Source organism: Crotalus tigris, unplaced genomic scaffold, assembly GCF_016545835.1.
Source record: "Crotalus tigris isolate CLP2741 ecotype Arizona unplaced genomic scaffold, ASM1654583v1 scf7180000017764.6130737, whole genome shotgun sequence".
Classification (NCBI taxonomy): Eukaryota; Metazoa; Chordata; class Lepidosauria; order Squamata; family Viperidae; genus Crotalus; species Crotalus tigris.
Genome location: NW_024096618.1, coordinates 2,976,726 through 3,178,981, shown reverse-complemented (window position 1 = coordinate 3,178,981; position 202,256 = coordinate 2,976,726). Strand labels below are relative to the sequence as shown.

Genomic DNA, 202,256 nt, shown 5'->3' with positions numbered 1-202,256 from the left:
TCTCTTTGATTAGCCTGTATTCTTAATATTTAATTTGTATTTTTGATTGTGGGTCAAGATTGCTGTGCAGTAATAACTCAGATGCACGGAGCTTGAGTCTATATTTGAAGATTCTCTATACTTAAGATTCTTTTTTCTTTCTGCCAATCTGAGCACTATAACAAAGAGCTCAAAAAACTGATAAAAAAAGTCAGTATCAATGTGTCAGTGCTTAAAAATGGTACTTATTCCCAAGGACTATCATAGAATTCTTTCTCTATTTCTTCTTGTGCCATATCCGTTATCGGACATTGGTGATCATGTTGGTGATCCTGTTTTTATCAGCAGCCCCATGAAAAAGTGCTGCTGAGTTTTGTCCAAACCAATCCCTTAGATTTTGAAGCCACAATGTTCTTCTTCAGCTTGGACCTTGTTTGTCTTCAATCTTTCCCTGGAGGATTAAATGGAGTATGCCGTATTTTTCTGGGTGTCGCATCACATGTCCAAAATATTCTAATTTTCGTTTTTTAATTGTTTTGATGATTTACCTTGGCTTTCCCAGGCGGCTTATCACCTCATTTCTGATCTTGTCAACCCAGCTTATACGTAACAGCCGCCTGTAAATCCACATTCCAAATGCCTCCAACCCACCATTACAGTATAAAAGCCATAATGGGTAGGGGGCCCCAATCCGCCACCCGGGGACGCGTTCTGTGGGGATTCCAGGTTCCTCCTAAGAGCTTTCTCTATTTAGAATCAGTTTATTGTAGTAAATAGGGCAATTTTCACTAAGAACATATTGGAACATTTTGTAAGGCAATAGGAAAATAGATTAGAAACAAAACTAACTTTATTCAAGATAAAAAATTGGGCTATAGTCCTAAACTCGATGAGATTTTCTTCTGAATAAATATCTATTTTGTCTAATTTTTTTTTTTGCATGTTTAAGCAGCTTGTGGCATCTGAAGTACAAAAGTGGAAAGAGTCCAAATTGATTTTGTTCTCATGTTTGATGAACAAAAATACATATGTATATATATCTTACATATCATAAAAGAATTGATGTTTTATACATCATTAGCTAACAAATAGATACTAGTAAAGTCCTCTACAGTATAGGTAGTCCTCGCCTTATGACCACAATTAAAATTTCTGTTGTTAAGACATTTATTAGGTGAGATGTTCCCATTTTATGATCTTTCTTTCCACAGTTGTTAGGGGAATCACTGCAGTTATTAAATTAGTCACATGGTTGTTAAATGATTCTGGCTTCCCCATTTGACTTTGCTTGTCATAAGGTTGCAAGCAATCTTATGATCACTTGACCTTGGGACACTGCAGCTGTCATAAATACATGCCAGTTGCCAAGCATCTGAATTTTGATCACGTGACCACGGGGATGCTGCAACAGTCATGAGTGTGAAAAATGGTCATAAGTCACTTTTTCAAGGTTGTTGTAACTTTGGTCACAACAAATTAATGGTTGCAAGTCAAGGACTACCTGCATTCCCTCCCTTCAAACTAAATATTGCAACTGCTTTAGACTTTTCAGAATATTTGGGATTAAGATTAACAGATGATCTCTCATGTAGAATCTTTTGTAAATTATTTTACAAAGTCAAAGTTCTTCCAACTTAAATTTCCATTTTTATTGCCATGAGGTATATATCAGTGCAAAATCATTGTTTAATATAACTTTTGTCCCAATTTTTATTAGGATGTTTGCCAGACCACAATTTCCTAAACAGAATATCAAGATGTTAGGTGAAGATAGCAATTCTTCCAGTACAGTAGGAATGCATGTTCTGGGATTTCTTTACCCATCTATGTAATTGGGTCCAATGGAAACATGGCGTTTACTGAAAGATGGGTCTTTGTGGAACAGCACCAGTCAAGCTGGGCTGCAAAAATCCTGACAACAGATCCCTTCCATTTATACCACTTTCCTTAATTATTAATTTAATTATAAGGCTTACATTCTCTTCGTGTGATGTAATTACAGGGAGGGATAAGAGAACAGCAGCAAAGCACCTGCAGAATTTTCTTAGTTCCTCCAGGAAGGCAGGAAAAACTGGTCTTTGCAGAAATAGCCACTGGTTGCTCAAAAAACGGCTAGAAGCCTTCCTTCCTGGACTAGGCTAATAGTTTCTTAATGAAAAGTCACTTTCTATATTTGGGGTCATAAAGTGCATTAAACATGAATGTATTTATTTACAATATTTTCCCATTTTTAAAAATTTTTATAATTATTTTGTTCTATGTTCTGGGTGGGCCCTTGAACTTGAGCTTGACTCCTGGTATTATTTCTTTCACTGAAATTGCATTAGTGCCTATTATTATGCAGGTGTGGAGATAAGAAACGAGTGAACACTACCGTAGAGGCTTAATCTGTTGTGCAAATACAGTCACTAGTTGTTTCATCCCATCCTTATCTATCCAGATGCATGATATTCAGTTTTTACAAATTAGCCTAAGAAGCCACTTTTGAAAAGCAGTAGTTAGTAATATCAGTAATATCATAAAGGTTAAAATGATTCCATTTTAGCAATAGTATGAAATAAATATAAACTAAGAAGCTGCAGATCAAAAATGCATAATGCAATAATTTAATTAGGTGGCTGCCCAGAGCTACTGTAATATTACTTCAGGGATAATTGCTTGACCAGATTCCTCAGCCAGTGACAATTTGCATCTAGACACAACACTATCTGCATAGAAAATATAAGTAATTATGTGGCAATTATTCCTCTTTATGCAAAGAAAACATCTTTCAGATTAAAAGGAAGTCAAGTGACATGCTTGTGATACTTGTCTTGCATTATCAAAGCATATCCAAAAGCAGTTTACTCCATAAAGTTTCTCTAAGTGAATTGCAGGACATGTTCATTTGATTTTATAATTTATTGTATAAATTACACTTTGTGGAGTGCTTAGTGCTCTCTGGTTGTTTGCTGCTTGTTTACTTGAAGACATTTCATTACCTGAGTAGGTAATATCATCAGCACTACTGAGTGTGGGATTTGCTCCTGTCAGTGTTGGTGAGGGTATGGGTTTTTTTCTTGATAGTTTCTTGATTAGGGTATTGTTTTCTGCCTAGTTTGTCTAGTATTATTTCCTGTTTATCTGAGTATAGATCCTGGAGATAATGTGTTCTGCTCTTTTTGTTTTCTTTTTAGCTTTTTTACTGTCTCTTTTGAATGGTATGTAAATATGGTCCATCTCCATGTGTCTACTGATGACTGATTTGTCTATTGAAATTACAGATTTCATTATGACTGATTGAAAATTGTAATTGGACTGGATAATAACCAGGATGCACAAGAACCATTCTCTACAAAAAGTGGTTAAACCTCAAGAATAATTTGGTATATGCAGCCCAGTGCTGTAGTTTGCTTAACTATGATATATTAACTAAGCAACAATAATTTGGTTTATTCAATACTGTATACTAAACAAAAACCATGACACAAGAATACTGCATGTGGAAAAACACCTCAGGTTGTGATTGCTGTCAGATTCCATGGATCTTCTCATGAAAAACAATATACAAAATAAGCCCAGAATATTAGGGCTAACAGAAAAATGCACACTAGAGTGATTATTATTAGCCATTTATCTGTTATCTGTTCAATTTTCCAGTTTCATCCTTTTTATACATTTGATAACTGGGTAGCATAAATGGAGTGTCCGTGCTCTTGCTTTGGGTAAAAGACTGACACTGCAACTTTGGAAATATAAATATATGACTCCATTCACTCTATGGATTGAAGATCTAATTATATATAACAACAGACTGCCTATAGGTATAGATTTTGTATGGGCAAGTGTAATAAAATATAGAACTCATTTATACAAAATATGACGGATAAAAAAAGTTATATAAATGTATTAGAAATTAATAAATTGTATTTGAATAATATTTATATTAGATAAATGTATATAGAATTGCAAATATTAGTTGCTACAGTGGTATATTATACTTTACTTTCTTTTTTCTGTTTTTGTATTTTTTCAGCACCTCTATGCATAGGTTTTGTATGTATTTGCATTATAACTATCTCAGGTTTTGACTCTTTTTCTCTTTGTTATTTTTTTAAGAAGCAATAATAAGTAAATGTTTATATTAATACACAGAGACAAAAAAGGTCAATGAAGTTTAGTGCCGATTACCCAATAATCTATTATTTCAGGATGAGAAAATGACAAACTTAGTCAAAACATTGTTTGCATTTTCAACTAGTCACATTCTCATATAAAGCATGAGACAGAAATCACAATGCTTCAAAGTAGAGATAGAAAATATCATGTTGTGTAACAGCCTGGTTTCATTCTTGAGCAAAAGTATTCACATATAAGTATTCACATTGTTGTTTCAACAAAGTGAGTTTTGAGACCTGAAACATATTAATTTATTTTAGTATTATTAGTGTTGAATTTAAACTGCTATCCACAGGCATTTGTCAAATGTGCAAAATAAAAATCACAATTGATTTTTTTACTGCTGCCAATCAACCAACTTCCTAAGCAAACTCTTGTGAGTTAAAAAAAAAAAAAAGGCTCTTTTACTGTGGGAGAGAGATCCACTTATATTCATTCCTTGATTAAATAACCCATTTATGAGAGTCACAGTTTGACAAAAGTGTTGTATGGCAGCCCAATCTGATACTTTGCAAAGTAGTATCTGCAGCAGAAGCAAACAGATCATTCCTGGGATAGTCACATCCACACCTAAGGTATGTTAGCAATTGTGGCGAATATAGCTCGGCTGTAGGATGAGGGTGAAGGTTCATTCTCGGAGCTTGTGGATTGGTTTCCGAATGTTTTGTTACCAGACTAGGTAACAGGTTGGGAAAGGCTGACATATATTAACCAATCACACTGAGTCCTCCAGCTATAGCAGAAGACCACATATTTCTAGGTATCTGACTTTGACATCTGTAATAAATGTTTCTGTGGAAGAGTCAATAAACATAAAATGTCCAATGAGTTGAGCTCAACTCCTGATGTGCCATAAACACACCTATATATGCAGACATCTTGGCAACATGAACACAGATTGTCCTCTTTTTTTTTCCTGGGTATTTTTTCCTGATTTCCTTTCTACTAGCCTCTAGCCCTGTGATTCTCTGGTAGTAATCTTCCATTAAATCCAACTTTCCCTGATAATAAATTACAAGCTGACCCAACTTTTTCTAAGCACAAATAATGTCAGCCAAATGCTGCCACCTGTTGAGGCATGTATATGAGTATGTATATGTTCATAGGTATACAAGCACACATAAATGCTAGTAACACATAGTCTATATTGTATAAATAAAATATGACAGAAGCTTAGGTATGTCAAACCTAAAACATCATTTGATGCTTTTCCAATAAAAACAGTTAACTTATTAGTAACTAAAAAGTTGTTCAGCAGGTAGAAGTTGGAGCTAGATTCTCAGTCCATTAGGGAAATACTAGTCCTCCATAATATTGAGAAATAAATACTATTTAAATACACAATTTAAACTTAGCTTAGGATTTTAAAAATACTGAAAAAAGATTTTAAAATCTCTTTCGATTCTTCTTCTATTCTTTGATCAGCCAAGATTTAAATAAATTGATAATAAAATCTGGTCAAGGAATAGAAAGAAAAAGGTCATTGATGGACAAACTATTTCACTGAACACAGGTGGTAACAGAATTGGTCAGAAGTTCCAACTTAGTTCCGCGTGAAATAAATGCGGAATAATAAATTATTGTTCAAGTCCAGAACATTTACAATATTTGAAGAATGGTTTCAACCTCCATTTAAAATATTTTTAAAAGATGGGAAGAAGTTTTAGGATATTAATAAATCAACTTGGAATCTTATATGATATACAATTTCAACAAATTATCATGAACTGATCATAAAAGTAAATAATTAGTAATATTGTACCACATTCCCTTGAAATTGCATTATGTTAATCAAGTTGCTTCTAGATAGTGTTGGAGACCACATAGGTATATATAATTTTTTGTTGTAATAATGCCCACTGAGTTTCTTATTTGACTGAAAGTTTTTGAATAATCTGCACTCCTATCTTTAATAATTAATGCTAGTGAAGCTTTATTGTAAAGTTTACCTAGAGATACAACATTTTGCAATTACTATAAAGATATAAATTCCAGTTTGATTCTGGGCCAGGGTGTAGCTATAGTATAGCATAGTATAGTATGCACTCTGGAAAACTGAAGCATATCTTTTTTTTTGAATCATTGTATTAAAAATGTGGGAAATAAAAAATGAACATGGTCATGAATTCTGTAATTAAATACTGGTTTATTCACATATGTCCTTTTTTACTTATATCAAAAAAGAATTTTCTAATAGATTTAGATAGAATATTGTTTATGGATATTAAAATGTTTTAATATTTATGATTACAGAAGTGTGTGTATGTGTGTATAAAACTATGTAGAGCAGTGGTTCTCAACCCTTCTAATGCCACGACCCCATAATACAGTTCCCCATGCTGTGGTGACCCCCAACCACTTATACATCACCAGGTGCCAGGGGTTTGGCCAAAGAAAAGGGGGGGGAAAATGGCGGACAGCCTTGCTTGGCGACCCCCGTGAAATGGTCGTTCGACCCCAAATGGGGTCCCAACCCACAGGTTGAGAACCACTGATGTAGAGTGAAATGTATTTTCTGCTCTTTTTGCTTGCTGTTTTCTAATATTTTGTTTTTACTCCTTTTTTTATTTTGTGTTTTGTTAATCACTGTACTGTATGATTATAACAACACTCTAGTTTAATAAATTCAACTTTTTAAAGACATTGAAATGCTAGAAAGTGGAATGTCAGAACAAAAAAAATTGCTTTCTGAGCCAATTAAAAATTTTTCATGTGTCCTTTTTACAATGTGAGTAAAGTGCATTAAAATTCTTTTCAACCACAAAACCAAAACTAGACAGAATTATTGGGTCCTCCAACAGTTTTCAGCTGCATAATTTGGGCAGATTTTTTTTATCATCCTTTTCTCATGCTTTGCTTCTGTCAATAAAACACCATTCTGACCCACATAAATGTTTATCTTTATTGTCAAAAAAACCCCCATAAAAGTCAACTGATGGTCTTAAATATTTTGCTACTGACATCTCTTGGGGTTAATTATGCAGTCTGGTTGTGAATAAATCGGATAACCATCCTCTTCAAGTCCCCCTAATTAATTTTCCAATTTTCCCTCTAGCAATAATAATAAAGATGATGGATACACAAATATGGGATAGATCACTTTCTTTTGCTCTTACTTTGCTTTGCCCTCTTACCGTTTCTATTAGATTTAGCTATGTTGGAAATATGTTTCAGCTTTAACCAAATTTAAAGATGTCATTTTTTGGGTGCAGGACTTACCTTAAACACATCCTCATATAACTATAACATGCATTCAGTCTAGTTTGGAAAATTCAGTCTTCTGCAGCTGGACATAAAAATGTAATTAGTTTATTCTGAGAATCTATTACTTTCGTTATTATTGTTTCTTACTAATCATACAGTAGATATTTCTCAGGTATTGTAGGAATAAATGCCTCTTCAATGCTGTTATTATGTACTATCACAGGATCATTTTGCATAAGGGCAAAAAAGTAGAAATGTTTATTTTTAAGTTCTTCTGCATCATTATTTCAATAAAACAGAAAATAGGAACTATCTTTCTACCGGCACCTTAAAAATGTTTTGCTGTTATATCTATTGTTATTTCTTGCTGATTACCAATAAATAGTTTAACTGGCCTGTTATACTTTATTTTGAATACTGACCAGAATAGGGAAGTAAGATATAAAGCAAATAAAGCAGTGGTAGGATTCAGCCAGTTCACACCACTTCAGCAAAACCGATAACTAATTTTTTGTTGCCCAGGTCCAGAATGGACTTCTGGAAGTGGCACCCACAAAGAGAACCAGTTGTTCACATATTGCGAATCCCACCACTGAAATAAAGACATAACGCTTCACCTTGTTAGCTTGTGATGCTACCATTCTCTAAGGCTACAGTACAGGGAGGAGGAGTTATAATACTAAAATAAGCTTAGTTTGCTTTAATTTTGCATTGACAAATGGTTCAATGGCTGCAGCTTCTACCTGCATTTTATAAATATTATTACTATGAACTGCATTCTGCTACATACAGACTCAAGCTGCTTTAACATGCCGATATCTTTATCTTCTGCCTACGATTGCTTCTATAATGCTACAATCCAGCAAGTTTGTTGAAATTCTCACCATGTGCACAAGGTTGACTCCCCACAAGACTGAATACTGTATTTCTTGCTCTTCAGTAAGTAGTTAATTTTTGTGTGCTCAGTTTCTCTGCTTTTCACACGCTACTGTTTTGCTTCTATTTTCATGCCTGTACCTGCTTTTGATCCATTTAGCTGTTATGAGTCAGAAAACCCTCATGGGAGCACCATATACATACATACCTTTATAGAACCAATCAAAGAGCAAATGACTGTACTGTATTAAGAATGAGGTCCCGCAGGAAAGACCATAGCGTGTACTTTTTCTGTTTGAAGAACGATGAATGTTCTGTATAAAGTAAGCTTATGTGCCATCTGTTGGGGAGTTTTTATTAATTCATCTCAGGAACGGTTTTCTATTCAGGTAGTTACAATATTACAACAGCACTGAAACTTAAACTTCAGAATTAGTAATTACTGAAAGCATCATTCAAAATTTAAAGTACATTAAGAATATACACTATAATTAATCCTGAGAAAGCTATTAAGATTATGATACACAAAGGATATTGTCAGGTCCCCAAATCCTTATTGTTTTCCCTGCATATGTGCTCTTGTTTGGGGTCTACTATTCTGCGGGGGGGGGGGGGGGGAGTTTGCTTTCGCTTGGGATAACTTTCGCTTTCTACTTTTCCTCTCCCACCCCTATCCACTTGAGAAAAGACTGTCTCCCTTGTCAGGGAGATAACTACAGAGAAACAAAACTGGAGAAGACCTTGAGATCCGCACCAACTGTGCAGTTACCCAAACATCGTGCCACCTGTGGATTGGCTGGATATCAAATAGACACTATGACTTTAAACAGTATAGTTAAACTATAGTTTAACTATACTGTTTAAGCGGGCTTTTCCCCAGATCTCACCTTGACTTCCCTACTGACACTAACCCCTAATAAAAGTTCCTTTTGAGACAATGCCTGTTTCAAGAGTTCTGCTTTCTTGGGGGGTTAGCTGAGGTGGGTCCTTACATAAGGCGAGATCTGCATAGTAGTCAACCCGGAGAAGCTACTGCTCTGCCGGGGGAGTTGCAATTAAATTCCACATGGAGGAGTTCCAGGCAGAGAAATAGGCCAAAGATCTCCTCTCTTTGAAACTTGGTGAGAGCATCTCCAGGGATCTGGAAGAAGCTGGGTCTTCTGGTGAAGAAGATCGAGCCAGATGGTTACTCAGGGTCAGGAAAAAAGAAGGATGGGAAGAAAAAGCCCTGAAAGTCACCCTTACTCGAGGTGGAAGGAAGAAAAAGATGAAGAAGAAAAATCCAGAACTGCCCCTTCTGAGAAAGATAGAGAACAGAAAGAATCGAAGTCAGAGACGATGGAAGCGGTGATGGAAGTATGTGAAAAAGACCCTCAAAGAAATCAGTGTGCAGCTGAAAGAACACCCTGAATAGGAGGAAGAGTCGGAGGGTGAATCGGAAGGAGAGGAATCGGAGATCCAAGAGATGGCAGCAGCTGGAGCCCCGGCGGCTGCACCATGGCGAGGCCATCCGTCTCAAGGAACCAGAGGCAGACCACCTAAACCGGCTGAGGTGAAGCCGATTCCGATCGGAATGAAGTTCGATGGAGGTCAGAAGTAATTGGGGTATTTTCTGGCACAAGTGTTCACCTACATGCAAATCTATGGGAGAACACTGCCTACCGATGTTGAGGTTCGGGTAGTTACTCTAGCTTTGGAAGGTGGAGCAGCTGATTGGATGGTGACTCTGTACAACTGCAACGCACCGAATTGAGAAATTTCAATCGCTTTAAGGCTGCACAGACGTTTCGAAGACCAGCTGGCAGACAAGAAAGCCCGGGAGTGCATAAAGATGGTGAAGCAAAGAAGACCGGTGGCTGAGTATACCGAAGAGTTCAGAGAATTGGCCAGCTGTCTAAACTGGTCAGAAAACAACCTGGTAAGCTGTTTCCAGGATGGGCTCAATGAAGAGTTGTACAATGCCTGTGTAGCTCATGGAGCCCTGGGACGACTGTACGATTGGTGCCTGCTAGCTGAGGAAGTAGAGATCAATCCACGCCAGCACCTACACCACCTGGTGAGATCAAGCTTCAGACTGCAGCCAGAGAAGCGAGGGGAAACCGCTCGAGCTTCGCCTGCCCTGCCTCGCACCACTGCCTGCTTCAAGTGTGGTAAAGAAGGGCATCTTGCCAAGAAAGGGGATTGTCTAGTGGCTGGAAGACTCCTGAGAACCTAACTGCACCTCAGGGAGACTGCGATGAGATCCAAAGAGGTCATAGAGCTCCCCCGTGGTCACGACCGAGAGGGTTGAGCTCCGACTCCACCTACTATGACCCAGAAGGGACAGAAAGCGACTACAAAAACAACCCATTGGTGAGTGGGCCCCATAACAGTGCCCCTAGAACTTTCCATACCCGGCACTGGGAGGGGAGTAAAATTAGCAGTCTTGCTGGACTCGGGGTGCAGCCCAGAACTAGTGGGAAAAATGGGGATACCCCTCAGAAGACTAAAAACTCCAATTACTTTTTGCCAACTGGATGGCTCGGTTTCGGGGGGGGGGTGCCTGCCAGTTTTGCCACCAGACCTTTGCATATTGACCTGGGGGACCACGCAGAGACTCTAGCATTTATTGTGGCCCCAGGAATGGAGTGGCCGTTAGTTTTGGGACTGGCTTGGCTAAAGAAATGGAATCCCATGATCAACTGGAGGGAAGGACGGCTAAAATTCCCACGGGGGAAGCCCCGCCCGTCTCTAAAGAAAACGGCAGGAGATGTGGATTGCACCGCGAATTTGCCTCCGCCCTCAGTGAGTCAGACTTGCAAAGCCTCCCAATGGAATACCAAGATCTAGCTGAGGCATTAAGTGAACAGAGAGCAAACGAACTGCCCCCTCACCGACCCACAGACTGTGCTATTGAAATCATTCCAGGGGTGAAACTGCCAAAGCCAAAAATGTACTCTATGACTCCCAGGGAGTTGGACAAACTGGGAAGGTTTATGAAAAAGAATTTAGAGTAGGGTTTTATAGAACTGGCTAGACCCCGGGTAGCAGCCCCTGTATTATTCAGAGAAAACAAAGATGGCTCTCTTCGTCTGTGCGTAGATTATAGAAGTCTGAATGCTGTGTGTATGAAAAACTTGTATCTACTACCTTTAATGAAAGACATGTTAGCGCACTTGTCAAAAGGAAATTTTTTTTCCAAGCTAGACTTGAGCAAAGCTTATTACCATATACGATTAAAGAAAGGGGATGAATGGAAAACTGCCTCCAATTGCCCATTGGGTTGTTTCCAATTTAAAGTTCTCCCTTTTGGACTACAAGTGGCCCCTGCAGTATTCATGCAATTAATCAACAAACTTCTGCATGAGCACCTGTATAAGGGGTTTTTGGTTTACCTGGATGACATCCTTATTTACACAGAAACCAACAATGAACACATTAAGCTAGTCAGAGCAGTGCTGAGCTTCCGGTACGAGGCGACGGCGATGGCAGCTATCTTCTAGCCGTCCAGCTGGGGAAGTGTCAGAGCCGCGGAGCACAGCGTGCATCAGCTGGCCCGCGGCTCGGAATTCCCTTCCCGGGCAAAGGGAAGGGACAGAGAGCGCAGGAATAGAGGTAGAACCCCTAAACCCCCTCTGGATTTATTTCTAGAGGGGGTGAAAGGAGTGTTCCCTCGGAGCTCCTGCTGATCTCCGCCTCCCAACTGTTTTTGCTTCTTAAGAAGCAAAAGAAACCGCCGCTTCTATCTCCGTGTTTATAGTATTTTGGTGAGTAATTTTTAAACGGACAGAGCAGTTTAAAGGATTTTTGTTATATAATTCAGGTGTTTATTTTTTTATTATTTGATTTTGATTATTTTTCCTCCTTTTCTTTGTTATATTAGTGAAAGGATTTAAGATGGCGTTTGAAAGTGTCGGAGTTTTTTTTCCTTTCCCTTTTGTTTTACTTTCCCTTTTTAAGGATTGGATTTTGCTTTTGCTTCTGGTATAGAAATTTTTTTTTCTTTTTTTCTTTTCTTGAATTGTTTGCTTTTTTATCTTTTATTCTCTGGATTTTCAAGGACTATAGTTTGTCTTTTTTTAAATTCTTTTTTTTTTCTTTCCTCCTCCCTTTTTGTGTGGAGGGGAAAAGGGAAGTGAGAACTGTGCTTTTTAAAATGGCTTCAAAGAGGCAGCAGCCTTCTTCAATATCCAAGGTTGTTTCTTCTCCTATAACTTCTACTGCACAATTACAACAACAATCTAAACATGTACCACCGGCTCAGCCACCACCCTCCCCCCCCCTTGCCTGGTCTTTCAGCACAAGAGGTTAGAGGCATAATGGGAGAGATTGTAGTTCAAATGAGAGAGGAAATGAAGCAATTTGCCTCACAGATTAAATTAGAAATTAAATCTGATCTTAAAGAAGAGATAACGGGGATAAAGACTAAATTGGAAGAAAATAATAATGATTTGCGACAAGACATACTTGCAGCAGTTTCAGGTTTGGCTACTGTGGTGGTTAAGCTCGATGCAAGGCTTGAGGAAGTGGAAAACAAAGTTGATTCTTTTGATGATAAAATTCAAGATGTGGAAAGGAAGGTGGAGTCCTCACAAGAAGATATCTTGATGTTTCAGTACAGACAGATGGAGTATGCCCTGAGGATTAGAGGCCTCAAGGAAGATATGAATCAAGATTTGGTGGAGGTGGTCCTTACTGATCTGGCGGTGGCCTTGGATATGGATAAAGGAGAATTACATAGAGAAGTGGAAAAAATTTATAGACTCAACTCTTGGATTGCTAAGCAGAAGAATTTGCCTAGAGATGTGGTGATTTATTTTACAAAGAAGTCCCTGCGGAATGAGATTATACAAGCCTTTTACAACAAAAGATTTCAGATTGCTGCCCAAGATGTTATCATTCTAAAGGAAATCCCATCCAAAATTTTAAGAAGCAGGAAAGACTTCGCTTTTTTAACCAATGAGCTTAAAGCCAGATTGATGCCATTTAGATGGGAAATTCCGATGGGTATTGTCTTGAGCCATGCGGGGACACGTTACAGATTGAATACAGTTGACAAAGCTAGAGAGTTTTATACTTCGGTCCTGGGTGCAGGCTCAACTTCATCTGGTCAGAAATCTCCGAGTGGCAAGGAAGTCGAGCAGCAATCTGAGGCATTAGGTTTGGTTTCCGCTGGAATGATACAAGCTGAAAGGCAACGCCAGATGGAGGTTAAAGAGCAGAGGATGACTCGTGCAGCTTATAAGCGTAAAGAGAAGGAGCAACGTAAAAAAGAGCCTAAAGAGAATTCTTCTGGAAATGCATCACCGCCGGTGGGAGGAGCAAGACCCAAGAGTTATGCAACACATGCAGCTCTTTTAGATTTTGATGGTGTCTTCTCCAGGCTGCGTGCCAAGGGAGATGGCAAAGTTTTTGACCTGGAATGTTAATGGATTGAATTCTCCTCAGAAACGGAAAAAAATCTTTTATTATTTGAAGCAACATACCAATGACGTTATTTGCTTACAGGAAACTCATATCTTACTTAAAGATCAGAAATATTTAGTCAATGCTCGTTTGGGATCTCATTTTATATCTTCTGCTCCTGGGAAGAAAGGGGGAGTTGTTATATATGTTAAACAAAACCTACCAGCTTGTCTGGTAGAATCAGATCCCCAGGGGAGATATGTGATGATTGAACTTGGTATATATGGTAAGAAAGTACTCATAGTGGGACTTTATGCTCCAAATCAACAACAGGAACAATTTTATAAGCAGTTACATCAAAAAATAACATTGCTTGACTATAGATCAGTGGTATTAATGGGTGATTGGAATGGTGTCTTAGATATACAAAGGGACAAGAAAGGTTCCTCTCCTTTTCTTAAACAAGCAAGGTTACCTAAAGCCTTTTTTGATATGAAGGAAGATTGGGAATTAAGGGATTATTGGCGGGAATGTAATCAAGAGGAGAGAGATTTCACTTTTTTTTCTGATAGACACCAATCTTTTTCAAGAATTGACTTTTTTTTGATTACTACGGATTTGTATAATAAAGTAAAGAATGTAAAGATTTTTCCAAGATCACTGACGGACCATAGCCCAGTTTGGATGGAACTGACTCAAGAGAAAGAGGAAAGGAGATCCTGGAGAGCTAATGAAAATTTGTTTAGACAAGAGAAGAATGTTCAAAAGTTAAAGGAGTGTTTAAAGGACTATTTTGTTTTGAATATGTATAAGGGGACTTCAATGTCAATGGTATGGGATGCAGGTAAAGCATTTATGCGTGGTGTCTTGATAAAAATGAATAATTGTCATAAGTGGAAGCAGATTCAGAAACGTAGAGAACTTGAAGACGAAATTAAATCAAAAGAAAGGGCCTTGATTCTAAATCCTTCTGATGAAAGTATTAAAGAATCTGTAAAGTTATTAAGGTCACAATTTAATATGTTGATAGCAGATCAAGCTGCAACTAATTTATTGTTTATGAAACAAAATACATTTTGTAATGCTAATAAGCCTGGGAGATGGTTGGCTTATCAATTAAGAAAGAAACAGAGACAGAGAATAATAGAGAAAATAAATTACAAGGGTAAATTAGTTTTTCAGAAGGAATTGATCAAAAAATCTTTTTTGGATTATTATCAAAAGTTATACAAATCTACTAACGTGCAACTGCTAGATATAAATAAATATCTAGCTGAGGCAAGTTTTCCCAAACTGACTGAGGATCAGAAACATGAAATTAATGGCTTAATTACTAAGGAGGAAATTGCCTCAGCAATTCAACAATTGAAACTAGGGAAAGCACCGGGTACGGATGGGTTAACAGCTGTTTATTATAAAGCTTTAATGGAGGAGATGATCCAACCATTAAGTGATCTTTTTAATGGTATCTTACAGGGTTTAGAGATTCCTCCTTCATGGCGTAGTGCTTTTATATCATTGATTCCAAAGGAGGATCAAGATCTTACTTTACCAAAAAATTATAGGCCTATATCTCTTTTAAATGTGGATTATAAGATATTTGTAAAAATTTTGGTAAATAGGCTTATGAGGGTGGTGCATCATCTTGTGCATAAAGATCAATCAGGGTTTATAACTGGAAGGTATATGAAAAATAATGTTAGACAAATTATTAATCTATTAGAATATTTAGACAAGAACAACCAAGTTCCTGCAGGGCTCATATTTTTAGATGCTGAAAAAGCATTTGATCAATTGAATTGGCATTTTATGCTAAGAGTAATGGAAGAAATGAATTTTGGCGAAAAGATATTACAAGCCCTTACGGTAATATATCAAAAACAAACGGCACAACTTATTGTTAATGGAGGTTTGTCGGAGGTTTTTACAATAGAGAAAGGTACTAGACAGGGGTGTCCTTTATCGCCATTGTTGTTTGTTTTAACATTGGAAATATTATTGATTAAAATTAGAGAGTCTCAGGAAATTAAAGGAATAGAAGTTAACAAAAAAGAATATAAGTTGAGAGCTTTTGCGGATGACTTGGTTGTTACTTTGTCGCAACCTGATTGCTCTGTAGTAAACTTATTACAGTTGATTCATTATTATGGTTTGGTTTCGGGTTTCAAGATTAATGTAAATAAGACTAAAATTTTACCTAAAAATATGTCTAGTCAGGAGAAGCAGATTTTGGCTAACTTGACGGGTTTTGAGATTGTTAATAAGGTAAAATATTTGGGGGTGATGTTGTCTGTTTCTAATGTAAAATTATTTAAAAATAACTATGAAAGGTTGTGGGTCAGGGTACAGAAGGACTTGAAGAATTGGGAGAAGTTGCAATTATCCCTCATGGGAAGAATTGCAGTGATAAAAATGAATATTCTACCCAAGTTTCTTTTTTTGTTTCAAATGTTACCGATTTTGAAAAATGAGATTAACCTAAGTGAGTGGCAGAAGGGTCTTAATAAATTTATTTGGGCAGGGAAAAAGCCAAGGGTTAAGTTTAAAATTATGCAAGACTTCCGTGAGAGGGGTGGACTCAAGGTACCAAATTTGAAATTATATTACGATGCGGTGGTTTTAACACTAATTAGTGATTGGGTAAATTTGACAAATCCTGAGATACTTCATATAGAGGGATGGGATTTACTTTATGGGTGGCATGCCTATTTAATATTTAATAAAAAAATGGACTGGGTTTTTAAATCTCATATTTTTAGAATCTCTTTACTTAGGACTTGGAGAAAATATTATAAAAGTGATTTTAAAGTTCCATTATGGGCCATACCTTGGCATGCGATAGAAGGAATAAAAAGAGGTGTAAAAATGGATATGGTGTCTTATAGTCAGTTACTTAGATGGGATGGGCAAAACTGGCAGTTAAGATTACGGGAAGATTTAGCGCAAGAAAATATTATTTATTCTTGGTTTCAATATAGGCAACTAGTAGATAAATGGAAGGTGGATTGTAAATTGGGTTTTCTTAGAGAAGATGGAAATCTTATTAAGCAAGTCAAGGATCAAAGACAAACCCATATCAAGAGAATTTATGGGGTATTAGTTGAAATGGACTCAGAAACGGAATTAATTAAAGACTGCATGATTAGATGGGCGCAGAATTTTGGTGTCCCAGTCTCATTGGATATCTGGGAAACCATTTGGGTGAGAAATGTCAAATTTACACAAGCACAGAACCTTAGGGAGAATTTTTATAAAATGTTTTATAGATGGCACCTTGATCCACAAAAAATGTCTCTTATGTACCCTGACGTACAACCCAAATGTTGGAGATGTGGTTATACGGATGCTTCTTATTATCATATTTGGTGGTCATGCAGAGAGATAAAAGCATTTTGGATCAAAATATGGTGGAATATCCAGAGAATTTTTAGAAGGAGGGTAAAATTTACTCCGCAATTATTTTTGTTGGGTATTGTTACAGATTGTGATACAAAGGAGGTTGTATTGATGTTAAATTTGATTACAGCCGCTAGGCTGTTAGTAGGACAATATTGGAAGAAGGAATCTTTGCCTACATTGCAGGAATGGTTTTTTAAAGTAGCTTATCTGGCGGAAATGGCAAAGATTTCGGCTTTCTTAAAGCAACAAACGCAAGAGAAGTTTCTTGCCGTTTGGGACAAATGGATAAAATTTATACAATTTAGATTGGGTATTAAAAAATATTACATAGCTTTTTCATAAGTTTTATTTTCATATATAGAGAATATTATATATAGATATTTTTTTATATATATATAAATATAAAATTTTTTTAATTTAATTTTTTATTTTTATTTGCTAATTTTTAACTAAGCCTATATTCTGCTCTGGGAAGCTCAGGGGGGGGAAAGGGAGGGTGTTTGTGAGGGGTGGGGGATGGGGGGGGTTTATATGTGATGTTTAGTTTTTTTTTGTATATGTTGTTTTTTGTTTTGTATTATTTTTGTCTTTTTGTAAAATTTATAAAACTTTCAATAAAAAAAAAAGCTAGTCAGAGCAGTACTAAAAAAGCTACGCTCAGCCAAACGATATTCCAAACTGTCAAAGTGTGAATTCTACAAAGATCGTATTGATTACCTGGGCTATCGTATATCTGTCAAGGGGATAGAGATGGACCCAGAGAAAGTGAGAGCAGTCTTGGAATGGGCTCCTCCAAAAACTAGGAAACAACTCCAAAGTTTCCTAGGATTTGCAGACTTTTACAGACAATTCATCCTGTCTTTTGCACAAATTGCCCTTCCAATCACAGACTTGTTAAAAATCAGATGGGGGGAATAAACTGAAGCCCAGTCAACCGTTAAAATGTGCAGGGGAATTTTTTTGAGAAACTTAAGAGACTTTTTTCTGTGGAGCCGGTTATGAAACATTCAGACCCAGAACAACCATTTATAATTCAAGCTGATGCCAGCACTATGGCTGTAGGAGCAGTTTTATTACAGAGAAATAAAGAGGGACAATTGCAACCTTGTGCTTGCATCCAGTCATAATCTACTACTTGCCAAAGTCCAGCTGAAACTAAAAAGGATGAAAACTTGAATCCTGCTAAACCAAGAATTGACAGAGACTTCATCATTAAACATGAAATAAAAGAAGAACTAGAAAATCATTTAAGAGAAACTAACAACCTGAATGATGAAGATGTAGAAGTGAACTGGAATAAATTTAAAAATGCAATAGTAGAGATAACAAATTCAAAACAGAGAGAGAGGGGTACCACAGTGGATGACGGAAGAAATTCTTCATCTCATGGATGAAAGAAGATCTTATAAAAATAAAAACAAAGAAAAATACAATGAATTGCAGAAAACAATTAGAAGAAAAATTCAACTGGCAAAAGAAAAGTGATTTGCAAAGAGATGCAAGGAAATACAAGAGATAGAACGTATGCATGATAATTTCAATTTACACAAAAAAGTGAAAGAAGCAGCAGGCCTCTACAAAAAGAAAACCAACAACTTAGTTGACAAAGAGGGGGAAATTATCTTAGATGAGGACAAAAAACTAAAAAGATGGAAGGAATATACTGACAAACTTTTTGAGGACACTAGGGATGATATAGATATGGTAAGTATAACAACTGGACCAAACTTCACTATGGAGGAGATTGAACATGCAATAAAAATAGCAAAACCAAGAAAAGCCATAGGACCTGATGATATCCCAATAGAAATTTTAAACTTGCTGGAAGAGAATGGGAAGAATTTTTTTACTGCAGCTCTTCAATCAAATATATGTTAACAGGAAAGATACCAAATGATTGGCTAAAATCAACCTTTGCTTCAATCCCCCCAAAATTAAATGCAAAGAAGTGTACCGAATACAGAATAAGCTTAATGAGTCATGCCCTGAAAATATTCCTGAGAATAATTCACACAAGAATATACAACAAAATTGAGGAACGTCTAGGTAACACACAATTTAGTTTCAGAAACAATCTTGGTACATGAGATGCGCTATTCAGCATTCAGGTTCTTGTACAGCATTGTAGAGATGTCAATCACAGTGTTTACATGTGCTTCATTGATTTTGAAAAAGCATTTGATAAAATAAGGCACAGCAAACTATTAGAAATCCTGAAACAAGAGGGACTAGATGACAAAGACATCCAAATCATAAAGAATCTATAGTGGCATCAGGTAGCAAATGTGAGACTAGGCCAAAAATACTCAGCTGATGCAGAAATACGAAGAGGGGTCGGACAGGGATGTATTCTGTCTTCACTGATGTTCAATATCTACTCTGAGTCAATCTTCAACAAGGCACGGGAGAACATCGATGCTGGCATCAAAGTAAACAGTGTTTGGATCAACAATTTAAGATATGCTGACGATACAGTTCTGCTTGCCAGTAAACATGAAGACCTTCAGCTCCTCAACAGAGTCACAGAAATGTCTGAAAAATACGGCTTGAAGCTTAACACCTCAAAAACCAAGATCATGGTCATCAGCAAACAACCCGTTAATTTACCACCAATAAATTTGGAAGGAATACCATTAGAAAAAATTGAAAGGATCACGCACCTCGGTTCTAATTTACATGAAAGCTGGGATATGACCACTGACGTAAAGACAAGGATAGAGAAAGCTCAAACAGCATTCTTCAAAATGAAAAAGGTCTTCTGCAGTCACGACATAAGCCTAAGATTGAAAATCAGGCTTGTCAGATATTATATTTTTTTATCCTGCTCTATGGAGTAGAGAGTTGGTCTCTGACAGAAGGCCACCTGAAAGACTAGAAGCATTTGAAATGAGGATTTACAGGCGACTATTATGTATAAGCTGGGTTGACAAGATCAGAAATGATGAGGTGATAAGCGTCCTGGAAAAGCCAAGGGAAATCCTCAAAACAATTAAAAAACGAAAGTTAGAATATTTCAGATATGTGATGCGACACCCAGAAAAATACAGCATACTCCATTTAATCCTCCAGGGAAAGATTGAAGGCAAACAAGGTCCAGGTAGAAGAAGAACATCATGGCTTCAAAATCTAAAGGACTGGTTTGGACAAAACTCAGCAGCACTTCTTGCGGCTGCTGATAAAAACAGGATTGCCAACATGATCGCCAACATCCGATAACGGATATGGCACAAGAAGAAGAAGAAGCTTACACCTCTAGGAAATTATCAGAGACTGAGCAGAGGTGGGAAGCATGGGAGAAGGAGGCCTATGCTATACGATGGGCTCTCCTCACTTGGAGGCATTTCAAGGAAGGGAGTAAAATACTGTTTCAAATATGGACTGATCATAAGAATCTTGAAACAATGAAAACTCCCAGGAAACTCTCACCCAAACAAGCCAGGTGGTCCCAATACTTTCATCACTTTGATTTCACTATCCATTACCTCCTGGGGGAAAGAATTTTTTAGCAGACGCCCTGTCCAGACTACCACAATATAATAGCAAGAAAGCAGAAGTGACTAAAGTACTTTTACATCCTCGTCAATTAGCAGCCCCGGTAACCACCAGGGCCCAGTCGAGACCTGTGGATCCTATTGGAAAAACTTTGCTGCAGGACTTTAAAACTGCATTAGAAACCGATGAGTGGTTTTGGAAACATAATAACCTGTGTGTGTTAAAAGATGGATTAGCCTGGATTGGAGAGAAACTTAATGTCCCAGCAGCCCTAAGACTTAAAGTAATGTAAGCAGGGCAAGTGATATCTCATCCAATGACTATAGTGATTTATCTAACAATAAAATGGTCATGTGATTTTTTTTTGCTTAGCCACCATGGCGTTTAGCGGCAGAATTGCCAGTCCTAACTATGGTTGATAAGGAAAGACTATCTGTAGTTCTTTATATTTTTTTTCTATACTCTGTCCATTTGTATATAGACACTGGAATTCTTGAGTTATGTAACTTGACATATATCTTTGTGTATAGGTAGTCCTCAATTAGCAACCATAATTAGGACTGGCTACTCAATGATTAAACAAAGCGGTCATTGAGTGAAATTGTGACTATGCTTATGATCTTACTTCAGTTTTCCTTTTCAAAGAATTGGTTGCAAAGTTACTTTTTAATCATCATTATAATTGTGAACAGTTGCTGTCCAAGGTAGTTGCTAAACTTTACATGTTCATTATTGCATGCATGCATGCACAGTACATGCACATATGTATGATGAAAGATGCAACCCTGAATGCTGATTATCATGCCAGAGTGGGAACTCATGAACTCTTTGTTGTGCCAGTAGTGATGTTTTCTAATGTCATCAGTAAAAGTTTTAACCCTAAATTTTTGGTGCAAAATGTCTTACTATCTAGCATACAACTCCAAGAATATCCCAAATTTATTATGTACTGTATTGTACAGACCAACTATGAAGAAACTGAAAAGAGGCAAAATTCACTTAAAACTAGAATCAGAAGAAACTAAATGCTTGAAAATGTATTATATCCCAAGAGTGTTGGCTGAAAGCCCAGCCTTCTCCAAGATCCCCATTCAAAAGTAAATGCCATCTGCAGTACAAATATAAAATTAATCCCAGTTGAGTTAACTCATGCAAATCCATGGGTTTTTTTAAAATCTTAATTGAATAAACCACAATTGGTTGAATTCATACAATATGGTAAGCCATATACCAGAGTTTATAAACCACAGTGGCTGGATTTTCACAACACACAAAGCTAAAACCAAACATAACACGTTTGGGCTTAGCTGATGAATGTATTCACTGAAATGTTGCTTTGCTTTGCTTTCTCTAGCCAATCTGACTTTTATTTTAATGGAAAACAATGAGTATTTATCTGATTTTTCAAAATTTATTCAATGGATTTTGAATAGCTTGTATTTTGTGGGCAATATCTCCTCCTCTACCCAAAGCTATATGTGGTATTTTGGACACATATGTGTTGTTAGCCCTATCTTTAGGAGAATTACTTCTTCTCCTTGTTCTTTAGCAACAATCACCTTTTCAAATGTCCAGTACACAATGAATTTTGCTCATATGTCAACTTAGGCTGACTAACGCTAGTGTTCCTGACATTAGAAAAATCATCTGTTGAAGAATTAATGGATGAATGGCCCCTGGAAATCTGGCTGCTAATCTCCATTGAGCACTGATGGATACGATGCCTTTATTGCATGCATATCCACTATAATTAATTCAACCATGGGTTGTTTGTATGATCACTGAAATGAAAAATCTTTTGCATATATACAATACAAAAATGCTGTGGCCTGCATCCCATTAACTAGGAAGTATTATGAGGTATGCTAATTCAGTGGCATAACCCTCAAAATGTTTATGGAATCAGACTGTTTTACATTAAAATAGAAATGCCTATCCTTTTGCTGCCCTGGGATAATAAAAGTGAAGGAAAGTGTGTTTGCCCTTATCTGTCAGCCAAAAGAGAAGGGAAGCCTCTTCCTGATTTTTCTGCCTACTTTTCTTGAAAACTTTGAAAAAGAGAAATCTATTATTACCCATACAGAATAATAGTACATTTTCTTTCCGCTATCTTCTTTACAAACCAATTCACGTTTATGTTCTATGTCACAAGTCAATACCTAGAACATTCAGTTATCACAGATATCTAAATTACAACCCATATTTTCCAAAATCTTTTGAAAAAAAGCAGGAACATGATTTTTATCAAACATATGCTTGCATGATATTCAGGAGGATAGAAAGGAACTGTGCATATCACTTGCACATTTAAATTATTTTACAATATATTGATAACTGGCTGCAATCTTGATAATAAATAAATAATAAACAAAAATAGATAGCTAAAATAATTGTATAAAATCACATCAGAAAGTGTAAGTGTCATCACTAATTTAAATTCCAAATGCACATGGAGACCAACTCTTTCTTTCTTTCTTTCTCTTCTTCCTTCATTCCTATCCTACCTTTACTATTTTTTCAAACAACTCAAAGGGGCCAATATATCCAACACACCTTTCTCCTCCTATTTTCCCCACATCTTCCTTTGTAATGAGAAAAGTAAATCTTGCATATTGATTGTAAGCTGCCTCTAGGCGAGATGAGCAACCTGTAAGTTTAATAAATAAAAAAAATCTTGCATTTTTTTAAAATAATGTAGAAAGATTACACACACATACTCATATCTTCCATTCTAAATGCCTTAAGGTAACCAGCAACATAATTAAAAGTGTGCAGATTTTATGCCCAGCAAGAAGAGACTTATGGGGGGAAACTGATAAGAAATGTCATCTTATGACTTACTGTTTAAACTGAGAAATACCTGTAGAAGAAAATTTGAGTTCAGTAGCCATAACATAAAAAAAGTGGCTGTGTTCACATTCCCTAAGTCATAAACTGGCTTGCTATCTATGATTATGCTCCCATGTATGCATTCAGTATATCATGATTAAGGAAATCAGTTGTGTAGCGTGAACTCATCTGTTGTCTGCCATGCCTAAGTTCTCTATTATATAGTAAACTTTACCTGTGCGTATCCTAGATGTATTTTACTTAATATTGGGGTCCACGTAAGTTTGTAAATAATTGTATTTAGGATAAAAGCCTTATCCCTATTCTAATATATATCGTCAACATATCAAAGAGAGTAACATTGATTCTAAATGGATGATGTTTTTTCTAGACGGCCAGCTGGGTCTGTACACCTTGGCAGAACGCGCAGAACCGCAACAGCTTACTTTAAGGGACACGGTTGCACCTTTTCCTCCCGATCTGCAGCGATTTAAGAAAGAGGGTAACTTTCTTCTACCTCTTGTAAACTCTCAGATACTGCTCAGAGTCGTTGTGAGTTCGGCGGCATATAACTTTAATACGTTATTAAATAATAATTAATATTGTAGCTTAGTTTCTTTGTTAGAAATAGCCGGGAATCGCAAAGAACTGGAGCCCATTCCTAAGTCGTGGTTAAAAACCGGGAAGGAACGCAAATGATGGAACGCCCCTTTAACAAGCCAAAAAAAAAAAAAAAAAGCCACCTTTGTTATTGATTCGTCCTTTCTCACATCACTATGTGAGAAAGCGGAGCTTTGATTACTATAAGGAGGGCGCTTAAAAAAAAAAATAGCCTCGATTTGGCTCCCTTCTTTCCTCGCTTTTTCTTTTTTTAAAAAAGCCGTGATTCCTCCCGCCAAAAGCCAGCCTCTCTGGTTAATGGCTGGAACTACAGCCAATGGGAGGGCTGTTTCCGAGATAAGGCTCGGGGGGGGCGTGGCCAGCGCGTGCGAGTACGGTTTTCTCCCGCTCTTGCTGGGAACGTTGCCCTGGAGGCGTGGGGCGAGTAGGTGTTGGGGTGGGGCCGGCGCGGGTATCCGTGCTCCCGTGTGTCGCAGGCGCTACGTTGTCCCTGTCGGCCGCAGCTGGAAAGCAAACCCACGCGAGCGTGGGAGTTGGGGAGCACGAGAAAGGGAAGCTCCCACAGTGAAGGTGGGGAAAAGCTTCCGTGGGTCTTCACGAATGAATGAATGAATAGCGAGAGGAGTAGGGAAGGGACCGCTGTCTCCTTAGTTATACGTGGGAAAGGAGTTGTATCGAGGCAAGGGAGTATTTCTGAAAATGGAATCTTTCCCGGTAACTTTGAACCAGTCTTTCCCCAAGTACCGTAGTGTCTTCTGGGTATGTCCGACTACAACTCCTATCATCTTCAGCATAACATGATGGAGTTGGAATCCAACATCCCTGAAGAGAAAGGTGCTGTAAATTATCATTTAGACATTCGTCTTGTTTTACATTTTTGCTGCTGCTTTTCCTTCTACCATTTTGTGAGGCAGTTTTGTAATTGGTTAGTTGTAAAGTATACATCTCTCAGTTGAATTGCTTGCTTGCTTATTTAAAAGATAATTCAAATTATATATGTATCCATGTTGGTAATAACCAATCTAATTTGAATTATCTTTTAATAAATTTGATTATATATATTCAATATGGATACAGTTTTTAGACAGAAAATAAGCTATTATGGATACATGGGTAGCAAAGTTGTGCATTCATATACATGTTTGACTGGAAATAAATTTTGTGGGGTTTTTTCTTAGGTAAGCATATGCAGGATTGCAGCATTAATCTAGATAAGTGCTGCTTAAAACCCACTAGTAGTTCTCTTGATTTTAAAATGAGAATATGAGCAAAGATACATTTGGACCATTAATACATATGTCTGGAAGATTCTGCTTCCTATAAGCTCCAATTAAGAGAAGCACTACAATGACAGAAAAAATGCAAAATTATAGCTGTTGAGTTTGCTGAATTTGCATCTGCACCTGTATCTAGAATTGCTTCAGAAGTTGCTAGATCTGTCTTACAACAATATCAGAAACAAATATGTATGTAGAAAGACAGGATGGGAAATATAAGATTGTTCTGATTTGTAATTACTACAGAAAGGAGCAATGAAAATTAGCAATAAGGCTGGCACGTTTTCCCTTTTTTTAATAGTTACAGTATTAAGAGGATTTTGGAGGGAAGAATGATGAGATGACAATAAAAAATTATGACAGTGAAGAAATTAGTTTTCATTCATTACATTATTATGTAATCTTTTAATAAGTTCAGGAGAGAGACCTGGAATATAGTAATTGATACAACAGCATTAGAATAATTATATAATATGAAATAAGGAGCCTCTAAACTAGAATGCCATGGTATATCAGTATCTGTACATTTAAAATAACAGGTAAAAAATTATTTTGAAATAACTTGGACTAAAAAAAAAGAAGCAATTTTAAATATGGATAAATTGAGGGTTTATACAATGAAACTGGCAGATTATTGAGCACAGGAAATTTTATTTCGCATAGCATGCAATTTATAAACTTTGTTACCGTAAGATGACTGATTATTACCAACAAAGGAATATACCCCCTAGATTGAGCTGCCTATTAAATGCCAGGTAATGGGATTTGGAAGGAGAGACATGGTAGCTATGTTTTATTTTTTGTTGTTTTAGAAAAAGCAAGTTACAAAGAAAGTGGAAGTTCATAAGCAATGTCCAATTGACTAAGCCATCTAAATGACATTGATATAATCCGAGGACTCCAAGCTTTTCAGTCTGAGGGCCAACTGGACATTTTGCAAACATTTGAGGGCTGGGGAGGGGGAAATCAGGTTTATAAATGAGCAAATAAAATTTAATTGAATGAATGTTTTATTTTGCCTAATGTGATATGATTCACAAAAACAGCAAAAAAGAAATGTGACAACTGCAAAGAAACAATGCTGTGCTTGTACGGACAATGATACAAGATTTAAAAGATGCTTCCCTTTCTTCATCCAGCAATCCTCCAGCTGGCTTGTAATCCTCTCCCCCATTGGAGAAATTGAGGGAATCCTACCTTTCTTCCTAAACAGTGGTGAATACAGGTAGTCCTTGACTTACAACAGTTTGTTTAGTGATTGTTCGAAGTTACAATGGCATTGAAAAAAGTAACTTATGACCATTTTTCACACAACTGTTGCAGCATCCACATGGTCATGTGATTTACATTTGGATGCCTGACAACTCGTTCATATTTGTGATGGCTGCAGTGTCCCAGGATCATGTGATCACCTTTTGCAGCCTTCTGACAAGCAAAGTCAATGGGGAAGCCAGATTCCCAACTGTGTTACTTAACAACTGCAGTGATTCATTTAACAAATGTGACAAGAAAATTCATAAAATAGGGCAAAACTCACTTAACAAATTTTTTACTTAGCAGAATAAATTTTGGGCTCAATTGTCATAAGTCAAGGACTATCTTTATAGCCCTGCTTTCTCTCCCTATGCTGTTTAGAAAGGATCAGAGCATAGCACATGGGAAGAGCTAGCTGGCTGGAAGGAAACTTCCAGAGGGCTGGATATAGTCCATGGACCGTAGTTTGGAGAGTCCTGATATAAATCTACATGACTACTAAGCCATGTTATTGAAAGTTATACCATATGAACTTTGAACCTGGGTCAAAATGTGGTTAAAATAAAATGCCTTAGCCATGCTTTATATTTAAGGTTTGTTATTGGGTAATTACCTGGGACTGTCTATGCAACCTGTACCTGGAAAAGAAAGCTACTTTGAAGATAATCCTGACTACTGGACTCAAAGGCAGGAAGGCAGAACAGCTGCTAATTGGGGAGTGTCTACCTGTGCCATCTCTGATTCTCTTTCTCCCAGTATCTGGGAGGAGAGGAACAAGAAGGTGAGCGAAGGCAAATAGTTCAAACTAGTCTTTTAATATCTGGGAAGATGGCTGGAACAGTAGCAAGAATGACTGTTTCCAGAGTAAGCCTAAATTACTGACTTTTTTGGTGCTGGATTACTGGGTAGATCATTTATTTGCAGGTAATGCCAGACTTTCGAAGATCTGTTACGTGAATGTGCCCAGTGAATGGAAATATATGTTAAGCCATGGTTTGGTTAACTAAGAAAAAAATAGTTGGCTGAATTCAGATGTTAAGCCCAAACCAAATAAGTGGTTTAGTTATTTGCTGAAGGCATTCCATTTAACAACAGTATAACTAGTCTGTTACATAAATTAGTGAATAGCTTGCCTAATTTGATTATTACAAGCAGGACTTTTTTTGTCATAGAACTCCCAGAACAGAGTTCCGGCACCTTTTGGGGATGGAATCTTGTAGGGTAGGCAAGGCAGGTTGTATGACATGTGTGAATTCCAGCACCTTTTTTTTTTTTTTTTTTTTTTTACAAAAAAAGCACTGGTTACAAGATTATTTTAACAACAGGTTTTGATGAGGAATGTTTGACATTTTTTTGATTTCTTGAATTATATGCATATTCTTGTTCATTTGTGACTTCTGTAAGCTATACATTAATACAGAACTTGCAATCAATCTGTTTCCTATTTTGGTCCTCAGTAGATGAAGTGAAAAGTTTGCTCCTTTTTCCCTTTTGAGGGAAATATTTAAACCTTATAAATTCCTAAAGATTCCCTAAAATCTTTGAATTTGTTTCTCAAATAGCCCCTGGCCACATCCATTTGGTAATGTGGCTTATATACCACCTAAAATCTGGGATGGATTTTATGAAAGTTGCATGGTCCTGTTTTAAACAAGGATGCTCAGACCCAAGTCCAAGGGTCACAGTCCTGAGCACCTCCAAAATCTAATTTTTAATGTGACTAGAAAAGGAAAATTATCAAATATGTAGGAAATAACCATAACTTTATTTAGCAAATTTAGATTAACTGCATTTACGGTCATTAAAGCCTTCATTCTGTGCCACTGCCTCGTGCCCCAGATAAACCACAAACCCCTGGCAGTAGAATGTATGTTTTCCACAAGTGGCACTTTTTTCTCTACACTAGACACATTTTGAAATATAGTTGCATGATAAGAGGAATAAACCCCTCTGTAAATTTTAAGTACAGTTTTGTTTATGTAAAGGAATATATTTTAGAACAACTAATTACTCATGGAATGCCAGGGTTCTGAATTAAGCAGTGCCTTCTTGTTTCATAAAGCTTTGAAGAAAGTTTGACATTTAGCAAAATTGCTAATGTAGCAGTTACATATCAGATGTAATGATACATGGAATTTGAATTGTTCTGCCCTGATATTTTAGGACTTTTGTTTAATATAATGATCAACGGCAAGATTGAAAAATCCATAAGTCTATTTTCTTCTAGGCAATTTAGGCAGTTTAAAAATGTCTTTCAGAAAATATCCATTGATAATATATTAGCAGAACACTGCTGATATAACACACTACCAGATTAAATTCAGAATTTACTTGGAATAAATGCTATTCAACTTTGTTCAATGAGAATTGAGCGTAGACTTTAGCTGCAGTGCTAACCTGGACAAATATTTGTTTGACAGAAATCTGGTATACGATGAAGGAAGGTTCTGTTACCATGACTTCTTCAGCTGCAAATCCCAAGATTCTGTATAGGAATTCTCGTCTACTCCGTATGGTGTTCCTACAACTCCATCGCCAGCAAAGGGCTGACTTATTTTGTGATGTTGTCCTACAAGCAGAAGGTACTAATTTTTTAAAAAAATCTGAGAGATAGGTACCCAAAAATAAATAGAATGGATCAAGTTGTATTTTGGCTGAAATTTTATTAGAGCTTTGCAAGTACTAATACTTCGCATGATCTTGATTCTATGCCTCTGTTTATAAACCCAGGATTGTATTAGCTTTTTTGGCGGCGGTTGCACACTGCTGGCTCATAGTCAAATGATCGTCCACTAGGACTCCATGGTCCCTCTCACTGTCACTGTTTTTAAGTCAGATCTTGTCCAATCTGTATTTATACCTTTGATTTTTCCTGCTTAAATGTAAAACTTTGCTTTTCTCCACATTGAAACTCAGCTCACCTTCTGACAAGCAAAATCAATGGGAAAGTCAGATTCACTTTATAACAGTGTTATTAATAACTGCAGTGATTCACTTAACAACTGTGGCAAGAAAGATCATAAAATGGGACAATACCCAGTTAACAACTGTCTTGCTTAGCAACAGAAAATTTGGGCTCAATTGTGATTGTAAATTGAGGACTACTTGTATTAAACTCTTGAACTTGAAACATTTAGCCGTAGTGAAATTTTGCAAAGAAATGTGTGATAGATCCAGGGAAGTTATTTGCAGTGCTGCTATTGTTACTTGTTATTTTTATTTGTGTTGAATTCTTCCATTGAAATCTATGGAACCATTTGAGGTGCTTAATTTTACCTCCGGCATGCCTATGGATTTGTTTAATATCTTGTTAGTTATGAATAAAATACATAATGGTAGTTTGTACAGTTTGCAATTGTTTTGTTACTCAGTTGTCCCCAAATTAGACCAAATTGCTAGGCATTTGTCTTAAAGAAGCATTACTAGTCTAAGAACTCTAAGCAAATTTAGTTAGGGAAGATGCAGGTATGATTTTATTTATTAAAATGTATACTTTAACACTACCCAGTAAATTAATGTAAAAGGAAGGATGGAATGAGCTAAAATATCTCTTTTTATACAGGAACCCTGTTCTTGCAATTTTGTTTTAGAAGTACAACTATTTTAAATTAACGTGTGAAAAATGCAATTTAGAATACTTAAATATAATTAAATACATTATTTAAATTAGTATGCTTAAAATTAAATCATCTATGATCAATGATCTGTGTACTGGGAATGGCAATAACTGGTGAATGGACCAAGCCTTTTCATCTACCCTGTCATCTTCCACTGCAGTCCAGATTCCTCTCTGATACCCTGCCTTTTCACATCTTTGCACTTCTGTCAGAAAAAGGGAGCAAAGACAGTTGCTTGGGGAGGTTGCTTCAAGGTGTATGTAGGTATTTGATTTAGCATGTTCCTTCCATTTCTTGCCAGGGCAAGTAAAATAGGCTTCCTAAAGTGCTTCTGGTTAGCTGCTCTGGGAACAGAATTTAGGACTAGATATGTCTTTGCCCTGACCCAGTACAATTCTCACTTTCCTGACATTATGTATTGGCTGTGGGAGAATTTCAAGACTAGCCCATGGAGAACATCTTCAGTCAAAATTGAGGGTCCACTGGTAAAGTACCTGCTAATAATGGTGTTCTTTGTAGGCGAAGCCGTTCCAGCTCATTGTTGCATCCTGTCAGCCTGCAGCCCCTTCTTCACAGAGCAGTTGGAGCGAGAAATGCCCCCCAAGGGACACAAGGTGGTGCTGGAAATTCGGGGGCTGAAAATTGGGACGTTGCGTAAATTGGTAGATTTCCTCTATACATCTGAAATGGAGGTGTCCAGGGAAGAAGCTCAGGATATTCTTGCAGCTGCACGACAGCTTCAGGTGTCAGAACTTGATTCTTTACAGTTAGAGGGAGGAAAATTAGTAAAAAAAACATTGGGCCGTCGTTTAAACAGGAACTGTTTGCAGATAACCAATCCAATGTCCACATCAGAGACAAGTTTAATTCATTCTTCTGCTCCCTCTGGAGGTAGCTTGACATCCTGGCTAGCTGCAGGCAAGCAAGCAACATCCAGCAATAATTTTATATCATGCTCCAAAGAAATAAGTAGCCACAACAGTACCGATCAGAAGGACCTAAAGAAGCAAAAGCTTACTACAGCATTGCTAAGTAGTGACAAACAGATTTCAAAAGGCCAAACAATTACTGCTGATCCCCAGAAAACAAAAGTTAAAAAACGCCCTGCAGGCACAATAAGGAATATAATGGCCAATAATGAGAATGGTGGTCTGCACAGAAAGGAGACTGAGACTGGAGAGACACACACTAGAGCCGGTTTGCAGACTTCAAAAAAGATAAAGCTCAGCCGTCCAAAGCTTTCCTTCCCACCTCTGTCTACGCCTTGTGCCACCAAAGACCATTGCACTGTGACATCCAGCAAATCGCCAAGATCCGTTAGACGTCTCTGGAGACAAAAATGTCCTGGGAAGGATGAGACAAAAAAAGAAGATAGTATCCATTTTTGTGACTTCAGAAGCCCCCCTCTTCTTCCAAAATCTAAAGGCAGAAAGCGCATCCCCAGTGATCCAACACCCTGCCCAAACTGTCCCCAAGAAATAGGTCACATAGGCCGAGTAAAGCTCAGAAAAGTTATCAATGGCAGCTGCTGGGAAGTGGTGCATGAATCGCCTGCTGTGCAGCCAACAGTGGTGGCAAACGGTGTGCGTACTTTGAAAGATGAGGGCTCCCAATCTCAAATCAGACATCCTAAACCAGAAGTCGCAGATGTGCAGCAGTTGGCTTGCTCTGCTAAACTGCTCCCTGCAACTGCTGAGGCCGCACCGGCTCCTGACAAAAGTGTGATAAAACAACAGCCAGAACTACCTGAGAAGAAGGTGGCCTTAGATGAAGGAGCTGATGCTGCTGAGAATCATTATGACCTGGAGGCATTTGTGCTGGATCATCTGGTCAAGGAAGAGCAGTATGACAGCCTTGCTTCAGCTGGAGAGTTGGAACAGATGCTAGACTTGCTTCTGGCTGATGAGGATGCCACTGAGGGAATCCAGAGCACCACTATTACACAAAGCCTGTGTGCTTCACCCCAGGAAAATGAGAATGTCCTGGGGAACATTGAAATTGAAGAAAAAGAGAGATGTTGTACAGTAGGTCCACAGTTGGACAAGATAAAAATTACTGAAGCTTGTGACTCAACAAATGGGAGCTCTTTGTTGGACCCTGTCCTTAACTGTCTTCCTCTTGTAACACCTGAGCCTAATGGTGAGTGCCTTTCCTTGTCCAGATCGGCCTCTCCCCAATTGGGGGATTGGGCAACGGCTCAGTGTCAGCTGTCTGAATCTACAAATGGGACTGCAAAATGTGCTGAGCCTTTGTCTGTCACTTGGACAGGTGATGAGGATCAAGGACCTCTAACTTATGATATGGGAATCTCAGATACAAAGTCACTTACTGAAGCTGTTCTGAGCAACCCTGTGCAGCACAACTTGGACTGCAAGCTGCCATCTTTCTTAGACAGCCTAGAAGAAGAAACCATAGACATTGGTGGGGTAGAGGACCTCTTTCTTAATATTGAATGTGTCCGGCCTGATCCTTCTCCTATATCTGAAACTGAAGTGGATGTTCTGAACTAGTGAGTGCAAGTAGTGGCAAGAAATTGGTGAGGTGGGCTAGCAGACAGTATTGCACTTAAAATTCCATGCCACAAAAAGCAATTAATAGATTCCATAATGTTTTTGAGTATTTTGATCAGATGATGGAAAAGCCCCCTTTAAAATCAAGCTGGGGGGAGGCTGCTTCATTATCACCAATTATCAGCCTCCTTTAATCATGACCGTGACATTGATATAATCTATTCTTTGCGTACAGGCCACCCTTCCAGGATGCCGGGGTTCTTCTGCTCTATTGTGGGATAGGTAACCTACAAGAAATCTACAGCATTACTTCTATGAAAAGTAATAACGTTTTATGTTGAGAAACATCTTGGGGCTGGTAATAATTTTACACAAGTGTGTTCTACTTAATTTCCTTTATAGATCATAGTGTAATTGTCTTATAGTAAACACAAGATTTTAAAATGCCAGTCAGTGTTTAAAGCGCGAGGACAAAATTATGTTTTCTGGGAAGAGCTCTTTTGTGAAACAGTGTTGTTCTCAACTGTTTTAGGTTCTGTGCTTCCCTTTAATATTTTTAAATGTTTTATTTAATGGCTAGTGAATTAACCAAACTTGGAAATAAAATTCATTGCTGTTAGGATGATTGTTTTATCCCAAGCTGGGAGCTACTACCTTGAGTTAGGAGTTCAAAGGCAATATAAAGGACTTGGCAAGAGGATAAGAACTGCCCTCTTTGTACTGGCTCTTGTCAGTTCAATGCTTCATTATTATTATTATTGTTTAAAAGTCAGATTGGAACTAGGAAGGCCAGCAGAGAATCTCCTGATCTCGCGTTACTGGAGATCACACAGTACCAACTCAACAGCACTTGCAGCAGTAGATGCTTTGCTGTATATGTCAATTCTCTTAAAACCAGTACGTTGCTGGAAGCAGCACCCCTTTCTCCTGCTTTTAGCTTGCTTGAATTGAGCCGATTTTTCTCCTGATAAGTGGCCTGCAGCATTTAAACACTGATACAGAGGGAACTAAGTGCCTTGCTGACTTTCTGTATTTTAAAAAAGAGATGGCTCCCTAGAGGCTTGAGAATAATTGCCAAGTTGCTTGTTGTTCATTGAAACCATCTCCCTTGTGTTTGCAGCTTCTTCACAGAGAAGTGTATTCAAGTGCAGTGACCTATACCTCCACGAAGCTGTGCCAAATACTTCCTTCTCTCACAACCCAAAGCTCTTCATGTATGCAGAACATTCTGAAGAGTAGAGGGCACAAAGACTGGAATAAATATTGAGTTGTAACTTGTTCAAATAAAAATTCTAAGTTTTCTTGGTGCTTTGTATCATATTTACATTGAAGCCATCTTGTGGAAATAAAACAATGAATACGGCTAAAGGAGATAATGAATATGGCTAAAGGAAATAAAACAATGAGTACACACAAATAATACAAATTGTTGGGTAAGAATAGGGAAGATTTATAAAGTCAGCATAATAAACTAGAAGTTGATAATAAAGTTAACTATCTTGAGCAGGTATTTTGTGCATAGGGGAAAGCATGTGGATTAAATGATTAAATATTAAAATTTCAAAGGCTGAGGACTGCTACTAGTAATATAATAGTATAAATAAAAGGAAAAGAGAAAAATGAAAACTAGTAGCCATTGCTTCTTTAATCAAGAGAAAAATAGGTTTAAAGATTGCAATTAGCAATTTATGGCCTGCAGCAGAATGGTTTGGATACTCCAATTTGGCTCTCATTCCTTAGTCAATTTTTAAAAAAAAAAAAAAAAAAAAATCCAAAACAACGCAGAGAAGAAACTTGGGTTTTCAGGATTCATTATACTGTCATGACCCTGGAGTTAAGGGAAAGGTGAAGTAAAACAAGTAGTTGAGAAGAATTCTTCCTTTTTCTCTGCCAACACAATCCTAAATAGCTTTGGATTTCATTCAATTCTAGAGGGACCAAATACTGTAGAGATTTTAAGTACCACTTCTAAAATACCACTAGCAAACAAGCATATATTTAGGTTTTTATTGGGGGAAAAAATACAGGATAAAATATTAGCATTGTAGCCTGGAGCTGTGGTATGGATAAAAGTACAATAGTAAAAAAAGAAAAATACATTTTCAGAAGTCGTGCATATGCTTGGGAAGGTAAGTTAACACTTCAGCAGGTGAAATGGCATGTGAATACAGATGTGCAACTTTAATTCACAAAATTCGATCAATCTAAACCAGCGGTTCTCAACCTATGGGTCGCGACCCCATTTGGGGTCGAACGACCATTTTATGGGGGTCGCCAAACAACGCGATCCGCCATTTTTCCCCCTCAGGGGGCGCCGCTGCGCATGTGCGGCGCGTCCGTGTGACCGGGGGTCGCCGTATAAAAAGGTTGAGAACCACTGATCTAAACTATGCCACGTCAGAATCTCATATGACACCTTTATTTCACAGGACAGAACTGAACGAAAAATAGAGGAAGGCGGTTAAGCTTTATTGAAAATAAAGTTCTTTCCCAAAATGTTCCCAGGAGTAACAAACATTTGAAAAGATGGTGGGTCAGGAAAGGATAACATCTGGTCCATTCTTTCTTGTAAAGGAGGAGCAGCAATTTCAGAGATACGACCAGAGTTTACCCCACTTCATCATATCTCATCATAAATGCTCCAGCTCACAGGACAAACGGACAGTCGTAGAGGCTGCAGAAAACAAAAGATGGCTTTTAGGCATAGCTCCTACTCACCAGTTCACAGCATCACTTACAACTTCCAAGTGTACAATGGTTTTAATTACATTTCTAAACCACGCAGCACAGATGCACATGACTATCCATGGTACAACCCTAAGAGATGTTCCCACAGTATATAGAATTTAAGGTTCCAGAGATGTAAACTATGACTCATTTTAGGTATTGTGATGAATGATCTCCAAGTACATTTGTTCAAATATTATATAAGAGCCAGTTGATTGGCACAGGGTTCAAGACATTTTATTTGTCTTGAGGCAATCCTCGATGTAATGACCATTCATTAACCCTTCAAAATTATGGTGGCATTGAACAAAGAGAGTTATGACTGGTGCCTGAAGTTATGGCCGCTGCAGTGCCCCGTAGTCACGTGATCAAAACTAGGGTGTTTGCAGAGACACTTCAGCACACACACACGCACACCCCAGCCATTCTGGATGTAAACTTACACTTTGCTCCTATTCCATCATTGTTGACTTTAGTTTAAGTTGTGCTTCACCATTTCAACGATGTTGCTGGGTTCTGGGAATTTCAGTTTGCGGGGTGGCCCTTTTTTAAGACCACTCCATAGCTCTGTCTCTAAAAATAATTAACACAAAAGGCAATCACCAGTACTTGGATTATACAATGTCAGTACATCCCATACATACTGCCAAGTAGTCACATGGTGTGTAAACAATTGAATTCGCTGATCAACTACCTTCAAAAGAAATGGGGCTACTTGCAGCCAGACACTGTTCATCTCCAAACAACCTCATTTTTTTTCTGCCAAGCTGGGCAGAAGCTTGATGTTCAAGCTTTGCGCTGTGTTTGTGGGACTGAGTGAAGAGAAAGATTTGTATAATGAAAAAAAGTGAAAGCTTCCGCAATACGGCTCATAAGAAGAACTGAAGGTAATTGTAGCAAAATAAACCAGACCCATATGAAATTGTGGCATAGCCATTCATTATAATGAATAATATATTCATTACATCACCTCTATTTTTCATGTCTGAAATACAACATTTATCAATTGAAAGGAAGATGATCTTAAATGGCCTCTGGCAGGATCAGGATGGAGGGTGTGCACCCATCCTGTCTCTTTTTACCTCAGTGGTGTTCAGTACCATCAATTATGGTATCCTTCAGAGCCAGTTTCAAGAACCAGGTGTGGGGAACAGTGTATTGTGCTAGTTTTCTTCCTTTCTCTCGGACTGGTTCCAGTTGGTGTTGATAGGAGGAGAGATCCAGCCCAAAGTAGGGGTACTTTGTAGGGTGCCCAGAATCTCCTTCTACTTAACTTCTCTTTCCTTCTACTTAACAAGTAAATGAGGTTGCTGGGTGAGATGATTCACTGGTTTCGGTGGATATCAATATGCAGACAACATGCAGCTTTATATATCTACCCCATGCTTCTTGAGTAATGCTGTTGATGCCCTATCCCGGTGTCTGGTGGCTGTTGGGGACCAGATGGGGTGAAATGAACTCCCACTCAACCCTAGCAAGACAGAGTGGCGGTGGGTATTTGGACCTTCCGGAGATAAGATTCTTCCATCTTTAGTCCTGGATGGGGTTGCAGTACCTTTGACAGGCCTATGTGCAATCTGGGGGTCCTCCTAGACTCACAGCTTCTGCCCAACGGTGGCAGCCATAGCTAAGAGAACCTTTGCACACCTTGGGAAGTGTGTCAGTTATGCTTAATCCTGGACCGGAAGGCCCTGCTCAGTGACTCATGCCCTTGTAACCTCTCATTAAGACTACTGCAACACAGTCTACATGGGGATGCCTCTGAAGAGCATTCAGAAATTTCAGCTGGTGCAGGTAGTAAATGGTGCTAGATATAGTACACATAACACTAGTACTGGAAGAGCTGCATTGGTTACCTGTATGTTTCCGGGTACAAGTCACTTTTAAAAGCCCTACCTGGCCTGGGACTGGGTTACCTGAGGGACCGCCTTTTTCTTTTTTTTTTTATTGAATTTTTTTTAAAATTTTACAAAAACAAAACAACACTTCCCCAAACCTCCCCATTCCCTCCCCCGACCTTCCCAGAGCTGAATACAGGCTTAATTGAAATTTCTTCAAAAAATCTTAAAAAAGATATAAACCATGAATAAATCTAAATACATTAATTGAACAAATTATAAAATAATTAACAATAATATATGTATAGAAAAACATAAATACCAAAAGAAAAATGCTTTAAAGAAAAAAGAATAAAAAAAAGAAAAAAGAAAAAGATAAAAGAAAATATAATAAAAATAAAAATAAAAATAAAAAAGAATAAAGTCTATAAAATATTTTAAATTTTAAATATAAGTTATTGAAAAACTAAATAATATTTTTTTTACATCCAACTTATATTGTATAAAATCTATCCATTTTTTCCATACCACAAAATACTTCTCTTGCGATTGATCCTTCAAAAAAGCCGAAATCTTTGCCATTTCTGCCAAATAAGAAACTTTAAAAAACCACTCTTGCAAAGCAGGCAAAGATTCCTTCTTCCAACATTGTCCTACTAACAACCTTGTGGCTGTAATTAAATTTAACATCAATATGGTCTCTTTAGTATCACAATCAATAACAATACCTAACAAAAACGATTGTGGGGTAAATTTTACCCTCCTTCTAAAAATTCTTTGAATATTCCACCATATCTTAATCCAAAAAGCTTTTATATTTTTACACGACCACCAGATATGATAATAAGTAGCAAGGGACCGCCTTTTTCAAGCGTCTCTACCTGTCCAATTCAATCTAACAGACCGAGTATGTTGCACATCCCGTCAGCCAAAGAGTTTTGGCTGGCAAGGAGTAGAAAATGGGCCTTTTCTGTAGTAGACTCTGCCCTGTGAAATATCCTCCTCTTGGGAGATTAGAATGGCCTCAAAACTATTAGATCTTTCATAAAGCTCTAAAAGCCTCTCTGTGCTGAATGTGGTAAGGGCACAGTTTCCTGACTTATTTGTTAACTGGCCAAGTATCGCAGCTGCTCTCTATATATTTTGGATGATTTTTATAGTTTTCTAATCATAGTATTTTTTTTAATAGTAAGCTGCCCAGTTATTGAGATGGGTGGCTATAGAAATTGAACAAACAAACAAACCTAAGCTTGTTTATTCTATAGCAAATCTCATAAACTTCAGCTCTTATTCCCAGAGTAGTATGCTTGGAACATCTTGTTCTGTTCATACTACGTAGTTTCACTTCCATCTGCATTCTTGTTCTCTTCCATGTTTTTTTTTAAGTGACTCTCTGCAACAAACCATCTTCTTAGCTGTGGAAATTCACCACCATTTGAGAATCTCCATTTCCCAACTTTTTCTTGAACACTATGGAACATCTTCATGGAGAAAGCTACTCACTATATATGTATAGAGTGACAAGATAGGGCATGATTAGTGCACTCATCAATCTCCTGTCTTGAAGACACAGTACATGTTTTTAGCCACTTTGCATTTCCTGCTCATCCTGTAGTCAGTACCATAGGGAACACAGTTAACAAGTGGTAATTATTTAAGGGAAAACATGGTATTAATTGGAAGAGTCTGCTATTTCTCATTTCAAAACTGCATTACATAATAATGTCCAGACATAAGATATGATGAAGCAGAACATAAGATATGATGAAGCAGAACAAAGTTAACATATCTTTCTAGGCTGTAACTTTTATTCTGCTGCATCATCTCTTTATGTCTGCGCATCACATTTATATAAGTTCTGAGTAACTCAATGCAACTCTGAGATTTCAGGAATACATCATAAAATATTGTGCAATATTTTGCTGCTCTCATAGAAAATCTTGTCTCTTGGCTATTTTAGGGGAATGAAAGAGTGTTTTTTTAGAGAAGCAACACACTGACATCGTGGATGTTATGTTACTGATAGCGGGTAGTCTGGTGCTATGCTTCAATACCCACTTTCACACCCATACTGTGAAATGTACACATTGTAGCACTATTATAATAAAAAGTCATAAACACTGAAAATATGGGACTAATATTGAATATGATGAAGATCAAAGCATATAGATAATAGATACAACAGACAGAAGTTTTCCCCTGTGACACTCTATGGAAACAAAATTTGGACTTTGAAGAAGTAGGCTAGAAAGAGTACCGAGGCTTTTGAACTTTGGTGTTGGAGAAAACTCAAGACTGCCATGATTATCAAATGCTATGTTAAACAAATAGAGCATAAAACAAATCAACAATCAAGTTCAAATTAGAAAAATGTGGGCACATTATAAAAAAACTCTAGAGAAGTCTATAAAGCTATGAAAGGTGGAAGGAAAGAGAGAAAGAAGACGATCTGCAATAAGGTACATGGACTCAGTTGTACCTTTGAAAGATCTGAAGGGCCAGATGGGAGACAGAGTATCATGGAGAAAAATCTATCAGTGAGGTCACCAAGAGTTTACACCAACTTGATGGCATATAATTAAGCCCATTCTGTAACATCGTCCAAGTAAATGGAACAATTCCTGAGAAGTTGATCACAGGTTTCATTCATGAACTGTGCTACTTGTGGTCAAGTATGTTGTAGGGCAAACTCAGCAATACTAACTGGCATGGCTTTTACCATGGAAACCTCGGAAACTGGCTTAATTTAATAAACCAATTGCAGTATATTCAATAGACTGAACTAAACAATGGTTAGCATTGAGATTACAAACCAACAGTCTTATCCATCCCATTCCCATAAGCAACAGAATAACTCACTGGTGCCATCTTTTTTCAAGAGAACCACTTCAAAGCTATTTCTCCGGGGCTTTTCAAGGTTGATCTCCACAAGGATGTCAGGAAAGGCCAGGCCCAGCTCTTGGCTGACAGCCTCAGCTCTACGTCCAAAGACTCGTCAGCTTTTACTGTCAATATTGAAAAAAAAAGAGGAAAAAACATTTTAATACTATAGAATGAATATGAACTATTATTTGAAAGTCCTGTGGAACTTTAAAAGAACTAAGTTCCCACCATATTTAGCAGTCCATCTAATCTTTCTCTTTTTATTTCGTAACAAAAACTTCACTTTAATATTTTATTTGGAGATGGGCATAGTTGTCTATTATACACACATGTCCATTAAACTAAAGAAAAATAGCAATAGCTACAGCAATTTGGTCCACTGCATGCAAAGTTCATTGCACTGAGGCCCGATATTGCAATGAAATATTAGATTAAAAACAAATTCCATGCAGGCTATAGGGTTAAATCAATTAAAGCTTTTTTTTTAAACAAAAACCTGTATTTTATAGAACTCTAAAGTTCCATGAGAACTTGATGGGGTTCTTTGAAAAACTAATAGCAAAAAGGAAAAGAAAACCCTTGAACTCAAATAATTTTCTATTTTAGAGCTTTCTCTTGAGATCAGGATTCCAGAATTTTTAAATTAACAAGTTCTGTAATCTCAAAACGTTAAAAAACTCCTGAATTAAAATGAATTTCTATTTGAGTGGTCAGCAGAATTTATTTTTAAAGCTGTTTTAATATATTTACTGTACTTTTAAGAACAAATGGGATTCTTTCCTAATTTGGGGGACATGAATCTAAAACATCTCCAGTCAGGAATCTCCAGATCTATCGATGCTTCAATTTCTAGAATTCCTGGAACACCAAAAAGAAGGAAGCTCTAAGCAACTGTTAGGACATATATGCACCAATTTAAAAAGAAATGAAATATCCACCCATCTTCACAAAACTTATTTTTCACGGCAAACACAATCAATTAAAATTCACATTATTAATTTTTGTTACTGAACACCTATTACAGGTCCAATAATCATTTGCAGAATGAGGAAAAAAAGTTATTCTGAAGCAAGATATCTGACTGATCCCTTTCAATATGTAGGCAATATGTCAAGGTTCTTTTACCAGTGCTCAATTGTCACATGAAGGTCTCCAGGTCCTTCATTCTTCCGAATCTTGGGCAATTTCTTCACATCATTGGCTCCCTCTCCACTGGATGCTGTGGCTTCTGCTTGAGGGATCGCTGCCTTCCTTTTCCGCCCCTTGGGAGGCATTCTACGAATGAAGGCAAGAAGAAAGAATATTACATTTGTATTTTTGGGTTACAGATCTCAGTATATGTAGCAGATTTTTCTGGGAAGGACACACCAAAGAAAGAAGGCTTAGAGAATGCTAATCTATTATGTTCTAGGAAGAGAAAAGAGGAATAGATAGAAGGGGTGTTGTCTTACCTGAACGCCTTTTCTCAGCATGATGATGGGAGAATCCACGAATGGGTTTTGACTGTCTTCCTGCCCAATTAGACTAAGTCTGATAAAGTAGCCATGCCTCCTGCTGGGCCTTAGTACCTCCCAGACACGACGAAGGGGAAACCATTGATGGTAGTCCGATGTGTTGGCTCCCTTACCCCTAACACAGGCTCTGACAGACCTAAAGGGGTGGATGTGGATTCTCCATCATCATGCTGAGAAAAGGTGTTCAGGTAAGACAACGCCCCTTCTCCAGCATGAGGATGGAGAATCCACGAATGGGACATATCAAAGCTACTCTTTCCCTAGGTGAGGGAATCGGTCTGGGCCTGTGTCCCACTTGATGGCACCACTTGCTGGATCACTCTCCTGGAAGCCTGAATCATGGAGATAATGCCCGCCGGATAGGACTCTTGTGTCAGGAGTGCCGTTCAAGTGCCAGGTGGCTAACTGGAGCCACTGAGAGTCCGGAGGCTGTAGAGCCCCCTGGCTGAGTGCCACACAATCTGGAGGAATCCTCCACTGCAGAGAGATGGAAAGGCTCACGAGGTCGGCAAACCATGGTCATCTCGGCCAGTGTGGAGCAATTAATATCACCTCTGCCCGTTCCTGTAGTATCTTCCAAATGATGGCCTGGAGCAAAAGGGAGAGGGGGAAAGGCATAGAGCAGGGCCTGCTCCACCCCTGGAGAAGGGAACGGGAACAAAAACCTCGGGTGTTGGGCGTTTGCCGGGGAGGCAAACAGGTCCAGCACTGGAAGTCCAAACCTCTCCGAGATCTCTCTGAATAGACCGGGATGCAGGCGCTACTCTGAGTGATCCACTGTTGACCTGTTCAAGAAGTCCGCTTGCTGGTTTGCCTCTCCTGGTATGTGCTCTGCTTTGAGGGAGGAGAGGTTGGTTTCTGCCCAAGTATTCAGCAGCTGGGCCTCGTTCATGAGGGACCTGGACCGAGTACCCCCCTGCCGGTTCACATGGGCTTTCGCTGCCACATTGTCTGTGAGCACTAGGACATGTTGTCCCGCCACTCGGTCGCTGAAGTGGCGTAGTACCAGATGTATGGCTCTGAGCTCTAGTCAGTTTATGTTGTGTTTGAGGTCTGACTGTAATCATCGCCCCTGAGCTGTGAGTGTAGGTGTGCCCCCCAGCCGAACAGACTGGCGTCCGTTGTTAGGATAAGACTGGCTGGTTCCCTAATTAGAAAGCCTTTGGCTATCACTGGGGAGGTCCACCACTGAAGGGACTCTAGGGTATGAGGCTGAACAAAGACCCTCTGGTTGGAGGAGCTGGTGCCCTGTCTCTGAAATGGGAGCAAGAACCATTGAAGGGTTCTGGAGTGTAGCCTGGCCCATGTCACTATCCCCATACAAGAGACCATCTTTCCTAACAGTTGGGAAAGTGTGGCCAGCGTGACCACACGCTCCCTTCGTGCCTGCCTGATCAGGACCCGGATGCTGTCTCGACGTTCTGGCGACATGTAGACCTTGCAGAGATTGGTGTCTATAATCGCGCCTAGGCGAAGGTAAATCAAGCCAAGCATCCTTGATTTATTGAGCTCAGAAATGCAAAAAGTATGGCCAGGGCTCACCAGCATCAACTATAGTGGGGATTAATATATGCTCAGAGGTCTTTAAAACTCCAGAAAATCTGCCCTTCCCCCCCCCCCAATATGCCATGGGAAGCCTGGAATTGCTCTTCTATTAATGGACGTGACTTCTCACTTAGTTAATACTGTCAGATACTATTCCCAGCCAAAGCCCTCCAGATATTTGAAATGTAACTTTTCAGGCTAGCTGAAAAATATGGAACTGTCTTTAACACACTGGGAGAAAATGAGGGAATGAGTGATCTCCAAACCACTGGCTGCAATGGTCCAGGATTTTCAATAGTCCTATCAAAGTGTATTTTGATGGATTAGCTACAAATAGCACATCCGGATGCCATTACAGGATGACTAAAATGTCTTAGGAACTCAGTATTGTACAGATAGTCTTTGATTACAACAGATTATTTAGTGATTGTTCAAAGTTACAACCCCGCTAAAAAAAGTGACTTATAACCATTTTTCACATGACAGTTGCAGTATGCCCATAGTCACATGATCAAAATTCAGATGCTTGGCAACTGATTCATATTCATGACAGTTGCGGTGTCCTGGGATCATACGATAATCTTTGGTCATCTTCTTACAAGCAAAGTCAATTAGGAAGCCAGATTCACTTAACAACCATGTTACTAACTGCAGCTATTCATTTAATAACTGTGGCATAAAAGGTCGTAAAATGGAGCAAAATTCAGTTAACAAAAGTTTCACTTGGCAACAAAAAATGTGGTCATAAATCGAGGACTACCTGTAGTAAAAAACATCACTAAATTTTTAGCAAAGAGCATATTAGAGAATACGGTTTGTGTGTGTAAGGTTACCTACAAGCTTTTCATCGAAAAAGAAAGAAAAGCAAAAAAAGATGATAAAGATAAAGGATCATGGTTTATTTAATCAATTTATAATCAAAGAAGACCCAGTGTAGGGTTCAAATTCCCGTTCAGCTACGGGGCTCACTGGATGAGATGCTGAACATTGGGAGAAAAGGATGGATGGATATAAATGCAACGGATAACGACCGAAACAGAATCTTTGGTAACGCTAAAGAGAAATGGCAATAACCATCAAATAAACGCAGAACAGAATCAGTCCAAAAACCCTGGTTGGAGAAGGCAGAAGAAAGAACCGCAGAGAAGTTTGCCCAGAAAACCATTTAGACATTTAAGCATTAAAACATCGCGGCTCTGGAGTTGCGGGAAAGAGATTAAACTGAGGCTGAAAAGCCAGAGAATACGACCAATAAGAGAGCAACTCCGGGTTTTCAAGACGCGAAGCAACCTTGCCTGCTTTTTTGTTACAGACAGTATAACCCACATGTGGGCAGCTTATGCTCAAGAAAGGAAATATCCCGCAGCTTCAACCATTAGCGCTGACTGGAATTGAATTGGGTGCATTAACGATAAACCTGCAAAAGGCAGACAAGCAATCCCCAAGGCCAAATACAGGGAAGAGCCTTCCCGTCTCACCTTCCAAAGCTGCTGCGACGAAGCCCCAGCTATCCCGCGCGCCAAAGACTTTCGTAAGATGGCCGCTGCCCGTCACCGTCCGCGTGAAACGGGGCGGTTTGAGTGACGTTCCGTAGCAACCAATTCTGGTGGCAGGTTCTCCTGCTTGAGCAGGGGGCTGGACTAGAAGACCTCCAAGGTTTCTATTCTATTCTATTCTATTCTAAATCACGGCTCGCTTTCGAAGGGTTACTGTGTTAAACTGGGCGCGTTTTCAAGTTCTACTGCAAGTGGGTGTAGCAAAGATTTGGATAGGCAGTAGTCAGAATCCCGGTGGGCGGGGCAGGTAGCAGCGCATTTCAGTTAAAGGGGCTGCATGGTGGGTTGGAGTGGCGCTTCCAGAGAAGTAGGTATAGTTCAGCATTTCGCTGGCTCTTCCGTCACTTTTGAGTATCTTTTGTTTGTGCCGTTGTTCTGCTTCATTCACGGACGTATCTTCTGCTCTTCCGTGTCGCCCACCGCTTCACAAGAGACAGTAATTGAATCCAACTTGCAGCTCCGTGGAGAATCTTGCAATACGGTAGGAGATGCCGCCCAGCTCTCTAACAAAGGAGAGTAGTACATCATTGGCCTCCTGCGAAAATCGGTCCCGCTGTTGGCCAAGTTCATACAATAAACTTAACTAAGCTAATCAGAATTAATGTACGAAATCAGCAATTGACTTATAAGGCTCAATTGCAACTGCAACCATGGTTAGCTTATGTCCATATAAATTGTTAGAACTTTTGAAAAACAGACAAGACAAAGCAGGAGACAGAAATCAAGTCAGGCCTTAGCCATGAAAGCCAGCTGGGTGACTTTGAGCCAGCCATTCTCTCAGCCCAATTCACCCCAAAAGATTGTATTGTAAGGAAAACAGGAGGTGGTGGATTTGATCGCTGCCTTAAGTTGTTTAAAAAAATAATAATGGTGAAATATAAATTAAAAATCAAAATCAAATTAATAATAGGATTGCTCATATTGGGAAAAACAAAAAGACCAGTTATACCCTTTAAAATATAGATCAGAAAGCAGGGTCAGAAGCTGTCCTGTTGAAAAAGCCAGGTGTCTAAGATTTTTTAAAAAAAATTATAATAGGGTTGAGGTAATACAGACTTCAGAGGAATTCTGTTCCAAAGAGTATTGTTAGTTTATGAAAGCAGTGTTTCTCCTAACATTGAGTTGAAATCTGCTACCATGCTATTTTCATCAGTTGGTTCTAGTCCTACCTCTGGAGCAAAGAGACATGCTGCTTGTCTCCTCCAGAAAAGAGATGGGTGGTTGAAGAAGACTTGCTCCTTGCCACTGTTAAAATAACATTAGAGCCCAGGTTACACATCTTCATTTGCGACTGAACAGTTTTGTAATTGTACCGTTATATATTCTAAAAACAAGGAGGACATTAGCAGTTACACTTCTGAATTTCCATCTATCTAATCAGCAGAACCCATACTACTAATCTTGCACAGGAATTCTCATTTAAATAGATGGAGGATTAGAACCAGGGTTTAGTTAATCCTTTTAATGCAAAATATAACGCAAAATCTGCTAGGAATGAGGTGGGGTACAAATATTGTAAAATAAATAATAAAACACTGTCCCTTTTTTTTACTGCCTGCTTCACTTTAGAATACAAACGATAGAGACATACATACATACATACATACACACACACACACACACTCATATCCTAGTAAATTGTGTGAACCCATCCACTGTGAAACTTATTTGCTTTCTGCATATGGTCTAAAATGTACCCTAAGAGAAAAAGTGAAAGCCTGAAAATGCTGCTGCATAAAGAATGAGCTGAGCCTTGAGCAAATTGATTTAAACATTAAAAGACTGTATTTTTTTACAAGCCAAAGTCAAACCATGAAGGCAGGAACCCCACCAACAATATAATTAATCAATAAAAAGTCACAGGAATACAACACTCCCAGATTTATTAAAGGCACCTGTACAATACCGTTAACAGAAGCATGAACATGGATGAACCGTGCTGATTTGCAGCGTTTTCACCTACAGGCAAGCCCTCTGTCGGAGTGCAGCAACTAAAAACACTAGGACAATACTTGCCCAACCTTTGCTCTACCCAGATAGCCACACTGGCTAAGAACTCCATTCAATGTAGTGCCAAAACATCTGCCACATTAGTTAAATCCTGTTTTGTGCAGTATTAGATGGATGATAGAAACAGCAGCTCCTCCAAGTGAAACAGTCACACTAAGCTACCAGCTGTTACTATAAAAGATAGATCTTTTAAAGCTGTATATTAGCCACTGGTTTTCTGGCACAATTTCAAATTTAGCAAATATTCTACTATTGCCCATTAGGTTCTAAAAAGAGAAAAGACCACAAGATACCACAAGACCTTTCTTAATAACAATAACAATGACCACAATAATAATAGGGCAATAGGATAGGGTAGCAGAAACTGGTCAGAAATGCCAGTATCTTTCTCAGAGCGAACCTTCGGGAGTGAATGGAGTTGATTTCATGTGAGATGTGGGTTTGTCCAATTTTACCACCGAAATCATATCGATAAAACAAGAAATAGATTTACCCTCCTGTTACAGTGTTTCTTCTTAGCAGTTCCTGCTAATTCCCAGAGAAGCAGCCTGCATTCCATGGTGATACTCTCCTTGAGGAGGTCACCAAGATTTTCTCTGGATGCTTCTATTACTTAAATATCAGTAGTGACTCTTGGAAAGAAAATTTGGAACAAAAATACAAAAGAAAATGTAGAGGTCCATGGCCAATAACAGAGCCCAGGATGATAAGTATCTTAGTGATTATACACATCCCCCAGCACCATCACTGTTGGATGGAAGCAGTCTTTGGATGACATCCTAGGAGAAATGTCACGATGGAAACAGAGAAATGGAGAGCTTAACAGCAAGAGCATTGTTGTCCAGTCTTACAGGCATTATTTGTCTTTCTTGCTTTCTCCATTAGGATGCTCTGTGATAGCTGACTGTTCTGAAAATTCCTCAAAGTTCTCATCTGCATGCTTGGATATTTTCTTGGCTTTCTGGTATAGTTCATTCAAGTTGAATTCCCGGATCACATTCTCCTGTAAGAGAAAGATATATGACTGTTGCTTTGTGCCAGCCTCCAGCTCCCAATGTGACAACAACTCCGCTTCAATAATTTAGTAATTTATCAGACATTTTACTAGGGAGCTTTGCTTACTATCAATTACGGGTAAAAGAAATACCTCAGAAAAGTTCCAAGAAACTGCTCGTCCCTTTTTATCAATCTGTGGCCGGCGCATCACTTCTTTACCACCTTGGAAAAGGATCAGTGTAGGCAGTTGCTTAGTGAGAGGAGAGGTGCTGATTTTGTATCTATAAAGAGATGAGTGAAGTCCAAGAATAATTTCTGAAAAGTAGTGTCTAATCAAGTTGGTAATCTTTTCTGGCCTCATAAACAGGCCAAGAACATGTCTTGGGGCCCATTAAAATCTTGATATTTGCAGATATTACAGTACCAATAGTTATGTGTAAATTGGAAATGTGCTCCCTACTGCAGCCTGGTCTCTCTTCTGCAGTTCTGAACCTAATCAATTATACTATGAGAATACCAATCAATGTCCTCCCTTTTCCCAATGCCCTGCTATTAGAAAGTAAATCTTCCCAATGTTCTCTCACATATCTGGCATTCTAATTTGTCTAACCATCCTAGATACGTATAGAGGCTGAGGGCTTACTTGGTGCTGACGTCAGGGTAGCGACCCACATCAACTTTTCCAAAGTTCAATCCAGTGCAATTATATCTGGTAAAATATAACAGTGATTACCATATATGTGGAAAGGCCAACAAGTAAAATATTTGATAATAGCAACAATTATCCTCCTCTTCCCTTTTTCTTCATTGGAATGCGACTTCCAGGCAATTTTTCACTGGGGTCTTATTAAGCCAAGTTATTTTCAGTAAAGTTACAGCATAATGTGTCTTCAGGCCAAACCTTGGAGATATTAATCCTCAAGGAGCATACAATGATCTCTTGGTTTTTTTAAACCAGATTTCTGAATAAGGACCAACAGAGGCCAACAAATACCAGAATGTATTACTTTTATTTACTTATTCCAGTCATAGCCTTTCCTTTAACTTCCTTGCATGGGCCATACTTCATTTTATCTTTCCAACCCCGTGAGGTAGTTTGGGCTGGGAAAAAAAAGGCTTCCCCCAAGGTCACACAATAAGATTAATGAACAAATATGAATTAGAGGTAAATTAGACAAGAGTTTCTCAGTCTAACCAGAATTGTACATTACAGAACTGAATTACTCTTTTTCTTTTAAGCTACAGTAACTGTTACCAGGAAGCAGTGGGGGTTTTTTTCCCTGACTGGGGAAAAAAAAATCTACACTGTGGCCATCTGCTGATTATTGCTGAAAGCAACATACACTACCAACACTTAGCCAAGAAGCATCAAAAGAGCATAAAAGTAAACATACTGAGTAGAAAGGTTTATATCTAGGTTGATTCAGCGATTTCAATCCAAAACAGCTAATAGCTAATCAACGACTGTCATTTTTTTTTACCAGTTCTGCTTCTAGACCTCTCTTCCTTTCCCCCACATCACAATAAAATCTACACAAGAAAAAGTGTTTTTCATTTCCATTTACTTTTCTCAAGAACACTGCTGCTTTTAAACAACTACAAAGCATAGTCTATGTGTCCTTTTTAATCATTTGCTTCAGTATTTCAGTATAGCAACCTCAATCCTAAAAAAAACACCAGTGTATCTGTGTTACTGTCCAAGTAATCCAGTAATCTTCGTTCACTAAACAATTTATAGTATTTTGTCTTTGAAATGATGCACCGGAATGCAGACTATTGAGGCAGTCTTTCTTAACCAGGTGTGGTGTTTTCAATTCTCAGAATGCTCAGGTATGGTCATGCTGGCTGGAGACTGCTGAGAGTTGTGATCAAGACATTTGGAGGGTGTCCAGGCAGATTCAAGGCCAGCGATGCCATGGTGAATTCTCAGGGATTCCTTTAGCATGTTGTGGGGATATGGAATAATGATTAGCAGAAGAGACATGTCTGAAAAGGGGAGGCTGGAATGAAGTATTGGAAACCAATACTTGTTTCAAGTCCCACTTGTCCTATCTAAATACATGGGCTAAAATGGTAGGACCAGATAAGTAATAGCTACCTAATTTGAGTATACTGGTGGCCTGCTGGTTCCCTGAGTGGTCTTCCCTTCCTCTTTGCACAATATGGTTTCCCTAACATTACTTAGAATGAGGTTATTTGGAGAGAAAGAAAACAGCCCCTAAAATATGTTCCTTCTCACCTATACATTTTGCTCCCCATTTTCTCTAACTGTAGTCCAGACATACCAAGTACATGTCATTACTACTATTAAACCATAGCTACTGTGGATACTTCAAACTTTTCTCTACTGAAAAATACTCTATTTTGTGATTGTTACAGCAAGGGAAGAAAAATCCAACATCAGTGCATTAATCAAGTAAAACTCCAAAGGCTGCAAGACACATTAAAAATAAACATGCTGGAGGGAGGGGAATGGGTGTACCTTAAACAATATTTAGGAAGGACACAGATTTTGCAGTATGAAGCAAACAACTATAACTTATACAGATCCATAGGCAATGCTTTATGACTGATCGAAGTACAGGAATCTCAGCTTCATCTCCCAATCTCCCTGTCTCAGAATATTTAATCAAATGCACTCACTTGAGAGACAAATCAGCATAGATAGGAGCAAACGACTGACATTCATTGGACCAGTTAGCAAAGAATTCCACAATCCACGTCACTCGCTTGTCCCGGGCTAGTTCCTCCTGTAAAAGAGGGATCTTGCTGACAGCCTGCTCATCACACAGAAGTGAACATTATACATGATATTCTAATAGCTAGAAGAAGCCAGGAATTTATCCAACTCTTCCCAAAACAAGTGGTCTGCAAAAAACAAAATACTCACATCTATGGTTTTATCGCTGAAGTATTTGATGTGTTCTGGACCCAAGTACAAAGGTGGCTTGCAAGTCATCAGGAACACTAAAAATGCACAAGAAGCAGAACTTAGCACTATTTAGGATGAGTTGAGGAAGCTGCACATGTTGACATCCATGCTCCACAAGTGGACACGGTCATTTTATTTTTAAAAACATTTTAATTTTTTATTTTGCACCTTGTATCTATATTTTTTTGCTGCACTAGGTGCTATTTTTTTCAAACTCATAATATGTATTACTAATAAAAGTCTTGCATTTGCTGGGAGCGGGGGGGGTGGGGTTGGAAGCAACAGAAGAAGCTGGAGATGAATGAGTAAAATTGGGAAAGAAATATTAAAAAGGCTGAAGGAGAATGGGCAGGAAGGCAGGCAGTAAAGAAGGCAAAACACGTGGAATAAATAGGGAAGCAATAGAAAGAGCGTTGGTGAAACAAAGGGTGTGTTTCCTTTTATATAGTATCTGGATTATTTCAGACAGAAAAATCAGGGAAAGTTTATCCTATTGTCACCAGGAATCATGATAGAAGGTCAGAGAGAGAGACAAGGTGGAAAACCAGAGTAATGCTTTCAAATCAAAATCCCACGCATTAGATCAATGATGCAGAGTGCCGATTGTTAAAGGGCACTTTATAGCTCAAGCCCAATTATTTCTGAGATCAAACCCTACATGAAGAATGTAAATACAGCCCCATTCCAGAGACCTCACCTAAGCAGAGCGTGAGATACAGCAACCCCATCCGGATATCCAGACGAAAGAAAAGGATGACATTGGCCACTTTGCTGAACATAAAGATATTCCCCACATGCTGGTCCACAGTGACTTGTGAGACAGAGATAAAAAAACAGATGATTATCAGCAGGATAATATAAACACTCTTGGGTCAAGTAATGACTACGGCAAGCTAGGACAACCTGAAAGTAAATTTACAGCATCATATTTTTTTATAATTCCTGACATCTGGGTTCTCAAATTTTGCATGGCTATAACTCACTATAATGATAAATTTATACAACCTCCACTCCCAAGAAAAAAGGGACTTCGCTGGGCTGTGGACTGAGTAAAAATTTAGCATATGCTACAGGTAGTCCTCTGTTTGCAACCATAATCAGGATGTGAACTTGGTTGTAGAGCGAAGTAGTCATTAAGTGAGAAATCATGTGATTGCTCCAACTCAACAGCTGTGACCCTGGTACTCCTGGTTGTAGCTGTTAAGTGATCTTGTGAGTCATTAAGCAAGTAAGAAGCAGGATGAGAATGGGAGAGACTATGAAAAGCCCGGGGCAGTCTATGCATATCTCTCCATTGAGGAGCTGAAAATACTTCCTCCTGAAATCCAGACAGGATTTTCAGCAGCTGATCAGAGAGATACTCATGCGTGGCCTGCAATGGCCTCCCAGGATCTCCCCCATTACTGAAGCACCCCATGCTTTTTACCTTACTGTGCTGAGTCTTCATTCAGGGCCTGAGTGAACCTAGGCCCCAGGTTTTCCTTTGACAAGTATAAGTAAGTTCTGGCCACGATGAGCTCATATGCAAGTAAATCAGAGAAGCCCAAACTTTTGTCTCTGGATAATGACTTTTAAACAATATTTTAATAAAACACATTTAAGCAGTTCATTAGCATTATTTCATAGCAAAGTTAAACTGCAAACCTCAGGAGTGCAGAAAAATGTCTATAAACATCCAATGGCAAGATGCGGATATAGCTGCAGTAGGACTACTAAAAATGTGACTTTAAAAAGATAATGGCAGTCTGCCATTTCCCAAATCCCTAGTGGGGCTCATTTTAGACTAATAATTATGTTTTCTCACTGGAGGCTTGTGTATTTGCTTTGTACAGGTAGGCATTACACTTGCACACACAAAGTCAACACTATCAAAGTTTGCCCCACTTTTTGCTTGGACAGTTTAGGCTGCTAGCTTGTTCAGGCAAAGCAAGAGCAAAATCTATTAATGGCCAAGCTTTGCAAGCTGATATTCATTAAAAATGGTGATTCCCCTCCCACCTCACAATTCCTGATCATAACATCTGTAACATTTTATGCATTTCCATTTCAGTTTTTATATAGCTTTTTAAAACTAATAATTTCCTTTTACTCAGTAAGCACTTCCATCTTTTGTATCTGATAGCTTCCTACATTTAAGGAACAGAATGAATCAATCAATTTAGATTATTTATTCTGCCATTATTCTCCCATACCTGATTCACATCTCAGATACTATAGCTCTATTTCACCCTTATTATCCCTCTGATTTTCTTTGCTTGTTCATACGCATCATGTAGCCACATTAAGTGCATGAAAGCATTGTTAACCTTCATGTCTTTAGGTTGTTCCTTTCCATACATGAAGCAAATTCCTTTTAAAGCCCTTCCTCTAACAGAAATGCACTGAAAAAATTAAGCCACTGTATTCTGGGAACAGGTGCCTTGCAGCTTTTTCATCTTATTTACTATACAAAGATAAGACGATTGCATAATGTTCACACATGCATTCCATTCTGCAGCAGCTGTTTACTCAGAATGAAGTGGTCTGATTATCCAATGGAACAACTTCTAGTACAAATAAAACCTACCTATGAAGTTTTTTTTCTAAATATTTCAAAAATAACAATTAGAAATTCATCTGCTGTGTAATACAATGATATGTTTAGAATTGGAGATTCATATTCTAAATGCACATTGCCCCCCCCCCCCAATATTCTAACCAGTTATACATTCCTCCCCAGTTCACAGAACAGCCATGAGTAAGGGACTGAGAAAGTCTTCATCTAATAACCTAAGAGATAAATTTCATTTGAAAGGAGGAAAACAATCCAGCTAAGATTTCTATAACATCATCTTACTGTCTTTGAATAATTCTTGAAATACTAGAAGATCCTTGCTTTCTGTGGAGATAGAAAGACCAAGAATCTGACATACAGGTGACCAGTAGATATTCTCCCCATCCAAGAATAGTATTACTTACTGGATCGGCGATTCTTCATCATCACAATGGCACTCAGAAACATCAAGATCTCCACTTCCCGCTAAAAAGAAAGCAAAACTGGGTACTTAAGGAGTAAGTAGGGTAGAAAACCTAACTAGATACAAGAAGGAAATTAAATGCAAACCTCCTTTCAATAGCATAGTATAGCTACTGCAAATTAATCTCTGGTATCATTACACAGCTGTCCATTAAAAAAAAACCCCACAAAACAAGTAGATGGATGTGCAATCTTTCAGTGTGTGAATACAGCAGCCATACCATACATTGCAATCTAAATATATTTGGGGTATTTATTAAATTATTTACATAATATGGATGCAATTACATTTTGAGATGTTTGTTTCTACAGTAATTGCAAGGTTTATTCAATCATACAATTTATCTATCTGCAATAATGTTCCTACACCAATTATGCAGCAATTGCAAAGTAAACTATTAAGCTCTTACAGAAACATCCAGATCATAAAATGTTTCATAAGAAGAGAAATCATGTTAGTTTGATACAAGAATAGATACTTCTGCAGCCTCTTAAACATAATATTAACTTTAGAACATAAACTGTTGGATTAGACCCCTGTCCCAACTAATTCAGCAACCTGTTCTCTAATTCAGCCAACTGCGAAAGGAAGTCTACTAGTCTCTCAGCAGATGGTCTTCAGAGATTCTCACATTACTATCAAAGTTAAGTCATTGATCCTCATGACATCCATGAACTGCACCAACACTTTTTTTGAAACAAGCTAATAGTCAGCAGTCACATTTTGTGATAATGAAATCCAAAGTTTAATTACACATTGGATAAACAAAATATTGTTGATCCTGATTCTTCCAAGATTAATTTCATTGGGTGACTGCTAGTTCTAGTATTTTGGGAGAGGAAAAGTAGCTTCTCCACTTTATTCATATCACAAATGTTGTACATTTTAAAAATGTAAACTAAAAAGTCCCATGTGTGGCAACTTTTCCTCATAGGGAAGATGCTCCAGCCCAGTCACCTTATAGAGAGATGGGTGTCATAAAAAATAAATAAAACAGGATCACCAGCAGCTTGGATCCCGCTTGTGGCGCTAAGAAGGTTGAGGTTCATCCCGTTTACGCCTCCTGGGTGAAGGCTGGGAGACCAGCGGAGTCTCGAGGCGCTGGACCCAGGAGTCTGAAGCATGAAAGGCCTGCGGGCGCATGCTGAAGTAGCAGACCAAACCGAGGCAAGCCAAAACGAAAACGCCCGCGGAGAACGGGGGCTCCGGAGGCCGATCTTACCCAGTCGAAGTCGCAGGAGTTCCCGTCCTCCCGCTGGCTGGGCAGTCCGTGGCATAGCGGGGGCACCTTCCGCACCAACAAGAAGGCTGCCGAAAGGAGAAGGGAGAGCGGGTAATAAGGCTGCGCCAGCCAGCGGCAAAGTCCAGGCACCGAATAGAACAAGGCTAGCAAAGGGGCCAAAACCGCCATCTTCACCTACACTGACCGAGATCGGGCGCAAGACAGCCTCCCGCCCACCACGAGTCCGGTTCTTTGCTTTTGATTGAGCGATGGGTGACAACGTCGATCAAAGGAAAGGCGGGGGCTCCGTGGACAATACTGTGTCCTTATTGGCTGGCAGAATATCACACTAAAATTCTTCAGAACGGCAACCAAGGCATTGCCTTCGCTCTGACGTTTAGTTTTGACGTAATTCCGTTGCTTAAAAGTGTGTCAATTCTGCAAAACTAACCTATCATATCATAGTCGAGTTCCAGGTAAGTTAGCCAATCGTATGCAGAGGAGGGGTCACCGCCTTCCAATGACGCCAGAGCCAACGTAGAAAAGCGCCGGATGCGAAGCCAATAGGAGGAGACTGCGCAAAGCACGTCGGGATGATGGAGAATTTTTCTACTCTCTTCGGAGGGACAGAACCTCCTCCGTCTACAACAGCTGCCGCGCTAGGCTTTGGCCCAGGGAAACCAGGAGGACCCGGTACTGGACAGCCTCCTGTACCAACGGTCACTCCCGTCGGAGAAGAGACGGCACGCAAAGCTGCGGCAGCCAGCGGTCCTTTTTACCTAATGCGCGAGTTACCAGGTAGTGGCTCGTAGGGGCGGGCTTCAGGAGCTCCGTAACCAACCGCCTCTTAGAGGCGGGCGTTGCTTTCCTGATCAGTGCTGCTTGACGGATTTTGTACGTCACGGGGGAATGTGCCAATAGAATGGCTCGCTACAACTGATGGGCAGTTGCTCCGCCTTTGCGGGAACTCGGGCCCAGCCGTTGTAGAAGCTGACTGCTGGGCTGAAGAGCCGTGGGTGGTAACTTGCGCGACTGGCAGTTGCTCGGGCCACTGAATGAGCCGGGATGGCCTCGTATGCACGTACTTGGCGTCCTCAAGTTAAAAGCCTTCGAAGTTTCTTGTGCAAACCGTGGTTGGGAGAGTTTTGTGTCATTTGTGCGAGAGTAAAACGGGCATGTGCCCGCTTGGTTCCATCCGCAGCTGTTGCTTCTTTGAGACTCGTTAGGCTGTAGGCGCTGCGTGTCCCTTCAAGAATCCCCCTTAACAATTGAGAGCTCTCTGCCCTTCTCTGAAAAGTTGTACAACCCTCCTTAAGTAATATGCCTAGTAGCCATGTTCATGAAATTTCTATCACTAAAAGTAGACGTGCATCGGGTTGTAAAGTTAATCATTTTCTCCGGATGCATCAATTTATGTAAGCAGGACTATTTTATCTTTTGGAAAGCTGTGCAGCGAGAAGCAGCTTCGTTGTCCCAGAGCTGTGAGGAGACAGCTTTAAAAGTTCCCTGGTCGTCATCCACCCATTTTTAACTCCAGTATTTGGGTCATAATTGCTAGCTGGACTAGAGTGCTTCTCTGTCTTGGTCACTTATTTAAGTGGTAATTTTTTTTCCCAACCAAATTTTGTGTGCCTGACAACAATGCACACCAGAGTGAGGTTAAAACTGGCCTTGCTGCACAGGAGAACTTTGTCTAAATGAGATGGTAGCCTCTAGAGCAGTGGTTCTCAACCTTTTTAATGCCGCAACTCCCAACCGGTCGTAAGTCGAGGACTACTCAACTGGTGCAGCACCGTTTGCAGAATGGGACTTTTGGCGGGCTCAGCAGGGCAGAGACAGCCTGGACAATTCCTATTGGCTTTTGAAAGCCAATAGAATTAGACTCTATTCAAGAGAGTCTATTCTATTGGCTTTCAAAAGCCAATAGAATAAAAGGGAGTAGCACAGCTAAGAAAAAGGGGGAAAAAATGGCGGACTGCATTTGGCGACCCCCGTGAAATGGTCGTTCGACCCCAAATGGGGTCCCCATCCACAGGTTGAGAACCACTGCTCTAGAGATCCTCACAGTATCTCTCTCCCTCTTTCAGTCTCATACTCATTTGGAAACCATTTTGCTTCCAATTTAAGGAAGGGTAACTAAATGAGAGGGTATATATTTTACTTGGTTCTGTAGCTTTAATGTTTTCTTTTTATGGATTATAATGCGTCAATCTTATGGATAAGACCACACTATAAATATTTTAAATAATTCCATTCACACTGCTAGTATTTCAGGTAATATAAAATAGGACTTGTATCATGGTCATCTACAGAAAGGATCTGGTTTCAAAATCAGCTTCTACCAAACTTTGGGGGTTTCTTAAAACATTTTTATCTGTGCTGTTAATTTAGGCAAAACACTCGGTAACATTGTTACTTTACAATGTTCCATTTCTTGCCAGGTACCACAGAACTAACAGGAAGCACAAATTTGATCACCCACTACAACTTAGAGCATGCCTACAATAAATTCTGTGGCAAAAAGGTGAAAGAGAAACTCAGCAACTTTCTGCCTGACCTGCCAGGAATGATCGATTTGCCGGGCTCACATGACAACAGCAGCTTGCGTTCTTTAATTGAAAAACCTCCCATCTGCGGTAGCTCATTCAACCCTATCACTGGTACCATGCTAACAGGGTTTCGTCTCCATGCTGGCCCGGTGAGTTCGTGCTTTGGGTGAAAGACAGGTTGTCCTGATGAAGGTTTTTAACTGTTATAAACAAAATGCACAGTGATGCCTCAAATGAAAAAGAAACTTGCCAGACTGGCAACTAAGAATATTACAGGTTTGTAGGTTAAGGTTTGACAATTATCAATTTAGAACCTGAAAATTAATTCACCTCTAAGTATATTGATTATGAGTCATATGACAGTGGACACTTTTGGGGAATTACATTGCAATCTAGATGCAAATAAATAATTTAAATGACAGAAAGAGATTAGAGTACAGAACTCTTGAATAATTCAATTTGTCTACTTTATGAGATATTGACCATAAAGGAATTCAGAGTGTTTTGGGCAGCATGGATGCTATATTATAGATATTTTGCCCGCCCCCAGAATCAAGTGGACTGGAGTTTTCTAGAATATGGTATATAGCATGTGACTATTGATTATGGTACTGACTAGGAATGGGGAAGCTTGAGTTCTTCTACTCTAAGTATGGAAGCAAACTGGATCATTTGGGACCAGTCACTCTTAGGAAAAAGGCAACCATAATTAATGTCTGAAAATGTTGCCAGAAAATGCATATAGAATATCTATGTACATGCCAGGAATAAAAACTGACTTAAAGACAACCAGTGTCCGCTCTCCCCCAAAATAACTGGGGTTATATCTTCTCTGTCAGAACAGACTTAAGTAGGGTTGAAAATAATAAGTTCCAGGCAAAGGACAAAAGAAATTATCCTTACAAAAGGATTTCTTGAAGCTTTCTTTCACCTGTTGCAAAGTTGGTATGAAGTGAAAATTCCTAGTTGAATTCCAGAGAAAACTTATATTTATAGAATTTATATATGTTTATATTTCATATTTCTAAACCATACAGCTCCCTCAAAGAGAGTCTCAGCATATGATATACTGAGCCATCAAGTTTGCACAGAACAGGAACCACCATGGCTATGTTAGCACAACATGTCTAGTTCTGGTTCACAACAGAAGCAATAGAAAATGATAAATACTTGTTAAAATTGTCATCTCAAACAACCAGCAAATCTTTGTTGATTATTTTTGTCATAGCTATTGGTTTGGCCAAAAATAGGCAATAGTAATTTTCTGTGGTAAGTATTCCTAAGAGTTATGAGAGATCTGATCGTAAGAGGAACCTCTGTCTGCATTTCTTGTATTTATTCATTAGATTTATATCCTGATTTTCTCTATCCTCAGAACAATCTGAGAAATTTGGGCTGAGTATGAGTGATTAGTCTAAGGTCACCCAAGTAAATTTCTCTAGCTGAGGATGAAAGTTTTCATCAGAGTCTTCCTCGCTCTAGTCCAATGTTTTAATCGTTATACTGTGCTGTTTCTTGTTTTGAAGCCAGAAGGCTTTGCAGTGCTGCATTTGTAAAGTTGGAAGCTGGAAGCAATGAAACTCTAGATTAGGAATAATTTTACTTTATCACAGAAATCCGTAATTTGCAATAGACACAAACACTTAAGCTAAGTGAACATAGAGGTGGTCCTTGCTTAACGACCACTTCTTCAGCAACAGTTCAAATGTATGATGATGCTGAAGGAGTGCTATTTACAACTGGTCCTCATGCTTATGTTTACAGTGTCTGGCCAGTCATGGCCCCTGGCTCACAATTATGATATCAGAACAAGATTCTCATTTGCAACCTTCACTCCCAGCTTCCAACAAGCAAAGTCAATGGGGAAGCTAGTAGGAGGTTGCAAATGGCAACCATGTGATGTTGCACTTAATGACAGCAATCAGAAATGCCAGAAATGTTGTCACTAAGCAGCAGAGTCACATAATGTCAATGGAAATTCTGGTCTGAATTTACCATCTTGAAGTGAGAATTAACTGTGTAGAAATTTTTCTAATGGAAATTTTGATCAGCTTGCAAAAAAACAAAAAACAAACGTAGAGCCATAAGTCTATTATATATGTTTTCTTCAATGGGACTTTGGAAGTTATGTATTGACATGCCTTTCTGTTTCTGCTTCACCAGTTACCAGAACAATGTCGCTTAATGCACATCCAGCCACCTAAGAAAAAAAATAAACATAAACATAAGCAGAGCCGAACGCAAGACCCCGTCCCCCCAGGTGAGAAGTCTGTTTCTTAGGACATATAATAATGATGTCCCCACACGCATCTTGCCGACATAAAATTTTTCAGTCTGGTAGCCTAAATTAAGTCACTCCTTCCTTCTAGAGCAAAATATTTTCTTCAATTGCTCTCTCTTATTTTACTAGAAACGCCCTCAGATTCTGATCATAAGAAAAAGAAGAAAAAGAAAGAGGATGATCCTGAACGGAAAAGAAAGAAAAAAGAGAAAAAGAAAAAGAAGGTTAGTTGGAAAATGGTTTTCAGCTGTTGATCTTGATATTTATAACTTCATTGTAAAACAACCAAGTTGAGTACTTTAGAGTTTGGTGTCAGCTTTTTGGACCAAGAAAATCTTCATGGCTGTTTTTATTGCCTCCGGGATTCCTTATTTGCGTCTGTTTTGTTTTGTCTTTTAAATAGAACCGCCATAGCCCTGAACATCCAGGTGTGGGCAGCTCACAAGCCAGCAGCAGTAGCAGCCTCCGGTAGGATCCTACCCAAGATTATATTAAAGAGAGTTCTCCATGAAATGCTACAGACATATTGAGAGGAGGAGAAGGAACAAGGATGGGAAAACCACAGCTACCTTGTATATCTCCTTTTCACCTTTTGGAGCATTATATAAAAGATTATATTGGATGGAGCTTCAGGACTTCATAGTTTTCTCTACAAAGAACAAAGACTTTGCTTGGGACATGCAGGCTGATGCCTTTATATGGAAATTTATGTGTATTGTTTTGTGTTTTGTAAAAAAAATGATCCTGACTAAGTTGGGATGTGTTTGTCTCATATTTTAATTAAATCTCTGTTGGAGGAGATGCTAATAATTTGAAGGAATCCTGACTACTAGACTTTTCCTGTATTGTACTGCAAACAGTTCTGAAATATTTTGCAATTAATAAATTGTGAGCAGAAATTCCAGACATTGCTTGAGATGTAGGATGGGTAAGTAGTCTGATAAAAACACCTTATGTGACTTAAGCTATTTTGGCTAGAGGAGAAGACAAAATTTTAAACTGGCAGGAGAGGCAATATAAGGTTGGATTTCACTTCCATGTTAGTTTTGTGAGGAGTAGATCTGCTTTAGAAGAACATGGACAGCTAATACAAAGTATTGACCAAAATCCATGTAACAATAAAAGATGCTAATAGAAAAAAGATCATCTGTGAATTAGAGGACAAAATTGTTGCAAAACTTTTCTACAAGAATCACGTACTAGGTAGAGATTTTTCTATATATATTATCTTGTTTCATTAAATAACAAGATTCAATTTTTGCCAGGGGGAAAGAGAAATATGGTTGGGAGATTTAAATGGAATATATAAAGCCATTTCCAGGAACCTCATTTCTCTTTTGTTAGCGTCATTTGCTCTCTTTGACCTCGCTACCTCATTACAAATATGCTGGCAAAAATTAAATTTGCTTCTTTCCTGGTTCTAAACATCAGAGAAAATCTGGCTCCATTTTAAAACAAGTGGGGAAAATACGAAGCAAAAGGATCATGGTTGGGAAAGATTTGCTCTCTTTTGCTACTCTTCTTGCTTGCAAAAGAATAGTAAGGCTTTCAGCAATGCCTTTTATGATCAATTTAATATCATAAAGGAGAACCCTGCTAAAATGCCCCTGCAGTTTCCTTCAAATAAAATTCTGAGTGGGCATTTAACACAGGGACAGTACATAGCAGCTAGGCAGCAGCTTTTCATAGGATTCCTCTGCTTTGAGCAAAAGACAGGTGGGTGCTTTCAACTTTTTCCACATCTATAGCTGATTTTGTTTTAGAGAAATCATCAAACTATCATAAAAATAGCTGGGATGAACCTTTGCCCCAATATTGTGGCCTTGTTAAAAAATAACCATTTTAACCAAAGAAAAGGGTTGGAAAATATTTTCAGGGACCTTCCCTATCCTATTTGGTTATTGAAAAATTGGTGATGGAAAATTTTTCTTTTATAGCACTTGAAAAGCAGATGGAGATGTTTGGGTTTACAATATTTGAAAGTTTTCTAATGGTTGATTCTATATTCTAAGTGACTTTTATGCTCCTAGCTTGTACAGATCCGCTTGCTTCATCCCAAAATAAATACGTTCCATGAAGTAGAGAAATTGTTACACCAATTTCGTGTGCAAACTCTTATTCCTTGACTAATTGGCTTAAGGGTCAAAGAAGGGTAGGTTTGGCAACGGATGTATGCAACAGCCTTAAACATGGTTATTTATGCTCATTTGTATATCCTTCATTGATTCAGATGGGAAGGGAGGAAGTAAAATAACAAATATATGAGTTTACTGCTGGATATCAGAGGAGAAAGAAAGAGTTGAGTTCCTTCCCCCTTCCTGTTCCCTCTAGAATTGATGGTAAGCTGTTTAAGCAACTGGAAGATTAATTTAAACTTAATAATCACAAAACTAGCAAATTGTGAACAGCAGCTGCTATACTTGTTATAACAACTGTTGGAAATTGTTGAGAGTCTGCTTGGGCAGGGTGGGGTTTGTGCTCTGCGAACTATAAAAGCTGAATGAAAAGCAATGCCTCCAATGTTATAAAGCACTTAGGAACGATAGTATTGATATGCTAGAAACTCTGGTGTGTTCTTTAGCATCTATTATTTCATTTCAGTTGGTAGTAAGTTGCTGTGAGAAAAAAATGGTGTGGGCATTGTTTATGAAATGGAAACCTGAAGTGAGTAATCATAAGTGAATTTAAGCAACACACCATGGTTAAATTTTCAGTTGTCAAAAAAGAGTCCCTCTGGTTGAAATTCACCACCAAATTAGGTGGCAATCAGCATTGTAGATGTGAATACTGTGCATCACTGACACACACACACACACACACACACACAGCAAAAGTGTAAAGATAATGCTGGGAAGAGCTGATTTGTGTGATCACGAACGAAGCAGATGACTTGTCCATTCCAAATGCAAAAGCTTGATAAACTTATGAAGTCACTCAAAGGAAATTGCGATCAAGCTTGGCATTTCACAAGAATATATGGATTACATTGCAGTATTGATGCTTTTCAGTATCAACGGTGTGCACATGACAGATTGCTTGCAAGTTGAGGGAGAGATGAAAGCTTTTGAGTTGTAATTTACTGGCAGTTATCACATTATGAGAATAAAACTGAATAATTTAAAACCAAATAATTTACAGTTGATGGAACAACTGATTCGAAAGGTCAATCCATGTAATATAACAGAGGTTCAAATGGTAACAGAAAATTTTAAATCCAGGCTTCAATAGGAAAGTTTCCAGTATTGTGAACCACTCAGATCTGCTTAAGATGGGTGGCCGTATATAATTTTTTAAGAATTCCTTTCTTACCCTTATAGATTATGACTTCCTCAATCTCAGGTTCTCTGGCAGAGAGCTCTGATGTTGTTCCTGGGGTCTGTTGGAGCCATTCTCCGATCTTAGGAGACCCAGCCCTGAGTGCTCCCACCATCACTGGGACCACTTTGCCCCTTTTTTTCCACATTGTCTCTAGTTTCTTCTAAAGGCTGATACTTTTCTAGCTTCTCATACTCCTTCTCATACTTGGCATTGCTACTACATCTATTGCCACCACTGTCTTCTGGTGTATGTATGATATGTACGTATGTATGTATGTTACATATATGCAATAGATGATTAGATAGAGTAGATAGATTAGATAGATAGATAGATAGATAGATAGATAGATAGATAGATAGATAGATAGATAGATAGATAGATAGATTATGTATGTGTGTATTTATAAAAGTCTACATACTACTGTTAAAATGCCAGGTTTTGTGAGAGGTAAAAAAAATCAGACTAAGTTAAATCACTTCAAAAATTTTTCCACCTTTAATATAATATATATGCAGTACAATTCAATTAAAAAAAACAATTTTTTTGACGGGGAGGGAATAACATTTAAAAAATTGGAATAATGTAACTGCATAAGTGTTCATGCCCTCTTATAAGTAGGGATGTGACTGTGTTCAGAATTAATCACATTCAAACTGATGGTAAATAGAAGTCAGTACACACCTGCCATCAATTAAAGTGACTGATCAAGTCCATATAAAGTTCAGCTGTTCTAGTAGGATTTTTCTGATATTTACTCAGTTGCCTCTTACAGCAAACGCCATGGTCTGTAAACAGCGTTCAGAGCATGAAAAGGATCTCGTTGGAAGATATCAGAAGAGATGAGGTAAAGGAGTCCCTGTGGATTTTACTCTGCTAATTATTGCCAACTATAAGGATGGGTGGGTGAAGCTCATCTCCGTTTCAAGGGCCATTGAGCCAGCACGAGCCAAAGACATTTCTGAATTGTGGCCAGCATGACATCATGGAGCACTGTTACATTTCCACCAAAATGGTACCTATTTATCTACTTACATTTGCATGCTTTGAAACTGCTAGGTTGGCAGAAGCTAGGGTGAGGACAGGAGCTCACCCTGTTGTGCGATGCTCAGGTTTCGAACCCGGATTGTCGGCTTTCTAGCCAATAAGCCCAGGCAGGGTCTTAACTGCAGAGTTATCATGCTGCCCATATAAAATAGGATTTTTCTGACATTTATAAGTTGCTGCTTAGAGCAAAAGTCATGCCAGTCAAAAGAAGGGTACAAAAAATTTCCAAGGCATTGGATATACTGTGGAACATGGTAAAGACATTCAAGAACAAGTAGAGAAAATATGGCACAACAGTGATATCACCAAGAACTGACTGCCCCTCCAAAACTGATGAAAAAACAAGAAGTGGCCCGAGTGGCTGTCAAGAGGCCAACAGCAATATTAAAGGAGTTGCAGGAATTTCTGGCACAGACTGGTTGTGTACTACATGTGACGTATTCTTCACATGTCTGACCTGTGGAGTAGGGTGGGAAGATGGAAGCCATTTCTTAGAAAGAAAAATATCTCATCCAGTTATAGTGTGCAAAAAACCTACATCAAGGCTGGCAAAAGCATGTGGGAAAATGTGTTTTGGTCTGATGACAGCCAAGCTTGAAGTTTTTGGGTGTAATTCCAAAAAATATGTTTGGCGCAAAAACTTGCATCACCAAAAGTACACCATACCCACAATGAAGCACGGTGATGGCAGCATTATGCTTTAGGATTTCATTTGTTCAATTGGAAATGGGGCTTGAGTCAAGGTGTAAAGAATTATGAACTGTTCCAAATATTAGTCAGTTTTGGTAGAAAACATTCAGGCCTCTACTAAAATGCTCAAGATGAAGAGGAATTTCACATTTTAACAAGATGGTGACCGAAAGCATACCTCCATACCTCAGCACAAGAATGGTTTCACCAGAAGGTCAAAGTTTTGGAATGACCCAGCCAGAGCCTGGACCCGAATCCAGTTAAAGATTTATGGGGTGACCTTAAGAGGGCTGCACACAGGAGATGCCTTTGCAATCTGACAGATTTGGAGTGCTTTTGCAAGGAAGACTGGGCAAAGATTCCCAAGGCAAGATGTCTCTGTCACGCTGGTAGGCTCCTACTCCCAAAGACTGAATGCTGTCATAAAAGCAAAAGGCGCTTCAACAACGTAGTAGTTTTAAGAGTGTGCATCTTTATGCAGCCACATTATTCCAGTTTTTTATCGTTTTCTCCCTAAAAAAAAATAATCAGTTTTTCAATTGAATCGCAAAGCTTTTATGTTACATTAAAAGTAGAAAAAATTCTCAAGTGATTTAACTTGGACTGATTTTTTTTTACATCTTAAAAACCTAGCATTTTAACAGGGATGTGTAGATTTTATATATCCACTGTATATGTATATGTATGTAATACTGATTGATAAAGAGATAGAGATAGATATGGATGTCCTTCAATATATGGCAGAAGTTCAGATTACTATACTGCAACACTCAAGCCCAGGCTAAGCTGAGCAACTGGAAATAGGATGTAAAAAGAGTGATATTCTTTAATTCAGTTTTTGTTTAACACAAAGTAAACTAAATAGGAGTGAAATTAGGCTTTATTATTCAAAACATTACACTAGAACTATTGTTGAGAAAGCTGGAAAAATGTGCTCACTTTGCTATTAATTCACATAGCTGGGAGAGTTAGAATTGAACTATGCACTATGAAACATGCATAGCAATAGACTGGTAATAGAAAAAACAATTCTGAAGGCTATTATTATAAGAGTGTGGAGATATTTGACAGTTACCAAACTAGAACTGTGTACCTAAATATTAGCAAATGCTATAATTATTTGTAATAATGAGATCCACTCCCAAATTTATTAAGCCTAATAGCAGGTTATAGTAGTGTAAAATTTGCAAATGATTTCCAACTCAGCCACAGAGTTGGAAATACCAAAACACTCCTTTGAAATCATTTTGCTAAAGTGATGGCGATTTCAATGTCTCTTGCAAAATAGCCAGACTTATTCACCAGGTCTACTTCATAGACATGAAAGTTGCTGTACTGTACCTCATTGGCAAGCAGAACTTGGTTACACCTAGTAGTGCAATCAAACCATTTTCTCACTGGCTGGATTTCATTTTTTTTTATGATTTGATATACAGGTAGTCCTCACCCTGCGACCACAATGGAGCCCAACATTTCTGTTGTTAAGTGACACATTTGTTAAGTCAGTTTTGCCCCATTTAGCTGAAGCTCTTATATGTATTTAAAATATAAACTATTCTAACTTCTACTTTTGGCTCTATTTTGTCACATTTGCTGTATTTAATTTTTTGATCTTTGAAGATGTGTAATCTGTATTATAAAAATTCTCAAATTTACGGATCAGACCACTAAAGTGAGTTGAACCATCTAGGACCATTAAAAAAAAGTGAAAGAAGGTTAGCAGAAGGATTTATGAACAAAGCCAAATACTTATCAGATGCTGAAAATATAACTTTACTGGCCTGTAAAAATGTACTTGTGTTATCCAGTGAAGTATCAGAGAATGCTAGCAATAACAAACAACACTTTAAAAGATGATTGTCTTGTGATCACCCTGTGAGGTAAGTCACAATATACAACTCAATTTTAAAAATGGAGAACTGAAGCCAGAAACTATTTCTCAAATAAGGTCAGTGGAAGGAGCTGGTTTCTGTGTCCCTAGGGAGCTCCTAACCTTTTTTCTTACTCAGCAACAGTCTGACCATCTAAGAAAGCATAATTAAAAGCTTGGGAGAAATTAATGAAGAATGAATTAATGAATTATGAAATGAATTAAGAATGAGTTAAAGAAATGAACTAATGAATGAATGAATGAAATGAAGAAACGAATATTCCCCAGAATCAGGACTTGACTCTGGAGAACAATATTAATTTCTTCATTTGGTTGCAATGATATATCAAAACTATACAATTTATTCACTGTTTATAGCTTTCTTTAACCCCACGGATTTTTTTTTTAATACTTAAGCATTCCAGAGGAAAAAATTAGCGGTATTTATAGCAACACTTCTACAACTTTAATGTTTTTACTTACTAAGCAATGTGTGATGCTGTGCCAAAAAGAAAAAAAAAGGTTCAGTACTATATTATAATCCTGCAGGGCATTCAGCTATATTTTATGTAAATACAATACCCAAAAGAGAAGGTAAGCAATAGTCAAAGCATGAAATTATCCGCTAAACTGAAGAATTAAGAAGAGACATGAAACACAAAATGCAAGAATATGGATATCTTTAGCCCATCAAATAACTGTAAGGCAGGGATATGCAGAGATCTCTTTGGGCTAATGGAGGCAGTTTATTTTGAAAGTATGACATGGGTGATCTCACAAAATAATTGCCATGAAAGAAGGCATAGCTTGTTGCAGAACATTACCATGATCAATTGTGAGACTCTCTGACCCTGAATTTTTTGCCAGTCTTTTGGATGGATAGACGCATTTCCAAACAGGACATTTGGGCTGCGATCATCCATCGTTTGTGTTGTTTAAGTGAGCATTTCTTAAACTTTTTTCTCTCTGGACTTTATATAGGCCTAGAGCCCTTCTTGTAAATGAAAATGCTAGAGATACACTTTGCTTTACAGCATGCCAACTACTCACTTATTATGTTAATTTTAATTAAAAGAATCTACTCTCAGATAAAGCAGGCGCCAAAGGTGGTGTCTGGAAACAAACTGGTGCCCACAGGCACCGCAATGCCTACTTCTGGTTTAAGAAATGCTGTTGGTAATGTTTGATGGTGTCACGTGTATAGCTGGCACTATGAAAGAAATAAACTTACAAGTAAAGGGAAATTGCCTTATGGGAAGAACCGTTGAGCAATGTAACCAGTTGTTCAAGGAAGATGGAGAACCTTCTTAAATATAGCCAAGGAAATATTATACAGAAGAAAGTGTAAGCCGAAAGGCCAGGAGGTCCAAATAAGGTAGGACCTTCAAGAGTTACAATATTGCAAATTAATTTATTTATATAGCACCAGTTATGTACATAGATTCAACAAAGGATTGATTTAGCAGCCCTCTGTCCCAAAGAGACTTACAGTTTACAGAAATGCGCACACATGGAAAACAGAAAGGAGGTAAAGAAAAATGTGAAAGAATATGCCGTAATTTCCAGCCTCATCTACCAAATCAGATACACCAAATCAGTCAGCCAGTAGTAGAGATGATAGTTCCATACAATGAAAGGAAGGCACATTCTGCAGGAAGGACTCCCCATCATCTCCTATCTGAGCTGATCTGGGAAGAAATACCATTTACTTTTTGCTTTCCTGACATAAACTTTGCATCTACAGAACGGGCATTCCATTGAGATCGAACTGGTGCATCTTTTCACATTTATTACCAATTTATAGTAAAGAATTTGTTCATTGAGATATAGACTTTTTTTTCCCAACCTAGGAAACCAGATAAGTTAGCCACGTGTCATATGGAAGCCTCCCACCGCAAGAAAAAAAATATAGCCATTGTTGTCCTCCATCAAACTTGGCCAAAGAAGGGAAGCTAACAATGAACAAATTTCAAATTTCTAAAGCAGCCTAAAGATTTCATGCATGTCTTAAGCGGCTCCATTTCCTGTTAAACTGGATAAGGTCATCTTCCTCTTTCTCCACCTTGGTTTTACAGATTGCTGCCATGGATTTATGTCAGCTTTTATGAAAGCATTAGAAAAGAGCGTCTACAATAATTTCCTTCACTTACTTATGTCCTTTTTCTTCCTTTCCATCACTTTGCTTACAGCAGCTCCTCCCAACATGCCAATATCATTTCAAAGCTTTAGTCTATACATTGATCGAAGACTGAACTTTTTGTATTTTGTCCATGAAGACTTGCCTATTAACACATCAATACAGATTTTCCAGATATTGTGTTAAGCATTAAGCCAAAACAGACACTTCACATATGTGCACATTATTTTCATTCCATTTCAAAATTCAGAGATTGTTAAGTTCCTTGCATAGTGGCAGTACCTTATTAATATTGGACATAGCACATAAATAATACTAGAATAAAAATAAAAATAGGCATGCCTTAATCCTTTAAATTTAAGGCACTTGTAAAGTGCTTAAATTTGGCTGGATTATATCCAACATACTGTATACTATAGCTATAAATTACCACAAAATTTGCTAAATTACTTTCTCACAACTCTTTAGACTAAGAAATTCTATTATGTCAACCTAGGCTAATTCCTGGGTTTAGCTGAACCACATGCCTTTTAAAAGTGTTTTTAAAGGATCCATAAGTTATGGAGATGTTGTCCTATTGGGCTGCTATATTGAAGTCTTAAATCATTTGAGCAATGTTATTATATCAAAGTTGAGGAAACAGAACTGTACAAGATACATACAATATAACAGTCAGTTGTGGCAATGTGCAAATTTTATAGGACATCAAAGCTTTATGAAAAATTTTGGAAAATGAACCAAGAATCAGGAAAAAAATAGATTCAGAAGTAGCAGATTCCTCTACTGTAACAACCAATGTCTACAAATGGTTTGTGGAGCTGTTTTATGGGAATTGTACCTGCCCAAAGTAACTGAGTTTAGAATCAGCAATGAAAACGTTTCTAGCTCCTTCATTTGTACAGAGAAATCCTGTATTGTGTTACAAATTTTTGAAAACGAAGGGAATGCCTTCTCTTTACAGCTGGCTTCTGATAATATTGAACTTTCTGCAGATCTGTATTTTTTTTCTACAGCACAATTTTTTTTCTTAGTGCAATCTTCCATTATTAGGTTGTTCTGATCATCTCTCATCTGTTCATTCAACATTTTTTAAAATTATTTTTTTTTCAGCACATATATAAATTCCATAGGTATGCCTGCACAAAAATCATACTGTAAATAATTAATACCAATTTCTGATAGCTTCATTTTTTAAAAAAAATTAAGGTGCATCCATAATGAAAAATGTAGACTCACTGGATAGACATAATTTTGCTTGTTAAGTATCCAAAATTATCTGGAAATTTACAAATTCTCTTTTCTAAAAATCAGTTTGGCTTTAATTATAGGTTACATACTGCTTGTAAATTATTCTGTATAATATGTAATGTAATAATATATTTTCATCAAAATATGCAGAAAATAAAATGAGAGCATGCACATTTGGTAATAAGTCATAGCAATGCAAAAAATCCATTTGAAATCATTTGTAGTTACTTTCTATTTAGGTGGAAAACATACTGCTCTCTTTATGGCTATAATGTTTGATCAAGTAGAAAATACATTAAAAAGTAGCAAATGGAACTGAGAAGTATTTATAAACTTTTGCACTTAAAGATACTTAAATATTTGATTCTATTGAATTATTCTGCTCTATTAATCATTTCGAATTGGTAAAAGTTTAAGAGCAGAATTCCAAATGAAAGTGGAATTTTAATTTACTGCAAAGTGTTTGTAAATTAATAGCAACACAAATAAGAGTTTGACCAGTCTTAGGTTAAAAACCAAAGCAAAGGAGTACATTCAGTTTTGAGATTAGACATTTTTAATTAGCGAATTCCTGAAATCATTAGAGAATTTCCTACTCTAGCTTGAAGTTTAGTTATTTAATGAAATTGATTTGTAATCAAATTCAAGTTCCCATATTACATGTTATTCTAGGATGAAACTAAATTAAGTATATAAGGATGCTGAAATAATGCTACGCATTGTGTAAAGGTTAGTTGTGGAACTTTAATGGTCTGCCTTCTCAATGTTGATCCAAATTGTATTGGTCATTATTTACCAGTCCCCAGTCTTCAGGGAAGTTATAGAGATGGTAATCAGCTTTAGAAGGCCCTGGAAGAAAGAAATTGTCTGGATTTCTTTCAGTCAGGTTTCAGGTCTGGGCACACTATTAAGATAGTATTGACTGCACTTGTAGGTGACCTTTGGGGCGGGGGGCTTGGCCCTTCTTGAGTTGGTGGTTTTCTGTACCACTGAGCTTTCTGGACCAACTCAAGCGTTCGGGAATGGGGAATATAGTTTTTAATGACTGTCTTTTGAACTACTTCCAATCTGGGAAATGGGGAAAAGATTGAGCCATACATCCCATATATATGGAGTGGCTCCACAAATGACTTTCTCTGTTTCCTATTTAACATATACATGAAGCTTTTGGACAAGGTCAGGTATTGGGTTAGATATCATCACTGAGCTGATGAATGCCAGTTATTTATCTCAACTCGTGATGACATCAAAATATGCATGTTTGTTTGTACATATGTATGCTTAAACTGATTTATATAGTCATTCACCTCACTAATGCAACTGCGGATGGCTAGTAAGTTTTAAAAATACAATATAAAAATACCTATCATGACCAAGTAAAGCACACAGCTGCCGAAGATATTATATATCAACAATATAGGCTGTCCTACAGAACACCAGTTATTGTTCTGAGCCCATGCTTGGGAAACAGAAAGATCTTCAAAGCTTTCCAACACATGGTCGGAGTGCAAACCTATAGGTAGGCAGTATGTTCCACAAGGCAGAAGCAGTTATGGATAAGCCATGCTTCCAGAGTCCTGCTATACAACAATCCCTGATTGTAAGGTACAGAGCATGCCTATCCTGCCTGACCTAATGGATGGGTAGAAACACTGGGAGCAAAGCGGTCTTCAAATCTCTTGGCCCCATGCCATCTAGGGTTTTATATGTAGTAACCAGCACCCTAGAAGCATATTGGGAGCCGATACAGCTTGCAGAACAAAGGTGTAACATGGTGTAATTTGACACACGGTCATAGAATGGCACATTCATAATTGTCCATGCAACCACATTTGGAACCAATTAAAGTTTCTGGATGTTCTTCATAGGCAGCTTCATGTAATTCACTTGGAAAGGGACCAAGATATGGTCCAGTGCCTTGATTCAGGAGAGGTTCAATTAAAGTAGTTCAAATCCCCACCCCCAGGCCATGACTATTTCTTACTTTTCAAACAGGACTTGTGAGCCAGGATAACCCTGAAATTGTATACTGGTTCTGTCTGGAGTACTGTAACCCTATCCATAACTACTGTAAATATAGCAATTGATCAAATTCAAGAGATCCTAAAATTCAAAGCCATTCCATTTTGCTAGGGTTAAATTGAAGCCTGTTCTTCCAGATCTGCATAGCCCCCCAGGCACTGGAACCAAACCTTTACAGCAGAGATGTTCAAACATGGCAACTTTCAGACTTATGGTCTTTCAGTTCCCAGAATTCTGGGAGTTGAAATCCACAAATCTTAAAAGTTGCCAAAGTTGAACACTTCTGCTTTATGGCATAATGTGACTGGCATAGGACAGACATATAGCAGAGCATTATTAACATATTGATGATACCTTACCTATCACCCTTCATGTAGATGTGAGAGTCAATCTCTAAAGCATCCAACACAAGAGACCCATGGAGCAGATGTGTCCTCCCCATCAACATCAGCTGGGGCTGACTTTAAAGAAGCAACCTAATATTGTGTTCCCAACTCCTAACCCTTGGAGCCAGAGAGATGTCTGTTGGTATCAAAACACACTGAGATCAAAGAGAGCAAAGATAGCTGCACTCTCCCCATCCTGCTCCTTCCATTGGTCATCCAGAAGTGTGATCAATGCTATTTTATTCCCATACTGTGGCTTGAAACCAAATTGAAACTGGTTTGGATAATCTGCTTCATCCATTGACCTCTGAATCTGCAAGGTAGCCACTTTCTCAACAACTTTCCCTAAAAAGGGAAGGTTAATGACAGAATCCAGTTATCCAAAAATTGTCTAAAGTCTAGGGATGGCTTCTGAAGAAAATGATGGCGGAACCCTCCCTCCAGAATGAAATCACATCACCCAGACTCAAGCACATGTCTCCTGGACAGCCTTGACTAGTTAGGAGATATATTAATCTAATATCAAGGTGACTAAGGGTACCACCCCAAGAAATTGCATCTAGATGGCTAAAGTTACAGCCCCTGAGCTAGGATGTTGTTAATTCAACTCTACAGAGTCTGTACCAAAGTCAGAGTCCAATGTGAAGTGAATTTTCAATATGTGGATGCAGTGGGGGTGTGAGAATCAAACAGGTTTAGGCTCAACACTAGAAAGGCGAAATAACTATGGATTATGGGACTACCAGGCTTCAGATTTTGCTAGTTCAAGATGACGACGTAATACCCAAGACAGAATTGCTGCAGAATTCAAGAGTCCTTATATATATGCCTAGCTCCTATTGGTAGGCCTCTGTGCAAAATTAATATTGTGCCTGTTCCTGGATTGGGGGATTGTATTCAGTCATTCATATCTTCAGTAGCTCTAATTTGGTCTACTGCAACATGCTGTGTATGAGGCTGTCCAGAATTCAGCAGAACAATTATTATGAGTACATCTCTGTACATCCATGTAACACTGCTACAATGTGAGCTGCACTATTTATCAATGGGCTTCTGGCTTCAGTTCAAAGCATTAATAGTCACCTATAAAACCCTTCTTGGCACAGGATGGGCCATGAGTGTTTATGGGACTGCCTTTCCTGTAAGAACCAATAGGCCTGGCATTCTGTAGATCCCATAAAAACACATCAATTGTAAAAATATGAGTTGGGCATCTGGCCCCAGCATCTTATGCTTTATGTTCTTCCTTTGTTAGATGTCTTTAACTCGTGTTGATCACCCAGCTACCTAGAAAGTGGACAATCATATTAATGAAATAATAGAGTAATTCTTTATTGTTCTGAAAGTCAGTTCAAACTGTTATATTTCAAGACAAAATATATAACATTTTCATTGAATTTTAATGGCCTTAAAAATTAATAACTTTTACATCATCTACTTTAATAGTTCCATTTTTTTAGCCTGTGACGTGATCCAGTACATTAAATGGATTGAGTGGAAGCATTTTTATTGGTTCTTGGTCAATCAAGAACCCTTTCTCTATGTTTCTGCAATCATTCACCAAGACATTCAAGAAAAATTCATTCCATTTTAGCACTTTTTAAAGATGTGTGGTGAATGAGGTTATACAGCATTTAACTCAAATTTGCATTTTCAGTATTCTGAGTGAATTATGCTCTCAATAGAAATTGTGCTTTCAAAACCTATTTTTTTCATTCTTAATGTATAGTTAGTTAACCCTAAGGTTAAATTACATGCATAATCAGAAATTCCTAATCAACAGATTTACATGTTTTTCCATGTGTAACTAGCCACCTGGGGGGGGAGTGTCCCTGCACTGTAAAGAAATATAATTACTATTATTTGTTTAAGGTTCCAACAAAAATAGTTAAGCCCACACATTGTTTAAATTAGAAGGTAAAATCCCACTGGTGTCAGTGGGAAGGCAAGGTAGTGTACAGTTAGTCCTTGACTTACGATGGCAAGTGGGACCAGAATTTTTGTTGGTGAACAATGCAGCTGTAAAGTATGACATCACTTAGGGATGGTAATCCCCACAATCACAGTTGATGTCATTAACTGAATCCCATGATCATTAAGTGAGGCAACTTCCTGCCAGTTCCCACAACCAAAGTCAGTGGGAAATCTGGCAGGAAACTGTAAGTTCCAGGACTGTAGCCTATAGAAAGGAGCAAGAGGTATGTGCAAGGATGTGGGAAATGGTTGGGGAACAATGTACGGGTGTGTGACAGGAACCCTGCAGGTTGGATGTGTGCCAAGAGGCACAGTGCTGATCATGGAGGGTGCATCCAATGAGAATCACACAAGGGTGCATGGGTGGAGGAGACTTGCCCCAGCGACCTATGACCCTCCCTGCCAACTTTCAAACTGGCTTTCTAGGGAAACTGGCAGGGCAGCTTGCAAATAGCAATTATGTGATCACAGAGTGCTTGGCGACCAGTTGTAAGTGTAAACAGGTTGCTAAGTACCCAGATCACTATCATAAGAACACAAATGGATGAGCTAAGATAGTCAGAACACTATGGACTGGTTGAGGACTACTTTTTTAGTGGTTAAAGTGCTGCAACAGGATCAGACAACTCCATATAGCATTCATATTCACTGAGCTGCAGTGGGTTACTTTGGAACTAACATTCACAAATTTGCTGGTGTGGATTCAGAGGAATGTCATGCATATCACCTTGAATTCCTGGAAAAAAGGTGGGTCTTAAGCAAGAAAATTTTAACTGGCACCAAAAAATAGATTGGGGGATTCTTCCACAGTCTGTTTTGCTTTTCCCTTTCCTACTGGGACTGCTTAGTTTTATCCTCAACTTGATTTGGATTTGAAAATGTCTTCTAAAACTTTATGTCACAAATGATTTTGTTATTTTAGTGTGCCACAATACTTTGGTATTACCTCATATGTAATCTAAAGTCTCAAAAACTTACTTGCCTGAGCAAGGTTCCTCTTCAACATATAATTTAGCACTGTATTTTCCTAACAGAAATAGTCTCTAAATAGTACTAGAGTCTGAAGTGAAGTGAAGCTAGATTTAATAATAAATTAGAGAAGCATCATGATTAGTGCTTGACAGTTTCCTCACTGGGAGTTAGAAGGGTATATTTAGGCATAGGGACTGGGTGGTCTTGCACCCCAGCTGCGTCCCCCAACCTAAATCCCTAATCATAATTAATTGCTATGCTCTCTAGGGATGAATGTTTTAACAAAACTAGAAGCATTAAACTGGCAAAACTTATTACCTGAAAAATACCCATTAGGGACCTGATTCCTGAGGCAATTAGAAATTACTTGAACCAAGATCTATAATCCAGGTTATAAATCCCAGGTTACTTCAAAAATGATGGTGTAATTCTTGGGTTGTAAATATCAGAATGCATGATCCTCACTTACCTGTTTAAGAAAACCATCTGATGGTTGCAATTACAGTGGCCAAACTCCAGAAGCCAGTGATCTGCTAAACAATTCTGGGCCCACTGCAAGCAACATTGATGACCCATATATCTTCCAGGTAACAAAATAAAAAAAATACACAAGAATAGAGGAAGTGGCTCATTGTATTCTTTTATTCCTCAATTTAAAATGGCTAGTCATAATAAAAATAAAAGTGTGGCCTAACAGAGGCCACAGTTTAGATATTGCCATAGAGAAAGATTCAGTAGAGACTTAGACCGTTGGATTCTTGGGTTGCTGATTTCTACTGCCATGGGCTTTTACACGTGATGAGAGATTTTTGGCCTATGAAAAAATATTGCTTTTTGGTTAGTTTTTTTTTCTCTCTTCTTTCTCTTGCCCAGTTTGGGAATAAAGAACTGTGACATCACAAGAAATTCATATGGAGCATTTCATAAAAGCAAGGTAAAAAAACACAGGAAACCACTTGGAGGAGTTACCTAATGCAAATACTATCTCCACACAAGGGACTCGGGCCCACTGCTATCCATTCCATTTAGCACCTCAATCCAAGGCTGTAATGATCCATAATGAGTATTTCACATGCTTCCTGGTTTACAGAGAACAGCGTTTTCTCTCTGGGAATCATTCTGAAAGAGATCTGTCTGGACATTGAAAAAGTAAACCCAAATACTCCCCCCGTTTTCCTAAACCCTCCAAGACTTTCAGGGAAAAATATATATCTATTTGTGGGAAAATTTTCAACACCAAAACCCAGAGATAATAGAAGGGGTGCCTTTGTATGCTCCCTCCTGGAATAAATCCTCGTGCTCATGCTTGGCCAGAGGCAGAAATAACCAGGCCAGATCAAACGTGATGCTGGCGTTTCTTCAGCCTTATCAGGGGTAGTGGTTTTGCAGTGGTTTTCACTGAAAGTAAACCAAATGGCTATTCTGCTATACCCCACCAGATTCTTCTGAATATGGTTTACACATGGGTTTCCTCAGGCCCAGCTGATGAAGTATGACCAGGCTTACCTCCCTTACTTATGGGTAGATATAATTTCTTTTTCTTTTTATATTTATATATTTATAGATATTTATATATACACACACCCAGTAAATCAGAAGAGGAAAAATATAGAATCCGTAGCAATAATAAAAAAAAAATTAAAAATGATCAACCCCTACCGCACTAGGCGAGCGATTGCACAAGGTCCACAATTAACTGTTCTGTTGGTAGCAAGACAGGCTACAGCCTGCACTTTCTTCCAAGTCCTTCCCTTCACTCTCGGCAAAGTGCTACCAACGGCAGTCTCCTGGTGACTGAGAGGGAAGAGTGCAGGCTGTGGAGGTGAGCAAGGCCGAGATCCCATTGTAGTGTTTAGAAACTCTCTCAAATAGTTTTAAGTTTAAAAGGTAATTGTCCTCTCTGTTCTCCCCCACCCACCAAAACCGGGATTTATTTCTTTATTTTTAAAAAGTCCATGCATGTGATGGAGCAACCATTTGCCCAGCAAAATCCATGTCTCCTGATCACCAGGGACAGGATGTTTGGAAATCAGCCAAAGAGGAGTAGATAGCGGGAAGATCAGCTCCTCATACAGAAATCTCATATGTGGTCCCACCCACTCCAGAGACTTTCTTGACTCCTCCTCGAGTGGGACTGTTGAGAGGTGGCTGGCCAGGGGTGGGTGAGGTTGAGCCCAGAGTCCTGGGCTGTCCATTAGACTTGCTGTAAGAGGGTCTCATCTGCACCTCGTCTCTGGGAAAAGGAAGGATACAAGGGCATCAGGAAGTGAGCACTCATTCAATGGCAATGGAAATGGAGGATGCCTCACAGATAGCTTAAGGGAAGGAAAATTTGGAATACACATTGGCATTGCCTGGGATGCAAAGGGAAATCTAACAGCAGTGGACTGTCAGCCCACAGAAACTGACAAGGCAATACAAATATTTTAGTGTCTTAGGACGACGAAGTTAAACACAGAAGGGAATAGGATTCTACACACTGGGAACTTGAAGAGATTCCACATCTAGCCAAAATACAGCACTATATGGAAGGGATAAACGAAAGTGTACTACAGACCAAGAAAGGATTGCAGGAAAGGGCATGTATATCAAAAGGACTACTTCTTATAATCTGTTCCACCTGCTTATTGATATGGCCTCAAAAGTATCATAAGAATACACAAGAGACAGGGAAGAGGAGCACAGAAAAGTAGGAATATGAATTATATCACACACAGTGTTTTTATATATGAGGTAGTAATCAGGCAGGCAATATAAAGTTTCAAGCATCTCACATGAAAGCCAATGACCATCTCACAGACCACACTGCTCACAAAAAGGAATGTGACACTATGCAATGTACCCTGCATTATAGAACTAAGAGTGAGGAAATGGATTGGTTCACACACTGGAGAATGGGAAGGAAAAAGGAGGGAAGGAAGGGACAGACGAGAGCAGACACTATTTGTAGATCACTGCCAGCTGTTTCTTTCAGATGTTGCTGGAAGGAATCACAATTATCTTGGAATCCTTTGCCAGAGCACTGATGGGGCAGATCTAAATGTGGTTCATCCTCCACTAAGTCAAGGAACACTTAAAGAATGAGACACGTGTCACTTGTACTTACTTTGGTGCCAGTAAAGGCTGCAAGGCCACCTCCTCAGTCTCTGGGACGACAGCCTGAGGCGACTGTTTTTGGCTGCTGTAAGACATAGATTTGCCCATGTGGGAGGATGAAAGCTGGTCTGGTGAGGCCAGCACGCGCACTCTAAGTGCATGTGGTGGTTCTGGTTTGCCAAAGCGAGGTGCCACTGGGCGAGTGAGTGGGTTTTTGCCCAAAGGTGAACGTTTTGAATCGTCCGAAGAGGAACTCGTTCGTGGGGCATTGCTGGACCCCGGTGTGGACTGTATCCCAGAGTCCCCTAGGCCTATATCTTCCTCTTTGGCCAGGGGTGACGGCATAGATGACTGCTGCAGCAACTTCTCCCGTTCTTGCATGGAAGCCACAATATGCCGCGAAAGATTGTCATAGCGGACGGGTGAAGAATCACAAGGTTGCTGGTGTTTGGGTGAACCAGAGCTTGGAAAACGACTGTGCAAGTCAGCCTCCCGCTGCTGAGCAATACGGGCTGAAAGAAAAGGAGACGTGTATCCCATGAGCGGGTCTGGCTCTGAACTTGCCTGCACTGACTCAAAATCAGGGCTATCAGATGGTGTGAGAAGACTGTCGTATGACAAGCTCCCATTGCGTGTCTGGTTCACCAAGCTCTTGTAAGATGTGGAAGTAGTGCCTTCGGAGCGGATTGACTGAAGATGGCCCATTTCAAAGCCTGTGCCTTGAGCTGACTTGAGGCTGGAGGAGCGGGAACCACTGGATAGAGGATCAAAATGGAAACTCTTGCCAAAAGTAGGTGATCGGAAACTTTCTGGTTCCAGACTTGGTTCTGAACGGTAGCTGGGGTTTCGGCTGCTTTCAACAATAGATGTGGGCTCCTTCAGACTGTCTCCTCGATTTAGCTGTTATAGGGAGTAAAAGATACAGGAGTCACTTGATAGCTTCCTAAGTTGTGCATAAGAAATAAAAAATAAAGTATGCCGTCTGCTCCTTCAAGGCATCCTATAGGCCTATTAGAAGGAAAATAAATTTCTCAATATAGAAATTGAAAATTTGCAAGCTACTCAAGTTACACCTTATAATTCACTTACTGAAAGTCAACATATTGCCACAGAATCCTGAATATGACTCTAGAACAGCTTTTCAACCTTTTCACTCATTGTACGACTTTTAGGATATGGCAACATCCTAGTACCACCAGTCGCCTAGCAAAGTGTCAAAAACTTGATGACCCCCCACAAAAAAGGAAAAAAGCAATGAAGTACAGGTAGTCCTCGACTTACAACAGTTCGCTTAGTGACTGTTCGAAGTTACAATGGCACTGGAAAAAGTGTCCCCCAAGCCACAGCCGAGCAAGACACCTGCCTGCCCACCCGGCGGCGCTCTTCCTCCTGTCTGAGGTTTTCATTGTTGTGAGCATTTCTGTTGAGGATTGGCAGTGAGGATGGGGTGGGGGGTGTTTGGTTTTTATTCCCCCTGTCTGCTGGATGGTTGCAGCAGATTTTGGTTACTTCACATGACCCTGGGACACTGTGACCGTCATAAATATGAATCAGTTGCCAAGCATCTGAATGTAAATCATAAGACCCTGGAGATGCTGCAACATTCCAGCTGATTGATGCTTCTTCTGGCTCAGCAGAGGTGCCTAGCTCCAGCTGGAGCCTGGTGCAGATCCTGGCGCTTCCACTGAGCCCTGACAGTCCCGAAGAAGCGCTGATCTTGGTGCTTCCGCTGAGCCCTGACAGCCCTGCAGCTCCAGTCGTCTCTCGCTCAGGCTTGTATGGTGCTGCCACTTTTCTAGGATGGTCGTGTACCACCTGCCAGGTGCCAATGTACCAGAGATGGTACCCGTACCACCGGTTGAAAACCCTTGATCTAGAATACACATATTTAAATTCTACCTCAGATATAAATGCCTTGGATGAGATGGGTTCAGTTATATTTCTAAGCTGAGTTTGTTATAAGTATTTAATCAATTCACAGGGTATCAAAATTATATGTGAAACAAGAATACAATAAACTAAAAAACTGTTAAATACATAATAAATCATACAAAACCTTAAAATATTTCAAATGTTCTCTCTCAGGCACACTCATAAAAGGAGCTGCCAGCTTTACATAGCTAGTCTGAAAATGAGACATCCTACCTGTATCACCCCTTGTGTGGGGGAGAAGGTGGAAGAAAAGGGATGAGTGGACAATAGGAGAGCAAAACTATGGAAAAATATAATACACTCTGGCTGCTGCAGCCCGACTGCCTAATTTGGCTTCTGATGCAATCATGGTTAATATACATTCAAAACTGAGCTGGCAATAATTCTATGGTTGACAGCAGCTGAAAGTTTGTTAGATTTGTTTGGATTTGGATTTCTGTCCCACTTTCATTTAGAAGCCTGAGGTGATTATATATATATATATATATATATATATATATATATATATATATATATATATATATATATATATATTTTTTTTTCTGAGGTTTTCGCAGGTGTTTGTATATAGGTCTTTGGTTATTCGGGTTTTCTCCCGCGTCAAATTGGAAGTGTCTTGGCGACGTTTCGACGAAGTCTCATTCATCTTCAGGCTGGTGCTTTCGGCTTCGTGCTTCTAGGAGCATACACACACACACACACACACACATACATCCATCCTCCTCCTCCTTGGAAGTAAACTACTAGAATTTAGTAGAATTTCCTTTTGACTTGCAGGAGTTCACTATAAAAAGACCAGCTTTTAACAGTATCACAATATTTCTGCTATTTTTTATGCACATGTTAATACAATTAACCCTCTTAAAGTTACTTATCTATAAAACAAATTTGGCCAGTTTGGGTCTCACACAAGATACTGCAAACTAAAAATAGGAAGGAGTGATGGTAGTAGCTTCCCCATTGACTTTACTTTTCAAATGAACACAAAAAGTGATCACATGATCCCAGGACACTGCAACGGTCATAAATGTCGGTGACCAAGCGTCTGAATTTTGATTACATGACTGTGGGGATGCTGCAACGGTCATAAATGTCAACAATGGTCACAACTCACTCTTTTCAGGGCCATTGTAACTTTGAACAGTCATTAAATAAATTGTCGTAAGTTGAGGACTATCTGCATTTCTGACATAAGAGTAGGTATTTTATAGAGTAGCAATGAGCAAAAGAATCTCTGGAAAAATTTCATTAATGTTCTTCTAAATCAAATGATTAAACAAGTCTACTTCTCAGTTATAGTTAGATTAACAGTCCTGTTCTGAAATAAGAATTATATTTATATTTGCAAAGTATGCTCCCGTATATTATTCAACAGATAACTATTTTGATTCCTTGGCCCATCATTTTTTCATTGCTCCAATTAGTAGGTCTCAGAGTTCTAGTAAAAACAAAGGCAGATCTGACAAGTCTGCCAATCCTCCCTTAGTAAAATGTACATCAGTCCAATTAAGGCATTATTGTCTCAAACCAAATTCTTCCCCTTTCAGCACCTCCCCCTGTCTGTTCGTCTACTGTGGTCTATTCTTCATGCTAAGTAAGCTTATTTACCTTGGCACTGGTGGAGTGAGGCATTGCAGCTGAAGCACTGCTGCTACTGTAGCCAGGTCGATACTTATACATAGTAGGAGTAGGAGGGCTGTCCTTACTTAGCAAACTGCTATCTGTAAAGAGAAAGGGAAAAAACAGGATGGCTGTCATAGATAATATGCTTCAATGTCGCCCTGGGAGTCTCCTTGAGTCCTGGCCTCAAGTGCCATGGATAGCAGATGACGCAACTGTGAGAACCAAGTTACAGTAGTCTGTCCTGAAGGTTAAGGAATCAACCAGAACTATAAAACATGCATAAAGGGTGAAGATAAAAACAGTGGAAAAGGAAAGTTTTCCTTTCTATGAGATCACATCATAAATCGTAATTATAATGCAAATGCAATACATTTTCAAAGAAAGGAAAAAAATACACATAAAGTGCTTGAAAACTGAAAAATTACAACAGAAAAAAACAAAGTATTATGTATTGCTATAATAATTAAGTTTTACACACACACACACAGAGAGAAAGAGAGAGAGAGAGAGAGAGAGAGAGAGAGGAGAGAGAGAGAGAGAGAGAGAGAGAGAGAGAGAGAGGGAGGGAGAGAGAGAGAGAGAGAGAGAGAGAGAGAGAGAGAGAGAGAGAGAGAGAGAAAGAAATGTATTAGAAATATATGTTATTTATTATGTCCTTGAATATTATTTTCTCTCTGTCTCTGTCTCTCTCTCCCTCTTCTCCCCCACCTCAGTTTTCAGCACTGCTGGATGGGAGGCCGTAGCACTGATCTAAGAACTCAAATGAAAACCTGCAAAACAAAGTGCCAAACACATCGACACATATTTTCTTATCTATTCTAAAACACACAGATGTATAATATAGCCCAAATAACAACAAAGATCATATCTTCGATTTACTACAACAACTGAGCCCGGAATTTTCTTTTTAAGTTATGTAATGTAAAGTAATGTACTCTAATGTAAATTATTTGTCATAAATCAAGTCACCACATGACCGCACTTAATTTTACAGCTGTTTTTACGACAGTTGCTAAATGAATCGCATGGTTATTAAGTGAATCATGAGGTTGCAAGTATGAATCCAGATCGCCCAATGGGTGTTTTCGATGGAAAATGGTAAAAAAAAAAAAAGTCACAAAATGCAATGTGACCATGGGATCCTGAACATGTCATAAATGTGAGCTGGTTGACAAGTGCCCAGCAATGCAATCATGTGACTGCAAGGGTGGTGCAACAGTCACAGCTTTGAGGACAGATCTTAACACACATATGTGTATGCATGTGTGTGTGTGTGGGTGTATTCTTCTTTTGAGAGTGGCCATCAGAATTTCATTTTCATGTGTGCCATTGTGTGTACAGAAAAATGATAATAAAGGTTATCTTGTCTCATCAGACCTTGCCTCAACAGCATTATCAGCTGACCTACTAATTACTTCAAAACTAAGCATTACATTTTAATTTAATAGCCACAAGCACTGCTACTGGGTTTTGCAGCGATGCAGAGACAGACATTATTTCCCTGATACAGACAATCACACAGGCCCATAACTGACTGTGTCTCTCAAGCAAATCCCTCTTACCCTCATTGGTGGCCAGGGTTAAATGTGTCCTCAGACCTGTGTAGCGGCTGAGGTCTGGTTTGGGTGGCGGTGGTGGTTCAGCATCAGCAGACTGGCTCTCTGTTACTTCTAGGCTTCCTTTGGACTGCAGAGAAAAAACAAAGCACACTGGTACAATCGAAAGAATGGCAGGAATCCATCTTATGAACCTTGTCTTTGGTTGGATAAAGGTGGATTGCTCTTAAAATGACCAATTACTCCTCCAGCATTTCCACAAATGTTTTTGTAAACTGAACATGGTTTCAGTTGCTGGATGAGAAGTGAAAAGCAAAAACTCAATGATCAAAGACACCACTTTTATGTTGTGCTGGTTACACAGGAGGGAAATGTAAGTTCAAGTTCAATTCCTGGAGAAGCAGAAGCAAGGAGTGATATTACTAAGGAACAATGCCTGAGGTAATCATTTGATACCTACTCACACTGCCAAAACCCCGAGAATAATTTGAGAGTCGCTGCTTATGCAGCACTTTCATGTCCTCCTCACCTTTGTTCTCTTCAGTTCAGCCTGGATACCATTATCCATTATCTTCATAGCAACCTGTCCATCTGATATTTCTGGCCGTAAGAATGGAGGCCTCACTATTAAAGTCTGTTCTCCCTTTGGCCGCCCAAGATACCTAGTGAATAGTGAAAAGGGCTTAAGTAAAGTATAGTAAGAGAGTGCTTATAGTAAATTATTTATTTACCTGGCTTAGCAAGGCAGTGTAATGTCAGAGTAAGAGTTGAGATACGTACATTTTGCAATTTGAAGACATTGAACTAGCCCTCAAGATGTGACCGGTTATTTAACAACTATTCAAAGTTATGACAGCCACCATAAAATATGCCCACCCCAGTGCTTTTTGACAGTTTCTGGCAAAAACTGCTCCTTTGGGAGAATGGGTTCACACTTGGCATCAGCTACCCAAGCCCTGCTGTGCACACACCACATCTCACCAGACACCTGCAGAAAGCTCTCACTCCCTCTTCCACCCAATAGCAGCTCTTATCTACCTGCCAGCCTGCTTGCCAGCCACCTGGCACTTACAATTTCCTCTTGCCTTCCCCACTGACTTAATTGTTCAAAGCTGGCAGCAAGCTGTGAGAAGATATTCATTTACAAGACCTATGATCCTTGTTTAATGATGTCAACAGGACTGCAGAGATTGCCATGGCTAAGTGATATGGTCACATGATATTGCCTTTTATGACCGTATCACTTAGTGACAGAAATTTCAGTACAACTGCTATGGTAACTTGAGGGCTACCTATAATATTATTTTAAAGCCGTAGAAAAATGATAATAATTTATTAAATGTATTATTAGTTGTTCTGGATGATTTAAGTAACTAGAAGTAATGAAGAAAGTAACAAATAAAATGGCTGTTCTATAAAGTTACCTTGCAATTCCAATAAAAGAATAACATACAAAACAGGATTACACAAATAGGAATTGTATTCTAACCTCTTATCACTCCTTCCTTTTTTATTGATCTTATGGAAACAAATTGCTTTTGTGCACAATAGTTTATTTCAATATAATTTTATAAATGTGAAGAAATGCATACTCAGAACTTTGGTAATGCTAGGCAGAGAAATGTAGTACCTGTAGATTCTGATTCATTACAAAAGTAGATATGTTGGGTGCAGAAAAATAATCTAAATACAGCTGCATAGTTAAGCAACAGAAACATATGCACTGTCCTAATATATTTCAGATAGTGACAGAGGGTGAAAAGGAAATTTGGCTCTATATGGTAACTCATAGTCTTCCTCTTTAATCATGCACAAAATAATAATGTTACATATTGTTAATTTGGAGCTATTTAGTGTTCCTTATTATCTAAAGTGAGAGCCAGTTAATGCAGTGGTTAAGACAGTGATGGCGAACCTTTTAGAGACCGAGTGCCCAAACTGCAACCCAAAACCCACTTATGCATCATTGAGTGCCGGGTGGGCGTGGCTGCAGTGGTAACCGCAGACTGGATGGGACTAAAAAGTTCAATCAATCAATCAATTCCAACTTTGCAAGATCTTTTTTTCCCACGAGAAGTTGAAATTGATTGAACCCTTTTTTTTTTTTTTTTGCATACGACGGCGGAGGCCTAAAGTGAAAAGGTTTTATAAAACCCAGCTGAAGGCCTAAGACTGGGGCGATGGCACACGTGCCCACACAGAGGGCTCTGAGTGCCGCCTCTGGCACCCGTGCCATAGGTTTGCCACCACTGGGTTAAGGCATCAGGTGAGAAACTGGGAGTTCTAGTTCCATCTTAGGCATGAAGCTAGGTTGGTGATCTTGGGCTGGTCATTTTCTCCCAGCCCTAAAAAGCAATGGCAAACACTTCTGAAAACCCTTGCCAAGAAAACTACAGAGACTTGTCCAGACAGTCTGAGAATTGGATAGGACTGAATGGAAGAAAAAAAAATTAAAGTAGGAATACTTAATATAAATCAGAAAGACCTTTTCCCCAAAGAAGTAGAACGTTTGGAGCAGCAATACATCTTCTACTCCAGGAAAATCTTAGTTTAGATGACCAAAGTCAGAATTTAATTATATTTATTAATTTGGAAAACAGGCCACAGGCACTTTAAAGGAGATCACTCAGTCAGCCTTTATACCAAATTAATACTCCTACATCTTTAGATACTGATCAGCACACACCCTTTACAATCTACAAGGGAGAGGAAAAACACAGCTGCTCTGTCAAACATCAGTTCTCCTAATTTAGGAAAACATGTGATAGGCGTTGCTAACACTTGGTGGGATAAAGCTCATTATTCATACACAACATTAGAAAGGTGTAATTTATTGAAAAGAAACAGAATGAATAGAAAGAGTGAGGGCGTTGCACTGTACATGAAGAAAAAAATACATTGAACAAAAATTCAGCAGAGAATGGAAATCCTATAAAAATATCTTGGGTAACAATAAAAAGAGAAAGGAAATGGATACCATTGTGGGAGTTTTTCACAGACCACCTGGGTAGGGAGAAGGTATAAATGAGGCCTTTCTGCACCCAGGGATAGTAGGGGATTTCAATTAGGCCTAATAAACTATTGTTATCTCTCGCTGATAGCTTTGTCAGAAAGTGGAAGAAAGAGCAAGCTGGTCTGTTATTGTGGATTTAATTATTACCAACAGGAAGAATTGGTTGAAAAGATTAAGGTAGCTGGCATCTCTTGGGAAAATAAAGATGTTACCCTGTATTTGTGATAACCAGAAAAGAAAGAACTAACAAGAGTCAGACTGCCTCCTGCACCTGAGTAGAACAAATTTTGATGAATTCTAAGGGAAGGTGAATGGGAGACAAATGACACCAGAAGGGTGAGAAACCGTACAACAGGGGTGTCAAACTGCCGGCCCACACCCACCCCAGCTCTGGCAATGCAAAAAAAGCTGTGATATGTCGCAACACGTCACGTGACGTGGCACGTTTGACAGCCGTGCTCTACAACATATGATATTGAGGGCACAATTGCAAACCAACTCTACAACAGCAGAGAAAAACAGGATTCTAAAGATATATGGTGGATATATGCAGAGCTCTCAAGTGCTGACAAGAAAAAAGGAGATGTTCAGGAAATGAAAGGAGGGAAACTTTACCAAAGAAGAATATATATAGTTTCATGTCAGTCCTTCAGAATAGTACAGGTCAGGCAAAAAGACTCCAGAAGGACTATTGGAATTTTATCGTTGCAGGGTACAATAACAACAAAATCTTGAAAACTTGCCAGACTTTCTTTCTTCCCCTTATTACACCAAAGGGAATAAAGATGGAGCAATCTTGAGTGACTTTCTCGCTTCCTCCTTTCTTTCAGAACTAAACTGATATTTACATAACCATTCAAGGATTCCTTCTTCATGGTTACTTCTCTACTCTTCTGTATTTCTAGAAAGTTGGAACATTGTCAGAAGGCTAAAGCTCAGAATGATCTGAGAATTGATAAGATATTCCCAAAACAACAAAAAGGACCCTTTTATATGTTTTAGAAATAAAATGAAAGTGAAATAGGTGTAGGCCTATATAATGAGAAAGTTATGAATCACTAATAAAGGCTGGTGACAAAATCCTCACCTGTCTACTTTCTGAAATGAAATTAAGCCATATCTAACCGCTATTATGCCACTGTGGATATGGCAGAATTGCAGCTTAAGATAGAATGCAGGAGAGAGTAAGGAAGACCTTAACAAAATTAAATGAATTTAAGCTTCCAAGGCCAGATGGATTACATTCCAGGGTATTAAAGAAATTACAGGTAGTTCTCAACTTATGACCACAATGGAGTCCAAAATTTATGTAGCTAAATGAGACAGTTAAGTGAGTTTGGTCCCATTTTACAACCTTTCTTGCCAGGGTTGTTAAATGAATCGCCCCAGTTGCTAAGTTAGTAACACAGCTGTTAACTGTGAATCTGGCTTCCCCATTGACTCTGCTTGTCAAAAGGTCACAAAAGATGATCATATGACCCTGGGACACTGCAACTGTCATATATACATGCCAGTTGCCAAGCGTCTGAATTTTCATTACATGACCACGGGGATGCTGCAGCAGTCGCAAGTGTGGAAAATGGCCATAAGTCACATTTTTCAGTGCCATTGTAACTTTAAATGGTCACTAAACAAACTGGTGTTAAGTCAAGGACTATCTGTAGTGCAATGACTGCAAAACCATTTTCAACTCCTGGATGACCAGTGAAGTTCCAGAAAAAAGCAAATGTTATTCCCCATTTCAAAAAAGAAGGAAGCAGACTCACAAAACAACAAACCTGTCAATTTTAGCTCTGCTGGTTGCCTTGGGGACCAGATGGGGGTATTCCAGGTTGGAGGTGGCTGCTAGATTGAGGGCAGACTCCCCCCCCCCACACACACACTTGCTCACTACCATCCATTTTTTGCTTATCATATTGATGTATTATTCTCATTTTGTTTCTTTGTCAGTGTTTAACGTTCTATTAATTTTACTTCTGTGTACCTTTTTATTATTGTAAGCCACCTAGAGTAGCCCTATGGTAGCATAGGGGGCAACTAAATTTAAATTAAACAAACAAATAAAGTTTGTCGTCTATGCTACGGCAAGTTTCTCAAGAAGCTTGAGAATGGTATGGGAGTATGGGAGCAGGTTAATAATTAACCAAAGCCAGCATGGGTTTGTTACAACAGATCATTCTGGACTAATCTCATATCCTTCCTTGACAGAGTTAGCACCTTAGCAGGTCAGGGAAATGCTATCGACATAGACTGGAAGCCAGTAGAAAACCCATGTAGTCCTCAAAGCTCCTATTAGGGAATGCTGGATTATGCACAGGCTGAATCAACTGAAGCTTTCAAGTGGTAACTTTAAAAGCAACCCGTGCTGTACTTTGGGTGAGTGAGATGACAATGTCATGAATCCCTGTAGTTAAGCTCTTCTTGCTCCACTTAATGCTGCAACTATGGCACCAGCTAAAGCTAGTCAAATGCTCTCCTGGCCTCCACCTACTCTTCAGGCAGAAATCACAGATCTGTTCCTTCAGGAGTAGTTCTTTCAACTACAACGGTCTTGCCTGAGCACCCCGTTGGATAAACAGTAACTTTGTCTTGCTAAAAATCAAGATTAGTTTGTTCTCTCCCATCCATATTGTGAAGGATGTGGAAAACAAAGCTCTATGAAGAATATTAAAGGAGCTAGGATTATTAAAAGGCAGCTGTTGGAGGCATGTGATGTTACTTTAGTCTCCAAATACCTGATGGGTTGTCACACAGAAGAAAGCCAGATTTCTTCTGTTGCCACAAACCAGAGAACCAGTACAGCTAGTCCTTGGTTAACAACCACTCATTCAAACCAATGGTTTGAAGTTACAACAGCACTCAAAAGAGTGGTGATTACAATCAGTCCTTGAAGTTCCAGTGGTTCTCAGGGTCAAGCACTTAGGTGCTTACAGCATCTTGTGGTCATATGATTGCAAATGGCAACCTTCCTTGCCAGTTTCCCATAAGCAAAGTCAATGAGAAAGTGGGCAGAGAAGATTGAAAGCTGCTTGGGTAACTCTCCCCCAGCCCTTCTGCACTTACGGCTTCCAACTACCCACACACACTCACTGAGCCTTACTGTGTTTGTGCCACACTTCCCTGTGCCCTCGTATATCCTTGCGTGCTCTTCCCAAACCTTGCTGAGATTGTGCCTTTCTAGCCACTTGAACAACCGGGTGCTCCCTCTTTCCCTGGCAGCAGCCACGTACCTGCCTGCTGGCCTGCTTGCAACACCTGGGGCTTGCAACATCCTGCCAGTTTGCCCACTAATTTTGGTTGCTGGAAGCCAACAAGAAGCTGTGATGAGGCTATAGCCTAAGAATCCACAATTCCCGCTTAGGTATGAAAACAGAGACTGAAGAAATTGCTGTCTCTAAGTAATGCGGTAACATGACGTTGCCCTTTATGACCACATCACTTAGTGACAGAAATTCCAATCTCAATTGCCATTGTAACTCAAGGACTACCTGCAGGTTTAAAATACAAGGAAGGAGGTTCAAACTAGACAACATGACGAACTTTCTGCCTGTATAAAAGCTATAGCCAATGAAATATGTTCCCACAGGCAATGTTGAGTCCTTCAGATAAAGCCTGGATGGTCAATCTGTCGGAGATACTCTAATACATCCTGCACCAAGGAAGGGAATTACTTTGATGACTTCTACAGTTCCCATTCTATGATTAAGAACTGAAATGATTGTTAGCAATTGCTTTTGCCAACCCAGCATTTCCTTGCTGAACCATTCATACGGTTAACTGTGAGAAACTTCCTCTCATTTTTCACACTAACAGTGAAGACAGTAATTCTCATTTCTCTTCTTCTCCATCTTACTTTGGTGGAATAGAATTTACCTGGGGGCTGGAGAGCTGCAAAGGACACGACTGACATTCTTACAGCAGCCATTGGTAAATGGGTTTACCCCACCTCGGAACTTGCCTGTAACCTGCAAAGACCAAAAACTGGTTAGGCAAAATTCAGTGAAATGAACCACAAAACAAAATTGGAAATACTTACTTGTTCATTGGTAGTGCGTCCTCTGGCTACCAGTACCACATGGAATCCCGTAAGGCCAGCTACAGGAATAAAGAACAAGCCAGCCACACACATGACCGCCATTCTGCAGCAAAGTCAAGGAACAATACTCAAGGATCACTCTTCATTTCTTAGGTGAAGATTCGTTTCCCACCAGACAGAGGGCACTGTCTTAAGGAGATCTAACAACTCCTAGCTAGGGTTCATTTTTATCAGGGAGCTCCTTGTTCCTGAAAAGATTAAAGGATACGTAACAGCCATGCGGATTCCAGAGAGCTCCTCCACTTGATATAAGACATACAGTAAACCAAAACCAAACACGCCCATGATATGCACTGTAAGTGAAAGCAGGAACAGGAAGAAGTAGCGGTAATTGCGTCTTCCTATGCAGTTGTTCACCCATGGGCAGTGATGGTCAAATTCCTTTCATAAAAGAAAAAAAGGTCAAGAAAATAATTCCTCTAGAAAGCCAGACTATAATTTTACAACATTAATAAAACTATTCTAAATTACAGCACATCTGACTACAATTCAAGTATTTATTTTCATTCGTGATAGAATGTAAAACGTAACTCCCATAAGAATGGTATAGCCACAACGAACTGGTAGACCTTTGATCTGATTGACCTTATGCCTTTCCTCTCTTTTCATGTATTCTCTGTGTTCGTGCGTGTATAGATGAGTTTTGACATAAAGAATGTCAGGATATGCATTCTACTACAAACACTCTGTATACAGTTTGTAACATCTAGCCAATTTCCCAGGCCTCACAAGCAGAAATAACAAAGTTGCTGAACATGTTCCCAAACATTACTCTTGGAATTGCTCAGCAGAGAAAATCAAATTCAAATAGTTTGGTTCATCTCAGATAATTTTTCTTTGCTTCAGCTCCAGAGTGGAATTCTGAAGGATAACAACATTCTATCTACATTGTCTATGGTGAAGCAACCGGGGAAGAGTAACCCCACTTTTTGTCAAAGACTCTTAGAATGCTTCCCTCCTTGGCAGATGAATAACTTCTTTCAGATGTGGTTTTAAGAATTGCATTCCCCTTCCCATCCCCATATTAGCCAGTGAAAACATCGACGTCTCCCTAGGTTTACAGCTGAGGCAACCCATTCTCCATCTCTGCATTTCCAATATGCTTTGGCAAGTCCTTCCCCACCATTTTGGCAAACGGATTTTTGCAACTGAAGAGCTTTCCTTTCAAGATGCTTTTAATCTTCAGAGCTACCCTGCTGTACACCTTTAAAACAATCCCTTTTGGCCATGCCAGTCTAAACCCTACACGGAATGTCCACAAATTCTCAATGCTACCTTTAGAGTAGCAACAGGATCTTAGAAGGAGCATATTGTGGCATCTGACAACTTTGGTGTTCAGTTTGGATAATTAATATGTGGTAGCCTGTATGAATTGGTATTGCCTGAAGACAAGAAAAATAAACCTGCATTCAATGACTGGTTAGATGTATCCTGTGACTCTGGTACAATCTGAAAATAGGTGAAACACCAATCCTATTGAAGCCATGCAGGTCTGGGGCGGTTCAAACGCTGGATGGGAGGAATCTGAAAAGCTTATGCATATCACCTTAAATTCCCATTTCAGGGAAAAAGCTGACATTAAAAAAAAGGAACAGCTGAAAGTCCTGTCCCTTATTCCCGTCTCCTTCCCTTTTTCTTTCCCAAGATTAGATTATAAAACCTGACAATACTCAAGTTCTGGAATTGATTAAAAGCAGCCCAGATTATGCCAAACAACATCCCGCATAGAATAAGCATTCTGAATCTTTTTAGTGGAGCTCTATTCTCATTTTATCTTACCTCCACACAGTTGTCACAGACACTACAATGGGAGCAGCGTGGGGGCCGGTAGAATCTGCATGTTGCACACCATTTCATACGCACTTGAATACCCTTTATTTCCACAGTTTTGTATAGGGGAGCTCGGAAGTCATCCTCCTTATCCTCATCTTCTTCAGCTAAAGCAGAAGAAAGCCATCAAACACAATAGAAGAGGAAGAAAACCCCCAGAATCAATACATTTCCCCCTTCTAGATTTGTAATGCTAAAAAATGACTTATGACTGGTTCTCTCACTTGTGACCATTGCCACATCCCCATGGCCACGTGATCAAAATTTGGGCGCTTGGCAACTGGCATGCATTTATGACTCTGCACTGTCCCAGGGTCATGCGACCAACATTTGCAACCTTCCCAGCCAGCTTCTAACCAGCGAAGTCAATGGTGGAAACCATGATTCATTAAACAGCTGTGGCAAAAAGGTTGTAAAATGGAGCGCAACTCACTTAACAACTGCCTTCCTTAGCAATGGAAATGTTGTGGTCGTACATCAAAGACTAATTTTACTAGCTGTTGACCGAACCAGTCAAAACAACATGGATTATATAATGTAAGCAATACACCAATAATCACAGCCAAGCCTGTAAGACAGACTCCCTGGCAAAAGAAACCAGGCAATAAAGGAAGGGAGCAATGCTATGTGTTCACTGCTAAAACTGAGGACATTCCAATTTACTACCTTAGGCAAACATAGTCACAGTGTCCAATAACACTGACCAAGTATTTAATATTCTCAATATTCATTCTTGGACCTATAGTAGAAAGGCAAATATTTAATTTTTTACAGGTAGTCATCAACTTACGATGATGGAACAGAATTTCCGTTGCTAAGCAAGGCAGTTATTAGGTGAACTGCCCGCTATTTTATGAGCCTTTTACCACGTTTGTTAGTGAATAATGGCAGTTATAAAGTAAATTGTGTGGTCATTAAGTGAATCTAGCTTCCCCCTCTTGCTAGTCAGAAGTTAGTTGGGAAGGTCACAAATGGTGATCATGTGACCCTGGGACATGGCAACCATTGTAAATGCATGCCGGTTGCCAAGCACCCAAATTTTGATCATGTGATGTGGGGACGCCACAACATTCGTGAGGAACAGTTGTAAGTCACTTTTTCAGTGCTGTTATAACTTGTAACAATTACTAAATGAATGTCTGTAAGTTGAAGACTACATGTATTGTGATAAAAAAAGATCTTATATAAATATAAAAAAAGATAACACCCCACAGATGAAAAATTGAAATAACGATATTATAATCACCATATTTAGATTTATGATTTGCAAGAAACTGGAGTAATGCTTACCTCTAGGGAATATGCCAGGATCCATGAAAGTGGCCATACTGAAGTTGGCCAGCACAAAAAGGAAGACCACAGCATTGTAAATGGGTATGATTGGGGAGATGTAAAAGCTGAGTCCTGGACACCTATACAAGAAAAAGCAGTCCAAAACAAAAAGAATCACTCTTTCAACTTTATTAATTGCATTTTATATTCAAACATTTTCCTAAATAACTATATATTTGCACTTTGTCATTGCAAATTTGTTCAGAAGCTCCATGGAACCAATTAGCAGTCAGAAAGTATTGTTCTAATCAATTAACAAAAATACTTAACTATGTAACATCTAAAACAGAAGATGAATTACTTGAATTCAACCTTACTGGACAATTTGTAGATAACCTAACTCACAAGTACATCTTCAAATTTATAGTAGACAATTCCAAGGTGATACTCCTTCAACATGCATTACTGGTGTGTATATTACATCTACTAAGTTGAACAATAATCTCTTCTCCCACAAGATAAACTGTGTAAGAACACTATTTAGATTATCACAAACACTCTGCAGCAACCCTGTACATTAGGAAAAGGAAACAGAACACTTATACATCTTGCAACAAAATGGAAACCCATGCAAAATTATCAAAAAGCACCTAACCACTTAACCCTCTACAGCACAACCAACATAAGCTATGAAAAAAATAACACTGCTATACATCACCAACAGACTATTGCAACCACTTGGCATCATAGTAACACACCAACCAACTAAAACCCTCCAAAACGTCTTAAATAAATAAAAAAACTCTCTGTAGCCCAGAAGAACAGGAGTCATCTACAATCTACGGTATATGGACTGTAATAGCCACTATGTAGGACAGACAGGCAGAAGACTAGCAGAGTGCATCCACACACACCAACTAATAGTCAGAGGACATGATGAAAACTCCTTAATTGCACAACATATGGACAGACTTAAGCATAGTTTCAACTGGGAAACTGTGAGCATTGTAGACCAACCAAAGCCCCCATCCAAAAAAATGCTACAGAATTCCTGGAAGCCTGGCACTGAGGCAAATCAGACATCAACAGGAACATAGAGATAAGCAATATTTACATATCAATAAAAAAGACAATCAGAAAGCTAAAAAGGAAACAAAAGATCAAAACACCTCCTCACCAGCAATGAACACTCAGATAAGCAGGGATTAACACCAAGATTAATAGCAGACCAACAATCAAGCAGTAAACAATTCTCCAAGCAAGGGACTACCAACTCAGACAAACAATCAAACAGTAAACAACAGCCACTTCTAACACTGAAGCTGTTACTTGCCTGGGTAACAAAATGTCTGCCAAAAAACAACCAACCTTAGAAGCACCAAGGACTTCTCAGTTCAACCCTGAGCTATAGATGTTCTCTCTTCTTAGTATTAAAAACCTCCTACCTGTACCTTTTCATAATATTTCATAATACCATAAAGTAACAATTTCCCATGTACCGATTCAGATTCTTTAGTCATGAGAACATCTCATGCAGAAATAATTACCGACTGAGATATTTCTTTATATAATATTCATTCAGTGATGATCGTAACAGAATGAAATAATTCTCTAGTCCAACAGACAAAAGCTCCTCAATAATGTTGACATTATGTTAAGCTAAAAAGAGGGAATATCTACTTTTATTTTTATTAAATGCAATTACATGCCATCGTTGACAATAAATTTCTAAAGCAGTGTTTCCCAAACTTGACAATTTTAAGGCATGAGGACTTCAACTCCCAGAATTCCACAGCCAGCAACGCTGGCTGTGGAATTCTGGGAGTTGAAGTCCACATGCCTTAAAATTGTCAAGTTTGGGAAACACTGTTCTAAAGGCTTCCCACAAAATAAGTGTGTTAATTAAAATTAGAACAAGGCTTATAGAAAAAGGTGCAAAAGAAAGGGAAAAAATTATTTTAGAGAAATTGATTTCAGTCACTATCCCTTCAGTCAGATACTTCCCAGGTAAGTACAATATCTAATAAAAGCCTCACAGCTCAAATCATAGGCTCTAAAGAACAAACTAACTGATGTGCATCTACTCTTCTTTACTCATCCCTTACCTGTTCTATAATTCCCTATTCTCCTCCTTGGATTTCATTGGGTTGGGGTTTCCTTTCTTACCTAGCTTTTTCAGCTAGCCCTGAATATTCTCCTCCTTTTAGATAAAAAATCCATCTGAGGGGTTTTTACCTATTTGGATTGACTAGTCAGCTCATTTTTCTCTAACTGTGTAGTCTTCCCTGCAAGTCTAGAACACAATAAATGTTGAACCAACCAATCTGACCTTTATGAAGGGGTGTTGTCTAACATGAACGCCTTTTCTCAGTATGGAGATGGAGAATCCACCAATGGGTTTTCTCTGTTTGCCTGCTGTTGAGACCAAATAGCCAAACTTGACACGCCCCCTCTTGCTAGGAGATCCAGTCTTAACGAGGGCGAAGTGGCTGAAGGTGGACGAGGTGTTGGCTCTCAATCCCTTAAATTCAGCCTAACTGACCTAAAGGGTGGGTGTGGATTCTCCATCTCCGTACTGAGAAAAGGCGTTCAGGTAAGACGACACCCCTTCTCCAGTACAGGAGATGGAGAATCCACCAATGGGACATACCAAAGCCTCACTGTCCTGATGGGTGGGAAACAAATACGGCTGGAACAGTGTCCCCGGAGACCACCTGCTGAAGGACCCTCCGACCAAAGGAGGCGTCTGCAGAAGCGAAGTGGTCAATCCTGTAATGGCGTACAAACATAGAGGGCAAGGACCATGTCGCAGCCCTGCAAATCTCCTCGATGGCAGAGGTCGCAGCACTGCGAGTGGAATGGGCAGTAAGATGACTTGGAGCCGGCAGGGAAGAGGACGGCCGCGATACAGGCCCTGATCCACCTGCCAATAGTGCCAGCAGAAACCTTCTGTCCCAGAGAAGCCAGACGGAAGGAGATAAATAGGGCCTCAGATCTACGAAAAGGCTCTGTGCGCTTCCTGTAAAGCCGCAGTGCCCTGTGGACGTCCAGTGTATGCCACTGCCGCTCCAAGTCATGGGAAGGATTGGGGCAAAAATTTGGTAAAATGACTTCCTGTGCCCTATGGAAGAGCAAGTTGACCTTGGGCATGAAAGCGGGGTCCAACCGAAGGACCACCCGGTCGCTGTGGAAGATACAAAGGTCATTCCTGACCGATAGAGCAGGCAGCTCGGAGATACGTCTGGCCGACGTGATGGCGATTAAGAACACAACTTTAAGAGACAAGTTCCGCAACGGAATAGTAGCTATGGGCTCAAAGGGCGGTTTTGTTAGAGCGCGAAGCATGCGAGGCAACTCCCAAGAGGGGTACCTGTGTACCACGGGAGGCCTACTGTTCCATGCACCCTTGATGAAGGTGCGTATCCTAGGGTGATGAGCTAAGAGAACTGAATCCGCACAAGTGAGTAATGTTGACAGGGCCGCCACCTGTCTACGAATAGTCGCAGGGGCCAGGCTTCTGTCCAGACCATCCAGAAGATAATCTACGATCTGAGGGACGGTCAATTTATAAACATCCAGTTGACGCCTTCTACACCAATGGCAAAAAATTTTCCAAGTAGAATCATAGATGCGATTGGTCGCCGGGCGATGAGAGGCCTGAATCATGGTAATTGCGCGGGGGGGGGATAATTCTTGTGTCATGCTACGCTCAAGCGCCAGACAGTCAACTGTAACTATTGAGGGTCCGGGTGTTGAACGGTCCCCTGGTGTAAGGACACGCGATGTAGAGGAATCTTCCACGGAGGGGACTGGGAAAGATTCATCAAGTCGGCAAACCAGGGCCTCTGTGGCCAGTACGGGGCCACTTCTGCCTGCTCCTGGAGTAGCTTGTGGATGGTTGCTAGTATGAGTGGGAGGGGAGGGAAGGCATAGAGGAGACCTTGTGGCCACGGGGTCCGCAAGGCGTCCGTCCCCTCAGCCCCTGGAAGAAAATAGCGGGAGTAGTACCTGGGGAGTTGGGCATTGGTTGACGACGCAAACAGGTCGAGGATCGGATGTCTGAAACTGTGGGAGATCTCGGAGAACAGATCCAGATGTAACCCCCACTCTGAGGGGTCCACCGTAGAGCGACTCAAAAAGTCTGCCTGTTGGTTCTCAACCCCCGAGATGTGTTTGGCTCTGAGAGAGGCCAGGTTGGACTCTGCACAGGAACCCAGGAGCTGTGTCTCGGACATAAGGGACTTGGATCTGGTGCCTCCCTGACGATTGACATGTGCCTTGGACGCCACGTTATCCGTGAGGATCAGAACGTGACGGCCCCTGATCCAGTAGCTGAATTGGCGAAGAGCTAAGTGGATGGCCCTGAGCTCCAGCCAATTGATATTGTGTCTCAAGTCTGCGCGGGACCAGTGGCCCTGCGCAAACTGAGACTGTAGATGGGCTCCCCAACCGAATAGACTGGCGTCCATCGTAATGATGATGCGGTCCGATTCCTTGAAGGGTGATCCCTTGGTCACCGCTTGTGAGAACCACCAGTGCAGAGACCTGAGTATGTGAACCGAGAGCCTGACCTGACGGTTGGATGCTCTGGCATTCACCCGCTGAAATGGTAAGAGGAACCATTGGAGGTCCCGCAAGTGAAGCCTGGCCCAGGGAACTATGGCTATGCAGGAGACCATCTTTCCCAACAATTGGGAGAGTAAGACCAGTGGAACGGTACGGAACCTGTACACCCGACGAGCCAGATCCCTGATGCTGACCAATCGCTCCTGGAAGAGATGGACCATGCAGTTTGTGGTGTCTATGACGGCTCCCAGGTGCAGAAGCCAGGATAAGGGAACTGTCTGGCTTTTTTGAAAATTGACCAAGAAACCATGCTGAATGGTGAGTTCCAGGGCCACCTGAGCTGCCTGGACGGATGACGCTTGAATCAGGATGTCGTCCAGGTAACACTGGACGCATATTGGTACCTTCCTCAAGTGGGCGGCTAGTACGGCCAGGATCTTGGTGAACACCCTGGGTGCAAAGGAAAGGCTGAAAGGAAAGGCCTTTACTGTACTGGAAACGACTGCCCCTGTAACAGAACCCAAGGAACCGCCAGTGAGCTGGATGGATAGGGATGTGGAGGTACGCTTCCATGAGGTCTATTGACGCCAGGAAGTCTCCTTGTCTGATACCCCCCAGAATGGACTGGAGTGATTGCATCTTGAACTTTTTGTAAGTGATGTAATAGTTTAGACCCTTGAGGTCCAAAATCGCTCTCCATCCCCCTGAGGCCCTGGGGACCACAAAGAGGATGGAGTAGAATCCCCCCCTTGTGGTCCAGCGGTATCGGTTCTATGGCCTGAATCTCTAGAAGATGTTGAACGGCCTCCTGCATGAGTCCTTGTTTGAGTGGATCCTGGGAAACAGGACAGGTAATGAATCGGTCCGGGGGCTTGGCCAGAAATTCTAGGGACAGACCAAACTGGATGGTTTGTAAGACCCAGGTGTCCGTGGAAGTGAGTTCCCACTGATGGGAGAAGTAGGCCAGCCTTCCCCCGATGGGAAGTGAAGTGTAAAAGTCACTTGGACCTCCTGTAGGGGTGTCCTGCCCCTCGAAATGCTGCTTAGATTGACTCAGTTGTCTGGACCGAAAGCCCGGCCTGTCATATGGACGGTCATATGGCCTATTCCTGTCTGGATGTGTATGAGCGGGAAGGCTGAGTGACTGATGGGCCTGCCGCTGGCCGAAAGGACTGCCTGTGGAAATAGGGAGCAGGACCATGACCTGCTCAAGTGGGCCATGACCTTCCTCTTCTCCTTGTTCTCCACAAGGTATGGGGCCAGGGCCTCCCCAAAAGATTATTGCCCAGATAGGGAGCAGTCACGAGACACCATTTGGCTTTGGCGTCGGCCTGCCAGTGTTTCAGCCAAAGCATCCTCCTGGCTGTAATGTTGGATGCTAGAGACCTAGAAGCAAAGTTGGCCGACTAAAGCGTTGCGTCCGCAGCATACTCAGTGGCCGCCACCATTTTGCTTAGGTCCTGATGGGTCCGAATGTCCTCAGCAGGGACCCTGGCCTGAAGCTGATGCAGCCATAAAAGTGTGGTATGCACAAAGAAGGACGCACAAGTGGCCGTTTTGATTGCCCATGCTGCTGATTGATGGGTCTTCCGGAAGTCTGATCCCATTTTCTGTCGTCTGTTTTAAGCGCCTCCGACACGTCTCCAGCGACCGCAGTCTGGGAAACCAGAGGGATCCAGGCTTCATCAACCTTGGGGACCTCCAGGGCATCAGTGAGGTCTGTGGAGGTGCTGAAAATCTTTTTGTCAGACCCGCTTATGGAATGGAAGGAGGCAGGGGAGGCCCATTGTTTTTTGAACCTCTTGAGAAAAATAGAGGGACATAGAACGTGATGTTGGGCTGCCACCGTCTCAAAAAATATCGGATTTGGACTGGAGTCCGAAGTTGCCTGCAGCTGGGGGAACTGATCGGACCCTATGTTTGCCGTTGAAGTAGCTTTGTGAAGTAGGGGAAGAAATAGGGCTGGGTTGAACAGGCCTCCCGATGGGGACGGTCCAGGTGGAAGTTCCTCCTCCCCTGATAAATTAAAGTCCGGCTGCTCCTCGCCTTGCGGAGATGAGTATCCGCTCATGGAGGAGTGTGCAGGAGATGTGGGTTCCTGAAGAATAGGAAACCCCATGGAGGGAACATAAGGTGGCATGGCCAATGTGGAAGCCCCTTGTCCAGATGGATGAAAGGACCTTTCCGCTAGGGCGCAGTCCACAACTTTGGATACTAAGGCCTCAAGACGGCCGTCAGAGAAAATGTCTCTGATGTCTGGACCTCTGAGTCCTGCGGCTGTAGGAGTAAAGGTGGTCCCTGGGGCTGAGCCTGAGGCAGTTGTTGCCTGTTGAGCCAATACAGAAGGGGAGCTGAATGTGGCAGGTGTCCCTGTGAGAGACCACACACCTTGGGCCAAGGTTGAAGGGCCTAAAGGAAGGTCAAATTCAGGAACCGCCATTTGATCCGTCTCTAATCCGGCCTGTCTCTGCACTCTGGAGAACTCCTTCTCCAGAGCCTGGTGCCTATGGCTGGCTTGCTTTTCCGCCAACTTGGAAGGCTTCTTGAGAGTGGTCTTAGCTTTAGATTTGGGCTTGCCTGCCGCCTCCTGTTCAGAGGATTTGTGTCAGCCGTAACTAGAGGATGGGGAGGCGTTGCTCATGGGTTGAGCATTGTTGAGTCCTCCATCCTGATTGAGCAGCCTCAGGGAAACTGAGACGAAGCTCTGGCAGGCAAGCAGTTGGCAGAAGCGAAATTGGAACAAGTAACAAGACTGCTCCCCTGACCACCTGACCAGAAAAAAATTCTATCTAGGCTTTGGTCACGGTAATTGAGTCAGATGCCAAAGGCACAGTTGGGGACCCACTCTGGGCTCCGCCCGGAGGCCTTAGGTGGCCAGTCAATGTGCATCAGCAAAAAAGAAAAGCCCCAATGAGGGTACAGAGGACCTGAAAGGAAAAAAAGGTTCTGGCAAGGAAGGATCAGGCTCAATTGGTGGCTACACAATTTGTATTGTATTGCAGAAGGTGATGTGTGATAACAGAGAGACACACCCGAGATGCGGCCTAGGTCAGGCCAACTACTGTGAGTAGGCCTCGTTGGGTCTAAAGAAGCTCCCACGTGGCGTTCAAGATGGCGGCTGTCAGGAGGTGATCTAGCTAACTGTGCCCAGAGGAATTGGAAATTAAAGTCTGAAGGGGGACTGTGTAAAAGGAGCCACTGATGGGGCAGAGTGCTGAGCACGCCGAAGAAAGGCCGTTCGCAGCTTTTCGCCTGTGTCAGCGGCCCCAAAATGGCGACCGCAACTCGTTCTCCGTTGAGAATGGTCTCCGTGGCCTCAAAGGCAAGGATCCAGGTGGCTGGGGTGATCGCAATAGCAGCAGTAGATGCTGCACCAAAATTGCACCCAGCGATCTTGCTTCCGAACGGCAGGCAAGAGATGAGCTCAATCGGACTTTGTAGCCTTTGTCGGCAACCAAAATGGCGTCCGCGATTGATTCCGGCTGCCAGAAGTGAATCCGGAGGCCCTGAATCGGAGCTCCAATTTCAGACCAGCAGTCTGAAAGAGCACCCGGTAGTTTAAAGGAAAGGAAAAAGGGGGGGAAGAAACAAAGATGTCCCAAGCAGCCCGGTTAGAAATTTTCCCCAGAGCCCTGGGGAAAGCAAGAAAGGAAAGCTGCAGAAACCTCCCCCCATACCTCACACTCCTCAAATCTGTGATTTGAGGTAGCATTGATCCCAGTGCTATAGGAAAAATTAAGGGAGGATTCCAAATTAGTATTTAGTTAATTTTGGAGGGAAAAGGAGAATTCACCAATGGATTTCTAACCTGCTATCTGCTGAGAGCCAAACCTGATACATCTTCAAGAGCTGAGACCAAGCTAAGACTGGGTCTCCTAGCAAGAGGGGGCATGTCAAGTTTGGCTACTTGGTCTCAAGAGCAGGCAGACAGAGAAAACCCATTGGTGGATTCTCTATCTCCTGTACTGGAGAAAAGATAGTTCCATTTCAGGAGTGCTTCTAAGAAAAGAGATCAGATCTTATATACATACGCACTATGCTAACTTCTCAGTGGTGAAGTATCAATAAAGATCTGATGAAGATTACCGGTACAGATCATTTCAAAAGGGGCTGTAGTCCAATTATATAGCAATAGCAATTTAGTGAATGAGATGAATCCCATTCCAAGAAGTTCAGACACTGAGAGAGTTTAGCACAAATTAGTTGATCTGTCAATCCAGGTAGTAGCCAGAGACAATCAAAGCTTCAGAAAAATCAAAGGCTAAGAACCAAACAAATGAGGTTTAACTTGAGCTGAAGACAACCTCTATTTTCTTTCTGTCTCTTTCTCCTCTATCTCTCAGGAGTGGAAGTATCTTTTCAAAATGGTTGAGTTGAAAATCAGGTTTTAAAAAAGAAAGAAATACCATAGAGATGTGAGTTAGAAATCAGAGAATTATACTGCATCTGGGGAATGAAAGCTAGAATTAGATTAAATTATTCTATTATCCGATAGTGGTTTTTACTGCAGAACAGCGTGTCTGTGTCTGATTCTGACTGAAGGAACAGAAGCAGAAATCAATCTTTAAAGAAGTCATGCTTCATTTTTAGTTTGTTCTTTCTTTGTCGCTTTTCAATTTCCTTCTTTAATCTGGATGTACCATAACATATTCTTGAACTCTTAATGGATCATTAATATTAACTTTAGCACACATTTTTCTTCTCCAGTCAAGCTGGGCAATAGGAATGGATCGCGATGGAGTGCAGGCCAGCCAAAAAGGCAGAGATGGGGCGATTGATAGGCTGGTAGGAGGGGAGTTGAAGCACATGATGTAGCCACAAATGCAGATAAGATGCCAAGCACTCACATTTTTATCACAAGGCCCTGCTATGTCTACAGCTTCAACGTCTATAGCAGTGGTTCTCAACCTTTTTATACGGTGACCCCGGTCATAAGCAGGCGGCGCGCATGTGCGGCGCCCCCTGCGTGGCACGCATGCGCGGCAGCGCCCCCTGCGTGGTGCCCATGCGCGGCGGTGCCCCCTGCGCCGCCCCTGCGTGGCGCGCATGTGTGGCAGTGCCCCCTGCGCCGCCCCTGCGTGGTGCGCATGCCCGGCGGTGCCCCCCTGCGTCGCCCCCTGCACGGCGCACATGCGCAGCAGCGCCCCCTGCGCCAGCTGATGAAAAAAATGGCGGATTGCGTTGTTTGGCGACCCCCATGAAATGGTCATTTGACCCCAAATGGGGTCGCGACCCACAGTTGAGAACTGCTGGTCTATAGCAAACTTAAACTTTGTTATTTACAGCCTATGACTTGAAACTGTTTGAAACTATTTTATTCAGCACTGTTGTAATTTTCAATGGTTGCAGAATGAATGGTTGTTAAGTGAGGACTACCTGTATTTTTTTTCCTCAGTTTACTACGTTCTGTGACATTGTAATCACTACTGACTTTTTAAATCTAAACAATAACAGTTGGTTACCTAGTCAGAATACTTCGTCTGTAAGGCTGGATATCTTGAACTGTCAAAAAGCAACTGTAGTTTACTTTTTCAAGGAAGAGGACTAAGCAAGAAAGGAAAACAAGACAACCTAGTCTGACTAGATAGATGGGAAGAACAAGAATGTTGCACTAAATATGTTAATGACTGGAAGAGAAGCACAGCAAAAGCCCACTTCAAATCAAGCTAGATAATCCTTAAATGTTTACTAATGTACTTAATGGAACAGAGATAAAAGTATATTAGAGCTAACTCATTTTAATTTTTAATGGAACAGAAAAAAAAGTCTTTACGCTTTAATGAAATATGGAAATAGCCTTAGAATCAAAGGCAGCTACCTGAATGTAGATATAATGAAGTCTGAAATTTTATCATGGGCAATGACTTCAGATTTATCATTAAGTTCAACATTACTTCCTCCGTAAACTGAATATAAAGAACACCTCCCTGCTTTTGAAGCTAAGATACAAATGATTCAACACTGAATTGTTGCACATAACTACTACCTTCTATAGTGAAAGGAAGGAAAGGATATATTTTTTTCAAGCCTTCCAGTGCATAATAAATTGGGATTAACAATAAAAAGTACAAAAAAACAGGTGGCACTCGGAGGCGGCACTCGGAGCCCTCTCTATGGGCACACATGCCTTTGCTCCAGCCTTGCTCCCCCCTGCAACACCCTCCTCTCCAGCAACCCCCCCGAAGGAGAGTCGCCCTCGAGCGTGGCCCTCACGGAGGACATGGCAGCCAGGCAGTGTAGACAAGACTCTGCCCTCACACCCCATCATGCAGTTGATGCTGCAGGGCACGGGCAGAAGATGTGGCTGCCATAGTGCTGCTGGGCTGCCTGGGCGATCTGCAGCGGGCCCTGAAGGCGGTGAGTGGTCCTGTGGGCAGGCGGGGATGGGGGGGGCAGAGTGGGGCCAGGGGGTGGAGCAGGGCGGGGGCAGTTTTTGGGCACTTGGTTTCTAAAAGATTCACCATCACTGGCCTAGAAAATTACAGGAATTATATACCTCAAAATAGTTCTGCACCTAATTCCACGCATCAGTCTTGTTCTCAAGCCCACGTAATAAAATTGTAATTACTTTAAATCTTTGCATCAGATGAAGAAAATCTGTGGAGATAATAGGCCAAGAGAAGTACCATTTTTAATGCTGCCTTGTTACAAGACAGCAAACAATAATACCAAATTCAGCCTGATCAATCCTAGCAAAAAGGCAAAGAGATTTTAAGACAACCTGGTGATCTCAATAGCTACCATATGTTATTACCTTTTATATAAACTAGTGCAGGGGTAGGCAACCTTGACTCTTTTATGACTCGTGGACTTCAACTCCCAGAATTCCTCAGCCAGCAGAGTTGAAGTCCACGAGTCATAAAAGAGCCAAGGTTGCCTACCCCTGAACTAGTGTAACACCTACAGAAGTTTAGCTTCAATGGTGAGGCCTGGAGATGCTCCTTCTTGGTAATAGTGCTGGTTCTTTGGAATGAATTCCCAGTGGAATCAGGTTAATTCCCATTTTAACTATTTAGAAGCAGCTGTCTGGATTGTGATGTTGTTTTGAAATGAACAGATTATTGACTGCTGGGGGGGGGTGTTCATACTTTATTCATGTCTTTTTATTTTAAACTCAAGAGTGGGTGTTTCATTTGTAATTGCAGAATACCTGTGAACCACTGAGAGCATTTAGGATTGCCTCGAGATACAAAGTAATAGTAAAAACCTTATGGTAGAACAACTGGAGAGGAAGGATCAAGCTGCACTGGATCATGGAAGAAATGTCACTAATACTGTCATGTTGTTGTTGTTGTTAATTGCGAATCGTGTCCGACCCGTCGCGACCCCATGGACAATGTTCCTCCAGGTCTTCCTGTCCTCTACCATCTTCTGGAGTCCATTTAAGTTCACACCTACTGCTTCAGTGACTCCATCCAGCCATCTCATTCTCTGTCGTCCCCTTCTTCTATTGCCCTCAATCTTTCCCAGCATTAGGCCCTTCTCCAGTGAGTCCTTCCTTCTCATTAGATGGCCAAAGTATTTGAGTTTCAACTTCAGGATCTGGCCTTCTAAAGAGCAGTCGGGGTTGATCTCTTCTAGGACTGACCGGTTTGAACGCCTTGCAGTCCAAGGGACTCGCAGGAGTCTTCTCCAGCACCATAGTTCAAAGGCCTCAATTCTTTGCGCTCAGCCTTTCTTATGGTCCAACTTTCACAGCCATACATTGCAACTGGGAAAACCATGGCCTGGACTATACGCACTTTTGTTGGCAGGGTGATGTCTCTGCTTTTTAGTATGCTGTCTAGATTTGCCATAGCTTTCCTCCCCAGGAGCAAGCGTCTTTTAATTTCTTGGCTGCAGTCCCCATCTGAGGTGATCTTGGAGCCCAGAAAAATAAAATCTGTCACTACCTCCATTTCTTCCCCATCTATTTGCCAGGAATTGAGAGGGCCGGATGCCATGATTTTGGTTTTCTTAATGTTGAGTTTCAAGCCAACTTTTGCACTCTCCTTCTTCACCCGCATCAAGAGGCTCTTTAGTTCCTCTTCACTTTCTGCCATTAGCGTGGTATCATCTGCATATCTTAGTTTGTTGATATTTCTCCCGGCAATCTTAATTCCAACTTTTGTTTCATCTAGCCCTGCCTTTCTCATGATGTGCTCTGCATATAAGTTAAATAGGCAGGGCGACAGTATACAGCCTTGAATACTCTCATATGTTAGATAATTATCAAGAGATAGTAAACACATTTGATAATTAATAAGAGAGGGTAAATATGTCTTTAGGGGCACCAATTTAGTATAGCAATTACAGTGTATGATCTTACAGCAGGATCCCCCAAAGTGCTCAATATCAACCCCCAAAGGTTGATAGGACTATCCAAACAGTTGATGAATGTCTGAGGGTCAAAAGGGGGGCAGTGAATGTCTGGGGATCAATAGGTTGTCAATAAATGATGGAAGGTTAATTGGGGTTAATTAATCTGTTGGGTTTTCTGTAGAACTCCACGCTAGGCCCTGGTCCTGAAAGTGAGATGACTAATGGCAATATAGTGTTACTCAGGGTTAGATGGTCAGTTGTCAGAGACAATGGCTTTGAGCTGTCATTATTATCGTACTGTGTTTCCCCAGAAATAAGACCCAGTCTTATTTTTTTTGCCTCCAAAAGAGGCATCAGGTCTTATTTTCAGGGGATGTCTTTTCCATGGTCTTACCTCGCGGCGGGGGCCCTAGCCTGATTTTTAGGCATGTGCCTCATCCCAAAACTACGGCTTATTTTTGTGGTAGGGCTTATATTAGGCTCACCCCTCAAAAATCAAGCTAGGGCTGATTTTTGGGGTAGGTCTTACTTTCGGGGAAAGATGGTAGTACTATTAAAGTAATATTTATTATTTTCACATAACAACTGTTTGGGAGTTGATGAACAAACTGAAACTTCATAAAGGGATGGTTAGTTGAAAATTTTGAGAACCCCTACCTACCTACCACTTAGATGGGCGTAACAATGATTATGGGATGAAATGTTATACCAGAATGACAGAAATACTTCTCTGGACCCAGAATTTCTTATGTTATTCATGGATGAGAGCCTTAAATGAAGTATTTCAATGCAATGTTTAGTTTTGTTTGGGGATGGAGGAAACTTTCAGTTGCCTGTCTATACAGGAATCAGAGAGTTGTCCTAGTCCATTTAGGAGTAAGATTGTCATCTATATTTCTCAATGATTCTGTAATTTTTCCAGGAGCTTCATTATGCTAATTACATAGGTTCTAGTATAAATGCAACCCCCAAAGATCAGCTTTTGCTTATTCTTTTTAATATTTAAATTGTTTGAGGACATCCCTTAGACATTTTGAGTGTGTGATTCCTGTGAAATAGTTACCTCTGATTCAATGTTTCACCATCTAAAGGGCTAGATGAAAGACAGCAAACTGAAATTTAATCAAAACAAGACACAAACATCTCTGATTAGGAGAGGCCCTTAGGAGAGGATAAGGATTTATCTCATTTTAGATCAAACATTCTCAATGTTTGTGTGACGGCGACCCCCGTCACACAAACGTTCTGCGCATGTGCCGGGCCACGCGCATTGGGGCGGGGCCATGCGCGGCGCGCATGCGTGACACCCCCCACGCATGGCACGCATGCGTGACGCCCCCCACGCACGGCGCGCATGTGCGGACTCCATGTGCGGCGCGCGTGCACGGTGCCACCCCCATGTGTGGCGCGCGTGCACGGTGCCGCCCCCATGCGTGGCGCGCGTGCACGGCACCGCGAAAAATGGCGGATCGCCGCCTTTGGCGACCCCCGAAAAATGGGTGATCGACCCCAAATGGGGTCGCGACCCATAGGTTGAGAACCGCTGTTTTAGATGAAACAGCTTTTCCTTGAAACAAAATTGCGTGAAATCCTGGATTTCCAGGTAGCTATGATCAGGAAAACTTTTATGCAGCATTTATTGATATGCATATCTTCTAGGAAGATCAGGCCTGGTCAATCAACATGTATCTTATTTACAAGTTGTATCACTTCCTTCAATGTGCTCTTTGGTGCTGCATCATGGTGTGGCTCTAGAAATTTTAGAAATATCCAAATATGACAGCAAGAATCTTGGTAAGTATACACCCCCGGAAGCACACATGAACAATTCTTGTGTAGCTATAGTGCCCTCCACTTTATTTTCAGGTTCTTTTTATCATCTTAAATGTTCTCTTTTTTCCATGTCAGTATTTTTACACAGCACAATTTTCCCTTTATTTCCACACCAAATCCCACATCAACCAGTCTGAAGCTGACCTTTAATTGTTTCAGTTCTGCTGCTCTTGACTAATCCAACAGAGTTTTTATAAGCAATGGATGATGGACAGGCAGAACTCATATTTATCAGTTTGAAACTATCAGTCCACTTGTTCCCTTTGCTCAGAATAATATTTATCAATACAGGCAGTCCTCTGATTCAACTGACTGCTTAGTTATGAGGGTTCTCCCCAGAGCCACTTACAAGTTAATTCCAATGGCCGCCCCCTCTGATGGTCATGTGATCATATTTTGGGAACTTGGTAGCCAGCCTGCATTTACATCTGTTTGCCATGTCCCACAGTAATGTGACTCCATTTTATGATGTTTTTTTGCCAGAAACTGGTATCTACTTCAGATTTCTGGCAAAAAATGACCATTGGATTCAATGGGTTTGCTTAATGACTGCCACGTTTATTTAACAATCACAATGTTTGCTTTACAACTGCAAAAATAATCATAAAATCAGGCACAATCACATGGTGACTCGCATTAAAAACTGCCATGATGTACAACCATAATTCTGGGTTCAATTATGGCTGTAAGTCGAGGACTACCTATAGGTTAAATTCTATATAACAGCATAGTAAAATGCTACAAAATGATATGACACTAACCTTTTAGTTTCTATGGAGATTCTCAGTCATCCAAGGTCATGGTTGCCCCAAAGGTGCTTTTTTCAAAATGCAACTGAAAAAAGCACCTTTGGGACAACCCTCTAGTTTGTTTTTTAACTTTGCATCCTAACTGTTGTGGGCCAAATCCAGATTCACCCTAGAGAAAAAGAATTTTGTTATGTCATTCTTTTGCCCTCAAAGAGGGCAGCAGTTAGCCAATTTTGGCTGATTTTGGAAGCTGATAACAGGCTCAATCATAACTCGCATTGGGATGGAGGCTCAGCTGGGAATTCCAAAGCTATTGCTAGTCTTGCAAGGTGGAAAAACATTCCAGAAGATGACAGTGGCAAACTACTTCCATAAGACTACCAAGAAAACTGCACAGATATAAATAACAGAGGCAAACTAGATTGAAGACTGTCAGTATTTTTTTAAACCACCCATTAGGATGCACCAAAATCATAAGGAAGCACTGGGAAGGGATGGGGCTTTATGTTGTGGATTTTTAAAGGTGTAAAACACCTGGAGCCATATGGCTGTGGCTCATATGGCTGTGAGTTGGGCAGCTATATAAATTTGCATAATAAATAAAACATAGATAGAATCCGGGCTACAAAGCCTAATTTAAAGATGGGAAGCATCAATTAAGACTGCCTTCTGAAATAATGAGATTTAACTGAGAACAGAACAAAGCGAAGAAACGAGGCTAGACAACTATCTGATACGGATGCTGCTGTTACAAGAGGGGAAGTGGAGGAAAGGGTTAAACAGATTTGCTTAGGAAACTTCCCAAGTACCTTTCAACTCTAAAGGTTGATAATAAAAGTCATACTAAAGAGTCCTTTCTGTGGAAAAGCCTGGGCTCAAATGCCAGCAGTTTTTCTCCTTGAAGTTGATGGTATAATACCCTAATCTGCTTTGTTGCTGAGAATTTAATCCCACAGATTTAGGGCAGCATCTGTCCCTTCTTCTCAAGTCAGAGCATTCTATGATAAACAAATAAATTTTTACAGCATGAGCCAACAGCCAAGAAGGGAAATGTATAGATAGCTGGACAAAATGACATATGTAGCAAACTAGGTAATTTTTAAAAGTTGCTTCTCAAACTGATAGGGAATCAGCAACTGTTACATAAATAATCTGCAGAATCATACTTTGCATCATAAGATAGTGAGAAAGATTCAGAAGATTTCTGTCCTAATGTATATATAGATATGTTGGTTCTATATTACATTAGTTCATATGACAGAATTCTTATCAGTTGCCACCTTCATGTAGCTTGCCAAAGAGGGCTTGATGAATCTTCTGCTTGGGAAAAATCGGTTTAAGCTTAAGGCAGCTACCAAAATTGATCCAACTCTCATGTCAAACGTTGTCCAACATGTCACCACGTTATCAATGGGGATGAAACATTCCTTCCCTTATATTTTAAATCCTCCCCAGGATACAACTGTCTACAAGGGAAACGTTAATTCAATTCCATCTTTATTTTGTTATAGGTCAGTGGGAGGCAAAAAGCAAAACAGAAGCAATGGCAGAAACTAAATATATTTAGCTTCTACAATATTTAGATCTGGTAGCAATATATAATTTCAATATATATAATCCAGGTGCTTTGCACACCTCTCAAGGTACTGAAGTATCTCCTAAATAGAAAAGAGACAGGAAAGGATCACAGAAACTTCCATCTTGATAAATGAGATAAACAGCAAAATTTAATAGGAATACCACATGTAATCATCAATCATGTTGTATTCTTTTTTTAAAAAAATATGTAAGATGGAACTTACAAAGGAGTATCACATGTAATCATCAATCATGTTGTATTTTTCTTAAAAAAATATCAAACAAAGATGGAACTTAAAATACACCAAGAATTGGGGTACAAAATAAAAAAAAAACTATTTTATCCAGCATTCAAAAGAGACCTCCACATCTATTTAATGATAAAGCCTTCAACCACAGAAAAGAAAATGAAGAAAAATAAGAAATGAAAATGGCACCTAACCTTTCAAAAACATTAATTACTGTCTAAACCAGAGGTCCCCAACCTGTTGGGCACCAGGGACCGATTCCATGGAGAGAGGTTTTTCCACGGACCGGAAGGGGACGTGGTTTTGTATGCTGCCTGCATACTACACATAGGGCTTTGTTTGTGTGGACTGGTTGCTGGCATGCCACGGCCCAGTACTGGTCCACGGACCAGGGGTTGGGGACCCTGGTCTAAACTAACTATAGCCATTAGTGAAATAATTTTTTGGGAAGAGGAGAATAAAGGTACTGCTTGGGTGAGCTATATACTAATAATAACTGAAATATGTTTGCATTGAATACTAATACATATGAGAAAATTCATTTGTCAACCTTGGCATTCAACTTCTTTAGAATGCTGACAAGTACAGATAGTCCTTGACTTATAAAGACTTAGTGACAGAAGTTACCAAAACTTCAAAAAAGAGAACTTATGACCAGGATTTGAGGTTCCAACAGTCAGACCCCCCATCACAGTCATGTGACCAAGCTTTGGACACTTGGCAGCATGACTGCATTTATGGCTGTTTGCAACTGTGACAAGAAAAGTTGCAAAATGGGGCAAAACACACTTGACAACTGTCTCATCTTAGCAACAATTTCTTTTGCCTCAATTATAGTCCTAGGTTGAAGACTATATGTAAAGAGTTATTTATAGAAATTTGTAACATTTTGCAATTTCCTTGTTGTTGTAAAGCAATCAAAAAGTTGGTTTTTGATTGATTAGAGGGCTGCATTGAATAAAACACTTGTGAGTTATTCCAAAAATACCCACTGGATTAAAAAAAAGTATCAATTAATCTAAGAGCACTGTTCAGTTTTATATTCAAGCAATATAATAAAAATATACTAAAGTGATACCTTTGGTTCAAAATGCAAACACTGCCACAGTATGCTATGATCAACTCTAATCAATAAAGTCAAGATAATAGTGAAAGTAAGTCTTCTAAACTAAAAGTTTAATCTTTTAATGCCAGACTTTTTTTTGGGGGGGGGGGGGTGTAAACTGCAGACTTTGACCTTTATAACTGAATGAAACTCATTAAAAAAAACTTACATTGTAATACATAAACAGACATTTAACACTATGGTTCAGCAGTGGCATCATTATACAGTTGAAATCACAAAGAAGCTATATGAACATATGTCTAATTTTTTAAAGTAACAAGTTTAGATATAAATATTACTATGAAGTTTTGAAGCCTATTGCATGCAGGATAACTGAAATTAAAAAGATATAATGGAACAATCCATAAAACGTAATGGAGTTTTATTTCAATTACATATACACTGGTTTAATAATCACCAAAAGGTAAATATTACATATTCTTAAATCCCATTTATATCCCGCTTCATTCCATAGATCTATTCTTGGAAACTACAATTGATTTTTATTTAGAACTGGTGTTTGAGATAAAAATTTATTCTGACTATTCATTTTGAGCTTAATGGAAAGAGGTTTATTTAACAATAACATATTTCTATTACAAAGAGTTTTATCAATATTAATATTTTAATGGGTTATTTTACACATAATATAAAAGAATAACTAGAAAATGTACAGTTTTCATTATGGTGTAATTATTCACAATTGACCAATTCTTGAAATTTTGACTATTTTAACTAGCCAACTCCATCATCTGAATAGTCTGCTCTTTTGAAGATTAAATCGCTGAGCCAATAACTTTCTAGAGTGTCTAGACCAGGGGTAGGCAATCTTGGCTCTTTTATGACTTGTGGACTTCAACTCCCAGAATTCTTGAGCCAGTCAGGAATTCTGGGAGTTGAAGTCCACAAGTCATAAAAGAGTCAAGGTTGCCTACCCCTGGTCTAGACAGCCTAATAATGAAAGCTAAAATTAAACAACTATCAATATGGATTTCTACTAAATGGATACCCATAGGAAGAATTTGTGTCTTGATAAATCAACCTCATGTATATTGCAAATGTAAATAATTTTATTTTTGTTTAGACTTTTATCCTACCTTATTTTCATATACAACTGACGGCAGTGAACATACCAATACTCCTTCCTCCTATTTTCCACAACACAACACAACACCCTGTGAAGTGATTAGAGCTGAAAAAGACTAGTCCAAAGTCACCCAGCCAGTTCTTCATGCCAGTTTTTCAGTTTTTCAAGTAAGATTAGGACACACAATCTACTGGTTTCTGTGCCAATAACTTAACTACTATATCAGTCATTGTTAATGTAAACTCCAATGGATTTTTGTAAATTCTTATCAATGTATATTCTAGTAACACCAAATCAAATGCACATGGCAGAATCTCCGCCATTTGCTTTTTCTTGATTTCTTCCCTCCCTCATTTGTTTATCCTTCATATCCTTCATTCATGTTTAATCCGACCATTCAATATGTTGTGTGTCTTGCTCAAAAACAGCAGGGGATAACCTGTCCACATTTTTTTTTCTTTTGCCTCTTTCTTGCTCCTTCTGTACACCTTAAGAAAGTGTGAAGATTTTTCTTCAGGTTTGCATATCTCTCTCCATCTCCCTTAAATATCAAAAACCTTTTTACTATTTAATGAGAAGTGACAATACAGGTCACAGCATCTATAGTACCAACTATCTTGAATGGGAAACACTTACGATGCCACATATTTTACCTCTCTTGGTTATACTGTAAAATTCATGTAGTTTATCTGACACAAAATTATGAGGCTGAGGCCTTGAAAATAGAAAGTACATACGATTTTTCACATGTTGAATTTGACTTGGTGGCAACAGTTAGCGATTCTGACAATAACATCATTTAGAAATCCACTATTCTTGGATTTCAGTATTAAAGGCCTGTCAGCTCATCCATATCTGGGAATATTTAAGAAAACAGTTCCATTAGAAGAATTGTTGTTTGGAGGTTCCAGCGGGGGAACATAGCTATTGAATACCCTTGACCAAAGATTGGAACACTCCTTCTACCTGGAATGGTTAACCTCTTCCACTGAGCACACAGCTTTGGGAGAGACACACATGGAGTGATGAGGAAAGAAAGGGATAGCCAGGTAGATCACCTGAATCAACCCTGGTGATCAATGGGGTGACAAGATGTTGCAGCCATGTCGCATCCAAAAGAATTGTTACATTCTGCTTTTTAGTTTCTTCTTATAGACTCAAGAATTCTCATGTTAGGTCTATAACAGTGGCTTTTGAGAACCATACACCATCCATTTTTTTTTTTAAAAAAATCTTCCTAAATGCCTTTAGTCTGTTGTAAAATTGCCACCCCTGGGCTCTTGGAACTGATGTAAACTCTCTTTGCCAAATCTGTTAGTCTGAGATCCAAAGCATGGGTTTTCAGCTTTTACAATACCACAACTTCCTATAATGAAAAATGAACACATATAGGTAGTCCTCAGCTTATAATAGTTCATTTAGTGACCATTCAAAGTTACAATGTCACTGAAAAAAGTGACTTTTGACCATTTTTCAGACTTATGACCATTGTAGTATCCTCCTGGTCACCTGAACAAAATTCAGACACTTGGTTGCAGTGTCGTGGGGGGTCATGTAAATCACCTTTTGCAAGTTTCTGACAAGCAAAGTCAATGGAAAAGCCAAATTCACTTAACAACCATGTTGGGCTCAATTGTGGACGTAAGTTAAGAACTACCTGTATAACCTTCCTTACCCCATGAATAAAACTAATGATTTCACTGGGGTCAATAGTGTCTCCTAATATATATTACATTTTAACTATAACTTCATGTTTTAGTATGTGGGTTGACCCTGAAGACTGGTCCAGAGTGCAGCAATGCAAACATGGTGCCTATGTAACACCGTTGCACAAGGAGCACTGGTTGCCATTTGGCTTCTGTATTTTAGGGTATTGGTAGTTATCCATTAAAGCTCCTTACAGTACAATAAATAATTAAACTAAACACAGCTGTCCAATATTTATTTTTGTCCTAGACGACTGGACAGGGGATGGCATGCTTGAGTTCCATCAATTAAGCAATGCTATCGTATGGGTCTCAGGAAGTATGCTTTTTCTGTTGTTGTACTTGCCCTTTGGAACAGTATTTCCCCCAAGATCTGTACAGCCCTGTTCCTGCTGGTTTTTAGGAAGACAACTAAGACCTGATTCTTCCCACAGGCTCCTGTGAATCATGGGTGGTGTTTGGGATGGACTGATTTTCCTTTTCAGACCCTTTTAAATGTAATATTTGATTTTAATTGCTCTTAACTTTGTAAGCTGCCCAGAATTGTTTGGCTAGTGGTTGGCCTTAGAAATGTATTAAATTAAATAAAATGACAGAGCTATTTTAACAGCTTTAAAAATAAAATGGATAAAAATGCTGAAATTCACTAACATGTATACTTCTACAGATACCCCAGAGACATTAGAAACAATGCCAAGAAAATGCCAGAGACAAATAAATACTTTTGAGAGAATCCATACCTGATTTTTGAGGTCAGTGCTAACCGATTATCAGCATAAGCTTTTGTGAGCTACAGTTCATCAGATACAGCGTGGCTAGATTGATGTAGGATTTAAAATTGGGGAGGGAGGGGGAATTGTGGGAGGGGAAGAGCTAGGTTAGCTACCTGTGAGAAAGAATAGTTTATCAATTAACAATTATAATGCGTTAAAAGTCACAGGGTTTTTAACTGCGGTAGGTTGTTAAATAAGGTGCTTTTAATCTGTCTCCCAGGTAACCTGTATTTGCATAACTACCTGTTTTACCCTCCCTTCCCCCACCTTATCCCAATTTAAATCCTGCATCAGTCTAGCCACTCTTTGCATCTAATGAAGTGAGCTGCAGCTCATAAAAGCTTATATACGTTAATTTAATAAAAGTGTTAGTTGGAAAAGAAGCTACCAGAGTCCTGGTTTTTCCACCACAGACTAACACAGCTCTCTTCCAACTGATTATCTATTATAATAGTTTGTCACATAATCAATAGATGGCAATTGTTATACTCAGCAGAAATTAATTTTGTCCATTTCATAAAAACTTTAAACAAGTTTCTCTCCCAACTTCAAGTTGTTTGCAACATTTTGGTTTGAGAACCCTTCTTCTAAAAGTTTAACGTAAGTATACTGAAAATATTTTAAAAAGGGGATTAGGTTACTTTTCCTTACAAAATAAACTAATCCAGGGGAAAAATATCAGCAAAAAATAATTATTAAGAATTCAATGGGGCAATGTATTTTATATGTAGTTTCTATTTTCCTCTTTGAAGGATTTTTTAAAAATAAAATTCTGTAAAAGTTGCACTGTGTAATTATTCACTAATAAGCCTTCCCCTTTGCCCTGCAAAAAATCTTGTAGACAACATGGAACAACCAGAATTTCAGGATGACAACAGATACAAGAATGATCCCAACATGAAGCAATCTTTGACTGAAAAATATATTCTCAGAATTAGTATACTGGAAATATAATGATTTTTCAGTTTCTTCATGGTCTTTTTACCTGATTATTTAACAGAAGGTTACACACAAATTTGATTAGATGGGGATTGAACCCCAAACAACCCCAGAACTGTGCTGCACCTCCTAGGGTGAGCTGGGCTTTGACTGCAAAAAACCAAGGAAACAAAAAACATCCCCAGACCCACAGTGTTAAAAAAAACCTTCTTCACACTGTAAGCCCAAGCCACCGAAAAGCACCGATAGAGCCACAGCATCAAAAGATCCCTTCACTTTGTAAAAAAAAAAAAAAAAAAAAAAAAAAAAGTAGCCAAAACAGTGCCAAGAGCTGCGGTATGCCAAAAAGCTCCTTTGCTGGTTTTTTTTCCCCAGCGGAAAGATATTTTTTTGGTGCCATGACTTTGAGACCGATCTACCGCCTGTGCGATCAATATTTGTAGGCGTCTTCCGTGGGAAGGGAGACCGATTCAGCTGCCCTGAGCCCAGCTGCAGTGGGGGTGAAGTGGCTTCAGGGGCCGAGAGTTGGGCCCGTGGAGCGGGAGGCTGAGAACTGGGATTAGCGCCAACTGGGTCACAAGGTACTGGACAGGAAATAAGTTCCCCTGTTGACCAGACTCCCTGGGCAGAGGTAGAGGGACCCAGGGGCAAATCGAAAGGGGGCGCTTCGGCTTGTTTAGCCTTGATCCTGGCTTGCTTTTGAGCTTTAGAGAACTTTTTCTCTAGAGCCTGGTGTCTCCTGCTGGCCTGCTTTTCCGCCCTTTTGGAGGATTTTGCCGCAGATCTGGCCTTGGCCTTAGCCGAGATCTTGCCTGCGGCCTCCTGATTGGAGGATTTGTGCCGTTTTGGGGCCGATGAAGTTGGTAAGACGTCCTTTGTGGAATTCCTGATATCCTCCATTCTCATGGATAAGCTCAGGTGCACGATAAGGTACCCCTGGTATCCAGATACTGCATAGACGGGAGGGAGGGAGTCAAGGGCAGGGGGCGAATTAGTCGCCTGCCCCCCTGGTCACCAGGTTGCTGCTGTCTGACAGATCGGATGTGCGGGCAGCCATGTGGCATTGCCGGCCAGCTGCAAAAGAGTGGCAACCCAGTGAGCGCGGTGCTTGGGCTTGTGGGACGGCGAAGTCCCCTGTGCAACGCACAGTAGCCGCTGCCTGCCTCTAGGTGACCAGGTGTGGAGACACCAACACCAGGACTTGAGACTTAGAAGATGCTAGATCTGTCTGAGGATCAACAGAGAAGGGAGTAGGCCCTGTTGGTGCTGGTCCTGCAGACCTGTATGGCTGCGCCATAGGTGTTCTGACAAAATGGTGGCCGTGCTGGTTCCCTTATGCGATTGGGAGAACCTGGCCTACTGAGGGTAAACTGAGGCCTCAAAGGCCTCAAAATGGTGGCCGCAGAGGTGAAACAGCTCAGTGCAGGCCCCAAGATGGCGGCCTCTTGAAGAACCTAGGCCTTGTGTGGGTCACAAAATGGCGGCCGCACAAGGTCGTTGAAGATGGGGGTAGCTCTACCGCCACCCCCGTTCTCCCCTGAACCCCCTCGACGATCAGCTGTAGGTTGGGGAAGGCTCTATGGTATTTCCCGAACGCGCACTAGCCTCAAACGGCCGTTTTCGGCTTGCACGCACGTCCGGCTGTCAGAATTGCAGCCGCAATCCCTGACAGAAAGAGAAGTCAAATTGAAGAGCAGAGGGTTGAAAAGGATGCAGGCGGCCCTCTGCGAACGCATGCAAGCCTCAGTCGCTTTGAGCCTGCGCGTGCGTTTGGACGCTGGGGATGTAGCCGCAAACCCCGGTAAGCAAAAAAGCCTCAGCGACAAGAAATGGACCTCCTGAACACATGCTGGCTTCAAACGGTCATTTTCGGCCTGTGCGCGTGTTCGGGCATCGGAGCTGCAGTCGCAGGCTCCGGCCAGGAAAAAAGGCTTGAAATGAAGCAACAGGCCTCCTGAACACACGCTGGCTTCAAACAACTGTTTTTTGCCTTCGTGCGTGTCCGGTGGCCCAATCTACAGCCGTTGGCCTCCAAGGAGGTGAGGCTTGGCAAGGCAATGGGAGGCTGTGTGAGGAGCTGAGGGGCAGCACTGATCCTAGCGCTGCCCAAGAGAGGAAGGTGAGCTGTGTTGCAGAGGGGATACAGCTCCCCTCAGCTTCAAGCCTTTATTGATGGGGGGGGGAAATAAAAGCCTCCATTCCTACAGGAAGGTAAATAGGTTGTTGTTTGGGAAATGGAACAGTCAACTGAAAAAACAGTGCTGAATACAGCGATGCTCAGAAGACTGAGGAAAATGGAAAATCCACCAATGGAAAATGTACCTGCCTAAGAGCCAAACTTGCACGTCTGTCTTGGGCAAGATCAAGTCGAGACTGGGACACCCTAGCCCAGGACAGGCATTGCAATTTTGGCTGACTTGATCTGATTGGGCAGGAACACAGTCTAAACCCATTGGTGGATTCTCCATCTCCAGTGCTGGAGAACAGACAAAACCTCTATGTGCGGGTGTGTGCACAAGGAAGAATTTTAAAAAGATGTTTATATTTACAAGTATCAATGCTAGTCCTCACAAATCATAGAAGGAGCTTATTTTGCTAGGCAGGTGCCATTACCAGGTGCCTCTACCTTCACAGTGTTACCAACTAGTAATCTGCAAATCAAAGTGCAGGCAGTAAGATCTTCCTAGAATAAGAGCTTCCTGTAAAGCAAATATTCTTGATTTGACTATTGTCCTTAGTGTGTCAAAGATTACATGTTATTGTTGGATTTTAGGGTTGGTTAATTTTTCTTTTAATTCTATTTTATTTTTCTATTATTAATAAGCCACTCAGAGCCTTTTTGGAACAAAGAGTAGATCACAGAAGTAAATGGATAAACAGATAGTTCCAAATAAATAAATGAATAGTTCCAAATTGTTTAGGGCAAGGGTCTTCAAATTTGGCTGTTTTATGACTTGTGGACTTCAACTCCCAGAATTCCTCAGCCAGAATTCTGGGAGTTGAAGTCTACAAGTCATAAAAGGGCTAAGTTTGAAGACCCCTGGTTTAGGGTATTATATACTGGTACAAATTACTCTAAGACTGACTCTGCAGAAAAATGGCAGTGATACTTCAGTATAGGTTTAATATGTACACATTAAATAGCTAAATTGGTACTTTAGAGGTATTCGTAAAGATGCATATAGCATGTTACAGGTAGTCCTTGTTTAATAAGCCTCATTCAGAGACTATTTAACAGTGCTGAAAGAGGATTTATGATTGGTTTTTGTAGCTGCAGCATATCTACCTCCACGTGATCATGATTTGGGCACTTAGCAAACTGGCATGCAATTATGACAGTTATCGCATCCTATAATCATGGGATTGCCATAGGTGACTTTTACTGCTGGCTTCCAACAAGCAAAGTCAATAGGGAAGCAGGAAGGAGGTTGCAAATGGATCCTGTGATGTCACACCTAGCAAGCATGTAAACACTGCTTAGCAACAGCAAGGGGAACTGCTGCAACTGCCATCGTGGGCGCAGTAATGTAACATCAAGTTTTGTGACTGTGTCACTTAATGACAGAATTGTCAGTCCCAATTACTGTCATTAAGAAATGATTACTGTATTTCAGTCTTGCTGTTATCACAGCATGAGCTATGTTATGTAGTCAAAGAATATGTAGTTGAAATATTAGCATCACAGATGGTGATAAGTGTTCCCAACCAGCTAGAAATAATGCCTCCAGCAATAAAGATGGACCCAGGAAAACTCTAGGTTGAAAACCTCTTCTTCAGAAGTACTATATTATCAAAGGATGTACAAATATTCAATAATTGCTTTAGTTTTACTGAAGATAAGTACTTTAGATCTGGCCTGGGCATGCTTGCGGTATCTGTCTGAGTGTATTTAAACAACCATTGTTTTTCTTGGGTTCACATAGTAGTATATTATTCTTGACTATTATGTGAAACCAGAAGAACATGTAGCTTCTTTAAAAGCACATGAAGTATGGCAGATGCACTCAAGCCACATCTGAAAAAAACTTTCCTGTTAATTCAAATAACCACCCGTGCCATTCAGAGCTAGCCCCTAATTCCCAGGCCTAAGAATCATTCCCTATAACACTTCTGTCCTAAAATTTAATTTCAGATTATCTCTCATCCAGTCTGTTGCTTTTAATACCAGTTTAAGTCATTCTGATGTTATTAAGAAATAGGGCTAGATGTCATTAGTATCCTGGTATACTGTGCTCCAAATTACCCAGTGATGACAGCCAACAGCTTCATATAGAAATTAAATAGCATTGGAGACAAGATGGTGTCTGGGGCAGTGCAGTGTACAGAATGACTGCAGAGAGTCTGCCCTGCAAACAGAAGCAGAACACACCATAAAGGATGTATTTTAACAGTTTTGCAAATGTCTTTTACCAGATTTACTGAATCTGATATCAGTACCACAGATTTTACTTTAATGCTACCCAAACTGATTTAATCTTTAATCAATTTGTAATATTTTGCAAATTTTGTTACAAAAATTGTTAGCTAAAATTGAATGAAACCTATTCATCCAACTAAACTTTAAATAAAATACTAAACACTGACAATAAGATGTAGAAAAAAATATTCTTATTCCTTTATACAAGATTAGACCATCCAATAATGTTAACTGGCAATCTATTGTAATTGTTAATTTATGCACCTTTTAAAAAAGGATTACATAATCCCTGGAAGAACAAACTGAAGGATAGTACCCTCATTCCATGTAGTTTGCTGGCTCTTATGTTGAATGCAAGGCTCCATGAATTACTCTAATCAGGCTGCGTTTATATTCAGAAAAGGCAATTCTCCACAGAAAAAAATGACCCTAAGAATTTTTTTCTCAATATCCCAACACCAAAATTCAGAATTGAGAAATACAGAATTATATGAGTTTTTCTCCTAATGAGTTCATTCTTATCACTATGCCTAAAATTAAAGATTTTAGTTTTAAAATTGGAAAGGAAGGCACTTTGCAATGTACTAGTTCATTCCAAGCATGCCCTTATAGTCTATCTAAGCCCCTACATAAGTTTCCTTAGAAAATTAAAAAAATATTTACAGTTTAATTCCTTGTTTATAAATCTGCTCACTTGCCCAGGAAAAAGCAAGGATAAGGTAGGAATTGATAGTGAAAACCAAAGAGCCAACAACCTCAGCAGTTCACGTTTGAGCAAATTGTTTTATGACTGGCTACATCACAGTGGCTGATATCTTTGTCCAGCCATTATATGTTAATAAAATGTCAAGTTTGCCCTTGGCTCCAAAAGTTGAATATGCCTGATCTATAGCATTGAAGAATGACCATCAAACAATTCAATGCTGTAAATCAGCTATATGCAATGTTGCTGAAAACATTTTTATTTATGCAATTCATTGTCCCTTCATTTACCTCCCCAAATTTACTTGCTAGAAGAGATTGAGAGGAGATAGTGACGAGAGTAAGTGAATTCATTTACAGAATAGTTCTCAACCATTATTGTTACAGAGAATAATTTACTGTCCACAAATATGCTTTCTGACACTAATGACAGCTATATAAAATTGTAACTCTATTCATAAAATAAGCAAAAATTCTTCAGAAATCTGATTAACATATTGTATGCTACTGCATTTTACTTGTGTATGCCACCATTTTCCCTACAAACTACAGAAAGTTCTTCCATAGTATGTCATACTATAAGAATTAGAAACTCTGACTTGTTCCTTTGAGAACAAACCTGAGAAAACAAACAATAATATCTTTCTTTAGCTTGTGCAGAAGCATGATTTGTTGTAGGATTTCCCCCCAATTTGGTTTATTCCAAAAGAACTGTTATTCCTAGATCAGAGGAGTAATATACCATGGATGGGCTAATCTAAAAACATTTAGCCCTGGATATTCTCAGCAGTCATTGGATATGATTAAACCATTCATTATGCACTAATACTGCAGCATGTTTGCAGTATTGGGTTTATTCAAATTCAAATTTCAAAATTAAACATTGATGCTTTGCAGGATACAATCTGATATGAGCTTTTTAAGAAGAAAGTTCATCATGTTTCATTATTACTATGTAAATATATATTTTAGTATGTAGGTATATATATTTGGTACACACATACATACATGCATACATACATACATACATACACAGATATACAGAGATATACATACATACAGACAGACAGAATATCCATGTGTATACACAGAAGGGGAGATACCTGGAAAGATATTTACATCAAAGCAAAAACTCAACAGTATTTTAACAAATACCTCTAAAAATTTAATTAAAATGTCAAATAATATAATTTGATGTTAAATTATACATGAATTGTTTTATTTTTATGTTATTTTTTGAAAATATATATCATTTTTAACATTTGTTTAACAACTTCAATATTTAAACATTTTTTCAGTTTTGAAAGTATGTATTTGACAAGTCACATACATTTTTAAAATTTTGGTGAACCTACACACTTGTTCTCTAGCTTTTCCTATTCATTTTTCCTATATTACCTATATTCATTTTTCTCTTTTGTAAGTTTTTTTATGTTTAGAAAAATATAAATATTTTAAAATTAGATAAAGTTTGTTTTGTTTGGAGATCGACTTCTAAAACTTAAAATACACACAAAATATTTAAAAGGGGCGTTGGTCTTACCTGAACGCCTTTTCTCAGTACGGAGATGGATAATCCATGGATGGGTTTTCTCTGTCTGCCTGCTCTTGAGACCAAGTAGCCAAAGCTTGACACGCCCCCACTTCCTGTGGAGTCCATTCTTAACGAGGGCGAATTGGCTGATGATTGACGAGGTATTGGCTCTCAGCTCCCTACTAGCGGCCTGCTGGCCTTGGGGTGGGTGTGGATTATCCATCTCCGTACTGAGAAAAGGCGTTCAGGTAAGACCAACGCCCCTTCTCCAGTACAGGAGATGGATAATCCATGGATGGGACGTACCAAAGCCTCACTGTCCCAAGGGGTGGGAAACAGATAAGGCCGGTAGATTGATCTCTGAGACAACTTGCTGGAGGACCCTCCTACCAAAGGAGGCATCCGCCGATGCAAAGCGGTCTATCTTGTAGTGTCGTATAAACGGGGAAGGCGAGGACCATGTCGCGGCCCTGCAAACTTCCTCGATTGACGCCTGGGTAGCCCATGCCGCCGAAGTTGCAGCGCTTCGGGTGGAATGGGCTGTGAGATGACTTGGGGGCGGCAGGGATGATACATTGTAAGCTTCTGCGATACAGCTTCGGATCCACCTTCCAATGGTGCCCGCGGAAACTTTCCGCCCCAAGGTGCCCGCTTGGAAGGACACAAATAGGGCCTCCGATTTGCGGAAGGGTTCTGTACGCTTTATATAACGCCGCAAGGCTCTGCGGACGTCCAATGTATGCCACTGCCGCTCCCGGTCATGTGTTGGATTTGGACAGAAGTTTGGGAGAATTACTTCCTGTGTCCTGTGAAAGAGTGAATTCACCTTCGGTATGAAGGCAGGATCTAACCTAAGGACCACCCTGTCCTTGTGGAAAATGCATAGGTCATTTCTGACTGACAGTGCGGCCAGTTCCGAAATTCGTCTGGCCGATGTGATGGCAATCAGGAACGCCACCTTTAGCGACAGGTGTCGCAAGGAAACGGTCGCCAATGGTTCAAATGGTGACCGAGTGAGTGCGTGAAGGACTCGCGGTAGTTCCCAGGATGGGTACCTGTGAATTACTGGAGGTCTGGTGTTATAGGCGCCCTTGATAAAGGCGCGGATCCTGGGGTGGTGAGCTAAGGGAACCGAATCCGTGCAGGTGAGGAGGGTGGACAAGGCCGCCACTTGCCTGCGGATGGTCGCGGGGGCGAGGCCTCTGTCTAGTCCCTCCAAGAGGTAATCTACTATCTGAGGGATGTAGAGTTTGTGTAAGTCAAACTGCCGTTCCCTGCACCAAAGGCAAAAATTTTTCCAAGTGGAGTCATAAATGCGGTTTGTTGCCGGACGGCGTGAAGCTTGAATTATGGTAATGGCCCCGGGAGAGAATAGTTCCTGTGCCATTATCTGGCGCTCAAGTGCCAGGCGGTCAGTTGTAACCATTGGGGTTCCGGGTGACTGATGGTTCCCTGGTGTAGGGACACTTGATGAGGGGGAATGTTCCATGGGGGCGACTGAGACAGGTTCATCAGGTCGGCGAACCACGGTCTCTGTGGCCAATATGGTGCTACTAGGATCACTTCTGCCCGCTCCTGAATCAGCTTTCGGATGACCGCCGGTATGAGTGGTAGTGGGGGAAAGGCATAAAGCAGACCCTGAGGCCACTGAGTTCTCAGAGCGTCCGTCCCCTCTGCTCGCGGGTTGAAGTAACGAGAGTAAAATCTGGGGAGCTGGGCATTGTCTGATGATGCGAACAGATCGAGGATCGGGTACCCGAACTTGCGGGAGATGTCTAGGAACAAGTTCGGGTGTAGCCCCCACTCCGAAGGGTCCACTGTGGTGCGGCTTAGGAAGTCCGCTTGCTGGTTGTTGACCCCCGATATGTGTTCCGCTTTTAGTGACTTCAGATTGGGCTCTACCCAGCTGAATAGGAGTCGTGACTCTGTCATCAGGGTTTTTGATCTGGTCCCCCCCTGCCGATTGATGTGCGCCTTGGCTGCTACGTTGTCTGTTAGGACTAGAACGTGGTGGCCTCTGATTCTGTCTTTGAATTGTTGCAAGGCTAGGTGGATAGCCCTGAGTTCTAGCCAGTTGATGTTGTTTCTCAGATCCGTGGCGGACCAACGTCCCTGTACAAACCGGGAGTCCAGATGGGCTCCCCAACCATACAGACTGGCGTCTGTAGTGATGGTAACTCTGACTGGTTCCTTGAAGGGTGACCCCTTGGTCACGGCCCGAGAGCACCACCAGCGTAGCGCCCTGCGGATTTGTGCCGTGACCCTGACTAGGTGGTTGGATGCGCTGGTGTTCTGCCGTTGGTACGGGAGCAGAAACCACTGTAGTTCCCGTAGGTGGAGCCTGGCCCAGGGTACAATGGCTATGGCCGATACCATCTTGCCCAATAATTGGGAAAGTGTTAGTATCGGAACTGAACGTTGCCTGTGAACCCAGCGAGCCAGTTCCCTGATGCCGGCCACCCGGTCTTGGGAGAGATAGACCATACAGTTGGTTGTGTCTATCATGGCCCCCAGATGCAGCAGCCTGGACGAGGGAACTGTCTGGCTCTTCTGAAAGTTTACTGAGAATCCGTGTAATTGGAGGACGCGAATGACGGTCCTTACGTCCGCCTGAGCTGTCTGTAGGGATGTTGCTTGGATTAGTATGTCGTCTAGGTAACATTGGACGCGTATTGGGATTTTTCTCAGTTTGGCGGCTACCGCTGCTAGTATCTTGGTAAATACCCTGGGTGCCGAAGATAGACCGAAGGGGAGAGCTCTGTATTGGAAGTGTTTTCCCCCGTAACAGAAACGTAGGAACCGGCGGTGGTTTGGGTGGATGGGGATGTGAAGGTAGGCTTCCGTGAGGTCTATCGATGCCAGGAAGTCTCCTTCTCTGATGCTTCCCAGGATGGACTGAAGGGATTGCATCTTGAATTTTTTGTATGTGATGTAGCGGTTGAGGTTTTTTAGGTCCAGGATTGCCCTCCATCCTCCTGAAGTCTTTGGAACCACAAAGAGGATGGAGTAAAATCCTCTGCCTCTGTATTCCGCTGGGACCGGTTCTATTGCTTGAATGTCCAACAGGTGTTGGATGGCCTCCTGCATGAGTTTGCGTTTGGTGGGGTTCCTGGAGACCGAGCAGTTGATGAGTCGGTCTGGGGGTGTGACCAGGAACTCCAGGGACAGCCCGGACTGGATGGTTTGTAGTACCCAGTTGTCCGTGGAGGTCTGCTCCCACTGGTGGAAGAAGTGAGCTAGTCTTCCTCCAATGGGTAGGTCTATGTAGGAGTCATTTTGTCTTCCGGTACGGACGACCCGTTCCACGAAAGGGTCGTCTCGACTGGTTTTGTTGTCTGGGCTGGAACCCCGGTCTGTCGTAGGGGCGGCCGTACGGTTTGTTCTGCCTGGGAGTGAATGGCTTGGGTGCCTGACTGATAGGCGTGGTTGTCGGTTGACGAAAGGACTGCCTACGAAAGTAAGGTGTGGTACGTTTGTCTGACCTTTTGTTCAAGTGTGCCATGACCTTCCGCTTGTCTTATGTTGGATGCTATGGATCTGGATGAAAAAATGGCCGATTGGAATGTTGCGTCTGCAGCGTATTCCGTGGCTGCTACCATCTTAGCCAGGTCCTGGTGTGTTCGTATGTCCTCCATAGGAACTATGGTTTGTAGTTGTTGCAACCAGATGAGGGTGGCCCGGACAAAAAAGGAGGCCGAGGTGGCTGCTTTGATGGCCCATGCCGCTGTCTGGTGGGTTTTGCGAAAGGCTTGTTCCCACTTTTTGTCATCTGCCTTAAGGGCCTCCACTAGGTCCCCAGCCATGGCTGTCTGGGAGACCAAGGGGGTCCAGGCTTCATCTACTTTAGGAATTTCTAAGGCCTCATTGAGGTCTGTGGCAGTGCTGTATAATTTTTTGTCCGTACCACTCACTGATGGGAAGGAAGCGGGAGAGTCCCATGGCTTCTTGATCCCTTTCAGGAAAATGGCGGGGCAAGGTATATGGTGTTGCGTTGTCACCTTTTCTACGAATACAGGTCTGGATGTGGTGGCCGGTGTCGCTTGCGGCTGAGAAAACTGATCCGTCCCCATGTCCGCAATGGCTGTGGCCTTGCGTAGTATCGTGAGGAACCGGTTGGGATTAAAATAATCCCCCTGAGGGGGGCTCAGGGGGAAGTTCCTCATCCTCTGACATAGAGATCCCAGGTTGATCCTCCTCTTGTGGTGAAGAATAACCACTCATGGAGGACTGGGCCGGGGAGACGGGTTCCTGAATGCCTGAGGACTCTGAGGGGAGTTCCGAGTGTGGCATGGCTGAGATGGAGGGCCCCTGGTCGTGGTGGGCGGAGCGCTGTGCTAGGGCTCGGTCCACCACTTTGGTTAATAGGGCCTCTAGCCGTCCATCTGCCCAGATGTCCCCTATGTCATTACCTTTGGGTGTGGTGACCGCAGGTGGAGAGTTGGACTCAGTGGTTGTGCCTGCCGCCGTGGTTGTTTGTTGGGCTGATGTAGATGGCGGATCCAGTGGTTGCGGTGTTCCTGGAATGGACCACGCGCTCTGGGTTGATGTGGATGGACCCAATGGTAATTCCATCTCGGTGGCCGCTATTTGAACCAATTCCAATTGGGCCTGCCTCTGCGCTCTGGAGAACTCCTTCTCCAGGGCCTGGTGCCTACGGCTGCCTTGCTTTTCCGCCAACTTGGAGGGCCTCTTGAGCGAGTGTTTTGTCTTCGCTTTGCACTTGCCTGCCGCCTTCTGGTCAGAAGGTGTGTTGCAGCCGTAATTGGGAGGTGGAGGGGTCGTGCTCATGGATTGAGGCAACGAGGGTCCCTCCATTCCGCTTGAGCAGTCCCAGAAAAACTGAGAAGACGCTCAGGCAGGCAAGTATTGGCGGGAGCGAAATTGGAACAAGTACCAGGACTGTTCCCCTGATCACCCGACCACAACAAAAATATTCTCTCTGGGCTAAGGTCACGGTAGCTGAGGGAGGTACCGAAGGCACGTTTGGAACCACTCTTTGGGTTCCGCCCGGAGGCCTTAGGTGACCAGGCAACGTACACCAGTAGAAAAAGGAAAAGGGAGGCAAAAAATATCAGTGGCGACCTCAAAAGGGTCTGTAGGCCTGACTTAATACACAGCAGGTATCAAATGGCGGTCACCTAGAGCGGAATTTATTCTTATTAATACTATTTCTTGTCTAACCTGATAAGCTGAGAGCCACGCCAAAACGAGTCTTCTCCGAGCAGAGACCAAGTTAAGAATGGACTCCACAGGAAGTGGGGGCGTGTCAAGCTTTGGCTACTTGGTCTCAAGAGCAGGCAGACAGAGAAAACCCATCCATGGATTATCCATCTCCTGTACTGGAGAATACACATATTCTTATGGATAATGAGGTGTAACAACATTATCATAAGGCATCAAGAGTGAAGCAGCCATGGCCTATAAAACTAGTGAAACCACTTGCTATTAGTAAAGCTTCTTCAATGTATGCACTATGCCAACAAGCAGTATATATCTAAACACCATGTAATATAATTTGTAGAGAGGCAGGGTCTCATCCACATTCTTCAATAGTTATGCACTTAAGAAACAAGTTATGTAAACATGATTTCTAGAGTATATTTCTCAGCATAACCAGTTTTCATTAACTTTAACTTACGTGCAAGAGTGTATCACTCTCAATATCATATTACTATGCATATATGGACATCAATAATTCTTAAATGGTAATCTGGTACCAATGCAGGTTAAAACATTTGGGCTACATTAGAATATATTCAAAAGTTTGTTAGAGATAAAGTGGCACATTAAATATTTGCTTAGTACAGGAAGTAGTTCCTTATTCTAATTTCAAATGTTAGTAGAAAGGCCACTATGAATTAGTAGTGGTTTAAATTCAAAGGAAAAAGCATGAATCTACACTCGTACATCTGTTGACAATTCCTTTAAAAACATTGTTTCTCCCTGGAATCACAAAGTTACTGCAACAGTAACCTCCCAAAAGATGTACCGTACTTTCCGGCATATAAGACGACTTTCTAAAGCGTTGAAATTGGTGCTGAAGTCAGGGGTTGTCTTATACGCCGAGTCGTCTTATACGCCGGAAAATACGGTACATGATTTCAAGGAGGGCAAATGGGTATTATGTATATTCTTTTCCTCTGAGTCCAAAATACACAGCCCTCTTATAGGATGTAACAGAGGATCCTCATGGTTTACATAAGAGATGGATAAATAACGCTAGATTTAAGTCTGAAATTGCCCACATTTTATATGACTAAAAATAAAGTTAAGATTAAAAGTTTAACCATGTTATTTAATTAAACGCACAGAAATAGTAGTTTTTCTTTTAATTATGTCAGCTATTATGCTACTATCATTATTTAATTTAAAGGGAAAAGTCACAATATTAATAAATAATAATCAAGAATACAGACTTAAAGGATCACATTTACAGTAATTTTGCATATTATTAAATCCAGCAGCAATCCTGTTCCAAATAAAATGAAAATATCCATTGAATTCATTAGATCAGGGCTTTTCAACCTTTTCACCCATTGTACCACTTTTAGGATATGGCAACATCCGAGTGCCACCAGTCACCTAGCAAGGTGTCAAAAACTTGATGAACAAAAAAAGGAAAAAAGTGATAAAGTACAGATAGTCCTTGACTTACAACAATTTGCTTAGTGACTTTCGAGTTACAATGGCCCTGAAAAAAGTGCCCCCCAAGCCATAGCCGAGCAAGATACCTGCCTACCCGCCTGGCGGCGCTCTTCCTCCTGTCCGAGGTTTTCATTGTTGTGAGCATTTCTGTTGAGGATTGACAGCAGGGGTGGGGGGGGTGATAGTTTTTATTCCCCCCGTCTGCTGGGTGGTCGCCACAGATTTTGGTCACTTCACATGACCCTGGGACACTGGGATCGTCATAAATATGAATCAGTTGCCAAGCATCTGAATGTAAATCACAACCCTGGAGATGCTGCAACATTCCAGCTGATCGGCACTTCTTCTGGGCTCAGCAGAAGTGCCAGGATCAGTGCTGCTTTCCAGCTGGACCCTGGAGCTGATCCTGGCACTTCCACTGAGCCGACAGCCCCGAAGAAGTGCCGATCGGCTGGAAAGCAGCACTGATCCTGGCGCTTCCGCTGAGCCCTGACAGCTTTGCAGCTCCAGCCATCTCTCACTCAGGCTTGTGCGGTGCTGCCACCGGTTTAGCTCATTCCCCTTCCCCGCTACCACTTTTCTAGGATGGTCGCGTATCACCTGCCAGGTGCCAATGTACACGTACCACTGGTCGAAAAGCTCTGCCTTAGATAATTGCATACAACAATGCTACCAACGTGTTTATCACAACACGTTTATCACACTTAGCACATTTTACAATAAAGTGGGCTTCTTTTCAGTAGAGATAGTCCTCAACTTATGACCACAATTGAGCCCAAAATTTTTATTATTAAGTGAGACATTTGTTAAGTGAGTTTTGCCTCATGTTATAACTGTCCTTGCCAGTTGTTAAGTGAATCACTGCAGTTGATAAGTTAGCAATCTGGTTTTTAAATGAATCTGGCTTACCAACTGCCTTTGCTTGTCAGAAGACTGCAAAAGGTGATCACACGACCCTCGTAAAGCAACAGAATTTTGATCACATGATCATGGGGAATGCTGTAAAGGTTGTAACTATGAAAAACAGTCATAAGTCACTTTTTTCAGTACGGCTGAAACTTTGAATGGTAAGTCGAGGAGTACCTGTATTCACCAGCTTCAGTTATATTTTACAGATAGGGGTCCTTGTAAAATTCTAGTAAAAACTGTAATTATTATCCTAACAGGTTTCTTGCTCTTAGGACAGCAGTTTTCCTATCAGACGTTGCAGATAAAGATTTGTACATGTGTTGCTGACTTTTGGCAAAGATCATCACCATTCTGCATTGCCTAAAACAGTGGTTCTCAACCTTTTTAATGCCGCGACCCCCCAACTGGTCGTAAGTCGAGGACTACTCAACCGGTTGTAAGTCGAGGATTACTCAACTGGTGCAGCACCGTTTGCAGAATGGGACTTTTGGCAGGCTCAGCAGGGCAGAGACAGCCTGGACAATTCCTATTGGCTTTTGAAAGCCAATAGAATTAGACTTTATTCAAGAGAGTCTATTCTATTGGCTTTCAAAAGCCAATAGAATAAAAGGGAGTAGCACAGCTAAGGAAAAGGGGGAAAAAATGGCAGATTGCATTGTTTGGTGACCCCGTGAAATGATTGTTTGACCCCAAATGGGGTCCCGACCCACAGGTTGAGAACCACTGGCCTAAAACAACAGATCAAACATAAAGCCACCTCAACACTATCACCAAAACTGGACTCTTTTATTCCTTCCTACCAAAAGACAGAATTTTTCTACACTGACATTCCAACATCAATTTCTCTTACACAAACTTTATATTCTCCTTTTGTCCTGCTGCTTCAATCCTATCTCTACCTCTGCAAAGTTAAAGGAACAGAGCACGCCTCTGGTTTGTAATGGATGCTCAAAAGCAAAGACACCAGTATCACATTGCTATGATTCCCCAGTCCATTCCACTGCACACCCCAGTAATAGAAGTTTCCGACTCACGTAAAAGCGAAGAAGAGAGTGGTGGCTCCTACTAAGAAGATTGCAGCAGCTGATACTGGGACATACTTGCTAGGTTTGAATCTCTTTCCAGATGCTGCTGGCATGTTGGAGCTCTGCTGGATGATCTGCCCTGCAGCATAGCCCAGGCCCAACAGGAGTCAAGAAGGGTAAGAAAATTAGGGAAAGAAGCTTTCTCAAAACATAAAACAAAACAAAGAAATCAGGGGGAAAGCTTAAATTATTATCCAAGTTCTCCAAGTTGTCTGTTAAGAGCCAGATCTTATTCACAATTATAAATCAAGATGGCATTGACAAAAAAGAATAAATCTGGATAGAATTCTTAAATGAACAGCACAGGATCCAATCAGGAGAATAAACCTAATCCCAAGATTTTTTTTTTTGAAAAATAAAAATGTAAAATTAAATTCTGGAAAAAGCAGTCACCATGTAGCTTCTGGAGAGTATCATCTTCTGAAGGTGAAAAAAATAGTTCAATAAGGCTGAAAACTGCAGCTGGATTGGAATTTTTAGTGCAAGAAGACAAGATGTATTGGAGAAAAATTCCAAGAAAGATGGTGTACTAGATATAAGCTCCCAATGGTTTTGATGTATTATTAATTCATATTATTTTTAGAAACCGAACAATTAATTTTCAAGGCAGTTTTTCCTTTCTAATTTGTTTTTAAGATAAAACAATGCATTGTGAGGGATGTTTGGGGAGTTACATTACTAGCAAATATGTTAGTCTAGAACATATGTTTTTCTGCCTCCAGAATGCTCTTTTCTCCCAGGGCTAGAAATCTGCCTCCTGATTTCATCAGGAACTAGGACTGAGTGGCAGTTGCTTGCATTTATTTTTCTCTTAAGTGCTAAATCCTAGTAACAGCTGGTAGAATGCTGAGCTGAAAATCCTTTTCGTTCAAGAGGAATTGTGAGGAGCAAACTGGAGGTTTGGTCCTGTTTCAGTCTTCTTAAATCATTAATAAATATAGTGTTTACTTTTTAAAATAGAAGGTAAATTTTGCTTCTTTAAAGATGCATCACTTGTACATAGAGTAAATCCAGACTGGGAGGCTCACAATTTTCAAAGGTTGTCATTAAAAAAAAAACAATTGACAGAAAACAAAAATGCAGTCTTCTTCCACAGTTATGTCATATAACATTTGTCTGCTCCAGACTGATCCACTGTCACACTTCCATCACACATAATATTAGCCTTTATTCATATTTGCTTTAATAATCTTCACATTATTTTAAAATTTTAACATCCAGAACTCTTCTCTTTACCTAGAAAAAAAAAAGAAAAACATTTTTATTTGTAACATTTTTAAATGAAAGAATAATTTATGAATAATACTCTTTCATGTGATTTGGTTTCTGCAGTTACAAATCTGGGACAATTCTGATTGTGAGATATGACACATTTTGTATTCAACTAGCCTCAAACATCCAATAATTGTCTTTCAATTTGGATAAGCTTAATGTTAATAAAACTAATATTAAAAGATTATGCCTAACATAAATGTAAGAACTTATTAACCTTCAAATCATTCACTTTTCACACATTGATGACTGAAATATATTCAGCAATTATACAATATTACTGATCTGCATTTCTCCTCTTTCTTTCTCTCTGTGCTGAAAAATCTATTTCAAAGAGCTGAGGCTGTCATCAAAGCAGATGTAAGGAAATGTACAGTAGGGAATGGAAAGGAAAAGTATGCTGCTTAGTTCTTCTATTAGCAGGCAGAAAGCATTAGCTGAACACTGTACTCCCAAACTACCTATTCAAAGAAAGACTAAAATCTTGTTGGTCAGGAATTCCATAACACATCTGGAAACATAAATTTGTTAAATCAACTTACTTTTAAAACAGACATGCACAATCTACTTCTCTCATCTACTTTCTTAATATACACTTCCATATGCTATCTGTAACTACTCTCCGCCTTTGCCATACTATATTTTCAATTATAAACTCTTCTTTTTTCCTCTAATCAGATTATGCATAAGTATAGAACCAAGAGGTGATATAGTGGTAAGGAAATCTGTGAACCTTTTAGAATTATCCATACTTCTGTAGTATCATAATTTACAACATAATCAGAGATCCATTTAAGTCTTATTAATGAAGAGATTTTAGCCAAATAACAACCCCTTTGTTAGAAAAAATTTGTAACAACCTAGATCAGTGATAGCGAACCTTTTAGAGACCAAGTGCCCAAATTGCAACCCAAAACCCACTTATGTATCGTCGGGTGCCGGGTGGACGTGGCCCATTGGGTGGGCGTGGCTGCATGGTAACGGCAGATTGGATGGGACTAAAAAGTTCAATCAATCAATTCCAACTTTGCGAGATCTTTTTTTTCCCCCGCAAGGTGAAATTGATTGATTGAACTTTTTTTTTTTTTTTTTTTGCACATGGTGGCGGAGACCTAAAGCGAAAAGGTTTTATAAAACCCAGCTGAAGGCCTAGGACTGGGGCGATGGCGTGCGTGCCCATAGAGAGGGCTCTGCATGCAACCTGTGGCACACATGCCATAGGTTCGCCCCTATGGTCCTAGATAATCAACTATTTTAAAAGAGTGAGTTGAATCAAATATTCCAAATATTCCAATCAATAAGATCAGATGTTGGTTTGTGGGCCCATCTCCAGAACAAAACCAAATCTTTTTTTATCTCCACAGTAGTAGTTGTGAAAATGAATCATATCCTGATCAAAATAGTAGTTGCAGATATGAGGACAGAAAAGACTATAAAACCACTGATAAAGATGTTGGCCTTCATCAATTCATGGTCCAGTAGAAACTGCAAAAATGGAAAAATGCAACACTGTTGCTACTCTTCCCAGAAATAGTCATCCAAAAACATTACCTTAAAAGAAAGTTATATAATAATTCTACAAGAATAAAGGAAAGGGGCTTGCAGGCCACTAAGTAATGGAACTTCACAGTAACAGCAAAGGATCTGCAGATTATTCTTATAATGCCTTATGTCAGGAAAAACTGAAAAGAGAACCATGCATGGGAGTAGCTGAGGATTTTGTCAAGTTTACTTGACTAAACAGTAGGCTATGAATAATGCTTTGAGGAAAGTTGAAATAAATGTGCAAGTTGCTGGCATTAATGAGAAATGTTGTACTTGGAGAAAACAAAACACTGTATTTCAACAAAATAAGTTCAGCCCAATTATGACACATAATGGTAGGATTATCATCATTTGGAAGTGCTTTGCAGGTTCACGACCTAGATGTTTTACAAACAATGAATTCTGGCCTTATGAATTCTACAGGAAAAGATCAGAACATGTGTCTGTAAATTGAAGCTCAAAAGAATGTGGATAATATAATACAAGCTTAAATACTAAGAGAACAGAATAAATACTGGAATTTCGGAAAGCCCGAGTCAAAGACCTACCCTTAACAGGTGAAATGTTGTAGAATATCTTAAAGCGAACAGTTCATGTAAGACAGATCAAAAAGATATGTGAGCTGAAGTAATTATTCAAACAGCAATGGGTCAAAAATGGTAACGTATGGGACTGATGAATAGGCAAAGAAAATATTGAAGATAGTTCTCGACTTATTACCAGTTGCTTAGTGACTGTTTGAAGTTATAAGGAAAAAGCAATTTACAGAGTTCAAAGTTCAGCTGCCCCGTATTCATAGTCACGTGACTGCATTTTGGGTCCTTGATAACCGATCTGCATTTACAGGCTTCTGGCAAAAATGCCCTATAGAAAACAATGGGCTTGCTTAATAACCATGGAATTTGCTTAGCAGCAGTGTTTGCTTAATGGCCATCACAAAAAAGTTTGTAAAATTGAATGGTGGTCACATCGTGACCCACTTAATGACTGTTGTGAATTGGGACCATAATTGTGGATTTAATTACAGTCATAAATTGAGGATTATAATGCTAAAAGAGGTCTACCAATTACTAAATCTTCAACTACAGTTTTAGAAACAAATAACATACAACTAATGTTGTCTTAATGTGATTTTTTAAAAATCAAATTCATTTTCAGCTGCTGTTTAACCGGAATTTCTTTATCTATTAACAGGCCTTAGATCAGCGGTTCTCAACCTTCCTAATGCCACGACCCTTTAATACAGTTCCTCATGCTGTGGTGACCCCCAACCATAAAATTATTTTCGTTGCTCTTCATAACTGTAATTTTGCTACTGTTATGAATCGTAATGTAAATATCTGATATGCAGGGTGTATTTTCATTGTTACGAATTGAACATAATTAAAGCATAGTGATTAATCACAAAAATAATATAGCAATGCTCGCTGGAGAAGCTTACTCTTCTTTGCTCAAAAATGTTGAAGGGGAAAGGAAGGAAGGAAGGAAGGAAGGAAGGAAGGAAGGAAGGAAGGAAGGAAGGAAGGAAGGAAGGAAGGAAGGAAGGAAGGAGAGATTGAAGAGGAAGAGGAGATGGATGGAAGGAAGGAAGGAAGGAAGGAAGGAAGGAAGGAAGGAAGGAAGGAAGGAAGGAAGGAAGGATGGATGGATGGATCGATCTTTGGAGAGTCATGTTTTCCCAGATGGTGATGAACTGCAATTCCCAGCATTCCCTACTCTTCCACAGTGTTTTTTAGGGCTGCTGGGGATGGTAGTCAAGTAAGGTCTGGAGACACACACAGATGCCCTAGCAGGGAAAATTGGCTGGGTAATTGCTGCAGCTTTATTTGGAGGCATTCTGCAGCTCCTGAAAATCACTTTAACCAATTTTCCCTGATTCAGCAAAGGCAACAAGTAATAAAACAAGCAACAGGTACCAGTAATAAAATAGCCCAAATTGTCCTTTCCAGCGCAGATGAAAAGAACCAGGGAAAGGGAAATCGCATCTGCCTCTTTGACCAACGGGAGGAGAAGTGGTAGGAAAAGCGTGGCATTTCAGCTTGGGCACACAGCCTTGCCGCTCCGCACAATTGTTGGGGGAGGGGGGAGGCTCTGGCGGAGAGCCAAGCGGTGTCACCTCTGGGGCCTTGGAAGCCACGCGGAGGATCTGCGTGCCTCGGAGCTGCCAGCCGCCCTCTCGCGCCCGCCAACCTGGAACCCTCCATCCTCATCCCGGTATCTCTTGCCCTCTCCCAGACACCCCCGGGACCTGCCCGTCCCTCCAGCCTCCTAAGCGCCATCGCAGCGGTGGGGTCACGGGAGCCTCTTTCCACGCCACGCAGACCTTCACCACCAAACTCTTCCTCGACTCATCACATGCGAGAGGGGCATGGCCAGAGTGCCAGCTCTCACTCGAAAGGCGCCGCTTCTCCCCTCCTGGCCCAGCCGGCTGGCCTCTGACGCACATGCAGGCATCACCACCACCTTGCCCTCTTCCCCGCCGCCTGGCTGCTACCAAGGCCTGGAGCCCCGCGAGCCAGGAAGGAGCCACTCCTGCCCGCCAGCCCCAGGGCCGCGCCAGGCACCAGAGCAGCCCAGCGGCAGCAGCGGCCCAGACCCGGCCGCCCACGCAGCTGAGCCAGGGCGGCGTTGGGGGCGTGTGCGATGGCGCTGCGGCAGCAGGAGCAGGCACTGTCAGAGAAGGGCGCCCTGGAGGCGAAGGAGCCGGCAGAGGAGGGCGGTGGCGGCCAGATAGAGGAGCGGTTTCTCAGTTCCTAAGACCATCAGAAATATGTGTTTTCCGATGGTCTTAGGCGATCCCTGTGAAAGCGTCGTTCGACCCCCAAAAGGATCGCAACCCACAGGTTGAGAAACGCTGCCTTAGATGAAGTTCAGGTCATATTGCAGGTCACAATGCTGAAATATTATAGATAAGTCTAAAGAGTCCACAGACTTTCTCTCACCACTGCAATCTGTTTTCTTGTCTTGCTCTTGCAGGTTTGACAACCAAATATATCAGGGGCCTTATATTTTTTATTTATTTGTATTGTGCCTTTATTTCTACAAATAACTCAACACACTTTCCTCCTCCTATTTTCCCCAGAACAACAATCCCATGAAAAGGTTTGGGTTGAGAGAGAGAGAGTGATTGGCCCAAAGTTACCCAGCTGGCTTTCATAGCTAAGGTGGCACTTGAAGTCAGCCTGCTGAGTTAATGCCTTAACCATTATTCCAAATTCTAACAAGAAAATCCTGTTTAATTCCTCAAACTTGATTTTTTTTTAAAAAAATTGCCCCATTTCCAAAAAATTACTATATAATATAAAAAAATGCAAGTTGCTTTGTAGAATAATTTCCTCTTTTAAGATACTGTGAACTTGTTAGAAACCCAAGCACCTTTTTCTTCTCTCTGGGTCTATAAATCACATTAAAATATAATCATGGTTCAATTTTCTCTATAGTCCTGAAGATCTGGAAATCGAGCTCTTGTTGAATTCAAAATTAATATTTTGAATCCAAATATTTGCATCCAAAGGCAAGCATCAATCTGAACCAAATATCACTATAAAAATAATGTACATATACAATATAAATGATACAAACCAGGTGAACGCATCACATACAATTTATACTGGAGATCAATCACAGTAGATGTTAGAGCTAGATAACATTGCATGTTGTCATTCTATATGTCTGACACTGTATTACTGAGCAATGTGAATGATCAATCTTGTAAATTATTCATTAAGAACAGCAGCTACTTCTGTTGGCAGAAATGACTAACTAGTACATGTAGAATAATAGAACATTTTCTGAAAACCTAACAATTTACATGGGCAGAAACCAAAAGGCAGTAAACTACGAAGGATGAGAGCAGAACCGAACGCAATTTCATTGCTGAACTTTGTTATTACTGCAATTAATAAATTGCCAATTAATAAATTGGGAAAGGCGTTGGAACTTCAGAACTGGGTTATAAATACCCCCAAGGTCGTCCACCATAACTTCAAACAACCATTAAGTCACCAGTCATAAGTTGAGGATTACATGTAAACATCAAAGGCATAAATCACAAGTTCATTTTTTTCATTTTTACACAAAACATTTATAAGGGGTTTCTAAATGTAGTCTTCTCTCTAATCAAATAAGTTAAATTAAATCTTAGCAAGATGTGTCAATTTCACTAGCCATACTCCATAGTGAGTAGTATCGAATCTTTTCATTACTATGCATATAATCATCTCTTCACAAAAATCCATATACTGAAATAATCTTCCATGTATTTTCCCCCCGTTTATCCATTAGTTCTAAAAACAAAAGTTTTGGCTTTGACTGAATATTAATCTTTAAAATCCTCTACATTGAAGTATGTATTTGAATCCAATTTTTAAAGCTTTTTTACATATTTAGCAAGCATGATAAAATGTCTCCTTGTATTGTCTATATTTGCAACATACTTTTGAAGTATCTTTATACATTCTAGATAATTCTAGAATGTATAAATACCAACAATACACTATTTAATAAAATCCCTTTAAGTTCATAACAATGTAAATTTTGACCTTTTAATATTTTCCCACTGACCCATTTATATATTATAACTAAAATCCTTAGCTCATTTTATCAACCTTGTCTTCTGTTTCTGTCGTTCTTAATCTCCTCCAGTGTCTTAACATAATTATTTTGAAATAACATACAATTCAGATTTGCCATAGTACAGTGGTTCTCAACCTGTGGGTAGCGACCCCATTTGGGGTCGAACAACCATTTCATGGGGGTCGCCAAACAACGCAATCCGCCATTTTTTCCCCTTTTCCTTAGCTGTGCTACTCCCTTTTATTCTATTGGCTTTTGAAAGCCAATAGAATAGACTCTCTTGAATAGAGTCTAATTCTATTGGCTTTCAAAAGCCAGTAGGAATTGTCCAGGCTGTCTCTGCCCTGCTGAGCCCGCCAAAAGCCCCAGTCTGCAAACGGTGCTGCAAGTTGTCTGCAGCGAAGGCGAGCTGTCTGGAAGCTTCCAACCCTCCCTACTGAGCAACTACTAAAAATGTAAGTAAAAGAGGGCCAGGGGTGGGAGGCCAGCGGGCGCAGGGAGGGTTGCTGATGCACGTGGGGCTTGGCAGGTGCCTTACCTCCTTTGGGCTGGGCCAGCTGGTGGCCCAGCCAGTGGTCGCCCTGCGCCATCGCTGCCCCTTGCCAGCTACGACTTGGCCGGCGCAGAGGGCGGCACCACGCATGCACTGCACTCCCGGGCAGGGAAAGTCCTCGACTTACAACCGGTTGGATAGTTCTCAACTTACGACTGGTTGGGGTCGCGGCATTAAAAAAGTTGAGAACCACTGCCATGGTAGTATCCAATCTAGTAGTATCCAGTTTTCTCCATCAGTCATATTTGTTCTAATTTCATATTTTTGTTAACATCTTTTCTTTTGATTATTCTTAAAATCTGCTAACATACCAAAGACCTTTAATTTACCCATTAATATTTCTACTCCCTCTAGTGGATCTTTATAAAATGCTAAATTATCCACAAATGCCTTTAATTTATAAATTCATTTTTTAAATTTTAATTCTCATCATTCTGTTTAATACCTCAAGTACTAAAATGAACAAAAGTGGTGACAGCGTACTTTTCTTATCTCTTTTTGAATTTCACAAGGGTTTTAGTTCTCCATTAACAATTATTTTATTTATTTGCTACCCCTCTCGCCACAAGGCGGCTCTGACATCAAAAGCAATAAAAACTCCCCTTTTACGACCCCATAATCCCCTAATTCAGAGTAGAGTCGGGGTGACTGGATGGAGCTGAGCGTTTACTAGCTGAACGCCCTTCCTGACACCATGAGGAGTTCATAGCAGACATTTTTTTCTTTGCGCTGTAGGAAACATCTGCCGCTACCTAGGATTGAACTCTCAACCTTCCAAGTGAGAGGTAAACATCTTCACCACTAGGCCACCATGCCACTCTATCAAAAGCAATACAAGTGTAAAAAAATATTTCTGATATAAAATATTTCTGCTTTCTGTGAAGTATAAATCGGTCTTACCCATTTAATAAAATTATCTTCAAGGTTCATGTTACAAAATTCCAAACAAAAAAATCCAATTCAAATTGTCAAAGACCTTCTCTGCATCTAAAAATATCAATGCAGTTCTATATGTTGCTTTATATATTCAGACGCTTCTTTTAGGTAAAAACTTACATTGTAAAAATTGTAAAATCTTATCCTCAAAAAATTTATAGAAAGAGGCCAGCAATCCAAGTGGACCAGATACCTTTTCTGTTTTAGTCTTTTGATAGCTTCAGTGTTGTTCTAAGTCCATTCGAAATTTATGTCCGATGCTCTGTAATCTTCAATATATTCTCTTTATGAAAGTATTCACCATCTTTGTCTGAGAATTGTTTTTGACCTTTATATAAAGGTGTGCAATACTAATGAAATTCTTTTTGCATATTTGCATTTCTGCTGTTTTTAGTAATAGTAATAGTAGTAAAGTTGGAAGGGACCTTGGAGGTCATCTAGTCCAACCCCCTGCTCGGGCAGGAAACCCTACGCTATTTCGGACAAATGGCTGTCCAGTCTCTTCTTAAAAACTTCCAGTGTTGGAGCATTTACTGCTTCTGGAGGCAAGCTGTTCCACTGATTAATTGTTCTCACTGTCAGGAAGTTTCTCCTTAGTTCTAGGTTGCTTCTCTCCTTGATGAGTTTCCACCCGTTGCTTCTTGTCCTGCCTTCAGGTGCTTTGGAAAATAGCTTAATTCCCTCTTCTTTATGGCAGCCCCTGAGATATTGGAATACTGCTATCATGTCCCCCCTTGTCCTTCTCTTCGTTAAACTAGACATACCCAATTCTAGCAACCGTTCCTTATATGTTTTAGCCTCCAGTCCCCTAATCATCTTTGTTGCTCTTCTCTGTACTCTTTCTAGAGTCTCAACATCTTTTTTACATCGTGGTGACCAAAACTGGATGCAGTATTCCAAGTGTGGCCTTACCAAGGCATTGAAGAGTGGTATTAATACTTCACGTGATCTTGATTCTATCCCTCTGTTAATGCAGCCTAGCACTGTGTTGGCCTTTTTGGCAGCTGCAGCACACTGCTGGCTCATATTTAAGTGATTGTCTACTAGGACTCCGAGGTCCCTCTCACAGTTACTACTATTGAGCATGGTGCCACCTATGCTGTACTTGTGCATTTGGTTTTTCTTGCCTAAATGTAGAACCTTGCTTTTTTCACCATTGAATTTCATTTTGTTAGTTAGTGCCCAGTGTTCAAGTCTGTCCAGATCCTTCTGTATCTGAAGCCTGTCTTCTGGAGTGTTGGCTATTCCTGCCAGCTTGGTGTCATCTGCAAATTTGATGAGTTCCCCATCTATCCCTTCATCCAAATCGTTGATGAAGATGTTGAAGAGTACTGGGCCCAGAACAGAGCCCTGGGGCACCCCACTACACACTTCCCTCCATATAGATGCAGTTCCATTGAGGACCACTCGCTGAGTACGGCCGGTCAGCCAGCTACGGATCCATCTGGTGGTGGTTCTGTCTACCCCACATTTTTCTATCTTGTCAAGTAGTAGGTTGTGATCTACTTTATCAAATGCCTTACTGAAGTCCAAGTAAATTATGTCCACAGCATTCCTCTGATCCACTAATTTTGTCACTTGGTCAAAGAATGCAATAAGATTTGTCTGGCATGATCTATTTTTGACAAACCCATGTTGGCTTTTAGTAATGACTTTGTTTGCCTCTAGGTGTTCGTTGATTCGTTGTTTGATTATCTTTTCCAGGATCTTCCCAGGTATTGAGGTCAGGCTGATAGGTCTGTAATTTCCTGGATCCATTTTTTTTCCTTTTTTGAGGATGGGAACTACATCAGCTCTTTTCCAGTCCTCTGGTAGTTCCCCTGTGTTCCAGGATCTTTGAAAAATATAGTTCAGTGGCTCCGATATCACATCTGCCAGTTCCTTGAGAACTCTGGGGTGTAATCCGTCTGGTCCTGGCGATTTGAACTCATCTAGGCTGGACAGGTGCTCACTAACGATTTTCTTGCCTATCTTAACTTGTGTTTCTGTTTTGTTTTTTGTGGCACTATTTTTGATAGGTTGGTCTGTTTTTTCCCTTTGTGTAAAGACAGATGCAAAAAATGAGTTAAATAGTTCTGCTTTCTCCCTGTTGCTTGTCACCTTCTTGCCACTTCCACCCACTAATGGACCAATCATTTCCTTCACTTTTTTCTTGTTTTTTACATGTTGAAAGAAGCTTTTTTTGTTATTTTTGACTTTGGTCGCAAGCCTCAGTTCATTTTGAGCCTTGGCTTTCTTCACTTCATCTTTGCAGGCTCGGGCTATTTGCTGATATTCTGACTTAGTTATGTTCCCCTCTTTCCACTTTCTATACTTGTCCTTTTTATCTTTCAATTTGTCAGAGAGTTCTTTATGCAGCCATGCTGGTTTCTTTTGAGAGCTGTTATTTTTCCTCTTTGTTGGTATTGTGCTAGACTGTGCTTTTATTATCTCATTTTTCAAAATTTCCCAAGCTTCTTGAGTTGTTTTCCCCTTGAGGATTCTCATCCATGGAATCCTTCCCAAGCCCTCTCTAAGTTTATTGAAATTAGCTCTCTTGAAGTCCAAGACTCTAGTTTGACTGTGTTCTATTGGTTGTGCTTCTATAATGTTGAATTCTAATATTGCATGATCACTTCCTCCCAGGGTTCCTATGGCTTCAACACCGTCTATCATTTCATCTCTGTTAGTGAGAATTAGATCCAAAATGGCTAATCCCCTAGTTCCATTCTCTACTTTTTGGGAGACAAAGTTGTCTGCTAGGTTTGCCAGGAACCTGTTTGATCTTCCACTTGGTGCGGAGTTTGTCTCCCAGTTGATGTCAGGGTAGTTAAAGTCCCCCATTACTATTGTGATGTGCTTCCTACATACCTTAGTTAGCTGACTAGCAAAAAGTTCATCTATTTCCTCTGTTTGGTTGGGTGGTCTGTAGTATACACCTATGGCAATGTCATTTCCCCCCCCCTTTTATATTGACCCAAATGCATTCAAGACAGTTTTTATCATTGTTGTACTCTATTTCTGTGAAGATGTAGTTATTTCTTATATAGAGAGCAACTCCACCTCCTCTTTTATTTGGTCTGTTTCTTTTAAATAATTTAAATCCCTCTAGCTGTGTGTTCCATGTGTGAGTTTCATCCCACCATGTTTCCGTAATGGCAACAATATCGTATCTGCTCTCATTAACCTGAATTTCTAGTTCACCCTGTTTGCTGTTCATACTTTGTGCATTGGTGTATAAACATTTGAGTCCTTTGTGGGTGGCCCTGTGTTTCCTTTCTACATAACCTGTGTGGTGCCTGAATTCCCCTATTGTCTTACCACCTATTTGGTTAGTGCACTTTATATGGCACTCGCTATTAGAGGCTTCATTTCTTGTAACTTTAATATCACTTTATTTTTTGTTTTCACAATTTATATTCCAACCATCTCCCAAGTTTACTTGGTTGCTAATTCAAAATTTTGCATAATCCATCTTTATTTCCATCTCTCTTACTGTTAACATAATTGCCTTTACAGAAGCTTAATTTGGTGAGTAATACTTGACATTCTCTGGGGATTTTAAAAGTCCTTTTATCTCATCCAAAATCATTTGTATTTTTTCTTGCCTTTTCTTTTCAAATTCATTATTACATAATGTGAAATATCCTCTTATAAAAGCTTCATTTATATACCAAACCACCCTTACCTCTGTGCCTTTATTATTCTAAAATTCCCTCAACTTTTTTTTACAATCCTACAGCATTGTTTCTTTTTGTAACATCATCTCATCAAATCTCCAAAAGATCCAGTTTTCCTTTTAAAAGTTAAAGCCTCTAGATCAGGGGTTCCCAACCCTCGGTCTGTGGACCAGTATCGTGCCACGGCATGCCAGCAACCGGTCCACACAAATAAGCAAAGCCCCATCTGTGCGATACAGGCAGCACCCAAAACCATGCACCTTCAGGTCCGTGGAAAAACCTCTCTCCACGGAACTGGTCCCTGGTGCCCAAAAGGTTGGGCATCTCTGCTCTAGATTATATTCTGAAAGTCTTTGATAATGTCTGAACTTTATAAACATTCTCTAACCTCTCAAAAATTCAAATCATATCCATTCTCGAAAAAGATGTCTCTCTGAAAAATAAGTGTACTCTTTTGACTCACCATTTTTATATCTCCATACATCAACAAGCTCCAAATTACCCATTAAATAGATAAAAATCTTTGGTAATTTACTGTGTGTATTTTTAACATTATTCTCAGAAGCTCTATCTTTCTGTGGGGAAACCAATCCATTCCAATTTCCCAGGAGTTTTAGAAATGTTAATATATGTAGAACCCATATGGGGTTTTGGGGGTTTTTTTGGATATCTTGTAACTGTTGTGGCATTTGATTGGTCATATGTCCATATGTCCATCAAATCTTCCAGTTTTAATTTTTTTTTATCAAAATATTTCTTGCTTTCTACACAGAGTGTAGTCTGAATCCCTGTTGTTTAAAAATAAAAATCACTCCTTCCAATCTATCCCATCTAAATGGAATTTGGTTTCTACTGACTTGTTTGTCAAAAAAATCCCTCTCCCTTATGTAGTATTCTAACTGGAATTTTCTTAAGTATAATTACATTTTTAGTATCAATCCACACTCTAAAATGCTGCTATAAAACTTGGATGTGTGGTCTTCTTTGTGACAACTGTAGAATGACTTGCAGTTGTCCCTTGGAACATTTCTTAATTTGGCAAAACTAAATCCTATAGACTTTATCAATCTGTTTCAGTGTCATCTTCTTCCCAGTCCAGGAAATTGGACAGAGTTCTAAGGCCCTTTTTAGGAATCAGATCCAGGATATTGCACATCCTCCATTTTTGTTTTGGATATACAAGCATACCTATATAAACAACTGAACTAAGGCTGATAAACAGGCACTGAAATAGTTCCTTAACCAGGAGATAAAAGTAATTTAAAACGTTAATCAATGTTAATGCTTGCACATAGCCCCAAAGTCTAAGAGTTATAGCTCAAAGATCTGAGAAATGTTAGATATAATAAAAACAATTGTGCAATATCTTACATCCACAGCTGTATTACTGTATTATATGCCCAATAAAGGAAAGAAAATTCTAATGGAAAGTCCAGTCCTTCAATTTACTAAGTAGAAATTAGAACAGACTCTTCCCTACAAGAAAATGGAAAACCAGGAAAGGAATGGACGAATGCCAGAAATCAGATGCATCTGAAAACTGAAAAGGCAGTTTATAGAATTTAATGTAAAACATTGTAAACAGAGGTAGAAAGCCCATTTTGCAACCAGGGAACACACTTTGAAAATTCAGCTACTAAGGGATCCAGATTGAATGGATATTCCCAGGAACAGCTGAGCTAGAATCTTTGACTAGATGAATCCAAACAAGGGTTTAAGATAAATTTTACTTTTAAAAAATGCAAAGAAATCACAGCTGCTATTTGAAAGTTTAGAACCAAACTTCAGTAAAAATAAACTTGGGTAGTTCTGGATGCCATAAAAAAAGGACAATGACCAAAGCTATCACTGTTGTAAAACCATTTAGTAATGTTTGTTTTTCCCTTTTGCTGCCCTCAAAATCCTCTCTGACTTCTGGTGAATAATATTGGTAAAGTTTCCCACTATTTTGAAGCACAAACATATATGAAGACTGGAGTAGAAACATATAAGTAAGCAGCAGTTAGAGTGCAGTACTGCAGGCCACTTTAGCTGACTGTGTTCAGCAGGTCAGCGGTTCAAATCTCACCGGCTCAAGGTTGACTCAGCCTTCCATCCTTCCGGGTAGGTAAAATGAGGACCCAGATTGTTGGGGGCAATGTAAATATATATATACATTGCTTACTGGTGTACACCGCTTAGAGAGTGCTTGCACTTAAAGCGGTATATAAGTCTCATAAATAAATAAATAAACCCCCTTAAAATTTTCCTAAAAATCCAAAACCATACCTAATATACAGCTAGAGAAAATGCTGGATTTTATTACTTATGTTAGTAAATGTTTTATATGAAACTTATAACAGTAGATAAAGAATCTAACATTTTTTAAAAAAAAATAATGTCTTAGTGAATGAGAGAAGCAGCTTATATCTTGTTGGGAGAAACTATTGTTAACCTGTATTTTATTTTTAACAGAAAATGAACCAAACTTAATAACAAAATATGAAAGCTTTAACTTTTGCTATATCACAACCTCCTATACATTGCTCTCAAAAAGCTTAACATTTTATACCAGTTAATGGTATTTAGATGTTAGGATGTGATTAATTATATCTAAAACATGCTGCATCAGCCATCAGTTTCAAACCACCTCATAATTCAGTACATGAATAACTTCTAAGTGACTCCTGCCTTTGTGATTAAATCATAAACCAGATCTGAAACTTCTTTATAGATGGATTCTGGATTTTTTACTTCCACATCATAGTTCAGCATTTTTTAATAAAATTATTAAGATTTATATATTATATTAATTCCAAAAGAATGCTTTAATTCCAAACCAAAATTAACTTTAAGATAAAATGTTTTCTCCTGTATAAAATAGGGAGTTTCTTAACGCAATGTGAGGTGAGAAGGGAAGCATGCACTGCCCATTCTCTTATTTTAGTTTCCAAGGGACAGCAAGCAGTTATTTCAAATGATTATCTTTTTAGTTATTTCACAGTTCACACCAGTCTAACATATTTAAAGTAAGAACAAGACCTGTTCTTATCTTCCCTGAGTGTAGAACGTAGAGAAATGGTCTTAAATGATAGGAAAAGAGTTTATGAATAAATTATAGAAGACTTGGACAACAGAATTGATTTTGGGTTGCGGTATAAGCTATTGTTCAACATATTCAAACAACGTCCAAATGTGTTCATGCAAAGACTAGATCCCCATTTATTAGAGATACTTCCATTTGGATTCCTGCATTAGATTCATTGCTCTAAATCAGTGGTTCTCAACCTGCGGGTCAGGACCCCATTTGGGGTCGAACGACCATTTCATGGGGGTCGCCAAACAATGCAGTCCGCCATTTTTCCCCCTTTTCCTTAGCTGTGCTACTCTCTTTTATTCTATTGGCTTTTGAAAGCCAATAGAATAGACTCTCTTGAAAAGAGTCTAATTCTATTGGCTTTCAAAAGCCAATAGGAATTGTCCAGGCTGTCTCTGCCCTGCTGAGCCCGCCAAAAGTCCCATTCTGCAAACGGTGCTGCACCAGTTGAGTAGTCCTCGACTTACGACCGGTTGAGTAGTCTTCGACTTACAACTGGTTGGGGGTCGTGGCATTAAAAAGGTTGAGAACCACTGCTCTAAATGACCTTGTTCAAGTTTAAATAATTTGATAAAAATAATGTAAAGTTTTTAATTTTGTTTCTTCTGTTAAATTTCCAGTTTTAAAAACCCTTCTGCACATTAACCTTCAGCTACTGTATTTTACCATGCAGACATTTTTTTGTCTTATACTGAATTTTTTCCTGCAAGGGACATACGTGTATACATAAAGGAGTAAAGGACAGCTTCCTGATGATATCTGAGTCGAACGTCAGGAATGCCTTTTAAAGATCTTACTCCTCCAATGGACACTTTTATACTCATACAAATTAATCACAACAATTAGTTTGCTTGTTCCAAGAAGTGTGACAAACAGATTTTTTGGAGACTATAGTATGGTGATGGCGAACCTTTTAGAGACAGAGTGCCCAAAAAACTCCCCGCTGGTTCTGCCCCTGCTTTGCGCCCCCCCCCCGCGCCACCCGCCCGCAGGACCATCCACCGCCTCCACAGCCTGCCATAGCAGATCAACCAGGCGGCCCAGAAGCATCAGGGTGGCCATCCCCTCTGCCTGCACCCCGAAGGATCATCTACATGCGATGGGGCACGAGAGTGGAATCTTGTCCCTGCTGCCATGTGCTTGGCTGCGCTGCTTCGTGCGGGCTATGCCTGGGGGCGACTCTCCTCTGGGGGAGCTGCTGGTGAGGAGGGGGCTGGGGGGGGAGGTGGGGCTGGGGTGATGGCACACGTGCCCACAGAGAGGGCTTCGAGTGCCGTCTCTGACACGCGTGCCTTACGTTCGCCACCACTGCTATAGTATATATCTCTTTAATGATTCTGAAATAAGAGTACCAAGATGCTATGTGGAAATATTATTCACCAACCTTCTTGTTAAAAACCTGTTATTGTTTGAATTGATGAATTTCACACACATACACACACAGTTATATTTTCATTTTATATGCTGATTAAAAGAAAAAGCTAAGAGTCAAGAAGGCAAATTAATCTGTTTAAAAGAAAGAACCTGAAGGTATAAAATAATTTATACCCGATGATATAAAGGAATCGAAAACTTCATGGAGTAACAATTATTATAATGTGCCATCCCACCAACATTTCATTCTTGTGACAGATGTTATAGACAACTGTATCTAAAACTAAACCAGCTATTTTCACATGAGTTATTTTGAAATTATGCCATATTCTGTTTTGAGGCTGTATTAGATTTCATATCTTAAGTCCAACTGAACCAGGTGTCTAGCTTTGTCATTCTATACTACATGTTGCAGTAAATGAGCAAAAAAATACTGATACTTTTTATCATACAGCTTATCCTTCAATATATCATGCAAATTCTGAATTGTAGTTGCTATTCAGAATGGGAAAAAGGAAACCAGATGCCACTTAAATTTGGAAGGGATAAATCACTACAGTGACTGACCATCAAGTTAAATTAAACTGAATTTGTAGAAGTTTTAGTATAAAATACTGAAAAGGTATCAGAATGCCTGCTCTTGTTCTAGGTCAGGGGTGTCAAACTCACAACGTCACATGATGTGTCACAACGTATTGCGATTTTTCCATTGATGGCAATGGGATGGGTGTGGTTTCAGCATGACGCATTTGGCCTGTGGGCCGGCAGTTTGACACCCCTGTTCTAGGTGGAAAGCCATCCATCATTACTAACTAGCTCAAGAACTAACAACAAAATTACCTACAAGCAATCACTATTAAAGGCTTATCCACAACTTGTGTTAAATAACAGATTAATCCATGTAGCTTAATCACTATAGGATCTAAATATATACATTTTGTAAGAGGTAAATATCATTCAAAATAAATTGCAGGTATAGTTATTCTTCAAAAAAGTTAGTTAGGCTATATTCACATAACATAGCTAACAAGTTTTTGCTGCTACCCTGGGGTAAACATTTATTCCAGGAATATGATGGCAGACAAATGAGCAGCAGAGCAGCCATCTTTGCAGGAGGTCCAGCTACCAGAAAAGTGGTAAGCTGGGAAGCTGTCATTTCCTGCTTTATGCTCCTTAAGGAAAAAGAAAAAACTGTGACAACCTGATAAGGGCTGGTATAGAAAGGAAGAGAGTATGCATCTGCTATTGTTCTAACTGCCCCTAATGGCCAGGGGGGGAGGGGAGAATGAAAAGAAGAAAGCTCTGAGATAAGGAGCACTTACAGGTGCCCCATTTTTGTGAAACCAGTCTAGGCAATTCTCTCTTTAATAGCAGGGAAGTATCAGAACATTGTTAACTATCCTTCCTACTGCATACAATCTAGGACGGTTAATCCAAAACAACTTTCTCTAACAATAAACAGATTAGGTCATGGGTGCTTACATTACATGTGAACTACCCCTTAATTTAAACATTTCACCCAAACTCAGCTTTAAAATAGCTTTTATTTCTACTGTAACAATTTGGGTTTTTTTAATTTCTCTCTATTAATACACTACAAATAGCTACCAAAACCTTCCACTGCATCATGTCATTGTCTGAATATCTGCTATTACCTATTCACTTTCTTATCGGCAGCAAAACAAGTTTCTCCTCATACATAAGCTTTTTATTACAAAAATCAGCTTACCGGCAAATGTCCTTATCTTGTCTGCCTTCTGTGCTATACGAGCCAAGGCCACCTAACAACTGGATGATAGCTAGGAAGTATATACAAATATAACCTATTCCTTTATACTTTTCCTAGTCAGTCTAAACACCGTGCATATAAACTATTAAAATACATTTATTCTTCTAATGTGCAAAAGCAATATGAAATTCTTACATGTGTGGGCAACTGTAATTTATTAAAAATAAAATTGAAAAGGCATTAGTGCAAAATAAATAAAAACATCAGCAGCAAAAACACTTCTGGTAATAGAAATTTACAGAGACTGAGAAGGTTCTCAGAGAACCCATCTTACCACAAATAAAAGCAATTTGAGAAAAATCTCTAAAGATTACTCCAAGAGACATAACATGAAAAACTACAGAGAAATATGAATTCTGAATCAGAATTTGCACTAATGTCATTGTGCTAAAAAAAGGGGGGGGGAATAGTGGCTATAAGACAAAAGCAAAAAGGATGACAAGAAAACAATGAAGTATAAAGAATGAAAATAACAGATTAACCTGGCATGTAGTGCACAAGAACATGTAACTTGGAAGCAGAAAACAAGTAATAGAATATGAATTAAAAGTTAAGTCAGAGATATGGTCAGTTTTCAACATCAAAATGTAACTCTCAAATATGTTTTGCATTTCTATTCTGTTCTAATTCCAACTATTGAGCTGCTTTTTTAAGCAAAAGGTCTACAAGAAAGTCTTTCCCGTCAATTACTAACATAACTTTTTGTGTAAAGAAATCGTTGCAACAAATTTCACTGAATGCAGACTTCCTAGATGAAAGCATAGGATCTATACTATTTTAGTTGGCAAGCCAAAATAAAGCTTTTCCCAAACAACCCTAGAAAAGTAATAAACACTGTTCATTTTTCTTTTGTGTGGGAAAAAACTGAAACTGAGTTCAAACATAGAAGAATGGGCGCAAACTGGTGTATAAAAGTATCAGCAATGAAAATAAATGCTCTGACAAATAGTACCCAAGACTTTTCTTCTCAAGCACCTACATTAAACTGTTTAGGGAATAATTATTGTAAGATCTTTTTTTATATATATAAAGAGTGATCCTACACTCTCAATACAAAAAGCAGAGCTTGAAGAAGGAACCCAACTTCCTACCTTTCCACGAGATACCGGTACCTATACATCCCCTGCACACCTCGAGATGTAGCCTACAACTATGAACTCCAGCTCAATAGTAGTACCTATAAGTTATCCTTGAGGTGCAGCTTGAAAACAGTTTACTGGGTAAAAATCAAGGCTTTTGAAGCAGAACTCGAAAGGAGGGAAGGGCCAACGGCACAAAGTTTGGAGGAGTATCTTATCCATCCACCGGTTTACACCGGTAGGACAAACTACCACTCGAGAGCAATAAAAGTGGAGTGGGGAACCTTCCTAACTCAGACACGGCGGCAGGCGGCGTCGGAACCCATTCGGGGTGTGACAAAGAGCAGCGAAACCACCGAGAAAAGAGGTGCGAGGCGGCGTCCTATTCGTGGGAGAGGCCCTCAGGCAGAAGTGGCACTCGCCGAAAGGAGGAAGAAAAAGTACAAGGGAAAGGAGGCGAGAACCTCCCTCGCCTTTCGCTCTTTTTGATCCCGAAGAAGAGCCGTTAGGCCCACGGAGCCGTCACTCCACGGGCGAGGAAGGACCCTTCTTCACGTCCGCCACTCCCTAAAGAGGAGAGGAAGCTCTTCCTTTGCCGTCTTCAGCCTTTAGCACCTACCCGCAGGCGCCGCGCCTTCGCTGCCGCTCCGGGAAACCAGGTACTCGGTCGGTCGGCCCAAGCAGTCACAAGAAACACCAGCACGGGAAGTAGGGCGCGCATGCGCGTTCTCAAACCCGCTCGGGCTCGCCGGTTGGTCAGCCTGCTGCCCGTAGGCGCGCGCGCAGTCACCTTTTCTCTGCACCCCGCCTTCCTTTCCTTTGAGCGCTCCTGCGGACATGCGCAATAAGCTACGTTTGGCGAAAAGCGAGAACAGATTCGTTTGCGTAAGGGGGCGGAACTGCGCCGCTAATAAATCACGACTCGGGGAACGAGGAGCTCCAAAGCTGGAGCTAGAAAAGTGGTTATTCGCATGCGTGTCAGTGACGTGAGGCGTCTGGAAGCATCCGGACCAATAGCTTGCTTGATAAATTAGGAGGGCAGGGAATAAAAGGTCGGAATGGGCATGTGTGAATCGTGGAGAGTTTGCGTTTTTTTTCATTTTACAATCGAGGGATCGAGGATCGCGGTGTGGAACTTTTGAAGAATTGGCAAAAAGAGATTCACTTGCAGATTAATCTGTTCAGAATATCTGGAGCAGAATCTTCGGTTTCATTTCTGATAGAGGATATCATACGTATAGAAATCATGTTTCTAGTCCAGGATAATTTTTTATACTTCTGCTAACCGATATGAATGAAAAGAAATGTATGTGACCCCCCTGGTAGTTGTAACTTCAGAGTTTTTAATTCAGTATAACTTTTGAAAACCTGTATTATAATTAGTATTGGTCCAGTATGCCTAAAAATAAGCATGATCATTCCACTTACACGTTTGGCAAATTTTTTCCAATTAACAGTGATCTTTCAAATATTTGCACTCCTGTGCGCTAGAAAAACTCACAGAAATCTAAGAAATGAAATCTGCAGAACGATCACTTGGTTCTCTCTAAAACCATTGTAAAATTATTCTTTGAAGCTATCTGTAGAAACTGTTATTTAGGGGATTCTGCACATGCAGGTAGTCTATTGACCCTAAAATTTCTGTTGCTAAGCAAAACATTTGTTAAGTGAATTTTGCCCTATTTTATGACCTTTCTTATCACAGTCATTAAGCAAATCACTGCAGTTGTTAAATTAGTAACAGGGTTTTTAAGTGAATCTGACTTCCCCATTGACTTTGCGTTTCAGAAGGTTGCAAAAGGTGGTTATATGACCTCGGGACAGTGCAACCGTCATAAACATGAACAAGTTGTCAAGTATCCAAATTTTGATTACCTGACAATAGGCATGCTGCAATGGTTGTAAGTGTGAAAAACTGCCATAAGTCACTTTTTTCAGTGGCATTGTAAATTTGAATGGTCATTATTTGTGTCCACGTTAAAATTACTTTGTTTTTGCAAAATCTCTTAGTATCTTTTTATCTGATAATTGAAAATATATTTGGGCTGCAAGACGGTCTCTTAAAGGAGGAATTAAGCATGTTACAAGGCTTTTGAAACTTTTAAACAATTTGACCATTACACCAATTTGGAACTGGCAGATTGGAAATTGCTATAGAGTTTATTTTGCATATAGATGCCATGGCTACTGGGCAGGAGAAGATTTGCATCAAGAGCCAAACAGAATACTTGCTTTACAGCTTTCATTCTGTTAGAAGTAAAGTCTTCATCCTGGTTCATCCAAGCCGGGAATAAATAAGCAAACATGGCGACTGCTTTGGGAAGAAGGTTACAGTTTATTGCAGAAAGATGGTTCTTCAGGAAAGTGCAGAGGAGAGAGAAGGGGAGGAGATTGAGCACATGGGCAGTAGGTTTTATACCCCCCTAGCCTTTTGTTTGGAAGTTTCCTGTTCCTGTGGCATGAACCTTGAGGCTGTTTCTGAGTGTTTGTCTAGGCCTTGATATCTGTGGTTTAATTCTATTATCATATCCTGCTTCCCAGGTGATGGGGCTGACTCCTAGAGTTTGGGTGGGGTATGCAGATCTTCTCTTTTGTCTTCTTGATTGCTCTGGCTTCAACTTTCTGATGGTTTTACATCTGCATTTGTTTGGGCTAAAGTCTTGCTTGGGGCAGAGAGATAGATTTGGGGCCAGGTTTGGTTTTAAAAAGTCCTTTTGAGGAAAAATATATTTTTCTGCCCTTTTTAATATTTCTTCTCTGGGCTAACTTTCATCAATCCCCGCTTTGTGCCTTAAGTGTGAATTTATGACACACTTATTGGCACAACATTAAAATTGATCTGGTCAGGGAGACTTGGTAGGCAAGCTTTTAAACTGTTAAGCAAAATAATAATAATAAGAAGACATTAATGGAGGCAGCAGAAAAAGATCCCTTTAGTGGCTCCCAAAAGGGGAGCTTGCACCCATAAAGTTCTAAAAGTCAGGGCAAAATTTTGCTAGGTGGAAAAGAAATTTATAGTGTCCAATATTCTGTGCCAATGATTTTCAAATGTTGGATATCACCTTTAGCTTCCAGTCAGGTTTGCATACTCCTCAAAATTCTTCACAGCCATGGTTTTCCTTAGTACATTACCACTGGCTGCCCAATTTCAAGGGTTGTTTCCTGCCTGAGCTCTTAATTCAGTGCATCCAGGTTTGTAATGCCCAATTGAGGTTAGCCAATATGCCAGGCTATTAAATTTTCTTTAAATTGCACATACTGAGCTCTAGGAATCCCAATCTGGGCTTACCAGTGCAAGATATTCAGGGCTGAAGTTTGGGATTTTTCCTGTTGCTTCCTTAGTCAGGGCATATGAATTGCAAATCACCTGAGGGGGCCTAGTTCCCTCCCACCAGATAGAAGTCCAAGGTGTTCAGTACTTGTTCTGCCACATATTCCCAAGTGCCATCTCTCCATTAATACATTCAACTGGCTTGTTACAATACAAATGGGGCAAGAAAGAAAAGTTTACAATGAGTTTCCACCCTCCCCCGACAGTCTTAATTTTCTCTTCTGAGGCTTCACATGGCACCACCTTCCTTCTGCAGCTCTCACAGGCATCTGGGTAAATGGTAGGACTTGGGAAGATTTTCCACTCAGATTGCATGGTGGCTTTTTAGTGGATGGCTGGATTCAAAACTCAATTCCATGGCTCAAATGGATGGAGGCAGCATCTGGATCTGTGTGTTCTGCTTCCAAAGGCTTGGGAGAGGGTTTCAGGGCTGAAAGATACAAGAACAAGGTCTCCCCCCGCTTTCTGGGTGGACTCTACCAGGAGAGGCAGACAAAAGGTATGGAGAACAAAGGGCAGGAAAAGAATTGGAAGGGGGGTAGCTTGCAGGCAGTTTGAAAATGCTGAAAACTCCAAATAATTTTAAAAGCCTAATATTTTAAGATTGTGCAACTTGCCAAGGGTAGGAGAACATTTATTCTAAAATAGACCACATTATTTTAGAGATTAGAAAATGCTTATTTGTTTCAGAAAAGTTTCATAGTAGTTTCACCAGTAAGTTTTAGGATATGAAAAGTAACTTAGGAAAATTATTTCCCCACACAAGCAGACTTGAGCTTCAAAAGGCTCTTGTAGATAGACACACATTTTTCAGGAAAAGGATAGATAAAACACATACAGTAAATGCAAGTGAAACTTTTCCAACAGATAAACTTAAAACAATCCCTCCTGGTAACTTAAGGCTGTTCTTGAGCGTACACAGAGAGAAAGAGGAAAACAAACAAACAAACACAATTTTTTTTCTTCACTCTGTTTGTTGGCCAGACAAACAGAGTGAGGCATTTCCTTTTTGTGGCTTATTTTAAGCAGAATTTCTAGCAGAATTTAAAATTCTTTTTCCTTTGGATTTGAAACAGTTAACAGTCACATTTACCTCTCACACACAGACTTTGACAAACATATATACACAAAGACAAGAGAACAGAAGTCTTAGTTTTACACATCCTAGTCATTCCCACCATAAATTTCAGATAACTCAAGTTAGGGAAGGCACACATTTTAAACATACCATGTGGTTGCATAGAGAAGAGAGAGAGAGAGAGAGAATCACTATTTCTTACTTTCCCTTTTAAGTACCTTTATTTAGCCAAATTAGTTTCCCAGCAAAGCCCTAAGCAAAGTCTATTTTTTTCTATACACTACACAGTCAAAGTCTCCTTGTGAGACTTCTTCCTAACTTAGCTTTGCTTACAGGGCCCCAGCTAGTTGCCCAAATCCAATTCTTTCATTCACTCATTCCATTTCATTTTCACAGTCTCTCCCTTTTCCCTAACAAATGGTTCTGTGCTCTGGCCAAACCCCCATGCTGTCCAGGTTCTGCCAATTAAACAGATCCTTTCTGCGGCTAGGAAAGACCAGAAGGAGCAAAATCCAATTGTGATTGGGGAAAAAAAAGTCTTCTCACTCACACAAATAGAAATACACAAATTTTCTTTGTTCCCCTGGGCTTTAAACTTAAAATTTAGAGGTACTCACCTTCACCTTCTTTCCAAAGCAGCCCTTGAGCTCAAACTCTCAAAACTCCCTTTACTACCCTAGCTCCACATGGGCAAGGCCTGGGAAACCCATCCACAGACACAAGGGGGTCTGCTGCCAGCAAGATGGGGCTTACCAGTCTCAGTCCATTGGAGAGGTTAGCCTGGAGTCCCATCTCGGGGTGCCAAATTGTTAGAAGTAAAGTCTTCATCCTGGTTCATCCAAGCCGGGAATAAATAAGCAAACCTGGCGACTGCTTTGGGAAGAAGGTTACAGTTTATTGCAGAAAGATGGTTCTTCAGGAAAGTGCAGAGGAGAGAGAAGGAGAGAGAAGGAGAAGGGCGAGATTGAGCACATGGGCAGTAGGTTTTATACCCCCCCTAGCCTTTTGTTTGGAATAGTTTCCTGTTCCTGTGGCATGAACCTTGAGGCTGTTTCTGAGTGTTTGTCTAGGCCTTGATATCTGTGGTTTAATTCTATTATCATATCCTGCTTCCCAGGTGATGGGGCTGACTCCTAGAGTTTGGGTGGGGTATGCAGATCTTCTCTTTTGTCTTCTTGATTGCTCTGGCTTCAACTTTCTGATGGTTTTACATCTGCATTTGTTTAGGGCTAAAGTCTTGCTTGGGGCAGAGAGATAGATTTGGGGCCAGGTTTGGTTTTAAAAAGTCCTTTTGAGGAAAAATATATTTTTCTGCTCTTTTTAATATTTCTTCTCTGGGCTAACTTTCATCAATTAGCAGAAAATTGAGTCATATGAAATAAAGTTACCAAGCCCGTAAGTTAATTTCAGACACTATGACAGAATACTTTCCTATTTAGTAACCATAAAATGATGACTGATAACCTACTTTTATAAATACTATCATTTGAAAACCATAGCTGGCATCAGTAGACTTATTGCTCTACATCAGGCATGTCAAATTCGTGACATCACATGACATCTCACGATGTATCATGACTTTTTCCCCATTGCCGGCAATGGGGTCGGCACAGTTTCAGCGTGACGCATCCGGCCCACAGGCCAGCAGTTTGATTTGCCTGCTGTACATCTTGAGATTCTATAGCGATCAGGTAGAGCCAATGTATTTGAAGATGCTATTTTGAGGAGGAGGAGGAGGAGGAAGCAGGAATGCAGAGAAAATTGCTGATAATTCTCCAAAATTTGACAGATTCCTACAGAATGAAACAGATGGAAGTGACATCTGCAAACCACCTGTCCAAATTCTAGCTGCACTGCTAGATCAGCAACCTCACGCAACTTACCACTCTCAAAGAACTCAGCTGAAAGCTCAAACCAGACTCTAGGCACTTGAGAAGGAGATAAGACCACATAGAGAAAATATATAAATTTGTGCATGAATATAATTATTAGAGTGACACTACAAAAGTACCCCCTTGTTTTTTAATGCTTGGAACCAGCCATTCTTATCATTCGGCACAAAACCTCCCATAATAAATGAAGTACAGTAACTCATCAACATGGTGTGACAATTTTAAAGTATAGATTGCATTACAGTATACCTGCAAATTAGCCTTTCCCCAGTGAAAAGCATCAGTAAACTAAGAAAAGGCAATAGGATGCTAAAATATCTTTATTCACAACTGAATTCAGGGGTAACATTTTAGTATGTAACTTTAGTCTCCAGAATCACAAAAGCTTGCCGCATATAAATGGTGCATATTATTTTGAACGAGTTGGATGAATTTCTCTGAACATCTGTTAGTGTGCAGAGAACAACAGGAAGAAGACAAGAAAGGTTTCACTTAAACTTTAAAACATAATTTTCATTGAAGTTTAAAATTACAACGATAACAAAAATAATATGAACTAAAAAAACATTAAAAAGATCAAAGGGAAAAAAGAGAGAAAAAAGAAAAAAATACGAGAGGAGTTTGGAGAGCCAATCCATTCACAGGCTCATCTTTCCATCACTGACATTGGGTCTGCTCTCTGCAGTGCTGTTTTCAGTCTGTCATTGCTTCCCCAGGGATCCCCAGAAAGACTTCCCCTAATGTCAGCTCACTTAAGACTCTGAGTTTATTTTATCGACCTGAATGAATGACTGTTCGACATAATCATATTAGTTGTAGGACTGAACAAGCATGATACAGAAAAAGAATCAGTATCAGAATCCATATGGTGTTCTGGACTATATCAGGAGAATTCACTCCATCTTTGTATTTCGTAAGTGTCATCAAGATGAGAGGAATGAAGAGCAATCTTGTTTATAGGAGACAGTTCCATACACCTCCATAGTGCCATTTGAATTAAAGGAAAGTATTGCTGTACCTTAAAAATGAATCTGGATTAAGGTTAGACCAGGGATAGGCAACCCAAAACACTTAAAGAGCCACTTGGACCTGTTTCCCACCAAAAACAAAACACTGGGAGGCGCAAAACCCTTTTGATATCTAAAATGAAGATAACACTGCATATATCCTTTTTTACCTTTATTATAGGTGTGTGTGTGTTTTGTGTGTGTATGTGTGTGTGTATATATGTATATGTATGTATGTATGTGTATACACACACACACACACACACACACACACAGGTAAAAAAAGGATATATGCAGTGTTATCTTCATTTTAGATGTCAAAAGGGTCTCTCTCTCTCTCTGTCTCTCTCTCCCTCCCTCTCTATCTGCCCTTGGTCTGCCACTCCTCTTCCCTCCCCCCCCCCGCTCTCTTTCTTTCTTTCTCTCTCTCTCTCTCTCTCTTTCTCTCTCTCTCTTTCTCCCCCCCCTCCTATCTGCTGCTCACCTGGCAAGCTTCAAGCTGTTGTCCAACAAGCAACCTCGTCTCTTTTATGACTCATGGACTTCAACTCCCAGAATTCCTGAGTCAGCCTAGCTGGGCTAGCTAGCTCTCTCCTGCCCTTCCTGCTTCCTGCAGAGACGCAGCAAAGGGAGGAGCTCCGCTCAGTAAGCTTTTCAGCTCCTCGGAGAACACTGTGAGTGCACTCTCTTTTACACATACACATAGACACACACAAAAACACAAACACACAGAGAGAGAGAGAGAGAGAGAGAGAGAGAGAGAGAGAGAGAGAGAAGCAGGGAAGTGCAATTGCCTCTCTCTGTCTCTCTCTGCAAAGGCAGAGGAGGCTGGGAGCCACAGGGGAAGGCCCAAAGAGCCGCATGTGGCTCCGGAGCCGCAGGTTGCCGACCTGTGGGTTAGACCAATTTAATGATTATATTGTAGAAACTTTGTTCAAGAAACTTGAACCAAAATTTAAGACGGCATTATAATTATTGCACTGCAATCACTTTTGATATCATTAAATTTCCTAGAAACTAAGGAAGAGAAATATTCTTATATAGAAGTTTGCTGTTGAGGTGATGATATTTTAATAAGAGACTGTGACAATCTCCAAGTTAAAGTTGTTTATTTCTTGGATTTCAGTCCCACCTGGGTAGCTAAATAAAATTATCTTTATTTAACAGAGAAGAATAGTGAGTTTTATCTAATGAGAAGAGTATTAAATAGATCTAGGAAGAACAAGCATTTTGTCAAGAGTTGTTTTAAGATGCTGCTGAAGTTCAGTAAATAATAATTTACTGGATCAGCAGGGAATCCTCCTGAGTCATCTGATGATGAGAGGATTTTTGTTACTATTAAGAAAGAAGGGACAAAGGGGAATATCTTGGCTATTTGAACACTGTGAAATCTGTTCATGGGTTTTTTTTGCATGTAATAGTTAATTAATATAGTGCAAAGTCAAAACAACTTGCAAGATTGTAAGATCTCTTTTTGTAAATTCAATTCTTATGGGTCCTAGAAATCATTGTGTTACATAGACAGGAACACAAATACAATGCTACTCGTATTTTTGGAATTTATTGAAAGAGAATAGATTCAGACTTTAAAAAAATGGTCTGTAATATGAAGAGAACTGGAATCACAAACTCTGCTCCAGCTTTCTCAGAATGATGGAGAATAACTGAATTTAAACTACAATTACAGTTTTTAAGAATTGGAACCTCAGTGCAAATAAAGTTTCTAAACCTACAAAATTTTCTAATTACGCCTGCAGAATGTAAATACATCCATTCTTCAAATATTCTCCATCAATATGGGGAGGTCAGTGACAGAGGGATTATTCAAAATGTAAATCACTAACTACTTCCATGTTTACACATTTTGGATGGATGCCTATAGAATGAACATATTAGACAAAATCCATTTCAGAAAAAGAGGCTCACAGAAAAATACAAACCAAGTAGTTTCCAAGACCACAATTCTTTTATCTATTATATTTTTCATGAGCCAAAATCTATGAATCTTCTCAGATACATGTTTGAGAATTCTTTCTAATAAATGATAAAAAATAGAACTGATTTTTTTCCCTTTCAAATGACTCAACTTCTTCTCTACTCACTTCTTATGCCTCTTTTCTGTTACCTCCATTCTGTACGGCAATTATTCCATTTAAAATTGTAATTTTATTTGTAAAAGAGCTACTGGGAATTTGGTGGAGCTTTTCCAGTCTGGACTCTACTTGAGATCCATGAAACGAATGTCCATGATGAGCAGGAAATTCTTTGGCAACGGGCGTGGTGCTGGTGAAAGCACTGTGAACACTTGGCGTTCCAGATCTACTCCAGTTACCACAATGAAACCAGCCACACTGGTCTCAGAGATGTTCTCATCGGTGCCATCAGCAGTACTAACGCTTAATAGATGATGAACCATGTCACGGCCGGGTGTAACTGGGACTAGCTTGAGTTGATTGTCTTCCTGTGACATGCCCAAAGGCAGACATGAGTCAGGGATAGTGGGCGCTCCCACTTTATATATCTTAACATCAGAGAACTTGACATCAAAAGCATGTGGATAGAAGCACCCTCGGAAGCCATAGAAGTATTCACGTATGCGGTCATCACGAAACTCCCGCCGGAAATCTTTAGAACGCTCTACCACTCCACCTGATTTGGGAAGTAGCACGGTTCGAACAAAGTGAGGCAGATCGCGTTTCAATTCATTGTAGAGGCGTTCTTGATCCAACACTACAACAACATCAACTTCAAAAGCAGAAGCAGCATGTACAAGTGCCTGATATCCAGATCCCTTTACCCAGCCACACGTATTGATGATACAGCCACTGATTGAAGCTCTGCGGTTCACTTCACAGCGCTGATTAAACACATCAGCCAAGCGAGATGTGATCTACACAAAAACAAGAAACGGAAGCATATAATTAACAGGAAATTACAAAACTCATGGGATAAAACACTTAGGACATGAAGTGAAGCTAATCCTTTTTGGAAGCCTCATCCCTTCAAAGGTTCATACCTGTGAGAGAGTTTTTTAAAAGTTATGAAACTGCCCTTAGGCAAAGACCATTTATTTGTCATCATAGCCCATCAGAGGCTAGTTGGGTTTCTTAAGCTCTCATGTCTTGTCCACAATATTTTAGCTAACTACTAAAACTCATGAGCTAAAATGCTTTCCTATTAAATTATAACCCTTTCCCTCTTCTTAACAGTTTTAAATAGTTGCTACCACAAAGATCCTGAAAACACCACTCATTTCAAATCTCTAATCATTATGTAACCCACTCCTCAACCTGATAAATCTTGGATGTATCCTAATAAATCTTGGATAAATCACTACTTTGTACCCTGATTCAGGGTCACCAAGCCTGCATTCCTAATCTTCTTTATCATGAGTATAGCAAGACTTAACCTACAATTATATTTGAATCAGGCTTCCAGGTAATCAGTTAAATAAATCAGGTTAACATAATAAAAGTAAATAAACATTGATTATAGATTAAGATGACTCCTTTTACCCGACTATATTCTTGATACAAGCTGTGTTTATAAAATACATTATATCATAAATCACAGCTAACAAACCACAACAACTACGTTTCCTATAGCAGGTTTCTGGGTTTTTTTAATTACACTTGTGCAAAACCCAGTTGTCCAAATGTCAATGGTAGTGGAGTGAGTTCTTCATACCTTTACAAAATCTTAATTAATAGTTATCTAAATAGCTTATACTCATCGGCTCCAAAATTCAAGAAAGAGAAATTCTACTCTTTCTTCCTCTATGAGTGACTTTTGTATTGTAAACAACTCATCATGATAATTTCTCTCTCATTACCTATTATGTTAGTCAGGCTATTGCTCTGGTAATGGCCAAGCACAGTCCAAATGGCATTCATAATTGGAGCAAAATGACTATTGTTTATACATATCATTTAGTAATCAAGGGAATGAAGACATTTGATTTATAATTATCATATCTTTTCTCCATGTAAAGAAAACAGGAAAAGCTATTCCACAAAGGCCCAAATAAACCAGACAATGGTGCAGTTAAAAATGATGCCTCAAATTTCTATCCCAAATTTCTATTCTGAGATCATTTATGGAGCTAAACTTTATGCAGCGATCTACCACATCATAGCTTATTTCCTCCCAGGGTACTTACTTTGTTATAGAGCTTGATGTTTGTGCCAGGTGTGGTAGACCCAAAATGATAAACCAGGGGGGCTTGAACAGAGAATCCTTCTTCAACATCTGCAGGTCGTTCAATATAGAGTGCTCCCATAGTGCCTGGGATTGAAATTGAGCCCTGGCCTACATCCAGTTCCACAAATGTGGGCCGGCGTCCAAGACGCACAGCATAATTCAATAGCAGGCGGCAGACCGTTGACTTGCCTACATCTGTGGGGCCCACCACCATCACCCGAGGTCCCCGCTCATCTTCACGCTCAGCCTGCCACCGCATTTGCTCCAGAGCTGTGTGAGTGTTGAGGTAGAGAAGCATGGGCGTATCTTTGGAGACATAAGCTACTTCAGTCCGACCAGTTAGTTGCACAGAACAACTATGCCAGGTAAATACAGCAACTTTAGCACCAGCATCAAAGGTGAATTTCTTGTTTCTTGTCAGCTCGGTTCCAAAGATTTCAGCCATGCCTGTCATAAGTTCTAGCTGGACAGTTTGTGAGGCCTCAACTTCAAAGCGGAGTTCAGTCTCTCTATCCAGCTCAAACTTGGCAACCAGTTTCTTTTCATCTGCAGTCTCCTCTGCCATCTCGTTTTATTCACAAATTCTATGAGGACGAAGCATAATTTAACAAAATTATTTTTTAAAAAAATTGTTGTTGGATGCCAGACTTACTAAAAATTCTTTCAAAATCTCTTTTTATATGAAATAGTGAAAGAGTGTTTCTCCCCTAAATATGTTCTCCAAAAAGGTGAACAAATTTTAATTTCATATTTATGGGCTAACTAACTGTTCCTAAATTGGATCTCTCTTTGTATGCTGGATTACAACTCTCTTTAGTATCAGATACTAATGTTGTTGGTTGAAATCATGGGCACTTTAGTCCCAATATCCAAGAGAAGCCAATTTGGAAGGATTTGGGATAACTGAATATAGTTGAAAATACTCAATACTTTCCCAGAGAGATCAACCATATTTTTTTGGTAGCCATGATGTTGGCCTAAACCACTTTGCTTCATAATGCTAATTCTTCTAATGTAATGACCATATGAACAAAACATAATTCCTTTCTTTTTATAGTACATAGTAAAATAGAGACTACATACTGAAAGTGTGCGTACATATTTGTTATTATTAATATTATTAAAAGAAACTCTCTAGAGACACTGTGGGCTTAAATTACAATTGGATAGTTGTTCTTTTCAATGTACAGATCTAGTTTCCGAGATTCCAGTTAAAGTTCTTGCTGATGACAAAAATACAAAAGTAGTTTCCTATTGAGATCTTCCAAGATACAGTCTCTTTCACAACACTAGCATTTTCTTATGGTCCCCCATCTAAGTCATCATCAGGAACGATCATGCTCGGCTTTTGAAAACTAGTTGGGTGTCACAGGTTCCGACTAATGAAGCACTTCAAAGAACTTTCAGGCATGTTTCCTAAAGTCTTTATTACAGAGCTACAATTCTGCCGGTCACCATCATGGACGTATTGATGCCAGAATCTGACTTCCTGTCGCTGGCATCAACCTTTTCTTGCTAAACCCCTCCCTTGTCTTGCAGTCACAAGTCACATTATCCAATTAGTGTGAAGGTCAAAAGTTTACTTCCTCTTTCTTTCCCGGGCTTTTTCTCCCCCCCACTCTAAGCTGTGTATTAACCCAGTAATTACCAGACAGTTTTGCATATTGTCAAAGCAAGAATATACAGTATTTGCAGCATTGACATTGGGGTTTGCCATGCAGCTAACAGTCAGATGAAAACTGCGCTGTAGTTAGTCACATTTTTATTGTGACAGAGTCATAAAAACTCATCAATGAAATCTTATCTACGTGATCGCTAGCACGTAACCAATCAATCATGAAATTCACTGAAAAATGTTAAGGTTTTATAATGTGAGCTGATAAAAGCTAAAAGACGCCTCTCCCAAAGGGATTTCAATCCCATCGTTTCATCAACTACCAAAGCAACACATGGAAAACAGTGAGACTAAGGCGGAGACAAGAATGAAATGGTCCCAAGATAGAAAGGACCAGCTGAAAAGTTGAGCCACCCCTATAGTAACGGAGTCAGAACCGTGAAGAAAGCAGGCAGAAATCCACCCACCAATTAAATTAAATCCACAGGGATCCAACCGCTCTAGTCTTGTATCAATTTGACAACGGAAATGCCAGTAACTCCGGAAGTGAGGGAAGCATGACAGTTAGACAGCCACGTGACATTCACTTGTTTCAAGGCAGCCTCCTCGCCCGGTGGCACAAGGGAAATGGAGTTTGTTGGTGTGTACGAAACAAAAGGCGAGTGAGGAAATCCTGTTCGCCTCCTTCTGGGAAACGTAGTTTTATGTCAAACGATTAGGACGACTGTCAACCTGTTTCTTTCTTTTTGTCAACGCCACGAACAGCGCTTCAGATATCTCTTCCTTAGATACTATAATATAATGATGAACTAAGAAAATGCTTTTCTCACCATACGAGAAGTGCCGCGATTGGTGGATTATCGAGTCAAACTGTGATATTTCTAGGAAAGGGAGAATGTTTTCTAACTCCACACTTCTATATACAATAGCTTCTCCAGCTTAATAAATATTACTTGGTGGTTTGATCCTTGCAAAAAGCACACTTATTTCTCTGTATTGCTACCCTGCAACTAGCTATGTTTTTGAAGAGAGGAGTGCTGAACTTTCAAGTTTTCAGTACTAAAAGTGACTCTACCTGCTGCTTTCTGTTCTAGGGAGAAGTAGTAGAAAAAATATGCAATTTCCCGTTTTTAGTCTGTTGCAGTTCTCCTCCACAGCAGAACCTTTTAGAGTTGAGCTTAGTATCAAACAGCAGCACAGAGGATGTAAGATGCCACAAGGATACTACTTACAGCAAAAGCTGATGTTCACTCATGATGATGCTGCTGCTATTTGTTCAGTCCTGTCTGATTCTCAGTGATTCTAGGGACCAGATGTCTCAACTTTTTCCGATCTTGCATGGCTTTTTTCCGTTGTTTTATGCTCTGGCTGGTGTGAACTTTAATAGCGACTGTGTTTTTTGGTGGCCTCATTTCTTCACTGCTGACCATTCACAGCATAATTGCCTCTTCCAGTGAGTTTGATTGCATGACATGACTAAAATAAGGCAGAATTTTGGGGTTTTACCTTCCAGCGATATGACTAGTTTTATATGCTACAATGCATTCATTGCCTTGATCAATCTGCAACCCTAAAAAGGTGAATTCTTGCATGCATCTGATCTCTTCACTGCCAATTGTTATTTTGATATTTCCATTCCTCACAGTGATCATGAGCTTGGTCTTTTTGATGTTCAGAAAGAGGCCAAATTTTTTGCTTGCATCTTTAATCCTTTTAATCAGATGTTTCTGGCCTTCTTTGGTTTCTGAGAGGAGAATTGTGTCATCAGAATATCAAAGATTGTTGAACTTCCCTCCTCTAACCTTAACTCCAAGTTTTGATTCTTCAAGTTCTAGCTTCCTATGATTACTTCAGCATAGAAATTGAATAAAAAAGGTGAAAATATATAGTCTTGCCACACTTTTTTTCTATATTGAACCAATCAGTTTTATCCTGTGATGTTTGCAGTGACTTCCTGATTTGTGTATAAGGACTACACTAATTGATCAGATGTGTTGTTACCCTTAGTTCTTCTAGAGCTCTCGATATCTTGTCATGATCAGCACAATCAAAGCCCTTCTTGTAGTCCATAAAGCAGATGTAGATGTTCTTTTGATATTCTTGAGAATCTTGCTAGTATGAAGGATGAGGACAATTGTGCAGTAATTGGAGAAATCCTTGGGATCATCTTTTTTTGGCAGTAAATTAACACTGATTTTAATCTTTTGGCTATGTGTTCATTTCCCAAATTTTCTGGCACAAGGCTGTGATGGTTCCGCTATTCTGCATGAATGGTAACATCTAGGACAGTGGTTCTCAACCTTTCTAATGCCGTGACCCCATAATACAGTTCCCCATGTTGTGGTGACCCCCAAGTGGGTGTGGCCACCAATAAGAGGGAGTAGGACAGCTAGGGAAAAGGGGAAAAAATGGCGGACCCCCGTGAAATGGTCATTTGACCCCAAATGGGGTCCTGACCCACAGGTTGATAAGCACTGATCTAGGACCTTGTCAACATGGCTTCGTCCTGAAGGACGACTGACTCTATTTCTGCTTCCCTTTCCTCATCATCCTGAGGAACTGGGCCTCTGTTGTTGGCAGATACCCCTTCTGTATATTCTTGCCATCTGCCCTTGATACCTTGTTGGTCAGGCAGTTCTTTCCCTTCATTGTGATGATGCTTTTATGAACACCGGTAGGACAAACTACCACTCGAGAGCAATAAAACTCGGAGTGCGGTGGGGAACCTTCCTAACTCAGACACGGCGGCAGGCGGCGTCGGAACCCATTCGGGGTGTGACAAAGAGCAGCGAAACCACCGAGAAAAGAGGTGCGAGGCGGCGTCCTATTCGTGGGAGAGGCCCTCAGGCAGAAGTGGCACTCGCCGAAAGGAGGAAGAAAAAGTACAAGGGAAAGGAGGCGAGAACCTCCCTCGCCTTTCGCTCTTTTTGATCCCGAAGAAGAGCCGTTAGGCCCACGGAGCCGTCACTCCACGGGCGAGGAAGGACCCTTCTTCACGTCCGCCACTCCCTAAAGAGGAGAGGAAGCTCTTCCTTTGCCGTCTTCAGCCTTTAGCACCTACCCGCAGGCGCCGCGCCTTCGCTGCCGCTCCGGGAAACCAGGTACTCGGTCGGTCGGCCCAAGCAGTCACAAGAAACACCAGCACGGGAAGTAGGGCGCGCATGCGCGTTCTCAAACCCGCTCGGGCTCGCCGGTTGGTCAGCCTGCTGCCCGTAGGCGCGCGCGCAGTCACCTTTTCTCTGCACCCCGCCTTCCTTTCCTTTGAGCGCTCCTGCGGACATGCGCAATAAGCTACGTTTGGCGAAAAGCGAGAACAGATTCGTTTGCGTAAGGGGGCGGAACTGCGCCGCTAATAAATCACGACTCGGGGAACGAGGAGCTCCAAAGCTGGAGCTAGAAAAGTGGTTATTCGCATGCGTGTCAGTGACGTGAGGCGTCTGGAAGCATCCGGACCAATAGCTTGCTTGATAAATTAGGAGGGCAGGGAATAAAAGGTCGGAATGGGCATGTGTGAATCGTGGAGAGTTTGCGTTTTTTTTCATTTTACAATCGAGGGATCGAGGATCGCGGTGTGGAACTTTTGAAGAATTGGCAAAAAGAGATTCACTTGCAGATTAATCTGTTCAGAATATCTGGAGCAGAATCTTCGGTTTCATTTCTGATAGAGGATATCATACGTATAGAAATCATGTTTCTAGTCCAGGATAATTTTTTATACTTCTGCTAACCGATATGAATGAAAAGAAATGCATGTGACCCCCCTGGTAGTTGTAACTTCAGAGTTTTTAATTCAGTATAACTTTTGAAAACCTGTATTATAATTAGTATTGGTCAGTATGCCTAAAAATAAGCATGATCATTCCACTTACACGTTTGGCAAATTTTTTCCAATTAACAGTGATCTTTCAAATATTTGCACTCCTGTGCGCTAGAAAAACTCACAGAAAGCTAAGAAATGAAATCTGCAGAACGATCACTTGGTTCTCTCTAAAACCATTGTAAAATTATTCTTTGAAGCTATCTGTAGAAACTGTTATTTAGGGGATTCTGCACATGCAGGTAGTCTATTGACCCTAAAATTTCTGTTGCTAAGCAAAATATTTGTTAAGTGAATTTTGCCCCATTTTATGACCTTTCTTATCACAGTCATTAAGCAAATCACTGCAGTTGTTAAATTAGTAACAGGGTTTTTAAGTGAATCTGACTTCCCCATTGACTTTGCGTTTCAGAAGGTTGCAAAAGGTGGTTATATGACCTCGGGACAGCGCAACCTTCATAAACATGAGCAAGTTGTCAAGTATCCGAATTTTGATTACCTGACAATAGGCGTGCTGCAATGGTTGTAAGTGAAAAACTGCCATAAGTCACTTTTTTCAGTGCCATTGTAAATTTGAATGGTCATTAAATGAACTGTTGTAATTCGAGGACTACCTGTATAAAGAATTTTGCTAAGCTGTTAGCAATGTGAACACGACTGACAATTACCATGGCTACAGATTTTTCTTCTTCCACCTAGTACAAATAAATTTCTATTACTTAATGTATTTTTCTTTTTGAAGGAAAGATTGGTAATTTTTTGAATGGCTCATAAGCAGGCATTTTCCTGTTCAGAATAAAGAGGCTCGGATTGTGTTTATATCATTCACTATCACTATTACACTGTGCCTCTCTTGTGTCAGAGGGGAGTGTTTCTATTTTCAGGGAACGGGTATGTGGGCCTCCTGTTGTTCCAACTCCATTCAATCAGAGACATATAGGTAGTCCTTAGCTTATGACCATAATTGAGCCCAAAATTTCTGTTGCTAAGCAAGACAGTTATTAAGTGAATTTTGCCCCATTTTACCTTTCTTGCCATTCTTAAATGAGTAACACGGTTGTTAAGTAAATCTGGCTTCCCCACTGATTTTGCTTGTTAGAAAATTGCAAAAGGACATTGTTGGGACATTGCAACTCTAATAAACATGAGCCAGTTGCCAAGCAACAGAATTCTGATCATATGATCACGAGGAGGCTACAAAGGTTGTAAGTGTGAAAAACGGTCATAAGTCAATTTTTTCAGTGCTGTTGTAACTTTGAATGGTCACTAAATGAATAGTTGTAAGCAGGGCTTTTTTTCTCATAGAACGCCCAGAACGGAGTTCCAGCATCTTTTTTGGATGGAACCTTGTAGGGTAGGCAAAGTGGGTTATATGACATGTGTGAGTTACAGCACCTTTTTTTTTTTTTTTTTTAGAAAAAAAGCACTGGTTGTAAGTCAAGGACTACCTATATAGAACACAAGGGAATAGTCTGGAAATTAAGAGAATGTAGCAAGTGTCCAGATTCAAGGTTCACAAATTGCCTTTTAGCCTAACAGTTGTTTTCCATAATAGCTCTACCCTGCTATATTAAAAATACTGTTTGTTATCTTTTGTCTAGTATGTGTCTATATATATATGAGGTTGTAATTATCTATAGATATACCAATTTATTTTTTAAAAAAATTGTTGTTGGATGCCAGACTTACTAAAAATTCTTTCAAAATCTCTTTTTATATGAAATAGTGAAAGAGTGTTTCTCCCCTAAATATGTTCTCCAAAAAGGTGAACAAATTTTAATTTCATATTTATGGTCTAACTAACTGTTCCTAAATTGGATCTCTCTTTGTATGCTGGATTACAACTCTCTTTAGTATCAGATACTAATGTTGTTGGTTGAAATCATGGGCACTTTAGTCCCGATATCCAAGAGAAGCCAATTTGGAAGGATTTGGGATAATTGAATATAGTTGAAAATACTCAATACTTTCCCAGAGAGATCAACCATATTTTTTTGGTAGCCATGATGTTGGCCTAAACCACTTTGCTTCATAATGCTAATTCTTCTAATATAATGACCATATGAACAAAACGTAATTCCTTTCTTTTTATAGTACATAGTAAAATAGAGACTACATACTGAAAGTGTGCATACATATTTATTATTATTAATATTATTAAAAGAAACTCTCTAGAGACACTGTGGGCTTAAATTACAATTGGATAGTTGCTCTTTTCAATGTACAGCTGTAGTTCCTGAGGTTCCAGTTAAAGTTCTTGCTGATGACAAAAATACAAAAGTAGTTTCCTATTGAGATCTTCCAAGATACAGTCTCTTTCACAACACTAGCATTTTCTTATGGTCCCCCATCTAAGTCATCATCAGGAACAATCATGCTCGGCTTTTGAAAACTAGTTGGGTGTCACAGGTTCCGACTAATGAAGCACTTCAAAGAACTTTCAGGCATGTTTCCTAAAGTCTTTATTACAGAGCTACAATTCTGCCGGTCACCATCATGGACGTATTGATGCCAGAATCTGACTTTCTGTCGCTGGCATCAACCTTTTCTTGCTAAACCCCTCCCTTGTCTTGCAGTCACAAGTCACATTATCCAATTAGTGTGAAGGTCAAAAGTTTACTTCCTCTTTCTTTCCTGGGCTTTTTCTCTCCCCCACTCTAAGCTGTGTATTAACCCAGTAATTACCAGACAGTTTTGCATATTGTCAAAGCAAGAATATACAGTATTTGCAGCATTGACATCCGCCCCCCCTTACAAGAAGGACAGATCCTGTAAGGTAAACAAAAGCATATGTTAAGGGTTATCTTTCGGTTTGCTGGGGTGTTTCACATGAAACCTTTCGATCAATCTGTCAGCGTTCACTTCACTAGATTTCACCCAGGTGGCTTCAGACAATGGGTATCCCTTCCATTGTACTAAGTACTGTAATTTCCCTCTAAAGATTCTGGAGTCAAGAATACGTTTCACTTCATAGTGGGTCTGCCCTGCCACTACGAGGGGTCCAGGTGCCTTCTTTGGAGGAGGTCTTAAAGTGGAGCCCCGATAAGGCTTCAACAAACTACAATGGAAAACTGGGTAAATTTTCCCTAACAGTTTAGGGAGTTTTAGTTGTACTGTGACTGGGTTGATGACCTTTACTATGGGGAAAGGCCCCAAGAATTTTGGTCCCAATTTCTTGCTGGGCAATTTGAGGCGTAGATATTTAGTTGACAGATAGACCTTTTCCCCAACTTGGAATGTTCTTTGGGGAGCCCTCTTTTTATCAGCCTGCTTTTTATAGGTTTCAAAAGTCTTTTTTAAAGCAGTTTTCGTGTTTTTCCAAACTTCTTCCAACCCTCTCACCCATTGATCAAGTGTCTGTGAAGCGGAGGGCAACTGAGGATATTCAGGTATTGGGTTAAATTCTTTCCCTGTGGCTACTTTGAAAGGCGTGTAGCCGGTGCTGCTGTGCACGGAATTATTGTACGCCACCTCTGCAAAAGGGAGGAGATCAGTCCAGTTCGTCTGTTGGTAGGAAACGTAGCACCTAAGATATTGCTCCACCATTTTGTTAGCGGCTTCAGCAGCCCCATTGGTGGCTGGATGAAAAGCAGATGATAACCCTTGAGATGATCCAATCAATGTAAGAAAATTTCTCCAAAACTTCGCTGTGAATTGCACCCCCCTGTCTGAGATTATTCGCTTAGGGGCACCATGCAGCCGGTAGATATGTTTCAGGAACAATTTGGCCAGTCATTGGGCAGATGGGAGTCCTTTGCAGGTGATGAAATGAGCCTGTTTTGAGAACAGGTCTATTACAGGCCAGATGACAGTATTTCCCCTACTTTCAGGTAGGTCCACTATAAAGTCCATAGCTATTTCTTCCCAGGGTTGAGAAGGGTCTGCCACGGGTTGCAGTAACCCAGGAGTTTTCCCCGGGATTCTTTTCATTGTGGCACATACAGTACAACTTTTTACATAGTTTTCCACATCCTTTTTCAGCCCCGGCCACCAGAATTGCCGGCGGGTGAGGTGTAGGGTTTTCAAATATCCAAAGTGTCCAGCCTGCTTTACATCGTGGCTGTGGTTGAGAGCATTAAGACGGAGCGCTTCTGGCAAATATAACTTCCCCCCTTTGTAAGCCAAGCCATCCCTGCATGTTAGGGACGCTTGATTATCTTTGAACCATTGGTCAGTGAGGAGCTCTCGTTTTATTTTCTTCACTCCAGGGTCATCCGGATTGGGGACCCTGCAAGGTATAAGTTGAGCAACGGTTTGTGGATTGGGAATAATTGCCTCGTTAACCTGCTCTTGTTCACTTTTGTACTGGGGTAACCGGGATAGCGCATCAGCTAGAAAGTTCTTTCCTCCTGGTATGTACTTTAGAGTGAAGTTGAAGCGGTTAAAGTACTGTGCCCACCGTACTTGCTTTGGTGACAATTTGCGGGGAATTTTCAGTGCCTTTAGGTTCTTGTGATCTGTCCATACCTCAAATGGCACCTTGCTCCCTTCTAGATAGTGTCGCCAGTTCAATAGCGCCCACCTAATTGCGAAGGCCTCTTTCTCCCAGATTGCCCATCTTCGCTCGCTCTCAGTGAATTTCTTAGAGGTGTAGGCACAGGGTTGCAGGATCCCATTTTTGTTCTTTTGAAGTAACACTGCTCCAACCGCCACATCGCTGGCATCGGCTTGAATCACAAAGGGTTCCCCTGGGCTGGGGTGCTTTAGAACCGGTTCAGCAACAAATAGTCTCTTTAAATTCTCAAAAGCTGTTTGACAGCTCATTGTCCATGGTAGTGGTTGGCCCGGTCGTGGCTTCCCTCCTCCTTTGCCTGTTTTGAGTAGTTCTGTAAGAGGAAGGGCAATCTCGGCAAAAGAAGGGATGAATTGACGATAAAAGTTGGCAAAACCCAGAAAGCTCTGGAGCTGTTTGCGAGTCCTTGGGGGCTGCCATTTGATTATAGTTTTCACCTTGGCCGGATCCATTTCAATACCCTCATTGGAAATTCGGTAGCCAAGATAGTCTAATTGGGTTTGGTGAAATTCACATTTTGACAATTTGACATAAAGCTTGGCATTCAATAGTTTCTTTAACACTTCTCTTGTGCTGTATATCAGGATATCATCAAGATACACCAAAACCCATTTGTACAAGTGATTGTGTAGAACCTCATTGATCAACTGCATAAATACAGCTGGGGCCCCCTGTAGTCCAAATGGCATGACTTTGAACTGATAGCTCCCCATAGGACAGTTGAAGGCAGTTTTCCACTTGTCTCCCTCTTTTATTCTCACAAGGTAGTATGCCTCTCTTAGGTCTAACTTAGTGAAGACACTCCCCTTAGCCAGATGGGTCAATAAATCCTTGAGGAGGGGGAGGGGGCATTTATTTTCCACACTTACAGCGTTGAGTCCCTTGTAGTCTATGCAGAGACGAAGAGACCCATCTTTTTTCTCTTTGAACAACACAGGAGCTCCCACAGAAGATTTGGCCCATTCAATAAACCCCCTCGCTAGGTTTTTGTTCACATATCGCTGCATCTCCTCCATTTCGAGGGGGGACATAACATACATCCTCGGACATGGGAGTTTGGCTCCGGGCACCAGTTCGATGGAGCAGTCATTGGGTCTGTGAGGGGATAGGGCATCACATTCTTTTTCACTGAACACCTCCGCCAGGTCCAAGTATTCTTTGGGGATGACTGGTTCACCTGGAGTCAGTGAGGCGGCCATGTGTGCTCACTCATTGGGTGGCCTAAGATGCCCAGTAACATCTGTCGAATCAATGGGGGGATCAGGCCCCATAGGTAGTCTCACAATTCTCATTCCTTTCTCCCACCAGATAAATGGCTTCCATTTGTCCAACCAGGCTAGTCCTAGGATCACTGCCTCGGTCATTTTTGGAGCCACCAGGAAACGAATAAACTCCCAGTGTGCACCTATTTCTAGGCGTAAAGGCTCAGTTAATTGTGTAATAAGAGTCCCTCCCATCAGGGAGCCATCGGCTTGCTCAAATCTCATCGGTTTGGAAAGCTGTTTTGCCCTTATGCCCATTTTCATGGCAAACGCCAGACTAATAATGCAGCGGGTGCATCCCGAATCAATTAGTACGTTTAAGTCTATTTGTGCCCCAGACTTAGGGATTATAAGTTTGGCGGCCAGTGAAAAAGGCAGGATTTGTCGACTCACCATTGGGTCGTTTTCTCCTTCATCGTCGCTATCAAAGAAGGGAAGAGCAGGGGCAGGTCCACCTGGAGTCTTGGCATCCTCCCGTGTGTGGGGTGTAACCTGGGCAACTGGTTCTTGCATGAGTCGATTGGATTTTTCTCTCATTAGCCGCTGAGCAGGTTTCTTTTGCATTGCCGGTCCTGGCTTGCTCTGCAGTCGAGGGTAGGGGACTGGACAGGTGGCCGCTCGGTGTCCTCCTTGTCCACACCGGAAACACTCGAAGGAAGGGCGTGCAGGTGGCCTGGGTCTCTCAGCCCTTGCAGTAGTTGAAGGCTTTCGTGGGGGTGATTGCTGTCCAGGTAGCTCTGGTTGCTGTTCGGGTTCATGTGGGGGAGGCTTTTTATAGCGAGAGAGCTTAACATCTAGCTTCACGGCTGTCTGGTACCACTCCTGCAGCCGATCAGGTATTTCTCGATAGATGCAGGCCTGAGAGAGGTGATCGTCTAATCCCTCAATGAAGAAATGGATGAGGGACTGCTCAGGCCACCCCTCTATTCGACCTGCTATCTTGCGGAATTCTCGCACGTACTCCAGGGCAGGCCTCCCAGCTTGTTTTATTTTGTGAATTTGTCCTGCTGTTTTGAGGCCGATGGATGGGTCCTCAAATCGTTCTCTCAGACTTAAAAGAAAGCAGTGGGGATCTTCCAATTCGGGGGCCTGCTCGCTATATAAATGGTTCAGCCATTCAGATGCTTCTCCCTCTAGGTTGGACGCAATAACATCGACCATGGCCCTGGTTCCGGGTACAGATAGGCCCAGTATTTCAAGTGAAAACGCACTTGGTTGAGAAAAAAAAATCAGCTTCTCTGGGTCCCCATCAAAGGTTGCATTGAAGGGTGGTGTGAACACAGGCTGCTGTGACCCCCACTGGGGCTGGTTCCACGGCTGCTGGGCCCTCTGCTGTTGGCCAGCGGGGTTCGATGGTGCCCCCTGCTGCTGTAGGCCTCCCAATGGTGGCTGCGCAAGTGGGGGTTGTGGTGGTCTTCTCTGTTCTTGGACTGCAGGGGGTGGTGATGCCCTCTGCTGCTGATGATCATTCATCTGCTGGGGAAACCCATCTACCCATTGCTGCAGATGTCTCAGACTGGAACTCACCCTCTCTTCAGGGTTGGGGTCTCTGGCCGGCAAAGGTAGGGTCTGACAGGCTTCCTGCTGGGCTCCCCACTGCTCTTGTGGCCACCCCAGTTGCTGTAGGCCCCAACCTGGCTGCAGATTTATGCCCAGGGGTTGCACGTTTGGGGGCTGTGGCCAACCTCCTTGCTGTGGCTGTTCTCCCCCCAGCTGCTGATTTCCTGGCTTCTGTACCACCCCAAGACATTGCAAGGCCTCTATTAGCTGTGGTAAGTTCAGAGGACATGGATCAGCCACTTGCTGGGAAACCCAATTTCCCCTTTGCTGCAGAGGATTCAGACTGGGATTCTCTCTCTCAGGGCTGGAGCCCATGGCAGGAACATTTGCAATAGAAGGGCTGTAGGTTTCACTTTGTAGGAACTGATTTCTGTTTTTCATTTCTAAGTTTTGAAATCTTTCCAACGACTCACCCATAACTGTGTTATCTGTCCATTCTGCTTTTGAAGTCTTCGCTCTCAGCTGGGAAATCTGCCAAATTTCTCTCTCCCCCGGCTTGCTGGCTGTTGCTTCCCCCCCCCCCCGGGAAAACTGTTGCAGCCATGGGGTTGGTCTCAGGCAATCTTTCTTTCTCCATAATGAGATCTTCCCCGAAACTTTGCCATCTCCTCTCAGGCATAGAGGCAGCTGAAGGAGTTCGGGACCGCAGATCGTTTGAAAAGAGTGTTGGATTCTGGCATGATGTCACAGGTTCCGACTAATGAAGCACTTCAAAGAACTTTCAGGCATGTTTCCTAAAGTCTTTATTACAGAGCTACAATTCTGCCGGTCACCATCATGGACGTATTGATGCCAGAATCTGACTTCCTATTGCTGGCATCAACCTTTTCTTGCTAAACCCCTCCCTTGTCTTCCAGTCACAAGTCACATTATCCAATTAGTGTGAAGGTCAAAAGTTTACTTCCTCTTTCTTTCCCGGGCTTTTTCTCCCCCCCACTCTAAGCTGTGTATTAACCCAGTAATTACCAGACAGTTTTGCATATTGTCAAAGCAAGAATATACAGTATTTGCAGCATTGACATTGGGGTTTGCCATGCAGCTAACAGTCAGATGAAAACTGCGATGTAGTTAGTCATATTTTTATTGTTACAGAGTCATAAAAACTCATCAATGAAATCTTATCTACGTGATTGCTAGCACGTAACCAATCAATCATGAAATTCACTGAAAAATGTTAAGGTTTTATAATGTGAGCTGATAAAAGCTAAGAGACGCCTCTCCCAAAGGGATTTCAATCCCATCGTTTCATCAACTACCAAAGCAACACATGGAAAACAGTGAGACTAAGGCGGAGACAAGAATGAAATGGTCCCAAGATAGAAAGGACCAGCTGAAAAGTTGAGCCACCCCTATAGTAACGGAGTCAGAACCGTGAAGAAAGCAGGCAGAAATCCACCCACTGATTAAATTAAATCCACAGGGATCCAACCGCTCTTGTCTTGTATCGATTTGACAACGGAAATGCCAGTAACTCCGGAAGTGAGGGAAGCATGACAGTTAGACAGCCACGTGATATTCACTTGTTTCAAGGCAGCCTCCTCGCCCGGTGGCACAAGGGAAATGGAGTTTGTTGGTGTGTACGAAACAAAAGGCGAGTGAGGAAATCCTGTTCGCCTCCTTCTGGGAAACGTAGTTTTATGTCAAACGATTAGGACGACTGTCAACCTGTTTCTTTCTTTTTGTTAACGCCACAAAGAGCGCTTCAGATATCTCTTCCTTAGATACTATAATATAATGATGAACTAAGAAAATGCTTTTCTCATCATACGAGAAGTGCCGCGATTGGTGGATTATCGAGTCAAACTGTGATATTTCTAGGAAAGGGAGAATGTTTTCTAACTCCACACTTCTATATACAATAGCTTCTCCAGCTTAGTAAATATTACTTGGTGGTTTGATCCTTGCAAAAAGCACACTTATTTCTCTGTATTGCTACCCTGCAACTAGCTATGTTTTTGAAGAGAGGAGTGCTGAACTTTCAAGTTTTCAGTACTAAAAGTGACTCTACCTGCTACTTTCTGTTCTAGGGAGAAGTAGTAGAAAAAATACGCAATTTCCCGTTTTTAGTCTGTTGCAGTTCTCCTCCACAGCAGAACCTTTTAGAGTTGAGCTTAGTATCAACAGCAGCACAAAGGATGTAAGATGCCACAAGGATACTACTTACAAAAAAGCTGATGTTCACTCATGATGCTGCTGCTGCTATTTGTTCAGTCCTGTCTGATTCTCAGTGATTCTAGGGACCAGATGTCTCAACTTTTTCTGATCTTGCATGGCTTTTTTCCGTTGTTTTATGCTCTGGCTGGTGTGAACTTTGATAGCAACTGTGTTTTTTGGTGGCCTCATTTCTTCACTGCTGACCATTCACAGCATAATTGCCTCTTCCAGTGAGTTTGATTGCATGACATGACTAAAATAAGTAAGGCAGAATTTTGGGGTTTTACCTTCCAGCGATATGACTAGTTTTATATGCTACAATGCATTCATTGCCTTGATCAATCTGCAACCCTAAAAAAGTGAATTCTTGCATGCATCTGATCTCTTCACTGCCAACTGTTATTTTGATATTTCCATTCCTCACAGTGATCATGAGCTTGGTCTTTTTGATGTTCAGAAAGAGGCCAAATTTTTTGCTTGCATCTTTAATCCTTTTAATCAGATGTTTCTGGCCTTCTTTGGTTTCTGAGAGGAGAATTGTGTCATCAGAATATCAAAGATTGTTGAACTTCCTTCCTCTAACCTTAACTCCAAGTTTTGATTCTTCAAGTTCTAGCTGTCTATGATTACTTCAGCATAGAAATTGAATAAAAAAGGTGAAAATATGTAGTCTTGCCACACTTTTTTTCTATATTGAACCAATCAGTGTCATCCTGTGATGTTTGCAGTGACTTCTTGATTTGTGTATAAGGACTACACTAATTGATCAGACGTGTTGTTACCCTTAGTTCTTCTAGGGCTCTCGATATCTTGTCATAATCAGCACAATCAAAGCCCTTCTTGTAGTCCATAAAGTAGATGTAGATGTTCTTTTGATATTCTTTTTTTTTTATTGAAAATTTTTTAAATTTTACAAAACATTAAAATTCCCTTATACACATATCCACAATAAACATATTAAACATTTAAATCTTCACCAATAACAAATTCCATCCACAAGAAACACAGTCCTTATCAGTCTCAATTATACTGATGTTATTATTATCAGTCTCAATTGTCCATTTTCATTCTCGATCCTTATCAATCTCTAATTTTCATTCTCCGCCCTTATCCTTATCAAGCTCGAAAGAAATGCTTTGAGATCTGCCTTTAAAGATTGCTCCAAAATTCCTGAATCTCCCAACGACTCCGAAGCCAATACATGTGAGGATTTCTTAAACTCCTTATTCTGTTGGTCTTTACAATTATATGTTGCACAAGTTGTCCTCTGCTGAGGCCCCTCAGACTGAAATTTCCCCTTTTCAATTAATATAGGCTCTTCACACTGCAATTCTGCCGTTAAGGGTTGCTCCTTGTCCTTCTTCTGTTGATTACAATTGTATGTTACACAGGTTGTCTTCTGCTCCTCCATCTCTGCTTGTTGAGGCCCCTCAAACTGAAATTTCCCAATTTTCATAAGTGTAAGCAATTCAGACTGCAATTGATCCTTTTCTTTACTATTATATGTTGCACAGGTTATCCTCTGGTCCTCCATCTCAACTTGTTGAGACCCCTCCAACTGAGGTTTCCCAATTTCCATAATTATAGGCTCTTCAAACTGCAATTCTACCTTCTTTTCTTCCAACTTTTTAAACTTAATAGATGGCGATGAACATACCCCCAGGATCGAAGTATAAAAGTCTTTTGCTTGAGAAACAGTATTAAGTCTATAACGTATCCCCAAGTAGTTCACCACCATTCCAATCGGAACATCCCATCTGAACGAAATTTGTCTCTTTTTAAGTTCATCTGCTAAAAAGGCAAACTCCTTTCTTCTTCTTAAAATTTTAGATGGTATCTCCTTTAAGATTATAACATCTTGTGAAGCAATTTGGAATCTCTTCTTATAAAAAGCTTGTATAATTTCGTTGCGCAGGGATCTTTTCCCAAAATAAATTACCACATCTCTTGGCAAATTCTTTTGCAGTGCCACCACAGAATTAACTCTAAATAATTTTTCAATTTCACCAAGTATTTCCTCTTTTTCTTTATTCAAAATCACAGCAAAGTCCTTTGCAACCATCTCTCTCAGATCTCCTTGCAAGGACTCTCCCAAGCCTCTAATTCTTAGGGCATATTCCATTTGTCCATATTGAAGCATAAGAATCTCATTTTCCATTTCTTTTTCCATACTTTCAAATTTTCCCTCCATCAATTCCACTTTTTCTTCTATCTCTTCCACCCGAGAGTTCAGCTTTTCAAGAACAGAGGCAACTCCTTTTAAAGCCAAAACTATCTCCTGCCTCAGAATCTTATTATTTTCCTCTAAAATCTCTTTCATTTCTATCCTAATTTGAGATATAGCATTTCCCATCATATCTTGCAAATCCTTCACAATTATTGGCTGGCCCAAGGAAGAGGGTGAAGCTATAGATCAGTGATTCTCAACCTTTCTAATGCCGTGACCCCATAATACAGTTCCCCATGTTGTGGTGACCCCCAAGTGGGTGTGGCCACCAATAAGAGGGAGTAGGACAGCTAGGGAAAAGGGGAAAAAATGGCGGACAGCATGGTTTGGCGACCCCCGAGAAATGGTCATTCGACCCCAAATGGGGTCCCGACCCACAGGTTGAGAACCACTGCTATAGATTTAGATTGTTGCACTGATGATGACACCGAAGAAGAAGCCACTTTAGGAACTGTAGGGATCTCTGGACACTTTGGAGCCATCTTAAAAAAAAAAAATCTTTACTCCTTCTTAAAAATTACAAAAATTAACTCCAAAAAATAAAAAAGGAGTTAAAAAAACAAAAGATGGAAGAAAAAGAAAGAAAAGATAATAATAAAAGCATAGAGGAAAACACCAAAAAGCTTGCCAATCACCATTTTACTTTCCCTTTCAACTAAAGGGAAGCCTTTAAAAATAAACAAAAATAATAATGCTTCTAAAATCCATAAGTCTTTAAGGTAAAAATCCAAATAAAATCAAAGGGAGTTAAAAAAAAAAAAAGATCCATTCCATTTTAAACACCAGAATGCCTGCCTTTAAAAATAAGCAAAAATAATAATGCTTCTAAAATCCAAAAAAGCCGATCGCCATTTTATTTTCACTTTCATCAAAGAAAAAAAAAATGAAAGAAGAATAAAGCATCCATTCCAATCATTAAAAAGAAAAGAAAAGAGAAAGGGAAAGAAAAACACCCAAAAACCTACCGATCGCCATTCTAGCTTCCCAAAAGGAAAATAAAATAAAATAAAATAAAACGCCGGAAAGTCTGCCGATCGCCATTTTACTTTCCCTTTCAGCAAAAAGTAAAAAGTAAAAAGAGGGAATATAAACGTAAAAATAAATCTTTAAACTAAAAATCCATATAAAATCAAAGAAAGCAAAAGCTAATCCTCTAGTCAACTCTGTCCGCTTCTAAAAAACTCACCAGTTCCCTTTAAGCGTGGAGGTGATTGCAACGGCTTGTTTTGTCCCTAGGGACAAAAGCAGCTGGGAAGCGGAGACAGTCTGAACTCTGTGGGAGCACTCTTTTCACCCCCCCCAAAAAAATATTGGGGGTGCATAAGAGGCTCTACCACTATTCAGACCACCCTCTTCCCCCCCTTTGCCCGGGAGGGGGATTTTGAACCGCTGAACAGCTGATGTCCGCTGTTCATAGCGATTCATTACACTTACCCAGGAGGACGGCTACAAAGTAGCCGCCATCGCCCATGCAAATCCACCGGAAGTATCGATATTCTTGAGAATCTTGCTAGTCTGAAGGATGAGGACAATTGTGCAGTAATTGGAGAAATCCTTGGGATCATCCTTTTTTGGCAGTAAATTAACACTGATTTTAATCTTTTGGCTATGTGTTCATTTCCCAAATTTTCTGGCACAAGGCTGTGATGGTTCCGCTATTCTGCATGAATGGTAACATCTAGGACCTTGTCAATATGGCTTCTTCCTGAAGGATGACTGACTCTATTTCTGCTTCCCTTTCCTCATCATCCTGAGGAACTGGGCCTCTGTTGTTGGCAGATAGCCCTTCTGTATATTCTTGCCATCTGCCCTTGATACCTTGTTGGTCAGGCAGTTCTTTCCCTTAATTGTGATAATGCTTTTATGAACAGTGAATGGTGTTGGAATCCTTTTGAATTGTGCAAATGCATCCCTATAGTTCACTCAAAAGTAAGTCATATTGAGTATAATGGGGATTACAAATCAGCGAGCATAAGATTGCAGTTTTAGGTCATATTCTTTTTCATATAATCATGGCACCGATACATTGATAAAATAGAGCTTGACTGTTACTTTTATCTTGGCCTAATGTGAATTAGATAAGTTTAAATCCTCACTTAGTGACCATAATTGGGATCAGCAACTTGGTTGTTAACCAAAGCACCACTAAATGAAACCACAGCTGTGTTCATGAACTTATTTCTGTTTTCCTTTGCTTTCCAGATAAATTTGAGGACTGTTCATAAAATTACTTTTTCATCACAGTCGTAATTGAAAGTGGTCACTGCATGAAGAAATCACTAAATGAGGACTACCTGTAATAGACCTATAATGGAAACTGACAATAGGGACTGCAAAGTTCCTATTGAGTGAATGTAAGGTAAGGGAAAACTATTAATCTAGAACTGGGAATATGGATTATAGAATATTTTTTCAAAATTTATTAATATAATTTTTGAAGGCCATTTTGCTTCCAAATTTTGCTGGAACTTCTCTGTTGAATTAAAGCAAATGCTCACAGTTGTGTTCATTCTATCCTTCCATTAGCCACCCAAATGTTTCTGGGCAATGTGTTAGTGCCCTTTAATTCATGTTGGCTAGTCATTAGTATTCCTGTAATACTAGTCATGATTAGTAGCCAGTGATAATCTTATCCGAATTTGCCTAGTTTCATTTTAATGCCATCAAATTGAGCATCATTACTTCTTAAAGTTGCAATTTCCATCTTATCTAATGTATATGTTCAAATCCTTCTCTTTAACTAATCCCTTCCATCATTCATTGTCACCAGTTTTAGTCCTTCTCATTTTCTTTATTCCATGTATTCATTTTAATAAAGTTGCAGTTCACAAAAGCTATCCCTTTTAAAACCTGTTACTCTATCAGATTCCTTCTGATGTTTAGTTTTTCATGTATTTTCCCCGCCTGTCTTTCTATCTACTATATGTAATAATATATTATGTCATATATTTTATACTTATCCTCCTTTTAGATTGAAAATCCCAAATATAATTTCTCCTCTCAGGAAAACTGTTCCTAGTGTATTGTACTTGTCTTATTCTGCACCTTTTCCAATTCTGAATCAGTTTTTTTAAAGTGTGATGCCCAGAACTGTAAACTATAGTCGTGAGTGGTTGCAGTCATTCATAAAGATATTTCTATTGTCGTATTTTTTTGTTAATGATACCTACAATAGAGTAGGCAGCCTTTGTGACAAGCAAGGTAAAGACTGCTTTGATTGTAAGCTAAGTTGAAATAGATTAAAGAGGTTGTAGAGTTAAAAAAATATTTGGGGATAAAGAAACAAAGTATAACACAATACAAGAGATTTACTCAAATTTAGATACTGGCATCTCAATCACTCCTTTGTTATAGCCCTATTATATCCAGCAAAAATGATACATCTTTGATACATTTGCCAGTGTCAGAGATAGTTGTTCTTGTGGTCATGAAGGGAGGATGGAAAGTTAACAGCTTCCAGATGTTTCTGTGTCCAGCATGACTGATGAAAGCCCTGAAGAAAATTTAACCAATTTGGAATGGCAGTCCAAATATTGGGCTTGTGATTGTAATAACAATGTATTCCCCAAAGAACAATTTCCACTATTCCATTGTTTTCTAAATGTGAATTACTAATTAGAAGTCAGTACTGGTGAAAGTAGCATGATGCATACTAGTCATGTTCTAAAATGCAATAACAGTCCAATAAAGCTACTACAGAGGTTCCAAAGGCACATTTCCTTCCACTCTTAAAATCAGGACAGATTGAGCTTTCTGCAATTTAGTGAATTATAGAGTAATCCTAGAACATTATCTAGCATAGCAATTTAGGACTAGGCTTACAGGTACTTACATGAGTTTCAGCCTGTGGCCATCAAGGTTTCTAATAAATTCATATTGGTTCCAAGATGGGCTGTCATGGGTTTCAGTGCCAGACATAATGATAGCCTCTCAAGACAAGCAAATGTAGGCAATTGATCAGGACTCACAAGCAATGCATATGGCAAATAGACTTGCTGATTGTAGAAGCCCTTACCACAATCATGGGTTCCAAACCTGTACTACCAGTATTCTAGAACCTGCATATATTTAAGCTAACAGGAGATGGACAATTATATCATTTCCTGGGGAAAGTATGGCTCTATTTAGGTCGCGATGGGTCGGACACGACTTCGCAATTAACAACAACAACAATGTAATCAATGCTTGCATGGAGGCACGTTTGGGTTTTGGATTTTTGGTATATATTTGTGGATAAGTGAAGGAAGGTTTATTAATCTTTGTAATGGGATCGAATTTTTCTTCCTGCCGTTTAGAAACATCCTGTACTAAACGGTTGCAATTCAGTGCCTATAGGTATCAACACCCGTGTGGTTTTATGGTGCCAAAATCATCTTACCAAGCAATTATTTACTTTTGAACTCCAAGCCCACATCTGGAAATAGGTCTTCCTTTGGGATATCATAAACATGCGGACGTAGCCAAGAGGGGATGTCAGTTTGGAGGACAAGGGGAGGATTGAGCAATGGGGAGGCTGGGAGGAATTGGAAGCCGAGAAGTAACAAATTGTGGGGCTTCGGGCTTTCACATGCAGGAGCATCCCATGCGCCGGAGAAGGAGGCAGCGAGGGTCCTGGATCCATTTCCTGAAGCATTGAACATGTTGCGATCGAGGGCTTGTCTGGACAGGGCACCTCGAAAAAAAAAAGCGAGATTGCAGCTTTCCAGACGGCGGTGACCCTTACGCTGCGTCTCTCTCTCTCTGCGTCAGAGTTTGCCCCAGGCAGCAAAGGAGGGGAGCGCGATCCCTGCGCGCCTTTCTCCCTGCCAGGGCTCCGGTCCGCCCCTCTTCTCTCAGCTACCCCTTTCCCCCGGCCGCCTTTCTGCCCCAGAGTGCCGCGTGTGGCCTGCCGGGGCATCCTCTCCACTCAGCGTCCCCTCCTTCCCTGATCCGTGTCTCCGACCCCGCTCTGACGTAGCGGGGGACTGAAAGGGGGGGGGGAAAGGAGGAGGAAGAGGAGGAGGGATGGATGACTCACAATGTTATGATGCGGTTCCACAACACCCCGCCACATTCGGCTACAGACGGTGCACAAAAACAGCCCTCGGCCTGCTCTGAAGCTGCTGTCCCCTTGCTACGACCCCGCGCGGAGCCACAGCCGGAACAGGCAGGGACGGAGAGAGTCCCCTGGGAAGCAGGTTTCAAGGTGAGCAGCGGAGAGGGGAGAGCAGGCGTCGCCGCCGCCGCCGAAACTTTCCCTCCCTTCCCGGCCGTCCCTTAGCCTGGCCTAAGAGCCGTCTTTCACTGGGCAGCGAAAAAAGCCGCCACCCGGTCAGCCCTTCCATCCTGTCACCGAGATCCTCCGCCAGGAGCGAGTCCCGCGGGGAACTTCCCCACGCCGCCTTTATTTTCTTTCCGCGCAGGCAGCCACGTGAGTCAGACTCTGCGGTGATTAACGCGGTTGATCTTCGGGCTCCTCCCACTTTCACTTATTTTTCTCTCCCCCCCTTCATTCGTTGCTCCTTCTAAGAGAGGAGGAAGCGGTCGGAAACAGGGGGAGAATGATAAGCGACGCAATACAAGTTGCATCCGGGCGTAGCAAGACGATTTTTTTACTGCATTAATCGAAAGCCGAGCGGTTAGGAAGCTGGAGTCACTGGCAGGCTCAACCCGTCCCACGTGTGATTCGCTGCGGGACGGAACGAGGTTTGCGAATCGCAAGGGGACAAACGCGCAGACGTGGGGCTCCTGAAAAGTCAGCTACTGAGGTGTAATGCCTGTTTCTTACCGGCAGGGAGCGAGCTCACGGGGGTGGAAGCTGTCAGAACTGGGGAATAGACGACTTTGAATGAACGTGCATGGTGAGCCGTATTATTGAGTCCCTGGAAGACGACTTTCACAAGCACGGATGATTGGGGGGAGCGGGGGGGGGGAGGGAGAGACATTTAATAAGTAGGAATGAGTTGGGAAAAGATACATTATCGGTAGCTATTGCTAGCAGCTACTCAGAAGACCTTTAAGAACGAGGTCTGTGCATTACAGTAATTAAACTGTAATGCAGTTAAAGGCTGGGTTGTCATGCCAGAAATAATATAATGAAACTCAATGACAGCTTGATAGCTTTTGGCAGGTCATATTTTTTTGTATGACAAGGACTTCTTCAAATTATACGGCTGTCCATCTCAACATCATGACTGATATTGATGATACTGGGTTACTGACAATGTCTGACAGCATGAGTGTTACTGTCTTAAAGGACAAAATAAATGAAAACTGTTTCTAAATCAGCTGGGCAATTAAGACGAAAAGAGTAATACTTTTAATTCAGGTAAGCAATCTGGCTCAATCCAAATCTGCAGTATTAAGCATACTTAAGAAAGTGAGTTATAGAGGTTTGGGAAGTATGTAAAAAAAGCATACTGTATTGCTTTTACAGTCCTTGATAGGGAAGTAATTCATCATTATTCTGGCAGTTGAGCATCTATTAGAGAAGTAATTCATCATTATTATGGCAGTTGAGCATCTATTGTAAGGTTCTTGGGCCAGGGAAAAACAAAATTTAAACTTCTGTAGTTTTCTTCATCTTGAAAGAATTCCTGAAACTGGTATGTAGAACAATAATGTGACTCGAGGATCTCCATTCGGCCAACTGTAATCACGTGACAAGAGTTTTGTTTGGTGCACCCTCAACTTTAATGCTCGTTTTGAACATGCATGACAAGGTCCATTCCTTCCTTCCATTTCCAATGGTGCAAGGAGGTTTGCATTGCTCCTCTGCTTATTCCTTTCCCTTTTCTCTCACTAGGTGTCTCCCCTTTCGGTCTGGTTCTCATCTGGGGGGGCCCTGGCAGTGCAGCCCCCCCAAACCTCACTTTTTTGAAAAACGGCTTTAGCCAACCTGCTTCGCTGCTTCACTTGTGATCGCTTATGTGGGGGCTGCACAGCGCCAGCTCCCCCACCTCGACAAGGCATCGCTCTCCAGCCTGTCATGCCCAGCTGTGAGCCAGTGCCACCAGCCGCCTGTCTCCCTACCAAAACATTCCGCAGTTACCTGCCCCGGTGCCACCGGACTTACAGCTGTGTCCACTGCAGGGCACACTTGGCCAAACATGATGAGCTCATCTCCAAGGTATGCATGCTCTCAGGATCAGAGTGATAAGCTTAGCTATACCTATCATTTAGCTCTGGCCCAACCAGACTCTGGCATTGTGCTTCCTCACAACATTGCCTGTTTGGGGTTAGCTAGCTACAGTCTTGGGATTCCCAGCAATATCACTGTCTAAGAACAGTTTGATCTTTCTTACAACTTAGGATCCCTACTGAGTGGTTGGGTTTGGGAAGGAGATTCAATAATCTTATAAGGGAGAGGACATAACTTTTATACTTTATTTCCACAGTCCTTCCAGGGGAGTCATGGTCGTGCCTATCTTTTCAATTCTGTGTGAGTGTCCTCCTGCAATTGGTTTTATTTATTGGGAATGAGATACAGGTGAGGAGCATGCAACAGTGGAAGCAGGCAAACATACGATTTTTGCCTTGGAATGGAAGAAAATAGTTTTCTTGCAAAAGAGAATATTTAAGTTTTATTAGATCTCTCTCTATATATATAAAGTAAAGCTATTGGAGTGAGATGTAGAATTCAGTATTCCTCCAAATAACCTGTATACGATGTATATCTGTCATATCTCACTTAGTATCCTCTCCATCATAACGTTCTTACAGTTGCAGCTCATCTGCCTCCAAGGTTAATTTGACTAAATTCTGAAATAGGAATAGGGAATAAAACACATAATAAATAGGCTTCCCAACACACGTACAATATATTGGGACATTTCTGTCTTATTTTTGCTTTTGATGTGTTATCATTGCCATTATTTAACTTGGCAATGGGCCTCCAGCATCATGGCATTTATTAGGCTTTATAAATGGAACCCAACCTATTGCATTGTATCACTGAAATTCTCTTAGCTCCACCCCCAAAGGAAGATACATTCTTGGAATTAAAAGATGGTCTACTGCTTCTCATTATTGGAGATGACATCTTTCCCTTTCAGTTCCTAGAAAGTGGTATCTTTCTTAACAATTTCTTTTTTCTCACATTAAACTCCCAAATGTTCATTCCCGTTCTTTAAAAGAATCAAATTAATTCCAAATTCATATACAAAGGTTGATAACATGATTACTAAAGTTCCATTATACTGAGATTTCAAAATTGCTGATCATCCTCCTGATTTATAATACCATTTTTTTTAAATGTATACCAGGGGTCTTGAAACTCGGTAACTTTAAGAATTGTGGACTTCCAGCTCCAAGAATTCCCTACCAGCATGGCTGGCTGAGGAATTCTGGGAACTGAAGTCCACAAACCTTAAAGCTGCCAAGTTTGAAGACCCTGATGTATACAAGTAGAGCTTACAGTGCAGGTGGTTTTGTCAAATGTATCATTTTCATTCTTTATTTCTGATTGGCCTTCAGCAGAAGAAAGCTCAACTACAAGTCAGTGAGACTGAGTCAGAGATGTAATATACCTCTGACGTGGATAGTGATCCCAGCCAAGCAAATTGTTCTGGAGCAGAATCCTTTGGCTCCAGAAATAACCACTCTTCTTGAAGTGAATGGAATATAGAGATTGACTATAGCAAAAGATCTGTTTGACCACCTCTGTTGGAAATTATGAACTACCTCTATATTCTTGTTTGGCAGTCCTGATGAATTTTCTGCATTAGTTATTTAAAAGCTGACTAGTAAGTAAGTGATATTCCTCTTGTGGTAATTCTTATCTGCTTTTGCCTTTAAATGTGATAATGTGAAATAAATCTAAAAAGAGTACTATTTCTTCCTGGTTGATTTTCAAATAGTTGCATTGCAGAATCTCCATCCTTATTACATAGCTCTGCATAACAGTAATTAGAAATAAAATTATGGTAACCTTTCACCTCAGGAAGGGGAGATTGGTAATGCAGTAAAACCCAAATAACTGAGGTAAGATCAAATTAAACTGTAGATAACAATATCTAACTTCTTTTTCTTTCTACCACAATGTCCTGAGTCCGTTTTACTAGAGAATTTAACTACCTCCTGACATGTATTAATTTAAAATAATCAAACCATTTGTTTGATGTGTTTAAATAGGCATGCATTAAAATGTGAGCAACATTTTCATGTAGAGTTTTGTTTCTAGCCAAATTCACAAAAGAAAGTTAGGAAAAATGAGAAATGGAAATGCACAAAATTAACACTTCCCTTGTTTCAGTAGATTAAATAGAATTATCCAAATTGTCTCTGTCTAGACGCTTGTAATCAATAGAGTACTATTGATGTGCCCCAATTTTTAATATTCTGAGCACAACGCACTGCCTGTAGACCCTTCTTTCTGCCACTGGAGGCCGCTCTGAGATTAAATTTAGAATCCATTTTCTATTTCTTGTTTTCTATTTCTATTTCTTTAGAATCCATTTTTATTTTCAGATTTCCTGGCAAAATGTTTTATTTTTTCTTTATAAAGTGTAAATTACATAATTATTGTAACATGCCCACATTTTAAAAATCTATTCAGTACATTGTCATCTGAAAACTGAAACTACTAAACTATTATAGGCAAGTAAGTAAATCATAGTCCAACTAATATATCTTCATAAAAAGTTCCTTGTTTTAAAAAACTTTCTCCTATATGATCACTTCAGATATCATAGCACAGGGATATTTCTCATCCTAGTTTTTTGCAAGCTACTGGCAAAACAGAATTGGGGCCATATTCACGGTAAAGACAAAATGAGATGCTGACTTTTAATTTGATTACAGGGTTAATGTGGGCTGTGGTCCAGCAGAGCAACGTCTTCTGCTCACTGGTCTCCATTCAGTTGCTGATATATTTTGTGAAAGCTGCAAGACTACACTGGGCTGGAAATATGTGAGTAAATTCCCTTCAGAGATGTAGTTCTAGTGATCAAGTTTTTTGGAAAGCACACAAACCAAGGAGATACAGGAAAGCAATCTTTAAAGGAGAATATTTGTAGCTCGGGATTGAAATGAGGGACCCTTGGTGCACTTTGTACCTGGTTATTTTCTTGCAGACATTTCATTACCCAAATTAAGTAACATCATCAGCCTATCAAAGCAATTCTTGTGATCGTATCCAGTTGGGAAGACTAGTGCAAAATACTAGTTTTTGTATGGCCTCTCTCAAAGCCATGGGGTTGCGCATTTATGAATGCCAGTTGCTGCTTCTTAGCGCTTTGCTATCTTTCACCTATCATTTCATCTCATGATAGCAAAGTTATATTTTTGTTGTGGTTTTAGAGAGGGAGAGGCATTATCTAAAGTAGGTGGGCTTGTATCTAATAGGAGAGAATATTTGCATGCTGAGCTCGTTGTTTGTTTGCAGTCCTTTCATTACTCAACTAGTAAACATCGGTTTTTAGTGCTGGGTTTGTATCTCCTATTTCCTTCTTTGCCAGGAACAAGCCTTCGAGACCAGCCAGAAGTACAAAGAAGGGAAGTACATCATTGAGATGTCACATATGGTGAAGGACAATGGCTGGGACTGAGAAAGAAGACTGGGTTCATACCCTCCTGCGTAGCATGCCATGCTCTTTCGTAACCCCATTGCCACAAGTGGCACCCCAGCACAACCAACCCAGCTACCCTTCTATCAATCTCCTGCACAGCATCATCCAGGGGAATGGAGCTTCCAGGATCTTTCTCCCAAAGCCTCTTTCTGAAATGCTGGACTCACTGTTTGGAGGACCCTACCTGTCCCCTAGAGCAGAAGAGGAAAACACGCAGGTGGTAGAGAGTGGGAGATTTTGGACTGGTTTCTCCTTGGCCTGTGTAGGTTATGTTACATCCCGTTAGCACTTGTCAGCATAACACTGTGGCATCCAGAATGGAGAACCTGGAATCAGGTTTGAACTACGCAGTCCATTGTGTAAGAAAAACAAAATCCTTAATGCAATGTGACAGCAAGGGCTCTGACATAGGGTATGGTTTGGGGGAGGGTCAACAGATCAGTTTGACGCTTAAAAGCTGAAGAGAGACCCGTCTCCAGTATCTCTAGCGTAAATAAAGAAGGGCTGTGACAGAACTTCAACTATGGCCCTGAATAGCTGTGGGCAGATGTTGACAGCATTGAGCTGGATAGAGTAGTGATTCAATGCATTATTGTTCTCCTTTCTGAGGAGAAATTAAGAGTTGTACATCAGCCTGCTGATATTGGGCACTGAAGGTTGGATGGTGTAGATCACACGGGGAGATAAAAGATATCCTGAAGGTAGGGGACAGAGGAACAGTTTCTCCAAATGGCAGTTATCAGTCCCTTTCCCAGACACTGCAATGGTATTTCCCCCAGGTTTATTCTATGGAGTCCATTAATTTAGGTGTGAACCACCGTGTGCTTGTAATCCCTGAGCACCATAACCCCTCCCCTCAACTCCCCTACCATACATGAAGGTGTGTCTATGTGGGGGAAACAACACTTCAGCACTGTCACCAGCGCAGGCATTTTTTTGTATAATAAAATTGTTTTATATTTTAAAACAAGCAATCCATACTATCAATAGCTTCTGTCATCCTGCTTCCTTTGCAGATTTAGTACCAAGCCAGACGTTCTGTTGACGGGAAATTAGCTTTCTGCTGGTTAAAAGTTTTCAATAGGCACAGAATCCAGAAGTATTAGCTGACTACATAAATTTGAAATCTTCATACCAAGTAATCAAAACAACAACAACCCCAAAGCAGTATGTTTATCCCCACAGACAAAACTGCACACTCAAAATTATCATAATGTGTTTAACCATCTTCTAGAGTACAAAAGATACCCAATATATATCAGCAACCAACGTTTGATGATAGGTTGCTATATTATCTCAAAAAGACAACATAAAAATGACCAATATTTCAGCTGCTGCTCGAATACCAAATCATGTTGGTATAAAATTTATCCAAAACCCAGCAACTTAAATTGAAAACTCCTCTGAAAGGAGTGAATAGATAGCTCTTGTCATAGAAACCACTGTTCTAGTGGTTTCTAGCAGGACAAAATGGGGATGTTTTTTCCCTCCATTATGCCTCGTTTAGCAAGTTTCCATGCCTGGCCTTTCATCTTTACCATCGGTGGAGGTATAAAGAATTCATGCTGCTGTGACCACCAACCCAATGCCCTTTTTACATTGCACTGCTTGGTTGGGCTCAGTAGCACAATGTGAAAAGAGCCTCGGGCAGGGGCCGTGCTCAGTGCATCCGAAGGCCCTTTGCTTTGTCCACAGGAACAAGAGAGTTAACTTTCTCAGAATCTCACTGAAGGGTGAAAAGGATCACACATGAACTATGATTTATTTTATCAATGCACTTTCTTTAGTATGAGTTTCTATAGAATAGTGGGCTGCTGCACGGCACATATTAATCAAGCCATTCTCTTTAGTCTTCATCCAGCAGGAGTAGTATCCAGTTTTATGTTTCAAGGAGAGTGTTCGGGAATTCAACCTAAAAAGCGGAGGGTAAAATAAAGGGAAATAACTTGCATCCACCATCAATACTCCTTTACTACATCACAGTTGCAATCCTAAAGCAGTGTAGGAGTTAATTTAATTGATTCTGTCTTGAAACAGCATTACACAAAATAACTAGTTCTCTTTATAAGATTTTAAAAAAATATTTAGAATTGACAGTCTATTCAAAGGAAACAGCTTCAGTTATAAAATAAGCAGTTTCTCAGCACTGCCAAACAAATAAGAGGCACAAAGCCTGAATCCTCAAGATCACATACGGCATCCCCCAAAATTTGACTGCATCCTCCAGAATTCTTCAACAATTGCCACTAAACTTGAATTTGCAATATGACAATAAAGGGCTATATTAAATACATTAGATATTTAACTTTAATTCAAAAAAATTTAGTTGTTGAGTAGCTCCAGCTACTTTTTATGGCTCTGACCACTTAATAATGTGAGACCTCCAACCTCTCAAAGGCAATATGTAACTCTACTAAAGACTGTGCAATCTTGTGCTAATCAAACCACTGGATCCAGAAAGCTAGATTCTACTTGTCATTACATTTTCCTTTGTGTGCTCTTTAAACCCAATCCCTCCAGAATTTTTCTTATCTGAAATTCCAAGTCACTTTATTGAATAATCTGGATCTATACATGATAAAACTAAAACCCTATTTCTTCTAAAGATAAGCATCCATATTTTTACAAACATTTATTTACAGTAAGTTTTAAGACAATTACAGTTGATTTAAATTACAGTTTTAGACTACTTTTGAATCCCAAATCACCAGCTTCAGAATAACGAATATAATTAATTTAATTATGATTTTTTTTTTACACACAAGTTTTGCCTCTACTTCACATCTCCCATATTCAAATGTGAAGGACCAAATACAGCCCATTTTCATCATACAGCTGAAAAACAGGAAAAGAGCAAAGAAAAAGCCCACAGCCAAGCCTGTTTCTCAATTCTAAGCTATTATGGCTATGGATACTCATGGGAGGGGTGGGCACAAAGGGACATTAGATCATGATGTCATTGTCAAGCACAGAAAATCAGAAGCCAAAGTGATTCAAATGAATACAGGTTTATTGCATGCTAATCCTCTACAAGAATCTGAATTACTAATGGTTAATCAAATTGGGGATACATAAGGGTCAACAAAATTCAAGGTAGGCTGGATCATTAGATCACATGTGGATGTGAAGGGTTTTGAGATTGATGATGCTCTTGACCCCTCTCTCATGCTCAGCATGGTCATTTCCTACATCATTATGTAAATAACACATTTCACAACTAGCTACTTTACTGTTCTATGCTTATTTCACAGGAATCTCCCCATATTGGCAGCTTTCACCTAGGAAAGATAAGGAGGGGAGTTAGACCTTACCCTCTTGTATTTATACAAACGACTCTAGACTAATTCCCCCTTTGAGCCCTTCTTCTGAACAGGATAGTTGCTCTCCACCATATTTTTGATATACTGCAGCTTCCACTGGATCTCTTAAATTCTCTATATTATTCAATATACAAGGATTTTCTTTTATATACATACATAGCTTAGGTCAATCATTTCTGTTGACCTAAGACCATATCTTGCACTTCTCTATTACTTTCACCAATCAAAGATATGAATTCCAATACAACAGCCATTATATACATGTGAAGTTTATAATATGCATCTGAATCATCACAGGAGAAGATAACAGTATGCAGTATTACTATTTAGTTGGAATAATTGTAATGTTCAGAGTTTTAATTGCAAGTAATATTGAAATATTGAGTGACAGATACTCTTTGACTTGAAAAAAAAATCAAGTAAATAGGTAAGCAAGGACTTGATAGCAAATAAAGGCTTAAGCATGGGGAAGGGTTGTTATTCCAAAGCAATGGTCAGAATCAGCTAAAGCTAGCTAAAGCTGCCTTCACAAAAAGCCATACTCAACAAGGCCTTGGACTTTGATTCATGTAAACACCCAGTAGAAAAACTAATTCAGAATTCCCTTCTCCAAGATTACATCTTATCCAATTGTTTTGCCAAATGATTGCTAATAAATAGCTGAGAGAATAATTGTAATATTTAACCAAAGAAAGTGCTATCTGAAAATTGCTTCCAGATGCATAGTAGTTTAGCTGGAAACAACAGCAGGACAGAAGGGAAAATAGATTGTTTATACCTAGTGTTTGGGGAACTGATGCAACAGGATGTCCTTGTTTTTCATTGACAGGTCATTCACCTATCCATTATGTTGAACCTTATCACCAGATATGAAGGAAATAGTATTTGGGAAATAACAAGTTTCTAGAGCAAAGGGAGAATAGGACCAGCTATCAGATTTAGACAAGTGAGAGACTGCAAAACCATTTTAAATTTTCTTTATTCTGTCCGACATCATTTTTGGGAGGGTGGGAAACTATGCATTTCATAGTTTTATGTATTACACACATAAAAAGATCTTTTGTTTGATTGCTGGACCAGCTTTCAATTGCAAATGCATTTATTAGAAATTACTGCAAAGAGCTAACCAAGACATAAACAGATTTTGTTGGATTGCTGTTTTTCCTAAACAGTTCCATGCCATTAATACATTGCTGATAAAAAATACCTTTTGGAAATAATGTTATGTTAATGCAGTATTCATTCAATATCTTTATACTAACAGAACAGTTAAAAATCACAAATGGATAAGAATGAGGCAGAAACAAGCCATACATTCCTGGAAATTATAAAAGATTATGAAAGAACAGCAGAATATGCAGATTTTAGTTTGAAACTCAGATTGATGTAAGTAGAGAAAAAAGAAATATACTTGAGTTTGATAAAATCAACTCAACCTGAATACATTTTTACTAATTTCAGATGTGTGATTTTTATAATAGGACAGGTGGGAAAAGAAAAGTCAGGAAAAAAATAATAAGTATAGCACTTGGTTCTCAGTTCAATAATGAAAGAGAAAGGCAGACACCGAATGAAACTTCCAACTGCAAGTAAAAATTTTATTTAGCCCAAAGCATTTCAAAAAGCATGTTCCTCATCTGCTCTGCAAAATTAATGTTATCAATAGCAAGGATATTATTCATGAACAATTAAAAAAAAAGCAAAAGTATTCACCATGTAGCAGTTTTCTGAAAAATGAAGATATCTCCCTCTATGAAGAAGTCAATACCATGTTCACTCATGTCATGCATGTGATAAATCATTCAAAACCATAGAATTACAAACACATCCCATCAAACTTTGCTTAAAATTAATACATATATGATTGCTTAGAGCAGATCAAACTAAGCCTTCTAATATCATTCCATGAAATTACATACATGAATTGTGACATGAGGACATGTAGCATTTACTGTAGCTACTTTGTGGAATTATATAACTATGATGTTTCATACAAAAACAATTTGGTCCAGATTTATCATATACAATAATGCATGGACTGAGGAAAAATAATGTACAAATCAATTAAAACACATATAAAGCATAGAATATGCTAAAACGGGGTATAAAAATTCTAAATTCACAATGATTTTCCATGTTAAAAATTGAATGTGAGGAATAAGTGTAAAAACTGAAAAGACTGCCTTTTATTGGTGTTCAGAAGCAAGTAGTTATTCACTCCTTGGAAACGAATATCTGTATATAGTTTAAAATATGAAGCTAAATATATAAACCAAATAGAAGTATGTTTATTATACTTCATTTGATACCTTTCCATTCAGAGGCCAGTTTTGGATCTTCTCCTCTAGCGTGTACAGAATGTTCTAATTCTCTTCTCACACCTACTGTAAGTAGTCCCACTTGGGCTTAAGCCTGTGAATCAACAGCTGTTCTCTATATATGGCTGTCTTATGATAGGAAGTAAGGGATCAATACTGGCTTTCAACATCTATAGCTCCTTATGATATTGAAGCTTTCAGATCAAACACTGATACAGTGTTATACTGCCATATAAATAAACACTGCATATTTAGCAAAGGGATAGCAATTTGTTACACGATCTTTAAAGAGCCAATAACATTTCTAATCTTACTGTGATACTTTTGGATATCTCACAATTACCATTTAATTTCCCTCAAACAGAGAATACTGTACAGATTTACATTTTCCCACAAAACGAAATACAGTAAATTACATTGGTTTATACACATCCTTGACCTTGCAATAATAATTAGCTGAAAAACTTTCTAACAGAAAGAGCAATTTGGCAGTGAAATAAATTACCCCAAGAGGTTTAGCTCTCCCTTCACAGGAAGTGTTCAAGCAAAGTAATGAACAGTAATCAATCTGGGATATTTTAATTTGTATCGCTACAAATGCCACCGCTATGATTCAATTAATTCATGTGTTACACTGTGGGAGTACATATTTACCAACCTAATAACTCACAGCTGAAAAGTTGAGAAGGAAAAAAACACCTCAATTTTTTTTCTTAGCTACTATTCTGGATGGATGGACAAATAAAAATATAACTTTTTTTTTCCAGTTGACTTTTTATAGAATCTAGGTTTGCTTGTCTGGAACTGTCTCATCACAATGCTTAATTTATGAGGATCCACTGTATTATATTTTGAATATTAACTAAGCCCATTTCAAAAGGCATATAATCTTAGTTCAGATTTCTTTAATATCTGCTAAATATTTAGCAAATTGAAACATTCTTTTTGGATTTTAATTTCTGCAAATTATAGTCATTTCCCTCTGTTTAAATTGAAAACTTTTGGTGAAAACTCTATTGTGTTTAAACTGAATTTGCATTACAAATTATTGGGCACTGTCTAGTCCAATGTGATGTAGCCACTAGTACTATAAATCTTGTAAATCATTTTTTGAAAACAGTAATGTCAGTGATTGTATTTTGTCTTGATTTCATGCAAGGCAAGAATAAGTCACTTAGACTAGGGTCAATATTTTCATTTTTTCTAAAAATGAACATAGACTACCCTCTTTTTTTTGTTTATACATTCTGAAACTGTCTTTGTGCAAGTAGATGCTCTAGCTATATGATAAATTGCAAAAAACTCAGCATTTCATGAGGTGGATGTGGCTACTAATCTCTCCAGACAGGGAAAAAATTACTAACAAATATAAATGTTGTTCCTTAAACACGAGTATTTTTGATGCAATGATGCCATCATAAGGAACCTTTTTTTTTTTCAAAGATTGGAATTTTTAGCAGGTTAAATTATCTAAAGGAAAGAGAGATGCTGGTTGGTAAAGTTTTATAGCCTTTGGGAGCTATAGAATTTTGCAGGTACTCACTGAAAAGTGCTGCAGAGAAATTTGTTTTTCAGAATACTGAAAACTTGCAGAAATCCTGCAAAGGCTTCACATTTTAATATAAATATTATTTCGCTATACAGTATTGCACTCTAGGCAGAAGTAGGCCCTCATGGGGCTTTCTAATAATTCTTCCAATGTTTTTGTAATAATTCATAAAGTTTATCAAAGTACTCAGAATTGTGCAAGCCACTGTATTCTCTGTGACACTCTATGGAAGTGAAAGCTGGAATTTAAAGAAACAGGATAGGAAGAGTGTTGACCCGTTTGAACTTTGGTATTGGAAATTCTTAATAATACCATGGACAGCCAAGAAAAAAAAAAACCCATTGATTCATTGAACAAGTCAACCCAGAATTTTCATTTGAGGAAGAGATCAGCAGGCTCAAATTATCCAACTTTAGACACTTTATGTAAATACCTTGGAAAATTCTCTGGAAAAAGAAGAAAGAGAAAAGAATGACCAGTAACAAATTGGTTGGACTCAGTTATGGTGGCAATGAGTACAACAATGGGACATTTGAAAGAACAGGTTAGAATATATTATAATGGAGAAGATCTATGTGGTCCCTAGGAGTCTAAAACAACTTGATAGCACATCATCAATTATCAAAGGAAAGGAACTATGACAATTCTTAAATTTGTGTATTGCCATTAGTCCTTCCATCCCATACGTAATTCTGAAATTCCAGTTATCTTGACAGAGAAATATACTTATTGAGAGTTTGGAAAATATGATGCTTGAGGACACATCTTTCCACCTTCTACAACATGTAGGTATATTCAAGTATCTTTTGCATTTCCTGTGCCAAGAATGCACAAATGCACACATGGAAGGCGTACAGGTTAGAATGTTGGGTTCCAGTGAATAGGGCTCAATTCTTTGACTCTGCACAACAAACATTCCCCATCTACAAAGAATAATAAAGCTTGGAAACTCTCCCATTTTCTACCTTGCATTAACATTCATTAGCGAACATAACTATTATCCAGAGTCATCCATGTTCTAATCTAAACCAGGGCAATGGTTTGGGCTTACTCTATTGTGTGAAGCTGGCCACTACGTCTGTAAACCATTGTTTGGCTTAGTGTTACATGTGAATTCTGTAAAATGTGATTTACTCAGTAAACCACACTTAAGCAAACCCTGCAATTAGTACATGGTTTGGGGCTAAGCACTAGACGTAAAATCTTTGAATACCACCAAAAGAAGGTCTGGAAATATTAGGAGAGAGCCTGAGAAGGAAATCTGCTCTCACCATGCTTTAACTCCAGGGCTTAGGACCACTGCCTGAGTTAGGCCACACAGGGGCAGAGAATAATTAGGGGCACTCATCCCTTCTCCCACTTATAACCAAAGGCAGGAAGTGTTGGAGAAGGGCGGGAAAGCCTTTCTCCGTATTTTCGGCCATTCCTCACATCTCTTCTACTTCAGGGCGTCGTCGATGGGGCTGACCCCTCCCCGTATCTCCAGCAGCTTTCTCCCGCTTTCTCTCTCTTTCCTTCGACTGAACAAAAATTTGTCTGGATCAAACCTGCGCTTGAAACACGCTTGTGAAAGGGAAGCAGGATCGGGCGAACCGCCTTTTGCCTGTGCTGCAGGGGCACCCCTTTGTGTCCAGAAGCGAGGCCATCTTTACCCTTTCGGCAGCTCTCTGGCTTCTCCTCCTCTCTCGCGAGCCCCCGTGGTGGAGGTTAAAACTTTGGCGTTTTCCCCCCGCTTTGCCCGGGCAAGAAAGTGGCGGGCACTAAACAGCTCCCGCGTCTCTCTCCGCATTCCGCTCCGTCCATCTTGAATACTTGAGATTCTTGAATGGAGCCTGCGGGATCCGCTGCGCTCGGCTCAGATTGGCTGCCCGTTAATCCATTGGAGGGGCCTTCGCATTCTCATTGGACGCGGAGCTCCTCTCGACCACTCCTCTCCCCCGCCCCCCGGAGGGTAGTGCTTCTCCGGCGAACTCCTGGGTTCTGCTGCACACGCTCCTATTGCTCTGTGGCTGGTTGTTCGTCCGTATTTCGGTAAATTAGCGGAGAAGCCCCCGTTGGACGAATGTACGCGAAGAAGAACCGTGACAATCATGAAGACCCCAGCCTGTTCTTGTGGCTTACCGCCTTTGCACAGAAACATTTCTTTGAATGCAAATCTCTGACACAGGAATAGGACTTTGCATGTAAACGCAGCGGACTTATTTGTTTAGTTTATGCCTGGAAGGAATAGAGACGCGGAACTGATATTCCCTCTCCGTGGCTGCTTATTACTATTATTTATTTTTTTAAAAAAAATTCATTTGTGGCCCACCTTTAGGGAACAGACCTGTAAAGCAAGTGTGTAAGGAACACTTCAGATTTAAACTTACAGAAAAGTCTCTACTTACAACATCTGCTCCATTACTTCATTTCCAGAAAATAAGTTGTATTACTCTTTTGGAGACATTTGTAGTGAGTATTAGATTTATAGCTTACCTTTCGTTCAGGAATTAAAGCCCTCCTTTGTACTGCTTTTTCCTGAAATCATTCTGTTGGGCTGAAAGAATAAACTGCCCCAAAAGTCACCCATTGAACTTCTGTGTCTGAGGGATGACTAATGGGTCAATTTTAGTCCAACTTGTTAACCATCACCCTTCACTTTCTTCTTTATTACAGTATAACACAAACTGTTGTGGACTATGATCCAGTTCATCAAATGCATTAGCAAGGCAGTTGGCAAGTACTGTATACATGCATAGATGTAGAAGGACAATAATGTGGGCACTGAAATGAGATTAGAAGAAAATGAAATATGCAGAATAAAAACCTAGCAAGTTTAATTTTATGCATAATTTTCAATGTCTGTTCAGAAGAGCTGCTAATAATATGAATTTCCGATGCCAATAAACCAATTAACACTGGGTGTAAAACACATTATTTTCATTTAGACCAGGGGTGTCAAACTGAATTTCACTGAGGGCCGCATCAGCATTGCGGTTGCCCTTGAGGGGCCGGGTGGGTGTGGCCTACTGGGTGGGCATCGCCAGCTCTACATCGTTCGCGTCAAGGGTGCCTGTGGGGGCCTGGGCAGGAGTGGGACAGATCTGAGGGTCTCTGGCAGAAGGTGTGACCAGGACAAGTGTCAAGGCATGGTGGTGTGGGCTGCCCGGAGCCCTGAGTAGCAGAGGTCAAACGCCCAGCCTGGCCCTTGAGCACCAACAGCACCAAGCCCAGCCCCACTTCCCCAAGGGGGCACCCAGCTGCACTTACCTCCTCCTCAAGGCTTCTGCTGCTGTGCTCTCCTTACCCAGGTTGCTCATGATGGGTATGAGGGCAAAGTCAGAGGGAGGCCCATTCCCTCTCCATGGGAGGAGATCCGGTTTTGTATCCAAAGCTTCCTTAGCAATAGGATGGGAGACCTCCAGGATAGGCCAGGAGGAGATGGTAAAAGGGCAGCAGGGCAGGACTATGGTAGGACTTCCCTCAGACCCTCCCTCTTCTTCTTTCCTTCTTTCCTTCCTTCCTAAGTACAGAGTGGTGGGGAAATATTTGAGATGAGGGAGGGAGAAAAACAGGCAAGAAACGCAGCTGGGGAGGTGTCACCCTTCGTGAGGAATGAAGAAATGCACCATCACCTGGAAGTAGCCAGCACATGGCCCTCACCTACTTCACATATCTGGCTTGGTGGGCTCTGGGAGAGGGGATGCCCTGAGCAGCGTGAGAGTCAACATTACCTGCGCAATGCCGGTCTTGGCAGGCAGCGGAGCGCTCTCCTCACAACGCCGAGACGCTGAGCCGGGTGGTGCGAAGCTCATCAGCTTTGCACCTTGCTCTCTGCTGAAACTGGGCAGGCTGGGGGCTAGGCAGCATTACACTTCTTATCAGATTCGCGCCACTTGGCTCAGCTCTTGGTGCTGTGAGGAGAGCACCCCTCTGCCTGCCGAAACAGGGCAGGCTGGGAGCTGGGCAGCCTCACGCTTCTTTTTGGATTCGCGCTGCCCAGTTCAGCCTCTTGGTGCTGTGAGGAGAGCGCCCCGCTGCCTGCCAAAACCCCTCCCCCAGAGCCCATCAAGCCGGATAGGTGAAGTAGGTGAGGGCCATT

General features: G+C 40.2%; 7 protein-coding genes and 1 long non-coding RNA gene across 22 annotated transcripts; 3 read left to right on the top strand and 5 right to left on the bottom strand.

Annotated features, from left to right (window-relative positions):
- Nucleotides 1-24,307: 24,307 nt before the first annotated feature.
- Nucleotides 24,308-33,902, top strand: BTBD18 (BTB domain containing 18). 8 transcript variants are annotated; one of them, XM_039341218.1, is made up of 5 exons: nt 24,308-24,367; nt 27,068-27,255; nt 28,895-29,056; nt 30,611-32,600; nt 33,722-33,885. In XM_039341218.1, exons 3-5 carry the CDS (start codon nt 28,909-28,911, stop codon nt 33,753-33,755), a joined length of 2,172 nt encoding a protein of 723 aa, XP_039197152.1. In that variant the 5' UTR covers nt 24,308-24,367; nt 27,068-27,255; nt 28,895-28,908; the 3' UTR covers nt 33,756-33,885. The 8 variants fall into 8 exon arrangements, 7 of the variants coding, with proteins under 7 accessions (XP_039197152.1, XP_039197151.1, XP_039197154.1 ...); XM_039341217.1 differs by having other exon boundaries at nt 24,321-24,513; XM_039341220.1 differs by lacking the exon at nt 27,068-27,255 and adding an exon at nt 26,360-26,445 and having other exon boundaries at nt 24,321-24,513.
- A 692-nt stretch (nt 33,903-34,594) lies between these two features.
- On the bottom strand, nt 34,595-44,836 carry SELENOH (selenoprotein H). Its single transcript, XM_039341224.1, has 5 exons — nt 44,587-44,836; nt 41,175-41,324; nt 40,026-40,171; nt 35,772-35,901; nt 34,595-35,275 (listed from the first exon to the last, which is right to left on the bottom strand). The coding sequence occupies exons 2-4, from the start codon at nt 41,321-41,323 to the stop codon at nt 35,801-35,803; spliced, it is 396 nt and encodes a 131-aa protein (XP_039197158.1). The 5' UTR covers nt 41,324; nt 44,587-44,836; the 3' UTR covers nt 34,595-35,275; nt 35,772-35,800.
- Nucleotides 44,837-46,426: 1,590 nt separating this feature from the next.
- Nucleotides 46,427-55,030, bottom strand: TMX2 (thioredoxin related transmembrane protein 2). The gene is made up of 8 exons (XM_039341222.1): nt 54,842-55,030; nt 53,561-53,621; nt 51,300-51,413; nt 50,561-50,637; nt 50,314-50,420; nt 48,314-48,379; nt 47,822-47,951; nt 46,427-47,677 (listed from the first exon to the last, which is right to left on the bottom strand). The coding sequence occupies exons 1-8, from the start codon at nt 55,028-55,030 to the stop codon at nt 47,531-47,533; spliced, it is 891 nt and encodes a 296-aa protein (XP_039197156.1). The 3' UTR covers nt 46,427-47,530.
- A 2-nt stretch (nt 55,031-55,032) lies between these two features.
- MED19 (mediator complex subunit 19) lies at nt 55,033-61,770 on the top strand. The gene is made up of 5 exons (XM_039341223.1): nt 55,033-55,639; nt 57,283-57,539; nt 59,554-59,650; nt 59,801-59,895; nt 60,075-61,770. Exons 1-5 carry the CDS (start codon nt 55,435-55,437, stop codon nt 60,141-60,143), a joined length of 723 nt encoding a protein of 240 aa, XP_039197157.1. The 5' UTR covers nt 55,033-55,434; the 3' UTR covers nt 60,144-61,770.
- A 14,186-nt stretch (nt 61,771-75,956) lies between these two features.
- ZDHHC5 (zinc finger DHHC-type palmitoyltransferase 5) lies at nt 75,957-152,558 on the bottom strand. Of its 2 annotated transcripts, XM_039341212.1 has the most exons (12): nt 152,405-152,558; nt 131,877-133,163; nt 93,769-93,890; nt 92,428-92,585; nt 90,857-91,029; nt 90,589-90,691; nt 90,426-90,517; nt 84,069-84,201; nt 83,546-83,669; nt 81,969-82,081; nt 78,439-79,328; nt 75,957-77,565 (listed from the first exon to the last, which is right to left on the bottom strand). In XM_039341212.1, the coding sequence occupies exons 2-12, from the start codon at nt 131,978-131,980 to the stop codon at nt 77,400-77,402; spliced, it is 2,178 nt and encodes a 725-aa protein (XP_039197146.1). In that variant the 5' UTR covers nt 131,981-133,163; nt 152,405-152,558; the 3' UTR covers nt 75,957-77,399. The 2 variants fall into 2 exon arrangements, with proteins under 2 accessions (XP_039197146.1, XP_039197147.1); XM_039341213.1 differs by lacking the exon at nt 131,877-133,163 and having other exon boundaries at nt 152,405-152,556.
- A 7,627-nt stretch (nt 152,559-160,185) lies between these two features.
- Nucleotides 160,186-168,105, bottom strand: CLP1 (cleavage factor polyribonucleotide kinase subunit 1). Of its 3 annotated transcripts, none has more exons than XM_039341203.1 (3): nt 167,970-168,105; nt 163,253-163,877; nt 160,186-161,983 (listed from the first exon to the last, which is right to left on the bottom strand). In XM_039341203.1, the coding sequence occupies exons 2-3, from the start codon at nt 163,856-163,858 to the stop codon at nt 161,312-161,314; spliced, it is 1,278 nt and encodes a 425-aa protein (XP_039197137.1). In that variant the 5' UTR covers nt 163,859-163,877; nt 167,970-168,105; the 3' UTR covers nt 160,186-161,311. The 3 variants fall into 3 exon arrangements, with proteins under 3 accessions (XP_039197137.1, XP_039197139.1, XP_039197138.1); XM_039341205.1 differs by lacking the exon at nt 167,970-168,105 and adding an exon at nt 166,141-166,266; XM_039341204.1 differs by lacking the exon at nt 167,970-168,105 and adding an exon at nt 165,376-165,517.
- On the top strand, nt 167,889-191,958 carry YPEL4 (yippee like 4). Of its 5 annotated transcripts, none has more exons than XM_039341207.1 (6): nt 167,889-168,009; nt 182,644-182,800; nt 187,226-187,549; nt 187,818-187,861; nt 190,222-190,330; nt 190,878-191,958. In XM_039341207.1, the coding sequence occupies exons 3-6, from the start codon at nt 187,409-187,411 to the stop codon at nt 190,965-190,967; spliced, it is 384 nt and encodes a 127-aa protein (XP_039197141.1). In that variant the 5' UTR covers nt 167,889-168,009; nt 182,644-182,800; nt 187,226-187,408; the 3' UTR covers nt 190,968-191,958. The 5 variants fall into 5 exon arrangements, with proteins under 5 accessions (XP_039197141.1, XP_039197140.1, XP_039197144.1 ...); XM_039341210.1 differs by lacking the exons at nt 167,889-168,009; nt 182,644-182,800 and adding exons at nt 185,634-186,126; nt 186,215-186,281; XM_039341206.1 differs by lacking the exons at nt 167,889-168,009; nt 182,644-182,800 and adding an exon at nt 185,130-185,626.
- Nucleotides 191,959-192,748: 790 nt separating this feature from the next.
- Nucleotides 192,749-200,310, bottom strand: LOC120307027. The gene is made up of 2 exons (XR_005556434.1): nt 199,828-200,310; nt 192,749-192,900 (listed from the first exon to the last, which is right to left on the bottom strand). It is a non-coding gene; the product is annotated as an uncharacterized LOC120307027 (long non-coding RNA).
- Nucleotides 200,311-202,256: the final 1,946 nt, after the last annotated feature.

Bases quoted from the DNA above. Each gene is read 5' to 3' on its own strand.
- MED19 (XM_039341223.1), top strand. From the start codon at position 55,435: ATGATGGAGAATTTTTCTACTCTCTTCGGAGGGACAGAACCTCCTCCG. The intron at 55,640-57,282 runs GTAGTGGCTCGT...ATTTCTTGCCAG, and splicing joins CCTAATGCGCGAGTTACCAG to GTACCACAGAACTAACAGGA. The intron at 59,651-59,800 runs GTGAGAAGTCTG...TTATTTTACTAG, and splicing joins GCAAGACCCCGTCCCCCCAG to AAACGCCCTCAGATTCTGAT.
- BTBD18 (XM_039341214.1), top strand. From the start codon at position 24,705: ATGTCCGACTACAACTCCTATCATCTTCAGCATAACATGATGGAGTTG. The intron at 29,057-30,610 runs GTACTAATTTTT...TGTTCTTTGTAG, and splicing joins TGTTGTCCTACAAGCAGAAG to GCGAAGCCGTTCCAGCTCAT. The intron at 32,601-33,721 runs GTGAGTGCAAGT...TTGTGTTTGCAG, and splicing joins GAAGTGGATGTTCTGAACTA to CTTCTTCACAGAGAAGTGTA.
- ZDHHC5 (XM_039341212.1), bottom strand. From the start codon at position 131,980: ATGCCAGCAGCATCTGGAAAGAGATTCAAACCTAGCAAGTATGTCCCA. The intron at 82,082-83,545 runs GTAAGAGGGATT...TTCTCTTTACAG, and splicing joins AACCCTGGCCACCAATGAGG to ATAGCAGTTTGCTAAGTAAG. The intron at 77,566-78,438 runs GTAAGTACAAGT...TCCTTTTCCCAG, and splicing joins CAGCCTTTACTGGCACCAAA to AGACGAGGTGCAGATGAGAC.
- YPEL4 (XM_039341207.1), top strand. From the start codon at position 187,409: ATGCCCAGCTGTGAGCCAGTGCCACCAGCCGCCTGTCTCCCTACCAAA. The intron at 187,550-187,817 runs GTATGCATGCTC...TTATTTCCACAG, and splicing joins ATGATGAGCTCATCTCCAAG to TCCTTCCAGGGGAGTCATGG. The intron at 187,862-190,221 runs GTGAGTGTCCTC...ATTTGATTACAG, and splicing joins GCCTATCTTTTCAATTCTGT to GGTTAATGTGGGCTGTGGTC.
- CLP1 (XM_039341203.1), bottom strand. From the start codon at position 163,858: ATGGCAGAGGAGACTGCAGATGAAAAGAAACTGGTTGCCAAGTTTGAG. The intron at 161,984-163,252 runs GTAAGTACCCTG...GTTTTTGTGTAG, and splicing joins ACATCAAGCTCTATAACAAA to ATCACATCTCGCTTGGCTGA.
- TMX2 (XM_039341222.1), bottom strand. From the start codon at position 55,030: ATGGCGGTTTTGGCCCCTTTGCTAGCCTTGTTCTATTCGGTGCCTGGA. The intron at 53,622-54,841 runs GTAAGATCGGCC...CTTTCTTTTTAG, and splicing joins ACTCCTGCGACTTCGACTGG to CGGGAAGTGGAGATCTTGAT. The intron at 50,638-51,299 runs GTGAGGTCTCTG...GTGCATTTTTAG, and splicing joins GTATCTCACGCTCTGCTTAG to TGTTCCTGATGACTTGCAAG.